General features: G+C 44.8%; 2 protein-coding genes and 1 long non-coding RNA gene across 10 annotated transcripts; 1 reads left to right on the top strand and 2 right to left on the bottom strand.

Annotated features, from left to right (window-relative positions):
- Positions 1-26,545: 26,545 nt before the first annotated feature.
- Positions 26,546-65,862, bottom strand: SLC35B1 (solute carrier family 35 member B1). Of its 2 annotated transcripts, none has more exons than XM_029573366.1 (9): positions 65,699-65,862; positions 48,067-48,170; positions 42,997-43,127; positions 42,612-42,642; positions 42,047-42,207; positions 41,593-41,719; positions 38,852-38,958; positions 27,610-27,763; positions 26,546-26,937 (listed from the first exon to the last, which is right to left on the bottom strand). In XM_029573366.1, exons 1-9 carry the CDS (start codon positions 65,752-65,754, stop codon positions 26,885-26,887), a joined length of 924 nt encoding a protein of 307 aa, XP_029429226.1. In that variant the 5' UTR covers positions 65,755-65,862; the 3' UTR covers positions 26,546-26,884. The 2 variants fall into 2 exon arrangements, with proteins under 2 accessions (XP_029429226.1, XP_029429225.1); XM_029573365.1 differs by lacking the exon at positions 65,699-65,862 and adding an exon at positions 64,891-65,684.
- Positions 65,863-83,367: 17,505 nt separating this feature from the next.
- On the bottom strand, positions 83,368-91,421 carry LOC115074548. The gene is made up of 3 exons (XR_003852268.1): positions 91,097-91,421; positions 90,173-90,361; positions 83,368-85,539 (listed from the first exon to the last, which is right to left on the bottom strand). It is a non-coding gene; the product is annotated as an uncharacterized LOC115074548 (long non-coding RNA).
- A 147-nt stretch (positions 91,422-91,568) lies between these two features.
- KAT7 (lysine acetyltransferase 7) lies at positions 91,569-238,253 on the top strand. Of its 7 annotated transcripts, none has more exons than XM_029573002.1 (16): positions 91,569-91,714; positions 123,661-123,808; positions 124,299-124,475; positions 124,652-124,891; positions 125,795-125,877; positions 126,423-126,512; positions 144,218-144,316; positions 153,797-153,907; positions 166,965-167,063; positions 167,931-168,122; positions 197,436-197,525; positions 197,811-197,951; positions 198,415-198,508; positions 198,774-198,920; positions 237,302-237,408; positions 237,591-238,253. In XM_029573002.1, the coding sequence occupies exons 1-16, from the start codon at positions 91,700-91,702 to the stop codon at positions 237,690-237,692; spliced, it is 1,935 nt and encodes a 644-aa protein (XP_029428862.1). In that variant the 5' UTR covers positions 91,569-91,699; the 3' UTR covers positions 237,693-238,253. The 7 variants fall into 7 exon arrangements, with proteins under 7 accessions (XP_029428862.1, XP_029428861.1, XP_029428865.1 ...); XM_029573001.1 differs by having other exon boundaries at positions 91,575-91,714; positions 123,646-123,808; XM_029573005.1 differs by lacking the exon at positions 124,299-124,475 and having other exon boundaries at positions 91,575-91,714; positions 123,646-123,808.
- The last annotated feature ends 50,105 nt before the right edge of the window (positions 238,254-288,358 follow it).

Below are 288,358 nucleotides of genomic sequence, written 5' to 3'. Positions count from 1 at the left end.
GGCGTTAATTTCTGAAAGTAAAATATGCGGCTTGGCTGCACATTTTACTTTCTGTATCGTGCGGGAATAACTAATAGGGCCATCAACATGCATTTGCTGTTTAAGGGGTAAAGCTAGCGCATCGAAAACGCGTGTCCAAATGCAGGCTAACAGTGCGCTCCACTGATTTAAGAAGGCAACCGTGCAACCAATTTTGAAGAATGCACATTTCCCGTTGCAGGATCCTGCCAGCTATAGACCTATCTCCAACTTTCCTTTATAAAGCAAAATTGTAGAAAAAATGGTTTCAACTCAGCTTGATGATTTAACAGAAAATAATATTCTTAACATGTATCAGTGTGGTTTTTCGTGCTACCGATATCAGTCTCTGACCTCAGTTTTCACAGGTTAGATCAGAAGCAGCCTGTTATTTTTCTGGATATTATGGCAGCCTTTGATTCAGTTTCTCATTCTTTGCTGTTACAGTAATTGAGTGAAATTGGGATAGGAGGGGGTGGTACATAATTTGTACTGATCTTTTTTAAATGGCTGTTATCAAAAGATATGTAGTGGCAGGACACATCTAGCTTGATCCTAGTTTTGTCTGGTGTTCAAGGGTCTTGCCTTTCAGCTTTTTCATGCAACATTTATACACACCCATTATGTTTTCTGTTGCAAGATGTTGGAATTGATATTAAAATGTATGCTGATGACATACAGCTTCTATTTTGAGTTGATGTATTTGAGACATTATCTCTAGAAAACCAAGTTATAGAAACTATTAACCTCAGGATGATTAAGAATGGTCTCTTATTAAATCTGGATAAGACAGAAGCTGTATTGATGATCTCTCTTGCTCTAATAGATATTCCCATGGTCCCCTTAAGTATAGATGGAACTTCCATCCCTTTCTTAAGTACAGCTCATAACCTGCAGTTTCAATTTTGATACATTTTTTAAATTCCACACACAGTTGAAGTTACTAGTGAATAAGGTATTTTTTTTAAACTGAGGCAACTGCAACACTTAAAATATATTTTAGACCATGGTGATTTTAGATCTGTGATCCAAGCCTTTGTGCTATGATTGATTATTGTAACGCCTTGCACATAAATTGATAAAGCAACAAGGAAAGCTGTCTAACCAAGCCGTGGAGGCAACAAGTTGAGAATTAGAAGCCAAAATGTCCAAATTTCAGATTCTTTATAAGTTTCTACAATAAAGAATCCGAAATTTGGACATTTTGGCTTCTAATTCTCAACTTGTTGCCTCCATGCCTTGTACATAGGTCTTCCCAAGTGCTGCCTGACAGCTTTACAACTTCTTACGAATTCAGCAGCACATTTGGTTTTCAGTTGTGCCCTACATGATCATATTAAAATCATTACACTGGCTTCCTATTGAGTATGGAATAAAAAACTTAGGATTTTGACCATAACATTTACTGTTTTATATGAAAGATTGTTTGAACTGGTACTGTCCTCAAGGGCAGTGCGATTGGAACATCTATTCTCATTGGAAAACCTTAGTACGACTGAAGGAGGCTTGTAATCGCACTTTTTCCAGAGCTGTGCCTAGCTTATGGAACAGTCTGCCCCTGGCATTACATCAGGAGACTGACTATAAAGTCTTCAGAAAACAGTTTTAAAACATATCTAGTTACAGGTGAATTTTAAAAGCCCTACACGCCCCAAAGCTGGGAGACACGCACGTGTATCGGCCCGGCAGGCGACGCTTAGATTTTAAGAGGCGCCCTTGTACGCGCGTATCTCCTGCTACTCAAGTAAAACATTTTTCCTAAAAGAGGCAGGGCGTGGGCATTCCAGGAAATATGAATGAAACCAGCACGTAAACATTTACACACAATAGTGCGCGCTAGGGGTCCCTATCCACGTAATTTTACTTCTGCTTTGGGCAGCCTGTAAGCAATGAAACAAAAAACACTAAGCTAATCAGCGGTGTTTTATGGATCGGGACTAATAGATTAAAAGAGAGGCAAGTTAGCTAGAGGGTTTAGGAAGTCCTCTCCTTTACCGGGGTGAACTGGGAACAAACTGGGGAAAAATGTAATTATGTCGGCACACATATCTACTAAAATCCCCCCCCACCTATACGATCGAAGTGGTATTTGCACACACGCATGTGTCGATGTAAAATTGTGCGTACATGTACGTGCGTATAGCCGCTTTTATACCATGCACGCATATACGCAGGTATGTTATAAAATCACGCAGGTCTTAAAATTCACTTTATAACGTAGCTCTTACCTATATGTCTTGATTTGGAACCTTTTTTCATGTTTGGTTTTCTTTTCTTGGATTACTTCAAAGCACACTGGTTATTGGAACCTGATATTTGGGGCTTTGATTTACAGCATTGTTTGTATTTTTTTTTTGTAATATTTGTTTTCTTCTGATTCCTTTATAGGCATCTCTCTGTTACATTATCTTTCAAGTTTGCTTGATATTGTATATACATTGCAAATTTATAAAAATAATAAAATGAGGAAATTAGTTAGAAAATAACTAAAATGAGCAGGAGCAAAGATTAAAGGTTTGCATAAGGTATGGACATTGTTTAAAAATAGCATTTTGAAAGCACAGATAAAATGTAATACATGCACAATGAAAAATGAAAATGCTACTTATCTAAAGGTGATTTCCAATTTATTCTAGTTTAAATTTCCAACTGGAAAGCACCTTTGAATGATATAACATTTTCATTTCTCATTTGACTTTATGTGCTCAAATTAGTAGGTGCATTCTTCTGCCACGATTCAGTAAAAGCTACATCTGATCTTTAGATTAATAACCCTTTTGTAATAGTAAAGATAAAGACCAAATGGTCCATCTAGTCTGCCCAGCAATGTCCTTAGAACTGCTGTTCCATGCAAGTAACCCCCATCTGTTCTGTTAAGAATAGTAACTGCCATTCTGTGCAGGTTACCTCCATACGTTCTCTTAAGGGTAGTAAAATATTTTTTTTCAAAGTGATTTTTTGAAGAAAATATTACTATTAAAATAGTTTAAAAATAAAGAAAAAGAAAACTGGATGGAAGAAGGTTTTCCAGACTTATGTTATTTTAACCATTTTATTGAGAGCCTAATCACTCCAGGGTGTTCTGAAATCTTTTTCTCATCTTTCACTGTTTTATATATTTTTTTTACATGTTAAGTATGTTGTAATTAAAAGACTATTGAGTGGGGTTTATTTTGATCGATTATGCTCAGAACTTATACAGTGCTGCTCCAATAGCCCTCTTGGAATCTGCCCCGTGGAAGCACACTCAGTTTGTTTCCTGATCTCCAAGTCTTGTTCTAACAAATAGTCTATTTTCGTTCTAGTTTAAATTTCCTATTCCAAAATTCCTGCAATTGTATTTGTGTTCCAGCACTCCTGCATATAAATCTTCCTGCTTCACAATTCAGTCTCCAGTGTTCTACTTGTGTCCAGCTCCAGAGTTCCTGCTCTGTCTCTCTCCTGACTCTCAGGTATGCACCTTCCCTTCATGCAGTCCTGATTGTTAAGCCCAGACACCCATGATAAAAAGCATCTGGAATGGATCTCAGCTTGCTTTGAAGAATGGATCAATATTTGTCAACCTTCCTATTGTCCTCTAATGTGAACAAGTTGATTGATGGCCATACCTGGTCAGGGACCATTCTTGGGTGTGAAAAACCCTGTTGAAGTGATCCACCAGTGTATTCGATATCCCAGGTGCTTGGAGAAAAGCTCTGTGATTGTGAGCCCACTTCCAAATTCTTAGACACTCTTGGCAGAGGGTCCAGTATCTTGTGCCTACTTGCTTGTTTACACAGAACATTGCCACTTGGTTGTGGGTTTGGATCAGAATTTTCTTTCCTTGAAGAAGATGCAAGAATACTCTCAACATGTGTCGAATAGCTCGTAGCTCCAAGAGGTTTATCTGAAACAGATGTTCCATTGCCATCCAGATCCCCCAAGATTGGAAGGACCTGTGTGTGTGCCTGATGGACGCATCCATCGCCAGTGTTACCTGAGATAGAATTCAAAGAAGTGCATCTATCTCCAGGACCTTTGGATCTAGCCAAAAGAAAGACTTCTTCATTTCCAGGTTAACTTCACAAGGTGTGACAAATGCTGAAGCAGTTGATCCTATTGGGTGCAGAGGCCCCATTAGAGAACATTCGTGTTGAGGCATATCATGGAGACCATGTGCTGGGGACTTGATCCCGCTGTAATAAGTCCTGTACCAGTGTTTGAAGACAAAATACCTGATCTGATAGGAGGAATGCTTTCTCCTCCAAAGAGTCTATCCCCACCTTGAAGGATTAATTCTCATTAGTAACAAGGTTTGGCTTGGCAAAGTTGATTATGAACCATAGTGACAAACTGGATCATTTTCTGCAGGGAGTTCAACACTCTTGCTTTGGAAGGGTCCATCACCAGTTGTCCAAGTAAGAAAAGAAACAAATCCCCTGGTGATGAAGGTATTTGAATTTGTGTTTTAAATGCTCGGCATTTTGTAAAGACCCTCAGGGCCAGCAACAGCCAAAGGGAAGAACTTTTTATTGATAGTGGGAGGAATCCACCACAAATTTGAAGTATTTCCAATGAGACTGATGGAAGAGTACATGAGCACACACATTTTTCAGATCCAGGACACACATTCAGTCTCTTATTTGGATGTAAGGCAGGATGAGGGGCAGGGAGTTAATTTTGAACTTTTCCCGTAACTGGCTCTAGTTCAGTTTTCATAAATCCAGGATGGATCCCAAATTCCCCTGACTTCTTGGGATAAGGTAATAGTGGAAGTAGAATCCCCTGCTATGGTCAGATTCTATCGCCTGCTTGCTGAGAAGACAAAATTGGGTCGAGTGAGATGGATCTGGATTAAAGGCTACATATTGTAAAGTACTGGTGTATGGGAGAAATGCAAATGCTAACCTGACTCCACAGTTTTGAAGATCTGGTGATCCTCTGCCACTCTGAGGAACAAATGAATCCTTCTTCTACTGGAGAAGTCACAGCCCAAGGATAGAATTTAATCAAAAAATGGTACCTTAGGCTTATCTCTCAAACGGATGTCCACATGCTGCCAACTATCATTGCAGTAATGCAGGTGGCATGCAATATCACTGAAATTGGCAGAAGGGGCATCTTTGGAAGGGGAGCACTTAAAAGTGAAGTAACAACATCTAGAGGAAGAAGGCTGATCAGTTTCCGCTGATGACTGAATAGCTGCATGTTGCTCCTTAATCGGGGCAACTGTTTCTCTGACTTTATCCAAGAAGACATTGTCCCCTGAACTCAAGACATCAGCCAACTTGTCATGAACATCCTTATATAGGCTGTTGACTCTCAACCAAGCCATTTGGCATACTCCAATGGCTGCCACAGATGATCTTGCTGCAGTGTCAAATTATTCATACCCTGACTGGAGAAGCTGTTTGTACTCTTCTGCACACAGAAGGCGCTGATAGCCTTCTTGCTTCCTGTTGAAATGCTTTAGCTTATCAATGCAGTCATGTAAGTATTGTACCATGTATAATTGGTGGGCTGCATTATGGGCAAAGAGATCAAGTTATGAAAGACGTTTTCCCCCGAAATTGTTTAACCAAGATAGGGCCCTTATCCAGTCGGAGGAGAGGCGGTAATGGTTACAAAAGATACTGGTGTTTTTAGTGCTGAATCCACTACCACTGACTGGTGGGGTAGTTCAACTATCCCAAAACCAAGAGCCTATTGAACTCTGTATTTAAGGTCCAGTTTCCTAGCTACTAGGGGGCAGGCAGACAGATTTTCCTATATTTTCATTTGTAAATCCTACAGGAGTGAGTGGATCAGGATCACTGCAGAATCAGAAGGTGTTTCCAGATTGGGAGTAGCCTGAAGACCTCTGTGCACCTTGCCCAGCTTGTCCAGGCATTTGGAGTCCAAGAGGTCTTCTGAAAATGAATACTCTGGCAGGTCAGATAAAGGGTCTAAGGGGATCTCTCTAGAGAGTCTAGACCTTCTCTTGGAACCAAGAAGTGGAGGAACCTGATGAAGATGGTGGTGATTGGGGTTGAGAACTCAGTCATCTCAGAGGGGAATAACCCTAAGTATGTTCCAAGTGGCAGTTTCCCCATGTTCTATCCTCACAATGCTTACGAAAACTCCTCCAGAGACAGGGAGAGCCTGCCCTGGGATTTCTGATGGGAGCTCCTGAAGCATGGAAGAAAGGACTCCCTCTTAAGACAACAAAACCTGACATCCTGAACAGGAGAGGCTGAAGGTTGCCCTGACATTAGCCACTAATGAAATAAAGAAAATCTTCATCAATTCATCACATGATGTATCGGCAGTTGTGTCCTCTGGCCCAGACTTGGAGAAAAGTCATCCTCCTCTGAAACCAGCACAGGAGCATCCTCTTGAGAAGCACACACTGGCTGTCAAGAGATTTCCTGCTGAGCCTACTGTGCTGAAGGCCACATAGAGGACCAGGGGTGCAATGAGCAGATAGGATCTGGCATCTCTAAATGCAGTTCATGAGTGTATGACAGTGAAGGCGCCTTGGAAGACCTATGATCTGGAAAATAGATGAGCTTAAAACAAGGGCATCAATACAGAGGAAGGTAACTAAGTAGTCCCCTCCAAGTCTCCCTAAATCTTGTTCCCATGCCAAGTGTGCTGAGCATGTCAACAGGCTGGAAGCTGATGCATGAATGGCATTGGGGCTCAGTGCATTGACAGTGCAGGCTTTGGCACCAACTGCTTCTATGGCATTGACTGTGCCGCCAACTCTGACAAATGGCACTTCTTCTGTGCCAACAAGACTTGCATAGAAGGGGAAGTGGTCCATGAATTCAGTGGGATGTCAAGCTCCACATCTTGCTTGACTCCTGAACTATGGTGGATCCCGAGTCTAGTGCTATAGTTGGGGGAGCCTTGCCTAAGGAGCTCCTGTTCAGCACAGATGAAACCTGATGAGGCCCCACTCTGTGAGAATGGTTCTGCTTCTTTCCCATCCTACAAAGTTCCTCCATCTTTCAAGCCCTATTCTGCTGAAATCTAAACAACATCCTAGGATTGCAATCCTAACAGCTGAGTCATGACCTTGACCCAGATTGGCCCATGGTGATGGAGTAACATCCTAGTGGTTAGAGCAGTGAACTATGAACCAGGGAAACCAAGGTTCAAATCCCATTGCCATTCTTTGTGACCTTGAGCAAGCCACATTACTCTCCTTTGCCTCGGGCACAAACTAAGGGCCCTATTTACTAAGCAATTTTTCCCTAGACATAAAATGGGAGAAAACTTTTAATAAATAACCCCTTTAGATTGTAAATCCTCTGGAAATAGAGAAGCACCTACATTAGCACTGAGAGGAGAGGATTACCTTGCTGGTGGCTGAAAGAAATCAGTACGTTTTTGCTTAGAAAATTGCCTTTTTTAAAAGTATTGGGGTGAAGTTAACTATCTGGGAATATTATTTAGTGTGTTTGTGCTTTTAATAGTCAGTAAGGCAGCAAAAAGATGGAAGTTAGACTGTTTGTATTTTTAAAGACAGTCAATAAGGCAGCTAATTGTTGCGTCCATCGGTCTCAGATGGCTTCGACCTCTGTGCCTCACCTTTCTCTCTGCTCTCCCCACTAGCCTTGGGAAGATGGCTACCGCCGCGTCTGCATGCCGCTCTCTCCGGCGTCCCTGGAACGGCAATGGCAAGGCAATCCGCCATGTTTCTCCTGAGGGCATCCTAGGGTGCGCGCGCCCCACCCACATCTTTATCCACGTCATGGTGAGAACCTCAGGGGCGTCCCCCTCGAGTGACATCACGCCAGCCGGGTATTTAGCCTGCCCTTCCTTTGCTGATAGATCGAGTTAGCAAGGAATGGATACACCTCCGGTCTGAGCTACTCTGCCGCTTCCTTGCTGCCGCTGGAAGCTCTCTCTGCTCTTTGGGGTATTTCTCTAACCTGGGTACCCGCTCCTCGGGGGCCCTGTGCTTTCTTTCAGGTGCCTATCAGGGATCAGGTACTTGCTCCTTGAGGGCCTGCTCTCCCTACCTCAGTGCCTGTTTTCAACTACTTCTGCCTGCTGGGATCTCCCATCTATACAGCTACCAACTTAGTGAGTAATCTAACATTGTCAGTCTGTCTCATCTACAGATCAGCACTGGAACCTGCATCCTGCACTCCCTATACTATCATTGCGAGTCGGGTCTCCTCTGCCAAGGGGCCCTGGACTGCTATCTCTGGATCACCTCACTACTGCCACCTCTGGTGGTAACACTCTGCTGTATAATAAAAGATAAATCTCTGTGTTTGCGTGTCTCGAGTCTAGCCTAGTACTGTGGTTCCTCACGGGGCTCCTCCCCATGGGAGTGGCCATCACAGTACCCAAAAATCCACTCCAACACCTCAAAACCATAGCACTAGTAAGCAGTATTTAGTGTGTTTATTTTTAATAGTCTGTAAGGCAAAAACTCACAGTAAAAACTTTTTAAAATATATCTGAAGCAGAAAGCCTGTGAGGGAGTCAGTTGGACCGTTAGATGATCGAGGGGTTAAAGGGGCACTTAGAGAATATAAGGCCATCGCGGAAAGATTAAATGATTTCTTTGCTTCAGTGTTTACTGAAGAGGATGTTGGGGAAATATCCATATCAGAGAAAGTCTTCATGGGTAATGATTCAGATGGACTGAACCAAATCATGGTGAACCTAGAAGATGTGGTAGGCCTGATTGACAAACTGAAGAGTAGAAAATCACCTCAACCCGATGGTATACACCCCAGGGTTCTGAAGGATCTAAAAAAATGAAATTTCAGACCTATTAGTAAAAATCTGTAACCTATCATTAAAATCATCCATTGTACCTGAAGACTGGAGGGTGACTAATGTAACCCCAAATTTAAAAAGGGCTCCAGGGCGATCTGGGAAACTACAGACCAGTTAGCTTGACTTCAGTGCCAGGAAAAATAGTGGAAAGTGTTTTAAATATCAAAATCACAGAACATATAGAAAAACATGGTTTAATGGAACAAAGTCAGCATGGCTTTACCCAAGACAAGTCTTGCCTCACAAATCTGCTTCACTTTTTTGAAGTAGTTAATAAACATGTAGATAAAGGTGAACCGGTAGATGTAGTGTATTTGGATTTTCAGAAGGTCTTTTCCAAAAGCCTCTCATGAGGAGCTTTGTCAAAGTAAAAAGTCATGGGATAGGTGGCGATGTCCTTTCGTGGATTACAAACCTGCTAAAAGACAGGAAACAGAGAGTAGGATTAAATGGACAATTTTCTCAGTGGAAAGGAGTGGGCAGTGGAGTCCCTCAGGGATCTGTATTGGGACCCTTACTTTTAAATATATTTATAAATGATCTGGAAAGAAATAAGACGAGTGAGGTAATCAAATTTGCAGATGATACAAAATTGTTCAGAGTAGTTAAATCACAAGCAGATTGTGATAAATTACAGGAAGACCTTGTGAGACTGGAAAATTGGGCATCGAAATGGCAGATGAAATTTAATGTAAATACATGCAAGGTGATGCATATAGGAAAAAATAACCTATGCTATAGTTATACAATGTTAGGTTCCATATTAGGAGCTACCACCCAAGAAAGATCTAGGTGTCATAGTGGACAACACATTGAAATCGTCGGTGCAGTGTGCTGCGGTAGTCAAAAAAGCAAACAGAATGTTGGGAATTATTAGAAAGGGAATGGAGAATAAAATGGAAAATGTCATAATGCCTCTGCATCGCTCCATGGTGAGACCGCACCTTGAATACTGTGTACAATTCTGGCCACCGCATCTCAAAACTGATATATTAAGTTGACTTCGAAAATAACCACTGCTATTTCTAGCAACGGTAACATGGAATAGACTTAGTTTTTGGGTACTTGCCAGGTTCTTGTGGCCTGGATTGGCCACTGTTGGAAACAGGAGGCTGGGCTTGATGGACCCTTGGCCTGACCCAGTATGACATGCTCTTATCTTCTTCTTACCTGAATGTAATCTGCTATGAAATGCCAAAAAACAGAATATAATTCAAATAAATAAAAAGAAAATGGACATCTTGCAGCCACAAAACTTTGCCCCTGAAGCCACTGGCAGTGACCTTTTCAGAGCCAGACATTTCTTGTATATAAATATTGTTTGGTAGCACTGAACACTGCTGTTTGAAGGGCTGCCAAGGTAGCAAGGCAACTTTGAAAAAGTTGAATTCAAGAAAAAACTGCTACAGCAATGATTTAAATAACATTGTAAGAGAGAGGGCACATATCTGTGTGGCAGCTTAGACTAAAATAGACTGAGGCACAAGCCACAAGGCAGAACATGTGCAAGCTATGATAAAACTGTTGATAGACAAAAAGTAGATAGTTCTCCTTCCCAAGCTTAAAAAAACCTCAATCTATTTTACAGAGGCAATTGATTTCTGCCCTTTTATAAGACGGGAAATGCCTGTATATGTATGTGTCTGTCTCAGACGTTACAATACAAACAACAAAAGGACTCCGTCTTAACTTTCCAAAAAGCGCACGCTAGCAAAATTAATATTGAATTTTTGAAGGGGAAACCGCATCAGCAAGCCTGGCACAAACTATGCATGTAGCAAAGTCGTTCGGTCTTTTCCTCATATGCGGCAAAGTTCACAAAGTCATCTTACGATGCTTTCCAGTTTTTTTTAATAGCTGATTAAAAATTTTTCATCTGTACCCATTGTAAATTGCAATTGTCCAAGACCCGACAGCGGCTGGTGTTTCGCAATCTGTTTGATCGCTTCTTCAGGAGTCAAATTTTTAAATTATTCTGCAAAAACAGACAAAGTACAGACTAATTTAACTTCTATTCAATATAAATTGTTACTTGTTTTTAAGTTGAAGCTGCGTCGCTGTCTTATTTCTTAAAGACACCCGGTCTTGACAAAATTGAAAAACGGGACAGAGAACGCCTTCATTCAACCGAGACCTTTAAATAACCCGCTTCGCAAACCTATGTGATGACGTCAAGACGTCAGAAGCGTCAAGTTACTATAGTTACCCTCCATAATGATGGCAGACACATTTAGAAATTATCAATACTTGGCAAAGGTAACTAGAAAAAAATGTATATAAGTCTTGTAAGATTGTTACATAGGCAAGGAGGGATCTTATGCATTCCTCCTTCCCAGACACACATACTGTGAATGGCAATTATTAATTTCCTATAATAAACATTTTACTACATTTTCTCTGAGTCTTGTGTCTGGTATATGGGAGCTAAAACCTTACAAGATGTGTCTTGGAGTATTCCTGCTGCAGAATCTGTAAGGAATAGAGAGATTGTAGATGCTTTTCAAGTGGCTCTTGAATCCTCAAGGGGAGGAGCTATACTGGACCTGGTGCTCACAAATGGAAACAGTATCTCTAATGTCTGGTGCCCATCTGAACACCAGTGATCAACAGACAATATAGTTTGATATAGCAGCTATGACAGACAGAAGTCACACGAAGATCAAAGTCATGGATTTCAAAAATATAGACTTTGAAAAAATAGGCAAGTACCTTGGAGAAGGAGCTAGAAGGCTGAGAGTAGATGGAAAAAGTGGAACAGTAGGCTAAATTAAAAGGAGCTATAATAGCAACAAATCTTAAGATCAGCATTCAAAAAGTACAAAGGAACTCAAAAAGTGGCACAAGAAAAAATATCCGGGAAAGCTGAAAGACGAGCAAATAAATCAGGATTGAAAAAGCTCAAGTGGAAAAAGAATTTCCAAACAGGTAAGTGAGGTGACAAACATTTTTCAAATATATCAGAGAAAGGAGGAAGGCCAGAGGTGGTATTGTAAGATTGAAAAGAGGCAAGGGTTATTGTGTGTAGAAATGAGGAAAAGGCAAAAATATTAAACACTTCAGGACAACGTTCACTAAGGAAGACCTTGGGAAAGGAATGTTGCTGGTTGGTAAGAGCGCGGATAGGAATGGGGTAGATGACCACTTCATTTACAGAAGAGTGTGATTGGATGGAACTAGCAAAACTGAAAATGGACAAAGCTATGAGACCAGATTAGATACATCCGAAGATACTGAAGAAGCTCAGAGACGTACTGACAGTTCTACTGAAAGATCTGTTCAATAAATCATTGGAAACAGGAGTGGTACCACAGGATTGGAGAAGGGCGATTGTGGTCCCACTTCACAAAAATGGTAGCAGGGAGGAGGCTGGAAACTAAAGGCCAGTTAGCTTTACCTCAGTGGTGAGAAACTAATGGAGACACTTCTGAAGGAAAGGATAGTGAACTATCTGCAATATAGTTAGAGATCTTCATTTTTGGTTTCTGTTTTATTTTTCCGGGGAATTTATCAAATCGGTTGAAAAAAAAAAAAAAAAAAAAGACATTTTTTCAGTTAAACATCAGTTTATTTTGGTGGGCAGAAGCAAGGACAATAAAATATGAAGCAGATTCTGCTACCCACACACCCAGCAGCATCCCCATTTCTACCCAACGCCCTGCCTAGCATGCCCCTTTCTCTCTCCCACCCTGCCGAGAATCTCCCTCCCTCCCCCCCCACAGCATTAATTTTTATCGGTGGTGGATCTAGTCTTCTCCTCCCTCCTTCATCGTGCTTACCAAGGCTCCCATACTCTGCAGGACTGCAGTTGCGCTTTTGTCTCAGTCCAGGGAGCCTGCTGCAAATTGTTTCTAGAGAACAGGGCCTGCTTCAAATGCATTCATAGCACCAGACAGCAGGTACTTTGGCTGCTTGGGGGAGGGGGGGGGGTGAGGAGGTGGGATTTGAAACACAGCATGGGCGGCACTGGAGGGTGAGCACTTTCACTGATGGGGATGGGACTTAAAACAAGTATGCACTTTGGCCCACACTGGCTGGAGGCCTTGAAACAGTCTGGAGCAGCTTTTTGATCATCCTAAAATTAGGGTGAAAATTGTTTTAAACTGATTGTCACCTTTGGAAAACTCTGGGAATTTATGGGTGCATTGCAAGATCTGAGGCAACAGTTTTACCAGAGAAAGATCATGCCTTAAAAACCTGATTGGCTTTTTCGACTGGGAGGCTAGATTATTAGATCAAGGAAGAGAACTTGATGCGATTTATTTAGATTTCAGCAAAGCAGGAGGCTCATGGACAAATTAAAAAGCCTAGGAATGGGTCCCATGGTGGTGGGATAGATCAGAATTTGGTTGACCAACAGAAGACAGTAAATAGTTGTAAATGGAACCTACTCTGAGGAGGGAAGAGTGATAAGTGTAGTGCCTCAGGGATCAGTTCTGGGACCAATTATATTCACTGTGAGTGATACTGCGGCCGGGTTAGAAGGAAAAGTTTGTTGTTTTGCAGATGATGCGAAAATCTGCGAGTGGACATGCCTTTATCTTCATTTATTTTAAATTAATTTTTTTACTATGTTTTCCACTATTATTAATTTGATACTTTTAATGATATTTTTAGTCTATTTATAATTTCATCTTTTTGTTTTATATTGTATCTATTTCTTTTTAATGTAAACCGTTGTGATAGTACATGGAACAATGGTATATAAAAGCTTTTAAATAAATAAATACATCTAAGAAAACCAAAGGAACGATTGAAGGCTTGGCAGCTGGGATTCATTAAAAATATAAGATTGCATAGTGAGTCAGACCAAAGATCCATCAAGCCAAGTATCCTGTTTCCAACAGTGGCCAATCCAGGTCACAAGTACCAGGCAGGATCCCAATGAGGAGAAATATCATGCTGCTTATCCCAGAAATAAGCAGTGAATTTCTGCAATTTTCTTCCAGGAACTTGTCCAAACTTTTTTTTAAATGCAGCTATACTAACAGCTTTTACCACATCCTCTGACAATGAATTCCAAAGCTTATGCATTGAGTAAAACTATTTTATTAGTTTTAATTGTACAAACTTGGTAACTACATTGTATTTATTTTATTTATTTGTATTTAAAAACTTTTCTATACCGTCGCTAAGTTATATACCATCGCAACGGTTTACAAATAGGCACATAGACTAAGGTAAGTAAATGTAGGATATCGTACATTCTAACAGGTGCCAATAAAGTTCGGTTACAATTTCATAAATAAAATCATTATTTGAGTAATGTTGGTCAAGTCCAGGTATATTGTTGAGTTACTATCGCTTTGAAATATTACTTCTTAAATGTAGGATTGAGTAAATTCATTCTCATCTGCATTACCCTGTACTTTCATTCTCTACCCTCCACACTCTTTAGTGAAGGCTTTTTTAAAGAGCCATGTTTTTTAATTTTTCTTAAAAGTTTTGAGATTATTCTGTAATCTGAGTTCGGGGGGCATCGTGTTCCATAGTATGGGCCCAGCCAATGATAAAGCCCTTTCTCTCACGTGGGTTAATTTTGCTGACTTTACTGAAGGGATTGTTAGTAGTGCTTTGTTTGCTGAGCGGAGGTTTCTTTGTGGAACGTGTACTCGTAAGGCTGTGTTTAGCCAGTCTGCTTCTTTATCATATATTAGTTTGTGTATGGTGCATAAGGCCTTGTATTTTATCCTGTATTCCCCTAGTCTTTATACTTTTTAAACAATTGATTCACATTTACTTTCTACTCCACTCATTTATAAACCTCTATCATGTCTCTCCTCAGCCATCTCTTCTCCAAGCTGGAGTGTCCTAATACTTTAGCCTTTTCTCATTCCATTCCCTTTATCATTTTGGTCACCCTTCTCTGTACCTTTTCTAATTCTGATATATTTTTTAGATGTAGTGACCAGAATTGCTCACAATAGTCAAGATGAGGTTGCACCATAGAGTGATATAGAGGCATTATGATATTCTGTTTTATTCTTCATTCCTTTCCTAATAGTGCCTAGTATTCTATTTGCTTTCTAGGCTGCTGCTGCACACTGAGCAGAAGATTTCAACTTGTTATTAACAATGACACAGACAATAAGGAAAAAGCACAGGACTGCTTCTATCACCAAAAGCAAAGCACATTCAAGGAACATTGTCTGAATTTTCAAGAAGGCTGCTCACCTCATAAAAATGTTGCTAGCAGAAATTTTTGTTATGGGTTTGATAGTTGTATGGTTTTGATTGTAAATATTACTACCCTTAACATAAAGCCTGGGGGTAAACCTGCATGGATCATCAGTTACTACCAAAAGAAACCTGCTGGACAGACTGGATGGACCATTTGGTCTTTTTCTGTTGTCATTCCCTGAATGGCGACACCTAATGTGGAACCTTGCATTGTGCAGCTATAATTTGGGTTACTCTTCCCCAAGTGCGGCACTTTGAATTTGTCCACATTAAATTTCATTTGCATACCAGTCTCCCAGTTTTGCAATGTCCTCTTGCAATTTTCACAATCTTCTTGTGATTTAACAACTTTGAACAAATTTGTATCATTGGCAAATTTAATCACCTTACTAGTTGTTCCCATTTCCAGGTTGTTTATGAATATATTAAAAAGCAGTGGCCCAGAAAAGATCTCTGGGGTACTCCACTATTCATCTTTCTCCATTGAGAGAATTTACCATTTAATTTTACTCTGTTTTCTATCTTTTAACCAGTTCCCAATCCACAATAGGACACTGCCCTCTATCCCATGCTTTTTATTTCCAAAGAAGTGTCTCATGAGGAACTTTGTCAAATGCTTTCTAGAAATCCAGATATATCAACTGGCTCACCTTTCTCACAAGTTTACTTACACCCTCAAACAAGTGGAGCAGATTGGTGAGGCAAGTCTTGCCTTGGCTAAATCCATTTTGACTTTTTCCCCTTAAACTATGCCTATCTATATTTTCAGTAATTTTGTTCTTTACAATATAATTTCTACTATTTTGCCTGGCATGTTCAATGGTCTGTAGTTTCCTGAGTTTCTTTTTAAAAATTGAAGTTACATTGGCGACTCTCCAGTCTTCAGATACCATAGATGATTTTAATGATAGTTTACAAATTACCAAAAGCAGTTCTGCAATTTCAGTTTTCAGCAGTCTGGCATGTATACCATCCGATCCAGCTGATTTGCTACTCTTTAGTTTATCAATTTGCCTTAGTATATCTTCCAAGTTCACTGAGATGTGTTTCAGTTCCTCTGAATAGTCACCTTTAAATATCGCTTCTAGCATGGGTATGTCTTACATCTTCCTCATGAAGACCGAAGCAAATAATTCATTGTCTCTGTTTTGGTCTTGTCATTCGTAAGTTCCCCTTTTACTCCAATTGGTCTTGCATAGTCTTTATACTTCAAATGTCCCTGAAAACGTTTTTATGAGTTTTTGCTTCCATGGCAATCTTTTTTTCAAATTCTCTCTTTACCTTAGAACATAAGAACATTGCCATGCTGGGTCAGACCAAGGGTCCATCAAGCCCAGCATCCTGTTCCCAACAAGGCCAAACCAGGCCACAAGAACCTGGCAATTACCCAAACACTAAGAAGATCCCATACTACTGACGCAATTAATAGCAGTGGCTATTCCTTAAGTAAACTTGATTAATAGCCGTTAATGGACTTCTCCTCCAAGAACTTATCCAAACCTTTTTTTGAACCCAGCTACACTAACTGCACTAACCACATCCTCTGGCAACAAATTCCAGAGCTTTATTGTGCGTTGAATGAAAAAGAATTTTCTCCGATTAGTCTTAAATGTGCTACTTGCTAACTTCATGGAATGCCCCTTAGTCCTATTATTCGAAAGAGTAAATAACAGATTCACATGTACCCGTTCTAGACCTCTCATGATTTTAAACATCTCTATCATATCCCCCCCTCAGTCGTCTCTTCTCCCAGCTGAACAGCCCTAACCTCTTCAGCCTTTCCTCATAGGGGAGCTGTTCCATCTCCTTTTCATTTTGGTTGCCCTTCTCTGTACCTTCTCCATTGCAACTATATCTTTTTTGAGATGCGGCGACCAGAATTGTACACAGTATTCAAGGTGCGGTCTCACCATGGAGCGATATAGAGGCATTATGACATTTTCCGTTCTATTAACCATTCCCTTCCTAATAATTCCTAACATTCTATTTGCTTTTTTGACTGCTGCAGCACACTGAGCCGATGATTTTAAAGTATTATCCACTATGATGTCTAGATCTTTTTCCTGGGTGGAAGCCTTCCTTAGCAATGTTTGTAACTTGGCAGTACTTATGCTGTTTTCTGGTTTTTTTTAATTTGGAAGATGTTCTTTTAGCTATTATAGCCTCTCTCACTGGAAATGCTGGTAATCATTTAGCCTTCCTTCCACCTTTTCTAATACATGGAATATATCTGGTCTGGGTTACCACAATGGTACTTTTAAACAAGGTCCATGCCTGATGTAAACTCTTAATCTTTGCAGCTGCTCCTTTCACTATTTTCCTAACCATTTTCCTCATTTTATCATAGTTACCCTTTTGAAAGACAAATATTGTTGCAATAGATTTCTTTAGTCTCCTCCCTCCAGCTATTAAGTTAAATTTGATCATGTTGTGATCACTATTGCCTTGTGACTCCAACACTTACCTCTCACACCAAATCCTGGGCTCCACTAATAACTTGTCTGTTCTTGTAGGAGCTGCTCCATGAAGCAGTCAGTTATTTCAGCTAGGAACTCTACCTCTCTAGTATGCTGCGATGTTACATTCACCCAGTCAATACTGCGGTAATTAAAATCCCCATTATTACAGTGTTGCTGATTGTTACCTTCCCTAATTTCAGTTAGCATTTCATAGTCAATGCCAATAAGTACAGAGTCATGCATTTGGGGTGCAGGATTCCACAGGAGTTGTATTTCAGAGGTGATGAAAGCCTGCTGAGCATTGAGAGAGGGCAATAGTGTCCGAAGATCAGAAGGCAGTCAAGCAATGTGACAAGGTGGCAGCTGCTGGGCGATAGAGATTATAGATATAGATATAGAGAGAGAGAGAGGCATAATCAGCAGAAAAAAAAAGTAATAATGCCCTTGTTCAGGTCATTGGTGAGGCCTCATGTGGAGTACTGTGTTGAGTTTTGGAGAGAGTTTCTAAAAAAGGTTAGAGACAAGATTGAAGTGGTCTAGAGAAAGATGACCAAAATGGTGAGGTGCCTACAGCAGAAGGGTTATGAAATTGAAAGACCTAACTATGAATTCACTGGAGGAGAGGAGAAACAGGGGGATGTGTTACAGATTTTTAAATACTTGAAAGGTATTAATGCACAAGAATCAAATCAGTTTCTTTATGGAAAGAAAACTGGTCATAATATGAAGCTCCAAGGGGGTCAAGTTAGGACCGTCAGGAAGTATTTCCTCATGGAAAGGGTGGAGGATGCATGGAATGCCCTGGCAGAAGAGGTAATGCAGACGAGGATGTTAATGGAATTCAAAAGGCCATAGGATAAGCACAGAGGATTAAATGATGGAGACGAAGAAAAGGGTACTCTGTATTGACTAGGGTAACCTGCACAGAGCAACAATTACCCTAAACATTAAAAACAAAAAACCCCACAAGGCATTCTGGGCAGACTTGAGTCTTTTTTCTATCAAGATTTACTATGTTACTATGGAATAATTAAACAGAAAAATGGCAAAAAATGCAAGCCTTATATTCTGTATATGGTCAAGAAAAAAGAATGCACCCAAATTCTATCACTCTGTGCCTGATACTGTGAGAGCAAATAAGGATATTCACGGGGGCTAATACATATAATAAATAACAGAAAACATTTCAAGTGGTCCATCCAGTCTGCCCAGTAAGCTGTTTAGATAGTAACGGTTGCTCTATGCAGGTTACCCCAGTTAATACAGGTTATCCATTTCCTTCATTTCCATTCTTTAGCCATTAGGGATCCTCTTTTTATTCCACATACTTTTGAATTCCATTACCATTCTTTCACTACTTCTTCCGAGAGGGCATTCCATGCAATCGCCATCCTTTCTGTCAAGAAATAATTCCAGATATTGTTCTAGAGTCCACCTCCTTGGCGCTTCATATGTCTCCGAGTTCTACAGCTTTCTTTCCAATGTGCATCATTAATACCTCTCACGTATTTAAAATTCTGTATCATATCTTCCCTGTCCCTCTTCTTCTCCAGGGTATATAACATTTAGGTCCTTCAGTCTCATCTCATAAATCTTTTGGTGCAGATCCCATACCATTTTGGTCACCTTTCTCTAGACCGTTTCCATCCTGTCTCCTTCCTTTTTGAGATCTGGACTCCAGAACTGAACACAGTACTCTAGGTGAGGCCTCACCAAAGATGTGTATAGAGACATCATCTCCTTTTTTCCTGCTGGTTAGGCCTCTGTAGATACAGACCCAAATACCTCTAGTCTTAGCCCAGGGCTTCCCAAACCTGTCTTGGGTACTGCAATTAGGTTTTTCAGATATGCACAATGAATATGCATGAGATAAATGTGTGTATCATGGAGACTCGGTATATGAAAATCTCATGGAAATTCATTGTGCATTTCTTGAAAACCCAACTCGCTGTGGCATCCCTAGGACATGAGAAGCCCTGCCTTAGCACATTGCTTTGCCACCTTCAGATTACCAGACCCTATCACCCAAGGCCTCTTCACCACCCAGCCCATAGAGTTCCTTTGGATTTCTATACCGCAAATGCATGACTCTGCACTTCTTGGCACTGAATCCCATCTGCCAAATCTTCAACCACTCCTCAAGCTTTCTTAGATCACTTTTCATTATTTCTATTCCTGCTGGTGTGCCCTCTGTGTTGTAGATCTTCGCGTCATCCACAAGAGACAAATAATTCCTTCCAAATCCCACTATGTTGCTCACAAAGATATTAAACAAAATCAGCCCAAAACCAATCTTTGAGGCACTCCACTTATAACTTTTCAGAGTAGATTCCATTTACAATCATTTGCTGTCATCTGTCAGACAACCAATTTTTAATGCATTCTACACCCAGGTTTTTCATAAGTTTCCTACATGGGCAGGGTCAAAAGCTTTTCTGAAATCCAGATAAATCACATTGAGTGCTTGTCCTTCATCAAATTCTCTAATTACCTAATAACCTCTTCCCCCAAAAAACACAAGATTCATTGGATATAACCTTCATCTGGTAAAACCATGTTGGCTCAGATCTTGCAACCCATTAGATTGCAGATAGTTGACCTTTCTTTCCTTCAGAAGTATCTCCATTAATTTTTCCACACCTGAGATGACTATAGCTTCTAGCCTCTTCTCTGTTTCCATTTTTGTGAAGCGGGACCACCACCGCCCTTCTCCGTGTGGCACCATGCCCATTTTTTCAGGGATTTATTGAATAAGTCTTTTGGTGGGCCTGCTAGAACCTGAGTTCCTTTAGTATCCTGGGATTTATTTATTCAGACCCCATGGCTTTGTCCACTTTCAGTTTTGCTAGTTCCACCCAAACACCTCACTCCTATCTATATTCTTGCCAACAAGCAAAAGTCCTTCCTTAGGATCTTCTGTAGTGAACACCAAACTGAAGAATTTAATATTTTTCCTTATCTTTCTCCACACCATGACCCTTGTCTCTTTTCAGTCTAACAATACAAACGCTGGCCTTCCTCTTTTTTTCAGAGATATCTGAAAAACATTTTGTCACCTCATTTTACCTTTTTGGCAATCCTGTCTTCTGCTTAAGCGTTTGTTATCCTGATTTTTTTTTCTTTCATCTACACCACATCTTCTTCCCTATGTGCCTCTTTTTGAATGCTGATCTTTTTGCCTTTATTTCTTCAGCCACCTGTTTAGAAAACCATATCAATTTCCTTTTGTTTTTATTTCCTTTTCTTACATAAAGATTTGTTGCCTAATAGCTCCTTTTAATTTGGGCCTCTATGGATCCACTTCACACAATTTTACCCAGTTTTTTGGCTGCTACCTTCCCATTTTAAATGTCTGTATTTTTGAAATCCAGGACTTTGATCTTCAAGCAACTTCTTTTTATTTTGGCTGCTATATCGAACCATACCAGCTGATGATCATTGGTGCTCAGATGGGCACAAACATAGACCTCAGAGATACAGATAGAGCAGCTTTTCAATTAGAACAAAGGGGGGAAAGCCAACAGTTGCTCAGCACTGCTTGGCTGGAAGGGAGGTTTCTTCAAAGGATACTAATGAAACAGGAGAGTTAGGATTCCCAACAGAGTTCCAATAAAAGCAAAAGTAGTACATGTGCCTATAAGTAAAAAATTTTCCTGAGCTAAAGGATTTCAAATTAAAAAAAAAAAAAAAAAAAAACCCAACTGAAAAGCAAGTTGTTAATACAAACAAAAAACACTCTTTGAAATGTCTGTATGCCAATGCCAGAAGTCTAAGAAGTAAGATGTGAGGGAGGGAGAGAGTGTATAACAGTGAACGATGAGAGACATAATTGGCATTTCAGAGACCTGGTGGAAGGAGAATAACCAGTGGGACGGTGCTATACCAGGGTACAAATTATATCCAATGATAAGGAGAATCAACTTGGAGGGTGGCGCTTTATGTCTGGGAGGATATAGAGTCCAACAGGATAAAGATCATGCAAGAGACTAAATGCACAGTAGAATCTTTATGGGTAGAAATACCATGTATTTTGGATTAAGTGTATAGTGATAGGAGTATATTATCATTCACCTGGCCAGAATGATGAGACGGACGATGAAATGCTAAGAAAAATCAGGGAAGCAAACCAATTTGGCAATGCAGTAATAATGGGACATTTCAATTACTCCAACATTGACTAAGTAAATGTAACATCAGGACATGCTAGAGAGGTAAAGTTCCTGGATGGAATAAATGACTGCTTCATGGAGCAATTGGTTCAGGAACCAACGAGAGAGGGAGCTATTTTAGATTTAATTCTTGGTGGAGTGCAGGATTTGGTGAGAGTTAAATGGGGGTAGGGGCAGTTTGCAACAGTGATCATAACGATCAAATTTGGACTAATAACTGGAAGGGGGACAATATATAATTCTACAGTTCTAATACTAAATTTTTAAAAGGGAAACTGATAAAATGAGGAAAACAGAAAAAAAACTGAAAGGTGCAGCTGCAAAGGTTAAGAGTGTTTAAAAAAAAAAAATGTCCACGCCTGTTGTACAATCTTAGAAGCGCAGTCCAGATGTATTCCATGCATTAAGAAAGGTGGAAGGAAAGCGAAGCAGTTACAGGTATGGTTAAAAAGTGGGTTAGGGTTAGGGCAGGGTTTTCCAAACTGTGGGTTGGGACCCCAAATGGGGTCACAAATGCCTCAAATGGCAACATTCTTTAGGCAGCAGTAATATTAATAATGGAAGTCAGTTTGGGGTCTGTAAGCCAGCAAGCACTCACAGGTCCTGCAGTGGGACTGTCCTTACATGAGTTTCTGTGGTAAAAGGAAGCCCTGACCAAGGAAGGATCATGCGACTTGCACTGGCTCACAGGCCCCACCCACTTTCATTACTAACGCTGCTTCTGCTGCTTGCAGATCACCATCGGAATTAGCACTAGTCATGAGGAGAGGAATGGGCTGGGTATGCATAGGTTGGAGAAGATTGCCCTGTTTCCTCTCTCCTCACCTACCACTGAGCCTACCCAAGAGAAAAACGTTGTCCCTGTCAGCAGCCTGCCCTAGTTGTCATCCACCATTGACCCTAGCCAGGTGGGTGTATAGAGAAAAGGCTGTTTGAAGGGAGAGGTCAGATGTAGGAAGAGTTTGAGAGTGGAATCAGCTGAAGGGATTGGCTGTGGAGGATGAGAGAAAGGGAATGAAAGAATTGGATGACAATGTATTAGAAGTGCTGGGTGAGTGAGATGGGGTCAGAGGGATGTAAGAGAAGGCTTACAAGGGAAGCTTGGAGGTGAGGGGATGGGATGGATAGGATGACAGGATTAGCTGGTTACAAGAAGGGCTTGGGAGTGAGAGGATCAGCTGGATGAAAAAAAGCCTGAAGGAAATAAGGGGTGGACTGGAGAGATGCTGAGGGATATCAGCTTGAGGAGCAGAGGCTGAGAGAGGGGGTACACATTGGGGGCAGTTGAGGTGGAGGTTCAGAGAAGGAAATGACTAGAGAGGTTGGAGATCGAGAAAGGGGATCAGCTGGCGGGGTGATGAGGGTGGGAATGGAGAGTTGGAGGGGAACCACACTCCTGCTAGTTTGTTTTGGTCATTCTCCAGGGTCATGTGAATTTTCAATTGCTAAAATGGGGTCATGTTGGCTAAAGGTTTGGGAAGCCCTAGGATAGGGGAAGCCTTCCCATGCTTGTGAGATCGAGAAGGATTCTTCATCAAGAATTTGACATCTCACTCCTAGATGAGGAACGACTCTGCTACCCAGCCTTGCACCAAGGCTTGGGGTTCTAAGCTGATGGCACCTTCCATCTTACAACCATGATGCTGCTGCTCTCTACGGACTATCTAACCACAGCTGTAGCAATTCGAAGTCATGATTTAGACCCAGGCAGCAATAGCATATGGCATGTGTATTCATGATGGATATTCAACACACATAGATACAAGCCTTGAAGCCACTGATCGCAGGCTTCTTGGCCTTGGACTTCGCCATACTCATATTAAAAAAATAAAATAAAATAAGGAGCTGTCAAGGCAGTGGCATAAAACCCCCCCCCAAAAACCCCAGAACCAGCAACAAAGTACAAGGTCAGTGTCTTCAATTTGAGAGACTGGGACACATTCGTGCAGTAGCCCGAACAAAGAAAGACTGGAATAGATTGAGGGGCTCATGAGACAGTATTCATGAAAACTCTTGTACATGCTTAGTAAGGTCTAAGAGCTGGGTCCTTGTTGGTGCCACTGGATGACATCACTCATTCATAATGGCTAACTCATGCCTGCTTGTCAACAGAAAACTATTTAACCTTTAACAATCTACACATTAATACTCTTGACATTACTAATCATCTCATTACTAATCATCTCATCTCCATGTCTGACTTCATATTAATGGGCCTTGACAAAGGCCAATCCTTCCTCTTAATTCTACTGGACCTATCAGCCGCCTTTGATACGGTCAATCATTCCATTCTCACTTCCATTCTGGCTTCTATAGGTATCTCAGGCACAGCTCTCTCATGGTTTAAATCTTTTCTCTCCAACAGAGGCTTCAAGGTTAAGATACAGAACAAAGAATCTTCACGAATGGACGCATCCATAGGTGTCCCCCAGGGCTCCTCACTGTCACCTACACTCTTTAACATTTATCTTTTACCTATCTGCCAACTCCTCTCCAACCTTAACCTCAAACATTTCCTCTACGCCGACGACATCCAGATCGTGATACCCATTAAAGAATCTTACACAAAAACATTGGTTCACTGGGAAAACTGTCTCTTCGAAATTAAACATCTCCTGGCTAACCTAAACCTAGTTTTAAACTCCTCTAAAACAGAACTGCTTCTCATCTCCCCAGATAATAATGCCATCTCTAATCCTCCAACTATCCCAACTACTACACAGGTGAGAGATCTAGGAGTATTAATTGATAACCGGATGAACCTTAAAGCTTACATCAACAGAACCACCAAGGACTGTTTCCACAAACTCCAAGTTCTGAAAAGAATTAGACCACTCTTCCACACTCAGGACTTCAGAACCATTCTACAAGCTATCATTTTTTCTAAGATCGATTACTGTAACTCTATCCTTCTGGGCCTACCTTCCTCCTATACTAGACCCCTCCAGATGTTACAAAACGCTGCGGCAAGATTACTGACAAACTCCAGGAGGAGGGACCATATATCTCCAATCCTAAAAGATCTCCACTGGTTGCCTGTTCACTTTAGAATCCTCTACAAATCTCTTTCCATAATATACAAAACCATCCATCAACACACCCCACTCGACTTACAAGTCCCATTCCAAATTTATAACTCCTCCAGACCAACAAGAGACACACTCAGAGGATCTCTTCAAGTGCCCCCAGCCAAAACTACCAAACACATTACCTTGAGAGATCGGGCCTTTTCAACAGCCGGCCCCCTTCTATGGAACTCCATCCCACCGGACCTTAGACAGGAGCCCAGCCTCCCAACCTTCAGGAAGAGACTTAAGACCTGGCTGTTTAAAAAAGCTTTCCCGGACACCGATTAATTCTATTCAGCCAGATTCTACCACTTCCACATGTAAAAATGTTATTACTAATGTAAATACCTATACCTAATGTTATTCTCTTTCTTTTCTTCTCTCCTCCCAGTTCTATTACCTTGTTATTTGTAACTGCTTCCTTCTACACAAATAGGTTATTGAATTGTTTACTGTACACCCCTGTTATATGTAAACCGGCATGATGTGTTTGCAACATGAATGCCGGTATATAAAAATTTTAAATAAATAAATAAATAAAATTTCTATAGTGCTTTAAGGCATATGCAGCACTGACAGAAGAAAGATGGAGATTTCATTATCTCTATGGGAATTTTTTTTTTTTTTTTTTACAACGAAAAAGCCTATCACAGTGAGGTTGTATTTGACCATTTTTCAGAGGAAACTAAATGCACTTTTAGAGAAAAACAACACTTATCAAATGCTATGATCTGCCTAGAACAGGATTAGCCATCTCTGGTCCTTGAGTGCCATAGGTCGATCAGGTTTTCAGGATATCCACAATGAATATGCAAGAGATATATCTGCATACAATGGAGGCAATACTTGCAAATGCATCTTAATTATATTCCTGATACCTGACTGGTGTGTGGCACTCGAAGACTGGAGTTGCTTACCCCTGGCCTAGAAGTTCAGGCAAATACCATTTTTTGGGATAATAAAGGCAATTCTGCTAAAAGAGAGTTGGCTGTGATTACTTCAAACTCTCTGGATCACCACTCTGATGAAAATGTGTGTATTAAAAAGTTTTGATTTTCCTTCAACTCAGTCTCCTGTAATATTGTGTTCTAAAAGTACAGTAAAAAGAAATCATGAATGTGAAATAAGGAACAGGTAAAAAAAGGAAGTAAGAGAAAAAAAATCAGCTTATGGAAGCATAGCATCCTGTCACATATTTGTAATCATGGTATGGTTTTGGCCATTGGCTATGCATAGCTATATATGAGAAATCTACCCAAAATCTGACAGACAAAGCATACATACAAAAAAGGTTTCACTTAAGTACAATGTACACCCCCTCCCCCCACTCACCTCAGAGACAGTGTAACATGAGGTTCAAAATATCAACATGCAGTCTTACTGTACACACCAACACTGTCACTGATGCTTCTCATTCATGCCCTTCCCCATACACTCACAACCCCAATGACTCCCTACCCTTCACCCCCTGCCACCTGGACACACTCACCTGTGTCTCTCCCTAAGGGACTGTGAAGGAGGAGTACTAGGGAAGTATTGTCTTCAGGATAAGATGAGATCCCAAGGCAATTGGAGGAGGGGGATGAATCAGTACTTCCTTCTGGTATGGGCTGACCCCTGGCCTAGAGGAATATCAGAGCAGTGGTGGGAAAGGGCTATAGCACTAAGAAAAGGCAGAGAAGCACAGCTGGCTAATTTTGAAACTTACAGTAGCTGCAATTCAAGCTGCTGAGCAGCATGGGAAACTAGCCAATGAACTACAGCTTCCATTCAGCTTAGTGAGGTGCACATTTTTGAGGACGTCTTGACACCAATTTGAGTCCTTTCTAGAAACCCAAGATTTAACTGGGACACACAACACAACAATGAGAAAAAAAAGAGGGGGACAGAGAAATGCATAAAAAGTCCAATTTATCTTCCACTCTGTGCCTACAGGAAAGCTCTTGATAAAGTAGGCCCACAAAGTAATCAACACAAACATATCGCATAAGAGACCTGTTTAAATTCCCAGTTCTATCTCCATGCCTCTTTAATAGATGCAAGATAACTTGTCAGGACCAGTCCACAAATCTATCACCACACCCCCTAAAACGGATCTCTCAATAACTAAGAAAATAAAAAAAAATGTTCCCATAAAATATGTAATATAAAAAAAAGTCTGGTCTTCCATGCTGAACAGCAAGATTCCAAACAATAAGTTATGAAGAGTCCATTCCAGTTTTCAGATTTATTCCTAGTGTGATGTCTTCTTTGGGGCTTTTCCAAATTTTGCATCAAGACCAAGACCTACAGAACAAAAAAAAGACAACAAACTTTAACAGTTCAGAGGAAAGCCAGCTACACAGTCTGAAAACTCCAGAAACCAATGGCACCCAAAGCAACCCAGGACTCCCATGACCTATGCTATCCAGGCAACTCTATCCCCTTCTCCCATCATGCAAGGCTCTGGAATTTGTTGCCAGAGGATGTGGTTAGTGCAGTTAGTGTAGCTGTGTTTAAAAAAGGATTGGATAAGTTCTTGGAGGAGAAGTCCATTACCTGCTATTAATTGACTTAGAAAATAGCCACTGCTATTACTAGCAACGGTAACATGGAATAGACTTAGTGTTTGGGTACTTGCCAGGTTCTTGTGGCCTGGATTGGCCACTGTTGGAAACAGGATGCTGGGCTTGATGGACCCTTGGTCTGACCCAGTATGGCAATGTTCTTATGTTCTTAAGGCCTCGGCAACATTAGAAGCTCCAACTGTCTTCAGGTTCTACAACTATAAATAGCTCTCCTCTTCCCCAAGCATGGTTGTGAGATAACCATTATATTCCGAAAAAAAGAACTTACTTTAAAAAAGGTTCCTTCTACAGCATTCCGCCTTTAGGGAACACACTCATAATATATATGCACAAATAAAAAAACACAAGTACCATGTGTATGTGGCCCATAACAGAAAGCATGGTGACTTACCTAAAAATACCAAGGTGGTCCCTGTCCACTGCAGCAGGCTAATGGGGTTTGAAAAAATAACAACAGAAGCCAAGATGGTGAAAAACTTCCTTGTGGTGGTAATAATGGAACAGGTCAGAGGTCCAAAGTATACAACGGTCATAAATATGAAAGCCTGTAACAAAGAGAGAAAGCAATGAGACTCTCCTGTAACACATCATCTTGTTCCCAAGGGAAACAGCAAGAGAAAAGCTTCTTTTGAACAGTCCCTCCCCTAAAGGAGACCACAATAACCTCCTACTGCAACATCTCCACATCTTATGTGACAGAACAAAAAAGAGGAGATGTTATAGTGCCATTTCCCTTCTCCCATGAAGTGAGTGATGAGGTCCTCCAATGACAGTTCCCATGCCACAAGGAAGACAAAAAGAGAAAAAAAAAAAAAAAGAGAAGAGAAAGCAGCAAGAGAATGCCCAGGAGAAACAGAGGGAGACAGTGTCAGGAAGGACAGCATGATGCATCATGGTGCTGACACACCTCCATATCCATTTACCCCCTCCCTTCTATCTCAGTCCTGTAGTACACCACCATTTCAACTTTAAGCAATGTACAGTAACAAAGGAAATTATAACAAAACACTGGCTCCAATTTAGTCATACAAACAATACACCAATGGACAAATGGTGTCAACAAAGCACAACAAATTAAGAACAGGGCCTACCCTATTAGAATATAAAAATAACTTCAGAAAATCATACATTTATAAGTGTTGCCCAAACAGAATAGAAAGGGATTAATACCCATATTGTCATCCTAAATGAAAATAAAAACATGCATACTTAAAACATTTACATGTTGCAGCAATCCAATGTTCTTGGCGGCTTACATAAAAACATACATATTTATATAAAACTAACATAACTTACATGATAACCAGCTGAGGAGCTGTTCTAGAAACTTCCAGAGCTGGTTGGAAAGCCTACTGAGCTCAAAAAGTCTGAGCACATCCCTAAAAAGAAAGGTTTCTGGTAGCTTTTTAAAAAAGAAAAACACTAAGAAGATCCCATGCTACTGATGCCAGTAATAGCAGAGGCCATTCTCTAAGTCAACTTGATTAATAGCAGTTAATGGACTTCTCCTCCAAGAACTTATCCAAAGCTTTTTTTTAACCCAGCTACAATAACTGCACTAACCACATTCTCTGGCAACAAATTCCAAAGCTTAATTGTGCGTTGAGTGAAAAAGAATTTTCTCCGATTAGTTTTAAATGTGCTACTTGCTAACTTTATGGAGTGCCCCCTAGTCCTTCTATTATCCGAAAGTGTAAATAACTGATTCACATCTACTCGTTCAAGACCTCTCATGATTTTAAAGACCTCTATCATATCCCCCCTCAGCCGTTTCTTCGTCAAGCTGAACAGCCTCATAGGGGAGTTGTTCCATCCCCTTTATCATTTTGGTCGCCCTTCTCTGTACCTTCTCCATCGCAACTACATCTTTTTTGAGATGCAGCGACCAGAATTGTACACAGTATTCAAGGTGCGGTCTCATCGTGGAGCGTTAGAGGCATTATGACATTTTCCATTTTGTTTACCATTCCCTTCCTAATAGTTCCTAACATTCTGTTTGCTTTTTTGACTGCTGCAGCACACTGAGCCGACGATTTCAAAGTATTATCCACTATGATGCCTAGATCTTTTTCCTGGGTAGTAGCTCCTAATATGGAACCTAACATCGTGTAACTACAGCAAGGGTTATTTTTCCCTATATGTAACACCTTGCACTTGTCCACATTAAATTTCATCTGCCATTTGGATGCCCAATCTTCCAGTCCCGCAAGGTCCTCCTGCAATGTATCACAATCTGCTTGTGATTTAACTATTTTTGAGTTTAACAATTTAAACACAAGAATACTTGTACCAGAAACGAGGAGTGATATGGAAAGCACTTTTGAGGTTGAGTGGGGAAAGAGAAGACTTTTATAAGGACTTGCAACCACATTATAAATGATAGTGGCCCCAAGATTAGGGACCACTACTGCACGTTGCCATAGCCAGGAACGCGCCAAGTTCCCAGCTGTGACAAAGTGTGTAAAATATCTTTTGAAAGTTTGCAATGGAGCTCCTGTTCATCTAAGGCAAATTTTCATGACAACAGCCTGCTGGCACATGGAAAACACTGAGTTCGTACATTGGCCCCTAAACGTGTTAATATTCATCCACCTCTGATCGTCTTTTAACACATGCTTAGCTTATCCAGACACTCTTGGTGGTAGACGCGCAGCTCACAGTAAATCTGGATGTCATTGGCATACAAGTGGCATTTAAGACCTCACCACCTAATGAGATAAAAGGGCTGAAAGTAAATAATGAATACCAGTGGTGAAAATACTGATTCTTTATGATCCCTAAATAAAAGCTCCTAGGGATCAGAAAAATCAGTTACAAAGAAACATAGTAAATGATGGCAGATAAAGACCCAAATAATCCATCCAGTCTGCCCAGGGTAATTACTTTAGGTGTAACATTTCTGCATGGGGATATCAGCATAGAGAGGCAGTTAACACAGGTTACACAGCTTCTTCGTTTCCATCTTCTAGCTACTAGGGATCCTCTGATTTATCCCATACCCTTTAACAAAAAACTATGGTAGCACTGTTCCTTCAATACTGAGGATTTTCAGTCAAGAGATCAGGATGTCATGATCTATGGTACAGAATGGAAAAATTGCTTACCTGATAATTTCGTTTTCCTTAGTGTAGACAGATGGACTCAGGACCAATAGGTTATATGCTCACCTGCTAGCAGATGGAGAGAGAGTCAGTTTTCAAAGCTGACGTCACCTTAGATATACCACTGCAGTGACCTCAGCCATTCAGTATTCTCTTCAAAAGCCATTGTGGACATACTATTGAAAAATTTGATTAAAATTTGATTAACACTTGATAAAAAACTTGAAACTTAAAATAATGGATAACCGTAACTGTACTCAACCAAACATAAGTGCTGAATCCCAGCAATATTATAGATGCCCTGATCTAGGGATGGGTGACAGAATACCTGCATCCTCTTGGAATCGAGATTCACCTCAAGGGCGATTCCTTGGTACTGATCATGGGCAGCTGTGGGCGGGATTCTGAGTCCATCTGTCTACACTACAGAAAACAAAATTATCAGGTAAGTAATTTAACCATTTCCTAGCATGTAGCCAGATGGACTCAGGACCAATGGGATATACAAAAGCTACTCCTGAACGGGAAGGGAGGCTGCCCACAGTCCGGTCAGCACTGCCCTCGCAAACGCTGCATCCTCTGGGGCTTGGACATCCAGGTGATAGAACCTGGAGAAAGTGTGCAAGGAAGACCACATCGCTTCTCGGCAGATGTCAATGGGAGACAGCAGCTTAGCTTCCGCCCAGGATACTGCCTGGGCCCTAGTGGAATGAGCTTTAACCTGAAGGGGTAAAGGCTTCCCTGCCTCTACATAAGCTCCCGTGATCACTTCCTTGATCCAGCAAGCTATGGTAGCTCATGAAGCTGCTTCACCTTGTTTCCTTCCACTGTGAAGAACCAACAAGCGGTCTGTCTTGTGCACTGGTTCCGAGATTTCCAGATACCATACCAAAAGCATACTGACGTTTAAGTGGCATAGAAGGCGGTAGTCTTCAGTGTCCTTGTGTCTATCTAGGGACGGCAAGGAAATGGACTGATTCAAGTGAAACTCCGAGACTACCTTTGGCAAGAAGGATGGAACAGTGCAAAGCTCTAACACTCCTGGAATTAACCAGAGGAATGACTCCCGACACAACACCTGGAGTTCAGAGATGAGACGAGACAAGCATATCGCCACCAAGAATACAATCTTCAGCATTAACAGGAGTAGGGACAGACTGCATAGCGGCCAAAAGGAAGTTCCTGCTAAAAAGTCCAATACTAGATTGAGATTACATAGGGGGACCAGCCACCTTAAGGGTGGTCGGATGTGTTTAACCCCTTTTAGGAAATGGGCTAAGTCCGGATGTGCCGACAGGCAGGCTCCATTCATCTCTCCTCTGAAACAGGAGAGCACCGCAACCTGGACATTCAAGGAGTTGAGGATCAACCCTTTCTTCAGACTGTCCTGTAAAAATTCCAGAACCATGGGGATTTTGGCAAGGATGTCAAGAACTTCCACGTGCAGAGCAAGGTGGCAATTACTGCCACTGAAAATCCCTGCTTCATCAGGCGAGCCCTTTTAAGGGCCAGACCATAAGACAAAACAGACTTGGGTCCTTGTGAAGGATCAAACCTTGTTGGAGCAGGTCACTGTGCGGAGGGAGGCATAGGGGGCTCTCCACCAGAAGCCTCCACATATCTGCATACCATGGGTGTCTGGGCCAATTTGGGGTCACTAAAAGGACTAATCCTCTGTCATTCGATCTTAAGGACATAAGAACATAAGAAAATGCCATACTGGGTCAGACCAAGGGTCCATAAAGCCCAGCATCCTGTTTCCAACAGTGGCCAATCGAGGGCATAAGAACCTGGCAAGTACCCAAAAACTAAAAGTCTATTCCATGTTACCATTGCTAATGGCAGTGGCTATTCGCTAAGTGAACTTAATAGCAGGTAATGGACTTCTCTCCTCCAAGAACTTATCCAATCCTTTTTTTAAACACAGCTATACTAACTGCACTAACCACATCCTCTGGCAACAAATTCCAGAGTTTAATTGTGCGTTGAGTAAAAAAGAACTTTCTCCGATTAGTTTTAAATGTGCCCCATGCTAACTTCATGGAGTGCCCCCTAGTCTTTCTACTATCTGAAAGAGTAAATAACCGATTCACATCTACCCGTTCTAGACCTCTCATGATTTTAAACACCTCTATCATATCCCCCCTCAGTCGTCTCTTCTCCAAGCTGAAAAGTCCTAACCTCTTTAGTCTTTCCTCATAGGGGAGTTGTTCCATTCCCCTTATCATTTTGGTAGCCCTTCTCTGTACCTTCTCCATCGCAATTATATCTTTTTTGAGATGCGGCGACCAGAATTGTACACAGTATTCAAGGTGCGGTCTCACCATGGAGCGATACAGAGGCATTATGACATTTTCCGTTTTATTCACCATTCCCAACATTCTGTTTGCTTTTTTGACTGCCGCAGCACACTGTACCGACGATTTCAATGTGTTATCAACTATGACACCTAGATCTCTTTCTTGGGTTGTAGCACCTAATATGGAACCCAACATTGTGTAATTATAGCATGGGTTATTTTTCCCTATATGCATCACCTTGCACTTATCCACATTAAATTTCATCTGCCATTTGGATGCCCAATTTTCCAATCTCACAAGGTCTTCCTGCAATTTATCACAATCTGCTTGTGATTTAACTACTCTGAACAATTTTGTGTCATCTGCAAATTTGATTATCTCACTCGTCATATTTCTTTCCAGATCATTTATAAATATATTGAAAAGTAAGGGTGCCAATACAGATCCCTGAGGCACTCCACTGTTCACTCCCTTCCACTGAGAAAATTGCCCATTTAATCCTACTCTCTGTTTCCTGTCTTTTAGCCAGTTTGCAATCCACGAAAGGACATCACCACCTATCCCATGACTTTTTACTTTTCCTAGAAGCCTCTCATGAGGAACTTTGTCAAACGCCTTCTGAAAATCCAAGTATACTATATCTACCGGTTCACCTTTATCCACATGTTTATTAACTCCTTCAAAAAAGAGAAGCAGATTTGTGAGGCAAGACTTGCCCTGGGTAAAGCCATGCTGACTTTGTTCCATTAAACCATGTCTTTCTCTATGTTCTGTGATTTTGATGTTTAGAACACTTTCCACTATTTTTCCTGGCACTGAAGTCAGGCTAACCGGTCTGTAGTTTCCCGGATCACCCCTGGAGCCCTTCTTAAATATTGGGGTTACATTTGCTATCCTCCAGTCTTCAGGTACAATGGATGATTTTAATGATAAGTTACAAATTTTTACTAATAGGTCTGAAATTTCATTTTTTAGTTCCTACAGAACTCTGGGGTGTATACCATCCGGTCCAGGTGATTAGGTTCACCGTGATTACGGGTACCTCCCCAACATCCTCTTCAGTAAACACCGAAGCAAAGAAATCATTTAATCTTTCCGCGATGGCTTTATCTTCTCTAAGTGCCCCTTTAACCCTTGATCATCTAACGGTCCAACTGACTCCCTCACAGGCTTTCTGCTTCGGATATATTTTAAAAAGTTTTTACTGTGAGTTTTTGCCTCTACAGCCAACTTCTTTTCAAATTCTCTCTTAGCCCGTCTTATCAATATCTTACATTTAACTTGCCAATGTTTATGCTTTATCCTATTTTCTTCTGTTGGATCCTTCTTCCAATTTTTGAATGAAGATCTTTTGGCTAAAATAGCTTCTTTCACCTCCCCTTTTAACCATGCCGGTAATCGTTTTGCCTTCTTTTCCATCTTTCTTAATGTGTGGAATACATCTGGACTGTGCTTCTAGAATGGTATTTTTTTAACAATGACCACGCCTCTTGGACATTTTTTACTTTTGTAGCTGCTCCTTTCAGTTTTTTTCTAACAATTTTTCTCATTTTATCAAAGTTTCCCTTTTGAAAGTTTAGCACGAGAGCCTTGGATTTGCACACTGTTCCTTTTCCAGTCATTAAATCAAATTTGATCATATTATGATCACTATTGCCAAGCGGCCCCACCACCGTTACCTCTCTCACCAAGTCCTGTGCTCCACTGAAAATTAGATCTAAAATTGCTCCCTCTCTCGTCGGTTCCTGAACCAATTGCTCCATAAAGCTATCATTTATTCCATCCAGGAACGTTATCTCTCTAGTGTGACCCGATACATTTACCCAGTCTATATTGGGGTAATTGAAGTCTCCCATTATTACTGCTCTACCAATTTGGTTAGCTTCCCTAATTTCTCTTAGCATTTCACTGTCCGTCTCACCATCTTGACCAGGTGGATGGTAGTATACCCCTATCACTATAGTCTTCCCCGACACACAAGGGATTTCTACCCATAAAGATTCAATTTTGTATTTAGTCTCATGCAGGATGTTTATACTGTTGGACTCTATGCCATCCCGGACATAAAGTGCCACACCTCCTCCCGAGTGCTCCTCTCTGTCATTGCGATATAATTTGTACCCCGGTATAGCACTGTCCCATTGGTTATCCTCTTTCCACCATGTCTCTGAGATGCCAATTAAGTCTATGTCATCATTTACTGCTATACATTCTAATTCTCCCATCTTACTTCTTAGACTTCTGGCATTAGCATACAAACATTTCAAAGTTTGTTTTTTGTTTGTATTTTCATTCTGCTTTTTAATTGATAGGGATAAGTTAGAATTTTTTAGTTCAGGTGAGTTTTTAGTTACAGGCACTTGGACTACTTTTCTAATTATTGGAACCTCACTGTCGGGATGCCCTAATTCTAATGCATCATTAGTATCCTTTAAAGATACCTCTCTCCGAACCATGCGCTGCTGAGCGACTGTCGGCTTTCCCCTTTGTTCTAGTTTAAAAGCTGCTCTATCTCCTTTTTAAAGGTTAGCGCCAGCAGTCTGGTTCCACCCTGGTTAAGGTGGAGCCCATCCCTTCGGAAGAGACTCCTCCTTCCCCAAAAGGTTCCCCAGTTCCTAACAAAACTGAATCCCTCTTCCTTGCACCATAGTCTCATCCACGCATTGAGACTCCGGAGCTCTGCCTGCCTCTGGTGACCTGCGCGTGGAACAGGGAGCATTTCAGAGAATGCTACCCTGGAGGTTCTGGATTTAAGCTTTCTACCTAAGAGCCTAAATTTGGCTTCCAGAACCTCCCTCCCACTTCTTAGAGTCCTTCTTGAAGGGCTGTCTAGAAGGGAAGTCAGAAGGTATCGATGAGAGCTGTTTGAGGGTCTCATGATGGTCCTTTAATTTAGCCACTATTTGCTGAATCTGTTCACCGAACAGATTATCTCCTATACAGGGCAGGTCAGAGAGCCTGTCTTGTACTTCTGGGCGAAGGTCAGAAAACTTGAGCCAGGCCCAGTGTCTTGCCGAAATGGCAGCTGCAGACACTCTAGTGGAGGTGTTGAAGATATTGTAAGCTGTTCTTATCTCATGCTTTCCTGCTTCAAACCCCTTGTGAACAAGGGTTTGAAGATGTTCTTGTAATTGGTCAGGCAGGGTTTCAGAGAAGTCCTGTATTTGCTTGAAAATGACCCTATTGTATCAGGTCATATACAGCTGGTAAGAAGCAATCCTGGAGATAAGCATGGCCCCTTGGAACACTCGACGACCAACATTGTCGAGGAACTTGTGTTCTTTGACAGGAGGGGTAGAAGAGTGTGGTTTTGTCTTTTTTGCTTTCTTTTGAGCTGATTCCACCACAACTGAGTGGTGGTCAAGCTGAGATTTTTGAAAGCCAGGGGCTGACTACCAGATAAGTAGTGTCAGCCTTTCTGTGTACAGGGGCAATGGATCCAGGATTTTCCCAGTTCTTTTTGAGGAGGTCAAGAAGAACTTGATGAATGGGAATAGAAGTGATCACCTTAGGGGCATCCAGGAATTGGAGAAGCTCCATCATCTGGTGCCTATCGTCTTGCTCCGTCTGAAGCTGGAAAGGGACCAATTCTGACATTTCCTTCACAAAATTAATGAAAGAGAGGTCCTCTGGAGGAGAATGATTTCTACTTTCAGTAGGAGAGGAAGGTGAAGGTAAGTCATTGGTGTCCGAGGAAGTGTCATCACCCCAGGTGTCATAAGGATCAGTAGGCTGACCTGTAGGATGAGAAAGGGGTTGGATACCCGAAGGCCCCGGATGAGGCTCCGAGAAAATCAAAGGAATCGCCGGGGGCACCGTGGATGGCCTGGAAGGCATCGGTGCCGGTATCAAAGGCATCGATGGCGCCGTTGTGCGTATCGCTCCTGATGAATGAATCGGTGGCAAGGGATGACATGGCATCGATGAATGAGGCAGAACTCCCAAAGGAGGGATGCGAAATGGTGTTTCTCCTCCCGATGAGGCTGTCATCGGGGAGCGCACCAGAGACATCGGAGACCCGGGAATCATCGGTGGAAGGGCAGTCATGAGCGCCTCCATCCGGGATAGCAGCGGTGCCAGCGCTGCTGGAATCTGGTCAGTGACCGGTTCCACTCTCGGTACCGATGACTGTGCCGGAGGGACCTGGAGCTGTTGCATCGCCTTGTCGATGGCCTCCTGGACCAGCTGGTCCAGTTCTTCCCGGAGACCTGGGGCAATCAGCTCCGGCTCCGTGACGGAAGAGGGAGGCTGAGGCACAGTCGGAGGGATCACCTCTACAGGCGGAATCGCGACTCCCAAACCCCGATCGGGTGAAGGTTGCCTCGATGTCCCGGTCACAGGAGCGGTCGGTGCTGTTCCTGGATGGGGCTTCTTCGATGGTGGCTCGGACGGTGGTGAGGTCGATGATTTCGCTCCCTCGACGGTCCGAGACTTACGATGCCGTTGGCGATGTTTCTCCCTTCGATCCCCTCGATCTTGAGGGGGAGAAACGGGAGTCGATGGCCTTGAAGACTTCGATGGCGAGCGGTCACCGGACGGTTGTCGATGTTGGTGAGACTTTGACGGTGCCGGTTCAGATGACGTCGATGCGATGGACGGCGTCGGGGTGTGAGCACGGAAGAGGAGACCAATCTTCTCCATTCTGGCTTTGCGACCTTTTGGTGTCATGAGGGCACATTTGGTGCAAGTCAGGACATCATGCTCACGGCCTAAGCACATTACACAGACTCTATGAGGGTCTGTGATCGACATGGTGAGAGTACAATCCGGGCACCGACGAAAACCCGACGCCATGGCGATAGAAAAAAATTGAGCTGCGGTACGGTCGATGGCCAGTAGGCCGCGAGGGCCAAACTCGACGGTAACTGACGAAAAACCTTACCGGAGTACCGCAGACAGAGAAAGTTAGAGGAGGGACCCCTGTGGGGCAAGATATTTTAAATAAGTCCGTGAGGAAAAAATTCATGTCAGGAATGTGTTCAGAGCTCTAAACCGCGAGGCTACTGCTGCGTGGAAAAAAAAAGACTGAAGGGGGACCCCTGCTGGCTGCAGGGTTAGTGCCATGCTGGGCATGCCCAGTAGGGGCCAGTCAAATGTCTGGAAACTTTGACAGAAGTTTTCCGTGATTGGGCTCCATCCTGATGATGTCACCCATATGTGAGGACTACCATCCTGCTTGTCCTGTGAGAACAGAATGATCAATTTCTTATTTGTTGGGTTCTGTTTGATAAATAAGATGAAAACCATTTCAGTGATACCAACAGATTGCAAACACGTAAGTAGAGTATTGTGATCAATGGTGTGGAAGGCAGCAGCTACTTCCCCATTAGGTCTAAGAGCACAACAGTTATTTTTGTCCAAACTTCTACGCAGGTCCCCCATTCCTGTATCATTACTCTTAATACATCCCCATATCCATTCACACCTCTCCCTATCTCAGGGTTGTAAACATAGGAGTGATATGAAAAGATACAGGGATGTATCAAAAGAATGGGGGAAAAAAAAAAAAAAAAAAAAAAAAAAAAAGCTATGAACAGAGGCAAAAGCATTTCATATAACTGAACCAGGGATAGGCCTTCCATATCAAGGCAATACAGTACACCGGAATTCCCAGTACTACTCCATATTATAGGGCTGATTACAAATTATTGCTGTAGGCAGTTAGAGGATAGTGGAATCCTATGGCTTTAAGTCCTCTGATCCTGCCCTTTTCTGGGTAATGTTGCATCCTTACTGAACAGGGATACATCAGTGCAAACATGTCGTCACTACGTCTTAGTATATAAATACGTTAGGTTAGTAGTATTTTTCGAAGTAGACATAAACAGTACCGATTCACAAAGAATTTCTTAATAGTTCTAATTTCATATGAGTGATCAAGTGACTCTCATACCATCCCGCGAGCTTTTTGGCATATCTGCTCTCAAGCCGCATTAGGGATCATCTTTAATCATTGGTCACTGCTTCACCTATATGCTTTTAATTTTTTACTTTTTGCTTGTTTTTTCTTTTAGATAAAATTTTGAGCAGAGATACTTCCCTTTCAAAAATCACTGTCCATGGAGGGTGCAACCCTTCCGAGGAATTCAAAATGCAGTTCAGAGTGCAGTTCCTGTTGTGTCATTGTGAGAAACAATGTGTATAATATTTAATAGACTCAGTCCTTATTTGTAAACCAACGAACTCAAGATGGTATATAAATACGTTAACCATACAAGCCAGCTCTGCTTACCTGGCCCAGTGCACTTGTCAGGCCAAACAGCAGGATGTGGTAGAGGATGCTGGGATAGCGTTCAGTAAAACTCAGGAATTCCCCAAGTTCCCCACTCAACACAATACCTGAAAAACAGCAACACGTAGAAAATTTAAAGGAACCCTCGAGCCTCTGTCCTGAGAATTTAGAGCTTAGTTTCCTTGATACGTAAAAGCATAAGTATCATCCTGGGTTGAGTCCAGCATATTGTCTCCAGCAGTGGCCAATTCGAGACACTTGAAAATACCAAGCAGATACTAATGGGGATAACTATTCCTTGATGCTCACTCCCAGAACAGCAAAGTACCGGCTGATCTACAGCGCTCCCAGAGAGTGAGATGAAAACAAGGTACAGATGATGCCTCACCCCGCAATGATTGTTCCAGGAGATAGCACCGTGAGTGACATACAGTGGCTTGCAAAAGGATTCGACCCCCTAAAAAAATTCAGCAGATTTGTGCGGCTTACAAATGACACTTACACAGATTGTTCCAGACAGTATATTTACTGCAAGCTGGTGTGCTCTTAAAGTAGTTTTTCAACGTCATAAATGATTATTTCCCTGCATTTTTTGTAAAAAAAAAAATTAAACTCTGAAAAATGCTTCTTGCATAAGTATTCAACTCATGTACTGTGGAAGCTCCAAGTTTACACAGATGAAAGATATTGTCTAAACAATTGGCTTACAATTAGCCTCTACCTGAGAATCCTTAAAAAAGGTCAGCTTTTCAGGATAAGAGACCCCCTAATTCCAGTATCATTGGTCAGACTGTGAATCTGAAAGCAAGCTCTAAAAATGAAGACCAACTAGCATTCTAAGGAAATTAAAGATAACATTATAGACATGTACAAGATAGGAAAAGGCTACAATATCCATGCTTAGATAAACCAGTGAGCACTGCTGCATCAATTGTGAGGAAATGGAAGCTGCATCATACTATCCAGACACTGCCTAGACAAGGCCATCCCTCAAAACTCAGCACTAGAGCAAGGCGGCGACTTGTGAGGGAAGCCACAGAGAGGGCAACAATCACTCTGAATGAGCTACAGAGTTCAGTGGTTGAGACTGGAGTGGAAGTGCACCAGTCAACCATATCAACTGGCCTGCAAAGGAAACTAATTAGAAAGAAGCCATTACTGAAGAAAAAACACACATCAAAGTACGCCTGGAATTTGCCAGAAAGCAGTGTGACCCAACTCAAATGTGGGATAAGTAGCATGGGATCTATTTAATGTTTGGGTAATTGCCAGGTACTTGTGACTTGGTTTGGCCACAGGATACTGGGCTTGATGGACCCTTGGTCTGACCCGGTATGGAAATTTCGTATGTTCTTTTAAGATTTTGTGGTTAGATGAGACAAAAAAGAAGCTCTTTGGCAAAAATTTATAATATTATGTATGCTGCAAATCCAACACTGCCCATTCCTCAGCAAACCCCATCCCAACAGTAAAGTATGGGGGTGGCAGCATCATGTTGTGGGGATGCTTTTTCTCAGCGGGGACTGGGCATCTTGTTAAAATTGATGGATGGATGGATGGTGCAGCTGCAGGGAGACCTACTTCAGTCTGCTAAAAAAATAAAAGTTGGGAGAAAGTTCACCTTTCAACAGGACAATGATCCCAAGCACAAGACCAAAGCCACAGGGGAGTGGGATGAACAAAAAAAGGTGAATGTTCTACAATGGCCAAGTCAAACTTCCAGATCTCAATCCAAACAAGAATCTGTGGCACTGTTTGAAAACTACAGTCCATAAGTGTCATCCAACCAACCTGGAGCAAATCTGTCAGGAAGAATGAGCAAAAAAACCTCCCAAACAGTGTGCAAAGCTAGTAGAAACTTACCCCAAAAGACTTAAAGCTGTTATTGTAGCAAAAGGTGGTTTACCAAATAGTAGTCTGCAGGGGATGAATACTTATGCAAGCAGCTTTTTTCAGTTTTTAATTTTATTTTACAAAAAATGCAGAGAAATAATGAATTGTAACTGAAAATGTACTTAAAGAGCATACCGGTTTGCAATAAACATGCTCTCTGGAACCATCTGTATAAGGGTCATTTGTATTCCACACAAGTCTGCTGACTTTTTAGAGAGTCAAATATTTTTGCAAGCCACCGTGTGTCTGCAGAGATGAGGTGGGTGCACCATCTGCTGGTCAATATCCAAGGGATGAGATTAAGAGCAGTGCAGAACAAGGTGGATACTGCAGACCGAAAGGAAGAGTGACCCAAGTGTCAGAGTGCAAACCCCACCACATACAGAAACCTTATGTCAGGACAACATTTTCAGGATGCATGAACATGTTTCTTCCTTTCTTCTTGGTTTCATTTGTATTCTTGTTTCTCTTCTTTCCCCTCCCTCTTTCTAGGAACTCAACCATCCATACATTGTTTCCCTCTGGGCATGCATTCCCACCACCCACCCCCTTCCCTCCCCCAGTCACTCTCCTTCTATACAACCTGATGGCAACGTCAGGTAGCATTTCTTCCTGGGCCTAACTAGTTGCAGCCTCTCACTCTGATGCCTCAGGCCTCTCCAGATTTTAGGCATCTGGAGCATCTGGTAAAGCTGAGGGGGGGAGGGCGGAGTTTTTTCAGCCTGGCCCAGGGTAAAATAGCAGAAAGTGTGTGACATGGTGCCTCCCTGGTCAAAGCTGCAGGAACAGATCCATGTGTGGGAGTACGTGATGCAGTCCCCTCTCCAGCGATTGATGCTGTCACTTACTGGCTCCTAGGAAAAGTGTGGACCAAAGGTTAATGTGTAGCATCATGTGGTTGGAGCCCGTTTGGAAGTGCGCCCTCATATGGTCCTGAGACACTCCAGTAAGGCCATCCAGTGTCAGAGAGAGCAGCTGAAAAAACAGGGACACACGAGAAGAGGCAAGGAAAGAGAAACTACAAAATGTTGAGTCCAATATTTTAAAAGGATGAAAGAAAAACCCACTGCAGTCACAGCTTGCACCACGTTCCTTGCATCTGTTCCTTTTCCTAGCAGCATGAGGAAATCATCTCACACGCATACACCCACGTGTCAATTAGCAACCCTTCCCCCATCATTCTAAAGCTTAATCCCCTAAAGACTGAGTATGGCAAGACCCAATCTGCACCAGTCTCATGAGCTATAATCACCCTGGACCCCAGTCTAAGAACGGATGTTCTATATAGAGAGAGACACATACCAGGAGGAGCTCTCCATAACCAAAGACATGCTCACTGCTGCTGGCGATCCCTTTATTGGGCCGGTACATGAAGAAAGCCACGCCGATGACTATCAACAGCACACACAAGTACTTCACCAGTGGATATCGTTTCCTCAGCACCGTCACTCCCAGCAGCATCACTGAAAGAACAACCACCTGTAAGAGCCACAAGCGTTTACATGCGGCTTCTCTGTGACCATGCAGTCTAAAAACGGGGACCTCCTGCCTTCATTCCAATCTTTCACATAAGGAAGCCTCAAGATCCCCTCCAGCAATCCTCTTCCCACAAAGGCAAGTAGAGGGTCAACCTGGCAATCCCCAACAAAGAGCCCCAGAAACCCTGATGTAATGCTTCTACCACTCAGGGGAAGAGCCAACTTCTTTCATCGATAGTCCTCAGGAGAAATCCAGCTTCTTAGCCCAAATTTCTGTTCCCTCTTAACATGCGCGCATGCCATGGCTAAGCAACAAGTTTATTTTGTGGATATTGGAGGGGGGAAGGGAAACCACAGGTCACAGAATGGGAGTCTGAACCACAGATTACCTGGAATGGGCTTACATGACTTCCCCAGTACCTGAAAAAGAAAGAAATCAACTAAGTTCTATGATTCCTGGTTGGTCGTTCAGGTTTTTAATCTTTTTAGAAGCATGCTTAAATGAAATTATATACTCTGATTTTATGACCAGTGAAGGACATTTAGGACTTATTCTTGAAGAACTGCCATTAAATTGTTGATTAATGGTTTTTACTTTTTTTATATTATGTTGTTTTATGGAGTATAATCTTGCTGACCTTAACATTTAAAACTGAAACATTTTTAATGAAAAGCGGTATATGAAAATAAATTCTCTCATTTGATCATCCCTTCACCCCACCAATCCAGCTGGTATACGGTTACCAACTCTGGCAGAAAGCAGTCTCGACTCACCTGGGTGGGGTAGTTTATGAACTGCAGTGCTGAGTTACTTGATACCATGGCCCCCAGGTAAGAGAGAGAACATGCCATGTATAGCCATCTCCGGGTGCGATCCACCTTGCCTGCATCAAAAAAACGGATCACTACAAGGAGAGAGAGAAGAAAGCGTGACTGGGGCAGAAGACTGACTGACCACATTCTCAGAGAACAGAATACAGAGAGGGGTTAGAAGGAAGCAGCATAAAGCAGTGAACGTAGGGTCCCAGCGATATAGCCTATTTCTTTCCCTGCAAGTCCACATAAGATGAAAGGAAGATGGTGCCCCCCTAGCCAGTTGAGTTTTCAGGACAGCCACAGTGAATATTCATGAGAGAGATCTGCATATCTTGCGTCCATTGTATGCAAATCTCTCTCATGTATATTCTCTGTGGTTATCCTTAAAAACCACTTAGCTAGGAGGTATTCGAGGACAGGGTTGTAAACCCCTTTTTTTAAAAAGGGCCGTACTAGTATAGAAAGTCCTGGACTAAGTGCTATAGAGAGCACCAGTGGCAAGACTTACCCAAGTCTGAGAAAAGCAGACATTGCATGACAGTGATTTCTGCAGCCCTGTATACGGTGCATCACAAGGTTATCATGCTAAAGGGAGAGACACCTTCCACGGGAAAAACACAGCAAGATGCCAAGAACCATTTAAAAGCCTTTTTTAAATAAAAGTACCCCACTCCTGGGACTGTGTCGTGTTAGGCAACATCTGCATTGGGCAATCAGTTAGAAACCTGTTCATACATCTCTTATGACAACAGACTGTAAACCAGTGGTTTTCAAACTTATTTTCAAAACCCATGGAAGAAACATTTAATTCTCATAACCCAAACAAATATCTTCTTTGGACCTGAGTTTTCATAAAGTGAAAGAAAACTAAATGCTAGTTAGAACTATTTCATAGGTAACATCAATGTCTAGACACAGAATAAAATAAATGGTAAACAAGGAGCAGGTTGTTTCTCTTAACATTTAAGTTGGGCCTGCCTGTTCCTAAGCTCCTTCCAATATGAATGGAAAGGTAACCGTGCTGACCACATATCAAATCTGTTTTTTCTGTTATTTTCTACTTCTTTCTCGTTCATATGCTCACTTTCCTTTTCCCCTTCCCCAGCCCGCTACTGCTCACAATCAGCCCCTTCCCTTCCCCCTGTGCCCCAACCAAACCTCCCAGCCTCACTGCTCACCTCTTGCCCTCTCACACCTCTCTCCTTATATCTCCTGCAGACTTCTGGCTCCACACAGCTCTGTCACTTTGAGGTTTGAGATCCTCACAGGGATTACTGCAAGACTAGTGTGGGAGCTCTGGGTACTGTATGGCTCAAATCTTCCTGACATCCACATAGAGGTGTCATTTGGCAGGAGAATGATGCAGCACAAGGTGACTTCCTTCCATCAGTACAGAACCACTGGATAGCCAGAATATGTTCAGGGACAGAAATGGGGCTGCAATCTCGTCAATGGCATGCCACGACTCAGTATCGGGTTGTAACCCTAAGTTTGAAAACCATTGCTATAAGCCAACCACTATAGTGTGCTGTGGGAAACTTTAATATATAAAACAAATGCTTTCAAAGCATTAACTGGCATCCTTTAAAGAGAAAGTGAGTTTGCTTACCATATAAACAGGGTTCTCTGTAAACAGCAAGATGGATTAGCCATGACACGTGGATGACACCATGCGACGCGCTGAAAGGACTTCTCTCTAGAGCTGTGCTTTACTGAGCATGTATGGGAGAATGAGTGCTGCCTCGTGAGCCCCTCAGTCTATTGGCACATATTAGTGGTAGCCAAGTCAATTCTCCAAGGAGGAGGGAATCTACTAACCATGGCTAATTCATACCACTGTCTACGGAGAGCCCAGTTTACGGTAAACACACTTTTCTCTATCAACAAGCTGAATTAACCATGATATGCAGAGAGTCCCAAGCGGGAGGGATTCTCAGGAGCCTATTTTGAGAACCTCTGGCCTCAACCACCACCGAAGGAATGACTTTAATCTCACCGTTACTTTGAAAGGATGCGACCAGGGCTGTCATAGCTGGTCTCACTGCAATCAAAGAGCCCACTGGAGAAATCTCATGTAAAGACAAGCAAATTGCTTCACACGAATCATAGCTGCCATGTGACTAAGGACATCTAGCCTGAATGAGCTGTGGATCAGTTCCAGTGTACTGAGTTTTCAACCAGAGTACAGAGACGGGCCGCCCTATCGGAATGCCCTTTCCAGGACAGAGCCTATCCAGGCTCCTATGAACTAGATTCTCTGAGCTGAAACCAGGTTCAACTTGCTGATGATAAAGCCAGAGACTGTAGCAGCTATTATGATGTAGCGATGCCAACAACCCCCTTCCCCTGGTCATCCAAATAGGGGAAGACCAATGTGCCTCGACAAAGATGTGCCACCAGCAGCATCTCTGCCAGGCACTCTGTAAACTCTGAGAGCTGCTAACAGGCCAAGGGGCAGGACCCTGCATTGACAGTTCTGATCGTGAATTCTGAATCTGAGGTATTGGCAGCGAGATAGATGAATGGATGTGTAGGAATAAACACCCCAAGTTTACTACTGTATATGCACAAACAAATCCGTGTCTACATGCTGAGTCCTTAAAAAAAAAAAAAAAAGAGAGACTCAGAAAAACAATACAGGCCAGGTATGTACCGTATGTGTAAAAACAGATCCAAACTTGTCAGCATGAATCAGTTCTGCTTAAAGATGGGACCCTCCAAGCACAAAGGGGCTTTTTCAGACAGGTCAGCCCAGTCACAAGACCTGGTCAGCTGTCATGCGCCTGCCTGATGGTCAAGTTGGGGAGGGGGATGTCAAGAAATCTACATGAAGAAGTATCCAATCAGAATTGGACACATGGCACTAAATTAATATGCATTAAGCCTCTGAATATGCATACATTGGCTTTTAAAATCCCTGGCAAAAAAGGGCTCAGGGCGGAAGTTCACCAGATTACACTCACCAGGGATGAGATATCTGTGATACTGCTCCCTGCTCCACCCTGCAACTATGCTGACCGACCAGATCCAGTGTCATGAAGTGCTATATGGAAGAGCTCTCCAGCCCTGCTATTGTATCCAGAGTCACACCTGCTGGGGTCTTCCCAAGAAACTAGGCAAGTCTTCTGCTCTCCTTCAGGGGCAAGACCCACAGCTGCTTTAGAGACTGAGGCCTAGTCCGGTATTGTCCCTCCCCTCACGACTCAGAGATCTTCAAAATGGTGAGAAGAGGTTAATTCCTGGCTTATTGGCTCTGGGCTAGCAAGTTAGGAGTATTTTAAAGCATAAGCAAGCTGCAGCCAAGGTGATGTGTTATATTTCTTCTTATTTAATCATATCTGTATATAAAAGTGTATTCTATGCTAAGGATTTATTATAAGTTTCTTGCCTATCGCAAGATATTATTTTGTTCTAAGAGGTAAATCTGAAATGGCTGAAAATAAAGCCGTCTAATTCTGAGACAAATAGTGTCCTTTACTGGGTCTTTCATATCGCATAAAAGAGAACATGCCATACTGGGTCAGACCAAGGGTTCATCAAGCCCAGCATCCTGTTTCCAACAGTGGCCAATCCAGGCCACAAGAACCTGGCAAGTACCCAAAAACTAAGTCTATTCCATGTTACCCTTGCTAGAAATAGCAGTGGCTATTTTCTAAGTCAACTTAATTAATAGCAGGTAATGGACTTCTCCTCCAGGAACTTATCCAATCCTTTTTTAAACACAGCTATACTAACTGCACTAACCACATCCTCTGGCAACAAATTCCAGAGTTTAATTGTGCGTTGAGTGAAAAAGAACTTTCTCTGATTAGTTTTAAATGTGCCACACGCTAACTTCATGGAGTGCCCCCTAGTCTTTCTATTATCTGAAAGAGTAAATAACCGATTCACATCTACCCGTTCTAGGTCTCTCATGATTTTAAACACCTCTATCATATCCCCCCTCAGCCATCTCTTCTCCAAGCTGAAAAGTCCTAACCTCTTTAGTCTTTCCTCATAGAGGAGCTGTTCCATTCCCCTTATTTTGGTTGCTCTTCTCTGTACCTGATATATATCTTTTTTTAGATGCGGCGACCAGAAATGTACACAGTATTCAAGGTGTAGTCTCATCATGGACTGATACAGAGGCATTATGACATTTTCCGTTTTATTCTCCATTCCTTTTCTAATAATTCCCAACATTCTGTTTGCTTTTTTGACTGCCGCAGCACACTGAACCAACGATTTCAATGTGTTATCTACTATGACACCTAGATCTCTTTCTTGGGTGGTAGCACCTAATATGGAACCTAACATTGTGTAACTACAGCAAGGGTTATTTTTCCCTATATGTATCACCTTACACTTATCCACATTAAATTTCATCTGCCATTTCGATGCCCAATTTTCCAATCTCACAAGGTCTTCCTGCAATTTATCACAATTTGCTTGTGATTTAACTACTCTGAACAATTTTGTATCATCTGCAAATGTGATTACCTCACTTGTCATATTTCTTTCCAGATCATTTATAAATATATTGAAAATTAAGGGTCCCAATACAGATCCCTGAGGCACTCCACTGTCCACTCCCTTCCACTGAGAAAATTGTCCATTTAATCCTACTCTGTTTCCTGGCTTTTAGCCAGTTTGTAATCCATGAAATTCCTTACTCTATTGTCTAGAAAGGGATCTCTGGGGGTTGCAGTACTCAGAGAAGAGTCTGGTCCTCTTCTCACTGCCTACCAAAAAGCCTTTCCCAAATTTCTCCCAGGCATTCCACTGCCCAGAAAACCTTCCTCCATCCCTAGGGACAGAACACTAAAGATGAAACCTCTTAATCAACCAAGAACTCTTAAGTTTCTAACAAGAGACCCATTTGTCCCTCAGGGATCCCATGCCCAGCAAGTAATTTCCCTCCAGAACACCAACTGAAAGAATGAACCTGGATCAATTTAGGGTTCCCTCCCAGTCTCAGGGCTCACAGTCAGTCACTGTAAACACTGGTTTCCCTGAACAAAATAAGCTTCTGAATGCCAAAATACTCACATATCCAGGCAAAAATGGAATTAGTTACACACTGAATGAAGACCAGTGACAATGCAAACCGGAACGTCTCCTGATTCTCTCCTTCACCATATTTACTTCGCGTGCTGAAAAACAAATGAAATAAAAGCAAAGTCCAACAGCAGCACGAAAGAATTGGTCAAACGCAAGACAAAGAGGCTAAGCCAGCTCAAGACCCAGCAATAAAATGGAAAAATGTACAGATCAGAAAGGCAACACTCCCCCTCCACTTGTAGGTAGTTCTGAACATTTTGTCATGTTCTTTCCAGCTGTAGTGGATGGAGACCCCCCAACCCCTGTTTTCAACTCCACAGGATGATGATCATAATGATTAAGCAGGCCAATAAAGGAGGACATCAAAACTATAGAAACATAACAGCAGAAAAAGATTGTATTGTCCCATCTTGTCTGCCCATCCGCCCAATTAATTTAGCTTTATAATTCCCAGGACTCCCTCAGAGAGCCTTTTTATTTATCCCATGCTTTCTTGAATTCAGATACTGTTTTTTTTCTCTATCACCTCCAATTGGTAGACCGTCCAATGCATTTACTACCTTCTCTCGTAAAGAAATATTTCCTAAGATTATTCCTGAGTCTATCCTCTTTCATCCTTATCCCATTACCTCCTGTTCTAAAACTTCTTTTCCGTTCCAAGAGACCTGCCTCCTGAGCAAGGAAACCTTTGAAATATTTAAAATGTTTCTACCAATTCTCCCGAACCTCACCTTTCCTCTAGTGCAAGGATGGCGAACTCCAGTCCACGAGTGCCACAAACAGGCTTGATTTTCAGGATATCCACAGTGAATATGCATGAGATACATTTGCATACAATGGAGGCAGTGCATGCAAATCTTCCTCATGCATATTCACTGTAGATATCCTGAAAACCTGGCCTGTTTGTGGCACTTGAGGACTGGAGTTCGCCATCTCTGCTCTAGTGTGCACGTTTAGATTTTTAAGTTTATCCCCATATCCTTTAGAATGAACGAAGACCACTGACTATTTTAGTAGCCACCCTCTGGACTGACCCCATCCTGTTTATATCCTTTTGAAGGTACAGTCTCCAGTATTCCAAGTGAGGTCTCACCAGGGATCTATACAGGGGCAATATCCCCTTCCCTTTTTCTGCTGACAATTTCTCTCCCTGTGCAGCCAAGTGTCTTTCTGGCATTTGCTGTCACTTTATCCATCTGTTTGGAATCGCCTCCAGATCCTGATCTTCTTTCATGCTTAGAAGAATTTCACCTCCAATACTGTACCCCTCCCTTGGGTTTTTGCAGCCTGCAATTTTTGGCTTTACAACTTAACTGCCAGATCCTAGAACATTCCTCAAGCTTCGCTCAAACCCTCCCCAATGGTTTCCACACCTTTCTGACTATCCACCCTGTTGCAGACAATCCTTCTCCTATGTTGCTCACAAAAATATTGAAAAGAACCAGTCCAAGGACCGATCCCGAGGAACACTGCTAGTAACAACCCCCCCTCCTTGGGACTTGTCCACATTAAATTTCATCTGCCATTTCGATGCCCAATTTTCCAGTCTCACAAGGTCTTCCTGCAATTTATCACAATCTGCTTGTGATTTAACTACTCTGAACAATTTTGTATCATCTGCAAATTTGATTCTCTCATTTGTCGTATTTCTTTCCAGATCATTTATAAATATATTGAAAAGTAAGGGTCCCATATGTTTGCAAAGTGGCACAAGGGGCCTCCTACAGGGAAATTTGCTGGGAGGTTGGCTGCTGCTCTCTAGAAGGGAGTCAAAAACCTGAGGCAGGACCCGTCTGCAGAGCTGGTTGGGTCTTGGGAGGTCTTTGTTGGCGAGATTGACCCTTCTGATAAGGTCTGGTTGGACGAGACCGAGGTGGGGGAGGATAATACCTACGGGTTTGTAGGTTAGCCTCCTGGGATCCCTTCTGAATGCCTTTTTGTGATGGATGAAAAGTCAGAGGGAACAGTAGAAAGTTGTCGCAAACTCTCATGATGGTCCTTGAGTTGCACAACTGTTTCTTGTATTTTCTCCCCAAATAAGTTGTCCCCTGTACAAGGGAAGTCTGACAATCTTTCTTGGACTTTTTGGCGCAAGTCAGACGCTTTTAGCCAAGCCCATCGTCTGGCACTTATGCCCGCTGCTGACACTCTTGAGGCGGTGTCAAAGATGTCGTAGGCAGCTCTCACTTTGTGTTTCCAGCGTCAAGGCCTTTCTGCAATATGGAAGTTAGACCCTCTTGAAATTCTTCTGGCAGAGTGTCTGAGAAATCTTGCACTTGCTTCCACAGGTTTCTAGTGTACTGGGTCATGTATAGCTGGTATGCTGCTATACATGCCATCAACATAGACCCTTGAAATACTTTTTGTCCAAAGGCGTCCAGGGATTTCTGCTCTTTGCCCGGCGGAGCAGAAGAATGAGGCCGGGATCTCTTTGCTTTTTTCCGAGCAGATTCTACCACTACAGAGTGGTGGGGGAAGCTGGTTTTTCTGGAAACCTGGAGTTGATTGGACTAGGTAAGTAGCATCTGTTTTTCTGTTTACCAGTGGAACTGTAGCTGGGTGTTCCCAGGTACGATGCAATAGGTCAAGGAGGACGATCTCGTGAACCAGGACTGCCATGACTTCTTTTGGTTTCTGTTTGATGTCGGCGTTTAGATGGGACAGCAGGAGCTTGTATCAGAATTTGATGTGGTAAAATACAAGAAATGGTAACGCCATTTGGGTAAAATGGTGTTTTTGAGAGCACGTTTGAGATGTGCTGAGTATTAAGAGTCGGGGGACGGATCTGTTTCTGTACGTCTATGGGTCTTATAGATGTTTACACAGGAATATTGAACCAATAAAAGATGAAAATATAAGCAGCAGGAAATTCTTTGAAAATTCTCCTGAGGAAGCCTGTGCAAGGCGAAACATGTTGAGAAGAATAAAAAAGGAAGAAGAAAATCTAGAATAAAATTTGTCATGAGAATGTATAAGATCTATAAATTTGAGTTCTCTCTGCTTGTAATTTGAATTTTGCACTGTGAAAGAAAGAAAATTTTGGGTTCTATGTACAAATTCAATTTAAAAATGAAGATGTTTTTAAAAAACATGTGGAATGTATGAGGGAGTGTAGTGAGAGTGTTATGAATGAATAAGTGGTATGTTTGGATTTGGAAGTAGATATTCCTTGTGGGGTTTTTTAAAAAAAATAAATTGATGTTTTGGAATTTCTCCATTTTTGAATATTAATAAAGTTTGGAAAAAAAATATATATATATCACTATTTGTTTGTGGATGAATATGACTTCTTTTGGGGCATCCACGATTTGGAGAACCTCCAACATCCTGTGTCTGGCATCCTCTTCAGTTTGCAGATTAAAAGGAATGGTTTCAGGCATTTCCTTTATAAAGCTTGCAAACGAAAGGTCCCGTGAAGGGGAGCACCATCTCTCCTCAGAAGGTGAAGGTTCTGATGGGATGTCCTCAGAATCCTGGGAGTCAGAAGAATTATCAGTCCAAGGATCATAAGGCTGGTCTCCTGCACCTTGCAGTTCCTCTGAGGGTGGAAGAAGTCCTAATCCCATCGGTTCCGGAGGTGGCACCGAAGGAACCGATGGAGAAGGCACCGAAGGTATTGGTGCTTTGGAAGGACGTCGGGGTGGTAGAACAATGGATGGTCCCGGTATCGGGTCCGGCATCGACAGGTTCCGGTCTTCATCCTCCGATGAGAGAGGATTTGGTGTCCATGGCGGAGGAGGAACAGGTGGTATTGAGGGAACCGTTGGTCCGGAGGGCGCAGGCACCGGTGGAAGAGTGCCGATAAGGGTATCTAAGCGTTCCAATAATGGAGCCAGCATAGTAGGCATCGGGTCGAGCCTTGGCATGGGAGTCTGTGCCAGTGGCAACTGGAATATTTTGATCGCTTGAAGAACTGCCTCTTAAACCATCTGGTTCAATTCCTCTCAGAAAGCTGGCGTAGGTAACATCGCTTCCGGGGTTGGAGGCTCCAGAGGCATCGCCGGAGGGTCCACAGTATGTGGAATCTTGGCTCCCAGCACCATTGCTGGTGGGGATCGCCTCGGTGTCCTGGGTCCAGTGGAGGATGGGTGGCTCCTCTTTCTGGGACTTCTTTGTCAGTGGTTCCATTGACGCCGATGCCTTATCAGTGCTGGCACCGGAGGAAGTATCTTTCCAATACCGATGCTTCTCTCGGTGCGGTCTTTTTATGGTGCCGAAGATGAAGAAGTCTATGCTTTTGAACGAGAGGAACTCTGTGATTGGCGGTTGACTGTGCCTCGATGGTGCTGAGAAGTGGAAGGCGACAGAGTTGAGGACATCTTCCGAGCCGGTGTACTCTTAGCTGGACGGGGCGGAAAGCTTAAATTGGAACAAGAGTTCCATTTTTTCTAAGCGGGCCCGGCGGCCCTTCGGCGTCATTTGGGTGCAACTGGTATACATCTGAACATCATGGGAAGGCCCCAAACATAAAACGCATACATCATGCAGGTCCGTAATTGACATAGCCCTCATACGGGGCACTTCCTGAAGCCGGTCGCCATTTTTGAAAAATAAACCCGGCACGTGGTCAGTGGACTTTGGGCACCGGTGAAGAGTACCATCGGATACCGACTGCAAACAAGCAGATAAAAACTTACTGATGCTAACGACTGTCTATGTTCGACGAGGGGGAACCCCTGGTAGGGTAATTTTTTAGAAAACGTTCCGTGAGGAAAATCTCACAGGGCTCCTGATAACCGCAAGGCAACTGCTGCACGGAAAAAAATAGACTGAGGGGGGACCCCTACTGGATGCAGGGTTGGTGGCATGCTGGGCATGCTAAGTGTGCCAGTCAAAGTTCTAGAAACTTTGACAAGAAGTGTTCCATGATTGGGCTCCATCCTGATGATGTCATCCATATGTGAGGACTACTATCCTGCTTGTCCTGGGAGAAAAATCAAATTGGACTCTACCGTTTTTAATTGCTTGAGTGCTTTTCAAAGTGTCAATCTGTGACCAAACTTGTAATGATGAAGTAAAAGATCTTGGTGATGGTCAAGCCTAGTAGTTGTACTCTAGACATTTGGCTGTCTAGGCTAGTAAAGCAGTGTATCAATGGCTTAGTTGTGCCACGTAGCAAGTTATTAACTCCTCTTATGTGAAGGTGTTCTAATTATCTGTCAACTATTAAAAATCCTCAGCTGGAGAAAAATCACCTTCTCATGTCATTTTTTAAGTTAATGACACAGGCTGTAGCCCATCAGTTGATTAAAATTCTTGATGAACAGAATTAGTTAGATCCAAGTCAATTTGAGTTCTGAGAATGCTATGGTACAGAAACAACTCTACTGGCCTTAATGGATGACTTGAGGAGGAGTCTAGATAAGGGTAATGATTCTTTGGTGGCTCCCTGCAACCTTTCAATACTGTGGACCATGACACCTTTATCAATTTGCTTAGGGCCCTTGGTATTGAAGGCAATACGCTGAAATGGTTCGTTTCCTTTCTTGATGGTAGAACTCAAAATATAAAGCATGTGATTCTTTGTCCTCACCTGGGTGCCAGTTTGAGTACCATAGGTGTTTGTACCAATACCATTATTTATCTTCAGACAATAGAGAAATTAAGAGATCAAGGTTAAAAATGTGAATTATACATTGAATATATTTAGGAAGGAGTCGGGCTGAAGGTGCTGAGGGGTTACACTCCTTACATGCAATCTCTAAAAAGATTGAATTGTAGTAATCTAAAAGCTTAACCCCTTAAAAACTGATTTTTATGCATTTGTAAGGCTATGTTATCTGCTCCTCTCTCTCAGGTAGACGGGACTATCCTACCTATGAAGCTAGAGGCCAAAATTGTGGACTTTATATTGGACAGTGAACTGAACATAGAAGTTCAAGATTTCAAAAGGTGGTCAGGGTATCATTTCTGCAGCTTCGGCTGATCTGTAATTTACAGCCATGTGTAGTGCACAAGGATATGGTATCCATAATCCATGCTTTGATTACCATCTGATTAGATTAATACAATTCATTGTATGCAGGGGTCCTAAATACCCAGCTAGCCAGAATGCAACTTACACAAAATACCGCTGCCCTTATTACTTGGGCTATCTAAGGATTTGTGGGCAGTTCTTGCTTCCTGCCAGAAGTGGCTCTCCAAGCCATAGAACCTAAACCTCAGGCTCTATGGCTTGGAGGTCCTGCTGGCGGCAATGTTGTTCTGATGCTGCCTTAGGTATAAAGCCAGCCTCACACCCAGTGATTGCTCCTTGCTGTTCCTAGCCTTGGTCTCATGTCTGTCTTGAGTCTTCTGCTCTCAGACTTTGAACCTCGGCCCTAAATTGTGGCTTTATCTTAGCCCCACTATCAGGTCATATATTCTTTGTCTTGTTTATCCTTAGTTTATTTCTTGCGTCTTTTGTGCCTCTCTGTTGTCCTAGTTTCGTCAACAACACGACCAAAGAATGCTTCTATAAACTTCAAATACTGAAAAAGCTCAGACCTCTCCTACACTTCTGGGACTTCCGGACTGTCCTCCAAGCCACCGTGTTCTCAAAAATTGACTATTGCAACTCCCTCCTCTGAGCTTCCCTGCAAGCACCACTAAATCCTTACAGATACTCCAGAATGCAGCCGCTAGAATCCTAACAAACTCCAAAAGAGACGACCACATCACACCCATACTTAAGAATTTACATTGGCTCCCCATAAGCTTCAGAATAATTTATAAATCCCTTACAATCATACACAAAACCATCCACAATCAACATTCACTCACGAAAAATCCCTCTACGATTCCACACTTCAAATAGACCTATAAACAAACCCTCCACAACCCCCCCCCCTTCAAATCCAACATGCACTCCCTCACTAACAAACGGGCCTTCTCCATAGCGGGACCAGCCCTCTGGAACACGTCCCCTGACCTCTGCCAGGAAAGCTGCCCACTGACCTTCAAGAAAAAAACTTAAGACCTGGCTGTTCACTCGAGCCATTCCCTAACACCACAAACATCTGTAGAGACCCAATTGTTACCCTACCATGTTATGTTATGTTACTCGGCAGACACTATATTGTATCTTGTTGATACGTTTCCATTTTCTGCTCTACTAATTCCTAGTTATAACCTCCTTCATTCTTCGTTTGTCCCCCCTTTAACTGATTGTTTGGTTAATCCATCGCTGTAATCTATCTATATCTCGTTCGATGTAAACCAATGTGATATGACTTGTGCCATGAACTTCGGTATAAAAATAGAATTTAAATAAATAAAAGAAATAGACACACAGCAGTAAACTATCTGGTTCTAATTTGGTTCTGTGTTTCCTGGTCTTGTTTTTGTTTGGCAGACACCTCCTGAATCCTGTCCCTGCAGCGGTCCAGCCCTCCCCTCCTGTGGGCGCCATCATGTTCCCTGGGTTGTGTCTCCATACATCCCTGCTGTCCAAGTCCTGCCGGCCACCAACACTTGTGGCACAACTCGAAAGGAAAATGGTGGGTACAGGCAGAAGATATCCAGTTCCTGTCTTGCTCCAGAACACGGGCAGTATGCCATCATAGGCTAAGAGCTGGGGATCATTGGTTTACAGTAGTTTTTAAGAAATCAATTCAAGACTTTTGTTTTTATTTATTAAGACAGTTATATAGAAGACCACAATATCTCAGAGACTGCTTGCAGATCTATATGCCAAGAAGAATACTTTGATCATTCTATGAGATCTTCCTTTGCTGCACCATTAAAGGCTGTTAGATTGGTGGGCAAAAAAAAAAAAAAAAGTTTGATTTGACGTGCATAGCCAGTTAGGTGAATTCTGAACATGATTTCTGGTTCAAATTATGTGAACTGGTACTGAGAATAGAAGCCGCCTGTGCTTCTATTCTCAGTGACTGAAGAAGCTAGTATTAAAATTGGAAAAGGCCAAAGGGCACAGAAATAACCAGTTTACCACACACTCTCCCAAGCAAGTCACTAATTGCAGACCTAAGCAGCCAACAAGACTGTGAGATAGGATCTGATGTGAGTTAACAGTGGTGAGGGCCACTTGGCAATAGTGATTTTACCTTAAAAAAGGGAAACTTGATAACATGAGGAAGTTAGAAAAAAAAACCCCAAAAACTAAAAAGGATCAGTTGCAAAGGTTAAAAGTTTGCAGGAGGAATGGATGCTATTTAAAAAGTAAACAAGCATAAAACATGATTGTGCAACTTTTCTACATTTCACACACACACACCATTTTTTACTTTTATTTTATTCTCATTAAACAATCCCTAAACAGGATCTTTAAAACCTTATATGAAGCCAAACATCCTAATCTTTTCTCAAGTTGTAGAAATTTCTAAAAAAAAAAAAAAAAAAAAAAAGGAGAAAAATGAGGTCAATTATAATATTGCATTTTAATATCAAAATTAGCACAAGTATCATAACTAATGGCGGAAAAAACCCTAAGACAGCACAATTAATTTCTCAGAATTACTCAGCATTAAGCTGCCATCATGGGGAAAAAAAAAATAAAAAATTGCCAAGCCACGTTTCATTGGCGTTTACTCACAGATTTTACTGTAGACAGTCAGTGGCAAAAGGTGCGTGTATGTGTGTGGTTGGGTGATCTACTTTTCAGCATCTTCATAAAATCTAGCACTTTTTATAGAACAGTAAAAAAAAATCCCTTAGTTTTGGTTTTGTCTGTTCAGATAGAAGTTTCGCAACTAGAAAATGCACACATCTATAGTGGGGACATTGCTTTGCTGCATTCACTCTATAAGGCTAAAATTCACTTATAACTAAACAGGCGGGGAAAACCATATTTATCCAAAAAGCTTATTACTATTCTAAAGACAATAAATGTCACTTATTCTGTTATAAAACAGAAAGAGAGGAAAAGGATACAAACGATAACTCTAAATACTTCTCATACAGTTGTAAGTGACTAAGATTTCAGAGCAATTTGAAATGTTTTACTTACTTTTTTTTAATCAGAACCTTTATTCTCTGAAACACCTAAATGTTTCTTCTCTTAACAACCATTTTCTGTGACACAGATTGCTATTCTACAGTAAGGAATGGAATTTCAATCTATGTAGGATAGACCACTTACCAAAGCTGAAATTCTTTCTTCTCTGAACTTGGGGGAAGATCCCAGGGTCAGATGGATTTTCAGTAGAAGTTTTTTTTAAACATTCTATGACTTATTAGCCCCACACCATCAAATTTATTTTTCTGATTTAAGGCTTTATCCTGCCTTAGATCCTCTGTTCTCAGAAGCTTGCAATGTAGTACTTACCAAAACTGAGTAAGGATACTTAACAGATTATAAAGTGTTTGCCAATTCTTTGACCATTCAAATGGAGAACATGTGTAATTCGGGTGCATCCAGACCAATTTGGATTCATTAAAGGGTGTTCTATTTCTAACAATGCACGCCTTTTTCTTCATAATGCACAAAATACTCCCACTCCCGTGATAGCTTTCTCACTAGATACCAAAGTGATATTTGCTTGTGTGGCAGGGGAGCATTTTTTTGGTGACAATTTCTTACATGGAGTCCAGTTATTTTGCCATCAAGCGAGTCGCAGCTCTTCTAGATTTATATTATTTAGAGAATGAGGCAGATATGCCCCTTGTCTCCTTTTCTTTTCAGTTTGGTGTTGGAACCTCTTTTGTTGGTCATCAGACAAAACCTTAATATATGTTAGGTATCTCAGTAGGTAATGAAGTATTTAAACTTTTAGCATATGCTGATGATGTTTTATTATACTTCAGTAACCCTGAATCCTCCCTTTTTTTCAGATTTCTCGAATGTCTCAGGGTATTGGGTGAATTGGCAAAAAAAATGAAATGATGCCTTTACGTTTTCTGGGCCATCATGCTAATCTTGACAATTACCAAATGCAACTGCAAGGTGGTCTTAAATACCCGGGTATCTATTTTTTGCTAATCTCTCCCAAACTATTAAGCATTGTGAAACTTCGCTGCTGCATATGCTTCAAGATACATTTCTTAGATGGTCCCCACCACATCTCACTTGGTGAGGGCAATTAGAGAAAATTAAAATGGTTATTGCACCGAGAATTAACTATATTTTCTCCATAGTTCCAAATCAACTTTTTTTCCTTCTTTTTTATAAACCACCATAATACATGCTCTTTGAATTTCTATGGAAACATAAATCCCCCAAAATTACACTCTAAACTTTAAACCTCTTCAGAGAAAATGGAGGTGTAAACTTTAGTGATTTTTATAGTTGCCACCAATCCTTTATTTTACAACAGGGATGCCCTTGGATGCACAATGTCTTGAACATTTCCAATAATCCCCACTGATTGACTAGAAGCTTTACCTGGTATGCAATGCCCACTTTTTAGCTGAGAATCTCTTAATTTACTCTCTTCATAGGGCTTATTCCAAATATGATCAGTTACATGTGTCATTCTCCCCTAAATGGAAATTTTCCTCTCCTTGGTACCATCCTCATGTTAAAATCACCCATAGAGGCGTGACTTGGAAAACATGGCAGCTATGTGTCATGGTTTTTGGAACAGATTTACTCCCATTTGACAATTTGGTTTATCTATATCCCATTATCATCACTGGCTACAACTTTGCAATAGTATGAAATCTAATGCTCTAACCTTGACTTCTTTACTGTTTTTCCTAAGTTAGTCTGTTTGTACCGTGATTCTGGTCCACTTGGGGACATTTGCTTCTCATTTAATTAAAGCAACAAACAGGAAATGTAATGTGTTTTATGTTGGTTTACAAAAAACCTGTCTCTCTGAGCTGGAATGTACTAATATTGATGTTGATTAGTTTTATTTATATAACTCCACTGGATGTATTTCACTCTTTTCCAGTATCACTCAAGTCTTCGTGGGTTTTTTTTTTTTTTTATCATCACGCACAAGAGCTGTTTGGACACTGGAAAGTATTCGGAGCTGGACTTTTAAATGGTTATCAGGGTTGGTCTTGTGCTACCCCGAAAGCATCGTTATCCCATATTTATTTATTTAGTGTTTTTATTATACCGGCATTCATGACAGGTATCACATCATGCCGGTTTACAATAAACAGGGTGTGAGATATGTATTTCTTTTGTCCACACTTTTTGGAAACTGATATGGAACACAATATCACATATTATATATTATATTAAAGGTAGTGGCCTTCCCATTTTATCTTTTATTGCTTAACACAAAATTACTTGGATTTCCTAATGGTGATTGCCATCAAAATGATTCTCTCCAACTGAAAGAATAGGGACGTACTCAAGGAACATTTTTGGTGGAACTCTATATATACTATAAATATGAAAACGCTTTGCTATTAAGTTTAATCAACTAGCTATGTGGTCTGTGGTGTGAAGGCCATTAGATTTATGTTTAGCGACTTCATCACTGTAACCAAACCTATTGCCAGGTTCTTGTGGCCTGGTTTTGGCCTCTGTTGGAAACAGGATGCTGGGCTTGATGGACCCTTGGTCTGACCCAGCATGGCAATTTCTTATGTTCTTATGATATTAGTCTCTAACAGTGCATGTATAATTTATTCTGCGCTATGTAATTCAGTACCTCTTGAAGTGCTGTAATAGTCATTTTTTTTATAAAGCTGATATTGAATAAAAATATTTGAACAGAAAAAAAACTGGTCCTAGGACCGATCCCTGTGGCACACCACTAGTTTCTAATATTTTCCTCTAACAGTTCGATGTAATTTTTGCCATAATATGTTCCATTTCTTGTTCGATGTAACAACTTGTTCTACTGTAAACCGGGGTGAAGGCTAACTGCTAAACCTCGGTATATACAAGCTCCGAAATAAATAAATAGTAACATCCCTTTCCTCAAAGTGAGCTCCATTTATCGTTACCCTTTGTCACCTCCCATTCAACTAGTTTCTAATCCAGTCACTTTAGGGCCCACACTCTCTCTTCTCAGCAGTCCTCGAATCATCACCCCATGGTCCAGAAAACCAAAATACTCTCACTGACACCATCTACACAGCTATTTGTTTGTCTCCAGAATGCGAGCTTCCCTGCCTAGGCAGAATGGCTTAGGCTATTCAAATCAAATGCTGGCTGAGAATTGTATGTAGGGCCAGGAGAGGAACAAGACCATCAGCATTGACTAAAGAGACAAGAGTAGAGTTGAAGAGGAAGATACAAGATGTAGGGACTGAGAGAAATGAGAACAGGAGACACTTTCTGGAGATTCTCGAACTTCTTTATTAATCTCCCTGATTATTTATTTACATGCTGCCTATTCACAGATCTAAGCAACTTACAGAGAATTCACATTGCTAAAGAAAAAACAAAAGAAAGACAGTAAACACACTACCATATACCAAACTTAAGCTCTAATGTCAGAAAAGGCTGTGCTATTCTTCTGTACACCTTTTCAGAAGGTATGCTTATAGATTAAAGACCAATCAGAACAGATGTGCCTTAAGCATCTTTTTAAAAAAGTTACAATACATTCGGTCACTCGCAGCTCCATCGGCCCAGGTCCATTACATGGGCCCGGCAACAAAAACAGTCTCTCCACTACCAACAAGTCTTACTTGCTTAAAGGAAGGTTTCTTTCTTTTTTTTTTTTTTTATAACTTTCATTAATTTTTTTTATAGTTTAATACTGATTGTTGTAATCCGCACTGAACACTATGAGTGAAGGGTGAGGAATATAAGCCTTTGTATAAATCAAATCAAATAAATAAATACATCTCAAGTAAGCCTCTCTAGAAAGAACGCAAGGCTAGTTGTGATTGATCCAAGGTAAGCAATCAATTTTTGGCATTCTGTGGATCAATAAGGCCACCTTAAATAAAATATGTACTTTAACTGGAAGCCAATAAGGATCATGGAGAACCGGAGTAATATGGGCAGTTCTTGGTAAACCAGAAAGAAGTCTTGCTTCAGAATTCTGTGGTACTCAAAGAGCCTGCAGAGCTGACTTTAAATACCCCAAGTACAGAGCATGACAGTAGTCAAAGGTAGGAAATAATACTGCTTAGACTTCTCTTATGAAATTCACTTGATTTAATGAGTGATTGAAGTTGTTTCATTAGATGTAGCTTAAAGTAACCTGCTTTTATAACTGCTTTAAGCTGCGAAAGCATGTTTAAGTTTGTATCTAACCCCAAGGCGTTTTACATATGAAGCAAACTGGATGACCTGATCTTGGAATGCAAATGAAGAGGGTACAGTTAACATCCCATTTCTTTGACATACCATAATTTCATCTTACTCAAATTCAACATTAATCTATTACAGGTCATCTATCGATTAACCTTTTAGGTACCAATGTTCCACAAGTGGAACATTTTTTCATATACTTTTAATTACTTGCAAATTTTTTATACCATATTTGGGTCTAGTTAACTAAGATATGTAAAAAGGGGCATCAGGAAATAATTCCTTCAATGAGCAAGATCTAAAAGGTTAATAGCAGGCAAACAAATAATCATCATGGCAAATGTCTCAAACCAAGTTTTGGATACTGGTATAAAAAAACCAAACAAACCTGAAAGTCGTCTGCATAAAGACAGTACCCCAAATGAAGCCCAGCTAATAGTTTACACAAGGGGGTCATCTAGATGTTAAAAAAGAGTGGCAGAAAGTGCCGAGCCCTGCGAGACACCTGTCTTTTGAGATTACCAGGAAGAATATTCATATGAAAGATGGAAGCGCTATTTTTGGATAGGATGAGAATCAGTCAAGAACCACACCGCCTATTCTATTTTCTCTTAGTCTGTTTAGCAAGATGGATTGATCAATTGTGTCGAACTTCTTGGAAACATCAAGGCTGATCAATACAAAGCTACAGCCATTATCATACCTTTGCCGAATGACATCACGGCAGGAAATTAAAAGAAATTTGGTACTTAAGGATTTCCAGAAACCAAATTGGTATTGGTCAAATATCACATACTCTTGAAGAAATTCATCTAGCTGTTTTAACATTGCTGTTTCAATGATCTTAGATACAAAAGAAGGTGATGAGATGGGTCTATAACTCATGAGATCTTTTGGGTCTAAATCAGGTCTCTTCAAAAAGGGAAAAGCTGTAGCACTTTACAAAGATAAAGGATTACAGCTTCAAGGCACAGCACATTTTAGAGGAGCCAATGAAAGCTCTGTACTGGGGGTCCCTAGGGCTGCCTCTCCTCCATCTTACACATTCAGCTTAGAAGAGAAAAAAGTGTTAATGCCATGAGGCACAGCTACAGCCACCTCAGATCATCTTCCTACAGAGGAGTTCAAAGTGTGATACAGCAAGCAAAATAGTTCAAATAATGCAACATTTCCCCAACCAGAATTGTATCACTTTTTTCCTGTCCCTAACCTACCACTTCTATAAAAAAAGAGACAAGATGAAAATGGAGAGCTGAGAGAATAGCCTTCTACAGAAAACAAGGTAGGGAGTAGGAGGGAGAAGGAGCAGCAGAGTGAAGAAAGGACAGAAAAAAAAAGAGAGAGACACTGGGCACGGGAGAGCATGAAGTAGGGTACTGAGGAAAAGATAGCTAAAAAGGAGAAAATTCACTTTGGGTTAAAGGATAGAGGTGTGAGAAATGTGAAAAGACAGTAATGAAGAATATCTGATGAAGCGAAAAGAAATCAAAAAGGCGAAAGCTCGGGTAGAAGAAAAGAAAGATTTGCAAAGAGGTGAAGCGTGGTAACAAAATATTTTTCAGATATATCAGAAAAAGGAAACCCACCACAGGCGACATTGAAAGATTGAAAGGAGACAAGAAGCAAGATGAGGAGAAAGATGAAGAAATATCAGAAATAATAAATACTTCAGTTTGGTTTTCACTAAAGAAGACAATGGAGAAGAACCATTGCTGGTTAACTGGAGTACAGATGAGAGTGGGATAGATACATCTCCATTTACAGAAGAGAGCATTTGGGTGGAACTAGAAACGGAAAGTAGACAAGGCCATCCTAGGATACGGAGGGAGCTCAGAGAAGTGCTGCAGGTCTGCTGAAGGACCTGTTCACTAGATCCTTAGACATGGGAGTGGTGCCATAGGACTGGATAAGGGTGACTGTGGTCCGGCTTCACAAACGTGGTAGCAGGGAGGAGGCTGGATACAGGCCAGTTAAACCTTACCCCATAGTAGGAAAATTATTGGAGAGACTGCTAAAGGTAAGGATAATGAACTATCTGCAATTCAATGGGCTACAGGATACAAGACAACATGGTTTTACCAGAGGAAGGTGCTGTCAAACGAAAACCAATTGATTTTTTTTCATTAGGTAACTAGAAATTGTATCAAAGAAGAGTGCTTAGTGTGATATACTTGGATTTCAGCAAGGCTTTTGATACAGTCCCACATAGGAGACATAAATAAAATAAGAAGCCTGGGAGTGGATCCCAAGGTGGTAAAATGGATTACAAATTGGCTGACAGACATCAGCGAGTAGTGGTAAATGGAAGCTATTCTGAACAGAAGAGAGATAAGAAGAGTTCCTCAGGGATTGCTTTTGGGATTGATTCTGTTCAATATCTTTATGAACGATATAGCAGAGGGATTAGAAGATATGATTTGTCTCTTTGCAGGTGACACTAAGATCTGCAACAGAGTGGACAAGCCTGAAGAAGTGGAAAGAACGAGAAGTGACCTAGAAAAACTGGAGAAGTGGATTCAATGCCAAGAAGTGCACAGCCATGCATATGGGGCACGGCAATCAGAAGAAGTTGTATGTATTGGGGGATGAAAAGCTTATGTGCATGAACTGGGAGAGATCTTGGGGCGATAGTATCTGATAATCTGAAGGTGCCAAAGCAGTGTAAGGCCAGAGGGATGCTGGGCTGCATTCAAAGAGGCTTAACCAGCAGGAAAAAGGTGGCGATAATGGCACTATACAGATTCTTGATGAGGCCTCATCTGAAATACTGTGTTTAGTTCTGGAGACCTAAGTTCAAAAAGGATAAGGACAGAATGGAAGCAGTCCAGAGAAAAGTGACAAAAATGATGTGGGGTCTGTATGTAAAGCCATAAGAGATGAGACTAGATGACCTTAATATGTGTACTCTGGAAGAGAGAAGAGACAGGGGATATATTATACAGACCTTCAAATACTTGAAAAATAAATAATGTGCAAAAATCAAATGTTTTCTGATGGAAAGGTGGCTACAAAATTAGTCACGATATGAAACTCCACGGGGGAAGACAAAGAATGTCAGAAAATATTTCTTCATGGAGAGGGTGATGAATACATGGAATGCCCTCCTGGGAGAAGTGGTGAAGAAGAGAACAATAATAGAATTCAAAGAGGCATGGGACAAACATAGAAGACTCCTGTTGGCTAGTGAATGGAAAAGACATGGGGTAACTTTACTATTACACCTAAAATTCACATTTCTGCTTGGGGATAGCCTTCACTGAGCAGCAGTTGCTACTACCCTTAAAATAATTTTTTTTAAAGATCTTGCTAGACAGATTAGATGGATCATTTTGGTCTTTATCTGCCGTCATTCACTACGTTACTATAATGTTACTAAGCGAAAAGTACAGAGATATGAGAAAAATAAGTAGTCAATGTTAAAGACAGCAAAGGATGATACAGAAAAAGACCTGGAAAAGCAGATGAGAAAATGCAGACAAAAGAACAAGAGAAGAGACCAATACCAGTACAATTAGGGAAAAAAAGATAACACCTCCCCCCAAAAAAAAACACCTTGGAGTTATTTACAGTTTAAAATTATTCGTCACACTTGTTGGACTAAGATAATGTCCCTTTCCTTCTCTTTTGTAACTTTGGGCGATACATAATATTACACGTGTTCCTACGGGCCACTTTATTACATGGGTGAACGATATTACACTCACATGTCCTCCTGCAGAATGCCGTAGTAGAAGTAGCAGATGAAGACTCCAAAGAAGCAGACAAGCAGTCGGACCCTGTCAGGGCTCAGGACACCGGCTTGGGGGCCGTCGAGAGCAGCCATGGCTTGGGGAACCGGGGACGAGGCTCGGCCTGTAACAGCTACAATCACCTCCGCCTCCGGCTCCAACTCCAGCTGTACATCCCGGACCGGCGCTGCGGGCCTCATAGAGAGCGGCTGCGACCAAGGCAAGGAAGGACCCCTGACAACTACAGGGCTGTTCGCAGTTCTGCCGGCAAACGCAGAGAATCTGCCAGGATAATTCAACGTCCCTGACTTCTGCGTCTCACTGCTGGTCCATAATTTTGTACCTATGTGGCTCTGTGTACAAGCTATGAATTTATTCCAATATAAGCGCGTCTCTGCCTTAGCAAACAAAAGCAAAATCTATTCAGGTTGTGACACTTCTTATTGGACCAAGATAATTTCCAAAGTAAAGCTGCACATTAGTTTTATAAGCTCTCCGTTCATCCGAGGTCTGGAAACCTCATGTGCAATATCATACTTCGAGTAAGTCTTAAATTTGTCCCATAAAAGACCTCAGCCCATAGAAACTCCAGGGATCACTCCGTGGGGGTGAAAGAAATACGTGACAAGCTGGGTTTCCTCCGTCTGTCTCTCTTTCCCCATCTATGGGTGCTGATTTCAGGGAGGTTTTTAATGTGCACAATAGTTAAAGCCAGCACCCTTCTTTTAGGTCTACCAGAAGACTAAACCTCATTCTGACACCAAGTACATGGGGTCTTCCTTACCGCGTCGCTGTTGGCTCTAACGTAACCGCATGTGGAGATTGCGGATTCGTCGACATTCCGACCGCGTTGATGACGTGTTTGTACACTATCGGAAGACAGGCAGCGAAGGCGAAGCAAACGCTTCTAGCCCAGGGCAAGCGTGACTTGGCTGGGATTTTAGGGCGCAGTCACAGCTCCAGCTGGGTCCTAGCACCGGCTTCAGGTTTTGCCATCTGAACTTGATAAGCTCCGGCACTCCTGTTTTGCCCAATTATATCTATGAACGTGTAGTTCTACTGAGATGAAAACTTGGACTGGGTCGACTTATTAGGGACATTATTTACGTCTCCGTATACACTGTTGTTTACACAGGTGCTGCTATTGACCTGTCTATATCAAGTTTTGCATATATCCTGGTTTTTTTTCATGATCATTATTACATGCGCGTGTAAAATGCCAATTTGATTCCTCGGTACAGATGTGGTTTAAATGCCTTTTGTTCATGTCAGTTTTCACCATCACTTAAATTATTAGCAAAATCTATCTTCCTCCTTGGGATACTGCCAGGTGCTTGTGATCTGGCTTGCCCACTGTTGAAAACCGTGACCCGGTATGGGAGGCCTTATGTCCTTACGTTATGTTATAGACTGATGCCCCGTACCTTCATCTCACCACTTATCCTAGATTTGCTTAAATTCTCATACAGAGTTTCTCTCCCTCCCCTATCTTTATATACTTGGGAGTTCTTGGTCTTAGAATTTACAAATTTTAAACTTTGCAAGTCTAGCACTAGCTTTGGAAAAACAGGAAACTTTGTTGACTATGATACCTTTTATTAGACTACTAAGAAAGATGTTGTAGTATAGGTTCCTTCTTCAGAATGTGTAGCAACCTGCAATGGTTCAAATGTATGTTTCGTATATAGTCCATTGTTTATTTTTTCCCATTATGTTCCAACCATTTTTTATTCCACTAAGTGAAGTAACTGTTTCTCCCACTGACAGCTGTATGTAGCACTTAGAGTTGGGCAACAGGAGAAATCAAATTTACTGTTATCACCAAACAACTGTCACTGTAGTTTATAGAGGAGTTCCCTAAGTTTCAATATACTTTGTTAATTAATGAAATGAAACAATATTTATGGTTTTCACTTTTGATTTTAACATTTAAATGAGTCATACACTAGACAACCAGAGCAATGCCTGTTGGTTTTCACAAATTAAGAATAAAGGCGGCTTGGGATTAGGGGATTTCTTGACCTACCAAAAAGCCATAAAACTCAAAAGCATTTTAATGTGATGGAAGGCACCACCATATGAGTATTTGGCAAATAATGAAAGAAGCTTCCTACTTATTTGCTTCAGTACAGTATTACTGGACCCATCTTCTCCCACCAGGTTCTATCTGCTGTTGTTGCTGGGGCCAACTTCTGTGGCACCTGATTCTGTAAAGGGCAATCTACCCTTTAGTCTAGAAACCAAAAACATATGCAAGTACTTTACATATACAAATCTGAGCTGGCCCCTGCCTCACCCTAGAAGAGTCCATGTGTTACTGGGGTGATCCATGGCAATTAACTGTTGCTAGAATAATCAGTAGATTCTGGTGGGTATTTTTGGAGGGGGAGGGGCAGTCTGTAGGATGTGTACATGTCTGTGTATGTATGGGGGAGGACTGTTGAGGTGTGTGGAGGAGGGAGGAGTCTGGAAGGGGTGTCTGTGGAGGGGGCAGAGGAAGATTCTGTAGGGTATGTGTTTGTCACGAATGTGAGCCCGTGAGCTGTGGCGTAATTGATGTAGCCTAATAGGCCCACGCTGACAGCTGGTGGACACGCTCTTACAAGAACTAAGACTAGGACTTCACCTATACCAGCCCTGTTCCCTGCAGGTTGAGCCCTTGGGTTCCAGGCCATTGGGGATTAGGCGAGAATCCTATAAGGAGCGGTTAGACAAAGTTGAGTAGTAAGCAGAAGTCAGGGCAGGCAGCAAGCAAGTGGGGTCGTGGTCCAGGCCAAGGTCAACGCAGGTGGAAGTCATACAGTGTCTAGGTTTAGACCAAGGCTGGGGGCCGGAGGAGATCAGGCAGTGATGAGGTCCAATCTGAGGTCAGGGCAGGCGGTAGTCCAGAAGAGTAGTCAGAGTCTGAGGCCAGGGTCAAAACCAGAAGTCAGGCAGAGATAGGCAGATGAGACAAGGACAAGGATTGGGAACAAGGCATGGCAGGAACAAACAGGGCAAGGCATGAAGAGGATAGGCAAGACGAGACATCAAGGCAAGACAGGAAACCAGCCGGCAAGGCGAGCACAGAGAGCAATAGCAATACACACTGCAAGAGTAAGAGGACCTGTTGCTGAGGCGCTGATGAATGGGATGGCTGGGTTTAAATAGCCAACCTCCCATGATGTCATCCAGTAGCACAGACTAGGGTTTCCCGGCACGGGGGCCTATAACTAAGGCGAGTGCATGTGCACTTGCACATATGGACTCACTCAGTAGCAGCAGCGTCCCTGCTGTGAAGAGAAAGGCCTGGTTTTGGGGCATGTCAGCAGTGTCTTGGGATGACTGCAGTCAGTTGCAGGCCATCCCAGCATTACAGTATGGGGGAGGAGACAAAGGAGTTTAAAGGGTGTGTGTAGGGGAAGGAGGAGAAGTCTAGGTTGTGTATGTATCTGGGGGGGGGGGGGAGGGGGGGGAGGAAGACTACTGAGGGTGTGGTTGTGAGTGGGGAAGAGTCTAGACAGGGTGTGTCAGTGTGTAGAGGGGGGAAGTGTTAGGGTTTTCTGAAAATATAGATTTAGAGCCAACAGCTGTAGAGAAAAGCTTTTTATTAAATGCTATAAAATAATATAAATATTAAATAATAAGGTACCTTATGGAGAGGCAGCGTGCCACACAAGGCACCAGCATAAATTCCCTCTCAAATTATTTTACTGATAGCAAAGCATTATATAGAATTTACAGTTGTATATTTCCAAACCCTAAACCTGGTTACATAATAATAATCTGAATGGCCATATAGTAATTTAATTCTCATTTCATATGTAAATGTTTTCTTGGAATTTTGCGACACTAGCAGCCTTGTGTCTGATCTAAGAATTTGTTTTATAACTTTAGATGGAATGGCAACTGGCCTTGTCCTAGATAAGATATGCTTCTATGACCCTGTGGTTCAGTTCTTTCTGCATTTTTATCTAGCTTATAGTGTCCGACTGTGTAGGACAGGGGTTCCCAACCTTTTTGAGAGCGTGGACCCCTTTTTAACCTCCACATGCTTCTCTTTTATTTTTACCTGACGTAATATGCCGTATATAGAAAAGTTATTAATGTAATAAAGAAATAATTATAGGCACTCCAGACTCATTCATAATACAGAACACACATTAAATAATGCTTACTGATATAAACAGAATACATACAATTGCAAAGCACAGCAGTAAATGTGCAAGAATGTACTCATATTCAACAACTTGTGGTGTAACAATTTAATTCCTCGGTACATATGTGGTTTAAATGCCTTTTGTTCATGTCATGGTGGAGGGAGAGAGAGACTGATCAAGAGACTAGTGGAGGGAGGGAGAAAGACTGGCAAGAAAGGAAATGGTGGAAATGAACTGGTGTAGGGAGAGAGAGACAGCGAGACTGGTAAAAAGGTACTGGTAGAGAGGAGAGTGAGACAAAGTGGTAGAAATGAACTGGTGGAGAGCGATTGCTGGAGATGTACTGGTGAAGGGAGATAGATTGGTGGGGAAAGAAAGGGAGACAGACTGGCAGGGAGAGATAGGAACTGGTGAGATGCACTGGTGGAAGTAGTGATGAACTTGTGGAGGGAGACAGAGGGACTGGCAGGACTGAAGTGGTAGAGTGAGAGAGGGGGGATGGAGATGTGGAGAGAGGTTTGGTGTACATATTTCCCTCCCAACCCCCTCCCCGCCCCCATAAAGAATTTTATTTTTTTTAATTATAAGTTTTTAAATCGCCTGTGACAAGGAAACCATCCTGTTAGTTTAATCTTGGCAGGGGTCCAATGGCTCTCTCCACAGCTGCCTGTTACCGAATTCCATACATGGAGAGAGAGGACACCCCCACTCCTAAAGCAGGAGGCCCTGCTACAAACATTTTGCACCATTGTTGCAAGGTGCAGGTGCATGCATGTCAGTGGCCTCTCCAGCCAGAAGAACCTTCTAAGTAACAAAAAAACAAACAAACCCTGGCCAGTTTCAGTACATCTAGTAAAACTACCACTAAAATTATTCAAGAGCAGAAATCAAAAATCATTCTAGATAGGATTGGGACAAATCCCTATATAAAAATTGCACCTCACATTCTACAATACCCTGTGTTCACAGAAACTCCCCCAATAAAGGGTGCAGAGCAGAACAAGGACATTTCCTCTTACCGCTCACCATAAAAGCAACATATTCAAACCAGCAACTGTACCTGTTCTACGCCCGGGCAGCGAGCCTTTTTATTGGCACATCTGCTCTTGTTTTGAGCAGAATTTCCCTAGAAATTCACTGTAAGAGTGTTCCTTCCACATACACACACTCTCATACAGGCTCCCTCTCTGAAACCTACACTTAAGCATCCCGCGCACTCCCCCTCTTACCAACCAAGCTGTCTCTCGCACTCCCCCACACCCCATCTCCTCTCTCACACACACATTCTCTCTCACCGGCATCCCCCTCCCCTCATATAGGCTCCCTCTCTCTGAAACCCACAGTCAAGCATCCCCCCACCCACCCTCTCTTACCGCCCATGCTCTCTCTCACACCCTCCCCACCCCCCTCTCACCAACCATGCTCTGTCACCCCCCTCTCTCACACACATTCTCTCTCTCCAGCATTTCTCCCCCCCCCCATCCCAACACACATTCTCTCTCACCGGCATGCCATGGGACCCGCGCCGTTCACGGCACATGCGGGCCTTCCATTTTCGCCTTGAGCAGCGGAGACCCCGGCGCTGGTAAACAAGAAGCCTAAGCGCCTGGAAGATGGGAAAATTCCTCCAGAACTGGTATTTGTTGCCAGAAGATGTGGTTAGTGCAGTTAGTATAGCTGTGTTTAAAAAAGGATTGGATAAGTTCTTGGAGGAGAAGCCCATTACCTGCTATTAATTAAGTTGACTTAGATAATAACCACCGCTATTACTAGCGGAAACAGGATGCTGGGCTTGATGGATCCTTGGTCTGACCCAGTATGGCATGTTCTTATGAACCGTACTGAACCATGTTGCGTTTCTTTCATAGAGATGAGTTGTCGGCTCTGATTTCCATGGTTCGGATACCATGTTGGAGCAGAGGAAGAATCTCATTTTCATTTCCTTATGTAAAGCTGCTTGTTTCTTCCCTGTGATGGATGCCATTCAGGAATTGGTCTGGAATGGGAAGCCCCAGAGGCAACTTGTAAAGGGGGTTGGACATTGGGAGGCATGTACCTCTTGGATCCAGCTGTGAGAGAGCGTTTGCGTTTTCCCAAGGTGGATGTGCTGGTATGTGCCGTCTCTAAGTGGATGACTATCCCCATGGCAGGAGGAGTGGCCTTGAAGGATGTACATGATAGACAGATTGAGGCTATTCTTAACCAGGCCTTTGAGGCAGTGGCAATGACTTTACAGATTGCTTCCTGTTATGCCCTATTAGCTCAATCTTGTCTGCTTCTCTTTCAAGAGGTTGATGAGTCTGGAGCCCACTGCCTCCTTTTTACGCAGGCTGTAATTTGGTCCATACCTCGGCCAGAGGTGTGGCTTTGGTGATAGTGGCCAGGCGTCAATTCTGGTTGTGAAATTGGTCAGTTTATGCAGCCTCCAAAACTAATCTTACTAAGATGCCCTTTAAAGGCTTACTCTTGTTTGGGAGCGAGTTGGAGAAACTGGCCAGTAAATGGGATGAATCTCCGATTCCTCGGGTGCTGGAAGATAAAAAGCAGTTTCAGAGCCCCTTTGGTATGAGTTGTTGTCTCCGGGGTTCCGATCGATTTCGTCCCTAAAGAGGGTCGACCTTTCAGTGGACTCGGCCTTTTGGTAGGTCTCAGTCCTTTCATCATAACAGCCCAGGAGAGGAGCGGGCTCGGGTAGTGGACCTTCCTGAGCTTCCTAATGAAGGTTTGCCGACCCACCTTCGGGAACAAGAAATAGGGGGACGCCTCTCTCTCTTTTATCAGAGTTGAGTCAAGATCACATCAGACCAGTGGGTCCTGGAGGTGATACAAGAAGGATATGCGCTGGAATTTCGCAGTATTCCTCGGGACGTGTTCATGTTGTCCCCTTGCCATGCCCTATAGAAGAAGCAGGCAGTGGAGTTCATGCTTCAAAGGCTCCTCAGGCTGAGGGCTCTGGTTCCGGTGCCCACATCTCAAGAAAGTAAGGGGCGATATTCCATTTATTTTGTTGTGCCCAAGAAGGAAGGCTCCTTTCAGCCCATCCTGGATCTCAAGAGGGTCAATTGTCATTTGAAGGTGACTCATTTTCGCATAGAAACTTTACGCTCTGTGATAATGGTGGTGCAGATGGGGGAATTTCTGACCTCCCTGGATCTGTCAGAGGCTTACCTTCATATTCCCATCTGATTGGAACACCAACACTTTCTACGTTTTGAGGTGTTGGGGCACCATTATTAGTTTTAGGCACTGACCTTTGGTCTAGCCACCGCTCCTAAAACATTTTCCAAGGTTGTCGTGGTCATGGCGGTGGCCTTGCAAAGAGAAGGAATCCTGGTGCACCTGTATTTGGATGACAGGCTGATTTGAGCCAAGTCTCAGGAAGAGAGCCGCCTGGTGACACACAAGATGATCTCCTTTTTGCAGGAACTTGGCTTGGTAGTGAACCTGACCAAGAGCAATCTTCAGCCACCTCAGTCGCTGGAGTATCTGGGGGCCCGGTTTGACATGGGACAGGACAAAGTTTTCCTACCAGAAGTTCTGATTCAGAAATTGATGTCTCAAGTGCGTCATTTGGTGAACACCATATGCCTAATGGTATGGTCTTATCTACAAGTGCTCGGCTTGATGGCGGCAACCCTGGAAGTGGTGCCATGAGCAGGGCGCATATGCGTCCTCCTCAATGCTCTTTACTGTCTCGTTGGAACCCGCAGTCTCAGGATTATACGGTTCGGCTCTACTTGCCAATGAAAATCTGCTCCTGCCTCCAGTGGTCGTTTCAGGAGCATCATCTGAGAAAAATGAGTCCCCTTGTCTGCTCCGACCCGGTTGGTACTAATGACAGATGCGAGTCTCCACGGTTGGGGAGCTCACTGTCTGGAGTTAATGGCCCAAGAGCATTGGAATGCTGAAGAGTCCCACTGGAACATTAATTGCCTGGAAGCCAGGACAGTATGGCTGGCATGCTTGCAGTTCAGCCACAGGGATCAAGCAATTTGTGTGATGTCGGACAACGTGTCTACAGTGGCCTACTTCAGTTGCCAGGAAGGAATCAAGAGCCAGCAAGTGTCAAAAGAAATAGACTAGCTTATGGAATGGCTGGAAGGTCATCTACAGATGATCTCAGCCTCTCGCATTGCAGGAAAAGACAATGTAAGAGCGGACTTTCTAAGCAGGGAGAGTCTAGACCCAGGAGAGTGGGTGTTGTCAGCCGAGGCATTTCAGCTGATTGTGGATAGCTGGGGCTTTCCATCCCTAGACCTGCTGGCGACTTTTTGAAATATGAAGGCTCCTTGATTCTACAGTTGCATGAGAGATCTGTGGTCCCTGGGAATAGACGCTCTCATACAGGTCTGGCTGGAGGACAGATTGCTTTATGCCTTTCCTCCGTGGCCCATGCTGGGCAAGATAATTCGCAAGATCAAAGGCCACAGGGGGCAAGTACTCCTGGTGGCTCCGGACCGGCCCAGGCATCTGTGGTATGTGGATTTGTGAAGACTCCTGGGGGAGACCCCCCCCTTCATCTTCCGCCACACATGGATCTGTTACAGCCCCTTCCGCATACCTCGCTTTCCACGCAGTCACACGAGTACTCTGTGAGACTCCACTTGCCTTTGATAATGAGTGACCAGTTGCAATGTTGGTTACAAGTGAATCGTCTCAGGAAAAGGCTTTCTTTGAAGACATGGAATGGTTAGTGCTCACGATAGATGTGAGCCTTCTGGGTTGGGGGGGGCTCACTTTCAAGAATGGGTGGGGCAAGGTTGCTAGAATGCTGAGGCACAGCAGTAGACCATCAATTGGGTAGCAGGAAGCTGAAGCAGTAAGGATAATGTCGGACAATGCCATGACTGTGGCCTACATCAAGCGTCAAGGTGGAAGAGAAGCAATTGGTGTCGGTGGAGATAGATGTGCTCATGTTGTGTGGGGGGAACAACATTTCCATGACATATGCGCCTCCCACATTGCCGGGAAGCACAATATACAGGCAGACTTCCTCACAGGCAAGACTTGGACCCTGGAGAGTGGAAATTCACAGACGAAACCTCTCAGCTCATAGTGGCCACTGGGGTCACCCGTATCTAGATTTGCTGGCGATCTCCGGCAATGCAAAAGTACCACAATTCTTCATTTGCAGAAAGGATCCAAAAGTGCTAGGTATCAATGCTCTCATTCAGGTCTGGCCACGGAGCGGTTGTTGTATACCTTCCCGCCATGACCAATGACAGACAGGGTCATTCAGAAGATTGTGAGTCAGACCACAACTGCACTTCTGGTGGCTCCAGATTGGCCCTGGAGGCTATGCTATGCCGATTTTAGAGAATACTGGTGGACAGTCCTCTCAGACTACTACTTAGGAAGGATCTATTGCATCAGGGGCCCATACTGCACGACAATCCAGGTTGAGTTTTGTCTTATGGTTTGGTTCTCGAGAGGGCTCAGTTGCTGAAGCATTGTTATTCTTCTGCAGTAATTTTCACTTTGCTCTGGGCCAGAAAATTTTCTATTTTTCTAGCTTATATCAGAGCTTGGAGAGTGTTCGAGAGCTGATGTGAGAAGCGAGGTTCTCATCCCCTCAAAGTTGAAATCCCACTAATACTGAAATTTTTTACAGGAAGGCTTGCTTAAAGGCTTGGCACTTAACTCTCTGAAGGTGCAGTAGCAACTCTCACTTGTTATAGGGGGCAAGTCAATGGTGGAACATTATCTTCTCATCTAGATGGTCCAGTTCTTTTGTTTTTGGCAGGTCCTTCTTTGTGGCTGCTCGCGATGAAAATGTTTTTTCTGCTACCAATCTGTTCAGCATATTGGATCTCTGAGCTGCAAGCTGTTCTTGCCGTGAGCTGTTTCTACGAAGGACTCCAGGGGCGGTGCAGCTTAGGACTATCCCTTCCTTTTTGCTGAAAGTGGTTTCGGAGTTTCATTTGAATCAGTCTGTTTCCCTGCCCATGCTGGACAGAGATAGGTATGAGCATGATTAAGAACATAAGAATATAAGATTATCCTCTGTTGCATGCCTTGAATGTCAAGCAGCATCTGATGCAGTACTTGAAAATTACTAAATCTTTCAGGAAGTCTGATCAACCGTGTGTGCTCCATGGTGGAGGTAAACAAGATGAACTGGTGATGCGAGCAACTATATCCCATTGGGTAAAAGAAGTAATTATGGCCGCCTATGTGAATGCCCATGTTCCACTGCCTAGACAGGTTAGGGCACATTCCACTAGGGCTCAGGTGGTATCATGGGCAGAGCTTTGGTGTTGAGATTTGCCGAGCAGTGATGTGGTCCTCACACACTTTCTCCAAGCATTACCACTTGAATGTTCAGGCTCAGAATGCGACATTTGTACGTGTGGTGTTGACGGGACCATGGGCAGCCTCCCCCCCTTTTCAGGAGTAGCTTTGGTACATCCCACTGGTGTGGATTGGCCTGCCTGAGTGCAAAGGAGAAATTTACTACTCATCTGATCATTTTCTTTCCTCTAAGGAAGGCAGGCCAATCCACAGTTCGGCCTGGGCTACCTAATTGCTTTCAGTTCTTCTTTTATATGCGGACGACGAAGTGTGTTATTTTTGTTCATTTGTTTGAAGGACTGATGACATACTGGTTTTCAAGTGACATACCAGCCCCTAAGATTAGTGCATGTTAATTCTTTTGGCTGAGTTCAGGGTTACCAATTGGTTGGAAGCATGAATGGTTGACTGTTAATAGTCATGTTCAAGTATAATCAGTTTGGCTTTTCCAGAGAATACTGGCTGGTTGATGTCAAGACAGGGCTATATGTCAGTGACATCAGCTAGCCAGCTTTACTTCTTCTCCATCTCCTGGTAGGAGTGTATACCGGTGTGTATTTGCCTGCCTTCCTTAGAGGAAAGGAAATTATCATTTAAGTAGTAATTTCTCCTTTTAACATATAGGCTATAATTCACTCTAAGCAATTTCCAATATCCATGCGCCATCTAGTGGGCAGAATAATACACTATGACTGACCAACATAAGTTATCTATTATAGATTCCTGTAAGGACTCGTAAGACTCTTGGTCTTTTACCTTTCCACACAAATTTAGAAATGGATTTGTTAAAGTCATTAGAGAAACTTATAAGCAGTCTAAGGAGCAGTGATGGAAATATATTTAGAAAATTTTGGCACCAGTCAAAAATTTTTAAGAGCCAGATGAAATTTTTTTCCTTATTTATTTATTTATACTTTTTTATACAGACCTTCATGAAAAATATCATATCAAATCGGTTTATAAGGAACAGTGTGATAAAACATTAACCTTAACATAAACAAAGTTGCAAACAGGGGTAATGGAGCTAAGGAGTAGAAGACGCTAGAAGCGGAAGGAGTAACTAACAATAACGGTGCAGTAACAGTGACTGATATGGTGCGTATTGAGTTAGGGGTCTTAATAAGAGTGACATATTGTGACATGTCTGTGACTTTCCTGAAGCTTGTCTAGTTACAGGACTTATATCTGCGACATATTCCGTGACTTAGCTGGTGCTGGTTTAGTTACGGGAAGGCTTGTAGAAACAGCCAGGTCTTAAGTTTTTTCTTAAATGTTCCTTACTTTTTTTTTATTTTTTAAATTAACAGTTTCTCTTTATTGACTGTTCAATTTAATACAAACAAAGAATACCACAATTGAAGCCAATAGGAGTTTTCTAAGCAGCAAAGACATACATCTGACATGGTTGGGTTTTATGCTACTAACATTAGGCATACATTAATTCTATTGTGAATCATACTACCCCTCTCCTAGCTTTTCCAAAATGGAGTAGAATATTCCACAGATATAACATATCTTCATTAACTCCTATAAGTTTTCCAAAAAATTCCAATATGAAGCTCCAAATTTGGTGCACTCTTTTAAATTGACTTTTGCACTTAGCTGTTAACAACTCTAACTCTATCATTTGAGTACCATGAGTGCAAGACAGGATAATATGAAATAACTAATTTCTTAGTTCTCCCTATGACTCTTCAGGTAAATATACAAAAATGAAGATTCTCGGGTTGTCCAGAAAATCCAACTCCATTGGAGAAATTACTTACCTGATAATTTCGTTTTCCTTAGTGTAGACAGATGGACTCAGGATCAATGGGTATAGTGTATTCCTGCTAGCAGTTGGAGACGGATCAGATTTCAATCTGACGTCAGCCCTAGTACATATACCCCTGCAGGAAGTGCAGCTCTTCAGTATTCTCCTCGAAAAGCATTGTGGATATATGTGTGACTGATTGATTAACTTAATAATTTGGTTAACTTGAATAACTTCATAACTTGGTTAAATGTTAACTTGATGAACTGGTTGATTGACTATAGCTGGAGACCGCCAGTGTACTCAACCGGAGAGCATTGACACCCGGCAAGGTGGATGCCCTAGGTAAATGAAAACATGGCTTACCCTTGAATCATTTGAAAGACCATGCGTGACGGCAGCCAAGGGTAGGATGCCTACCCTTGGCTGTCTACACTAAGGAAAACGAAATTATCAGATAAGTAATTTCTCCATTTCCTAGCGTGTCGCAGATGGACTCAGGACCAATGGGATGTATAAAAGCTACTTCCGAAACGGGGAGGCTGCCTGTGACCCACTTAGTATTGCCCTTGCAAATGCCGTGTCCTCCCGAGCCTGAACGTCCACACAGTAGAATCTGGAGAAGGTATGGATGGAGGACCATGTAGCTGCCCTGCAGATCTCGGCAGGTGACAGCATTCTAGTTTCTGCCCAGGATACTGCCTGGGCTCTGGTGGAATGGGCCTTGACCTGTAGAGGTAGTGGCTTGCCAGCTTCTACGTAGGCCGCCTTGATGACCTCCTTGATCCAGCGGGCGATGGTTGCCGGCGAGGCCGCTTCCCCTTGTCTCTTTCCGCTGTGAAGGACGAAAAAGGTGGTCCATTTTTCGTACGGGTTCGGATACTTCCAGGTATCTGGACAGGAGTCTGCCGATGTTGAGGTGGCGCAGACTACGGGCTTCTTCCGCATTCTTCAAGCCATCCGTCATTGGTAGCGAGATGGTCTGGCTAAGGTGGAAGTGTGAGACCACTTTGGGGAGGAAGGAGGGAATCGTGCGTAGTTGGATGGACTCCGGGGTGAGCCTGAGGAATGGCTCACGGCAGGACAGTGCATGTAGTTCCGATATGCGGCGGGCTGAACACACTGCCAGAAAAAACACAGTCTTTAAGGTTAACAGGCGGAGGGACAGGCCTCGGAGGGGTCTGAAGGCGGTTCCCGCTAGGAAGTCCAAAACGAGATTGAGATTCCACAGAGGTACCGGCTACTTTAGTGGTGGGCGAATGTGCTTGACTCCTTTCAGGAAGCGTGACACGTCCGGGTGAGAAGCTATGCTGTCGCCCTCGCTCTTGGAGCCATAGCATGACAATGCGGCCACCTGTACCTTGATGGAGTTGAGGGACAGACCCTTCTGTAGTCCGTTCTGTAAGAATTCCAGGATCACGGGAACTTTAAATGAGCGTGGCTTGATCTTGTGGTCTTCGCACCAGGCTTCAAATACTCTCCAGATCCTTATGTACTTTAGAGTTGTGGAGAACTTGCGTGCTCGGAGGAGAATGTCGATTACTGCTCCCGAATATCCGCTCTTTCTCAGGCGAGCCCTCTCAATGGCCAGACTGTAAGAGAGAATTGAGCTGGGTCCTCGTGGAGGATCGGACCTTATTTATTATTTATTCATTTTTAACTTTTATATACCGACATTCCTGTATAAAATACAAATCACACCGGTTTACAATAAAACATAACTTCGCCTGTGAGCGTTACATAGAACAATCAACAAATTATACTAAAAAGCATACATTACCTTTGTCAGAAATGTAAAACAATTATAAAGAAGAAATCAACAAGGGATAAAAGATAACAAGGGGAAATATTTAAAACTAGGGGATGCACAACACCTGTTGTAGCAGGTCCCTGTGTGGGGGCAGGGGTAGGGGGTTCCCTGCCAGCAGTCTTCTCATGTCTGTGTACCAGGGTCTTCTTGGCCAATCTGGAGCCACCAGAAGAACTAGTCCCTTGTGTAGTTGTATCTTGTGAATGATTGCGCCCAGTAGGGGCCACGGCGGGAAGGCGTATAGTAGAGTCCCCAGGGGCCAGGGCTGTACCAGGGCATCGATCCCTTGGGACTGCAGTTCCCGCCTGCAGCTGAAGTATCTGGATACTTGGGCGTTGGATCTGTTTGCCAGAAGGTCCATGTCTGGTGTCATCTTGAAGGCTGTGGACAATAGCATCCATTCTCCTGGGTCTAGACTTTCCCTGCTGAGGAAGTCTGCCGTGATGTTATCTTTCCTGGCGATGTGGATGGCGGAAATCTCCTGGAGGTTTGCTTCCGCCCACGCCATCAGGGGGTCTATTTCTAAGGACACCTGTTGGCTCCTGGTTCCCCCCTGCCGGTTGATGTAGGCCACTGTCGTAGCGTTGTCCGACATTACTCTGACCGCTTTGTTTCGAAGTCTGTGAGCAAACCTCAGGCAGGCTAGTCTGACTGCTCGTGCTTCTAGGCGTTTGATGTTCCATCCCGCCTCTTCTGCGTTCCACTGCCCTTGGGTGGTTAACTCCTCGCAGACTGGCACCTGTGGTGAGTAGGGTCCAGGTTGGGGAGGATAGTCTTGATCCCTGGCTCATGTGGCTGGCCTGCAGCCACCACCGTAGCTGGGCCCAAACTCTGCCCGGGAGTGATAGACGTACGGTGTAGTTCTGGGACCGTGGGCTCCACCGAGATAGAAGTAAGCGCTGCAGGGGCATCATGTGGGCTCTCGCCCATGGCACTACTTCCAGTGTGGATGCCATCAGCCCGAGGACTTGCAGGTAATCCCATGCTGTGGGACGAGGATCGTTCAGCAAGGTTTGCAGCCGGTTCCACAATTTTGATCTCCTTGTGGGGGTCAGGCTGACCTTGTCCTCTTTGGTATCGAATCGGACTCCTAGGTATTCCAGCGACTGTGAGGGCTGTAGGGAGCTTTTGTGTGTGTTGACCACCCATCCTAGGCTCTCCAGTAGAGTTATGACTCTGCTGGTTGCTTGGTGGCTTTCCTCCGGTGACTTTGCCCTGATCAGCCAATCGTCTTGGTAAGGGTGAACGAGGATTCCTTCCTTCCTCAGTGTTGCCACCACCACCACTATTACTTTGGTGAACGTTTGGGGTGCTGTGGCTAGTCTGAAGGGTAGTGCCCGGAACTGGTAGTGACGGTTCAGGACTTTGAAGCATAGGTAGCGCTGGTGTTCCTGATGACTTGGGATGTGCAGGTAGGCCTCTGAAAGATCCAGGGATGTGAGGAACTCTCCTGGTTGTATCGCCCTTACAACGGATCGTAAGGTTTCCATGTGAAAGCAGGGAATCCTGAGGTGGTGGTTGACCGACTTGAGGTCCAGGATGGGTCTGAATGTTCCCTCTTTCTTGGGGACGATAAAATAAATGGAAACAACATTCCCCTACGGCTTAATTTATTTTTTGATCATGATCGGTTAATGTGTCCTTATTGTAAGGAATAGTATTTTGTTCAAAGGTTACATCGTTATGGTTTTACTTTTGTTTTATTCTTTGTACATTGTTTTTGTTTTATTGTTTTATTGTATCACCCACCTGAGTTCTTTGTAAACCGGCATGATGTGCTGCACGAATGTCGGTAAATAAAAGTTAATAAATAAATAAAATAAATAAATAAATAAATAAAATAATGTCCATTATTTATTTCCTGTGGAGGCACTGGGGTTATGGCCTCAAGGGCCAGTAGTTTGGACAGTGTAGCTTCCACTGCCGCCCTCTTGAAGGGGTCGTGACAGGGGGACTCCACGAACTTGTCTGGAGGGGTTCGTAGGAAATCCAGGTAGTACCCCTCCCGAATGATGGCTAGGACCCACTTGTCCGATGTTATCTCGACCCATCTGCGGTAGAATAGGGCTAGTCTGCCCCCTATGGCTTCTTCCCTTGGATGGGTCGGCTGAATCTCATTGTGGGGTGCGGCTGGGGCCTGCACCCGAGCTGGTTCCCCTCTTGTTATGCTTGGTCCGAAAGGACTGGTTCCTGCCCGTAGGGTGGGGGGTTTGATAGTTGCTCCTGTAAGGATTGAAGCGCTATGAACCTCTGCCCCTGGAGGACCTGGGGAAGGGTCGCTGGTTTCTCTTCGTCTTATCCTCCCGGCAGGCGTGGCAATGGGGATTCGCCCCATTTGTCGGCCAGTTTCTCTAGTTTGCTGCCGAACAGGAGGGATCCTTTGAAGGGCATCCTTGTGAGGCGCGTTTTGGAAGATGCGTCGGCTGACCAGCTTCGGAGCCAGAGTTGCCTTCTGGCCGCCACCGCAGATGACACTCCTCTGGCCGCTGTGCGCACTAGGTCGGAAGCAGCGTCCGCGAGGAATGATACTGCTGGTTCCATGTATTCTCCCAGGGTGTTGTTCCTGGTTTGTGATAAACAGGCACGTGTCACCACGGTGCAGCAGGCCGCAATTTGTAGAGACATAGCGGCTACGTCAAATGACTGTTTGAGGATGGACTTCAGTTACCGGTCATGTGTATCCTTGAGCGCAGCTCCTCCCTCCACTGGGATAGTGGTGCGTTTAGAGACCGCGCAGACCATAGCATCCACTCTTGGGCATGCGAGAAGATCTTTGGTTGCCGGGTCCAAGGGGTACAGGGCTGCCAAGGCTTGTCCCCCTTTGAATGTGGACTCTGGAGCACTCCATTCCAGGTCAATCAGCTGTTGTGCTGCTTGTAACAGAGGGAAATGGCGAGAAGTCTGTTGGAGACCCTCCAGCAGGGGGTTCTGTTTAGGTTCCCCCGAAGTCCCTGGGCCCGGGATAGCGAGCTCTGTCAGGCATTGGTTGACCAGGTCCGGGAGCTCGTCCTTTGTGAAGAAGCGTCTCATGGTTTGGTGAGGCTTTGTCCCTGGGGGGAGCTCCCCCTCTTCTAGGGGTTCGGCTTCCTCCTCAGAGATGTCTGTCCCCATAGGTGGGGCTTCTGGGTAGTGGTAGCCTGTGCCTAGGTCTTGAAGGGCCTGGGGCATGAGGGTCCTCCGGTGGAGCATGTGGCTGGACAGTCAGAGGTTCAGTTTGCATTTGAACAAAGGTGTGAATCCCCTTGAAGAACTCCACCCATGAGATCGAAGCTGGGTCAAAGCTGAGGGGCGCTGGATCCTTGGGGTTCCCCTTCTATGGGGAGGTCCCCCTGGCTAGGTCCAGGGTACCCCCTGAGGAGCTAGAACTCTGCCCTGGGTGGGACTGGCCCTGAACTGGATCTCCCAGGGCCTCCTCGCACTAGGTGCACAGGGCGTCGGCCTCCTTGCTTTGTGCGGCTCTGATGTGGCATGCTGGGCAGAGGCCTTCAGCTTTTATCTCTGTTTCTGGAGGTGCCATGGCTGTCGGCACGTAAACTCTTATGCGCACCGGTGTGCTTAAGGTAAGCGTGTACTTGTGCGCGTAGCTGTGCGCCCAGATGTAGATATGAGCCCGGCTCTGCGCATGTAACTTATGCGTGCAAGACCTGATGCGCGTGTAAATCAATGCGCACACGTGCTTTGTGCGCCTAGGTTGGAGTTGTGTGCTCGGGCCTAACGGCGAACGGTGCGGCGAATAGGGCCAATATGGCGACCCCCTCGGAGAGTCTCCACATGGGTAGACCCTTGGAAATAACCAGGGCCTGGCCCTGCTAGGGCGGATCAACCCGGTGGCACCGGTCCCGGCCGGTGACCTGTGCTCCTCCTCGATCCTCAGAGACTGGATTCAAGCAGAAGATTTATACCTTACCTTGTCTTCGGCGCTTCCCGGTTGCGTCCCGGGCGGTCTCCGGCTGCGGGGGGAGAGGGCAAATACCTTCACCGCCGCGCTCGAGGATGCACCCGCTGCCTCTCAGCTGCGCCAGAGGTCGGGGGTCTAGGTCCTCGCTGCGATTCGGCCGCCGGACCGAGGCTTACCTCCGTGGGACCACAGAAATCACTTCGGGAATCTCAACTGGGAGAGGGACCCTGGGGTATCACCGCAGGTAGGTTTGTTCTTTAAAATTTGGATTTTCTTCTTTGAATTTGTTCGAACGCTGTGAGAGTGTGCAAATAGTCCCTAACTGCTATGGAGACGGAAAATACTGAAGAACTGCACTTCCTGCAGGGGTATATGTACTAGGGGCTGATGTCAGATTGAAATCTGATCCGTCTCCAACTGCTAGCAGGAGTACACTATACTCATTGGTCCTGTGTCCATCTGCTACACGCTAGGAAATGTTCTTTTAATGCATGCTTTTAAATCTATTCCAATAGCTTTGTATACCTGGACACAGGTATAAGAAAAGAGTTAAGTTCTCTCTTTGCCCATACTTTCACGAGTGGTCATCAAAGCTTATACTCCAATTCAGCTGAGACTGGGTTAAATAAGCTTCTCCAAGGACAAGTAGGATGGCAGTCTTCACAAATGGTTGACATCATCAGATGGAGCCCGGCCTGGAATTTTGATCTCAAAGATTCTAGAGCTTTCAAACATGCTCTAATGAGCATGTGAAGCTGTAGCTATCACCCTGCCCCCTAGGCAGAGTCCCTCAGTCTCTTTTTTTTTTTTTTTGGTATTCAGCTTTGCTCTCTTCTCACAATTTTTGTTGTGATGTTTTTTGGAGCTGTACCTGTTTTTCTATTTCTTTTATCTTATGTTAGCTTTCTTTTTCTCCTCCTTTCAACTCTGTGCCATCCACATGGCAAGGCTTCAGTTGCTGTGAACCTGGCAGAATCTAATTCTATTCCTTAGTAAATAAATACTGCACCTGCAGTTTAGTTTCTGTGTCCTCTCCTTGCTCTGGCTGTTTTTGTGTCTTTGGCTAGTGCTGGCAGGACTGACAGAATGCAGTCCATGTAGGCCACTGAGCCTTGGGGACTCGCCTGAGTTTTACCCGGGGAAGGAGTTCCATGTTGTTTCACTGATTGGCATTGATGGAGGCTCAGACAGTGAAGGGATCGAGGACTGCACTGTTCCTGTTGGGGAGAGAGCTCATCTTCCTCACATTCTAAGGAACTAATCTCCATGGATAGGAGCTCTAGACATGGCCTTCCCTTCTGCTTCCAGTAATGGCAGTGCAATCTCCTTGCAAGTGAGGGGGAATAGGAGTCTGGGCAGGCAGCACTGCTGATGCATCTTTAGTGCTATGCTGCCAGATATCAGTTGCCCGTGCACATCGATGTGAAGACCACGTTGGGGACCAGGATTGCATTTAGCACCATGGTCATCTTTGACATTATTCATTTAAAATCTTTTATATACCGCCTATACAATTTTAGGTAGGTCTAGGCGGTTTACATAAACATACATAATTAAAATGTGAAGAAAAACTTAGGCAGGAGCTAAATAAATAGTACAACAATCAAATCATAAAAACAATAAATAAGACAGGAAATTTAAAATACAAATCAAAAGAGAAGGGAGGAGATGCATCATACTGCTTCAAGCTTGCTAAAAGTAACGGAACATAAATATGTTTTTAACATTTTCTTAAACTCCTTTGTATTTGATAAAAGCCTGAGTGAAGCTGGAATCGAATTCCATAGGGTGGGGCCTGCTACTGAAAAGGCGCGTTTTCTTGTTAAATTGAGCCTCGCCATCTTGATTGTCGGAACTTGTAGAAAGTTTTTATTAATAGACCGTAGGTGATGTGGTGGTTGATATAGCCGCAGTGAAGAACAAAGCCATACGACTAAGGGTTTGTGAATTAGATTGTGATTAATTGTAAGAACTTTATATTGAATGCGTTGTAGTATAGGAAGCCAGTGAAGCGACTGAAGGACTGGGGTGATGTGGTCTCTGGAGTTTATATTAGCAAGGAGTCGGGCACAGGCATTTTGAACCAGTTGAAGTGGGCAAAGAGTGGTATCGGGTAGCCCCAGGTATAGTGAGTTACAATAATCCAGTCCTGTCAAAATCAGGGCTTATTTTATTTTATTTATTTAAAACATTTATAACCCGCCTTTCCTATGTTCAGGGTGGGTTAAAATATCACATTCACGGATTTCTTTTTTAAAACATGGCAACAAAGTCACATAAAATAAAAATTGCATAGCAGCGAGTAGTCAAAACAATCATACACCTGGATTTAGACATTAAAAGCGAGTTTAAATAAAAAAAAAGGTCTTTAAAACTTTCTTAAAAAACCTAGGATCTTTTAGGTTTCTCAGTTCATTTGGTAACAAATTCCAAAAGGCTGGACCTGCTATTGAAAGTGTTCTTTCCCTAGTTTCGTCCAGATGCGCAATTTTAGGGGAGGGGATATCCAGAATATTCTGATTTGCTGATCGGAGGGATCTCGCCGGGAAATGTATTTTCATGATGGCGTTTATCCATGGCGATTGAACATTATGTATGAGAAAATGTACAATTATGGCAAGTTTATCTTGAATTCTGAATGCTATTGGTAACCAGTGGAGTTGCTGTAATATTGGGTAATATGCTCACGAACTGGGGTGTCAGTCAATAAGCGAGCTGCAGAGTTTTGGATAATCTGTAATGGACAGAGAGTATATTTAGGCAAGCCAATGAATAAAGAATTGCAGTAATCTATACTAGAGAAGTGCAATGTCTGTAAAGCTGTATGGAAAACAATGGGATCCAGAAATGGCTTGAGGTGTCGTAACAGCTTCAATTTGTGATAGGACGTCCGAGTTAGACTTTTAATTTGAACATTCATGCTTAATGATGGATCAATTTGCATGCCAAGATTGCAAACAGATTTCATCATTTGAATGCTCTGACCATTAATAGTAAAGTTCAGACGGGGCACTGCATAATGGGAATCTTGTGAGGTATATTAATTCAGTTTTTTGGATGTTCAATGACAGCTTATTTTGAGATAGCCAATTTTGAATAGTAGTGAGATAATTAGAAAGAACTTGTTCAGTTTGTTACCATGTTTTAATAGCAAAGAAAAATTGTATATCATCTGCATAGAATCTATAGTGAAGGTCAAGATGTGCAAGCATTTGATACAATGGTGTCATATAGATGTTAAATAACAATCGCTGACAACGCAGAGCCTTGGGGTAATCCAATGTAACTATCTGCCAGGATGAGGTGTACGATTCAATTTTAACTTGTAAAGTGCAGTTTGACAAAAAAAAAAAAAAAAGAGTTAAACCAAGCCAATACCTTCCGTTAGTCCTAGTGCACTCAAGCGGTTTAGCAATATGCTATGGTCAATTGTGTCAAATGCTGCAGAGATGTCGAGCAGCACCATAATGAAGCTAGTACCATGTTCAAAACAATGTCTTATGATATCAAAACTAGAGAGCAATAGTAATTCAGTACTATGATGAAATTTGTGAAAACCAATTTGATACTGGTCTAGTACATTATTGGTCAGTGAAGGAGATCAACTGCTTGAGGGCTCACATTGCGAGGATCTTGGCAATGTATGACAAGGAGAATACTGGCCGGTAATTTGTCAATGCTGAGGGATCGACCGAACTATGGCTCTCTTAAGGGAGTTTGAGATATAACTTTCATTAAATGAGGCCTTGATCAATCGCATAATAAAGTTACAGGTATCAGTTTTTATTGATTTTAAGTGTTTTAGAACAGGGGTTTAAACAGCAGGATGAGGAGTTCATGTTTGAAATACATTCAATTATGTCTTCTTCTGTGACAGTCAGCCCAGTGTGGAAATCAATAGGATATATTTATTATTATTATTTTATTTATTTATTTAATTTTATATACCGGCAACCGTTTGCACATCGTGCCGGTTTACAGATAACTTAAAACAAGGATATATATAGGCAAAGCCTTTACAAGGAACATTGTGTAACCTAGAACATAGTAACAGATCAATAACTAAATAAATAGGGGAGGGGGTGGTCGAGACAAAAGGGGGGGGGCAGGGGGGTTGAAGACGGAAACGTGAGGAGAAAATATGTACAGGGAAACAATGAACAAGTGGTATGTACATAGGTTGTGTGCAATATTTGAAAATGCGCAAGGGCAACAGTGAAAGGGGTAAGAAGATATGTACGGTTCTAATAAGAGATAGATTATTGTGTGCATGATAAGTGAGGGGTTTGTGGTTGTCTTGAGGGGATGGGTGTAGGTCCTGTGGTAGGGGTGTTAGTACTAGTACTAGATGGAGGTTGGGTTAAGGTGTTTATAGGTGGTGAAGGTGATTGGGGGTATGCTTGGAGGAAGAGCCAGGTTTTGAGTTTCTTTTTAAAGGTGGGTGTGGAGGTTTCGGTGCGAAGGTCAAGTGGCATGGAGTTCCACAGGGAAGGGCCTGCGAGGGAAAGGGCCCTATTGGTGGTGGAGATGAGTCTTGTGGATTTTATAGATGGGGGGATAAGAGTTCCACGAAGGGAGGAGCGTGTAGGTCTTGTGGAGGTACGAGGGAGGAAGGGTGGGCTTAACCAGTTGTAGTGTTCATTAGTAATACTTTTGTGGATGAGGGTAAGGGTCTTGTATAGGATGCGTGAATGGATGGGCAGCCAATGGAGGTTGATGAGGGTGGGGGTAATGTGGTCTTTCTTCTTGACATTAGAGAGGATGCGTGCAGTAGCGTTTTGAAGGAGTTGGAGAGGTCTGAGGTGGGTGGCAGGGAGTCCAAGTAAGAGTGCGTTACAGTAATCGATTTTTGAAAAAATTAGTGATTGGAGTACTGTGCGGAAGTCATGGAAGTAGAGGAGGGGTTTGAGTTTTTTGAGGGTTTGGAGTTTGAAATAGCAACTGCTAACGATAGATTTGATATATGGTTTGAAGGTTAGTTGGTTGTCAAGTATAACACCCAAGTTTCTTGTGTCGGAGATAAAGTTAGGAGTCTGAAGCGTGGAGGGACAGGGTATGGGTGCATGTTTGGAGGAGATGAGGAGGAGTTCAGTTTTTTGAGGGTTGAGGGCTAAGTGCATGTCGGTGAGAAGTTGGTTAATGGAAGTGAGAATGGTGTCCCATCTATGTAGAGCAGTGAGTACATTATCTGTGAAAGGAATGAGTATTTGCACATCATCTGCATAGATGAAGTGTGTAATACCAAGGTTAGAAAGGTTAGAAAGTAAAGGTTTTAGTCTTTTTAGTTAATGAATTTTGTAGAATGAACTTTTTACCACTGAGGAAATATTGGCAGACATTGATAAGTTTGAGTCTAAAGTAACTTCTAAGTTACGTGCACAGCTTGATGCCATCGAGGTATGAGGCAGCCCTCGACAGCATAAGGGTCATGGACCATGGGCGCCACTGAGTGCTGTGCATGCTGTCGAGTTCCCTGGCTGCAGGTGAGAGCCCTTTTGTGCTGCGGGTGTTCTTGTGTGCCGTAGATGCCATTGAGCACCATGGGATCTCCATGCACCGGTGGAAGGCCATCAACCCAAGCGTCATTCAGTAGCCATGGACTGACGCATCGAAGTTAGGACCGTGTCAGGTGCTGGGACTGCCACTGAGCCATGGTCACCCTCAATTCCATCAAAGCCACCCTCAATGCCATTGAGGTGATGGCTGCCCTCTTTGCCTCGAGCACGATGGGAGTGTGCCAACAATGCCATTCATGGCCACTGTCAATAATATTGAGAACCATCACCACCGGGAGTACCAGGATTGCCATTGAGCATCCTGGTCACCCTTGAGGCTGTTTACTATCAGAATGCAGGGGTCCTGAGAGCCTCCAAGTACCTTGGAAGCCTTCGAGTCTTGGACAGCCTCAGCACCATCGACCCGAGACACCCTTGAGTGCCGATGCATCCAGAGTGCACCATGGTCCAATGCCTCAAGGATATCAAGCATTTGGGCTGTCGATGAGCCCCTTTGTGATGTCAGGACAGGGCACAGAGGGGCATCATGGTATGCCATTGACGGCATATAGACGGTGACGCTCTCAAGTGTCCTGAGCTGCCGCCCAGTGCCAAAGGCGCTGGGGTTGTAGGGCGTCGATGGACGCCACTGGGCTTCAAGCACCATTGGTGCTGATGAATGCCAGGGGTGCTGTCAAGGCTATTGTCAGCCATGGGCACTGGCAATGGACAGCACTGAGCTCACATCGATGCCCTCAGGCACATTGGTGAGCCGAGGGGAACCGAAGGCACCGGCTGTCATTGGTTCCTTTGGACACTGATGTAGCGTGTCGGTGCTGCATTGGTACCGCAGAGCCTCCATCTCTGAGCACCACAGACGTCATCGATCTGGCCGGACCATCGACATCTTCGGGCACCAGATTCTCCATCAGTGCCACCGACCCTTGAAAATATTTGGCCTTTGGTGTTGAGTCATCGCTGCTTTTGGGCCCCATAGGCACCATGGGTGCCGCTGGGCTGTTCGCAGATGCCTGGGGCGCGATCAAAGCCCTAGGTGTAGCATTGTTTGATACCATAGATTTGATCCATTGCTGATGAGCAGCAAGAGTACTATTAGCACTGCAGGTGCCAACACTACTTTGGGCACTAGTGGATGTGGCTGGATGCAACGCGACACCACCACAGAACTCCACGGGTACAGTCACTTACTGTGGGCTTCCCTGACACTATTACACAACAGAAAGGGCAGTGAGCCAGTCATGATGCCAATTCAAGGGCTGCGATCAGCTTCTTGAAGCATTATCAGGTACCTAAGAGTACCATGCGGGCAATGCCACAGAATGCAACCCACCACCATGCACCTCCATAGTCTGAGCCCCAGTGGCACTTGGAACACTGTTGTTATACTACATATGCTGACTCCATTATGAGTTAGTGCGACAGTGAGTGCATCATGTGTGGTCGGATATAACGGGGTTGTCTAATCCTCCAAGCACCTCAGGCGTTGGCAGATAGCATTCTCTCTATTGGGTGCCATGCACAGCTGTGCCAGAGATAGCAAGACCACCATCAAAGATTTCCCTATGGAAGATCTCAGTCCTTTCAGCCTAAAAAGCCTCCTAAAGTTGCAGGCTCCGGGACCAGAGAGCATCAATCTTCCCAATGAAATTGTGTGGGCTCACCTGTTGGTTCAGGAGATAGACTGGCATCTATCTTTTTTTTTTTTTTTTATCAGCGTTGGATCCAGTTTACAACGGACCAGTGGGTCTTGGACTTGGAGAAGGTTAAAATTAGAGTAGCTACATCTTCCATTTTGCTCACTCTAGTTACTCGGGCTAGCCGCCATTTTACTTGCTGCCAGTTTGTTTTTACCTTTGTGCACAGCTTTTGCTGCCATCAGTGCTGCAAACAGTCCTATGTTCTGGTTCAAAAGGCAGCTCTCCCCTCAGTAGAAAACATAATTAAGCAACTATCTGCAGGTTAAAGGTCCTATGTGATGCAAATAAGGGAGTGGTGCTCCGGATCAAAACATGTCCTCACCATGCCGCATGATGTCCACTCCTATAAGTTTAAACGGAAAAGATTTTCAAATTGGTGTAAGCCAAAAGGGGGGAATCCTTTCACATGTACAGTACACATCGTTGTCTAATATCTCTTGCACCTTTCAAACTCCGGAGTAAAGATCCATTTAAGTACAACTGAAGCATACCATCAACATTTACAAGATCAACCAATAACTCAAATGCCATTAGTAATGATAAAAAGGTTATTTCATCTAAACCCTTCTGGCTCTTCAGCAACTCACTGAACCACTGTTTAAACTGTGAAAACTGGCACAAATCAGGGCACTCCATGGAGCACTACCAGACTTTCTCAATCTATGTTTATTAGAACAATGTTTCCCAACCCTTTCCTAAAGGTACACCTAACCAATCTGGTTTTCAGGATATCTGAAATGAATATAGTGGAAATATTATCAGTTTCACTAGATGTGTTTACTGTCTAATACAGTGTTTCCCAACCCTGACCTAGAGGGACACCTAGCCAGTTGGGTTTCCATGATTGTCGTAATCAACATACAAGATATAGATTTGCATATATTAGAGACTCAGAGTATGCAAATCTATTTCATATATATTCATTATAGATAGCCTGAAAACCAGACTAAAGATAACCAATTTAGCAGTAAGATAATTTATTGAGGTAACGCTTTCAACTTCTGGAGCAATACAAATCAACCACACATTCCCACCATCTTGCAGAAGTACAGTTGGAGAAAATCTGAGATATGCTCACTCTGGAACGAAGTCATGTTCTGAAGTTTCTTCCAGAACTTTCGGAGCTAAAGAGACATCACTTTTTCTCCAATAGTATTATTGGATAACCAACGTCACGCAATAAGTAGCTGATTTGTACAGCATCCACAGAAAACTCCTGTTGTAGAAAAAGCAACCTCGCTTGATAATAGAGAAATATGCACGGAAAGATGCAAGCACAAACCGAAAATTCACCTCTACTAGGCACAGACAGACCGAAAACTAAGTTTAGATTATATAACACAAATGCACGAAAAGATATGTTCACGCGATTTGCGGCAGATCAAAAACTCATTTCTATTACGCAGGCGCAGACTGAACACTACACTTCCGTTATCTTACGCAAGTGCGTACGGAGAGATGTTTCATGCGGTTTGACGCAGATACAGACCAAAAATTCGCTTCTATTACGCATGCGCTCACTGGGTAATACACAGGCGCAGACCGAACATTCTCTTCTACTACGCATGCGCTCACACGGTAATACACAGGCGCAGACCGAAAATTTGCTTCTATAACGCATGCGCTCACGCGGCATTACGCAGGCAGAGGCTGGATTGACCGTTAACAGTCTGGATTCGTTATGCCGCGCAGGAAGGTGAGTCCCGTGGCAGTAGACTTATGTGGTGGACTAATTTATGTTGGTTCATAGTGCGCAGCTCTCGGGTGGGAGACTGCATGGTTTACTTCCCCTAGCTGCCCTCGTCCCCTTAGATACTTCCACGCCCACTATGTGTTATTCACAATATTTATCCCGCCTATGCAGAGGAAGGTGATGGCGGCGACTGATCTTTACTGCTAGCCCAAGCAGCGCTCGTGCTCCCGTGCGGGCAAAAATAATCTGCCTCATATGGACAAAAACAATGTCCAGTGCGGATGGGCCCATTCCTTATTCAGCTGATAGGTGAGTGTGAGGAAGGAGAGCTCTTGATTGGTTACTGAGCGTGAAAAGTTGACTATGATTGGGCACCAGTGGCGCGAAACAGCCGGTGATTGGACTCTGATGCAATCACGCTTCGTAAGACTGTTGGTGGCTTGTTGCGCGCGGAAAACAAATTGACGTTTTGTTTGTATTTTTGTGATAGGCTAATTAGCAACTGAACAAGCAGCTGATTGACCGCTTATAATAGAGTTCTTTTTGCGTGTTATGAGCTTGGGACAGTGAGTTACCTTGATTTGCGTGTGGCTTAAATGTAGTACTCTGTGAGACCCACATTTTCTCAATAGTGGCTGTTCCAGGGGGGCTTGCAGTAGAATGTTCTTGCGCTTTATTTATTTAAAAACCTTTTTATACTGGTATTTGGTGGGGACCGTCATATCGGTTTACAATAGTTAACACTTATTTAAATAATAAAATGCATCATATAAAAACATACAATAGACAGCACTTTCGTACTTACATTATTAAAAATAGTTACAGTTTACAATCTAATCCCTAAACGAATCATACACATAGACAATCATATCATTGACAATTGCTCCTCCGGGCGATTATGCATGCAATACAAAGGAATCGCCTGTAGCCTGTGTTTAGCTTTATTTCTGCATGTTTCTATTAATATTGTAGCCTAACTCTAAGCCATATTTGTTTTATTCAGTCCTTTTAGTTATATTTGTTAAACTAGATTTTTTAAAAAATGTATTTCTAGAACTATTTTGTCATGTCCCAACAGTGTGTTTCTTAGGTTTTATATTTGTTCATATAATAGATGTTTGCCCTCTTTCTCTCTCTCTCTCTTTCATGAAACAAGACACAAATCTCTCAGGCATTTTGTGCTGATTTCTTTTTGGATTATATGTAGTGTTATGTACTTCACACTTAAGTGGTGCCTGATATTGATCAGTACAGAAAGAACTTGATTCATAATAGTGGAAAAGGTAAATAGCAGGAACTTTTAAATACTTTAATGTTGTATTTAATCCTGGAAGAGTAAATATATGTTAATACTGGATTTAACAAAAGAAAAAAAAATCCCAGAAGAGTTGTTTAAAAAGAATGCTGATAAAATAGACCCACCAGAGATGCTTATAGAGGTTCCCTCCAAGTACCCCCCGAAAACTACCAGACATGTTACCCTAAGAGATCATGCCACCTCCACAGCTGGTCCTCCCCTATGGAACTCCATTCCTTCAGATCTCAGACAGGAGCCCTGCCTCCTAACCTTTAGGAAAAGACTTAAGACTTGGATGTTCAAGCAAGCTTTCCCGGACACAATCTAATGACTTCACTGTCTCCTTCTCAAAACAAGCAGCCCTCAGCCATGTTTTTTTTTTTTTTGGTCTTGTATATAGTATTTAATTTGTATATTGTTTAACTGTTACTAATCTATCCTCTCTTTTCCTCCTTCTCCCAGTTCTGCTACCCTTGTTAAATGTAACTACACCTTCGGTCACCACAGTTCCAGTTTGTATCTACTGCACTCCCGTTTTATGTAAACCAGCAAGATATGTTTTTCATGATTGCCGGTATATAAAAACCTTAAATAAAATAAATAAAAATAGCAACATTTGAAAGTATCTGAAAGAGGAATCATGTTATCTCAGTGTTTTGACATTTAATTGTGACTGATTATTTACCCTTTTGGCACATGGTTCTTTTTTGAGTTCACTGAAGAAAGGAATGTTGATGGGCTGCTGACTTTATGATAGTGGGGTAGCTGCTATAATATTTACTGAAGAGAAGGTTTGTGTGGAACTAGAAAAACTAGAAGTGGACAAAACCATGTAACCAGATGGGATGCATTCTTGTACAGGTTTTTGGTGAGGCCTCACCTAGAGTATTGTATTCATTTCTAGAGCCTGTGTCTCAAAATGGATACAGACGCAGTGTAGGCGGTCTAACGAATGATGACTAAAATGGTGTTGGGTCTATATTGAAAGACTTATGAGGAGAGACTGAAGGATCTTAATATGTATACCCTGGAAGAGAGGGGGATACAGGGGAGATATATACAGACCTTTAAATACCTGAAAGATTTAATGATGCACAAACTTCAAACATGTTTTTATTGGAAAAGAAACTCGAAAAGGGGTCACAAAATGAAGCTCTAAGAGGGATGACTCAAAACCAATATCAGGAAATATTTCTTCATGGAGAGGGTAGTGGAAGCCTGGAATGCTCTTCAGGAGGAGGTGGTGAGGATGAAAACAGTAAACAAATTCAAGAGGATATGGGATAATTGTGGATCCCTAGGGGTTAGAGGTTGGAAATGAAGAAAAGGGTGCATGGGGATAACCTGCATGGAGCAGTAGTTAACAACCATATTCAGAAGGCATGAGGATTACTACCATTAACCGATTAGATTAGCCTTCATGCTTTTGGTTCAACTGCAACATCACTCTCTGCTTCAGTGACAGTGGGCGAAAAGGGAATTGAATTTAGACTACAGCCAAAACTGGGCCCTGACTTTTATGGTCTGGGGTACTGATATTGCAGACACTATGGAAAAAAGCACAGGACTGCTACAGCCAAGTCCAAAAACAAAGCATGTTAAAATAAATAAAATAACTGTAAATACTACCCTTAACATAAGGCATAGGGGTAACCAGCACAGAGTGGCAGTTACTACCATACGAAACTTTATTCAACTATGTTACCAGACTTTAATGGCACTTTTATAGATAGAATTATGGGGATTGTATATATTAATACTATATGTGCATTTCTGTAAACCGTTGTGATGGTATATAACTTAACGAAGGTATAGAAAAGATTTTAAATAAATAAATACGAAACTTGCTGGGTAGACTGGATGAGCCATTTGGTGTTTTTCTGCTGTCGTTACTATGCATAATAGACATGTCTAGTTCACTAAATGACCTGTTCAGTAGATCTTTGGAGACCTGAGTTGTTCTGCACAACTTTTGAAGGGTAGATAATGATCCTCTTTATAAAAGTAGAAAGAATAAAAACATACAAGTTTTCCAGTGCTGGGTTAGATCAGGATTCATCAAGCCCAACATCCTGTTTCCAACAGTGAACAGAGTTATAAGTACTCAGCTGATCCCAAAAAATAGATCTTATTCTTTTTACTCACAGTGATATTAATGGATTTCTTTAGCCTACTTCCAGAAACTTTTCCATACCTCTTTTTTAAATCTTGCTCTGCTAGCTGTTTTGAGCACATCTAGCAACAGATTTCACGTTGAGTGAAAAAGTACTTTTTAAGATGTTTTAAATGTGCTGGTTGTTAGTTTCTTAGTGTCTTGTTTTAATATTACTTGAGGATAAATAACTGTCCTTTCCTTATCCTACCTCACCTGTCCAGACTAGTGAGTTATCTCCATCTATTAGTGGATGCAGAAAGAGTACACGTCTTTTTTCAGGGACATCATTACTGTTATATAGATTGCTGTTGTACCAGCAGTAGTCAGTATTTTTCTGTCTCCAGCAGGTGGTGACATGCTGATCTGGTGCAGTAGAATTTTGATTCCTAAGGCCCCGATTTTTGGGCCCAATCTTTGGAGCTTGCTCCCAAGGCAATAGTTGCATACTAAAATCCGTGGTGGAGCAGGTTCTTGGCTCCTAGGGTAGCAGTTTTTGTGATTGTTCTGTAGTAGAGCGGGGCCTGGATCATATCTCCCAGGGGTCTGGTCAGGTAAGACACGGATCATAACCTCCAAATTCCCTCGCAGACCTGATTGAGCAACATCAAATAAGTGACTCCCAGGTTCCCTTTTGGGTCTAGTAAAACTTCTATTAAGCGATTCCCAGGTTCACCTTTGGGCCTATTTGAATGGTCTCCAGGGTTCTCTTTGGGCCCGGTTGACCTTTGGCAGGTCTCCCTTTATCCTAGACCTGTGGGCATGGGATTCAGCCCCCCCCCCCCCCCCTTTCCTCTTTCAGTGCCTTGGCATGTGCAGTGCCATACAGAGATAAGTGGGATACGGTCCCTGCGGAGCAGTTTACTTTCTAAGCAGGACAAATAGACCAGAGAGTTTCCTCCATATCTAAGGTTCCTAAAGTTGTGTGTTTATAAGCAGTTTTGAAATAAAAATACTTAATGTTGCTGGTGCAGCACCAGTTTATATTCTAAGTGATGATGTCATTGAAAAAGGGTGTATCCTCTGTCTCCATCCACTAGCAGGTGAAGATAACCTTCTAGTCTGGACTGGTGTAGCAGAACTCAAGGAAAAGAAGTTAACAGATAAGACCAAATTTCAATGTATTCACCCATTCCATTCCTAATTTTCTAAAATTTTATCATGTCTCTTATCATCCTTCTCTTTTCCAAGCTGAAGAATCCTGTGCCTCTCTTCATAGGGGATACATCTGCATCATTTTTATTGCCCTTTTCTGTATCTTTTTTTCTAGTTCCACTTTGTCTCTTTTGAGATGGGGTGACCAGAACTGCACACAGTACCCAAGGTGCGATCACACCATGGATTGATGGAGGCAATATGTTTTCCATTTTATTCTCCATCCTTTTCATATCATTCCTATTTGCCTTTTTTGACTGCTACTGCACACTAGCCTAGTGGTTAGAGTAGTGGGCTGTGAACCAGGGCAGCCAGGGTTCAAATTGCGCTGCTGCTTCTTGTGATCTCGGGCAAGTCATTTCACCCTCGGGTACCAAAAAACCTTAGATTGTGAGCCCACTGGGGACAGGGAAATATCTCCAGTACCTGAATGTAGTCTGCTTTGAAATGCTTGAAAAAGCGGAATATAAATCGATCAATCAAATAAATGTAAAGTCCATAAAGACTCCAGGGGCCCTTTTCCTGGGTGGTGAATCCTAATAAGGAACCCAGCATTGCATGCTTGTAGTTTGGATTATTTTTTCCTATGTGCATCACTTTGTACTTGTCCATATTTTTTTTTTCTGCTATTTGATGCCCAGTCTTCGTCTTGCAAGGTCCTTCAGCAATTCCTCATAATCCACTGTTTTAACAATTTTGAATAATTTTGTGGTGTTTGAATTTGATCATGTTGCTATTGTTACCTTTTCAGGATTATTTATGAATTTATTTAAAAGGTATGGATCCCAGTACAGATCCCTTTGGCATTTGAAAAACTGATCAGTTTTTAGTCCTATCGTCCTATTTCCTGTCTTTTATCCAGTTACCAGTCCTCAGTAGGACACTGCCTCATAGCCCTAGTTTTTGAGGAGCTCTTCATAGAGGACTTTGTCAAATGCCTTCTGAAAATGTAAATATATCTAGCAGCTCGCCTCTTTTTACGTTTGTTTAAACCTTTAGCAAATTAAATTGATTAGTGAGGCAAGCCCCCCTTTGCAGAACCATGCCTCATTAAGCCAGTAATTTTGTTTTAAGAATAGCTTCTACCTTTCTTCCCGGCACACATCTATAGTTTCCTGTATCCTGGAGCCCTTTTTGAAAGTCAGTGTTATGTTGGATACCCTCCAGTCTTCTGGAACTGTGGCTGTTTGAAATGATAGGTTACAGATTACTAGTAACAGGTTTCTAGTTTCATGTTTGAGTTCTTTCAGGATCCTGGCGAGAATACTATCCTATCCTATGATTTGTTACACTTTAGATCATCAGTTTGATCTATTACATCTTGTTGCAAGGGTTTACTTTAGTTGCTCAGTCATCACCATCAGGAAATGTCTTTTGCTATAGATATATTAAAGATACGCTCTTAGTAAAGACTGAAGTAAAGAATTCATTTCTGTTTCTGCTATTTCCTGCCTGAGCATCCCTTTTACCCATTGACCATATAGTGCAGGGGTGAGCAAACATTCTGAGCTGCAGCTCCCCCCTTTCCATTCATACAATTGGTTGCCCCCTCCCGCCCCCAAGATGGGTTGAAACATCTCTCTATCTCTATATAAATAATATATACACACAAAGGGTATCACCAGGCAGCCACACTGCCAAACAGAGGATTAAAGCCTCCATTTTTTTAATTTTAAAATTGCTGAAAGTAAGCTCACACATACACAGGCACCGAGAGACAAATACCTCATACCCAGACCAAAAAAGCAAAACAGAGATCCAACAGAAACCCAACACCCAGCCAGGCACAGACACAGATGTACCACACCTACAGGTCTATCCAGTAAAGTGCGGCCGCGTTTACCCCGCTCCTAACCCGCGACCTACTCACTTTCCGGCCGCGTTAGCCCTTCTTGCGATCCACAACCCCCTTTAACCTACCCTTACCGCGTCCTAAAATCCCCGGGCAACCCCTTCCACACGCGGCATGTATCTCTGCATGCAAACGAGCGAATTAGCTATTCCCTAGCATCCAGTAACCCGCGCCCCGACTATCGCTATTTTACCCTGCCGTTTTGCCGCGCGTTTAACCTGCTAACTTACCGCCTACCCTTACCCCTGCGTTAGAGGCAGGGGTAAGGGTAGGCGGCAAGCTTTCCCCCAGCCCCCGCTCACCTGCCCTGGCCGCATCCATGGATGCTGGTCTCCGGGGCAGCCCCAGTCCTCTTCCCTCCTCCCGAAGCAAAAAAAAAGGTGAAAAAAAAAAATTGCAAGAGAGAGAGGGGAGAGGACAGGCAATCCTACGCTCGGCGACTTACTTTTGCAGCTCCCCTCCGGACATCGTGGCTTCCCCCGTGCCAGTCCCCTCTCCCCTCCTCCCGAAGCAGGGTGCGAAAAGCAGCCTTGCTCCAGTGTGAGTCGGCAAAGCGACTTACTTTTTGCAGCCCCTCCGGACATCGGACGACCTCTCCTGCCTCCAGCTGCTCGCGAAGATGGATGCCTGCACGGCCGCTGAAGACGTGACGTCACGACGTTTGGCGTCACGGCATGTGATGTCACGTCTTCAGCGGCTGTGCAGGCGTCCATCTTCGCGAGCAGCTGGAGGCAGGAGAGGTCATCAGATGTGCAAAAAGTAAGTCGCTTTGTCGCTTTACACTGCCAGTCCCTTCTTCCCTCCTCCTGGAGCAAGGCTGCTTTTCGCGCCCTGCTTCGGGAGGAGGGACGAAGGGACTGGCAGTGTAAAGTGACCTCTCCTGGCAATCCCGACTTCCTGGTATCTGTCATTTCAAATGACATTTGAAATGACAGATACCAGTGTGGCCGTGAAGCGTTAGGCCCGCGCACCCAGGATACTGTATAGGCGCTCTATCCAGTAAAATGGGTTGCGCGGGCCTAACGCTTCACGGACGCTTCTTAGACGCAGCTTGCATTTGCAAGCTATTTACATACAGGATCGAGCGGTAGGTGAGCTGCACTGTGCATGCGGCAACCGCGGGTGCGCCAGGCACTAACGCAGCTCTTCTTACCGCTCGTTACTGGATAGACCTGTAGCAGGTCTATCCAGAGATAGAGAGTAAAAATACAGATACACCACCCCCAGACATAGAGACTGTGACACAATACACCCAGATAGATAAAAGCTGGCAGATAAACCACACATAGAGAGAGACACATAGGCAGACAGACTGATTCACACACAAACTCCATACCACACCCAGTCATAGAGGCCACAAACTACAATGGTAAGGGCTGGAAATTTTAAAAACAAAAAAACTTAGGCACCAGCCTAAAGTTTATGAGCTGAGAGAAGCTCCATCTCATCCTGCCCATCTTTTATTTATTTATTTTGCTGGTTTCACAGATTTTTCCTATACTTTTTTCTCTTATTTTCTCATGTTTTGAGTTGCTTATTTAACTTTTTTCTAGTGTGTAGACAGATGGACTCAGGACCAGTGGGTTATGCACCTCTGCCAGCAGATAGAAACTGAGCAAGCTGACATCACAGTATATATCCTCCTACAGCGACATCAGCCCACCAGTATTCTCCATCTCCAGTAGATGGTGGATGTGCATCTCCCTATGGGGATTATTTCAGATTTTAGAAGAAATTAAAAAATTCATAAAAAAGCCCTGCTCTCCTGACCGGAGGAAGTGACGTCATCGTAGAGATGGCAGCTTGAAATGAGGGCTCCTCCTGATGCCGGGTGCCTTTCTTCAACCTCCGCATAATTAGCTCCCCGAATATCGAGATTTGCAGCGAAATCGATATTGGATGTGAGGCAGATGTCACTGCCCAAGAAACCCGTGGATTTTAAGCAGTTTTCCTTTCGTAAGCAGCACAAACTCCACGAGCTCGCTTCTCCCAAGATGGCGGCCGCGAGCGCAGCCACCGCTGCGGGGCTCGAATCGGAAGAGGAACGCATGCTGCTTGGACAGGAGGAGGAGGCGATTCCGACTCGAGCAGAATTTCGCTCATGGTTCTGTGATCTGCGGAGCGATATGAAAAATGATAAAAGGGACATAATGTCTGCTATACAGAATATAAAGGAAGAAATGGGGGACATAGGGAGAAGAATAGACGACGTGGAACATCAGGTAGAATCACATGAGGAGGATTTAAAATCCCTGGGCTCAGCTATGAAGGGGCTGCAACATAATTATGTTGATCTGAACCTTAAAATAGAAGACCTAGAAAATAGGTCAAGGCGAAATCATTTACGCTTCCGTGGGGTTCCAGAATCTAAGGATAAAGAGGACTGTACTGACATCATTCAACAAATATGTGCCTCACTGTTAACTGCGAATATGCCGGCTGAAACAGGGCAGGAACTGGTGAGACTCGAGCGGGCGCATAGAGCGCTGGGTCCACGCTTGCAATCTCAAGGGAGAGACATTGTCGTGTGTTTTCATAATTTCCTGGACAAAGAGAAGATTTTCAATCTGGCGCGGAAACACAAGGACCTACAATGGAATGGTGCACAAGTTAACATCTATGCTGATCTGGCTGCCAGCACGCTCCGTAAAAGACAGGAATTGCGACCTATTACTGCCCTTTTACGGCGGGACGAGATCCGATACAGATGGCTGTATCCATTTGGCCTCCAATTCACCAAGGCGGGGATTACACATCGCATTCGAAATATGGCGGAAGCGGCCAAAACCCTGGCGGATGCGGGATATCCGGATCACGATATCAAAAACTCACCAAAGCCGGAGATGCGGAAACCGGACAGGCCGCGATGGCAGCGAGTAACCCGAGGCGACCGTAGGCTTACTAGAAATTCACCGAGTCCAGTCGGGACCATGGACAATACATGACTGAGCGGCTGCATGCCTTTTGATTCTAATCCTTTTCTCTCTGACACACGGACTTGAGCTGGTGTGGTGAGAATGCTAAGTTTCACTACTGTGAGAAGTTCTCTTTGATTCGGGGTTCTGTTCTAATGTTGTTTTCTAGGTTCAGACTTCATGGGCTGTTCTGAGTATTTACATATGTTATGAGCGGGGGAGGGGGGGGTGCTTGGCATGGGACACGAGGTGCGCCCAAGTTGATTTCCTCCCATGCATAATATCCGATTACCCTACAGGGCTATCGGTCTGGAGGGGTGGGGGGTGGGTGGGGAGGGGGAAGGGACGAGAAGTGGGGAGTGGGATCTCCCAACTATGGACCTCATATTTTTGGTATATTTTTTCTTGTGGGAAAGGTACAGACTACATGTATTCTGGGGTGTATCCCAACATGGACTACGAGTACACAGGGTGGCCATTAGACGATGCCCTCTCATGTTGGGGGTTGGTGGATGTCAGCGGCTGTTGATAAGGCCTCCGGAGTTGACTGATTTATTATGGCTGATATTAAGATAGTATCCTTGAATGTCAAGGGACTAAACTCGCCTCAAAAGAGGAAAGCTTTGCTTCAGGAGCTGGATAGACAGAATGCTACTATTGCCCTCATTCAGGAATCTCATCTGAAGAGCAGCCATTTTAAATATATGAGATCTGCCCAGTACCCTATACAGTATTGGGCCGGGGTAACTAAGGACTCCAAATATGCAGGGGTAGGGATCCTGTTTCGGAGGGACTTAGTTTTTACTGAGGTTCACTGTGAGCGAGCTTCAGATGGCAGATACATTGCTGTTGTTATTGATGTGGGTGGGTATAAATATAGCGTGGCTTCCGTGTATGCCCCTAACCAAGAACAAGCCTTATTTTTTAAGGATCTTAATGCACTCTTGAAAAGCGTGGTGGTGGGACCACTCATAATGGGAGGGGATTTCAACATCACCCTTAATCCTTCGTTGGATAATTCTAAGGGAATGGCGGGGGCTTCCAAACAGGGCCGGATAGCTTTGAAACAGTTAATGGGGGATTTCAATGTAGTAGATGTATGGCGAACCAGATACCCCAAATCTAGGAATTTTAGCTGCTATTCGCGGCCCCATAACACCTATTCGCGTATTGACATGATTTTGGTGGATAAAGGAATTCTAAATAATGTTCTTACTACAGATATAGAGCCCATTACATGGTCTGATCATGGCCCCATTTGGGTTAAAATGGATCTTCAATTTTTTGACCGGGGGCAATTATACTGGAAACTTAATGACTCACTCCTTGACGACAAAGATTTTGTACAAAAACTGGAGTCCGTCATTACCAATTATTTGCTTGACAACGACATTGGGGAAACACCCCAAAGTATGGTATGGGCGGGTCTTAAGGCAGTGGTTAGAGGTCATTTGATTTCGAGAGCTGCCTTCCTTAAAAAGAGTCGCAGACGTGAGAGGGATAATGTGATGGCTCAGGTCAAAAGGGCTGAGCTGTTGCATAAGCAACATCCTATGCGGGAACACTGGAGAGCTTTGGTGGCAGGGAGGGAGAAGCTGGCTAACTTAGATGCACACACCTTAGCTTTTCAATTAGAGCTTCTCAAGCAAAAATTTTTTGAAGGAGGAGATAAGGCTGGGAAGCTTTTAGCGCAGAAGTTGAGAAAGCGTCAATCCCAAAACAATATCACTAAAATTAAGGATGCCCAAGGGAACCTTTTAACGACCAGTCAAGATATAAGACAGAGATTTATTGATTTTTATACCACATTATATAGCAGGGAAGGATCTATTGAGGATGATACTATCGATCAATTTCTTCAGAGTTTAGCTATACCTGGATTATCCACGGATAATAGTGACAATTAGGATAAGGAAATCTCTACATTTGAGGTGACGCAGGCTATCCAACAGCTGAAATTAGGGAAATCACCGGGTCTGGATGGATATACAGCCAAATTTTATAAAACCTTTCGTACTCGCTTGGTAGGCCCGCTTACTAAAATGTTTAATGCTTTGAGAAATGGAGATGTGATTCCTGCGGATACCAACACTGCGGGTATCACTATATTGGCGAAGCCGGGAAGGGATCCCTCGGTGTGCGGTTCATACCGCCCCATTTCTCTGATTAATTTAGATCTGAAACTCTTAGCAAAAATCCTAGCGGATAGATTAAAGGGGGTGGTAGGGGAGCTGGTACATCCAGATCAGTCCGGTTTTATACCGGGACGTATGGCTTCCGATAACGTCAGGAAGGCTGTGGACTTTATGTGGTGGGCTAGACGGCAGAATGTTCCAGCGCTACTGCTGACTATAGACGCGGAAAAGACGTTTGATCTAGTACATTGGTCCTATTTATTTAAAATTCTGGAACGAATGCAGGTCGGGCCACTATATCGCCAATGGATTGCGAAGCTGTACGATTCCCCTAGGGCTCGTTTAAAAGTAAATGGGGGCTATACTGATCCGTTCCCAGTACAACGGGGGACGCGTCAGGGTTGTCCGCTATCCCCCTTACTTTTTGCCTTGTTTTTAGAGCCGTTGGCTATTGCAATTAGGAATAATCCTAATATACATGGCATGCACATTGCGGGGGTTTCCTCAAAAATGGCATTGTTTGCCGATGACATTCTGTTCACTATAACTGACCCCACGACCTCGTTGCCTGAAATCACTACTGAAATATCACGATTTAGCCCAGTTTCCGGGTTCCGCATTAATTGGGATAAATCCGAGGTTCTCAATCTCACTGTACCATCTGAACAGGCCGGCCAACTACGAACAGCATATGCATTCAAATGGCCCAATAATAAGATTAAATATCTGGGAATCTATTTGGGTACATTGGAGGAGCTCTTTATTCTAAATTACACCACCCTGTTAAGTAACATTTACAAGGACATGGAAGAATGGGACAGATATCACATTTCCTGGCTAGGACGAATAGCAGTGGTGAAAATGAACGTTTTACCCCGTATATTATATCTTTTTCAAACTTTGCCACTCCTGGTTCCACAAAGGCAAATCGCAAAGTGGCAGGTCCGTTTGCAGAAATATATATGGCAGGGGCGACACCCTAGGGTATCTAGGGCCACATTGTATAGATCCAAGGGGCAGGGGGGTTTGGGGGTTCCCAATTTATCATGGTATTATGCCTCGGCTCAGCTTCGAGGTATTTTGGAATGGCATAAGACTCCTATAATTAAGACTTGGGTGAAATTGGAACAAGCAATGGTGGGGACTATGCCGTTAGCGGCCCTACCTTGGCAACCTGCTAGTACATGGCTTCCTTTCAATTTGCAATCCCTTCCTCTGCAGACCACTTTGGTTGTCTGGGATAAGTGGAGGAAGCTTCTGATAGGTGGCAAGCGCTACTCCCTATTATCGCATCTTTTTTCTAACCTTACCTTTCGACCGGGATTAGGGTCATGGGCCTTTACCCTGTGGAAAGATAGGAACATCTTAAATATCCTCCATATTTGGGGATCACAGAAGGCGTTATCTTTCCCGGACTTATGCAGTAGATATGATCTTCCCCACAGTGAATACTTCCATTACTTGCAAATTAGACATTTTTTGGCTACCTCAGAGATTCAGGTTGACCTGCGGGCTGGGTCTACCTATTTTGAGGGACTTTGTAGGGGAGCCAACAAAGTACAAAGAGCGGTCTCTAGGCTGTATGGGGTTTTCAATTCCGATATGACCCATAAACCCCATTTTGTACAATCCTGGGAAACTGATCTGGGAACGACAGGAGACTTGGATGATTGGAAAGCCATTTATTCATGCATGGGGAGAGGGTTGATAGCTTCACACTTAACGGAAAATTGTTACAAGTTGCTGTATAGGTGGCATAGAAGTCCATCACACTTGCATAAACTATATCCATCTAGGTCTGCCAATTGCTGGAAGGGATGTCAGCAGGTCGGTACCTATCTACATATGTGGTGGACCTGTCCCTTGCTCCAACATTTGTGGACAGGGGTTCAGGGCTGGATAAAGGAAATGTGCCCAGATTATCCAACTCTAACTGTTGGTCGAAGTCTCCTTTATGTTACGGATGACTTGCGACCCATCTCTCCAAGAGGTCTGGATTACTATATTCTAGTGGCAGCTAGATGTGTGGTTGCTAGATATTAGGGGACCATACAAGTTCCTGCATTAAAAGTGGTGCAGGACAAAGTTTCCATGATATACAAGCTTAGTAAAATTACTGCCTGTAAAAATAAATCCCTAATCTCCTTTCAAAAACGTTGGCAACCATATATATTGTGGCAAGATAAGACACATCCTTAAAGAACAGATGTTTGATACACAACCTTTTATATCTAGATTTGTGGTACCGTAGTCTTAAGGTCTATATTGGGAGGGGTGGGGGAGGGGGTGGAGGGGGGTTGGGGATAAGAAGAAAATGGAGGGAAAATGGAAATCAGAATATACTGTATACGTAGTGTTCACGGCCTGATATGCTTGTAACCATTATGATATCATTTGTACGATGCTACACCTTCTGTGTACAGCTGAAGCAGCTGAAAGTTGTACTGTTGTTGTTTATGCAATTCACTCCTAATAAAAATTTTTCAATATAAAAAAAAAAAAAAGCCCTGCTCTCCTGTTATGATACCAGATGGTCCATCTCCCAGATGAGAATTCCTGAGGTGATTTCCTTGGTCCCTCAGATGTGTGCCTTCGTTTGGTAGCTGGTTTTTCGCTGGCATGGACTGAGCTAATTGTACAGCTTAAAGGCAGCTAGTGCAGAAAGCTGAGCGCTGCGATGACAGATGCCCTCTCTCCCTGCAGCCGGAGACCATCTCTATACTCAGCCAGGAAGGGCTGAGCTCAGTTAAGTCTAAAAAAAATGTCATAGTATAGAGGGGTTTTGTAGGACTTCCTTTGGTCTTCGTGCTTGGAGCACCGTTTCGACATTCCCGGAGGGTTAAGGGAATTGGACAGCCTAGCAGGTTGAGCAGCCCAGGTGGGCTAGGCCCCGCTGTTAGGCTTTTTCCTGCGTGCACCGCATGGTATGCCGTGGCGGCATTGTTGCGCGTTTCTGTTCGTGTTCGACTGCCCTCTACAGGAATGTCAGTGTGTGCAGTGCGTCTGGCTCTGCATACAAATTGTGTGCTCAATTTTGGGCACACTTCTTGTGTGCACATTTTTAAGCATATCGGTTGTGCACCCAGATTTTGGTGCAGTTTGTACGTTTTGTTCTTTGTGGCACTTAATCTTGGTGTCTAATTTTTGTGCGCTTGAAATTTTTCAGCGCAAGCTGGCTGGATACATATTCTCAGTCGACTGACGAACTAATGGCGCCAGTGAACAAGAAACTGAATTGCCTGTCATATTCGGGCATCTCAGCCCCACTTACTTGTCAGTGGTGCTTAGAGGCTCAGGGAGAATTGTCTTCCTCTGATTTTGTTAAGCCTGGTTCTTTATAGCCTGATAGAAACATAGAAATGATGGCAGAAGAAGACCAAACTGTCCATCCAGTCTGCCCAGCAGGTTTTGCACTTTTTTTTTCTTTCATACTTATATCTTACTCTTGGCTCTTAGTAACCTTTCGGTTCTATTTCCCTTCCACCCCCACTATTAATGTAGAGAGCAGTGTTGGAACTGCATCTAAGTGAAATATCTATCTTAATTAGTTAAGAACATAAGAAAATGCCATACTGGGTCAGACCAAGGGTCCATCAAGCCCAGCATCCTGTTTCCAACAGTGGCCAATCCAGGCCATAAGAACCTGGCAAGTACCCAAAAACTAAGTAGTAACCGCTGCAATAAGCAAGCTACACCCATGCTTATTTGTCTACCCAGAATAAATAATTCAGTCCTTGTTGGTGGTTGTCTGTATATAGATCAACCTTTCTTCATGCCCCCTGCCGTTGAAGCAGAGAGCTATGCTGGATATGCATTGAAAGTGAAGTATCAGGCTTATTTGGTTTGGGGTAGTAGCCACCGTAACAAGCAAGCTACTTCCCGCTTTTTTGTGAATGCAAATCCTTTTTTCCACATTTCCTCTTGCCGTTGAAGCTTAGAGCAATGTTGGAGTCACATTAACCGTGTGTGTTTATTGAATAAGGGTATTATCTCCAGGTAGTAGCCGTCATTCCCGCTAGCCACCCGCTCTTCATTCACGTCCTCTAGACTTTATTGATCCACAGTGTTTATCCCATGCCCCTTTGAAGTCCTTCACAGTTCTGGTCTTCACCACTTCCTCCGGAAGGGCATTCCAGGCATCCACCACCCTCTCCGTGAAGAAATACTTCCTGACATTGGTTCTGAATCTTCCTCCCTGGAGCTTCAAATCATGACCCCTGGTTCTGCTGATTTTTTTCCGACGGAAAAGGTTTGTCATTGTCTTTGGATCATTAAAACCTTTCAAGTATCTGAAAGTCTGTATCATATTACCTCTGCGCCTCCTTTCCTCCAGTGTGTACATATTTAGATTCTTCAATCTCTCCTCATAAGTCATTCAATGAAGACCCTCCACCTTTTTGGTCGCTTTTCTCTGGACCGCCTCCATCTTGTCTCTGTCTCTTTGGAGATACGGTCTTCAGAACTGAACACAATACTCCAGGTGAGGCCTCACCAAGGACCTGTACAAGGGGATAATTACTTCCCTTTTCTTACTCTATATTCTTCTCTCTATGCAGCCCAGCATTCTTTGGCTTTAGCTATCGCCTTGTCACATTGTTTCGCTGACTTCAGATCATTAGACACTGTCACCCCAAGGTCTCTCCTGCTCCGTGCACATCAGCCCTTCACCCCCATTGAATACAGTTCTTTCAGATTTCTGCACCCCATATGCATGACTCTGCACTTCTTGGCATTGAATCTCAGCTGCCATATCTTCGACCACTCTTCCAGCTTCCTTAAATCCCGTCTCATTCTCTCCACTCCTTCTGGCGTGTCCACTCTGTTGCAGATCTTAGTGTCATCCGCAAAGAGACAAACCTGATCTTCTATCCCATCCGCAATGTCGCTATATTGAACAGGACCGGTCCCAACACCGATCCTTGCGGTACACCGCTTAAAACCGCTCTCTCTTCAGAGAGAGTTCCATTTACCATCACACATTGTCTTCTGTCCGTCAACCAGTTTGCATTCCAGGCCACCACCTCGGCACTCACTCCTAAGCTTCTCATTTTATTCACCAGTCTCCTGTGTGGGACCGTATCAAAAGCTTTGCTGAAATCCAAGTAGATGACATCGAGTGCTCTTCCTTGATCCAATTCCTTGGTTACCCAGTCAAAAAATTCTATCAGATTTGTCTGACAGGATCTTCCCCTGGTGAATCCGTGCTGCCTCTGGTCCAGCAATTCTCCCGACTGTAGATAGTTCACTATTCTCTCTTTCAACAGCGACTCCATTACTTTTCCCACCACTGAGGTGAGGTTAACTGGTCTGTAATTACCAGCCTCTTCTCTGTTTCCACTGATGATGGCCTTAGCTAAGGATTTGTCTGGAAGTATGCCGGACCTTGGAACTCCCTTGACTGATTCCTCTGCAAGAGGTGGCCCCGCTCCATACCTTCTGGTTTTGGCCTGGATCCTTCTGCCCTTTCTTGAGTATTTATGCGACCCGCCACCGCCTTTTTAGCAGATGCAGGCTGTAATTGGGTCCCTACCTTGCGGGCCGATTCAGTAAAGTCCACGGGAGAGCAGGCGAACGTCCGCTCTCCTGTGCGCGTGATTCAGTATGCTAATTAGGCCCGGCGGTAAAACCAGGTAAAAGGAGGCGCTAGGGACGCTAGCGCGTCCCTAGCGCCTCCTTTTGGACCGGAGCGGTGGCTGTCAGCGGGTCTGACAGCAGACGCTCAATTTTGCCGGCGTCCGGTTCTCGAGCCCACTGACAGCCACGGCTCGGAAACCGGACGCCGGCAAAATTGAGCGTCCGGTTTTCGACCTGACAGCCATGGCCGACTTCAAATTTTTTTTTTTTTCCTTTTGGAAAGTTTCGGGACCTTCGACTAATATCGGCTTGGCTGCACATTTTGTTTTCTGAATCGCGTGAGAATTCCTAATAGGGCCATCAACATGCATTTGCATGTTGCGGGCGCTATTAACGTGCGTCCAGTCCCCCGAACCTTTCGGCCCCTTACTGAATAAAGGGTAAGGGAAAATGCGCGTCCAATGGCGGGTTAACAGTGCGCTCTGTCGGCCTGTTGGTTAGGGGAGTGGCTTTGGTAATAGTGGCCAGATGTCAGTTATGGCTGTACGGTTGATCGGCCCACATGACTTCCAGAGCTAATCTTACGAAGCCCTTTAAAGGTTTCCTCTTGTTCGGGAGTGAGTTGGAGAAACTGGCCAGTAAGAACATAAGAAATTGCCATGCTGGGTCAGACCAAAGGTCCATCAAGCCCAGCATCCTGTTTCCAACAGAGGCCAAACCAGGCCACAAGAACCTGGCAATTACCCAAACACTAAGAAGATCCCATGCCACTGATGCAATTAATAGCAGTGGCTATTCCCTAAGTAAACTTGATTAATAGCAGTTAATGGACTTCTCCTCCAAGAACTTATCCAAACCTTTTTTGAACCCAGCTACACTAACTGCACTATCGACATCCTCTGGCAACAAATTGCAGAGCTTAATTGTGTGATGAGTGTGAGAATTTTCTCCAATTATTTTTTTATCTATTATCACTTCTTAATTGTTAACATTATTATTTATATTTCCCTGTTATTTGGATTAACCATGTTCATTGTAAGCCTCTAACTTGAAGCGATATTTACTGTTCATTGTAAACCGGGGTGATATGTATATTATACAGGAACCTCCGGTATATAAATCCGTTAAATAAATAAATAAATAAAATAAATGTGCTACTTGCTAACTTCATGGAATGTCCCCTAGACCTTCTATTATTTGAAAGTGTAAATAACCGATTCACATCTACTCGTTCAAGACCTCTCATGATCTCAAAGACCTCTATCATATCCCCCTCAGCCGTCTCTTCTCCAAGCTGAACAGCCTTAACCTCTTCAGTCTTTTCTCATAGGGGAGCTGTTCCATCCCCTTTATCATTTTGGTTGCACTTCACTGTACTTCTCCATTGCAACCATATCTTTTTTGAGATGAGGCGACCAGAACTGTACACAGTATTCAAGGTGCGGTCTCACCATGGAGCGATACAGAGGTATTATAACATTTTCCGTTTTATTAACCATTCCCTTCCTAATAATTCCTAACATTCTGTTTGCTTTTTTGACTGCTGCAGCACACTGAGCCAACAATTTTGAAGTATTATCCACTATGTTGCCTAGATCTTTTTCCTGGGTGGTAGCTCCTAATATGGAACCTAACGTCGTGTAACTACAGCAAGGATTATTTTTCCCTGTATGCAACACCTTGCATTTGTCCACATTAAATTTCATCTGCCATTTGGATGCCCAATCTTCCGGTCTTGCATAGTCCTCCTGTAATGTATCACAATCCGCTTGTGATTTAACTACTCTGAATAATTTTGTATCGTCCGCAAATTTGATAACCTCATTCGTTGTATTCCTTAGAGAGATATATATATATATATATATATATATATACACATACATATACACAGAGAGAGAGAAAAGCACCGGTCCAAGTACAGATCCCTGAGGCACTCCACTGTTTACCCTTTACCACTGAGAAAATTGACCATTTAATCCTACTCTCTGGTTCCTGTCTTTTAACCAGTTTGTAATCCACGAAAGGACATTGCCACCTATCACATGACTTTTTACTTTTCCTAGAAGCCTGTCATGAGGAACTTTGTCAAACGCCTTCTGAAAATCCAAATACACTACATCTACCGGTTCACCTTTATCCACATGTTTATTAACTCCTTCAAAAAAATGAATTAGGCAAGACTTCCCTTGGGTAAATCCATGCTGACTGTGTTCCGTTAAATCATGTCTTACTATATGCGCTACGATTTTGATCTTAGAATAGTTTCCACTATTTTTCCCGGCATTGATGTCAGGCTCACTGGTCTTTAGTTACCCAGATCACCCCTGGAGCCCTTTTTAAATATTGGGGTTACATTGGCCACCCTCCAGTCTTCAGGTACAATGGATGATTTTAATGATAGGTGTGAATTCTCTCCTGGAAGAGGGTCCGGCAGCAGCTGAATTCCTCCCAGGCTGAGGATGGCAGCTGTGGAATACTTCAGTGGCTGTTGGAATGTCCGGTTCTGCCATTGACTATGCAGCTTCCCAGCTGGGTTTGCCACAACCGAAGCAGCTCCTCTCCCTGACCCACCAAAAGAGATGCATGGCTAAGCCGCCCAACAGCTCCCTCCATCCTGAGCTTGCTTTGCTGCCAGAGCACAGCCATTTTTTTTCTTCCTGGATTGTGCAGCCAGTGTGCTCTCCTTTAGGATTGTTCAAGCCTCCCTCCCCCTCCACGTTTGCTCACCCCTGATTTGGTAGGTCCAACTGTTTTAGCTCATAGGCTTTTTGTTTTAAATGTACTTGGAAAATATTTTATTAGGTTTTTAACTGTATGGCAAGCTTCTCATACTTTCTTGGACTGTCTTACTACTTTTTAACTACCTCTTTTAATGAAATCATGATGACAGTTGTTTGGTTTTCTTTCAACAATTTTTAATGGATGACATTTTATTAGGGTTTTCAAAATTGTTTAAAAATACTATGTCCAAGCCTCATGCAAATTTTTAGCCTTGGCAACTGCTCATTTTAGGTTTTGTTTCCTAATTTTTCTCCTTTCTTAGTTTCCCTTTTTGAAGTTATTTGCTACTACAGTAGCTCTATTTTGTTCTTCCTCCAGTGATTATGTTCAATCTGATTGCAGCTGTTCCATGAAACCGTCATTTTGGCATATAGAAACTTAACCTCTCTGGCATGTCCTGATGAGAGATTGATCCAAGTGGGGGAATTAAAATCTCCAATTCTTTTTGTGTTGCTGGTTTTATTTACCGTTCTGATTTCTGCCAGCATTTTAGTCTGTTTCTTCATCTTGGCCAGATCGATAGTAGTAAATATTTTATTTAAATATTCTTTTAACACATAGAACAATATATATGGAAAACTGGCTAAAAAGGTAAATTTTTACAAGTCAGAATTCTGTGTCCCTTCATTACACTAATATTGTATGAATGTAATAAGAGCATTGGTCTTTTTTTTTTTTTTTTTTTTTTTGCTGGATCCATATTGTGGAATAGTTTGCCAGTATATTTTGGGATGAGTGAGATTTTAAATTTGGAAAGAGAGAAATCCATTTTTGCATAGATATACTGCCAGTGACTTTAATGTTTTACTGCTATTATTAGGCATGGGTAATGTTTGTTTTTTAATTTTTTTTAATGCTGTATTTTTATTATATTTTTGTTATGTACTGTTTTCTTTTATGAATGTTTTATCCGCATTGACTCATTTAAAACAAATCGAAGAGAATTCTTTTTCACTCAGCGCATAGTTTATTTATTTAAGGGTTTTTATATACCGCAGTACGTAAAGAAATACATCACCGCGGTTTACATTTAACAATAACTTAGCAACAAGCTTTACATTGACATTATTAATAGGTATTAAAATAACTTCCATATAACAGTTTTGATGGAAAACAGACTGTACAGACTGTGGACCATCCAATAATGTATAACATACAATTAAAATTGATGTAACTATTAAACCTTTACAAACCAACACAATAACTAAAAGTATCTAAAACAATACCGGTTCTGAGAGTGGGTACAATTTCTATATTGCACCGAGACATTTCTGTTATTTCAAGCTAATTAATATCATGATGGGGATGGGAGGGTGGGGATGGATGGGTGGAAGGGGATGGATGGGTGGGCAGGTAAGGAGAAGAAGGAGATTGAGGAGGGAAAGAGGGTAGGGTGGGAAACGGAGCATGGGGAGAGAGGGTATCAAATTGAATGGCATTTCAGTTAAAAGGAGATCATTGTGTGAATGCTAGTTCAAATAACCACGTTTTGAGTCCTTGTTTGAATTTCTTATGGCAGGGTTCCAGACGTAGGTCAGTGGGCATCTTGTTCCATAAGTTGCTTCCCGCAATGGAGATCGCACGGTCTCTTGTGGTCACGTGTTTGATGTTTTTTGTTGGGGGGGCTGCCAATTTGGCTTGATGGATATGTCTTATGGGTCTCTTGGAGGTATGGAACACAAACTGCTCCGAGAACCATTGCATCTCTTGGTTATAGATCGACTTATGTATGAGGGTGAGAACTTTAAAGGTAATTCTAGAAGCTACTGGGAGCCAATGCAAGAACATGAGAGCAGGTGTTATGTGATCATGGAGATGGGTATTGGTGATTAGTCGAGCTGCTGCATTCTGTAACATCTGTAAAGGTTGAATTGTTTTTAGGGAGACCTAAGAGTATTGCGTTACAGTAGTCAATTTTTGGTAGTATGGTAGCTTGCAATACCGTCCGGAAATCTTGTGGATGTAGAAGAGGTTTAATTCTTTTTAGTGTGTGAAGTTTGAAAAAACCATTTTTTATTGTAGCTGTGATGAATTTCTTTAAAGTGAAATGGTTGTCAATAATGACGCCAAGACTGCGGACTTGCTGTAGTAGGGGCAGAACTGAAGTAGAATGGTGAGATGTGTTGGAGGGGAAGTTATTGTGTGGCGTGATGATGATGAGTTCAGTTTTGGTGTTGTTTATAGCTATAGTTAAGCTCTGGAGTTCATTGCCAGAGGATGTTGTTACAGGAGTTAGTGTAACTGGGTTTAAAAAGTTTTGGATAAGTTCCTAGAGGATAAATCCATAAACTGCTGTGACGGTAATTTAATATCAATAGTAGCTTGTGATCTGTCTAATGTTTGGGTACTTGTGACTTGGATTGGCTACTGTTGGAAACAGGATACTGGGCTTTATGGACCCTTGGTCTGAACCAGTATGGCATATCTTATGTTTTTATGTTATATGACTGATGGAAATTGCAGAATACTATCAGAATTTTAAACTGTGACCTCATAAATTGGTAACCAAAGAATGATTTCATCTAGGGTGTATTATATTCATTCCATTTTAAATTAAACACTATGAACCGCTGCATGTTGGACCAATTGTAATTTTTTTCAATAAACTTAAATACAGTGAATTACAACAGTCCAATTTGCTTAGGCCTAAACACTGATAGTCCAATGATTTGGTTAACCTCTGTAATGGTCTGATCACTCTCAGCTTACAGAAGGCTACATAATTTACATGCGATCTCAAGTCTAATTTAGAATTTAACATTACACCATACTTCTTGTTTTATCTCTAGAACATTTCCAGTTGTAATGCTTGATATTTATTTCAAATTTTTATATACCGGCATTCGAGACAGCAGTCACATCATGCTGGTTCACATAAAACAGGGGTGCATAGTAAACATAACTATAACAATGGTGCTGAAAAGGCAGTTACATATAACAGGGTGATAAGAACTTGGCTGAGAAGGAAGAGAAAGGACAGGATTAATTCACACAGGTAAACGATAGAAGATATGGTTAATCAAGATATGGTTAATCAAGGTGTAGTTGGAGATTAGTTGACCATGTTGGTGTCTGGGAAAGCTTGTATGAATATCCAGGTCTTTAGTCTTTTTTTGAAGGTTGAGATGCATGGTTCTGTTCTGAGATTTGAGGGGATGGAGTTCCATAACGGTGGAATGGCTGTAGAGAAAGCCCGGTCTCTTAGTGTGCAGTGTCTGGTAGATTTGGACAGTGGTACCTGTAGCGATCCTTTGTATGCATCTCTTGTCGGTCTTGACGAATTGTGTAGTCGGAGAGGGATCTGTATGTCAATGGGAGCCAGTTGGTGGATGATTTTGTATGTGGTAAGAATGGCCTTGTAAATTATTCTAAAGTGTATATGTAGCCAATGGAGGCTCTTTAGAATGGGGGTTATGTGGTCCCTTCTCCTGGTATTTGTCAGAATTCGTGCAGCTGCATTTTGCACCATCTGAAGCGGTTTGGTGTATGAAGCGGGAAGGCCGAGTAGGATGGTGTTACAATAGTCTAATTTTGAAAAGATGATTGCTTGTAGAATAGTTCTGAAATCTTGGGCATGGAAAAGAGGTCTAATTCTTTTCAGGACTTGTAGTTGGTAGAAACAGTCTTTGGTGGTTTTGTTAATGGTGGCTTTGAAATTCAGGCGATTATCAATTAGGACTCCTAGGTCTCTCACTTGTGTGATTGTTGGCGTGGCTTGTTGTGCAGAGGTGATGGTGCTATTTTCTGAGGCGATGAGCAGGAGTTCAGTTTTGCCGGAATTTAATACCAGGTTTAGGCTGGTGAGGAGGAGTTTAATTTTTTGAAGGCATGTGTCCCAGTAAGCCAGAGTTTTAGCGACGGAATCCTTGATGGGTATCAGGACCTGTATATCGTCCGCGTAAAGGAAGTGTTTGAGGTTGAGGTCGGTGAGAAGTTGGCATAACGGTATAAGGTAAATGTTAAATAAAGTAGGAGACAGGGAGGACCCCTGTGGGACTCCTACTGACGACGGATGTTGAGAGGATTCTTTGTTCTGTATCTTGACCTTGTATCCTCTATTGCTGAGAAATGATATGAACCAAGATAGTGCTGTGCCTGAGATACCTATGGAGGCTAACTGGTTAATGAGTAAGGAATGATTGACGGTGTCAAAGGCTGAAGAAAGGTCCAGTAGGATCAGTAAGAAGGCTTGACCTTTATCGAGGCCCAGGATGAGGTGATCTGTTAAGGAAATGAGGAGGGACTCCGTGCTTAGTGTTTTGCGGAAACCGTATTGTGATGGGAATAGGAGGTTGTTTTCTTCAATGTAGTTTGAGAGTCGGGTGTTCACCAATTTCTCCATAATCTTAGCTATGAAGGGGAGGTTGGCGATTGGTCGGTAGTTGTTTGGGTCATTAGGATCTAGATTAGGTTTCTTGAGTAATGGTTTGAGAGAGGCCAATTTTAGGTCATCTGGGTAAGATCCTTGTGTTATAGAGCAATTTATGATGTCTGACAGGGATTTGGAGATGGAGTCAGGAATTGATAGAAGTAATTTCGAGGGGATGTGGTCCGAAGGGTGAGAAGATGGTTTCATTTTCCGTAGAATACCTTGGATCTCAATGGAAGAAGTGAGTTCCAGTTCTTCTAAGCGGGTATTTTTGAAGGTGGTCTGAGGAGGTGTTGAAGTAGATGCGGTGTTGGGGGGCAGCTGAGTTAGAAGTTTGCTGATTTTGTTATTGAAAAATAGCGCTAGTTCTTCCGCTTTAGATTTTGCTTGGTTGAGGGCGATTTCTGATAGGTTTATTTGAGTGAGGTTAGAGACGTAGCTAAAGAGGGCTTTAGCGTCGAAGATTAGGTGGTGGATCTTGGATGCGTAGTAGTTCCTCTTGGATCTTAATGTATTCGATTTGTATTGGAGAAGAGTCGATTTATAGGTAGATAGAGTGATGGTACATGGGTTTTTACGCCATTTAGCCTCATTTTGTCTTAGCAATAGTTTAAGCTTTCTTAGCTCTAGGGTAAACCATGGTTGTCTTTTGGACGAGTTGGGGTGAGGTTTTTTTGTAGTAAGGGGGCATAGCTTGTTGGCTATTGATTCCGTGATGTTGTTCCAAGATCGAAGCGCTGAGTTCGGATTGGTAAAGTCTACTTGGGTGAGATGTGATAATAAGTGATTGCTAAGATCTTCTGTGGTGCATGTTTTCCTGTAAGTGAAGCAATGTGAGGGTATGCGAGATGGACTGGTATCTTTTATTGAGAATGAGGAAGTTATGAGGGAGTGATCTGACCATGGTACCTTCGTGCAGGAGGGGTGCTGGACCGGTTTGATTGCTGTATTGACGAAGATAAGGTCTAACGTGTGTCCGGCTTTGTGTGTGGGTTTGTTAACTAGTTGAGTGAAACCTAAAGCGGAGTATGCTGTGAGTAAGGCTTTGCAGTTGGGTGATAATGTGGCGTTGTCGACGTGCAGGTTGAAGTCACCTAATATTATCGCTGGGGCATCTAGATTGATAAGGGAAGTAGTTAGTTCAACCAGGGGAGATGCGTCTGTTTCCAGTAAACCTGGAGGAGCGTAGAGAAGTAAAATTTGGAGTTTGTCTGACGAGAAGAAGCCAAATTCGAGTTTCGAGTCGGTATTGGAGGAGTGTTGAGTGAATCTGTGGTCCTTTTTTGTAGCTAGGAGGATTCCTCCTCCTTTTTTTTTTTCCATGACGTGGGATTGAGAAGAAGTTGTATGTCTCCGTGGGTAATTGGTTAATTATTGCAGTGTCTGAAGGTTTGAGCCATGTCTCAGTAATTGCGCATATGTCCGGTTTCACATCGATGAGATAGTCGTTTAGTATTACTGATTTCTTAGTTAGGGATTGTGCATTGAATAGTGTTAACGTAAATAGTGTGAGGCCTAGCAGTTGGGTAATGGGAGAGATCACGATTGGAGAGAGGGATTTAAGGTTATGGTAATGGGCTTGTCGAGTTGAATATCCTTTGGAAGGAGGACAGTGTGGGAGGATTGGGATTGGAAAGGATGGGGACATTCTTCTTAGTTTGCTGGAGTGGAGGCTGGAGTGGAGGCTGGAGTGGCTGGAGTGGATGCTGGATGCTGGAGATAAATTTGTCGAATCCCTTAACATATCCACATTATCGATTTGTTTTTCAGATTTAGAATCAAATTATTACTAGAAAGCAAATGGTAATTTTGCTAAAACAGCTAAAAAAAAATGCTTGTAACGGGGAGATTAAAACAGGTTAATACCTGCAAATTACAGTGCATCAAAAAATAAAAATTCAGGTGACTACAAATAAAATAAGTAATAAACAATTTAAAATTGGCTAAGCCTTCTGGTTCTGCTGGTTGTGTTTTCAGATCTTTTTTTTAAACATTTTTTCATTTTGCTGCATTCTATGGTTGTCGGGTAGCGCGTTCCATATCTTTGGTCCTGCAAGAGAGAGTGCTCTGTTTCTGACCTGCGTTAACTGTGCTGATTTTACTGAGGGAATAGATAGCGCCTTATTACTTGATCTTAGATTTCTTTGGGGGGTATTTAATCTTATAGAGCAGCGGTTCTCAACCTGTGGGTCGCGACCCCGGCGGGGGTCGAACGACCAAAACACAGGGGTCGCCTAAAGCCATCGGAAAATACATATTTCTGATGGCTTTAGCCGCTGAGAAGTCGCGCTACCGTCTGCAGCAGCGCTATTCAGCTGGAACGCACGCCGTTATGGATGCGCGTTACAAACTGAATGCCTGCGCGCATGCACAGACGTGATTGCATCATCCGTCCGGGGCCTAAGGGGCGGGGGAAGCGGGGGGAACGCTCCACAGTCCATAGCAGCGCATTACATGTGTCCGGTGCTTGCTGACATCATCAGTGGGCGGACGCAGCAAGCGCCGGAGGACAGAAGCCTAGGAGGCGGAGAGGCAAGAGGTGGAGAGCCAAGAGAGCCTGCGAGACAGCCTGCTGGTGTAAAAAAGGTTAATAATGTAAAATAGTACACACACCATACACACAATACTGTGTAAGTGTAAGGTGCTTTGTGTGTAATCATTTCTGAATTGGTAAGCAAAAAGCAACCACAACCATCTCACTGAATTTGGCAGCATACTGTTGCAAAATATTGCACTGTTGTTTACTGTTATATTACTGTTATATTTAAACCCATGCTATGCCATGGTGAAATGTTATTTATTGGAATTAGTAATAAATATTTCTCAACATATAATTAAATATTGTTTTTGTGATTAATCACTATGTTTAAATTATGTTTGATTTGTAGCAATGAGAATACATAATGCATATCAGGTATTTACATTCTGAATCATAACTGTAGCAAAATTACAGTTTTGAAGTAGCCACCAAAATTATTTTTTGGTTTGGGGTCACCGCAACATGAGGAACTGTATTGCGGGGTCACGGCATTAGAAAGGTTGAGAACCACTGTTATAGAGGCATTTAGCCATTCAGTGTCTTCACCATAGATTGTTCTATGTAGGATGCAGAGGGTTTTGTATTCTATGAGATATTGTTTCGGGAGCCAATGTAGCGAGATCACAATCGGTGTGATGTGATCATATTTTCTTGTGTTGGTTAGTATTCGTTCTGCAGTGTTTTGAAGTGCTTGTAACGGTTGAATTGTAGATTGTGGCGGTCCTAAGAATAGGGCTTTACAATAGTCTATATTTGAGAACAGTGAAACTTGAAGAACTGTTCTAAAATTATGTTTATTTAAACTGAGTTCAGAATCAATTATCACTCCTAGATTTCACGCATTACTTCTTTCAATACTCACCTTGTTATCTTCTAAGGTCAGAAATGATGGATTGATATTGCTAATTCTCCTATCTAAAAATGACTTCAGTTTTTTCAACATTTAGGCTCTTTCATATTAGTTAATAGCTGTTTAATAAATGCTAGATACATTGCTGTCAGTTTAAGTGTTTCGTCTATTGAATTCTTAATGGGAATCAGAATTTGCACATCAGCATAAACATAGTGAGTGAGATCAAGTCCACTGAGAAAATGACAGACGGGAGTCATATATACATTAGAGAGTTGCTGATAGTGAGGATACCTGTGAGACTCCCATGTCCAATTCTAATTTTTTTTTTTTTAATTGTTATTAATTTTAATCTGAGAACCGATTTGTAATGTATGATTTGAACCATTTAAATTTATTTTCTGTTATCCCGATTTCTCTAAGTCTGTTTAAAAGGATGGAATGGTTCACTGTCAAATGCTGCTGACAAATCTAGCAGAACTAACAAGTAGTTTTGTTCATTGTTGAATCCTCTTAAAATTGTGTTATTTAAGGCAAGCAAAATTGTCTCCGTATTGTAATGCTTTCTAAAGCCAAACTGCATAGGATATAAAATGTTGTCATTTTTAAGATGTTCTGAGAGTTTTTGCACTTTTTTTTTCTGTGTGTTTTGCTAAAAAAGAGAGGTTGGATATCTGTCTGTAGTTAAGTACTCGGGGATCAAGTGTTTGGTTTTTTTAGAATTGGTTTTACTATTACACTTTTTAGTACTTGAGGATAATTACCCTCCTGAAGAGATAAGTTAATTTTTGAGATAGGGGTCGAAATTACATCAACCACAGTTTTCAAAGTGGTGATGGGAATATTATCAATGGAGTGTGATGCCGGATTCATATTTATAATTAGTTCATTTCTGCTGGAGAAAGTTTCAAAATTCATCCATTTATTAGAATCCCGCGTGCTCATATTAATTGAGCAGTTACTAGAGATATCTATTCCTTTAATTTACTACCTTTTAGATTCAGGCAAAGTGCTGTTAGCGTGGTCAGGATTATTAGTAAATGTTTTTATAGTGTACTTGTGTCATGCAGGTAATTCTGTATTTTGTTGCTATAAAACTTTTTTTTTTGTATTGTTGATCAGCTTTTAATAGTAATCTAAACAGCTTCTATATACTGATAGATTAGGATTTATATTCAAAATATTTATATGGTTAAAATTGACTTTTAATTCTGTAAATCTAATTGGTTTAAAATTATCCCTTAACAAACCCCCCCCCCCTCCCCACATACACACACACACAAATCCTGCTAGCTAGCTAAATTTGTGCACAGATTTAGCCATATAAAAAGGGGCAAGGCTGGAGTATTCCTAGAATAGGATTTTTTAATTTAGCTCGTTAGTGCAGTATTCAGTGCTAACTGGAAAAATTAATCTTCCTAATTGTGTCTGTACAAATAGCTGTCCTAAATCTGTCACACAATTTAGTGAAGTCAGATATAGCTAGATACTCAGCCATATATTTTGCCAGTTGGATGTTGCTGAATATCTGGCTAAATATATCAGGCTATATTTACCCATAGAAGGATATCTTTGGCCACTCTGTGGCCGCTAAATATCAGTACTACTCCTGGGCAAATTCTGTGCAAAAGAAATTTTAAATTCTGCACACACAGATGCAAAATTCTGCATATTTTATATTGGTCAAAATAGCACAATATACATGAGTCTTTAATTTAAAATGTAATACAGAAAAAAGTTATTTCTTAAAAATGCAGAATTTTGAATATTTTGAGCAGAAATTCTCTGGAAGTTCAATGTAAGAGTGTCCCTGCCACACTCTTTCCCTACTCCCCTGATCACTTTGCCCTCTCAGGTCCTAACTCCTCCACCTGGCAGTATCTCTCCCTTCTCCCTCTAACCTTAACCCCTTCTACTCTCTCTATATATATTTTTTGTGATCTGTGGATAAGATTGCTACTTAAATTAGCAAAGATGAACCTTTTTTTTTTTTTTTGTTTTTTCATTTTGAGCAACATTTGCAAAGTTTGATGTGGGGATGTTTCCTTGAATTTTGAATCCCTTTTTAATAAATGGTCTTTGTACAATAAGCTAAATTTAGAGCAGTTTTCAACATTTTTGTAAATTAAATCCATAAAACGGGTTTTAGAATATTGCCCATCCTCCACATGTACGATTATTGTAATTTGTTTGACTGTATCAATGTACAGAAGTAGCTTTCAAGTCTTAGAGGTAATAATTATTGTCTATGAGATAATGTATTCAAATGTATGAGGGTTCAGAATCCCAGATATTGATTTTGGAGGCCTCTGTAGGTTAGAAAGCAATACGTCCATGCATGCTAGCAGGGCTGATAAAAGCAATGGCATGGGCCGCCGGATGGAGGAGCACTGGTAGTATAGGGTTAGGAGAGGTCAGGGTTGGGATGAGCAGGAGTAACTGTCAGGCTGTAGAAGAAGGGAGGTAGTGGAGGAGAGAGGCTTGAAAAATTCAATAGTTAGACCAAAAAAAAGATAAAGTAGGGCTTTGGTAGCCAGAAATTACAATGTGGCACTTTACGGCCCTGCTGAAATAGAAGCAGGCAGTGTGAGCCACTCTGACTAATGGTAGAAGGAGGTGGGCCGAAGGGAGCTATTTCTCATTGGGTCAGAAGAGGAGGAGACTTGCTGCCTGTTGGTGATGGGAAGGGGGAATGGTTGAGAGAAAGGTAGACTTCTGAGGAAGAAACGGGGAAGGTTGAATGAGATGGATAATGCTGAGGCTAAGGGGGGTATTGAGTGAGGGCGACATTTCTGGGGATGGGGGTTGAGCAAGGGGGATACTGCTGAGGCAGGGGGTAGCGTTGAGAGTGGGAGATGGAGGGTTGAGAGGGTGAGACACACGTTTGGCTCTTGATTCTCAGCTGGCTGTTAGAGCCAGAGAAAATTTGTCAAGGCCTACTATAAAGATTCTACTAGCCTCATACCCCCAGTTCTTAACAATTGGCTTGTCTGAGTATTCTTAAAAGAAGAAAAAAATCCCTCGCCTGCATACTAGTGCCTCTCTTTTTTTTTATTTTGGGGAAACTGTGTAATTACTTGTAATAATATACTGCATTTCAACCATTAAGTTTATCAGATTGGCTATGCTGCAGATTTGTTTGCTACATAGTAATATTCCAGTGTGAGGTTTTTGTTTATTTGTATTGTGGATAGGAAATGAAAAGTGTAGTATGGTGTGTTGCTGTTATAAAGCCAGATCCCTTCATTATTTGGCTACTGCAGAGAAACTTGAGTGAGTGATTATATACAGAAAGGGATTGTTGGGAGAGAAGTGCTGTGCTGACTGTGATGTGTTTTGCCCTATACTTGCGTTCACTGGCTTGAGCAGCATACTATCTGAAATGTGTAAGAGAGATTTCCTTCCACTTTCGTTATATGCTTCTGATGCAAGGTGCACAATCACCAGCATTGGAGGAGATTTCTCCATTTGCAGCAGCTCCTTAATTTGCAGTAGGTTGTTTTACTTTGAAATGTGGAAGTGGAACTGGCAAAAGTTAACATCTCTAGATAAGACAAGGGTACATGGAAAAAGTACTGGGGCCAGTTTTCAAAGGGTTTAGGTGCCTAACTTTGGGAGTTAGGTACTTAACTCGGCCACTTTTAAAACTGTTATTGTTGCATGCTTCAATCCCTAGTCTAAGTAAACTACTTTAGTGTATCTGTAATCTATCCTCTTCTTTTCTTTTGCAATAACTTTTGCTATGTTACTACAGTCCCCTCCTACATCATTGTTGCATGCTTAAATCCCTTGGCTTCCAAGATATTGCATTTTAGATTATTGTAAATTGCTTTGATTTATCTTATGAAAGGTGGTGTATTAGGATAAATAAACTATATTGACTAGGGCTGAGCATATAAATTTAGGACCCTACTTTTAATAGGCTCCGAAACTTAGTTGCCTAAAAAGTGGGAGGCAGTGGGTGTGAAGATAGGGCAGTGACAAAGACTTTGGTTCTTGACACTGATTTTTAATACTAGGCTCCTAAATCTAGGCAAATAAATTGCAATTCTAAATGTAGACAGTGTGGATTTTTTTTGACACTTGATCCCAAGGCGATTTAATTCACTTCCCTTAGTATTCAGCACATAAAATACATTTTATCACGTTGTGCCTGCAAAAGAGCTACTGTATTGTGATAGGAAGGTGACTTTTGCTCTAGAGCTTGAAAGGAGACTTTGCTGAAATGTTTTATAATTGTATTTGAATGGTTATATCTGCTTGTAAACATTTTTTTTGTTGCTTATTTCAGTAATTCTTTGTATACTAATGTTAGGATCTCCTATTCCAGAGAAATGCAGGCAGCAGTTCAGATGGAACAGAAGATTCTGATTTCTCCACAGACGTTGAACACACAGACAGCTCAGAAAGTGATGGGAATTCTCAGCGATCTGCACGGGTGACCCGCTCCTCCGCCAGGCTTAGCCAGAGCTCACAAGGTAAAGGCCACAAGAGTGACTCAGTGGACTAGGTGCTCCTTCCGCCTTCATTTTCGTTCCTGTTTCAGCACAGCATCGTGTAATTGTCTCCAAAAGGCTTTAGCTAGAAGGCAGAAATCTCTTGATCTTGTTGGGTTTCAAGAAAACTGCTTTTGTTGCAATGTCTGGAATCCATCCTTTTTCCATGTGGAGCAATTATGTTACTACTGTTGACATCCTGTCCTAGATTGGCCCTACGGTTCCCTCCTACACCATTATTGTATGCTTAAATCTCTTGGCTTCCAGGATTTCTGACTTCTAGGGATTTAAGGTGGGTTGCCAGCAGGGTCCTCCCTGGGTGATTTAGATTGCTTCAGGAGTGTTGTCACAAGGTGACGACTCTCATAGAGTGCATTCCTAAATGGTGTGTGCACATTATCCCCTACTCCTGGGGTCAGGCAAAAGTTTCTAGTAGTGGCACCAAATGAAACTGTGGTTTTTATTAAACCAGATTCCAGCCCAGTTCGCAATCTGCAATCGTTTGGTGCAGAGGAGCCTGTGTATTCTACCAGGAGGGTGACACGCAGCCAACAGCAGCCCACCCCTGTGAGTCCGAAAAAATATCCGCTCCGACAGACCCGCTCGTCCGGATCGGAAACCGAGCAAGTGGTCGACTTTTGTGCTAGAGGTACGGGGGTGAGGTGTGGCTCTGAACGCTTGCAGGTGGTACAGCTTGCCATGCAGGGGAACTGATACAGGTGCTATGTGGTTGCTGACAGCAGTTAACACAGTTTCTTTGCAGTGTTGTGTTCTGTTCTATAATCAGACCCTAGAGTGTGTGTACTTTCTCTTTTTATAATATAGATACAAAAAATGCACCTGATCATGATGAGTCTCCTCCACGGACTCCAACGGGGAATGCTCCATCCTCAGAGTCTGACATCGATATCTCTAGCCCTAACGTGTCTCATGATGAAAGCATCGCCAAGGACATGTCGCTGAAAGACTCGGGCAGTGACCTTTCTCACCGCCCCAAGCGCCGCCGCTTCCATGAAAGCTACAACTTCAACATGAAGTGTCCCACCCCAGGCTGCAACTCTCTAGGTACCTACCAGGGCACAAATTTCATAGTATTCCAATGCAAAAAAAGGAGACTAACTTTTTTTTTTTTTTTTAATTTGTTTTTGTCATACAATATTGTTTGCTTTACAACAGCTACACTTTTCCTCTAGCTCTTCACCTAAGTGCCATTCACTTATAGAAGAGAGCAATTCCCTGAAATTGGCCCATTTTATGATAGTTGCTGATTGGTGGCAGGAGAATGGCAGAGATTGTAGAATAAGTTTGGGGGAGTTCTGCCCTGCAGGAGACTGGGGAAAGCAGTGTGAACCTGGGGAGAGCTCTGGTCATAAGAGGCAGCAGTAGTAGAGGGAGAAGGAGTAAGGATTTAGCCAAAGAGTAGAAGGAAAAAAAGATGGAAAGAAAAGAGGCATATACTGGGGTTGTGGAGGGAAAGATAAATATATAGAGAGAGGTGTAGAAGATAATGGGAGAGGATATGAGAATGTTAGGGATTTGATAAAGGGAGGAGAAAAGGTGTTGCAGACAGGGATGATTGATAGAAGAGAGGGTAGCAGGTTGGTTGAGGGATGGAGCAGAAAGTGAAATGACAGTAAAGTCAAGCTATAGATAACTTTGAAGAAAAACTGCTGGAATGACAAAATATACCAAGAGGAGATGAAAAAAAGAAAAATCATCCAGCATGTTCAGGTTAGAAAACATTTTCCCTGCCTGCTACACACATTTAGTCATAAAATATCCCTTACTACCTGCAAGGGGAGAGGACCAGAGAAGGGAAAGGGCAGGAATGTAGGAGTGGGAGATAGGGTTGATGGAGAAGTGAAATAGAAGAATGCACTGAGGACTTGCCACTACTTGTGGCGGGGCAGTTTTTTATGTAAAAACTGTTTTGTACCTGGACTTGAAACTGTGCTTGTTTATTTTTAGGACATCTAACAGGAAAGCACGAGAGACATTTCTCTATCTCTGGATGTCCTCTCTATCATAACCTGTCTGCAGATGAGTGCAAGGTAACTGGCGTTTTACTCATTGGCCTTGTCAGGAAATAGTTGGACAGTACTAGAGGTAATATTACTGTGTTTAAATTCATCGTGCACTGAGGACTGCTCTGAAAAAGATGTGGAATAGATTTTTCTATCAGTGAGCAGGCTGAATTAGCCATTGTCCTTGGGTGATGTCATCCTGTGGCACTGAATGGACCTGTCTCCAAGCTAGTGTGGACCAATCGGATTCAGTGTATGTGAGATGCAATATATGATTGATTGCTTCCATATCTGCAGTAGAATTGTGGAGGAGATGCTTAAGAAATTTTAAAAATAACTTTTTGAAGTAAAATTATTTCTGTGCAGCTATTTTTTTCATAGATGCATTTTTTAAATATTTCATAATGTTCTTGTAAAACCTGATCCTCTGGAATCAGATCTTGCATTCTAGCCAAATTTCATGTCTTCCATTCTACCCTGAGTTCTCTGTCATGGGTTCAGGGGAAGAGCCTGCTTGCTTTTTTTGAGCACTTGGATTGCAGTGGGATTGATAGACTTGTGCTGCTTTCCAGGTAAGAGCACAGAGCCGCGATAAGCAGATAGAGGAGAGGATGCTGTCCCACAGACAGGATGACAATAACAGGCATGCAACCAGGCACCAGGTAGGCTTCATCACTCTGGTGTTGGTCTCTGTCTTCTGCCCAGGACCATTCATGGTTCTAGAAAACATCCAAAGTGCTTGAAGCAAGAAGCTGGGAAGCACAGTATTGTAAGGCACTGCCCTTTTACCTCATGGGTGTAAATTCTGGGTTTAATCAGAAGTAAATTATTTTGGCATTCTGTGTAGTTTTTTGCAGAAGTTACCAATCTTAAGAGTTATCAATTGGCATTAGATCAATAGTTCTAGGAGCCAAGATTGGGTACATTCGCTGAGCTGTTTGAAGTGTATGCAAAGTCAGGATTAGATTTGTTAAAGCTCTTTAGGGGTACACACAGAGGTTAGCATCAAACATGGTAGTTTAATTATTTTGGGGTATGTGGAAATCAGCATTGGATATGGTTAAGCTGTTTGGGGTGCACATGGAGGTCAGGATTGGGCATGTTGACCGAGCTATTTCAAAAGGTATGATTTACTGTGCCAGATTGACACTTGGTTGCAGTAAGTGTTCTGTAGGTGTGTTCTATTTATAAGAAAGCTGGATTGCATGTACCATGCAGTTTTTCAAAATTGCACACAGGACTAGATGTACTAATTATTTTTCTTATAGACACACAAAGAGAAACCCTTAAGAATACCTGGCCCATATTAAGTAGTAATTATTTTTGTCAATAGAAATGAAATGTACTGTTAGGTTGCTATATGAGATTCTTGAAGTTGGTTGCTTGCAGTTCCCCTGGACCCATGTATAAAATACTGGTGCCCTTTACCTCCCATGGCACTGAATCTGGTTGGCTCATTCAGTGTCTGTGATGCCATTTGTGATCTTTATTAGTATTTATTTAGATTCACCACATTTTTAACTCAATATCTTCTATTTAGCGTGAACCGGTTGGATCTAGTGAGTATTTTCTGATTTGCTGCAGAACTGTGTGGTTCCCAGTGTGCAGAGAAGTTGCAGGGGAGCTATTTAAAAAAACAAAAAAAACCCCTAACATTTTAGGAGCAGTATTTGTAATTAATACATCTAGGAAATTGCTACTTTAAGGTATGTATTATCTGAAAAGAGAAGGAAGGTACAACTTTTAAACCAGTAGGTTTCAGCCTTTGTCATTTTGAAACTCACTAGATAATTTCCCTCTGGTTATGAGCATTGCTCTTATCATTCAGTCTCCTGCTTCCCTGTAACATCCTTCTCTTTCCTGGCTTATGCCTCCTTTTACCCCATCCTCATTGGTTTCTATGTCCTCTGTTATCTCCTTATTCCCTCTTTATTTTCCTAACACTACTTGTGCACCCCCCGCCCCCATTCCTCTCCATATTGTATCTCACAGTATTGCATGAATGCAGTGGTACCCAGATTGGCATGGCTTGCTGTACCAACACAAAAGCCTTTCTCACACAATTACACAATAATACGCTTCTTCCTATCATGCTTGGGGACATTGTAAATCTCAAAATGAGTAAAAGAAACATAACTCTTCCCTGTACCATTCTTCTAGTGATTATGCTTTCCCAGTCATGCTTTCCCTGCAGTCCCCTTCCCTGTTGCTCAGTTTTTCCTTCCCTGTCACTTGAATGCTTTCCCATTATTGTATTTGTCTTAAATTTTTATGTATAATTTTATTATGTATTTGTAAATGCATTTTTGAAATATTTGTTAATCGCCTAGTGCCTCAGCTTAGGCGATTAATACATTTCTATTAAAACTAAAAAATTAAAACTATTAAAAAAAAAACAAAAAACAAACGCTTGTCTGGTTACTCCCTCTCCAAATAGTAAAAACAAAAGTTTTTTATGTTTTTTTTTTTTTTGTTTTTTTTTAAACTGAAGCTGGATGGATAAATTGCAGTCTGTGAACCTAGTGTTAAGCAGGATTACAGGTGGCAGAGGGGAACTGTTCTATTTACGCTTCCTTCTACCCTAAGCACTTGTGACAGAAGGTGTGGAACAGAACTGAAGAGCATTGTTCCTTTTGCTAATTTCTCTCTCCTTATGGTAGTGCATTGAACAACTGAGAGCAAACTTATGCTCTCACCTGCGCACTCTGCCCTTTTCCCTCTTGGCACAGTGGTGGCAGCACAATGCATACTAGAGAATTTTCTTTTTCCTAGCGTGTAGACTGATGGACTCAGGACCAGTGTGTTATGCTCCCCTACCAGCAGATGAGACAGAGCAAGCTGATGTCACAGTATATATACTCCTGCAGTGACCCCAGCCTGTCATTATTCTCTTTCTCCAGCAGATGATGGACATGCATCTCCCTATTGGGATTGCTGTGAATTTTGGAAGGAGAATTTTAAATTGAGAAATGAAAGCCCTGCTCTCCTGCGGTGATATCTAAAGGCCCCTCCCTCAGTTAAGAAATTTCTGAGGTGATTTCTGTAGTCCTTCAGAGGTGTGCCTTGGTCCGGAAGCCAGTTCCTGGCGTGACTTAGCTGCTTGTGTGCCTGAAACGCAGAGGGTGCAGGAGGCTGAGTGCAGCTGTGATGGCAATTGCCTTCTCCCCCCTGCAGTCTGAGACGGTCTCTGTACTCGGCTGGTAGTTGCTGAGTTCCTGTAAGTTTAAAAAAAACCCAAAAATAAAACAAAGTTTTACTTAGACAGTCAGGAGGTTTTAGGCCTTCCTTCAATCTCTATAGAAACATAGAAACATAGAAATGACGGCAGAAGAAGACCAAACGGCCCATCCAGTCTGCCCAGCAAGCTTCACATTTTTTTCTCATACTTATCTGTTTCTCTTAGCTCTTTGGTTCTATTTCCCTTCCACCCCCACCATTAATGTAGAGAGCAGTGATGGAGCTGCAACCAAGTGAAATATCAAGCTTGATTAGTTATGGGTAGTAGGGGAAGTAACCGCCGCAATAAGCAAGCTACACCCATGCTTATTTGTTTTACCCAGACTGTGTTGTTCAGCCCTTATTGGTTGTTTTTCTTCTCCCCTGCTGTTGAAGCAGGGAGCTATGCTGGATATGCTTGTAGTATCAGTTTTTCTTCTCCCCTGCCGTTGAAGCAGAGAGCTATGCTGGATATGCGTGAAGTATCAGTTTTTCTTCTCCCCTGCCGTTGAAGCAGGATATGCATTGAAAGTGAAGTATCAGGCTTATTTGGTTTGGGGTAGTAACCGCCGTAACAAGCCAGCTACTCCCCGCTTTGTGAGTGCGAATCCTTTTTTCTTCTCCCCTGCTGTTGAAGCAGAGAGCTATGCTGGATATGCGTGAAGTATCAGTTTTTCTTCTCCCCTGCCGTTGAAGCAGAGAGCTATGCTGGATATGCGTGAAGTATCAGTTTTTCTTCTCCCCTGCCGTTGAAGCAGAGAGCTATGCTGGATATGCGTGAAGTATCAGGTTTTCTTCTCCCCTGCCGTTGAAGCAGGGAGCTATGCTGGATATGCGTGAAGTATCAGTTTTTCTTCTCCCCTGCCGTTGAAGCAGAGAGCTATGCTGGATATGCATTGAAAGTGAAGTATCAGGCTTATTTGGTTTGGGGTAGTAACCGCCGTAACAAGCCAGCTACTCCCCACTTTGTGAGTGCAAATCCTTTTTTCCACATTTCCTCTTGCTGTTGTAGCTTAGAGCGATGTTGGAGTCACAGTAACCATGTGTATGTTTATTGAATAAGGGTATTGTCTCCAGGCAGTAGCCGTCATTCTGGCTAGCCACCCACTCTTTATTGACGGCCTCTTGATTTTATGGATCCACAGTGTTTATCCCACGCCCCTTTGAAGTCCTTCACAGTTCTGGTCTTCACCACTTCCTCCGGAAGGGCATTCCAGGCATCCACCACCCTCTCCGTGAAGAAATACTTCCTGACATTGGTTCTGAATCTTCCTCCCTGGAGCTTCAAATTGTGACCCCTGGTTCTGCTGATTTTTTTCCTATGGAAAAGGTTTGTCGTTGTCTTTGGATCATTAAAACCTTTCAAGTATCTGAAAGTCTGTATCATATCACCTCTGCTCCTCCTTTCCTCCAGGGTGTACATATTTAGATTCTTCAATCTCTCCTCATAAGTCATTTGATGAAGACCTTCCACCTTTTTGGTCACCCTTCTCTGGACCGCCTCCATCTTGTCTCTGTCTCTTCGGAGATACGGTCTCCAGAACTGAACACAATACTCCAGGTGAGGTCTCACCAAGGACCTGTACAAGTGGATAATCACTTCCCTTTTCTTACTCGATATTCCTCTCTCTATGCTTGGTGTGCCGTATTGATGTCGTTCCCGCTCCCGTTGGGGTTAAGGGACCTGGTCAGCCTCGTGGGTTGAGCAGTCCTGGTGGACTAGGCCCCGCACTCGGGCTTTTCCCTGCATACCGCGTGGTAGGCCGTAGCGGTGTTTTCGTGCACTCCTGTGCGTCTTACTGCCCTCTGTAGGACTTTGGACTTTGGTGTGTGCAGTGCATCGGCTCTGCGCACACTTTGTGCACGCCTTGTTAGGTACAACTTTTGTGCGCATAACTTTTTTGAATGTGGTAATCCACTCTAGCTAGGCACACTAATTGGCATATGCTTTGCCGTATGTACTTCAGGGGCGCCTGAAATTTGGGCACACAACTTTTCAAGTGGGGCGAATCTCCAGTTCCTTGGATACTGGAGGATAAGAAGCAATTGCAGCCCCCCTCCCCCCCCCTTTTCTGTGAGGGTTCGTCTTAGAGGCTCGAAGCGTTTCCCTCCCTACAGGAATCTGACTTTTCAGAGGACTCAGCCTTTTGGGAGTCTTTCTGGTGGCGGCCAGTCCCAAGCTTCCCATTGAAGATTTGCCGACCCACCTTTGTGAGGAGGAGATAGGGGGATGCCTATCTCTTTTACCAGAGGGTGGGTTGAGATCACATCTGTTCAATGGGTCCTGGAAGTAATATGGGAAAGTTATGTGCTGGAATTTCACAGCATTCCTCAGGACATGTACATGTTGTCTTCTTGTCGGTCCCTGCAAAAGCAGGCAGTGGAGTCTACGGTACCTGTGGCTGTGAGCTGTGGTGCCTCTGCCTCAGGAAAATACAGGCGTTATTCCATTTAATTTGTTGTGCCCAAGAAGGAAGGTTCCTTTCGTCCCATCCTGGACCTCAAGAATGTCAACCGTCAACTGCAGGTGACTTAGTTTCCATTGGAAACATTGTGCTGTGTGATAATGGCCATAAAGTCGGGAGAATTTCTGACCTCCCTGGATCTGTCTGTAAATTACCTTCATATTCCCATCCATTTGGAACACCAGCGTTTTCTGTGCTTTGCATTGCTGGGTCGCCATCATCTGTTTCGGGCAATGCCCTTTGGTCTGGCCATCACCCCAAGAACATTTTCCAAGGTCATGGTGGCCGTTGCAGCAGTGTTGAGAAGAGATGGTATCCTGGTGCATCCTGGTGACTGGCTGATTCGAGCCAAGTCTTATGGAAGAGAGCAGCCAGGTGACCAACAAGGTGTTCTCACAGGACAAGCAGGATGGTAGTCCTCACATATGGGTGCTATCACAGGATGGAGCCCAATCATGGAACACTTTTGTCAAAGTTTCCAGAACTTTGACTGGCCCCTACTGGGCTTGCCCAGCATGGCACTAACCCTGCAGCCAGCAGGGGTCCCCCTTCAGTCTTCTTTTTTCCGCGCAGCAGTAGCCACGCGGTTAAGGAGCTCTGCAGAGATTCCTGACAGGAATTTTCCTCACGGAATTACTAAAATTTAATTTACCCCACAGGGGTCCATCCTTCAACTTTTTCAAGCCGCGGTACTTCGGTAATTTTTTTTTTTTTATCCTTTTCCGTCGATTACCGTCGTGTTTGGCCCTCGAGGCCTACTGTCCATTGACCGTACCGCTGCTCAAATTTTTCATGGCCATGGCGTCGGGGTTCCGCCAGTGCCCAGATTGTAATCGCACCTTGTCTATCACAGACCCTCACAAAGTCTGTGTAATGTGTCTCGGATGTGAGCACGATGTCCTAACCTGCACCAAATGTGCCCTTATGACAAGGCTAGAATGGAGAAGATGGAACTTCTCTTCCATGCTCAAACCCCAACGCCGTCCATTGCATCGATGTCGTCAGAACCAGCACAGTCAACTTCGCGCCAGCATCGAACTCCGGCCGTTGACTGTCTGGCATCGATGACTTCTTGGCCTTTGACACCCTCTACTCCCCCTCAGGACCAAGGGGATCGTGGAGATAAACATCGCCACCGGCATTGAAAGTCTTGGAACATCGAGGGAGCGAAATCATTGACCTCGCCGCCGTCGAAGAAGCCCTGTCCAGAAAAGGCACCGACCTTTTCGGCAACTGGGTCACCGAGGCAACCCTCACCAGACAGGGTATCAGGAGCCGCGACTCCGCCTTTAACGGTGGCCCCTCTGGCTATGCCTCTGCCTCCTTCTTCTGTTCCAGACTCTAAGTCAATTTGTTGGTTGTTATTGAGAAATATTGGAGTTTGTGTAATATTCATGCTTTTCCTTTCTAAGTCTATAAATTCGGTTTTATCAATGTTGATTATTAGCTCCATTTGGTTTAGTAGTTTTATTATGTCCAGATACATCATGGCTAGGCCTATTGTTTTTTCAATAGTTTCATCAATTGGAAGGATTAACTGGATGTCGTCAGCGTAGATATAGTGTATGATTCCAAGTCCAGCAAGGAGATGGCATAGTGGCAGAAGATATATGTTAAACAGCGTGGCGGATAGTGCTGACCCTTGTGGGACTTCTGTTTTCAAGGTAATCTTGTCGGATAGCATGTTTTTAATTTGAACTTGAAAAGTTCTGTTATTTAGATATGATCTGAACCATTTGATTGTTTTGTCTTATAGGCCTATTTCTTCAAGCCTTTTGATTAGTATTATGTGATTCACATATGGTGCACATAGAAAATCTTCGGCCCATTCTCTGGTGGGCTCAAGCACTTGCTAGGGAGTTTGCTCCCTCTCGCTTACTCGTGTTTACCGCACCACCAGTGAAACTATATCTCAACATCTTAGTGACTTCCATGTTCAGGTACACATTAAATCCTTCTCTACTCATCTGATATCTGGCCTTGCGACAATCTTGTGCTGCATTAGCCCTTGGCACAACTATCTCCCCTTCTATGTGACTTGAATGTTGTCTTATTTTTTTTAAACTCATGTGGCCACTTTTCAGTTTGCTGTGTAAGAATTTTCTTCGATTTTGACTTGGGAAGTGGCAACCCTCACAGTGGAGGATCTACAAACTTTGGGTTAATGTCTGCTATATGCCATGCATATCATTTTTTTTCTGTGATCAGTTGGTCCTTCCCACTCACCCAAAATGTTCAACCTTCATGTATTGGATCCTATCATCCAATGTCTTTGTCAGGTATACAAAAAGAACTCTCTTGCATCTCCGAGCAACTTTTATGTTACATGCAACACTAACCGATTCGACATCAAAGTCCGTTGTTCATTGTCCACCAGCTTGGCAGCATGTGTTCGGCTCTGCTATGGTTTAGTAAGATTGCAGATAGAAGACTTGGTCGAAACTCATCAGTTCAGTGTTCTGCCTTCTGTGGTAGTTCATCTTGGGGTGGAACCCTTTGAGTAAGGTTACAGGACTGCACCTTGGTCAACCTCTCAAAACCTGACAGTACCTTTGGACAAGCAGTTTGTGTGACCTCTTCTTGCAGTAGTCTACTCTCCACAAAGGAGTCCTGTAACCCTCAGCTTGGGACTCCCCACAGATCATGTAATTCAGCCCTGCTTATCGACGGGAAAAAAAGCAAATTTGCTTACTGTAAATGGTGTTTTCTGTAGAGAGCAGGATGAATTAGATAGGAAATGCCCACCCACCTCCCTAAAGAGTCGACTACCTAGAGATGATTATATTTATTTCAACTTTGCTATAGACTGAGGCTCTCGAGGCAATGCCTGCACAGGAGCTCCCGCACATGCTCAGTAGAGCTCAAAGCTCTACTAGTTTGGAGAGACAAGTCTGTTTGTTGCTGCTGGATGACATCACCCCCCACGGATCATGTCTAATTCATCCTGCTATCTTCACAGTAAGAAAACTTGTTTTTCCAGTCCATGGGTAAAAAGTATCTGCAAACTTTGCAGGAATGCAGTCTGTTTTAACATTACCCCAGCTGGTTAATATTCAGTAAGCTGGTGAACAGAAAAATTCAGATAGTTACCTGAACAATTTTAGCTGAATATTCAGTGACACTTTATTTTATCCAGGCAAAAGTTCCGCTGAAGTTGGCTAAAGTTACTCGGGTAAATTAAAAGCAAGTTTGCTTACTGTAAACGGTATTTTTTTGTAGCTAGCGGGATGAATTAGCCATGCTCAGTAGGGTGATGGCATCAAGGCAGAGCTGTCTCTCTTATAGCATGTGCAGGAGTTCCCACGTGAACGTATGCTCCAAAATCTCCTGTCTTTATCAAAGCTTAGTTGACTTCGTCGAATGTGCTGACCAGGGAGGAGGGTGGGTTTCGCATGGCTAATTCATCCTATCTACAGAAAACACTGGGTATGGTAAGCAAACATGCTTTTTTTCTGTCAATAAGCTGGCTGAATTATAGCCATGCTCTGGGGAGTCCAGAGCTGAGGGTTGCAGGGTAGAAAATGCTTCCCTTTTCTCCCTTGTTTACAACCATACAGCAGATTTAAGAGGTTATGGCCTGGCTCAGTATCACTTGTCCTACTGAGCTATTTAAGGCCGCAGATTCATCGAGGCAGTAGTGGGATATGAAGGTGTGAATGGAGGACCAGGTAACAACCCTGCATATTTCTTCTGTGGCCACATTTTTCAGATGTGCTATGGAGTCAGCTGTTGCACGCACTTGATGTGCCTTTACTGGGTTTGTAAGGTGGAGCAAGTTCGTAGCATAACAGCATTGAATGCAAGAAGTAAGCTAATTGCAACCAGCTTTCCTAGTCTTTTGGGGTTGTAGGAGACGAATAGTAGTGAAGCTTTTCTATAGCTCTGAGTTTTTATAGTATGCTAATTTACAGTCCGGAATGTGTAATCATTTCTCACACTCATGTTTGTGGAGTTTTGGGGGAAAAAGGTAGGAAGGGAGATATTCTGGTTTAAGTAAAAAGCGGCCACTACCTTTGGAAAGAATTTTGGGTGTGTTCGTAGAGCTACCTTGTCATGGAAGAACTGTAGATAAAATGAAAAGTGAACCCAGGCTTACTCTTGCGGATGTAACTGCCACTAGGAAAAGCACTTTCCATGTCAGGAACTTTAGCGTGGCTGACTCAAGGGGTTCGAATGGAGGGTTCATTAAAGTAGCAAGGACATTGATGTCCCAGGGAGCTGGAGGTGTTTTCACTGGTAGGTGAAAGTTGAGATGGCCCTTCATGAATTGGTATCTGTGTATGTGGGAGATTGGAGCTTCATTCTCCTGTTTTTGGTAGGTTACTATGGTACTTAGGTGTACCTGAACTGAGGTGGTCCCTAGACCCCCTTGTGAAAGGTGATTAAGATAGGACAGTAATTGATGTGGACCGCCTGTGAACAAGTCAGTGGATTGTGCCGTGCACAATTGGGACTAGTGCTTCTATTTGAATGCCTGGTTATTCCTGGTCAGAGGTTTTCTTAGCGTGTTGCCAGATGGACACAGGACCAATGGGTTATGTTCTCTCCTGTTAGCAGATGGAGACTGTCAGGTTTCAAAGCTGATGTCACTTTAGATATACCTCTGCAGTGACTTCAGCCCTCCAGTATCTCTGTCTCCTAGCAGATGTGGATGTGCTATCCTTACAACAGCATTGGTGGTTTAGAGGGATTGAAGTAATCATTAGGAGAGGAAAATTTACCTTTAAATTGAAGATCGATTGAGCCCCACTCTCCTGCGGTGAAACACTAAGGTCCCTCCCCCAGTTGAGAATTCCTGAGGAGATTTCCGAGATTCCTCAGAGGTGTGCCTTGGTCCGGTAGCCGGCTCCTGGTGTGGACTTTGCTGCTGAAGCAGGTGAAAGGCAGCGGGTGCAGGAAGCAGAGCATGGCGGTGACGGCTAAAGCCTTTCCCCCTGCAGCTAGAGACCGTCTCTATACTCAGCTGGTAAGCACTGAGCCCAGGTAATTTAAAACGAGAAGAGGACGACTCTGATTTCAGAGAAGAGGAAAGGCTTCGGTAAGTCTTTCCTCATAGAAACATAGAAATGACGGCAGAAGAAGACCAAACGGCCCATCCAGTCTGCCCAGCAAGTTTCGCACTTTTTTTTTTCTCGTACTTATGTTACTCTTGGCTCTTAGTAACCTTTTGGTTCAATTTCCCTTCCACTCCCACCATTAATGTAGAGAGCAGTGTTGGGACTGCATCTAAGTGAAATATCTAGCTTAATTAGTTAGTGGTAGTAACCGCCGCAATAAGCAAGCTACACCCATTCCTATTTGTTTACCCAGACTATGTAATTCAGTCCTTGTTGGTGGTTGTCTGTATATAGATCCACTTTTCTTCATTCCCCCTGCCATTGAAGCAGAGAGCTATGCTGGATATGCATTGAAAGTGAAGTATCAGGCTTATTTGGTTTGGGGTAGTAACCGCCGTAACCAGCAAGCTACTCCCTGCTTTTTTGTGAATGCAAATCCTTTTTTCCACATTTCCTCTTGCCGTTGAAGCTTAGAGCAATGTTGGAGTTGCATTAACCGTGTATGTTTATTGGATAAGGGTATTATCTCCAGGTAGTAGCCATCATTCCCACGAGCCACCCACTCTTCATTCACGTCCTCTAGACTTTATGGTTCCACGGTGTTTATCCCATGCCCCTTTGAAGTCCTTCACAGTTCTGGTCTTCACCACTTCCTCCAGAAGGGCATTCCAGGCATCCACCACCCTCTCCGTGAAGAAATACTTCCTGACATTGGTTTTGAGTCTTCCTCCCTGGAGCTTCAAATCGTGACCCCTGGTTCTGTTGATTTTTTTTCCGACGGAAAAGGTTTGTCGTTGTCTTTGGATCATTAAAACCTTTCAAGTATCTGAAAGTCTGTATCATATCACCTCTGCTCCTCCTTTCCTCATAAGTCATTCGATGAAGACCCTCCACCTTTTTGGTCGCCCTTCTCTGGACCGCCTCCATCTTGTCTCTGTCTCTTTGGAGGTACGGTCTCCAGAACTGAACAGAGTACTCCAGGTGAGACCTCACCAAGGACCTGTACAAGGGGATAATCACTTCCCTTTTCTTACTCGATATTCCTCTTTCTATGCAGCCCAGCATTCTCTGGTCTTTTTGCTCAGCGTGCCGTACTGACGACATTCCCGATCCCGTCCAGGTTGAGCGGCCCCCTGATGGGCTAGGCCCCTCTTCAGCCTTGGTGAGTACTCTATGTGGCAGGCCATTTTACATTTACATTTAATTAGATTTATAAACTGCCTAACACTAATAGGCCTAGGCGGTGAACAAAATAATATGGAGCAGTGCCATTTTCCCCCATAGATGGTCAATACGCGCGGTGCAGGACGGCCTGCTGTGTGCCTAACGTGTGTGCCCCTGCGCACACAGACATTCGCAGTTAGAGGCGCTTATACTTACGCACACAGGGACTGATCTGTACGTGCTAGCAATTCAGGTGCTAGCCAGCTGAATCCAAAAGTTACCGTTAATTATGGCTCCAGCAATAAAGAAGCACAAGCAACAATCTTTGTGCTGCTTGCCATATTAGGGCTGCACAGTCTGACCTGGAGTCCTTCCTCTCAGTACTGTGAGGAAGCCCAGGGAGCATTGGACTCCCAGAACTTTTCCAAGCAGGCTCCTTCTGAAGATGGGTCAGCCACGATCTTATCTGGTAGCACTCCAGATCTGAGAAATCCCGGGACTGCATCCGCCTCGGGAGAGGCCAATTCAGTGGCACCTACCCCAGTTCTTCCTGGACTAGGTATGGACCCGGCGGCCTTTTCCTGGGTAGAATTTTTTTCAGGGCCTTAAAGCCTTCATACAGGCACAGTCTGTCCCTCCTGCCCCTGTCCGAAATGAACCCCAGCCAGGAAGGTCTCACTCTCTCAGCCCTATCAGAATGCCTCGAGACATGTCTAGTCTCACCAAGGGGATCCCTGACAGGGACCTGGACACCACAGACTATGAAGGGGATGCAGACTCATTGGAGGATGGGGAAATCCCTCCAGGCTTGGAGCCATACCAGACCATGTTACGGGTTTTCCATAGAGATGAATTGCTAGCCTTGGTTTACCAGACCCTGAAGACTGAGTTCCTGGCATGGATCCTATGATGGAACCAAAGAAGAATCCCATCCTGGTGTCTCTATGGAAAGCCTCTTGCTATTTTCCAATGCTGGAAGCCATCCAGGAGTTGATTGACCTGGAATGGGACACACCGGAAGCCAGCTTTAAAGGAGGGTTGGCAATTGGAGGCCCTGTACTCCTTGAACCTGATGGCCTGAAAACACCTGCATTTCCCCAAAGTGGATGCCCTGGTCTGCGCTGTTTCGAAGCGAGCAACTATCCCAGTGGAGGTTGGAGCGGCCTTAAAGGATGTACATGGTAGTTGATTGGAGTCCATCTTTAAGCAAGCTTTTGACGCAACAGCAATGACATTACAGATTGCTTCCTGTTGTGCCCTGGTGGCTTGCTTGTGCATGCTTCTCTCGAGAGATGCAGATAGCTTAGGGACAAATTCCAGAGAGGTGATGGAGCCCGCTGCGGCCTTTCTAATGGATGCGAGCTCAGACCTAGTTCGTACCTTGGCCAGGGGAGTGGCCTCAGTGGTAGCAGCCAGAAGGCAACTATGGTTGCAAAATTGGTCAGCAGACACAACTTCTAAAGCAAACTTCACAAAGATGCCCTTTAAGGGATCCCTCCTATTCGGAAGTGAATTGGAAAAGTTAACCAGTAAGTGGGGTGAATCTCCAGTGTTGCGGCTACTAGAAGATGAGAGAGAGGTCGCAGTGCTCCTTGCCTATGAGGGGTGGGGCCAAGGGCTCCCAGTGCTTTCCAGCCTTACAGAAACTTGTCATTCCAGAATTCTTGGTCCTTAGGAAGGTCTCAGTCCTTTTGAAGCTGACAGCCAAAAAGGACTGGTCCGGGTTCAAGTTCGGCCCAAACCTCCCAATGAAGTTTTGCAGACCCATCTACTGAGTGAGGAGACAGGGTGTCAACTATCCTTCTACCAGCAGTGGGTTGAGATCACGTCTGACAAATGGGTACTGGATATTATACGAGAAAGATATGCTCTGGAATTCCGCAGCATCCCTTGGGACATATTCATGAAGTCTCCTTGTCACTCCCAGCACAAGAAACTGGCAGTGGAATCGACCTTGATAAGGCTCTTCAATTTGTGGGCTGTAATTCCAGTTCTACACCCCAGGAAAATATTGGGTACTTTCCATCTATTTCATCTTACCCAAGAAGGAGGGTTCCTTTTGCCCCATCCTGGACCTCAAGAGCGTCAATCGGCATATGTTGGTAATTAATTTCCCCATGGAGACTCTACACTCTATCATAATGGTTAAACAACCAGGAGAATTCTTAATCTCCTCGGACCTCTCAGAGGCCTACCTTCATATTCCAATCCAAAACCACCAGCGTTTCCTACACTTTGTGGTGCTGGGCCGCTGTTATTAGTTTCGGGCATTGCCGTTTGGTCTGGCCACAGCCCCCAGAACATTTTCCAAAATTATGGTGGTCGTGACGGTGGCACTGAGGAAAGAAGGGATCCGGTGCACCCTCACTTGGATGACTGGTTGATCAGGGTGAAGTCGTTAGAATAAAGTCTCCAGGGACCAGCAGGGTGACGTCCTTGCTTCAGAAGCTTGGTTGGGTTATGAATATGGACAAAAGCAGTCTCAAGCCCTCCCAGTCCTTAGAGTATCTGGAAGTCCAGTTCGACACCAAGCAGGACAGTCTTCCACCTGTGAGGATAAGGAAGCTGATGTGCCAAGTGCGTCAGTTGACTAACACAATGCACCCCAGGGTGTGGAACTATCTTCAGGTCCTAGGTTTAATGGAGTCAACCCTGGAGGTAATACTATGGGAGAGGGCTCACCTACGTCCACTCCAACACTCCCTACTGTCACATTGGAACCCACTATTTCAAGACTACTTGATTTGCCTCCACCTACCGATTGAAGTATGTTCTCGGCTCAGTGGTGGCTACAGGAAGTTCATCTAAGCAAGGGCGTAAGCCTGTCCCCACCGAACTGGTTAGTCCTCATAACAGATGCGGGCCTCAGAGGGTGGGGAGCTCACTGTTAGGAATTGACAATCCAAGGGCACTGAACAAAGGAAGAGGCGCGCTGGAACATAAACTGCCTGGAAGCCCGAGCTGACAGATTAGTGTGTCTACAATTCAGCCACAGACTCTAGGACCAGGTGGTCCGCGTGATGTTGGACAACACAACAACAGTAGCCTATGTCAAGCGCCAGGGAGGAACCAGAAGCCAGCCAGTGTCTCTGGAAATAGATCCTCTTATTGCTTACCATAAATGGTGTTTTACATAGATAACAGGATGAATTAGCCATGCAAAACATCCCTGGACAGCACAATTGATGATGTCAACTAAGCTTTGATATAGACTGAGGAGATTCTGGAACATATGTTTGCATGGGAACTCCCATGCATGAGCAGTAAAGCCAAAAGTTTTGCCAACTTTGAGAGATAGCTGTACCATGTGCCACCTGATGACATTACCCTATTGAGCATGGCTAATTCAACCTGCTTATCGATGTAAAACACAAATGTTGGTGTTCTCATCTTAGTGAATACATTTGCAAAAAAAACCCAAAAAGCTAGCAGCTGAACAGCTGGTAATCACCCCACTCCTACCTCCAGTAGGGAGCCACCTCCATCTCCGTTCCCTCCTACCTCCCCAAATTTGTAGCCAAATTGAATCCCTCTCATACCCCCAGAATATAATTTAAAATTGTCCCATGGTGCTGATCCCCTGCCCCATCATCCCGATCCCCAAACTCCTAAAACTGTCTGGAAAGTAGAGCAGGAGAGGCTGTTACTTGCTCCCGTTCTGCTGGATACTAAGTGTTGATAGTTCTAACAGCTATTGACACGTAATATTAATTTATTCACTGCACTCAGTCTCCTCACTGACAGCTGTTCTGAATCGGGATTTGGTTCCAAATTTGCTGCATTCAGTTTTGAACAGGGGCTGGTCCTATCCCTGACAATTGTCAGTGTAGTAACCAAGCATTGCCTGAGTGCAACAAATATATTAATGCTAAAAGTGCTGAATACCAGCCACCACCTGCTCCAGTTCTGCTTTTTGGGACAGTTTTAGGGAGCTTGGTGATGAGGATTTTTGTCAAACCATTTTAAAGTTATGAGTTGGGAGGGTGGGGAAGCAGTGCCACTCAACACAGGACAATTTTAAATTATATTGGGGGAGGGGCAAGATGAGGGTCCATCTTGGCTGTACTATAAAGTTTGCATATTTAGAGGGGAGTGGGGTGTCCATTTGGCTGCACAATATTTTTGAATCATAATGGGAAGCGGACGGTGGTGGAAATTGGCCCCCAGCTCAGTCTCTAGCTTTATGGGTAGTTTATTATCCTGCTAACTTTGATAGGTTTTCCAATTAGGATAACTTTTTTTTTTTCCCCCCATAGATAAGTTGATCCATCGATCATTGTCCACTACTGTTCAGAATTCTTTGATAATTGATAATGTGGCTTTTTCTCTTGTTAATCCAATTAGGAGCTTGGGCATTTTGTTAGATTCTACGCTTTCATTTAAACCTCAAATCAGAACATTAAAACTGGTTTTTTCAAATTGCGACTATTGGTCGGTTTACGTCATTTGCTCCATGAAAAAGATTTTTTGACTGTTGTCCGAGCAATTATCTTCCCGCATATTGATTACTGCAACGGATTGTATATTGGGTTACCGAAATGCCGAATTCAGCCAATGCAGTTACTATTGAATTCTGCGGCTAGGTTGGTATCCAACCTAAAACGTCGCGATAGGATATCGCCAGTTTTATGCAAACTCAATTGGCTACCAGTTCTTGATAGGATTCGGTTTAAAATAGGGTTGACTGTTTTCAAACTTCGTATGAGTAATTCTTCTTTTTGGTTTAATGCTCTGTTAAGAATCAACAAACCAGCTAGATCTTTGAGATCATCTCAGTTGAGCTTCCTTGAAGTTCCCTCCATCCGTCATGCTCGTTTGTCTAGTACTAGAGAGACTTCCTTCTCGGTTGCAGCACCCTCACTATGGAATTTGATTCCTTTTGACTTAAGATCTGTAGATGATCTTAAGAAATTTAAAACAGATTATAAAGATTTTCTTCTTACCCGTGCTTTTGAGATCTAGCTATGAAGTGACTACCATCTAATTGATTTAGATTTTTTTCTCATCTGTATTCTTGAGACATAACTAGTGAAGTTAATAACATCTAACTGATTGAGTATTATTTACCAGATTTAAGATGTATTGTAATGAAGTATTGCCATCCTACTTCTTATACAAATTGTGACAATGTTTTATTTGATGTTAATTTAAATGTAAATTGTTTACTTTAGTCTTTGTTAAATGTTTATTGTAATTTTGTGTGTGTTATTATGTATATCGCTTAGGCCAGTTGTGTTAAGCGATTAATAAATTTTTTAAAAACAAAACAAAGAAGGATGAATTAGCCTGGGACGTCCTCCGTGCTCGCTGAATAAACTTTAGCCATGCCCCCATGCCACCTTTTTTAACGGGCTAAATTTTAACTGGGTAATAACTAACTGGCTAAAATGGGAGATGGTGTTTGTATGGATTACTTGAAAAGTAAGCTGGCAAACCCTTTCAAATATTGACTTCTAAGCATTCACTTTCCAGCTTTGTTTTACCTCAAGGGAGCTTCCAGAGGGAGACAGCTAAATAGGTTGAACATGACTAACTTCTGTTCTTCCTTAAATCTAATCCTGTGTTGCTGCAGTATCACTCTGTAGGAAAGTGCTGATTATGGACTCTCCTTTTTACCTCTGTCCTGAGGAAGAGTGCTTGCGAAGGTGATTCCTTGGGATGAATGTTAATGCTGCACCTACAGGAATATGGCTAGTGCAGAACTTTCCTTTGTATCAGTGTTAATGCTGTGTTACAAGGGTGCTGGTGCAGAGGCCTCCTTCAGTTTGTTATAGGAGCATAAGAAATTACCATACTGGGTCAGACCAAGGGTCCATCAGGCCCAGCATCCTGTTTCCAACAGAGGCCAAACCAGGCCACAAGAATCTGGCAAGTACCCAAACACCAAGAAGATCCCATGCTACTGATGCCAGTAATAGCAGAGGCCATTCCTTAAGTCAACTTTATTAATAGCAGTTAATGGACTTCTCCTCCAGGAACTTATTCAAATCTTTCTTAAACCCATGCACACTAACCGCATCCTCCAGCAGTGAATTCCAGAGCTTGATTGTGTGAGAATTTTCTCCAATTAGTCTTAAATGTACTACTTGCTAACTTCATGGAGTGCCCCCTAGTCCTTTTATCTGAAAGAGGAAATAAACGATTCGCGTTTGCTTGTAGTAGTCTTTTCATGATTTGATAGGCTTTTATCAATATCCCCTGTCAGCCGTCTCTTCTCCTAGCTGAACAACCCATATCTCTTTAGCCTTTCCTCATAGGTGAGCCTTCAATGTCCTTTATCATTTTGGTTGCTCTTCTCCATACTTTCTTCAATGCAACTATTTCTTCTTGGCTTCTTGAGACAATGAAGTTCAGCAGTGAAGGTGATGAAAGAGCTCTGCAGCATTTGCTTAATGTGTTGTTGAGTTGAAGAATCATTTGTATCCCAATGTGTTTATCATTTTTCCTTTTTATTTTTTCCTCTAGGCACCCACAGAAAGGCAGATACGCTACAAAGAGAAGGTGGCAGAGCTGCGCAAGAAAAGAAACTCTGGCCTCACCAAGGAGCAAAAGGAGAAATACATGGTATGTGAAAGATTGAGGGATGACTACTAGGCATTTGAGTAGGAAGTGGGTATTTTGGGACAGACACTGTGGCTTGGTGATAATGAAATAGTGGAGGGACAGATAGCTGTCTCTTTCTAGAGGTATGGAAGGCAGGTAACTGATGCAAACAGAAGGCCAAAAAATTTGGTGCAAGGGAACATGCTGTATTGGATACTTTCCTAGCATGTAGCCAGATGGACTCAGGACCAGTGGGTTATGTGCTCTTCTGCTAGCAGATGGGAGACGGAGTCAGATTTCAAAGCTGACGTCACTCTAGGTATACCTCTGCAGTAACCTCAGCTCTTCAGTATCTCTCTGCATCCTAGCAGATGCAGACACTATCCCACACACTAGAATAGTGTTAAGAATTACAGCAAAGAACAAAAAGAAACAAAATTTTACCTTTAAAGAAGATCGAGCCCCGCTCTCCTGCAGTGAAACCTAAGGGTCCCTCCCCCAGTTGAGAATTATTGAGGTGTTTCAGATATCCCTCAGAGGTGTGTCTTGGTCCGGTAGCCGGTTCCCAGCGTGGACTTAACCCCCAGAGTGGCTGAAAGGCAGCGGGTGCACATCCGAGCACGGCGGTGAAGGCGGAGCCCTCTCCCCCCGCAGCTGGAGACCGTCCTGGCACACGATCTGTAAGCGCCGAGACCTAAATTCAGGTCTCTACGGTCTCAGAGGCTCGGATTTCCTTACCAATTCTGTTTTTCCTTCCAGCGAGGTAGAAAGGGAGCACAGACGGGTTGATCAGCCCTGGTTGGGCTAGGCCCCGACCTGGTGCAGGGGTCCACGTGGAGACCCTCGGGGGCGCCATCTTATGCACGGGGGGCGTTGACGCCATCTTCCCTTCTCGACCGGAGGTATGCGCGGGGCAGGCCTGGCGGCCGATGAGCCTAACTTGTGCGAGTCGAATATAGACGCGCGCACAATTGAGCTCACAGCCGCATGCACAACTACACGCATAGCTGTGCTTACAACCACACGCGCGCATTGAAGCTCATTACCTGTGCGTCTAGACATAGAGGCTATGGCACCGGTGCCCCAGAAGGCACTCTCTTTGCACAGCCTGCCGCATAAGAGCCGTGCAGCCTGAACTAGAGTCCTGCTTGTGTCAGCATTGCGAGGAAGCCCAGGGGGAACCAAAACCTGGTCCCTTGTTGTCTGGGGATTGGTCCGGAATGATTACAGACGATAGCTCCCCGGATCTATGCATCTCCGAGATGGCTTCTCCACAAGAGGGCACTTCAGGGGCCCCTACTCAGACTCCCTCTGGGATTAACATGGACCCAGGGACCTTCTCCTGGTTAGAATTTTTCTAAGGGCTGCAAGCCTTCGTTCAGGCGCAATCAGCCCCGGCTGCACCCCAGGCTCAACCCCTGCCGGAAGCACAAAATCTTCCCGGCCCTGCTCGGATGCCTCACCTAACCAAGAATTTCCCTGACGGGGACCCAGACACCATGCTTTGCTTCTTCCACAAGGATGAATTACCATCCCTTGTTTCCCAGACTCTGGATATTCCAGGCACGGATCCTATGGCGGAACCAAAGACGAACCCCCATCCTGGTGTGCCTTCGTAAAGCCTCATGCTGCTTCCCAATGATGGAAGCCATCCAGGAACTGATTGATCTGGAGTGGGATGCCCTGGAGGCCAGCTTCAAAGGGGTCGGGCCTTTGAAGCCAAGGAATGCCTGCGTTTCCCGAAAGTGGATGGCATGGTCTGTGCCGTCTCAACGTGAACAACCATCCCCGTTGAGGGAGGGGCTGCATTGAAGGATACTTGGGATAGACGATTGGAATCCATTCTAAAGCAGGCCTTCGATGCAACAGCATTGACACTGCAGATTGCTTCCTGCTGTGCACTGGTGGCATGGTCCTGCTTACTCCTCTCGAGAGAGGCAAATAACTCTGGAACGTATACCGGTGAGACGATGGAACCTGCAGCAGCCTTCCTGACGGACGCATGCCTCGGTTGGGGCAGCCAGAAGACAACTATGGCTAAGGAATTGGTCTGCTGACGCGACCTCCAAAGCGAATCTCACAAGAATGCCCTTTAAAGGATCTCTCTTGTTCGGAAGCAAATTGGAGAAGTTAGCCAGCAAATGGGGTGAATCCCCAGTACCTCGGCTACCAGAAGACAGGAGTAAAAGATCTCAGTGCCCCTCCACGAGAAGAACCAAGGGCAGAGGTTCGCAATGCTTTAGACCCTACAGGAACTCGCAGTTCCAGACACCTCGTCCCTCTGAAAGGTCCCAGCCCTTTCGGAACCAACAGATCAAGGGAGGAAAAGGCCCGGGGGCAGGCTCCAGCCGGGCTCCCCAATGAGAATGGGCCGACCCATCCACAGGAAGAGGAAATAGGGGGGGGGTCGACTTGCCCTCTTCTACCAAAGATGGGTCGAGATCACGTTGGACAAATGGGTACTGAACATCATTTGAGAAAGTTACTCTCTGGAGTTCCGCAGCATCCCTCGAGACAAATTTATGATGTCACCCTGCCACTCCCACACCAAGAAACTGGCAGTGGAAGCCACTCTGACAAGACTACTCAGTCTGAAGGCAATAACTCCGGTTCCTACACCCCAACAAAATACAGGGCGCTATTCCATCTATTTTATCGTTCCCAAGAAGGAAGGATCATTCCGACCCATCTTGGATCTCAAGAACATCAACTGTCATCTGTGGATACTACCCTTCCGCATGGAGACTCTTCGCTCCATAATGGCAGTACAACCAGGAGAGTTTCTAATCTCCCTGGACCTCTCCGAAACCTACCTTCACATTCCTGTTCATCAAGATCACCAGCGTTTTCTGTGCTTTGTGATACTGGGTCATTATACTGGGCAATTATAAAAATAAATTTTTATTTTTATTTATTTCAGATTTTTATATACCGGCATTCGAGACAGCAGTCACATCATGCTGGTTCACATAAAACAGGGGTGCATAGTAAACATAAACTATAACAATGGTGCGGAAAAGGCAGTTACATATAACAGGGTGATAAGAACTTGGCGGAGAAGGAAGAGAAAGGACAGGTTATTAATAAATAAAATAAATAAATAAAATAAAGGGAGAAAAGGTGAATCGATCTCCTACAGCACAGCTCCCCATGTTTTTTTTCTAACTCTGTGTGCCGGGACAGCAGCGGAGCAGGGTTCAGTCTTCTGCTTACGCTTGTGCTTGCAGTCAGTCTAAACTCCCCGCAGGCTAGGCAACCCGCTGAACGCATGCTGCGTTCAGCGGGTTGCCTAGCCTGCGGGGAGCCTGCCTCGCGGCTCTCCCACAGTGGGCTGTGTGCTATGTTTGCCCGGAGGAGAGGGTCCCTATGCAGCGGCGGCATGGTCGGCGGTCTGGGGTGGGGCCGCCAAGCGTGTTTCTAAGCCGCTTCCCACTCAGAAAGCTGCGGGAACGGTGGCCATTTTGAGCCCTGCTCTGCCTATGGATTCGGAGCTGCAGGGGGGAGGGGAGCCCGATTTCCCCCCCCCCCCCCCCCCCCCGGAATCACCGCCGAATTTAAGCCTTGTTGATTCCCCGGACGGGGGTGCCATAGTTCCCCCTCCCACTTTACCCAGGAAGTCAAAACCTCTGTTTTCTACTGATTTTGTGCTTCTCATGCACAAGTCCTATTTAGCCAGCCTGTAGGAGGAGGATGATCCCTCCCCGGACTCTCCGCCAGCAAAACTCCCTCTGTTACCCCTTTCCCAGCCCCATAAGGTTCTAGATCCACAGGGGTCAGTTAGGGTTCGGACAATCCTGGGTGATCCAACTTCTCCTGATCCTCCCCAGCCCTCCCCTACCCCCGATCCTGATCTGGATACAGATTTACTTCTTTCCAATCCTCCCATTGAGGGGGACGACCCGCGATTGTTCTGAAGAGAGGAGCTAGATCCGTTCATCCCTTTTGTCTTAGAGGAACTGGGGATTGAGGTTCCACCTGACAAATCAGTGTCTGCCGCTGCTCCAGGAAACATAGGCCCTATCCTGGCAGGACTCCTTCACGTATGTTCCCATTCCATCCTATGCTCATGCAGCTTCTCCTCCAGGAATGGGAGTCGCCGGAGTCAGGTCTCTGGGTGGGTCGGGCAATGGAAAAACTCTATCCCCTCCCTGATCAATGTTTAGAGATGCTTAAAGTTCCCAAGGTGGATGCCTCTGTCTCCGCAGTCACCAAGCGAACCACCATTCTGCTGGTGGGGGCTACGGCATTAAAGGACACTCAGGATCGCAACCTGGAGCTGCATCTCAACTGGATTTTTGAGGTCCTGGCCTTAGGAGTTCAGGCGACAGTCTGTAGCAGTCTCATGCAGCGGGCAAGCCTCAGGTGGGTTCAACAACTACTCAGCACCCAGGACCTCCCATCTGCAGAGGTGGAACAGGCAGAGTGACTGGAAGGCACCATTGCATATGGGGCTGATGCCCTCTACAATCTCCTCCAGGTGCAGGCCAGAGCTATGATTTCAGTGGTGTCGGCCAGGAGACTTCTTTGGCTGCGAAACTGGTCGGCAGATCCTTCCTCTAAGTCGCAGTTAGGCACGCTGCCCTTCAAGGGTAAGCTGCTTTTTGGTGAGGACTTTGAACAGCTTATTAAATCTTTGGAGGACAACAAGATTCATAAGCTGCCGGAGGACCGTCCTAAACAGTCGAAGTCCTTTTTTCCCTCGCGCTCTCGTTTCAGAGGGCAACGCCGGTATAACACCAGAACGCGAGGATCTTTCCAAAGGGGCGAAAAGAGCTGTCCTTCTTGGGTACGACAAAGTAGATGGAATACTGGCCAGACCCCTGTTCCTGCAAGGGAACAGGGACTATGGCTCCGAGGTCTTGCAGGCGGCCAAGAGTGACACCTCTGGGCACTTCCGACTTCCGCAGGGAGAAACTAGATAGTGGTCTGGGATGTCTCGAGCAAACTAATGCGTAGCCGTTTTTGATCACGTTGAGGACCCACTGATCCATTGTGATTTTGGCCCATTCCTCGGCAAACAGGGACAGACGTCCACCTAAGTTAAGAACGGAGGAGTGGGCCGGCCACATTTCATTGAGAGGAGGACTTTGTGGCTGAGCCTGGCAGGTTACTATCCCGGAAGGGACATCGACCCAGACTGAAAGGTTATAAGGAGGAAGTTATATCCACTCTGTTACAGGCACGTAAGACTTCCACCTCCCTCACTTATATTCGGGTTTGGAGAGTGTGTGAGAATGTGTTCTGAGGCAGTTGTTCTGGCGTGAAAGGCTTCGATGTCTCTGGTTCTCTCTTTTCTTCAGAAGGGCCTCTCTAAAGGTTTGTCCTTCAGTTTGTTGCGGGTGCAGGTCTCTGCCCTTGGATCCCTCCTAGGGAACATCGATGGTTGCGCGGTGGCGGCCCATCCGGATATTGTTAGTTTTCTCAAGGGTGCTAAGCATTTGAACCCACCCGTTCGGGCTCCTTGTCCGTCATGGAGTCTTAATTTGGTGCTTCGTGTTCTCTGCGAGGCGCCCTTCGAACCTCTTCAGTGGACAATTATTATTATTATTTATAAGGTTTTATACACCAACATTCGTGTGGAACATCATGCTGGATTACAATTAACAAAGTTGGAGAAATTACATTGAACAGGGAGGGGAGAAGGCTAGAAGGAGAGGGAGGGAGAGTAAAGAAGGAAAAATAGCTGGCAATGGAAAATTAGAGGAACAATTATATGTTAAGAAGCCACTATAAGTGATTACACTACCAGAAATGAGTATAAGCGAACTTACAATTTATACAATCTTATAATTACAAAATAGCCATTGATACAAAATAGCCAAGGATACGTAGGAGCAATCTTATACAATGTACTACCTTATGTGGTCGCAGTCTTTGAATACTGGCGGGGAAGAAGGCAGCGGGTAGGGATAACGGGTGGGGTGGGAGGGGGGGCGGATGGCAGGCAGAGGGAGAGAAGGGGAGGTAAGGGTTAGACTAGGTTTGGTTCGAATCGGGGTAGGCCTGTTTGAACAGCCATGTTTTGATTCCTTTTTTGAAATTAAGGAGGGAAGGCTCTAGACGTAGATTAGTGGGTAGAGAGTTCCAGAGGGTAGGGCCAGCGATGGAGAATGCCCTTTGTCTTGTGAAGGTATGGTGTGCGGTTTTGAGTCTTGACAACTCTTAAGGACCTGACCTTATATATGTCTCTTGTATGCTCGGCCAGGAGAATGTCTTCGTTTTTCTGAGTCAGGAGTTTCCCTCAAAACAGTCCCATCTTTCCCACTGAAGGTAGTTTACTCCTTCCACATGAATCAGTCCGTGGAGCTTCCGACTTTCTCTTCTGAGGAGATCGCCAGCATGCCTGGTGGAGAACTCCAGAAATTGGATGTCAAGAGTTCTACTGCGATATTTGCAGGTCACAAACGAATTCCGGGTTTCTGATCATCTTTTTGTCTTGTGGAGCGGACCCAATAAGGGAAATAAGCCTTCTAAAGCTACTATTGCTAGGTGGCTAAAGGAGACAATTGCGTCAGCGTATATCTGTCTGGGCCGGCCGGTTCCAGAGGGCTTGAAGGCCCATTCGTTGCGTTCGCAAGCTACATCTTGGGCAGAGAGTCAGTTGGTCTCACTACAAGAGATATGCAAAGCGGCTACCTGGAAGTCTCTGCATACCTTTGCTCGCCATTACCGCCTCTAAATTCAGGCCAGTGTTTGGCTCCTTCGGCAGGCAAGAACTTTGAGTGGGACTATCTCGGTCCCACCCTACTTTGGGAAGCTTTGGTACATCCCACTGTCTGGACTGATCCGGGTACATACAGGGAAAGGAAAATTAGTTCTTACCTGCTAATTTTCATTCCTGTAGTATCACAGATCAGCCCAGACTCCCGCCCAGGCTACATTTTCTCTATTTCGTCTGCTCGAAGTTTTTTTCTTCCTTTACAGAATTTTGGATATAGTTGCTTCCTTTCAGAAATGTAAGGCACTGGAAGTATTTATTTGATAGATAAATGGGGAAGAGCGGGTTTTTTTTTTTTCAAGGTTTTGAATTGTTCAAAGGAATTGTTCAAATTTCTAGTTAATGTTACTTGCTTGGTCTTAATCCAGTTATCTTAATATTTCTCTGCTTTGAAAATGTTTATACTGAAGGGACGCAGTGGGGGTGGGGGGCTCTGACCTGATATAGGATACCCTTTCAGTTTTTCTCTGTCTCCATCTGCTGGACAGGAGGCTCAACCCACTGTCTGGACTGATCCATGGTACTACAGGAACGAAAATTAGGTAAGAACCAATTTTCCTATCTCGGCCTCCCACATTGCAGGAAAAGACGTCTCAGCAGACTTTCTCAGCAGAGAGAGCCTGGACCCGGGGGAATGGATGCTGTCGACCACAGCCTTCCAACTGATAGTAAATCGCTGGGGCCTCCCAGCTATGGATCTACTGGCCACCTATCTCAGTGCCTAAGTCCCCAGGTTCTTCAGCCGCAGACGAGAGCCATACTCCCAAGGGATCGACGGTCTCGTCCAGACTTGGCCACAGGAAGATTTACCTATGCCCCCCCCCCCCTCCCCCCCCATGGCCACTACTGGGCAAGGTCATCCACAAGATAGAACATCACAGGGGACTAGTTCTACTAGTGGCCCCTGATTGGCCAAGACGCTCATGGTACGCAGACATGCAAAGATTCCTTGCGGGGGGAGCCCTCTGTGCCTTCCTCCACACAGGAACCTTCTCCGGCAGGGCCCGATTCTTCACGAAGATCCATCTTGATTCTCTTACGGTCTGGCCCTTGAGAGGACTCACCTGAAAAGCGCCGTTACTCGAAGGCTGTGATTGACACCCTCTTCCGCGCGCACAAGTTTTCAACATTTGTCATACATACGGATCTGGAGAGTATTCGAAGCCTGGTGCGAGGACCGTGGGATACTCCTGCTGACGACCAAGATCCCCATAATTCTGGAGTTCCTACAAGATGGTATGAAGAAGGGGTTGTCACTCAACTCTATCAAGGTCCAAGTAGCTGCACTGCCTGCTTCAGAGCAGGTGGACGGTATCTGGCTATCAACCCATCCAGACTTGTCCTGCTTCCTGAAAGGGGTTAAACTCCGACCATTCCTAGAGTGGCCGGTGCCTCTATGGAATCTCAATCCTAGTATTAGACTTTCTAGCAGGGGCTTCCTTCAGACCATCGCGCTGTCACTACTCCTCTTAACATTGAAGACGGTATTCCTGGTGGCAATATGTTCAGCTCGTCTCATCTCCAAACTACAGGCACTATCCTGTCGGGAACCATTTCTTAGGTTCACTCCTGGAACCATACAGCTGCGCACCGTACCCTCCTTTCTACCGAAAGTGGTTTCCGAGTTTCATTTGAACCAGGCCATCTCCGGATGAATATAAGGACTCTGAAGACTCATGCCTTCTTTGCAGTCTGAATGTTGGCAAACTCCTGTTGCGATACCTGGAAAGATTGGAACTGGTGCGCAAAACAGATCGCTTGTTTGTTCACAGCGGGAAGAAGCAAAGAGAAGCGGCCTCGTGGGCGACCATAGCCGCTGGATCAATCAAGGCAACCTACATAGAGGCAGGAAAGCCCTTATGACTACAGTTTAAGGCTCATTCTACTAGGGCCCAGGCAGTTTCTTGGGCAGAAACCAAGCTGCTGTCGCCCGCCGAGATCTGTCTGGCGGCGACGTGGTACTCCCTACACACTTTCGCCAGGTTTTACCGTCTGGATGTTCAAGCCCAAGAAGACACAGCCTTCGCAAGGGCAGTACTAAGTGGGCCACGGGCAGCCTCCTCCCTGTCCAGGAGTAACTTTTGTACATCCTACTGGTCCTGAGTCCATCTGGCTACACACTAGGAAATGGAGAAATTACTTACCTGATAATTTCGTTTTCCTTAGTATAGATAGATGGACTCAGCATCCCACCCACAGCTGCCCAGAGAAGGAAGACCTCTGAAAGCAAACCTCGAGACTAAGCAAATACGGGTAAGCTGCTGCTTACCCCTAGTTCAAGACGCCCACAGTTTGTCCAGTGTCTGCGTTAATTGATTGCGTGCGCTGGCAGTCTCCAGTTTTGAAATCAATTGAACCAGTTCTATCAAGTTTTAATCAAGTTATTTAAGCAAAGATATATCCTTAGTGGCTTTTCGAAGAAAATACGGACGAGCTGAGGTTACTGCAGGGGTATATCTAGAGTGACGTTAGCTTTGAAATCTGACACCGTCTCCCATCTGCTAGCAGAAGATCAAATAACCTGCTGGTCCTGAGTCCATCTGTCTACCCTAAGGAAAATGAAATGATCAGGTAAGTAATTTCTCCATTTTTTTTGTAAGGTGTAGTTATGAAGGTGCATGGGAGATGAGCAAGTAGCTGCCATTTGTGCCCTGTGCTGCCTTTTTAATTTAGAAAGATTGATAAGATCATGTCTTGTTTATTTTCATTCTGTGCCTTGTACAGGCCAGCACTGGAGAGAACTATTGCGAGATTAATGTTCATTTTTATTCTAATTCTCTCAGGAACATCGAGAAACCTATGGAAACACTAGGGAGCCATTGCTGGAGAATCTGACCAGCGAATATGACCTTGAACTGTTTCGTCGGGCTCAAGCTCGGGCATCAGAGGACTTGGTGAGCTTTCAGGTCTTAAGAACATAAGAAATTGCCATGCTCGGTCAGACAAAGGGTCCATCAAGCCCAGCATCCTGTTTCCAACAGAGGCCAAACCAGGCCACAAGAACCTGCCAATTACCCAAACACTAAGAAGATCCCATGCTACTGATGCAATTAATAGCAGTGGCTATTCCCTAAGTAAACTTGATTAATAGCAGGTAATGGACTTCTTCTCCAAGAACTTATCCAAACCTTTTTTGAACCCAGCTACCCTAACTGCACTAACCACATCCTCTGGCAACAAATTCCAGAGCTTAATTGTGCATTGAGTGAAAGAATTTTCTCTGATTAGTCTTAAATGTGCTACTTGCTAACTTCATAGAAAGCCCCCTAGTCCTTCTATTATTCGAAAGTGTAAATAACCGATTCACATCTACTCGTTCACGACCTCTCATGATCTTAAAGACCTCTATCATATCCCCTCTCAGCTGTCTCTTCTCCAAGCTGAACAGCCCTAACCTCTTCAGCCTTTCCTCATAGGGGAGCTGTTCCATCCCCTTTACCATTTTGGTTGCCCTTCTCTGTACTTTCTCCATCGCAGCTATATCTTTTTTAAGATGCGGCGACCAGAATTGTACACATTCCCTGTAGGTACCAGGATCAGTCCAGATGGTGGGTTATGTCCCCCGTCCAGCAGATGGAGTCAGAACAAAGCTTCGGAGGGTGTTGGCACTTAAGCCAGTATACCCTCAGAGAATTCTCAGTATCTTTCTGACTCCAGCAGATAGGAGTAGGGGAGCCTGGACGCACCTTAGGATTGTATAGAGTTTTTTCTCTTGCTCTCTTTCTGTTTTGTTTTTTCTGTTGTCTCTTCTGGCATGGATCAAGTTTGTAAAAAAAAAAAAAAGGGCTTAATAGCCTTTGGACAGGCACTTCCCTCCTCCGAACTTGCAAACAGTTCTGTGGTCTGGGGCTAGCCTGTCCCTTCTCTCCTACAGCACGGGTTCTGTGGGGTAAGTTGTGTTTTGCGAATTTATTTTACAGGTTCATCTGAGCCGGCTCTCTCCGGGTGTGACTGCTGAAGGCTTCAGACCCTCCCCCCTGCCGTGTCCCGACCCGCGGCCCCGGGACGTGCATTCCTCAGGGCTGCCCGCTGCTTAGAGCACGTTTGCTTAGCAGAGTGTCGAAGTTGCAGCGGACACGTCTTTTTCCCGCTGCCGCGGCTCAGGTTTCCTCGCAGTGCCCCCCACCCCACAGCGTGGATGCCGCGATCGCATCGGTGTTCGGCATGCGGGAAGCCGGGGTCCCGGCTCTCCCGCGAGGGGGTATGCACGAGGTGCCTCCCTGGTGGTTAGGCACCTCGCAGCCGGCAGGACGGCCTCCTTCATGCGATCAAGCACGCCTGCACATTTCGGGGTCGGCCCCGCTCCTGTCTATGGCGGGAACGGTGGCCATTTTGAATTCGGAGCTAGTGCTGCCATCGCCGGGGTGGGGGAGGACTTGGATGACTATTTCCACGGCCAGCCACAGATCTTAACGCTGGTTCAACCTCTGGACCCCGGGGTTCAGCCCGGGCCTCTCCCTGCACTGCCTCCCCCGGGGCCTGCTCTCTTTACCACAGAATTCTTGATCCTGATGCACAATGTCTATATGGCACGCATGGGCTAGCTCCCAGACCCCGCGACATGACCTCCACCCGCCAAGGTCCCCAGGACGACGGATTCCCCTGGGGGCGGGCCTCCTGGGTGCAGCTTGCGCTACCCCTGGTAGAGGGTGTCTTCTCGGCTCCAGACTCTAGTCCTGTCGATCCATTGCCCGGAATGGATGACCCACTGCTCGCGGCTCAGCTGGAATGCGACGACCCTAGGGTACTCTGGATTTTCCAGCTGGAAGAGCTGGATAATACCAGGGGTAGCGCAAGCCGCACCGGGAGGCCCGCCCCCAGGGGAATCCGTCGTCCTGGGGACCTTGGCGGGTGGAGGTCATGTCGCGGGGTCTGGGAGTTAGTCCATGCGTGCCATATAGACATTGTGCATCAGGATCACGAATTCTGTGGTAAAGAGAGCAGGCCCCAGGGGAGGCAGTGCAGTCCTCACATATGGGTGACATCAGTAATGGAGCCCTATACGGAAAAACTTCTGTCAAAGTTTCTAGAAACTTTTGACTGGCACAGTGTGCCCACTGAGCATGCTCAGCATGCCATGATATTCCTGGCCACAGGGGTCTCCCTTCAGTCTTCTTTTTTCCGCGGAGCCATTAGCCTCGTGGGTATTAGGAGTCCTCTGAGGTAAAATTTACCTCATAAAAAAGTTTTTAAAAACTTTGGAAAAACATTAGAACCGCAGGGGTCTCCCGTGTTAACATCGCGGTAAGTTTTTCTATCCGTTTTTTGCCAGTTCCGTACCGTCTTTTTGGCCTTCAAGTCGTCGACGGCTGTCCGACTTAACTATGGCCTCGGGTTTCAAAAAATGTCCGATCTGCTGCCGTAATATGTCCATCACAGACCCGCACTTAGAATGTGTGTTGTGTCTTGGAGAAAAGCACGACGTGTTAGCTTGTGTAAAGTGTGCCGAAATGACGCCAAAAGGGAGAAAACTCCGGATGGAGAAAATGGAGCACTTGTTCCATTTACAATTGATGCCTTCGACGTCAACATCCACTCAATCGTGTCTGGCTGGATCGATTCGCAAGGTTGTGCTAAAAAAAAAGCGAGCACCCGATGAGGCAGGGGATAGGGCATTGCCAACCCCATCTACATCGTCATTCAGGTCGGTGTCGATCATCAAAAAGACCGCCGAAAGTAAGCAGAAGCATCAGCATCGGAGGACACACGATCCGGACATCAACCTGACAACTGGTGATCCATCGAGGGTTCCGGGATCGCAATCTAAGAAACCTCGCAGAGACGAAACATTACCGAGGCGATCCCCACAGATATCTGTGCCGGGAACCGTACTTCCTCAGGGCCCTGGGGAAGTACCGGAATCGCCCTCACTGCCTCCCCCCATAGCTGCTCTGGTCTCACCAGCTATGCGGGCGGAACTGGATGACTATATTCGCCAGGCAGTAAAGGATGCGCTCCTAGCTGCGATGCCACCTCAGCCATCGAGGCCATTGCCATCGCTGACACCACCGATGCTGTCGACTCCGGTTCCCATGAACCTGCCGATACTGTCGACATCACCGATTTCCACCGATGCCAGTGCCCATAACCTTGCCGATACCATCGATACCACTGGCGCCATCGCCCTCGATGCCGTCTGCCAATGCATGATTTGTCGGTCTTTGCACCGATTCTGGCAAAACTAGACACTATTATCGGTGCCATTCCGATAATATCTCCAGAACCAACAATACCACCACCCACTGGAGAGGATATTCCAAAGGAACTTCCACCTTCAGAACCAATCCCCGGTCCATCAGGGCTTCCACGTCCTCATCCACCAATATCACCATTGCTTCCATCTAAACTGCTGGAACGTCCAACCAGGCCAAGGGAGCATACACCTTCTACTCCACTTCATCCTCATACACCGGACACTTGGCAAGATACAGATACGGACACATCCTCAGAGGAAGTCCTCTCTGAGCCATCGCCTCCAGAAGAGAGAAGACGTTCTCCTCCGGAGGATCTCTCATTCTCCAATTTTGTCAAGGAGATGGCAGACACCATCCCTTTCCAATTACACACTGAGGATGATTCCAGACAAAAGACACTAGAAGTTCTGCAATTTGTGGACCCACCCAAGGAAGTTTTGGCAGTTCCAGTCCACGAAGTCCTGGTAGAGTTATTGCACAGGTTATGGGAACATCCCTGCTCCATACCCCCAGTCAGCAAAAGAGTGGATGCAACGTACTTAGTCCAACACATCCCGGGGTTTCAAAAGACTCAATTACCTCACCAATCAGTGATGGTTGAGTCAGCGCAGAAAAAGTCAAAAAGAGTAAAAACTCACTCTTCAACCCCACCAGGCAAAGATAACAGGTTCCTAGACAACCTTGGTAGGAAAATGTTTCAAGGTTCTATGTTGGTATCCAGGATTGCTGCCTACCAATTATATATGACTCAGTACCAGCGGAACCTATGGAAGCAGATATAGGAACTCTCTGAGGATCTCCCCCAGCAACTTCAAGAATCCTTTTCAACCAATATTTATAAAGGCCTAGAAGCAGGTAAACATGAGGTTCGTGCAGCGTACGACTCATTTGAAACTGCATCCAGGATGTCTGCCACTGGTATCAATGCTCGACGATGGGCCTGGCTTAAGGCATCTGACCTAAGGCCCGAAATACAAGACAAACTAGCAGATCTCCCTTGTGTAGGAGAGAACTTATTTGGCGATAAAGTTAAGGAAGCAGTTTCTCTGTTGAAAGAACATTCCGAAACTCTAAAACAATTGTCATCTATGCCTCAAGAGTCTCAATCATCAGAGACTTCCAAGGAAGGAGCCTAAGCGTCCTTATTACAGGCCGCGAAGATATTATCCTCCTCCTACACGTGGGCATTCATCTAGACCACCTCAACGGTCACAACCTAGGCAGTCGAGAACAACCAGACCTCAACCCCCTCCACAGACAGCATCCACGTCGGGGTTTTGAAGTGATTCCAGGGAACAGCAACCGCTCTACCAATCTGGCACCACACATACCAGTGGGTGGTCGGATCACATTCTTCCATCACAATTGGGCATTCATAACCACAGACCAGTGGGTACTTTCCATCACATCTCAGGGGTACCACTTGGATTTTCTCACTATACCAAACGACACTCCTCCCACTTCGTTTTGGACAATAAAAGACCAATCCACAATTCTACAAACAGAATTTTTTATTTATTTATTTATTTATAACTTTTATATACCGGCATTCGTAAAAAAAACATCATGTCGGTATCCACCCTTCTGAGAGCCAGGGCCGTGGAACCAGTTCCCCGACCTCAGCAGGGCAGAGGATTCTACTCCCGTTATTTCCTCATTCCAAAGAAAACCGGAGGCCTACGTCCAATCCTAGACTTCAGAAATCCCAACAAATTCCTGAGAGAAGAAAAATTCAGGATGGTTTCTCTAGGCACCATGTTACCACTACTTCAAAAGGGAGATTGGCTCTGTTCTCTGGATCTTCAAGACGCTTACGCTCACATTCCCATATTCCCCTCTCATCGCAAGTATCTACGATTCCTCGTGGGTACTCAACATTTCCAATACAGGGTACTACCCTTCGGCCTTGCCTCAGCACCTCGAGTGTTCACAAAGTGTCTCACAGGTTGCAGTTCATCGGAGCAGACTTAAACACTATAACAGCAAAAGCCTTCCTACCAAAGGACTGTGCACAGACACTAGCCTCGTTAACCGACTCTCTTCGAGCACGCACACAAATAACAGTACATCAATGTCTCACCCTCTTGGGTCACATGGCCTCCACAGTCCACGTCATTCCTATGGCCAAATTGGCTATGAGACTCACTCAATGGACGCTCAAGAGTCAGTGGATACAGGCCATTCAACTACTGTCTTCCCCTATCCGAGTAACTCACGAACTACACTCCTCGCTCCTCTGGTGCACAAACATGCACAACTTGCTCAAAGGCCTACCTTTCCAACAACCAATTGTGCAAGTAACATTGACTACAGATGCATTCACCTCAGGCTGGGGAGCACACATTGGCCATCTACAGACTCTAGGTACTTGGACGAAACTCGAAGCAACTTTTCAGATAAACTTCCTAGAGCTTCGAGCTATACGTTATGCGCTATATGCGTTCAAGGACTGCCTTTCACACAAGACTGTTCTCATACAAACAGACAACACAGTTGCCATGTGGTACATCAACAAACAGGGAGGTACGGGCTCGTATCTCCTTTGTCAAGAAGCTGCACAGATTTGGGACTGGGCCCTAACACACTCAGTTTCTCCGGGCCCCTTATCTGGCAGGCATTCAAAATGTGTATTGCTTTTCTGCCTTCAGATCACCCAAAGCTATTCTCCCAAGGTCCCTTCCCAGTCTGTGCACATTAATCTTTCATCCTCATCATATATAGCGCATTTAGATTACTGCACCCCAGATGCAGGACTCTTGCATTTCTTTTGCTTGAATCATAGCTTTGACCACTCTTAAGCTTTCTTAAATCACTTTTCATTCTCTCTAGGCATGTCTACTGTTACAGATCTTAGTATCATCCGCAAATAGAAAAGTAAAATTGTCTATCCCTTCCGCAATATCTTATAAAGCTGTTAAACAGAACTGGTCCCAAATATGATCCCTGTGGCATTCCGTTTAATGCTGTTCTCTCTTTAGAATAAAGTTCCATTTACCATTACACATTCTCTTGTCAGTCAACCAGTTTGTAATCCTCTCCATCATTTGCGCTCACTCTCAAGCTTCTCGTTTTATTCACAAACCTCCTATGCGGGACAGCATCAAAAGCTTTGCTGAAAAGCAAGTAGATCACATCGGGTGCTCTTCCTCAATCTAATTTTCTAGTCATCTAATAAAAAAAATTCAGATTTATCTGATAGGACATTCCCCTAGTGGGAATAATGCTACTTTGTGTCTAACAAGCTGCCTGATTGTAGAAAGTTTACTAACATCAGCAGTGTCTCCATTCATTTTCTCACTAGCTGTCCTGTAGTTTACAGCCTCCTCTGCTACCACCCTTGTGAAGAGGGACTACAAATGCATTTCTTCAGTCTTGTGGCACCATTCCCGTTTCCAGGGATCTATTGAATAGGTCTTTCAGTGGATCTGCCAGCACATCTCTGAGCTCCCTCAGTATCCTGGGATGTACCTCATCTGGTCCCATGGCCTTGTCCATTTTCAGTTTTCCTGGATCTTCCTTACATTCTCTTCTGTAAATAGTTTTGTCTATCCCACCACCATCTATGGTCTTGTCACCCAGCAATGGTCCTTCTGCAGGGTTTTCTTTAGTGAACACAGAACTGAAGTATTTGTTTAATATTTCCGCCATTTCTTCATCTCTGGCTATACATTGCCTCTTATCACCTTTGTTTCACTATACTACTTCAGGTCTTCCTTCTTTCCCTGATATATCTGACATATTTTGTCACCTTGCTTTACCTCTTTGGCAATCCTTTCTTCTGCTTGATTTTTTGCTTTCCTGATCTTTCTTCCTCACCCTCAGTTTCACCAGATATTCTTCCCTGTGTTCCTCTTTTTAAGATCCTTTTATACTTCTTGAATTCTGTTCTTTTTGCCTTTATTTTGTCAGCCACCTCCTTTGAGAACCAGACTGGCTCTTTTTCCTCTTAATTTAGTTTACATTTCTAACCTACAGGTTTATTGCCTTTATAATAACTCCTTTTAATTTGGCCTACCCCATTTTCTCCCAATTTTCCAGTTCTTCTGCCAGGTACATCCCCATTTTGACAAAGTCCATATTTGTGAAATTCAAAACTCGGGTCTTCGTGTGACTTCTCTGTATCTATTCGTGATATCAAACCATGCTGACTGATGATCACTGGTGTTCATGGGCACCTACCTGGACATTAGAGACATTATCCCCATTAGTGAGTACTAGGCAGACTATCACAACCTCTCACATGGGTTCCATTACTATTTGTTTGAGTAGAGCCCCTTGAAGGGCATCCACTATTTCTCTACTTCTTGGAGATTCTGCAGAAGGTATGTTCTAATCCATTTCTGGCAGGTTAAAATCTACAATGAGCAACATTTCTCCCTTCTTTCCCACCTTTTTGGATGTCTTTCATCAGATCTCTGTCTAGTTCTTCTGTTGGAGGAGGAGTAATCTTGTAAATCACACCAGGAAAAAATGGAAGCACCATCGTTTTTTTAGTACTAGGTACTGTTTTAAAGTAAACAGTGCTTCTCCTAGGACAAGCAGGATGGTAGTCCTCATGTGGGTGACCTAATTGGATGGAGCCCGGCAGCCACTGTCCATGCGGGGTTTCTTCAGTCTCCTTTTCCGTGGAGCTACCTTCTCACAGTTCTCGAGCTCGTGCTCTTTTTTGCAGGAAACCCTCCACAAAGTGTGGGGGTTTTTTTTTCCACTTTTTCTTCCTGTACTGGGTCTCTTAGGTTCCCCATCAGTTTTTTCATCAATCAATGAGGTTTTTTTTTTTTCTCTTTCCCTTTCCCTTGGTGTCTGCCGGTCTTTATGTCCTTTATGCTCGGTTCAGGTTGTCCTCAATCTATCATTAAATATTATCTGAAATACCCATCTATTCAAACAAGTGTTGTTGTCCAACTCAAACTTATTCTCAATTTATTTAGAAAAAATTTTTTTTAAGAGGAAGGATGGAAGTTTCATAAATTTTATTCGGCACGTACCCAAATGCCTTCATCGGTTTTAATCATTAACACCCACCAACCTCCATTTTTTAAGAATGCATTTTCTAATATTTTGAGTGTGACTCCAACACCCGCATATAACTCATATTTTTATTTTATTTAACTTTTTCAATTTTTATCTTTATATTTAAAAACTTATACGTGAACCATCGGTGAGCGTCGGGAGGAGGCTCTGGTTGAGCACGATAGAAGATACATATTTCAGTTGCGTGTTAGCGTTTCAAGTAAGAAAGGAAAAAAGAATAAGTTTCCTGAGGAAGGCAGTGCATGCTGAAACTTGCGCGAGTCGGAACATCGTAAGGAATATCGTAATATCGCCATACTATTCCAGCATATGGCGATTGAATATTGGTCATGTAGGAGACCTTGAAAAGCTAAGTACATTTGAAAAACCTAAAATGGTTCTTGCATTCTTCATATTGGCGAATATTGATGCAACTTTGAATTTATAAGTAACTTGTCCTTATAAAGTGTACCGGAAAAGCCGATATTGTTGCCTTTCCTACACATCCCACTTTCATGCAACTGTTAGCCAGGGAATGGGACGCGCCCGTAACATCGCTAAAATCAGCAGGGCAATGGAGAAGCTCTATTCTCTCCCCGAGGACTTCCTGGATCTTCTCAAGGTCCTGAAGGTAGACTCCGCTGTATCGGCGGTCACAAAACGTACGACTATTCCGGTCACTGGAGGAGCGGGCCTGTGGGATCTTCAGGACCGAAAGCTGGAGGTAGTATTTTTATTTATTTTTTTTATTTAAATTCTTTTCTATACTGTCAAGCTAGAAGCCGTCACAACGGTTAACAATAAGGCACTTAAAATAATGTTTAACTGTTATTTTAACATCTAGACAGGTGCCTGTAAGGTACGATACAGAGTTTCATAATAGCTATAAGGTGCTAGGTGAGGTTGTGTGTTTAGGTTTATCAGGGTGGTTCAAAATTATTAATAATTTACATGTTATCTGTTGCTGCTTAAAAGTAAAAACACTCATGAGTTGGGGTGTTGTGTCAAAGCACAAACTCATCGCTTTCTACAATTCTTTGGATTCTATTCTCCATTCTCTTTGTGGTATGCTTGTTTAAAAAACCATGTTTTTAGGCTCTTTTTGAAGTTTGTCTTTTTGCAGTCTGATTTCTGATGGCATGGTGTTCCATAATGTAGGCCCTGCTAATGATAGGGCTCTATCCCTTACTTGAGTTAGTCTTGCAGTTTTAATGGCGGGAATAGTTAGCAATGCCTTGTTTGCGGATCTCAGGTTCCTGTTGGGGACGTGTACTTTCAGTGCAGTGTTTAGCCATTCTGTTTTTTCGATATGGATTAATTTGTGTATGGTACATAGTGATTTGTATTGTATTCTCTGTTCAATGGGTAGCCAGTGTAGTTCAATTAGGGTATCAGTGATATGGTCCCTTCTACTTTTTCCAGTCAGAATTCTCGCTGCTGTGTTTTGCAGTATCTGGAGTGGTCTAATTGTTGTGTATGGTAAACCCAGGAGTAGGACATTACAATAGTCGGTGCTTGCAAAGATTAATGCTTGTAGCACCGATCGGAAGTTGTTTGTTGTTAGCATGGGTTTTAATCTCCTAAGAGTCATAAGTTTGTTGTAAGCTTCTCTTATTTTGAAAGGTATATGTTTCATATTCAGTTCAGTGTCAATTATCACTCCTAGGTTGCGTACTTTTTCAGCTAGTTCAATCTTTTGGTTGTTTTTGAGTGTTATAAGATTTTGGATGATTTCTAGAGGGTCTTTGAGCTCTCTGCCCTAGGGGTCCGAGCGACCATCTGTAGCTCCCTTGCGCAACGGGCGGGTCTCCGCTGGGTGCAACAGCTTTTGACCTCTCAGGCCTTGCCACAGGAGGAAGCCACTCAGTCTTTATGTCCTTACTGTATCTAAATGGAGATAATCGGTTCAGGTTGTCATCAATCTATCATTAAATATTACCTGAAATACCCATCTATTCAAACAAGTGTTGTCCAACTCAAACTTATTCTCAATTTATTTAGAAAAAAGTTTTTTTAGAAAAAATATTTTTAAGAGGAAGGATGGAAGTTTCATAAATTTTATTCGGCACTTACCCAAAAGCCTTCATCGGTTTTAATCATTAACACCCACCAACCTCCATTTCTTAAGAATGCATTTTCTAATATTTTGAGTGTGACTCCAACACCCGCATATAACTCATATTTTTATTTTATTTAACTTTTTCAATTTTTATCTTTATATTTAAAAACGTATACGTGAACCATCGCTGAGCGTCGGGAGGAGGCTCTGGTTGAGCACGATAGAAGATACATATTTCAGTTGCGTGTTAGCGTTTCAAGTAAGAAAGGAAAAAAGAATAAAAGTTTCCTGAGGAAGGCAGTGCATGCTGAAACTTGCACGAGTCGGAACATCGTAAGGAATATCGTAATATCGCCATACTATTCCAGCATATGGCGATTGAATATTGGTCATGTAGGAGACCTTGAAAAGCTAAGTACATTTGAAAAACCTAAAATGGTTCTTGCATTCTTCATATTGGCGAATTTCTATGAATGTTAAAAGAAAAAGACAACAATATCGGCTTTTCCGGTACACTTTATAAGGACAAGCTACTTATAAATTCAAAGTTGCATCAATATTCGCCAGAGTTTTGCAAATATTAATAGCCAGATATATAGTATATTTGTGGCTTTTTCGACAGTGATAAATTTTAGGAGGTGTGTACACACGTATAAGTTTTTAAATATAAAGATAAAAATTGTAAATTTTTAAATAATATAAATTGTTAAATAAAATAAAAATGTGTTATATGCGGGTGTTGGAGTCACACTCAAAATATTAGAAAATGCATTCTTAAGAAATGGAGGTTGGTGGGTATTAATGATTAAAACCGATGAAGGCATTTGGGTAAATTGCCGAATAAAATTTATGAAACTTCCATCCTTCTTCTTAAAAAAAACTTTTTTCTAAAAAAAATTTTTTCTAAATAAATTGAGAATAAGTTTGAGTTGGACAACAACACTTCTTTGAATAGATGGGTATTTCAGGTAATATTTAATGATAGGTCTTTATGTCCTTGCAGTATTCTGTGCACTTCAAAGTGGCCTCGGGCTTTTGTCGGTGCCCTCCAGTGCTCTTAGACTACGTCCTTAAAGCATCCACATGACGTGTGCATCCTATGCCTAGGGGCAATGCACAATGTTCGGGGCTGCGAATTGTGTGCTCAGATGACCCTAAAGGGCCACTGTGCCTGGCTGGACAAGAAAAAGGTTTTTGAATCGGGGAAGCTTGATTCTCCCACTCTGGCATCTACGCCCAAGGACTGGGGGGGAACCATTCATCCTCATTCCGGCGGTGTCTGCTCCTCCGTGGCCTTCGGGTGAGGGTGCTGGAGATTGGCCTGTGTCGGTTTCTTCTAGGTCCCAGACCTCTGGATCGTCATCCTTGTCCTCTGGGCCGAGCACCTTGGGAGATCTGAGGCACCACCATCGGTCTCCATCCTTGGCAGAGGAGGCCTCTACCCCCCTCACGACTGGTGGCCGAGGCCACTCACAACATTCCAGTGTCGGGCACAGACTCTTCTCAGCGTCCCAAGGAGAAGCTGGACTCTCCACGCTCCTTTCAGTCTGCCCTTTCATCAGAGGCTTTTGAGGCAGAGCTTGAATGTAAGGTGTGCCTGGCAATGGGACGCACTTTGTGTGACAGGGAGCTGGAGCTCCCACCACTGATGCCAGTGCCAGCACCGTTGCCAAGATCGTCACAGGTGCAGGTGGTGCCCGGGTTGAGACAATTATTGGATCAGCTCGATGCCCTCCTCAGTGTCCTCCCAACCCAGTTGTTGCTGGCGCCCCGTGATCCCTCGGTGACCCATCAGGCACCGAAGCATAGGGCATCCAAGCCAATCCCTGTCAGGGACTCCTCTGGGGACGTGGATCTATCCGTGCCTTCTGCACCATTGGGATCCTGCATGCCCCGACCCGCGGCTTTGCCCCCCCCCCCCCCATTGCCCCTTTCGACCGCTGTGCATTCTTTCCTTGTGCTTATTAATCCTTGAAACAGTGTTCCTGTTGGCAATATGCTCGGCTCATCGCATCTCTGAACTACAGGCATTATCATGTCGCACTGTTCTTCTGGATCACTCCAGGAGCGTTACAACTTCATACCGTTCCATCCTTCTTGCCCAAGGTAGTCTCTGAGTTTCATTTGCATCTGTCCATTCTGTTGCCATCCCTAGATAGGCATAAGGACATGGAAGAGTACCTCCTCCTCTGCCATTTAAACGTCAGTAGGCATTTGGTGTGGTATCTGTAAGTTTCAGAACAGATGCGCAAGACAGGACCGCTTGTTTGTTCTTCACAGTGGAAGGAGACAGGGCGAACCAGCTTTGCGGGCTGCTATAGCTCGCTGGATCAAGGTGGTGGTCACAGAAGCCTATGTAGAAGCAGAAAAGTCAGTACCCTTTTAGGTTAAAGCTTACTCCACTAGGGCTCAGGCAGTATCCTGGGCAGAAGCTAGACTGCTGTCTCCTGCCGACATCTGCCAGGCAGTGACGTGGTCCTCCTTACACACCTTCTCCAGATTCTGTGGCCTGAATGTTCAGGCCTGAGAAGACACAGCCTTTTCAAGGGTAGTGCTAACCGGACTGCGGGCAGTCTCTCACCCCGATCGGGGAGTAGCTTTTGTACATCCCATTAGTCCTGAGTCCATCTGGCTACACGCTAGGAAATGGAGAAATTACTTACCTGATATTTTCGTTTTCCTTAGTGTGGAGAGATGAACTCAGCATCCCACCCACCCACAGCTGCCGAAGAACAGTGCCAAGGAATCGTCCGTGAAATGAATATCGATTCCAAGAGGTTACGGGTAAGCAGTCGCCCAATCCACTAGATCAGGGCATCTGTAATCTTGCTGGGATTCAGCGTTTGGTCGAGTACGGTTATCTGTTTTTAATCAAGTTTTTTCAATAGTATGTCCATAGTGGCTTTTGAAGAGAATACTGAAAGGCTGAGGTCACTGCAGGGGTGTATCTAGAGCGACGTCCACTTTGAAACCTGATTCCATCTCCATCTGCTGGCAGTGGAGCATAAATCCATTGGTCCTGAATCAATCTATCTACACGAAGGGAAAAAAATTATCAGGTAAGCAATTTCTCCAATGTCCCACTCGTCGACAGAATAATAAGGAAGGAGAAATTTGATCTTACCTGAATTTCTTTTCCTTGATTATTGCCATACCAATCCAGAATCCTTCCAGGTTGGTCTAGGCTGGAGAAAATACAGAAGTTAGTGGTTTATTTGCTGGAAAAACAGAAAGGAGCAGGATGTGTTGGTCCCTTCCCTTCCCAATTTGCTGTTCTGTTAAATTGATTAGCTTTGACAAAGATACTGACAGGGATTTCTGTGGCACGGAAATTGTGGAAAGCTTGTAGTCTTCTCCGCCTGCTGGCAGGGAGGCATAACCTGTTTAAGGGAAGTAAATTATCAAGTAAGGTTACATTTCTCCTTAGTGTCTGCTGGCTTAGAGGTATGTGTCACTATCAGTGTCAGGTTTTTTTTTTAACGAGCAAATTGGTTGGAACAAAGTCCTTTTCTGCCAGCATCTGTTATATCTTTATATTTCTTTTCACAGTACATAATTAGAGCACTGGGATTTAGTATTACACTAAGATAGGAGGGATTGTGTTGCATTGAAATGACCATGGTCTATTTTATCTGTTTCTTTCATTTACAGGAGAAGTTACGACTTCAGGGGCAAATCACAGAAGGCAGTAACATGATAAAGACAATTGTATTTGGTCGCTATGAGCTGGACACTTGGTATCACTCTCCATATCCAGAAGAGTATGCTCGGTTAGGGCGTCTTTACATGTGTGAATTTTGTCTGAAGTATATGAAGAGCCAGACTATCCTGCGCAGGCACATGGTGAGTGTTGGTGGTTCATTTATTTATTTATTTTATTTATATTCCACTTTTCAGGCACCAGAGTGGATTACATTCATGTATTGTAGGTATTTCCCTGGCCCCATTGGGTTTACAATCTTAAGTTTCTTCCTTAGGCAATGGAGAGTGAAGGGACTTGCCCAAAGCCACAAGGAGTGACAGCGGGTTTTTCTGTTTTGCAGCCTACTGAGCTAACCACTAGGCTCCTCCTCCACTCCCATAGAGGTGTGGCTAGTTAGAATTAGACAGCCCTCCAGGCATGGTACAGCATCTTTTTGGGAGCATCCAACCCTCTGTTTTGATCTAGTAGTTTTCTTCTGCCTCTTTGGACTTCCAATTTAATTGGAGTTGCAGCTGGGATCCTCTCTCAACTTAGTCTAATCATCACAGCAACAGTCCTTGGCAATAATGGACTAAGTCTAGTCATTAAGGGTTACTGCTGTACAATGACTAGTCCTCCCAGAGGCTGTGAATGCAATCTTGGCAGACTTGCGGAGGAAAAGATTTGAGCTGGAAATTAAACCCAGATTCCTCTGCATGGCAGTGCACAGCCCAGGAGAATGCATGTTAAGCAGAAGGTGCTGGTGGTTTAGAGCAGCATGAAGGCATGATATAATGTCCAGCTTCTTGATACCTTGTGGGGTAGTATTAGGCACCTGTCTAACCAACATAATGTTAGAATCACACAGCTGCATTTATCCAGCAGTGTTCAAGAATCTGATCACTAATTAAAATGAAACTCATGAGGCTCCTCATAGTTTTATGGAGACTGTATTGATGAAGTGTGTGTACTAGGCTATTGTATGTGTCTCCTACTTAACCGTTGGTCTAAATCGGTTAGGATGCTGCTGTGCTGATTTTCTTCAGAAGCCTGGGTAAGGCAGTTCCATTCATATTTATTACACATACTGTAAATGTTAATTCCTTATCTTTCAGCCAGACCTGGCACATGGGTTGTGTCCACCAACCAGCAGATGGCGATAGACTCGTAGGTTTGCTGAATGTCAATCCCGTGCTTATCTGTGTGCCAGTATTCTCTCTAGCAGATGATAGAAGAGCATATACCATACTCTGTGTGAAGCCTGGTTAGGCTGGTACATAAGGAAATTCTGATCTTGGAAACTCCTGAGGTAAAAGTTCAGTACTCCCTCCCTCAGTGGAGCATTGCTAATTAGTTCACAGAGATGAGGTTTAGCCAGGAGGCAGCTTGCCTCTGTTGCTTTCCTGAGGATTGTTAAAGTAAATAAATAAGAGATTTGATGGAGAGGGCTTCAGCAGCATTCCTTATTTGGTAGAGGATTTTTGTCAGCATTGGGGTGAGTAGTGCAGGCCTTCTTGGATGGTGATGTTCCTGGGATTTTTCATGCAGGAAGAGCATGGCCCTGTTGTTGGCACGTGGAAAATGAGCTGTGTAGTGCTCGTCCTGTAGTTACGGGATGGAGTGGTACATGAAGTACAGTAAGATCACTGCCATGGCAGGAACCATAGACATTTTGGAGCAGCTTGCAAAGGAGGATAGGGGATTCTAAGACACCTCCTTTGTTCCCTGCAATCCCAGATATTGTATCAGGGACTGCTTTACTGTTGGGGGGTTAAAAGAACAGCACCTTTTAGTTCGGCTGACATGCCTTCCTCTGTGGCTGTAGGTTCTGTTGAATTTTTGCGATATTTACTCCAAGCATTTTGCTTGGAGCAGAGCTCTGCTCCTGGATCCTTTCCTTTTTCTCCTACCTCTGGGGAGGCCTCAAGGTGAAAAGTCTCAAGTGCTAGAGGACAGGATTAGGAGGAGGAGGATTCTCACTCTCCTAGGACAAGCAGGTTGGTAGCCCTCACATGGATGATGACATCAGATGGAACCCCGACACAGAAAACTTATGTCAAAGTTTCTAGAACTTTGACTTGGGACACTGAGCATGAGTATACCACATGTCCCTCTCCAGTCTTTTTCCACGGAGCTGCAGTATTGTGGTTTGTGAACTCTAATCTGGGCTTTTTTGGCCTAGTTTTGGAAAACTTTGCTTTTTTTTTTGTTTTTTTTTCCCCTCTATGTTAGATGCCAGATCCCTCTCAGTTTATCCCTGATAGCATTCCTAGTTAGGAATGCTATCTGGGGTTGCCGCTTATGCGCACAAATGACCCCGAAGGGACGTAGTCTTTGACTCGACAAAATGGAACAGCTCTCCGAGTCCAGGAAGACCGAGCCATCAATATCTGTGGTATCAGCATCAATGGACTTCGAAGCCGCACTGATGGATACCACACCTTCGACATCAGCAGGACAGTTGTTGCTGTCTACCATAGGGGCACCAGAGACTGACCACCGTTTATCTCCTCCAGGTCCAGGACATCAGGTTTCTTGTCTTTGGTCTTGGCACCGGGGAAAGACCAGGCCGAGCATCAAGAGAAGCTGAAGAAGCATCGGAACTGGTCCCTATTGATGCACGATGCCAGGCATGGGAATGCACTGGCACATGCTGTGATGCCCCAAAGTGACCTCAAGGTGAGAAGTGCCAGTCCTCCATCAGTGCCGGGGGTCTGCAACTGTCTCCTCCACTCCTAATGCCAGTCACTGATCTGCCTTGTGGGTCCAAAGAGGATCTGACCATCCCTCCTTCCTCCCAGTCGGTGTTGGCATCGGCAATGTTCAAGGAGGAGCTGGAGTGGCGAGACCAGCTGACGGTGGAACAGGCGACGCAGGGCATCGGTCTTGTAGCATCGGCACCATAGCCGGTACTGTCCGTCCTGGAACCACTGCCGGAGAAACTCAATGCGCTCATCAGTGCATTACCGATCCAGCTAACGGTGCCCATTGGGCAGCGTAGTCTCCCCTGCCAAATATGGTAGTCATTGCCGGTTCCTCGGAGGAGGAACCTCCATCCAGGCCGGCAAAGACACCAAGGCCTGTAGCCCCCTGTACAGCTTTTCCGGTGCCTGCACCTCTGGACAAAGGCAGGGTGCCTAGGGCTCTATCCCCTGTTGCTTACGGTGAGGATTAGGGTCCCTATGACCTCTGAGGGGATGACACCACTGAGTCCTCCTTCGAGAGCTCTGAGGATATCCCATCAATCCCTTCTCTTCCAGGAATTCTCCACCTGAGGACTTAACCTTCACAGGGTTTGGGAGGGTGATGACGGAAGCCATCCCATTTCAGTTACTGACAGGAGGAAGCCAGGCACAAAATGCTTGAGATCCCTCCAGTTCATGGAGCCTCTTAAGGAGATCGTGGCGGTCCTGGTACACAAGATACTGAAGGAGTTGCTGCTGAGGATATGGAACACACCCTCGTGGTGCCTCCCATTAACAAGAAGGCTGGTGGGGTCTACCTCATCCAGAGGGCTGCTGGATTTGGTAAGTGCCCCCGGGGAAGGACTACAGAGCAATGGAAGCTCTTGGGAGTAAAGTTTTTCAGAAAGCCATGCTCATTGCCTGCATCACTTCCTATCAGCTCTACATGAGCCAGTACTTAAGGGACATCTGGAAGCAGGTGCAGGAGGTAGCTGAGCATCTGCCTCAAAAACAGCAGGACACCCTCATGTCTCTGGTGCATAAGGTCCTGGAGTATGGAAAACACAAGGTCCGAGCAACCTCTGATTTCAAAACGGCATCAAGGGTCTCTGCAGCGGGAATTGCCGGACGCAGAATGTCAAGACTGCGAGCCTTGGATCTCTGACTGGAGATACAAGAACAACTCACTGATATACCGTGAACTGAAGAGAATCTCTTCGGAGATAGGTTGAGAGTCATGGTGGCCCAGCTTTGGGAACAGAATGAAACTCTCCAACAACTGTCTGCCAGCACTGAAGACCTGTCCTCATCCTCTAGGAGGTAGGAGAGATAAGGCCAGAGGAAGTACTATCCTCTGCCACTTCACTCTCATCAACAGCATCAGGGCTCTTGCGGCCATCCCAGGCAGCAGAGAGCCCCCAAGCTCCAGCCAGTGCCTCTCTCAACTCCAGGGACCGGGTTTTGACTGGGTTGCAGGGAACATAGGCCAGTCGCCTGTACCCGGATCATTGGACCCTCCAGTCAGGGGCAGGCTGAGGTTCTTCACGAACCAGTGGCCCAGTATAACCTTGGACCAGTGTTTTCTTGTCATCTGTCAAGGGTACCAATTGAATCTATTGGGTATCCTGCCAAATTACCTTCCATGCCCGTTTTGGACGCTGGTAGCTCATCAGGATGTACTGCTGACAGTGCTCTTCTCCCTCGAGCTTGTCACACCAGGGCAAAAAGGGTAGGAATTTTACTCCAGGTACTTCATGATTCCAAAGAAAACAGGCGGACTCTGTTCCATCCTAGACCTAAGGGCCTTGAACAGATTTCTCAAAAAAGAAAAGTTAAAGGTGGATCCCCCATTTTCAAAATGGGGACTGGCTATGCTCCTTCGATTTAAAGACGCGTACGCTCGCATCAAAATACTGTGACTGGGGAAAAGTATCTCTGATTTGTGGTGAGAAAACAGCACTTCCAGTACGGGGTGTTGCCATTCAGACTAGCGTCAGCCCCACAAGTCTCCAAAAAATGCCTGGCTGTGGTGGCAGTGCACCTCCCAAGGCCGGGAGTGCATGTTTTCCCTTATCTGGACGATTGGCTGGTCAAGAGCACATCTCAGGCAGGGGCAGTCAGATCCATGCACCTGACCATCCTGATGTTGGAGTCGCTAGGATTTGTCAACTACCTAAAATCCCATCTTAGCCCATCACCTCAATTGGACTTCTTAGGAGCCTTGCTAGACAAGGCTCAGGCCAAGGCTTTTTTGCCTCTTCAGAGGACCGTCACTTTGACGGCTGTCGTGGCAGAGATTCAGCAGAGCCAGTAGGTGTCAGCTTAGTACATGTTGAGGCTGTTGGGCCATATGGCCACAACCATCCATGTCACTTCCTTGGCACGATTACACATGTGCAGAGCCCAATGGACCCTGAGGTCATAGTGGCTCCAGGCCATGCAGAACCTCCAGGATTGCATCCAAGTCACCCCGACCCTTCGGAACTCCTTGTACTGGTGGTGGATACTTTCAAATCTGGAACAGGGGATCTCTTTTCAAAGTCGTCCTAACCATGGATGCATCCACCCTGGGCTGGGGAGGTAATGTAAATAGGCTCAGCACCCAGAGTCTCTGGTCTGCTCAGGAAAGATGTCAAATCAACTTCCTGGAGCCTCAGGCAATCAGTACACACTATGGGCTTTCAGAGATCAGCTGTTAAACAAAGTTGTACTGATCCAAACTAACAACCAAGTAGCAATATGGTATGTCAGCAAGCAGGGAGGTGTGGGGGTTTGTACCTCCCTGTTTCAGGAAGCAGTCCAAATCTGGTCATGGACCCTGTCCCATAGGAATTGTACTCAATGCCAAGTACCTGGCTGGGACAGAGAAAGTGGTAGCAGGCAGACAGTTGTGCCTTCAGACCCCATGAATGGTCCCTGGACCAGAGGGTGTTAAATCAGATATTTTGCCTCTGGTGAAACCCGAACATAGATCTGTTCGCATCCCCTTGCAACAGGAAGGTGCCTCTGTTCTGTTGCCTGTAAAGGTGAGACAGCAAGCCAACCTTGGACACCCTTGCCTGTCATTGGGGCAAGGGTTTTCTGTAAGCATATCCTCCGATTTCCTTAATGGCAAAGACTCTCTCTTAAAGCTTCATGAGGACAAGAAGGTGCTATGATCCTCATAGCCTCTTAATGGCCAAGACAGGTCCGGTTTTCACTATTACGGGAGTTGTTCATAGAAACATAGAAATGATGGCAGAAGAAGACCAAATGGCCCATCCAGTCTGCCCAGCAAGCCTCACTCATTTTTTCTCTCATACTTATCTGTTTCTCTTAGCTCTTGGTTCTATTTCCCTTCCACCCCCACCATCAATGCAGAGAGCGGTGATGGAGCTGCATCCAAGTGAAATATCTAGCTTGATTAGTTAGAGGTAGTAGGGGTAGTAACCGCCGCAACAAGCAAGCTACACCCGTGCTCACCTGTTTTTACCCAGATTATGTTATACAGCCCTTATTGGTTGTTTATCTTCTCCCCTGCCGTTGAAGCAGGGAGCTATGCTGGATATGCGTGAAGTATCAGTTTTTTTTCTTCTCCCCTGCCGTTGAAGCAGAGAGCTATGCTGGATATGCATCGAAAGTGAAGTATCAGGCACATTTGGTTTGGGGTAGTAACCGCCGTAACAAGCCAGCTACTCCCCGCTTTGTGAGTGTGAATCCTTTTTTCTTCTCCCCTGCCGTTGAAGTTATGCTGGATATGCGTGAAGTATCAGTTTTTCTTCTCCCCTGCCGTTGAAGCAGAGAACTATGCTGGATATGCATTGAAAGTGAAGTATAAGAATGGAGTGATCAAGCTAGTTGAAAGGCATCAGGAATAGAGGAAGGTGGAGGTAGTAATTTGGTTATTTGGTTTGGGGTAGTAACCGCCGTAACAAGCCAGCTACTCCCGTCTTTGTGAGTGCAAATCCTTTTTTCCACATTTCCTCTTGCTGTTGAAGCTTAGAGTGATGTTGGAGTCACAGTAACCATGTGTATGTTTATTGAATAAGGGTATTGTCTCCAGGCAGTAGCCATCATTCTGGCGAGTCACCTACTCTTCATTGGCGGCCTCCTGACTTTATGGATCCACAGTGTTTATCCCACGCCCCTTTGAAGTCCTTCACAGTTCTGGTCTTCACCACTTCCTCCGGAAGGGCATTCCAGGCGTCCACCACCCTCTCCGTGAAGAAATACTTCCTGACATTGGTTCTGAATCTTCCTCCCTGGAGCTTCAAATCGTGACCCCTGGTTCTACTGATTTTTTTCTTATGGTAAAGGTTTGTCGTTGCCTTTGGATCATTAAAACCTTTCAAGTATCTGAAAGTCTGTATCATATCACCTCTGCTCCTCCTTTCCTCCAGGGTGTACATATTTAGATTCTTCAATCTCTCCTCGTACGTCATCCGATGAAGATCCTCCACCTTCCTGGTCGCCCTTCTCTGTACCGCTTCCATCTTGTCTTTGTCTTTTTGTAGATACGGTCTCCAGAACTGAACACAGTACTCCAGGTGAGGCCTCACCAAGGACCTGTACAAGGGAATAATCACTTCCCTTTTCTTACTCGATATTCCTCTCTCTATGCAGCCCAGCATTCTTCTGGCTTTTGCTATCGCCTTGTCGCATTGTTTCGCAGATTTCATATCATTAGACACTATCACCCCAAGGTCCCTCTCCTGCTCCGTGCACATCAGCCTTTCCCTCCCCATCGAGTACAGTTCATTCGGATTTCCTCTCCCCATATGCATGACTTTGCACTTCTTGGCATTGAATCTCAGCTGCCATATCTTCGACCACTCTTCCAGTTTCCTTAGATCCCGTCTCATTCTCTCCACTCCTTCCGGCGTGTCCACTCTGTTGCAGATCTTCGTGTCATCCGCAAAAAGACAAACCTTACCTTGTATCCCGTCCGCAATGTCGCTCACAAAGATATTGAACAGGACCGGTCCCAACACAGATCCTTGCGGTACACCACTTAAAACCGCTCTCTCTTCAGAGAAGGTTCCATTTACCATCACACATTGTTTTCTGTCCGTCAACCAATTTGCAATCCAGGTCACCACCTCAGCACTCACTCCTAAGCTTCTCGTTTTATTCACCAGTCTCCTGTGCGGAACCGTATCAAAAGCTTTGCTGAAATCCAAGTATATGACATCGAGCGCTCTTCCTTGATCCAATTCCTTGGTTACCCAGTCAAAAAAGTCAATCAGATTTGTCTGACAGGATCTTCCCCTGGTGAATCCATGTTGCCTCTGGTCCATCAATTCTCCGGACTGTAGATAGTTCACTATTCTCTCTTTCAGCAGAGACTCCATTACTTTTCCCACCACCGAAGTGAGGCTAACCGGTCTGTAGTTGCCAGCCTCCTCCCTGTTCCCACTCTTGTGAAGCGGGACCACCACCGCTCTTCTCCAATCTCTCGGCACCACTCCAGTTTCTAGGGATCTATTGAACAGGTCACACAGCGGACCCGCCAGAACATCTCTGAGCTCCCTCAATATCCTTGGATGAATCCCATCAGGCCCCATGGCTTTGTCCACTTTCAGGTTCTTTAGCTCTTCCCACACATTTTCTACTGTAAAAGGATTTTCATCTATTCCACTTCCCTCCAGTTTCTTGTTGTGTAGAGATGGTCCTTCTCCAGGGTCTTCTTTAGTGAACACAGAGCTGAAGTATTCGTTTAATATTTCTGCCATTTCTTCGTCTGTCTCCACACATTGATCATTACCACCTTTCAATTTCACTGTACCACTTTGGACCTTTCTCTTTTCGCTGATGTATCTGAAAAATGTTTTGTCACCATTTTTTATCTCCTTGGCAATCCTCTCTTCTGCTTGATTTTTTGCCAACTTGATTGTTTTCTTCGTCTCCCTCACTTGATACAAATATTCTTCTTTGTGCTCCTCCCTTTGGGATCCTTTATATTTCTTGAAAGCTGTTCTTTTAGCTTTAATTTTGTCAGCCACCTCCTTTGAGAACCAGATAGGTTTCAATTTTCTTTTGCTTTTCTTTATGTTTCTAACATATAGAGCAGTTGCCTTGGTGATTGCTCCTTTTAGATTGGTCCACTGCTGATCCACATCTCTCTCGTTCTCCCATCCTTTAAGTTCTTCCTCCAGGTACTTTCCCATTTCCTCAAAGTCTGTGTTTTTGAACTGTAAAACTCGGGTCTTTGTGGTTCTTTTCCCTATTCTATTAGTGATATTAAACCATACCGTTTGATGATCACTGCTACTGAGGTGGGCGCCCACCTGGACATCTGAGACATTATCTGCATTAGTGAGCAATGGTTCCAACACCATTTGTTTGAACAAAGATACTTGCATGGCATCCATTATTGCTCTACTATTTTTAGTTTCTGCAGATGGGATTTTCCAGTCTACATCTGGCATATTAAAGTCACCCACGATCACCACTTCTCCCTTCCTACCTATCTTATGGATGTCTTCAATCAGATCTCTGTCCAGCTCTTCCTTTTGGTTTGGAGGCCTGTAAACCACTCCAATATAAATGGACACTCCGTTATCTTTTTTTAGGTCGACCAGAGACTGATCAGTCTGGGGACTTCCCCAGATCTCATCGTGCAAGATCGAGGCAGGTTATGACATCCTAATCTCCAGGTTCGGTTTCTCATAGCTTGAATGTTGAGAAGTTAATTCTGCAACTACTTGATCTATCAGAGGATGTGTCTCGGGTCCTATGGCTTCTAGAAAGCTTTCCACTAGAAAGTCCTATGGACTGAAGTGGAGGAAGTTTTCTGAGTGGTGTGAGAAGACCCTAGACCCGATCTCCTGCCTCATACAAAAACTGCTTGATTATTTATTTATTTATTTATTTATTTATAGTTTTTTATATACCGCCGCTCATCAAAGATATCACGTCGGTGTACAATGAACAGGAACTTACGCCGGAGCGTTATACATTTAACAGGGTTAAATAAACATTATACATATAACAAAAGTAAGAATATATATATTTGAACATAAAACAAGTAGAATCTTTTAAAACCGAACTATCATTTAGGTTTAACTGAGCTGAGTTAAACAGAACTGGAAAGTAAAGGGATATAAGGAAATTAGGTATGAGATTAGGGACAGGTTAGGAGGAGTTGGAATTATAAATTAGGGGTGATAAGAAAGGGAAGAAAGCGCTTCGGGTGCGTTTAAGAGCAAATGTATGGAATGGTATTTACAGTAAGGGCATAAAAAGGGGAAATTAGAGATAGTGTAGAGAAAGGGGGTGTTGGGTAAATAAGGCAGGGCATATAAAGGGAAGAAAGACATATATATTTCAGGTATAGGCATGTGTAAATAACCATGTCTTGAGTTTACCTTCTACATCCCTTGGAAGCTGGCTTAAAAACCAACTCAGAGTTCATCTCATTACAATTGGCACATACCACCACGGTGTAGATGGTATGCTCATCTCTGTACAGCCTCTAGTTGTACGCTTCATGCGGGGCCTACTTCAACTGAAGCCTCCCCTAAGGCCTTCCCCTTGTGTCCTGATACCTCACCATGGTGTTAGCTCAGCTGACTAAAACTCCTTTTGAGTCTCTGCATACCTGTGACCTGAAGTTCCTGACCTGGAAGGTCATTTTTGATGGCGGGCACCTCAGCACAGGGTCAGCGAGCTACAGGCCTTAATGACTTATCCATCTTACACTAACTTTTATCATGACAGGGTAGTCTTGTCTATACAACCTAAGTTCCTGCCTAAGGTTGTTAGGGACTCCCATCTTAACCAGTCTATCGTCCTGCCAATTTTCTTTCCCAGGCCCCATTCACACCAAGGCGAACGAGCACTGTAGTTTGGACTGCAAGTGAGTCTTAGCCTTTTATCTGGAGTGGACAGAAGCCCATAGACAGTCCAACCAACTTTTTATTTCTTTTTATAGAAATAGGTTGGGTGTTACTGTTGCCAAACACACTATCCATTGGCTAGCAGAATGCATCTCCTTCTGTTTTGCCTAGGGGATATTGCATCATGGGGGTCATGTGAAGGGTCCTTCTGTCAGAGCCTTAGCAGCGTCGGTGGCCCCCTTGCTAGCAGTTCCAGTGGAGGAGATCTGCAAGGCTTGACATGGAGTTCTCACCACACTTTCACATCTCACTGTTGCTTGGATAGGGATGGCTGACGCATCCGTAGGTTTGGCCAATCTGTCCTTCGAATTCTGTTTGAGGTGTAAAACCAACTCTCTCTCGCCTAGGACCCGTTGTTTGGGTTCAGGCTGTCTCCCCTTTTAGCCTTCAGCAGCACCATTGTTGTGCCCGTTGGCACCTGGTTGGGTTTCTGTTGGTCCCCTTTTATGTTGGGGAGCAGCCTGTAGTCAGGGATGTGAAGACTACCATGCTGCTTGTACTTGGAGAAAGCTGAGGTGTTTTCCTGTAACAGGTGCTCTCTGAGGACAGTAGATGTTAGTTCTCATGAAACCTGCCTGTCATCCTGTGGAGTTGGGTTTCTCCTATTTTTTCATTTGTATATAATTCTGTGATATGTGTGATTAATATCCTGCTAACCTTGGAGAAAACATGTTATAGATAAGCAACTCTGATTTCTTATCACCCAGGAGGATGGAAAACTGCCATCTGAATTTTTCACCTGTAACTCTCTCAGCATGAACTTTGAGTACACAGTAGTATCTTGTTTGTTGCTTCCCAGGGACAATGGAGTGCATTCTGATAAAGATTTCCTGCCGAAAGGATTCCTAGATTAGTTTCAAGTGGAAGAGGTTCTCTGCATAGTGAATCCAGCCATTTGGACCCCTTCATATGTCATGGTGACCTTAAGAGAGATTGGAGAAGTCTCTCCTCAGCATTTCTTCCATGCCTTTGTGGCTTATCACAAATTTGGTATGCTATAGTTCTTTCAAAATTCATGAAGGGATTGTGGGACCTTAATGTGGACGTAGCTCAACTCATGAGCCCTCCCTTCAAAATTCTCAAGTCATTGGACCTGATTTTTTTTCACCTGGAAGGTGGTGTTCCTTGTGGTTATTCCTCCTGCATGCAGAGTGAGGTAATTATAGGCACTGATCTCTTTATTCTCCATGCCTTTATTTTTTCACAACAGAATTGTTCTTCACATTCACCTTAAGTTTTTTCTGAAAGTAATTTCTGCATCCTACATCAAACAATTGTTCTGCCTACTTTGTTTACGAAACCTCATACACACAAAGGAGAAAGGGCTTTTCACTACTTGGACTGTCAGAGAGCCCTAGTGTTTGTTTATTTAGAGAGGACTCAAGCTTCTCAGAATGTTCATATCTTTTGATCCCCAACAAGCTGGGTAGGGCATTAGCCAAAAACATTGTTCTAATTGGCTAGCAGATTGTAATGTGCACTGCTACAGTCTGGCCTGATTATTGCTTATGGATTCTATCAAAGCTCATCAAGTATGAGCCATGGTGCTCTTGGTAGCCCATCTGAGAGCCACTTCCATTGAAGACATCTGCAAAGCTATTACTTGATCATTTGTTTACACTTTCCTGTCCTGAGGAGACAGTACCTCAGGATAAGTAGTTCTGTGCAGCCTAATCACCCAGTGGTCCATGCTCCACTGGGTGAGATCTGGGTTGTCTGTTAGTTGTAACTCCCCATTGGTTATGGTTGATTGCCTCCTATTTGTCAATGAAGAAAGCAAAGTTCCTTTACTGTAACAGGGGTTCTCCATAGTTTGCAGATGAATCATCTATATATGTATTGCCTGCCTGGAGAGTCAGTTACTAAATTAAGTTCTGAATGAGACTGAAGGGCTCATAAGGCAGCCTGGAAAATCCTTTGCTTGCTCAGAAAGACTTCTTAGCTCTGAGAGTTTAGATCTCTGTCAGTGCTGTTGGATGATGTAACCCATTGGTTATACAGTAGCTGATTTATGTTGCTCTCTATGGAGAACCCATATTACAGATAATCTACCTTGTATCCTACTACTATGGCAGAACTGTTCTCATGCATCTTGAATGAACAAACTTCCCTATTAGATTAATCCCCCTGTCAGGTTAACTATGAATTTTCATAAATTACAGATCAATTTTCTGAATATTGATAAAAATGGTATGAGGGATTTTCACGTAGATAAGCAGCTGAGTTAGCCATGCTGTCTGGTTACGTCTTCTGTGTCACTAGGTGGTGGAGCTCTCTAAGTCTGGTAAAGTCTTTCAGCTAGGTGCTCCCTCTTGTATCATCCCCGCTCTGCCTAAGGCTCCTCAGTCAGTTTTTTTCCGCTCAACGGTTAGCCACGCAGAGCTCTTCTCTCCAGAGAAAATAAGTTTCTGTGAGGGAAAAAAAAAAAGATTAAAATCACTAGCAGCACAACTTCCAGGGACATGCTTTGTCCGGGATTCAAATTTTGTGCCCTTGGCAAGATAATGTCGGCTACTGATGGCCACATTTCTTGCTATATATGCCTGGGTCCACTACATGGCCAGGCAAATTGTGCGGACTGTGGACGCGTGGCGCCAAAGGGCTGGCAAGCTCCAAGAATTGAAGTCCAGACCATTGGGCTCCTATGCCCCTTCAGAGACTTCCATCAGGTCCTCCCCAGGCCCAAAAAGGAGGGAAAAAAAGTCTCCTTCGTCGAGGAGGGCATCTTCTGTCGCCCCTCCCCCCCCCCTTCAGTCAGAACAGATGCCGTTGCTGGCTCGCCAAAAATCTGTGCACGGCGCGGAGGATGCGTTGGTAGCATCGCGGCCGCATGCTACACTGCAGTCGACGCACTGGCGCTGTGAGGATCAATGCGTCTGCTCCTATCCCAAGCATCGACGCACCATTGAAAAAGCGAAGCATCGATGCAAGGAGGATGGTGCGTCGATGTCACGCCAGTCCGCATCTTCGACACATCGATGCAAAGAAACCACTGCGTCTCATCCTCGTCCACCTGACGCAGTCGACGCACATCGGCACAGAAGGCTCTTTACCGACAAGTCCGATGCAAAGTCAGCCTAAGAAACATCACTCAGGTCATAAAAGACCCAGGGAGGTTTCACCTCGTCTGATTCAGGCATCTCTCCACCTCGTCCATCAGATACTGCCTCAACGTCACCTGATGCGATTTCAGCTGTTTCTCTGACTTCTATGGGCACCCTTCCCCCTGGTCATCCTCAACCTACAGAAAAGGTTCCAGGCAAGAAACATACGCAGGCTGATGTACTCCAGTCCCACTATACCACTAGTTATAGGCCTGTCGCCTACGTCATTTACAGCGCGACTAGCTAACCAGGCTATGTCTCAAATAACTAATATTTTGAGCAAATTCTAACAATCTGTGGAGCAGTCTCGTCTACCACCTCATCACTCTCCTCCTAGTTCACCAATGGTTCCAGACAACCCTGTACTACCAGGTCCAGCACCAAAAGACCTACCGACCTCACCATCTTCACCAGTTGAGGATATTCTAGACGCAATTCCTCATCTAATTCATCGGGCGATCCGGCGGAGGTTACCCCTGAACCCTCTTCACCTCCAGAGGATCTGACGTACTCTCAGTTTATAGAAAAGGTGGGTCAGATGCTTAATGTGGAGACAAGGAGAGTCCCTGATCCGCGGCAGGAGATATTAGGCATTCTCAGAGTCTTTGACACACCTAATGAACCGGTGGCACTACCACAACATTCTTTTTGACTGTGTTGATGGAGAAGTCATGGGATACCCCACTGTCCGTTCCTCCATCATCACGCAAAAGTAGATCTTAAATACTGAATGAAAGATTCTCCCTTCCATTCTACAGTCCAGCTCCCATATCAATCAATAGTGGTAGAGTCTGCAATGCAGAAGGCTCGTAAATCGAGACTTCATTCTAATACACCACCAACCAGAGACAACAAACACTGGATAACTTTGCAAAAAAGTCATTTCAATCAAGTATGCTAAATGCCCGAATACAAAACCACCAATTTTATATCGTGCAATATCTTTTTGAAAATTTGCAAGTGCTAAAGCCACATCTCCAACAGGGCTCCCAAGACTCCAGTTTGCCTCCTCAATACCACAAACTAGAAGAGGGGTTGAGACACCTGCTACAGTCTATTTATGAAGGGTTTGATGTCTCTTCCAAAACTTCGGCTAATTCTATAGCAGCCAGATGTCTAGCATGGCTCCGTTCCAGCGCAATAAGAGACGATGTCCACGATAAGTTGGCAAACCTACCTTGCCGACCAGAAAACCTATTTGGAGATAAATTCACTGACACAGTGACAAAGCTTAAGGAGCAGAAGACAGCAGTCCTCACCATCCCGTCTACATCCCGTGATCAATATCCTTCTACTCCATATAGAAGAACCACCTTTAAAACTTATAAGCCTTATCCATATTATAAGCCTCAATCTTATCAACCATCGAGGCAACAGCCTTATCAGCACCACCCAACACGCCAACGTGCTAGGGCTCCTCGTCGGCCATGTCAGCATGCTGACCCTCAGCCTGCAAAAAACCAGCCGGGTTTTTAAGAATCATGCTGCCATCATCACAGACACTTCTGGTGGGGGGTAGGTTGTCCAATTTCCTTTCAGCCTGGAACCACATCACTTCAGATCAATGGGTCCTGACAATAATAGAGCACGGTTACTCTTTCCATTTCTCATCCCTCCCAACCCTCCCGCACTTGGTTCCTCAGAAACAACTAACATCGCACCGAGGACCTATTCTACAGGAATTTACTATTCTTCTCCAGAACAAGTGCATTCAGAAATTGCCTTATCCGCAATTTCATCAAGGGTTCTACTCACAATATTTCCTAATTCCCAAGATATCAGGAGGCCTGCATCCCATCTTGGGTCTACGTTCACTCAACAAACACCTCCACAAGGAAAAGTTCAAAATGACTTCTCTCAAATCCATTCTTCCATTTCTACAACCCAGAGATTGGATGAGTTCACTGGATTTGAAGGATGCATATGCTTACATTCCAATGCACCCCAGCTCCTGGTGTTACCTCTGTTTCCAGGCGGACAACCAACACTTTCCAATACAAGGTTCTTCCATTTGGCCTTTCCTCTGCCCCCAGGGTCTTCACCAAATGTCTGGTGGCTCACCTTCGTCATCAAGGGGTGCAAATATTTTCCTATCTGGATGATTGGCTTCTAGTAGCACCAACTCAGACTCTCCTACGAGACAATTTGCTTCGAACGATTTCTTGCCTGGACAGTCTAGGTCTCCTAATCAATTACGAAAAATTGAATCTGGAACCCACTTAAACCTTACAGTTCATAGGAGCCTACATTGACACAATTCAAAACAAGGCTTTCCTACTACACCCGAGAGCATTAGCTCTCTCCACAGTATCTTCAGTTCTACTTCACAGTACAACAGTCCCGGCTCGCCAAATCCTAACTGTCTAGAACACATGGCAGCGTCCATTTATGTGGTTCCTCATACACGCCTACATATGCGTTGCCTACAGTGGGGTCTGAAGGGCCAGTGGACCCAATTTCTCCATCAGTTTTCGACTTCCATAACCTTAACCAGCAGTATGAAGAAAGACCTGCAATAGTGGCTGCTCCCATCGACGCTGCTAGCAGGCTCACCTCTACGACCCCTTCGACATCTGATGATAGAGAATAGATGCAATGAAATTGCAACATTTTTTAATGACAAAATTAAGAACCTAAAAACTAAAATCCCAAATACAACAAAACAAGAAATTAAAATGAAAAAAAGAGAAATTAAACAATGGTCAACATTCGATGAAGTATCAGAATTGGAAATCGAAGTTATGTTAAAAAAAAACTAAACCCCGTCCCACATGCCTGTGACACAATAACAACCACAGACATAAAAAAAAGTAGCCAACACTGTATCACCGACACTGGCAAAGATCATTAATCTATCCTTAGAGGAAGGATCCATGCCAGATACACTGAAAGGAGCAATCGTAAAACCTATTTTAAAGAAGAAAAACATCGACCCACTTAACCTGAGCAACTACAGACCTGTTTCAAACCTACCCTTAATTGCAAAATTAATAGAAAAAACTATACAAAAGCAACTAGCTGAACACCTACATCCTATATCCCTCACAACATGGATTTTGAAAACATTATAGCACAGAAACACTCCTACTGGCACTGACAGACAACATCATGAGGGGATTCGACAACGGTAAACATTACATTCTAGTGATGCTAGACCTCTCAGCAGCCTTTGATACTGTAAATCACAACATACTTTTAAATAGACTAGAAGAAATAGGATTAGGCAACATACCCAACGATTAGCTGGTTCAGATCATATCTAAGCAACAGATATTTTCAAGTTTAAATCAAAGATTCCATGTCAGAAAAAATAGACCTTCAAACAGGAGTACCACAGGGTTCTGCCCTGTCTGCTACACTTTTCAACATATACCTGCTGCCATTATGCCACCTGCTAGCCGGGCTGGGAATCACGCACTACATATACGCAGACGATATCCAATTCATATTACCCATTGACGATACAATTGAGAAAACACTAAACATAGCGAACATGTATCTAGACATTATCAAACAACTATTAAATCAAATGGAGCTAGTAATTAATATAGAGAAGACAGAATGCCTTCATTTAGAAAGAAAAAAAAACATGGAGATCTCACACAACCCAATCACACTCAATAACAACAATCAAATAATATTGGCAGAGAAAGTACGGAATCTAGGAGTAATAATCGACACTGAACTAAGCTTAAAACAACATATATCCATAAAAGTAAAGGAAGGATACGCCAAACTCATGGTCCTCAGAAAACTTAAACCACTTCTAACAACCGCCAACTTTCGATCAGTACTACAAGCGCTAATATTTGCAAGCATTAAATAAATAAATTTGCAAGCGTTAAATAAATAAATTATTGCAACACCCTTCTACTAGGTTTACCATACACCTCCATAAGACCACTACAAATATTGCAGAACACGGCTGCAAGAGTATTAACTGGAAAAAGGAAAAGAGACCACATTACGGAAACACTGGCCGAGTTGCACTGGCTACCCATTGAACAAAGAATACAGTACAAAACACTATGCACCATACACAAATTAATACACAACGAAAACGCAGACTGGCTTAACACAGCCCTCCGCGTACACATACCCAACAGAAATCTAAGATCAGCCAACAAAGCACTTCTAACCATTCCATCAGTCAAAACAGCAAGACTAACCCAGGTAAGAGAAAGGGCGTTATCCCTAGCAGGACCCATACTATGGAACTCCATGCCCTTGGAATTAAGACTACAAAGAGAAAACAAAACATTTAGAAAAAATCTAAAAACTTGGCTATTTAAACAAGCCTTTCAGAAAGAGAAGGGAGAATAGAATCCAGGGAAATACAAGGTTCAATTCAGGGAAGTTCAAGATACAAAACACCCACACAAACAGGAATCACTAAGGGTGTATGTTTTTAATTTAATTAATTGAATTCATCACTAAAGATAAGTTACTTTTATAGAATGAGTCCTAGACTCAAAACTGCTATAGAATCGACTGGACATGATAGTGCTCACACTCATTTAACAACTAACATTGATTAAAAACTATGTTACCGAACCTAATGGCACCTGTGTAAACTGATAGATTTTAATAGCATTACTTTTGTGCCTTACTGTAAACCGTTGTGATGGTACCCACCTTAACGACGGTATAGAAAAAGATTTAAATAAAATAAATAAATAAATGATACCACAGACGCATCCCCCAAGGGATGGGGGAGCTCACCTAGACCAGTTACAGGCACAGGATCTATGGACCACATACGAATGCACACTGCACATAAACCTTCTGGAACTCAAAGCGGTGAGAAATGCCCTTCAAGCCTTCAAAAACTCCCTACGGGTCAAAATTCATACAGACAACAAAGTTACAATGTTCTACTTAAACAAAGAAGGAGGGTCTGGTTCTTGGAATCTCTGCAAGGAAGCAGTTCAGATACTGGAGTAGGTTCACCAATGATCCATCTCTCTTCAAGCAACTTATCTGCCAGGTATCCACAATTCCAGAGCAGACAAACTCAGCAGATCAACATATTGCTCAACACATATTCTCCATTTGCGGCCTTCGTGACTGAAACCAACAGGAAACTAGAGAACTTCTGCTCGGTTTATCCGAGTCCACTCAGGCTCGCTCCGGATGCTTTTCTCATAAGTTGATCTCACAACCTACTGTATGCGTTCCCTCCAATAACACTTATCTCTCGTACAATCCAGAGATGCATCAAAGACCAAGCGGATCTTATCCTAATCATATCAGCATGGCCAAGGCAACCATGGTACAGCTATCTACTACACCTCTCAATCTGCAACCCAATTTCTCTGGGCAGCAGCCCTCAACTTCTTACCCAGGACAGCAGATCACTACTACATCCTCTTCACTCCTCTCTGCACCTCAAGGCATGGAGATTGAAAGGCTTGCGTACCAGAACTTCAATATTTTGCCTTCTCTTCAAGACATATTACTGTCCTCAAGAAAACCTTCGACAAGATTTAACTACCAAAGAAAGTGGTCACGCTACACTTCTGGTGCTTAACAGGGATGGACCCTCTAACATGTCCACCAGAGCACCTTCTCTCCTACCTCCATTTTCTCTACAGTGAAGGCCTCGCCACCTCCTCACTCCGAGTCCACTTAAGCGCTATAGCAGCTTACCACAATCCCTTAAACGGAGAATCTATTGCATGTCATTCGCTTGTGTCCAGGTTCATGAAGGGAGTGTTACGCCTATGTCCACCAATAAAGTGGACGTAGTGCCGTGGGATATTAATATAATCCTTGAACAACTTATGCTACCACCCTTTGAACCATTAGGCACTTCTCACCTTCGCTACCTCTCATGGAAAGTACTTTTCCTGACTACCTTAACATCAGCAAATCGGGTTAATGAGCTTCAAGCCTTAGTTCACTATCCTCCATATCTTCAGTTTCACCATGACAGTGACCTTTATTTATTTATTTTAGCATATTTTTATATACAGAAGTATAGTAGAGTTGCCTTCACTCCGGTTTACAGATACAACAACTTGATACATTTAAAGTAATAGCATAAATAGATAATGATATACCATGTAATAAGTAAACGAAGAAATCTGAGTTCAAATCATGTAAGGAACATCTGTTATAGAACGAAAGGGAAGGATTCTGGGAGTCAGAAAGAGTTAGTCAAAGGTGGTAGATTGTATGTCAGATGGAGGGACACACAGAGGGAGAGATCTGTAGGATTATCCTTTAGGATCTTTGAGCGTGCAGTCTGTGAGAGTTTGGCTGAGTGCCGATCCTTGTGGCACTCCTGTCTCAAGGGGGAGCGTTGGATGATTTGTTGTTGTAGGAAACTTTGAAATACCTGTTTTTAAGGAACAATGTAAACCAACTAAGAGTTTTGCCTGCAAGCCCAATGGATTCAAGGCTATAAATAAGCTTTTTGTGGTCCACTGTGTCAAAGGCTGCAGAGAGGTCCAGCAGGATCAGTAGGTACCCTTTTTTGTTGTCAAATCCTTTTAGTATAGTGGTTAGAAAGGTTGAGTAGGAGGGTTTCTGTACTGTGGTTTTTCCTGAAACTATATTGGGTGGGATAAAGTATTTTGTTGTCTTACGCACTTACCCTAAGTTTTTACCAAAGGTGTGATATCCAGTTTCCATGTTAACCAGACCATCACGGTACTCACCTTCCATCCAAAACCTCATGCAAATGACAATGAGAGAAAACTACATACATTAGACTGTAAGTGTGCGCTTGCCTACTAAAAACAGCGCACCTTTCACCCAACATGCCTTCGCAGCTATTTCTCTCATTCAACCCGAATGCACAAGGACTCCAGTGACAAAGAGAACGTTATCTAATTGGATATCCAATTGTATACAGTTTTGTTACCATAAACGATCGCAAACACTATCTACGACTCCAAAAGTGCATCAAATAAGAGCGATGGTGGCTTCAGTTGCCCACTTCCATGAAGTACTTATCGACATCTGTAAAGCGGCGACGTGGTCATTGCTACATACTTTCACATCCCACTACTGTTTAGACAAACAAGCTACAGATGATGCACTGATGGGACAGACTATCCTACAGAAGGGCACGTATTCCTCACATAAACAGCCTTCATAGGAACTGTCCGCCAATACATACCCTATTGAGCAAGAGAAACAAACAACAATCACATCATCTGCTCAATATGAGAGCTGGGGATTCCCAGACAGCATGGCTAATTCAGCTGCTTATCTACGTGAAAAGAATAAGTTTGCTTACCGTAAACGATGTTTTCCAAAGATAGCAGATGAATTAGCCATGCTGACCCGCCTGCCTCCCCGGACAGTTCTGACATGGCTTTGTACTTGCTTTGATACAGACTGAGGAGCCTCAGGCAAAGCGGGGAAGATACAAGAGGGAGCACCTAGCTGAAAGACTTTACCAGACTTAGAGAGCTCCGCCACCTAGTGACACGGAAGACGTACCCAGACAGCATGGCTAATTCATCTGCTATCTACGGAAAACACAGTTTATGGTAAGAAAACTTGCTCGTTTGGATATATCCTAACAGGACATTTTGTGGTTTCCTAGCATGTAACCAGCTAGACTCAGGACCAATTGGTTATGCTCCCCTGCCAGCAGATGGCAGGGGAGCATAGCTGATGTCACAGTACATAAAGCTCTGCAGTGACCTCAGCTCTCCAGTATTCTCCGTCTCTAGCAGATGGTGGATGTACCTCTCCCTACAGGGATTGTTGTACTTTTTGGAAGGAGAAATTCTGCTTTCTAAATTGTAGGAAAATTGAGCTCTGCTCTCCTGTGGTAATTCCTAAAGGTCCCTCCGCCAGTTGAGAATTCCTGAAGCGATTTCCAAGATCCCTCAGAGGTGTGCCTTGGTCTGGTAGCCAGTTCCTGGCATGAACTTTGCTGCTTAAGCAGCTGAAAGGCAACGAGTGCAGGAAGCTGAGCGTCATGGTGACGACCAAAGCCCGCTCCCCCTGCCGGAGACTGTATGTGTACTCAGCCGGTATGTGCTGAGCCCAGGTAAGTTTAATAAAAAAAAACAAAAAACCTCCCGATTCAGAGACGTTTGGAGGGGTTTTGGTAAGACTTCCTCTGGTCTCATTGCTCGGCGCGCCATACCAACGACATTCCCGATCCCATTGGGGTAAGGGGAAGTGGGCTTTCGAGCAGGTTGAGCAGCTCCCTGGTGGGCTAGACCCACTTTAGGCTTGGTCGGCACAGGCTGTGGCAGAGCCATCTTGTGCACATCTTTGTGTGTGCCTCCAGAACCTTCTCCAAGGTCATGGTGGTTGTGGCGGCAGCATTAAGAAAGGGATCCTGGTGCGCCCATACTTGAACAATTGGCTTATCTGGGCCACGTCTGTGGAAGAGAGCCTCCTGGTAACCAACAGGGTGATCTCTCTGTTACAGGAAATCGGCTGGGTAGTAAACCTCACCAAGAGCAGCCTCAAGCCTTCCCAGTCCTTGGAGTATCTGGGAGTCCAGTTCAACACCAGGCGAAGCAAAGTCTTTCTTCCATCCACACGGATACAGAAGCTGATGTACCAGGTGCATCACCTGGTGAACATGGTACATCCAACGGTGTGGAGATTTCTCCCAGGATAAGCAGGCTGGTAGTTCTCACATATGGGTGATGTCATCAGACTGAGCCCTGTCACGGAAAACTTCTGTCAAAGTTTCTAGAACTTTTGACTGGCACACTGAGCATGCCCAGCATGCCATAATCCCTGTGGCCACAGGGGTCTCCCTTCAGTCTCTTTTTTCTGCGCTGCAGTTTGCCTGGTGGTTAGGAGCTCTGTGAGATTTTTCTCACCACTTTTCCTCACGGAAAAACTTTATCTTCTTAAAAAGTTCCCTCATAGGGGTCTCCCATCGCGACACCTTTTCCCCTGATGCTCGGTGAGTACTTTTCCACCGTCTCCGGTCTGTTCCTGCCACCTTGTTGTCAGTTCCCGCAGGCCACCGACCGTCTCGTGGCCCTTTTTTTTTTTTTTTTAGCCATGGCTACTGCTGCAGAAAGTGTCCAGAGTGTCTGTGCACGATGTCTATCACGGACCTGCACGATGTCTGTGCTATGCCTTGGCCCATCATACGATGTACATCTGTGTCCTAGCTGCTCTCAGATGACCCCGGACGGCAAAATGGAGTCTCTTTTCAAAATAAAACTAACTCCATTGACTTCTGCCCAGTCATCACCGGCAGGAAAATCATCCATCAACAAACCTCGCTGGGAGCAGCAAGGGGACGGTGACCATCTGTCACCGATGCTATCCAGGGCATCGGTAACATCTTCCTCTGTGCTGGAGAAGGACTGGACCGAGCACTGAGGGAAGTTTAGTTACCAGCACTGATGCGATTCCACACCCAGTGCTGGCACAGACACCGCATTGGCTTCGATGGCCATTGAGCCGGCTGCGAAGAGGAGCCTCCATCCTCCTCTGCACCCGAGACCCCGAGGCATTCCCCACTTTCACCGGTGCCGGGTACTGAGTCCCCACAGATTCCTGTGGAGGTGCCAGTAATGCCTAGCCTGCCTCCCTCTGTAGCTATGCTACCTATACCAGCTTCCAGGGAGTTGCTGGACGTCCTTGTCTGCCAAGCGGTCCTTGATGCCTTCCAGAACCTGCATCTGGCACCAACACCGGAGCCATCAATGTTTGCACCGTTACTGGACTGCCTTGATACCCTCATCAGTGCCCTTCTGACCCAGCCTGTACAATCGGTACCGAGTTAACCTTCTGAACCTCCGAAGCCCCCGATACCCATTCCGGGGTTCTAGGGGGACATGGACTCTAGTCCTATTCCAGCTCTGCTTCCATCGATGCCGGAACCGGTTCCAGGTCCATTGGGGCTCTCGGGATCGAAATTCCCACGGTTCCCTTCGATGCCATCGAGGCTGTCGAAGCCTCCATCGATGCCTACACTTTCTGGAGTAACAAACATTCTCCCTCCTTTGGGATCTCAACCAGAGACCCCTTATAATCCATGGGAGGATATTGACACGGACAATTCCACATCAGAGGACCTACTCTGAGCCTTCTCCTCCAGAAGAAAGGAGACAGTCCCCTCCAGAAGACCTCTCCTTTGCTAACTTCATAAAAGAAATGTCCGAAACCATCCCCTTTGACCTGGTCACCGAAGAGGACACCAGTCACAAGACGTTAAAAGTCCTTCAATTTGTGGATGCCCCCAAGGAAATTTATGGCCATTCCAGTCCATGAAGTGCTCTTGGATCTGCAACATCGCCTATGGGAGCACCCTTGCACTGTCCCACCAGTCAACAGGAAGACAGATGCAACATATCTTGTCCAACACACTCCAAGTTTTCAGAACCCATAGCTACCTCATCAATCAGTGGTAGTGGAATCTGCGCAGAAGAAGGCCAAGAGATTGTGCCCTCATTCTTCAGCTCCCCCTGGAAAGGACTAAAGGTTTTTAGACTGTCTAGGTCGTAAAATCTTCCAAGGCTCTACGTTAGTGTCATGCATAGCTGCCTATCAGTTATATATGATACAATACCAGAGGAATCTATGGAAGCAAGGCCAAGAGATAAGACTCTCCCTTCCCCAGCAACAACAAGAGAATCTCACTGCCATTCTCCAGAAAGGCCTTGAGGCAGGGAAACATGAGGTCAGAGCTGCATATGATTCCTTTGAGACAGCTTCTCGTTTATCAGCAACAGGAATCGGTGCTCGAAGATGGACCTGGCTTAAGGCTTCTGATTTAAGACCGAAGTCCAGGATAAGCTCGCTGATCTCCCGTGCACTGGAGATAATCTCTTTGGCGACAAGATTCAGGATGCAGTGGCTCAATTGAAGAATCATCACGAGACCCTGCATCTGATTCATGTAACCGAACAGCTGCGTCTTTCACTTCTCTAGTGGACAAACAAAGCGAACTTACTGTCAGGTCTACACTTCCAGCTACCGACTCCTCAGGTGACCTTAACCACGGATGCATCCAACTTGGGTTGGGGACCTCATGTCAACAACCTTCAGACTCAAGGTACATGGACACAGCTCGAGGTGAAATTTCAGATCAACTTTCTAGAGCTTCGAGCCATACGTTATGGTCTTTATGCATTCAAGGACTGCCTTTCACACAAGTCTGTACTCATTCAAACAGACAACACAGTTGCAATGTGGTACTTTAACAAGCAAGAGGGCACAGGCTCTTATCTGCTCTGCCAAGAAACCACACAGGTTTGGAGCTGGGCCATCCAACATTCTATGCATCTTCGAGCCACTTATCTAGCAGGCGTGCAGAATGTAGTGGCAGATTGCCTCAGTTGCTGTTTCCATCCCCACAAGTGGTCTCTGGATCCTTGTGTAGCGAACAAAATCTTCCAACGCTGGGGTCACCCAGACATCGATCTCTTTGCTTCCAAACTGAATCAAAAAGTGGACAGATTCTGTTCCCTACACAGACATCAAAAAACGTTAGCCATGGACGCCTTCGCTCGCCCCTAGAACATAGGCCTTCTATATGCATATCTTCCGATATCACTGATAGCCAAAATTCTCATGAAGCTACAACAGGACAAGGGCTCTCAATGATTCTCATAGCCCCGTACTGGCCTCGACATGTATGGTTTCCCATACTTCTCAACCTCTCGATCAGAGAACCCATTCGCCTGGGCACAGTGCCCACTCTCATAACTCAGAACCAAGGCATGTTATGCCATCCGAACCTTCAGACCCTATCCCTCACAGCCTGGACGTTGAAAGCTTGATCCTCCAACCACTCAACCTTTCATCTGATATCTCTCAAGTGCTTGTAGCCTCACGAAAGCCTTCCACATGAAAATCCTATTGTTTTAAGTGGAAAAGATTCACCACATGGTGCATGCAAAAAGGTATCGACCCCTTTTCCTGCCCCACGCCATCTCTATTAGACTATCTCTGGCACCTTTCAGACTCTGGTCTCCAGACTTCCTCGGTGAGGGTACACCTGAGTGCTACCTCAGCGTACCACAAAGGAGTTGGGGGTGCCCCGGTAACAGCGCAACCCCTTGTGAGTAGATTTATGAGGGGGCCTACTACAACATGAGCCCCCTCTACGGCCATCAGTCACTAAATGGGACCTAAATGTAGTACTTACAAGGCTCATGCGATCCCCGTTTAAGCCTTTGCAGTACTGCAATGTTAAATTTCTTACATGGAAAGTTCTCTTCCTAGTAGCCATTACATCTGCTCAAAGGGTTAGTGAGTTACAAGTACTTGTTACATACTCACTTTATACCAGATTCCTACATGACCGAGTGGTCCTACGTACTCACCCCAAATTCCTTTCCAAGGTGGTTACTGTCTTCCACTTCAATCAGACTATAGTCTTGCCCACCTTTTTTCCAAGGCCTCCCTCTCACCAGGGCAAGAGCGTTTTACACACCTTGGATTGTAAACGTGCACTAGCATTTTACCTAGACCGCACTGCAGTCCATAGGAAATCCACCCAACTCTTTGTGTCTGTCGATTAAAAACAAATTGGGAGTTGCAGTGTGCAAACAAACTCTCTGCAACTGGCTAGCAGACTGTATCGAATTCTGCTATGAGAAAGCAGGCCTTCCCCTTCAGGGACTAGTGAAGGCGCACTCAGAGCCATAGCAATGTCAGTGGCACACTATCATTCAGTACCGATTGCTGACATCTGTAGAGCTGTGACCTGGAGTTCCCTCCACACATTTGCAGTACATTACTGCCTGGACAAGGAAGGGTGTCAAGACTCTGCCTTTGACCAATCCGTTTTGAAAAACTTGTTTCCAATAAAATCCTAACTCCTTCCTCATCCACCTGCTGTGACTTTCAGGCTGCCTCATTTTACCAACAGTATACCAGTTGTTGTGCCTGTTGCACAGGTTGTATGCTGTTGGTCTGCATATACTTGAATCAGCCTGTAGCTTGCTAATCACCCATATGTGAGGACTACCATCCTGCTTTCCTGTGAGAAAGCAGAGTTGCTTACCTGTAACAGGTGTTCTTCCAGGACAGCAGAATGTAGTCCTCACGAAACCGACCTGCCACCCCGCGGAGTTGGGTCTGAAACCATTTTATTATTTTTATTTTTCGCTAGCACCTTTTGCTACAAACAAGACTGAAGGGAGACCCCTGTGGCCATAGGGATTATGACATGCTGGGCATGCTCAGTGTGCCAGTCAAAAGTTCTAGAAACATTGACAGAAGTTTTCCGTGATAGGGCTCAGTCTGTTGACGTCACCCATATGTGAGATCTACATCCTGCTGTCCTGGGAGAACACCTGTTACAGGAGAGCAACTCTGCTTTCTCAGAGTTCTCGGGTTGATGGCGGCAATCCTGGAAATAGTGCCATGGGCGAGGTAATGGCTTTCCTGCCTCCACATAGGCTCCCGTGACCACCTCCTTAATCCAGTGAGCTATGGTAGCTCGCAAAGCTGGTTCACCCTGTTTCCTTCCGCCGTGAATGACAAACAGATGGTTCATCTTTCAAACTGGTTCTGACACTTCCAGATACCACACTAAAAGTCTTGACATCCACATGACGGAGGAAACTTCCACGTCGAGTTTATCTAGGCATGGCAATGACATGGACTGATTCAAATGAAACTCTGAGATTATTTTGGGCAAGAAAGATGGACAGGTACATAGCTGTAACACACCTGGAATCATCCGGAGGATTGGCTCCTTGCACAACAATGCCTGCAGTTCCGAGATGTGAGGTGCCAAGCATATAGCCACCAAGAACACAGTCTTCAGGGTCAATAAGTGCAAAGCAAGACTCCGCAGTGGCCAAAATGAAGGACCTGCCAAGATTTCCAGTACTAAATTGAGTTTCCACAAGGGAACCGGTAACCGCAAGGAAGGTCAAAGGTGCTTCAGTCCCTTCAAAAAATGGTCCATGTCAGGGTGGGCCAAAGGGGAAGCTCCATTCACCTTACTCTTGAAACGAGAGCCGCTACTTGCATCTTCAAGGAGTTATGGGCCAAACCTTTATTCAAACTGTCCTGAAAAAATTCCAGAATAAGTGGGATTTTGACCGCTTGAGGGTTGGCCCAGCGTTCTTCACACCAAGCCTCAAATACCCTCCAGACCCGTACGTATGATAGGGATGTGGAGAACTTCCGAGCGCACAGTAAGATGACAATTACTGCCGCAGAATATCCTTGCTTCATCAGGTGAGCCCTTTCAAGGGCCAAGACCATAAGACAGAATAGAGTCTGATCCTCGTGAAGGACCAGTCCCTGGTGTAACAGGTCCCTGAGCAGTGGGAGGCGCAGGGGATTCTCCACCAGGAGTCTCCGCATGTCTGCATACCACGGATGCTAGGGTCAATCCGGAGCTTCTAGTAGGATTATTCCCCTGTGGAGTTTGATTCTGCGGATGACCCTGCCCAGCAGGGACCATGGAGGAAAGGCATATAGCAACTAGTCTTCCGGCCAGAAATTCCAAGGGTCCACGGATCTCTTCTGCGACTGAAGAATCGAGGAACCTTTGCATTGGGGGATGCAGCCAGCAGGTTGACTGATGGGTGGCCCAATGATTAACTATCAGTTGAAATGCTTTGGCCGACAATCCCCACTCTCCTGGCTCCAGACACTCTCTGCTTAGAAAGTCTGTTCTGATGTTGACTTTTCCTGCGATGTGGGAGGCTGAGATCTATAGATATACTTCTACTCACTCCATCAGGAGGTCTATCTCCTGTGACACTTATTGGCTCTTGGTTCCTCCCTGGCGGTTGATGTAGGCTACCATCATCGCGTTGTCCAACATCATGCAGACTGCCTGGCCCTGTAGTCTGTGGCTGAACTGTAGACACGACAGTCTGACTGCCCGGCCTCCGAGTGATTGATGCTCCAGAGGGCCTCTTCTTCTGTAAACTGTCCCTGGGCTGTCAGCTCCTGACAGTGAGCTCCTCAGCCCTGGAGACTTGCCTCTGTTGTGAGAGAATAAGCCAGATTGGGGAGGACAGAGACACATCCTTGTTCAGATGAGCTTCTTGTAACCACCACTGGAGGTGACCAGACTCCCATCGGAGATGAACCGAATAGTCTTGCGACTGAGATGAGAGCTCATTCCACTATGGCTCAGGCAGTCTCATGGGTGGAAGTTAGACTGCTCTCTCCTGTTGATATCTGCCGAACAGCAATGTGATCCTCCTTGCACACCTTCTCCAGGCTTTATCACCTGGATGTACAGGCCCAAGAGGATGCAGCCTTTACATAGGCAGTGTTGACCAGACTGCGGGCAGCCTCCCGCCTCGATCAGGAGTAGCTTCTGTACATCCCATTGGTCCTGAGTCCATCTGGCTACATACTAGGAAATGGAGAAATTACTTACCTGATAATTTTGTTTTCCTTAGTGTAGACAGATGGATTCGGCAACCCACCCTTGGCTGCCCAAGAACTGCACCATGGGTCCTCCCATGGAATGGGCCTCAAATCCACGAGATCACGGCTAAGTGTTCATCCAGTCCCTAGATTAAGGTACCTATATTTTTACTGAGGCTGTGTTTACGGTTGGCTGAGTACAGTTACGGTTATCGTTTATCATATTTTTAATCATATCTTTAGTCAAGTCCTTTCACTAGTATGTCCACAGTGGCTTTCGAAGAGAATACTAATGAGCTGAGGTTACTGCAGGGCTATATGTACTGTGACGTCAGCTTTGCAACCTGACTCCATCTCCATTTGCTGGCAGGGGAGCATAACCCTTTGGTGCTGAGTCAATCTGTCTACACTAAGGAAAACTAAATTATGAGGTAAGTAATTTCTCCATTATATAATCTCCCATGATTCACTCTGCACTGGATATGTTTTCTTGACCTCCAGTTATTTTTCTCGTGCAGGCAAAGTGTGTCTGGAAACACCCTCCAGGAGATGAGATTTACCGCAAAAGCTCCATTTCTGTGTTTGAGGTAGATGGGAAGAAGAACAAGGTATGTAATCATGAATTAAATGCTTTCTGGTCAGGATGTGCGGAAATGGCTTAGTAATGAGGTAGGGTATGACCTGAACAGTTAGAAAATGGCTATTTCTGTTGTCTGTTTATGCAAATAGTGTAATCTACTTGATGTAGGGAATTCTGGGATGCCTGTTTCTTCTAGAAAGTACTGTATGATACAGGAAACTCTGATATATATGCCTACTACTGTCTACAATACATGGCATTTCGAGGAATGCATATCTTGCTGTGTGTAAAGTGAATGTTCTTGTCCTTGCAGATTTATTGCCAGAACCTGTGCTTGCTTGCCAAACTGTTTTTGGACCACAAGACATTGTATTATGATGTTGAACCTTTCCTCTTCTATGTCATGACAGAAGCAGATAACACTGGCTGCCATCTGATTGGCTATTTCTCTAAGGTCAGTAATCTAACCTGCCAATTAGAGGAAGAGATTGATGACATAGCCATATACTATGCTGTGTCACTCACTATAGGTAATGAAAACTTCCATTAGGGTAGCCATGTTAGTCTGTAGCAGCAAGAATGAAAACAGACCGGTGGCACTTTTTATAGGCTGATTTATTGAGGAATAAGTGTGAGGACAAGAGGCTACTTCATTGGATGGAATGTTTGACTTTGCTGCTTAATCTGGGTTGTTAGTGATTTACAGTGAGGACTCGTCACATAGCCAAATATGGCACTATCTGTATATATTGGGAACACTGTTGCTGGGTGCCATACTCTAGCTCATTTACTGTAGATAGTGAAATCTCAATACTGTCTAGGACTAGGCTCTAGTATGTTTGCTCTATTTAAATGGATCTTGCTGTATGAAATGAAATGTCAGGTTATTGAATTTTTGTCACTTTAATTATTTTCAGGAGAAGAATTCTTTTCTCAATTACAACGTGTCTTGTATCCTGACAATGCCTCAGTACATGAGGCAGGGATATGGCAAAATGCTCATTGACTTTAGTAAGTAATGTTGCTATCTGATATGGCCAGAATATAAATGAAAGTTCCTTCTGACACTATGCCAGTTGTGGGTGAAGGAGGCAGGCTCTTTGCAACCACCTTTTGCTGACAGGGAGCAAGGAGGGGAAAAAGATTCTGTCCTATTTCTGGGTCTTGCATAACTTGTTAGATGAGAATAAACAGGAAAATCCAAGAATCTAAATGCTTTTTAAGTAATTTGTAAGGCTTTAGTAAAAGTGACAATGATTTCTGTTTTCCATTGCAGGTTACTTACTTTCAAAAGTGGAAGAAAAGGTGGGGTCACCAGAACGACCACTCTCTGACTTAGGCCTCATAAGTTATCGTAGTTATTGGAAAGAAGTTCTTCTTAGATACCTGCACAATTTTCAAGGCAAAGAAATATCCATAAAAGGTGGGTTTCAAATAAGTTATATGTGAGTTCATTGAGATAAACAGGCTTGAATTAGCCATTACATGTGGGTGATGTCATCCAGCTACAGCTAATTGACTTGCCTCTCCAAGCTGTAGGTGTTGTCTTGTGAGCCTTTTCAGTCATTGTTTGTCCAAGCTGAAGCATGATTGGGTACTTCATCTCTCCTCTATTTTTCTACCTCAAACTTAATTTTTTTCTTCCAAAACCTTTTCTACCTTGCTTTAATGCTACTAAAGAAAAAAGTCAAAGCTTTCCTCTTGCAGGATGTCAGGTCACAAGAAAAAGTCAAGTGATGGTGAATGAATTCAGACTGCCCATGTGGAAATGTCATGTCTTTCACTGGTGGCCACGAGTTGTTACTGCTGTCTAAGACTTGACCATTTGTGAAATCTGTGGACGAATGTCCTCGTGCTCACAGTGCTCCAGAGCCATGCGGTGTGGAAGAACTGTGTAAATCTCTAAGGGGTGACAGTAGATCTTCCTCCCTCAGTGCAGCATTGTCTATTTCCTCAGGAAAGCATTTGAGTATGTTCCAAAAATCCTTCATCTGCAAGGTTGAGTTCAGCTGCCTGAATGTCATTGACGCGTAAGCAGTATCATTCCCCAAGGATGGTAGTCCTCACATGTGGGTTGCATCATCAGATGGAACTTAGCACAGAAAACTTCTGTCAGTTTCCAGAACTTTGACTTGGTATGCTGACCATGCCCTATACCACGCATCCATGCGGATCCCTCTTCAGTCTGTTGTTTTCTGCTGAGCTTTCACATCATGGTGTAAGTGAGCTCTTCATTTTTTTCTTTACAACTGTGAAAAATTTTTTCCCTTTTTTTTTTTCCCCCTGGGGTTTTCCTTACATTCCATTGATGTCTGGTCCCTCCTGGTCCCTTCTGTAGCCTCCTTAGGTTTCTCAGCGTTTTGGTTAAGTTTTCTTTCATTTTGACCTTCCCCTTGGTGGCAGTACCTAGGTGCTCGCCGGTCATTGTTGCTTGCCACCTTTGTCATTTTGCGCCCCTCTTTTTTAGCTTTGATTATAGCCACTTTAGGTTTTCGTTGATGCCCCGGTGCCAGAGGACCATGTCTTATCACATGATGTGTGTCCTCTGCCTGGGGAGTTCACATGACGTTCGGGGTTACATAGAAACATAGAAATGACGGCAGAAGAAGACCAAACGGCCCATCCAGTCTGCCCAGCAAGCTTCACACATTTTTTCTCTCATACTTATCTGTTTCTTTTAGCTCTTGGTTCTATTTCCCTTCCTCCAGGTGTGCCCAAATGACCCAAATGAACGTCACGCCTGACTCTGAAAGATGGTGAAACTCTTCGGCATCAGTGGCATTGACACCGATGGACCTTGGAGATGCCCCAGTGGGTAACATGCCATCAACATCGGTGGGACAGTCATTTCTGTCGAGGAATTCGGGTTTCTCATCTTTGACCTCAGCACCAGCGAAAGGCCAGTTCGCGCACCAAGGGAAGCCAAGGAAACATTGGCACTGGTCGCCTTTGCATGTGCTGGGCACAGGAATGCGCCAGCCCATGCCATGATGGCCCTGAAGCAACCCCCATGGCAAGGAGTACCCATCCTCCATCGATGCCCATGGGTCTGCGACAGTCTCCACCTGGCCTGGTGCCAGTTGCCGATCCACCTCGGGGCTCCAAGGAAGATCTGGCCATCCCTCTTTCTTCCCAGTCAGTGTTGGCTTCAGCACCTTTTGAGGAGGAGCTGGAGCGACACATCCAACTGGCAGTAGAATGGACACTGCAGGGCATTAATCCTATGACACCGACAGCACAGATGCAGCTCCTGTATGCTGCAGGAACGTCTCAATGTACTCATCAGTGTGTTACCGGCCCAGCTGACACCGGTTCCCTGGAGGCTATCAATGCCCAGCGGGGCACCGATGCTTCCCCCAACCAATGTGGTGGTCGTTCCCGGTTCCTCTGAAGAGTAAGCTCCCCCTAGGCCAGCAGAATTGTCACAGCCTGCTGCCCTCAGTCCAGTTTTGCCGGGGCCTGCACCGGGTTTGCCAGTGATTGCATCTCTAAACGAAGGCCGATAATCCAGGGTCCCATTCCCTGTCAATCACAGTGAGGATGAGGGTCCCTATGACCCCTGGGGGGATAATACTATAGAGCCCTCAGAACAGTCTCCTCCTGAAGAGCAAAGTAGGTCCTCGTCAAAGGGCTTATCCTTCCCAGGGTTTGTGCAGATAATGGTGGAAGCTATTCTGTTTCAGTTGTTGACAGAGGAAGATACGAAACACAAGATGCTGGAGATTCTCCAGTTTGTGGAGCCTCCTAAGGAAATCGTAGTCCCAGTGCACGAAATCTTTAAAGAGCTGCTATTGAGGATATGGGAACACCCCTTCACAGTGCCTTCTGTTAAAGGAAGGTGGACGGGGACTTCCTTGTCCAAAAGGCTACCAAATTTGATAAGCATCAGCTCCCTCACCAATCGGTTGTCGAATTCGCCCTCAAGAGAGCCAGGCGCTCTTGGACCCATTCCACGGTGCCCCCAGGGTAGGACCCACAGGGCGAAGTGTTCCAGATGGCCATGCTCATTGCCCACATCGCCTCCTAGCAGCTCTATGAGCCACTACTTGCAGGACATCTGGAATCAGGTGCAGGAGATAGCCAAGCAGCTGCCTCAGTGATAGTTCGACTCCCTGCAATCGCTGGTGCAGAAGGGCCTGGAGTGTGGAAAAAGTGAGGTCTGGGCTGTAGGGAGATGTCCCATGTCTTACTGAAAGCACCAAATATGAATCGTATTATCCAAAGAAGTATGCAGACAAATACTGACAGGCCAAAACACTGTCACAGTGAAAGAGACCTTGCCCAGATGAGAACTTTAAACTCAAAGATGCTATCAACATCTGCCTGTTAGTATGCTCCTGTGTAAATAAAAACAAAGGCAGAGAAACAATGCAGCAGTTAAACTCTCTTAAGCAAGAGTCATGGAACGGTGAAGGGACTCCTGAGGTCAGAAGGACCCTCACATTTGTAAGAAGTGTGTGTGTGGGGGGGCGGGGAGCAGTCTAAAATGGAGAAAAACACTGACTCTGGCATACAGCTTGGCATACAGATGTGGCAGAACTCCCCCTGAAGAAATGGGGAGGGAGAAAAGATCTCCAATGTGGCAGCCCCCCCCTGAAGAAATGAATAGAGGGAAAAGACCTGCAATGCAGCAAAGACCCTCCACTCACCATGTGATTATTCATGAGCTTAAGCATATTTATCAGCTACAAAGTATAAGGGGGGGGGGGGAGCAAATAGAAACAAGAGAGTGAAACCAGAAGAGCAAAAGGACAGCCCGAAGCAGACCAACACCCTCTGCTATCGAGGGAGGAGAAGACTAGGTGTGGCCCAGAGACTGGGGAGAGGAGAACAGAGAGGAGACGCCCTGCTCAGGTTCAGAGAGTGACAGAGTCTGAGACGGTAAGGGGTGAGAGCAAGCCCCAGACAGCCCAGCAAGTACCAGAGCCAGAAGCAAGTCTTCCCAGACCGCCTGCCAGCTCTGTCAGTACCAAACCCAGGAAACAAGCTTCCTCCCCTGCCCATATTCTCCGGTCCTCCAGCCAGTGTTTCCTTCAGAGATGAACAGAGGGATATTGCTTGGTTGGGATCAGGAGTAAATTAGCCATAAGTATTAATATATTAAGCAGGCTAAGGTTTATGACATGTACAGAACTTTCTTTAGGGTGAACTGGTGTTTAGTGGCCAGGATGATACACGAATTGTTATCTTCTAAATGCTAAGTCCTGCCAAATCTGATAAGTCTATTTCTGAGAAGAACACGTCTTTTTCCTGACTTAGGATTGTGAAGTAAGGTGGGAGGGCAACTGGAAGTGTCTGGTAGCAGGACAGGTCCCTATAACCCTAAACTTCCTTAGAAGGCAAACTACGATGTTTTTGAAACAGCAGCGAGGGCCTCTGCAGTGGGAATCACGCCCACAGAATGGCATGGCTGCGGGCCTCTGATCTCCTTCCAGAGGTTCAGGAGAACTGGGGAGAATTTTTTTGGAGATGGAGTGAGGGATGCATTGGCCCAGTTGCGGGACCACCATGAGACCCTCCAACAGCTCTCCACTGGCACTCCAGACTCGTCATCCTCATCCAGGAGGTTGGCGAGGCAGGAGCAGAGGAAGTCTTTGTTGCCAGAAGAGGTACTCTCTTCTCCTCCCGTCAGCAGCATGTGAGCTCCTGTGGCAGCCACAGGCAACAGAGAGCTCCCAAGACCCAGCTGGCACCTCAGTCAACTCTTGGGACAGGGTTGTGACTAGATTGGAGGGAACGTAAGCCAATTGCCTGTATCTGAGATGCTGGCAGGCTGCGGTTCTTCACGAACAGTATAATCTCGGAACCAGTAGGTTCTGTCCATCATCCATTAGGGGTACTAATTAAATCTACTGGGTGTTCCGCCAAATTGCCCTCCAGGCTCGTTTTGGGGGCTGGTAGCACATCAGGAAGTACTGCTTGCGGAGCTCTCCGCCCTCTTAACAGCCAGGGCGGTTGAGCTTGTTCCACCAAGGGAGGGAGGGCGGGCAGGGATTCTACTCCAGGTATTTTCTGATTCCAAAGAGAACAGGAGGACTCCGTCCCATCTTAGACCTAAAGGTCTTTCTGAAAAAAAGAAATGTTCATGATGACTTCCCTTGGCACCTTGATCTCCCCCCCTCTTCTACAAAGCAGGGATTGGCTATGTGCCCTCGATCTAAAGGATGCGTACACCCATGTCAAGATCTTCCTAGGTCACAGGAGGTATCTCCAATTCATGGTGGAGAAACAGCACTTCCAGTACAGAGTGTTGCTGTTTGGGTTAGCATCAGCCCCACGTGTCTTCACAAAATGCCTTGCCGTGGTGGCAGCGCATCTCCATGGGCCGGGAGTGTGTGTCTTCCCCTATCTGGACAATTGGCTGGTCAGGAGCACATCTCTGGCATGGGTCAATTCAGTCCATGAGCTTGACCAGCTGGGTGTTGGAGTCACTAGGGTTTGTCATCATCTACCCAAAGTCCCATCTGTCCATCACCTTAGTTGGACTTTATAGGAGCCCTGTTGGACCCATCTCAGGCAAGAGTCTTCCTGCGTCGTTCATGGGCCACCACCCTAGCATCCATTCTGGCAAAGATCCAGGGGAGCCAGCAGGTGTCTGCACGGTACATGTTGAGGTTGTTGGGCCACATGGCCTCAACCATCCATGTCACTCCCTTAGTACATTTAAACATGCACAGAGCCCAATGAACCTTGAGGTTGCAGTGGTGCCAGGCCACATAGAGCCTCCAGGCTTACATCAGTCACCCTGTCTCTGTGGGACTCTGTCCTGGTGGCGGGTATGCTCCAATATGAATTGGGGGATCACTTCTGGAGTCATTCTACACAAATTATCTTAACCACAGATGCATCTACCCTGGGCTGGGGAGCACATGTAGAGGGGCTCCGCACCCAGGGCCTCTGTTCCACTTAGGAAAGCTTTTGCCAGATCAACTTCCTGGAGCTCAGGGTGATCAGGAACTTGCTATGGGCTTTCAGAGATCAGCTGTCCAAGAAAGTTATCCTAATTCAAACTGACAATCAAATGGCGATGTGGTATGTCATCAAGCAGGGAGGTAGGGGTCATACCTCGTGTGTCAGGAAGCAGTTGAGATCTTGTCATGTGCCCTGTCCCATGGGATGGTGCTCAGGGCTATGTACCTTGCTGTAACTGAGAGTGTGTTGACAGACAGACTGAGTTGTGCCTTCAGACCCGACAAGTGGTCTCTGTACCAGGGTTTGCGAATTGGGTATTCCTCCTCTAAGGGAAGCTCAGATGTGGATCTCTTTGCATCCCCTTGCAACAGAAAGGTGCCTTGGTTCTGCTCCCTGTACAGGAAAGATGGCAAACCAGCTTCAGACGCCCTCGACAGATATTGGGGCAAAGGCTTTTCTGTATGTGTATTTTCAGATTCCCTTAGTAGTGAAGACTCTCTTGAAGCTTCGTGAGGACAAGGGGACTATGATCCTCATAGCCCCTTATTATTTATTTATTTATTATTTATTTATTTACTTATTAATTTTTATATACCGATGTTTCATGAGAACATATCACAACGATTTACAATAGTTAACAAATATTCATTTAAAAATATTTGCATTTCCAAAATTAAATGAAAAGTAAATACAAAGTTTCATAATAAACTAATAAAAACAAAATAGTAAAATCATAAAATTTAAACAGTTAAAGATGCAGAATAGTAAGAGCAGAGATAATGCAAATATCTAAATATATATATATTAAAGGGGGTATATAATCATTAGGTTAAAACTCTTGGAAAGCTTGTTTGAATAGCCATGTTTTAATACCCTTTTTAAATATTTTGATGTCTGATTCCATCCTTAATTCCTGTGGTAGAGAGTTCCACAGTTGGGGCCCGGCAATGGAAATAGCCCTTTCTCTGACATTATTTAAATGAGCAATTTTAGGAGAAAGTATGGGCAACATCCCTGTACCTGCTGATCTTGTAATTCTTGGTAGGTTAACAATTCTATCTTTTCGTTGTAGAGGGTTTTATGAATTAACAGTAGAACTTTATGCTGCACCCTGTATTTAACAGGCAACCAATGAAGGTCCTTTAATATTAGCGTAATATGATCAGATCTTCTAGTTCCTGTTAAAAGTCTAGCTGCTGAGTTCTGTAATAATTGCAATGGTCTTGTAACATTCGCTGATAGGCCCCAAAACATTGAATTACAGTAATCAAATTTTGACAAAATAAGAGCTTGTAAAACTGTTCTAAAATCTTTTGGAAATAAGAGGCTTCAATCTTTTAAGAACATTCAGTTTAAAATACCCATCATTAATGATTTTTTTAATATACGCTTTCAGTGTGAATTCAGTCTAGGAAAATCCCTAAATCTCAGACCTCCAGGGAAATGGGATAATTTTTAGCAGCTTCCTGAATTTCAAATTCCTTTGCATGGCTTAATTTAGGGCAGATATATAAAATTTCAGTCTTTTTTGCATTCAGAGAGAGGTTCATTTGGGTTAATACTTTATCAATGGCAGATTGATATATATCCCAAAGCTTAAGTGTTAGATCAGTTGATTTTTCGATCGGAATTAAAATTTGTACATCATCTGCGTATATAAAATGTGTAAGACTGAAACCAGATAAAATTCTACATAAAGGAAGCATATAAATATTAAAAAGGGTCGCAGACAGAGAAGATCCCTGGGGTACACCATGTTGAAGATCAATTGGTTGAGATTCTTTATCATGAAATTTCACTTTAAAAGATCTATTCTTTAAGTTACAGTGAAACCATTTCAGCGCAGAGTCTTTAATACCTATTTCATGTAATCTATCTAAGAGAATTTTATTAACTGTATCAAACGCTGATGATATATCTAGCATAATCAGAAAATAAGTTTGGCTGTTATCTGCTTCTTAAACGATAATTTCTTGTAAAGATACTAACAGTGTCTCAGTATTGAAATATTTTCTGAATCCATGTTGTGCAGGGAATAGGGTACTATGCATTTCAAGGTAATCTGGTAGTTGCTTGTTCCCAGTACGTACCAGGATCTGTCCAGAGTAGTGGGTTGTGTATTCCTACCAGCAGATGGAGTCAGAGAACAAAGCTTTGGGCACTGCCATATATACAAGAGTGCCACCTGCAGTCCCCCAGTATTTCTCTGACTCCAGCAGATGGCAGAGATGCACTCCTGCAGTTTTTTAATTTGAATTTTTTCAGTAGTTAGAAGTTTTTTTTCTTTTCCTTACGGTCGCTTCCTGAAGTGTTAGGCACCTTCGTGGGCCATCCCTCAGTGGAAGCCGGGCGTCGGGGAGGGGGGATTGATTATCCCTGTCAGGGTTTTTCCCGTTCCAGGTCAGTGTGTACAGGCCAGGAGCTCCTGGTTACGCGCCACTGACATTGTTGCGGCTGCTCCCTTGATCCCTGCTAGAGCATCTCCTGTTTAGTAAAGTTCAATGTAAAAAATAAATAAATAAATACTAAACAGGATGAAAGTGTTTCGTTTGGTGCTCGGGCCTGAGGCAGCGGCTCTGAGGTAACGAGTCGGTGCTATGGGATCGGGCCCTCGGAGGCTGTGTGGGGGAGGCTGTCTGCTCCTGGTCCCTTCAGCTCCAGGCTGCCGCGAAAGGGAAGGGGTGAGTTTTATTTTTAAACCTCCGGTCTTCTGTCATTTCGCCATGGCGTTTTCAAGCGGGGACCGGCTTTGTTGGCTGCAGCCCGACGGCGTGCGAGGTTTATCTATTTTTAGACTAAGTTTGATTGTCGTGATTCTGACGGATTTTTTCCCGTGTCACAGCTGCGAGCGGTGGTGCGGCAATCGCGGCCTTCTCCCCTCTTCATGCACATGGCGGCATGCTTTCGGTGATGGGGCCGCACTCCAAATCGCCGGTCTGCCGTGTGTGTGGCACACGTGGTCAGACTCTGGATGCGGCCTTTTTATGCCCCGAATGTGCTGAGGGGGCAGGAGAATTATCGGGACTGGAAGGCCCACCCCCAGGAACGTCCTGCGTTCCCCGGGCCTAGAATCACGGGAGGAGGATCCCCCCCTCCCGTTTTAGCTCTTGTAGGGGAAGATCTCACGGGAGGAGCGAGCGCTGCACCTCCAGTGATTTCCCCAGAAGGGGAGGGGGCCCTGGAGGGGTTTTCCCCAGAGTTTGTCCTTCTCATGCACGAAGCTTTCTTGGCCCGCAAATGCGCAGCAGTGAAGAGACCTGGGAGAAGGGACGATACAGATGATACAGATACCCCTCCGGCGGAGGGTGACGATCCCAGTGTGGTCCGCTTATTCAAGAGACAAACTGCGTCCCCTTATTCCTCAGGTCCTAGAGGTCCTGGGCCTTAAGGTGTCTCAGGAAGAGTCTGACAATGAAAGGGGTTAATCCCGTTCTCGACGGCATTCGGGGTCCCACTACTTCTTTTCCTTTACCGAAGAAAGTAGACAAACTAGTAACCTGGGAGTGGGAGGCTCCTGATGCCAGTCTGAAAGTGGGCAGAGCGATGGCTAAACTATATCCCCTGTCGTCGGATGTCTTAGACCTCTTGAAGATCCCTAAGGTGGATGCTGTGGTCTCGGCGGTCACTAAGAAGACCACTATCCCAGTCGCTGGGGCAGCCGCCCTTAAAGACATGCAGGACCAGAAGCTGGAGATCCAGTTGAAACGGATGTTTGAGGTTGCGGCGCTGAGTCTTCGAGCTGCAATCTGCGCCAGTCTGATGCAGAGAGCATGTCTGTGTTAGGTTCAGGAAGTGTCGGCCAGTGCCGGAACAAGCGGCGGAGGGGCGTTACAGTCTGCCCGGTTGGAGGTGGGTGTCGCCTACATGGCGGATGCCCTGAATGATCTGGTGAGGACCTCGGCGAGAGGTATGGTCACCATGGTGTCAGCGCGGCGTCTCCTCTGGCTGAGGAATTGGGTGGCGAATTTGTCCTCTAAACCCCCCAACTGTGCATCCTGCCTTTTAAGGGTAAGCTCCTGTTTGGAGAGGAACTGGATCAGTTGGTAAAATTGCTGGCGGAATCCAAGGGCACTTAGTTACCAGCAGACAGGAAATTGTCCAAAAAGGCCTCCCCCCCCCCCAGAGCTCATTTCAGGGACACCCGTTGATACAGGACTAGCAGATACACGGCACCAACCGCTTCTAAGCCAGCTAAGGGGCGCCAGCAGTCCTTTCGCGGGGGTCGCTGTCCCGGCAGGGACTCAGGACATCTGGATGTGGGAAGCACCAAAGCCTCCAAATGAAGCCACGAGCACCCATTCTGTCGTCGAAATTGTCTGAGGCAGATTATCCAACTTTTACACGGAATGGGCAAGAATTACCTCAGACTGTTGGGTATTAGAGGTCATCAGAGAGGGATATTCCTTGGAATTCTCACGGCCGGTCCGAGAGATGTTTGTGGAATCCCGAGTGGCCTTACACAGCAAACACAAGGCGGTCCGGGGGACCTTGCAATGACTTCTTGTTCTCAAGGCTATTGTCCAGGTTCCGGAGTCGCAGCAAGGACGGGGCTGTTACTCGATTAACTTTGTGGTGCCCAAACAGGAGGGCACGTTTCGTTTCATTCTCGATATGCAGAAAGACAACCGTTGTCTCCGGATTCCTCATTTTCGGATGGAAACATTGCAGACGGTGATGGCGGCGGTTCGGACAGGGGAATTTCTAGAGTCTCTGATTCTCACTGAAGCGTATCTTCATATCCCTATCAGGTCCAGTCACCAGAAGTTTCTTTTTTTTTTTTAATTTTTTTTATTTCATTTTAAATATTTGAAACAAATAGATATATCTCAATAACTTGTTTTACAATACATTACATAACATTACTATATATCTTAAGATCAGGTAATGATAGAAACAAACAAGAAATTTGAGAGCATTGGGAGTTAAGTAGATAATGAAGCAGTTATCAAAAGAAATAACATTATACCATTACATATTGTCTAACTCCTACATCAAACATTTATTTTACCCTCTCTAAGCTTCTTCTAAGAGTGTGAATCAAGATATGTACGAAGCTGGTCTGGTTGGCTAAAAACATATCTTGTATCTTGATGTTTAATAAAACACCTATAGGGATATCTTAGGAGAAATTGAGCACCTCTCTCTAACCACCTCAGTTCTCATGGCTATAAATTTCCTGCATCTGAGCTGAGTAGCCCGTACTACATCAGGAAAAATTCTTACACGATGACCGTAGAAATCCTGATTCTGGTACCTAAAGTGTAATCTGAATACAGCATGTCTTTCTAATAGTGAAGAGAATTGAACTAGTAAGGTAGCCCTTGTATCAATTTTCATCTCGTAAGATTTTTCAAGAAAATCTGTAAGATTCAAATCAGCTTTCTCTAAATTTAAATTGCCTTCTCTATTCTGTGGTTGCTGCAAATAATAAATTTTAGAGAGAATAGGAATAGATAAATCTTAATATTGTAAAATATCCTTCAGATAACTCTTAAATAGATCTATTGGAGATGCTAGCTTCCTAAATTGTTGCAGTGAGGTTATTAATAGATTTTTGCATCATTACCAACATTGATTCAAGTTCTTCAATAGAAAATTTCTTTGGTGTAATGACAGAAATGTCCTCAATATTCCCTAAACACACTTGTTCTTCCACACTTAATTGCTTTGATGTCCCTCCAAATACATTTGTAAAAGACAGATGAGTCTTTTGGTTCCCTGGGACCTTGATCGTCCATGTCCTCGGACATTTGTCGATTCCTCGACTTCTCTCTGGGATCTAAGTGAATCTTTCAAGATTGCTTTAAATTCTAAGTCCGTCTTTGCAGATGGAGGAACTGGTTTCTCTGGGGCACCAGGGGTTAAAGATGTTTCAGATGCCTGGTAGTTCGGCTCCTGCTCCTGGCCTAAACTTCCTGTGGCTCCTATCTGTGGTGATGAGGGGATTATTTATTTATTTATTTATTTAAAAACTTTTATATACCGGTATTAGTATGCATACATCATACCGGTTTACAATGTAACTTAAAAGGCAGAAATTACAATGAACAGGGAGGGCGAACAAGGAGGAGTATACAAAGAGCAGGAGGTGGAGGAATTAAAGCAATAAATAAAACTGCAACGGACTATTTACAGGAATATACAAGGCGTAGGCAAGATACTTGCGGAAGTCAGTGTACTTAATCAGGGTAGGCTTGTCGGAAGAGCCATGTTTTAAGTTTTTTTTCTGAACTTGGCGTAACATGGCTCTAGCCTGAGAGTGGTAGGGAGGGCGTTCCATTGTTTAGGGCCTGCAATGGATAGTGCACGGTCCCTAGTAGAGGAGAGGTGGGCTTTTTTCAAAGGGGGAATGGAGAGGGTGCCTTTGTTGACAGTGCGAGTGGGTCGTTCAGTGCGTATAGGACGAAAGGGTTCATCCAACCAATTGGAATTGTGCGAGTGGATGGACTTGTGCACTATGGTTAGAATTTTGAAGAGAATTCGGGATGCGATGGGGAGCCAGTGGAGTTCTTTGAGTATAGGGGTAATGTGATCAGCTTTCCTTGAGTTGGTGATGACCCTGGCGATGGCATTCTGGAGCATTTGTAAGGGCTTGGTGGTGGAGGAGGGTAGGCCGAGGAAGAGGGCATTACAGTAGTCCAGCTTTGAGGAAAGGGTGGCTTGGACGACGGTGCGGAAGTCATGATAGTGGAGGAGGGGTCTGAGTTTCTTCAGGATGTGAAGCTTGAAGAAACCTTCTTTGAGGATGGAGTTGATCTGTTTTTTGAGATTGAGTTGTTGATCTATGATAACCCCAAGGTCTCTTACTGTGGGTTGGGGTGTTATGACGTTGAAAGCTGGATCGTTGGAGATCGGTGGTTTGGGAGGGAGGTGAGGAGAGATAAGGAGCAGCTCTGTTTTGGAGGAGTTTAGAGCGAGGTGGATGTTGGTGAGGAAGTCATTTATGTTGGCAAGACATGTGTTCCAGAAGGCAAGGGCATCTGAGAGAGAGTTGTGAATGGGAATGACGATTTGAACGTCATCTGCATAGAGGTAGAATTTGAGGCCGAGGTCTGTGAGGAGCTGACATAGAGGTGTGAGATAAATGTTGAAAAGGGTGGAGGAGAGGGAGGAGCCTTGTGGGACACCCTGAGACAAGGGGTAGAGTGTGGAGTTGGCGTTTCCTATCTTGACGGAGAACTTTGTTAGATAAATAGGATTTAAACCATAGTAGGGCTAGGCCTGAGATGCCTATTTCAGATAGCCGGTTGATGAGGAGGTTGTGGTTGATGGTATCAAAGGCAGCTGAGATGTCGAGTAGGGCGAGGAGGTAACAGTTGCCTCGGTCCATGCCTATGAGTAAGTGGTCCGTGAGGGAGAGCAGGAGGGTTTCTGTATTGAGGTATTTACGGAAGCCGTATTGGGCTGGATGCAGAATGTTGTTGCTTTCTAGATATTCTGTAAGTTGGATGTTTACAATCTTTTCCATAATTTTGGATAGGAAGGGCAGGTTAGAGATAGGGCGGAAGTTAGCGGGGTCTTTAGGGTCTAGTGTTGGTTTTTTTAGGAGGGGCTTGACAATAGCTTGTTTGAGAGCATCTGGGACAGAGCCTGAAGAGAGGGAGGAGTTTATGATGTCTGCGATGGGTTTGGATATAGTATTCGGGATGGAGAGGAGGGATATTTGAAAGCAGTCCACTATTCAAGGTTGTATGGATCTCATATTAGGAGTAGAGGTAGAGGAAATCTCTCTGTTTGGCTTTCCTCTTGGTGTGAGGCATAGCCAACTGAGAGATAATACTAATACCGCTGACAGATTTCTTTTCTTAGAAATAAAGTTGCCCAAGTGAAATTACTTTCAAAAATAGACAAAAAATCATTTACTTAACTTGCCAATGATCACAAGGCCGCTGATTCATCAGGTATCCGCTCCAAACCATGCTATGCCGGGCAAAGCTGCGCCGACGGAATCGTGCCGGCGTAGGGCTGGTCTTATTGCCGACCCGGCTCCTCCCTCCAACATCACCGCAACAGAAAAAGTCCAGGAAATTTGAAAGAAATGGCAGAGCTCACCACAGGCGGGACCGCTCCACTCCAGATAGGCTCAGGTCAGCGGCCCAGTCACCAGAAGTTTCTGCTTTTCAAGGTGTTGGGACAACACTTCCAATTTCAAGCCCTTTCTTTTGGCCTCTCAACGGCTCCTCGAACGTTCACGAAAGTAATGGTAGTGGTGGCAGCATTCTTTCGCAAGGAGGGGATATTGGTCCACCCGTACCTGGACGACTGGTTGATTCGTGCCATTTCTCAGGAGGACTGTGAGAGGTCGGTGCACATGGTGATGTTCATGTTGCAGTCACTGGGCTGGGTAATCAATGTCCAGAAGAGTCACTCCGAACCCACCCAGGTTTTGAACTATCTGAGCCCGATTCGATACCATACAAAGAAAGGTGTTTCTGTCGGCAGATCGAATAACTAAGTTGCAAGACCAGATCCACTAGCTCCTTCGGAGGCGCAAACCCACAGTATGGCTGGCATCATCTTAAAGTCCTAGGCTCCATGGCCTCCACCCTGGACATGGTTCCCTGGGTGTTCGCTCACTTACATCCATTACAATGGGCACTTCTGTCTCGGTGGAGCCCGGTGTTGGAACAGTTTCAACTACCAATGCCCCTACTTCAGGAGTCCCGGATCAGTCTGTTGTAGTGGCTGTCGTGCGACAATTTAGAACGGGGGGGGGGGGGGGGTGAATTTGGGCCCTCCAAATTGGCTGATAATCTCCACCAATGCCAATCTTTCCGGTTGAGGAGCAGTCTGCGTGGAAAGGTCCGCTCAAGGTCTGTGGTCAGCGACGGAAAGATCGTGGACCATCAATCTCCTCGAGACGAGAGCGGTGCGTCTAGCCTTACAAGCCTTTCTCCCCTGGATACAGGGCAGAATGGTGCGAGTCCTCTCCGATAATGCGATGACTGGTGGCGTACATCAACCAGCAAGGCGGGACACGAAGTCCCACTGTGGCGCTAGAAGCACGACTTCTGTTCGCCGGGGCATTGCCGCCTCTCATGTCGCGGGGGTGGAGAATGTTCAAGCGGATTTTCTCAGCAGACAGCAACTCGATCCAGGAGAATGAGAACTGTCCGCCGACGCGTGGAACCGCATTTGCGCCAGGTGGGGCGTGCCTCAGTTGGACCTAATGGCAATGTGGGCGAATGCAGAGACGGAACGTTTCTTCAGTCGTCGAAAGAGCAGGGCTCGGTGGGCATCTACGCCCTCATGTGCCCCTGGCCCACGGGAATTCTCCTGTATGCCTTTCTCCCCTAGCCACTCATAGGTTGGCTTCTCCGCCGCATAGAACTTCACCCGGGCCGGGTGGTCTTAGTGGCACCGGAGTGGCCACGTCGTCCGTGGTTCGCAAATCTAGTGCGTCTAGCTCTCGAAGGCCCCTTGCAGCTGGCTCATCTACCGCGTCTGCTCCGCCAGGGGCCCATATTTTCGGATTGGGAGGATCACTTCTCTCTTGCGGCTTGGCTTTTGAGAGGCGACATTTACACTTGAAGGGTTATTCCAAGCAGGTCATTTCCACCCTTCTGCAGGCGCGACGCCCGGCCACCTCTATTGCTTATGTGCGAGTCTGGAAGCTTTTTGAGACGTGGTGTAGTCAACAGGCCTGCGACCCACTATCAGTCGAGGTTCCTCGAATTCTTGATTTTCTTCAGCAGGGGCTTCCTAAGGGACTAGCGTTCAATTCCCTTCGGGTACAGGTTGCAGCCCTGGGTGCCCTGCGGGGGACGGTTCAATGGCTTTTCCTTGGCAGCACACCCGGACATTACTCGTTTTCTTAAAGGAGTCAAACATTTGCGACCTCCCGTCCGCCCAGTATGCCCGGATTGGAGCCTGAATTTAGTTCTCTGGGTATTTTGCAGTGCCCCTTTCAACTCTCTCAGCGGATCTTCTCTGAAGGATCTGACTTTGAAGACGGTGTTTCTGGTGGCTATTTGCTCGGCTCATCGGATTTCAGAGCTATAGGTGCTGACGTGTCGGGACCCCTTTCTGCGTATCTCGGCGGATCAGGTGTCTTTGCGGACGGTCCCGTCCTTCGTCCCTAAGGTGGTTTCCTCATTTCACGTAAATCAGATGGTGGAGCTGCCTGGGTTTCCACATTGGTCTTGAGATTCTCCTCAGGACAGAGACCTTCATCTCTTGGACGTGCGCCGAGCCTTAATACGGTATCTGTAAATTACCAATGACTTCAGACGTTCTAACCACTTGTTTGTCCTTTTTGGGGGACCAAAGAAAGGAGACAAAGCGTCTAAAGTGACCCTTTCTCGGTGGATTAAAGAAGCCATTTGCTCGACATACATTGCCCGTGGACGGCAGGTTCCATTGGGTCTTAGGGCTCACTCCATAGAACCCAGGCTACTTCCTGGGCAGTGTCAGCTCTTGTCGCCTCAAGAGATATGTAGGGCGGCGGTGTGGTCTTCTATTCACACTTTCACTAAGCATTATCGATTGGACATCAAGGCGTCGGAGTCGTCCTTCAGTGAGAGTGTTCTGCGTGCGGGTCTTTCGGGGGCCCGCCCAGTGTAAGGTGGCTTGGGTACATCCCACTTCTCTGGACTGATCCTGGTACGTACTGGGAAAAGAAAATTGGTTCTTACCTGCTAATTTTCGTTCCTGTAGTACCAAGGATCAGTCCAGAGGCCCACCCCTTATTTCAGATTCTGAAAGACTGTGTTGGCTACCGTTGGCCGATAATGTGGCCTGAAGTATTTCATGAAGCTCCTTTTTGCAGAACGGATTGATGGAGCAGTTATGCATGGTTGGTTTAGTTTACTTTTTGTTTAGAGCATAGGGGTAGTCAGGGTTTTGTTGATTGCTACCCCTCGCTCTTTAGTTCTGTTGGCTTGGGTACAGGACAATACTGAGGGACTGCAGGTGGCATTCTAGTATATATGGCAGTACCCAAAGCTTTGTTCTCTTGACTCCATCTGCTGGTAGGGATACCCAACCCACTTCTCTGGATTGATCCTTGGTACTACAGGAGCGAAAATTAGCAGGTAAGAACCAATTTTCTTTTAATTAACTTTTCCAAAATCTTAGATATATAAGGTAAATTAGAAATTGGTCTTAAATTTGACAAATCATGAGAATTGGATTGTGGTTTTTTAATGATTGGTTTTACTATCGCCATTTTCAATATGTCTGGAACATTCGCTTCAGTAATAGATAAATTAATTATATCCGCAGTAGGTCTGGAAACTATATTGGTGACTGTTTTTAATAGCTTTATTGAAATATGGTCAATCGAGTGAGCAGCTGGATTCATATTTTTTTATTATCCCTTCGATTTCAACAGATGAAATTGTTTCAAAGGAAGTTATATGATCTTTAGGGTTGCTTGGTAGTGCAATTTGATTTGAATCATGTGAGGAGATGTTTTTTAGAATGTTTAAAGTCTTATCTTTGAAATATTGGGCAATTATATTACAATTAATAGACTCATCTGATGTGGGAATTTCAATGGGATTGGTCAGATCTTTTACATAGGTAAACAGAGCTCTTGGGTTATATTGAAAATTATTTTATTTATTTATTTATTTATTTTTAATTTTTATATACCGAAGTTCTTGTAGGGACTACAAATCAATCCGGTTTACATAAAACGAAGAACTGCTCAACAGAGAGCGGAGCTTTACATGGAACCGAGGAACATATGGAACAGTATAACTGATTGACAATTTAACATAGTGCTAAATAAAGTAATAATAGTTTAACTGGAAATAAATAAAGCAATATAATATTTTATAAAGACAGTTTAACTGTTTAACGTATCAATAAATATAAATATAAGCAATGCCAAATATATATATAAAATATAGTAAATTTTTGAGCTTAACGGTAATTGTCCAGTAGCAGATTCTAAAATTAGTACTTGATGCCGTGTTCATAATTAGGGTAATTAGGATACTTAGGAATTGTGAAGTCTGTTCGTCACCGTAAAATTAATCGTCTGGGAAAGCTTGTTGGAAGAGAAATGTCTTCAATCTTTTTTTGTTAGAATAAAATTCTTTCTTTGCTTTATTGGTGGATTCATTGTATTTATCTAAGATTGATCTATACAGCCCGATACTGTAAAACCACGGGAGAGCGGACGAACGCCCGCTCTCCTGGCGCACGCACCGGCCCTTTGCCGGTGCGAGCTATCCAGTATGCAAATTAGGCGACGCGGTGCAAACGAGGGAAAGGAGGCGCTAGGGACAGTAGTGCGTCCCTAGCGCCTCCTTTTGGCCTGGAGCGGCGGCTGTCAGCGGGGTTGACAGCCGACGCTCAATTTTGCCGGCGTCGGTTCTCGAGCCCGCTGACAGCCACGGGCTCGGAAACCGGACGCCGGCAAAATTGAGCGTCCGGTTTTTGGCCCGACAGCCGCAGGCCGAATTCAAATTTTTTATTTTTTTACTTTTTTTTACTTTTGCGGACCTCCGACTTAATATCGCTATGATATTAAGTCGGAGGGTGCACAGAAAAGCAGTTTTTACTGCTTTTCTGTGCACTTTCCTGGCGCCGGAAGAAATTAGCGCCGACCTTTGGGTCGGCGCTAATTTCTTAGAGTAAAATGTGCGGCTTGGCTGCACATTTTACTTACTGGATCGCACGCGCATACCTAATAGGGCCATCAACATGCATTTGCATGTTGAGGGCGCTATTAGGTGCTGCGGGTGGGCCGCGTGTTTTCCTCCCCTTACTGAATAAGGGGTAAGGGAAAACACGCGTCCAGAGCAGGCTGACAGTGCGCTCCGATGGAGCACACTTTACTGTATTGACCTGATAGTTTGTTAATGAGTCAGTAGTAGGAGATGTTCTCCATTGTCTCTCAGCCTTTCTCTGGGTTCTTTTTAGTGTTCTCAATTCAGTAGTGTACCATGGGGAATGTTGTTTTTTATAATAGAAATATCTTTTTTAGTAAGTGGACAGCAATTATCAGCTACTTTTTTTGTTAGTGAAATTCAAGAATTAATTGCATTACTATTATTTGATAAATCTAAATCCTTCAGTGCATTAGTGAGATGTTCAGTAAGGATGTCTAACTGACAGGGTTTCCTGTATTCTATTTTAGTCTTTGTATCTGGGGTTAATAGAGTTGGGTATTGGACATTAATCTCACCAGTTATTAGTTTGTGATCGGACCATGGGATCGAATTAATAGTTGGACTGAGAGGGATATATATATATATATATATATATATATATATATATATATATATATATATTTGATAAATATCAAATCTAATGTGTGCCCTGCGTTGTGAGTTACTTGATTCACTATTTGTTGAAAGCCTAATGCTGACATAGAATTTAAGAAGGCCTCACAGTTATGAGATAATGAGTCTTTATCAACGTGTAAGTTAAAGTTGCCAAAAATGATAGTTGGAGTATCCAGGTTTAGGTTACTGATAAAAAATTAAATTAAAGGTGAGACATTAAGTTCTAATAAGCTTGGAGGTGCGTAGATTAAACATATTTGCAAAAATTGAGATTTTAGAAAAGCAATTTCAAATTTGGGTGGTGAATTAATTTGTTGCATTTCAAGATGTAATTCTTTCTTTGAAGTATCATTATACCACCATCTCTTTTGTTTAGTCTAGGAATAGAGACAGTATCATATTTATTTTTTGGCAATTGATTCAATAGAACATAATCAGCTTTTTTTAAACCATGTCTCCATGATTCCACAAATATCTGGATTGCGTTCTAAAAGATGATCAGAAAGGACTGGCATTTTCTTGACTAATGATTGTGCATTATCTAAAAGTAGAGATATGAGAGAGGCCTAGTAATTTAGTCTTAGGTATTAAAGGGATTGAGATTAAATGTCTTCCAGACTTTGGATGCTTCAGTTTACATGTTGTTCGACTTTAAGAACATAAGAAAATGCCACACTGGGTCAGACCAAGGGTCCATCAAGCCCAGCATCCTGTTTCCAACAGTGGCCAATCCAGGCCATAAGAACCTGGCAAGTACCCAAAAACTAAGTCTATTCCATGTTACCATTGCTAATGGCAGTGGCTATTCTCTAAGTGAACTTAATAGCAGGTAATGGACTTCTCCAAGAACTTATCCAATCCTTTTTTAAACACATCTGTACTAACTGCACTAACCACATCCTCTGGCAACAAATTCCAGAGTTTAATTGTGTGTTGAGTAAAAAAGAACTTTCTCCGATTTAGTTTTAAATGTACCCTATGCTAACTTCATGGCGTGCCCCCTAGTCTTTCAGCTCTCCGAAAGAGTAAATAACCGATTCGCATCTACCCGTTCTAGACCTCTCATGATTTTAAACACCTCTATCATATCCCCCCTCAGTCGTCTCTTCTCCAAGCTGAAAAGTCCTAACCTCTTTAGTCTTTCCTCATAGGGGAGTTGTTCCATTCCCCTTATCATTTTGGTAGCCCTTCTCTGGTGGTTCCATTCCCCTTATCATTTTGGTAGCCCTTCTCTGGTGAGGGAGATGATAGTAGGAATGTATTTAGGTTCCATGTTAGAGATTAGTATAAATCCTTAGATATTTAAGGGGCAAAACCAAGGGGCATGCCCCCTTGGTCACGCTCTTTAGGCGTGCGATGCTGGCGCACAGCGCCTCAGGCTTTCCTAGGGTGCTTTTAAACCCTCTCGTTGGTTCGGCGAAACTCTTATGTCAGCGTCGTCGGCGAGAGGGGGGCGGAGCATCGTGGGACTGCCGGGAGCCGGGGGCCTAAGAAACAATGCAGTAAAAACAAATAGAATAAATCCAGCCTCCAGGGAGACACAGGTGAGTGTTACCAGCAGCTGCGGTCGTCTGGTGTGCGCCTCCAGCCCTCCGTGGGTGTCCATTCAGAGAGGACTTCCCCAGATCTCATCATGCCAGATCAAGGCAGGTTGAGTCATCACAACCTCTAGGTCCTGTCGCTCACATTCTGGATGTTGAGAGATTAGTTTTGCAACACTCAATCTTTCAGAGGATGTGTCTCGTGTCCTGGTAGCTTCTAGAAAGCCTTCCACTAGAAAGTCTAGAACACTCCATGAAGTTAGCAAGTAACTCATTTAAAACAAATTGGGGAAAATTCTTTTTATCCCAGGACAAGCAGGATGCTAGTCCTCACATATGGGTGATGTCACTGACGGAGCCCTAGTGCGGGAAAACTTTCTGTCAAAGTTTCTAGAAACTTTTGACTGGCTCTGTGAGGCCACTGAGCATGCCCAACATGCCATGATATTCTCTGCCACAGGGGTCTCTCTTCAGTCTTCGTTTTTCCACGCTGCTGTAGGCATCGCGGAGCAGGAACCATTGAGAGTCTCTCACAACAATTTCTGACTGAAAAGTCCCATATTTTTTACAGTATTCTCTCTCATTGGAGTCTCTCGAGGTTTTTCTACCGGCTGGTGAGTACCTCTCTCATATTTTGCTCTTTGAGTAAAATATTTTTTCTCACGAATTCCCATTCTTTCATCGACGGCTGTCGACCTAAAAATGGCTACAGGATTCAAAAAATGCCCTGTATGTAACCGGACAATGTCTGTCACCGACCCGCACCTAGAGTGTGTAATGTGTCTCTGTGAAAAACATGATGTTAACAATTGTCCAAAATGCGCGGAACTGACGGTGAAGGGAAGGAAAGCTCGTCAACAGAAAATGGAACATTTGTTCCACCTTCAACTTATTCCATCTCCCTCGACGTCATCGATGTCGTCTCCAGCCGGAGCTACTAAACGCGTTTTACTTAAAAAAAAACAAAAAAAAAACAAAACAAAACAAAAAAAAAACAACCTCGCCCAGAAGGCTTGGGAGATCATCCATCCCCCACCTTCGTCCACAGCATCGACTAAGTCCGTCGATCAACATAAAACGAAACATCGACGTCCGGAACCTCCATTCCCCAGGAAGAATCGACGGCGAAGCGGCCACGGAACCAAGAAACATTGGTTCCTTCAGCGCCTGGGCCTCTTCTACTAGAACCATCGATACCAGATCCTCCACAGGACACTGTGCAGGATCTAATACCTCAGCCTCCGCCACGGTATTACAACTGCTCTGAATCCAACAGTTGTAATGCCGGAATTGTCTGACCTCATCAGACAAGCGGTTTTACAGGCTTTAAAGGATCAACAAACAATTCCGGTGTTCCCGCCGATGCCGGTAAATTTACCGATGCCAGAGGTACCACCGATGTCGACACAGAGGACAAGCATAGAATCGATGACTGCACCGATATTCATCACGGCATCGACATTGATTTACGCACAGATACCGTCGACCTCTTCGAGGCCGATCTCGATGCCAGCACCCTTGCAGGCACTTCCAACAACACCTGCATAGATACCAGCCACTATTCCATCGATGCAACCACCATCTGAAGATCCTGAACCCCATGATCTGGCATTTTTTCAACGACTCTTAGAGATATCAGAATGTCATCGATACACTTCCACCCAAAACATTGGAGGTCACTTCTCCATTAATACCCTCTGATGATCCACAACCAGGACCCTCAGGCCTTCATCACCCACCCAGGTCTTCCCCACGATCTCCATATAGAGACTATCCAGATGACTCTTGGGATGATCAGCAGACTGACACATTTTCTGAGGACTTCATGTCTGAGCCGTCACCTCCAGACCAAAGAAAAAAGTCCCCACCAGAAGATTTGTCTTTTTCCACCTTCATACAGGACATGGCAGACACCATTCCTTTTAAGCTGACTGTAGAACAAGATACAAGGCAACAAACTTTAGAAGTCCTTCAGTTTGACCCGCCAAAACAGGTATTGGCTATTCCAATACATGAAGTGCTTTTGGATATCCAACACCGGATCTGGGAGCACCCATTTTCTGTCTCAGCAGTAAACAAACGTGTAGACACTACATATTTGGTACAGGCAGCTCCAGGATACCAAAAATCACAACTACCATATCAATCCGTGGTAGTGGAATCTGCCCAGAAAAAATCCAAACGTATTCGCCCATACTCCTCAACCTCACCGGGTAAAGATCACCGGTTTCTAGATTCCCTTGGAAGAAAGGTGTATCAAGGTGCTATCCTGAATGCCAGAATCTCTTCTTATCAACTGTATGTGTCACAGTATCAGAGAAATCTCTGGAAGCAAGTGGAAGAATTTACCACATCTTTGCCTACACAATTTCAGGAAGCAGCACAGGCCATAGTCCATAAAGGCCTAGAAGCCGGAAAACATGAAGTGAGGTCGGCCTATGACAATTTTGAGACTGCTTCCAGAACAGCAGCTGCTGGAATCACCACTCGTCGATGGGCATGGCTTAAAGCCTCGGACCTCAGGCCTGAGGTCTAGGATAATCTTGTTGACTTGCCATGTGTGGGGGATAACTTGTTGGCGAAAAGGTCCAAGAGGCCGTACAACAACTAAAGGAACATACAGAGACCTTACGTCAGTTGTCACAGGTTCCACAAGAACCCTCTGCACAGCCTCCTCGTCGACCACCTAGGAGAGAAACCAGACGCCCATACTATAGGCAAAGGCGATACTACCCCCAAGCCTCTAGAGGCAGGTCAATTAGGCCGCAACTACGTTCCCAGGCCAGACAACAGAGAGCTACTCGCCCACAACCTCCTCCACAAACAGGACCAGCTGCGGGTTTTTGAAATAAAAACCAGAGAACAAACCCATCTCCCAAATCCTCGACCATACCTACCAGTAGGAGGAAGAGTATCCTATTTTCACAAACATTGGCTAAAAATAACATCAGACCAATGGGTACTCTCCATAGTCTCTCGAGGTTACAAACTCAATTTCCTCTCAATTCCACCAGAATCTCCACAGAGTTTCTTCCCACAACATTCTCAGCTAATTCATCTACAAGCAGAATTATCCATCCTTCTGAGAGCCAGGGCTGTACAGCTAGTGCCCCGGACTCAGCAGGGCAGAGGATTCTACTCCCGTTACTTCCTCATTCCAAAGAAAACCGGAGACCTACGTCCCATCCTAGAGCTCAGAAATCTCAACAAATTTCTGAAGAAGGAAAAGTTCAGGATGGTTTCTCTAGGCACCATGCTTCCACTTCTTCAAACAGGAGATTGGCTTTGTTCTCTGGATCTTCAAGACGCTTACGCTCATATTCCAATATTCCCTCCTCATCGCAAGTACCTGTGCTTCATGGTGGGCCATCAACATTTCCAGTACAGAGTTCTGCTATTCGGCCTAGCCTCTGCCCCCAGAGTATTCACAAAATGTCTGGCAGTAATAGCAGGACACTTGCACAAACAAAGTGTCCATGTTTTTCCATATCTAGACGACTGGCTCATCAGAAGTCAATCTCAACAAGGAGCTCTCACTTCTCTCAGTCGAATGATTTCTCTACTTCACTCCATGGGTTTTCTCATCAACTATCAAAAATCCCATCTCACTCTGTCTCACCTACTTCAATTCATAGGTGCAGACTTGAACACTATCCTTTCGAGAGCCTTTCTACCCATAGATCGGGCAAAGACACTTTCACTCCTGGCAAAATCCATTTACTCACAGAAACAAGCAACAGCTCATCAGTTTCTAACCTTGCTAGGCCACATGGCCTCCACAGTTCATGTCACTCCTATGGCACGGCTTGCCATGAGGATTACCCAATGGACTCTAAGATCACAATGGATCCAAGCCATTCAACCGCTTCATTATCCAATTCAAGTGACCCACCAACTAAGATTATCTCTACTTTGGTGGGTGAACAATGGACAACTTGCGCATAGGCCTACCTTTTCAACAACCAGTCCCACAGATCACTCTAACTACAGATGCACCCACCTTGGGTTGGGGAGCTCACATAGACAATCTCCAAACCCAGGGTACTTGGATAAAGCTCGAAGCAACTTTTCAAATAAATTTCCTAGAGCTTCGAGCTATACGTTAGGCACAACATGCGTTCAAGGACTGCCTTTCACACAAGACTATTTTATCCAAACGGACAACACAGTAGCCATGTGGTACATCAACAAACAGGGAGGTACGGGCTCGTATCTCCTTTGTCAAGAAGCTGCACAGATTTGGGACTGGGCCCTAACACACTCAATGTTTCTCCAGGCCACTTATCTGGCATGCATTCAAAATGTATTAGCGGATCGACTCAGTCGTCAATTCCACCCACACGAATGGTCCCTGGATCCCTCAGTAGCGACCAGGATTTTTCAATGGTGGGGTCAACCAACAATAGACCTCTTTGCGTCACATCTGAATCACAAGTGCACAGATTCTGTTCTCTACACAAACAGAAAAACCAGCCAGCCAAGGACGCCTTTGCTCGCCCTTGAAACTCAGGCCTACTATAAGCATATCCTCCGATACCACTCATAACCAAAACTCTAGTGAAGCTACAACAGGACAAGGGGTCCATGATACTCATAGCCCCATATTGGCCTCGACAAGAATGGTTTCCCACACTTCTAGACCACTCAATCAGGGATCCCATTCGCCTGGGAGTAGCTCCCACTCTCATAACTCAGGATCAGGGTCGGTTGCGCCACCCCAACCTTCAATCCCTATCCCTGACAGCATGGATGTTGAAAGCTTGATTTTACAACCACTCAATCTTTCAACTAATGTATCTCAAGTGCTTCTAGCTTCACGTAAACCCTCAACACGTAAGAACTATTCGTCGAAGTGGAAAAGGTTTACTTTGTTGTGCAGGCAAGAGTATTGATCCTTTCTCCTGCTCCACAACTTCTCTACTAGAATACTTATACCATCTTTCGGACTCTGGTCTCCAGACTTCATCTGTAAGGGTACATTTAAGTGCAATCTCAGCTTACCATAATAAGATGGGAGATGCACCAATTTCCACGCAACCTCTCGTCACTAGATTTATGAGAGGTTTAACGCACCTAAAACCACCAATTCGGCCACCAGTCATAGAATGGGACCTGAATCTGGTTTTAACAAGGCTCATGCATTCTCCTTTTGAACCCATAGATTCCTGTGATCTTAAATTTCTCACATGGAAAACTATCTTCCTCATAGCCATTACATCGGCTAGAAGGGTTAGTGAGTTACAAGCACTTGTCATGTACTCACCCTATACAAAATTTCTACATGACAGAGTGGTTCTCCGTACACATCCAAAATTCCTTCCCAAAGTAGTTACGGAATTCCACTGAACCAATCCATAGTTTTACCTACATTCTTTCCAAGGCCTCATTCCCATCAAGGAGAAACAGCCTTACACACCTTGGACTGTAAGCATGCACTAGCATTTTACATAAACCGCACTGCAATCCACAGGAAATCTACTCAAATATTTGTTTCTTATGATCCAAACAAACCAGGTAAAGCAATGGGTAAACATACTCTATCCAACTGGTTAGCAGATTGTATACAGTTTTGCTATGAAAAAGCAGGCCTTCCTCTCCAAGAACGAGTAAAGGCACATTCAGTAAGAGCAATGTCAACCTCAGCACACTATTGTTCAGTGCCAATCCTTGACATATGGTAAAGCAGCAACATGGAGTTCTCTTCACACCTTTGCAGCTCATTACTGTTTGGACAAGCAGGGACGACAATATTCAGCCTATGGACAATCTGTCTTAAAGAACTTGTTTCCAGTTTAATCCCAACTCCTTCTATATCCAATCTGCTGTGATCTTCGACTGACTCATTTTCAACAACAATACTTCAATGTTGCCTCCTTTCAGAATGATTCAGCCTCTAGCTTGCTAATCACCCATATGTGAGGACTAGCATCCTGCTTGTCCTGGAATAAAGCAAAATTGCTTACCTTGTAGTAGGTGTTATCCCAGGACAGCAGGATGTAATCCTCACGAACCCACCCGCCACCCCCGCGGAGTTGGGTTTTATACCTTTTATTATTTTATTTTTGCTAAAGCTTATTGCTACATACGAGACTGAAGAGAGACCCCTGTGGCAGAGAATATCATGGCATGCTGGGCATGCTCAGTGGCCTCACAGGGCCAGTCAAAAGTTTCTAGAAACTTTGACAGAAAGTTTCCCCGCACTAGGGCTCCGTCAGTGACGTCACCCATATGTGAGGACTACATCCTGCTGTCCTGGGATAACACCTATTACAAGGTAAGCAATTTTGCTTTCACTCAATGCATAATTAAGCTCTGGAATTCATTGCCAAAGGATGTGGTTACAGCAGTTAGTGTATCTGGGTTTTAAAAAGTTTTGGATAAGTTCCTAGAGCAGAAGTCCATAAACTACTATTAATCAGTAAGGATTAGTAGCTTGGGATCTATTTATTTGATGTTTGGGTACTTGCCCCAAGTACTTATAACTTGGTTGGCTACTGTTGGACCAGGATACTGGGCTTGATGGACCTTTGGTCTGAGCCAGTATGGCATTTCTTATGACTGAAGTGGAGGAGGTTCTCCATGTGGTGTGAGCAGAAGGCCCTAGATCAGTTCTGCCCTATACAAAAACTGCTTGATTACCTTCTACATCTATCAGAAGCTGGCTTGAAAACCAATTCCATTAGAGTTCATCTGAGTGTAATTAGCGTATACTTCCATAGTGTAGATCAGTGGTTCCCAACCCTGTCCTGAGGACCCCCCAGCCAGTCAGGTTTTCAGGATATCCACAATGAATACACCCATGTCTGTACAGCCTATAGTTGTATGTTTCATGTGGGGCCTGTTTCATTTGAAGCATCCCCTAAGGCATCCCGCTGTGTCTTGGGACCTCAACGGGATGAAAGCTCCTGTTGAGCCACTGCGCACTGGTGAGTGACTTTTGAAGTACCTGATCTGGAAGGTCATATTCTTGGTGGCGGTCACCTCCACGCACAGGGTCAGCGAACTCCAGGCCTTAGTGACTTATAGTGCCAGGAGGCAGTGCAGATTTGGGCCTGGGCTCGCAGGGTGAGTTACAGGCCCTTGTGACCTACTCACCCTACCCAAGGTTCCTCCATGACCGGGTGGTTCTATGCAGTCACCCTAAATTCCTTCCTAACGTGTTAACTGATTTCCATTTAAATCAGTCCATAGTCTTGCCCACTTTCTTTCCAAAACCTCACGCTCACCCAGGTGAGTGAGCTCTGCATACCTTGGACTGTAAGTGTGCTCTTGCGTTTTACTTAGACCACACCTCAGCCCACAGGAAATCTAGCCAACTCTGTCTCTTTTGATAAGAACAAACTTGGGAATGCGGTGGGTAAGCAAACACTGTCAAACTGGTTGGTAGACTGCATTGCATTCTGTTACCAGCAAGCAGGCCTTCCAGTACAGGGACGAGTGAAAGAACGCTCAGTCAAAGCAATGGCAACGTCAGTAGCACACTACCGTTCAGTACCGATTGCTGACATCTGCAGGGCTGCGAAATGGTGTTCTCTCCACACCTTCGCAGCTCACTACTGCCTTGACAAGGCTGGACAACAGGATTTCGTCTTTGGCCAGTCTGTCCTAAGAAATTTGTTCCCAGTGTAGGAACCCAACTCGTTCTACCTCGACCTGCTGTGAATTTCAGGCTGCCTCATCCTTGCCAACAGCACCTCAGTTGTTGTGCCTGTTGCACATGTGTGCTACTTGGCCTCATACGTATGACTCAGCCTGTAGCTTGATATTCACCCATGTGTGAGGACTACCATCCTGCTTGTCCTGGGAGAAAGAGTTGCTTACCTGTAACAGGTGTTCTCCCAGGACAGCAGGATGTTAGTCCTCACGAAACCCGCCCGCCACCCCGCGGAGTTGGGTTCACTTATGATTTATTATTTTATTTTTCGCTTGTACTTTTGCTACAAATGAGACTGAAGGGGGACCCCTGGTGGCTGCAGGGTTAGTGGCATGCTGGGCATGCTCAGTGTGCCAGTCAAAGTTCTAGAAACTTTGACAAAAGAGTTCAGTGACAAGGTTCCATCTGATGATGTCACCCATATGTGAAGTCTAATATCCTGCTGTCCTCGGAGAACACCTGTTACGTGTAAGCAACTCTGCTTTCTCTGCAGATTCTGCAGCCTGCTCCCTCTGGGGAGGGGAGGGAGAATGTGCCTTCTTTCTCCATGGACTATCAGCTACACAAGTGGATGACGCCCTATGACAGTTCCAACTCTGTTGTATTCTCTCAAAAGCTCAGAAAAACCTAGACATCTGTACCGAGCATGCACGGTCGCCCCTGTATGAGTCGTCTCAGTTTTTTCCCTTCAACTGAAGTGAAAAGTTGTATTTCTTTCTCTTACCACACTTTTTAAAAAAATAATTTCTCTTGATTTTTCTTTATATTTTTAGTTTTCCTTCTGTTTCTTTTTCTGTCTTCTCAAAAAGAAAAAAATTACAGGTTCTTTTTCCTTTTTCTCCCTTACGCTCAAATATTATTTCTATTTCTAGATTTCATGAAAAAACTGCTCTAAACACACTTTTAAAATGGCCAGCATGGATCTTCATGATTGCTGTTTCTGTTGATTTGAGCCATTGCATGATGTGTCTAACAGCTTGGCATATGGTTGAATGTCTCCTTGGGCCCTTTCATATAGGAACAAAGTTGATGCATATTCTCAGCTTACCTTAAGAGAAGAAAAATTAAGTTTCTGAGCGACCAATATAAAAAAAAATCCAGGTCAGACGTCCCCTTGAGGATGCCATTGGGATACCCCCAAATCCCACTTGAAACAAGGGACAAAAGTTCTGCCTTTGCACAGAGTACCACAGGTGCCAAATCAAATGGTACTTGTGCTGAACCTCATTTCGCATGGAAGATATTGGCCCTGTTGACCTCTTGCACCTCTTAGCTGCCATCTAAAATTTGACTCTTTTCATCAATAATCAGCAAGGGCAGAGCGCAGGAAATTTCTTTGCTGTTCCACTTTGGTACCGAAGGCACTACAGCACTGTTTCTCAGTGCCCAGATGTTCCCCTGACATCTTTACAAATCAGGGATGTGCCACCGATTTCTGACTCTCGAATCACTCTTCATCTGTGATAGTTCCACCTCCTACTCCTGATCATTTTTTTATTCAAAAAAATGTGGATGAAATGTAATTTTAACACCATCCTTCTCCTTTCCCAATGCAAATAAATCCTATTCTGGAATCATTAGCTTAGCAGAGCAGTTAGTCTCATCATTGATTCCTCTGTTTCAAGTTAGGAACTGCCATCTGTGAAATTGCGGAGGTTAAGTTCTTTGAATAAGGAGCCAGAAGTCGCATTGTCTGATTCTCAAGAGGATTCTCTGTTTTAATGGTTCCTTCTCCTTCATCTTGGAAAATGAATCAATCAGATTACCCTCTGAATCCATCCTCTCAGCCAGCTAGAAGCACCTCTCCACCTGAGGATATGACTTATCCAGCATTCTTAGAAAGATAGCAGAGTTCATTCCCTTCACACTTGAAGATGAAGCAGAGTCTAAAGAGAGCATATTTGGTGTCCTGTTATACATTTGAGCTCTTAAACAGGGCATGGCAGTACCAGTTCAGAGTTCTGCAAGAGCTTCAAATGAGGATGTGGCAGACTCCAATAACCACATTACCTGTAGCCAGGAAATTGGACCTCAAATACAAAGCCCAGACATGTCCAGGACACCCAGTTCTGCTTCCTAATGAGTCAGATGTGTAGACTTAGCCCTGCTAAAAGATCAATAATTCATATTACACTACCAGGCAAGGATGTTAAACAACTGGACAGCAATGGTAAGAAATTATTCCAATCTGCTATGCTATCTTCAAGAATATCTACTCACCAATTTCACATGTATAGAATATCTTACAAAAATTGAGGGATCTTTCCTCCCAACTTCCCACAGACTATCTTGACTCCATACAAAAATGATGTGGAGGAATGTGTAAAACATCTGATGTATTCTTTTTACGATGTTTTCCACACTTGCAAAAAATCCAGCAATTTCAGTATGTGCTAGAAGATTAGGCTGGTTGAAGGCATTAAACCTTTTTAAAGACATCCATGAGAAATTAACTGATGCTGCCTGTATAGGAGATGATGTTTTGGGGTATAAAGTAAAGGAGGAGATGGTAGACTGATGCTCCAATCCCTACCAGCAGTCGCTATTGATAATCTCAAAGCAGAAGGTGCCAACTTCAGAAAGCAATTCTTTTATTCCCACAGGAGACGACAACCATACTCTTACCAAAAGACACATCCATGGCAGAAGGTCAAACAATGTGTAAGGGATTGGATGCAGCTAAAGAACTGTTCAGACCCCAGTACAAAAATAAGCTAATAGTTTTTGACTACCTGTCCTAATTAGTTCTTTCAATAGGGTGAAGGCTTCAGTATTTCTGTCTCCCGTGGTCCTTTATTACATCAGACAGATGGGTTCTTAAAATTATAGCAGAGGTTACTATCTGAATTTTCAATCTTGCCCTCCATACAACTTGCCAGTCTCTCATCAGGTTCCACTCAAACAGATGTCTTTGCTCAGAACAGCAAGAGTGATGCAGCCCGTTTGAAAATTGGAAAAGAACACAGGATGTTACTCAGTATTTCCTAATTCCCGAGAAGACAGGAGGTCACTGCTGTATCTTAGACCTCTTGCTAATTTTTCTAGATCTGAAGGAAGCATATGGCATGCTTCTTAGCAAAGAGTAGATCGTTTTGTCCTGCCATCTTGATATAATATATGGCTGCTTGGACCCAGCAGAGAGAGAAGATACTACTGCAACTTCAGCTAGCAAATGAGCAACATTGGTCCTTCCAGATATCAGAAGGTATAGACTAGACAAGCAGTCTGATTCTGAATCTTTTCAATTTAGGGGCCAGAACCAGTCCTTCCATAGCAAATTTCTCTCATCATTGGATCTTTCAGGTGAACATGCACATCCTGATAAGGGAGGACCATTAGAGATTTCTGGAGTTTTGTATCCTGAATCAATACTTTCAGCTCAGAGCCCCTTCCCTTTGGGATAACCACAGTTTCAAGGTAATGGTATTGGCTGCTTGTCTTGAGGAAAGAAGAGATTATGGTTCACCCTTATCTGGATGCTTGGCTCATAAGGTCCACATCTTTTCAAGAAGGTATCTGAGCTTCCGACAGAGCTGTCCAACTGTTAGAAAATTTGGGCTGGATAATCAGATTTGCAAAAAGCAGCCTTCTTCCCTCTCAATCTCTGTAATATCTGGTGAGTTTGTTAGACACAAATAAAAGTCATGCTTACGTGGCTTATGAGAGAGTTACCAAGATAGAAGAGAGAATCTCTGTGCTTGATCTATAAAGTGCTCCCACAGTTTGGGATTACCTGCAGCTGCTTGGGTCAGTGACTGCCACCTTGGATCTCGTTCCCTGAGCCAGAGTCCACATGCGTCCCTTGAAGGCTGCGCTATTCTCCTGCTGGTCACCCTAACTTCAAGATTTTAAGCACAGTCTTCTTCTCACTGCTGTGGTGAGGGACAGTTTCACTTGGTGGACAATGCCTCAGAATTTGTTAAAGGACTTGACTCTGAAACCTCTCTTCTGGTTATTTCTCATCCGAGAAGCCTATCAGGTAGCCCCTAGGACTCTGGTTTTGGAGTAAGCCTCATGGTCCATCAACAGGCTAGAAACCAAGGCGATAAGACTAGCTCTGTTGGATATTCTTCTGTTTAATTGATTTATATTCTGCTTAAAAGGAAAGGCAGTAAGAGTGCTCTCCAACAAGCTCTAGCATCCCAAGCGATGTCCCATATTTCCCTGATTCTGGCACAGTTTTTAGCTTCAATGGCTATTTAAGACCCCCCCCCCCCCCCCCCGAAGAGCTGCTGCTATCAGAGGAACCCCAGTCTCCTTCAAGGTGCTGGCAACACCAGATATTTCACCAGTAACATCCTCTCCCGGTTCTTGTACTGGATATCCTTCGGATCCTCCAGAAGACCAGCCAAAGCCGGTTTCACCTCCCGAGGACTTAACCTATTCAAAGTTCCTGGAGAAAGTTGATCAAACCCTAAATATAGAAACCAGAAAGCTGCCTGATCCTAGAGCAGACGTCCTAGGTCTACTCAAAGTCTTTGAAACACCAGCGGAACCGGTAGCATTACCTTCCCATGATGTACTTGACACCTTCATGAAGAGAGCCTGGTAAACACCCCTCACAGGACCAGCCACTTCCAGGAAATCAGAGTTAAAGTATAGGATGCGTAAATCATCCTATTATTCTCACTTACAATTGCCGCATGCATCCGTGGTAGTGGAATCTGCGATGCAAAAAGCCCGCAAATCAAGATTTCACTCAAACACGCCTCCAGGTCGAGATAAGTACATGGATGACTTTGGGAAACGGGCATATCAGTCGGGCATGCTAAATGCCAGAATACAGCAACACTAATTTGCAATAACTCAATATTTATTTGAATGTTTGCAAGCCCTAAAACCAAAGTTACAGGAGGGCTTGCCTGACCAACAACTACCGGAAGAATTCCATAATATGGAAGAAGGAATTCGACATCTCATACACGCAGTGTATGAAGGCTTCGAAACATCAGCAAAGTCTACAGCAAATGCTATTGCCACCAGAATAATAGCATGGCTTAGAGCCAGTGCTATGAGAGGATGTACAAGAAAAACTGGTAAATCTTCCATGTCTGCCAGATAACTTATTTGGAGATCACTTTAAAGATACAGTGGTTCAATTAAAAGAGCAAAAATGAGTGGTTCAGTCTCTAACCACTCCAACACCCTTCTCTTATTACAGAGGTTACTATTCAGATTACAGAAAACCACAATACCAACTCCGCCCCTTTAGGCTTACATATTATTCTACACTATGACCGCACACTTCACAAACCCAAACCTCTCGTCAATGTCGGAGGATTCCTAGGCAAACCAGGACACCTCAGGAACAGACCCAACCTAAAACATCCCAAAGTTTTTAGAGCATCTGACACCAGCGCTACCTCTCTTAGTCGATGGCAGATTAACTCAATTCTTATCTGCATGGAACAACATATCAACCGACAGCTGGGTATTAAACATTATAAAGGACGGTTACGCATTAAACTTCCAAAGCCTCCCGGTTACACCACACTTAGTATGCAAAAGAGATCAAAACATGCATTCCCAACATTTACGCCTAGAGATCATCAACCTCCTACAGCAACACTGCATCCAAGAACTACCTGCATCTCATCACCACACAGGTTTCTATTCCCCATACTTCCTCATTCCAAAGAAATCAGGAGGATTCTAACCTATCCTGGATCTCAGGACACTCAACAAACACCTAAAGACGGAAAAGTTCAAGATGACTTCTCTCAAATCTATCCTGCCCTTCATCCAACCCAAGGACTGGATGTGTTCCTTCAATCTCAAGGACGCGTATTCCCACATACCGATGCACAAGGCCTCCTGGCGGTACCTGTGCTTCACTGCAATGAATCGTCATTTCCAATACAGGGTTCTTCCATTTGGCCTCTCATCGGCTCCCAGAGTTTTTACGAAATGCCTAGCAGTAGCAGCGGCTCACCTATGTCGCCAGGGTATCCAAATATTTCCCTATCTAGGCGACTGGCTTTTAGTAGCACCCAGCCCCTCCATTCAACAGAACAATCTCCTAACAACCATCCAATGTGTGGATTCATTAGGACTACTAATCAATTATGAAACGTCAAACCTGCATCCCACACAAGTGTTGCAATTCATAGGGGCCACTATTGATACTTTAAGCGACAAAGCTTTCTTTCCCCAGCCAAGAGCAATGGCTCTGAATACTGTAGCTCAAACTCTGAGTCACTCATCCAAGACTCCAGCCCGTCAGATACTAATGGTACTCTGACATATGGCGGCAGCTATATATGTAGTTCCCCACACACGATTACACATGAGACATCTTCAGTGGGGCTTAAAGACCCACTGGAAACAATTCTCCGAGCACTTTTCAACTCCGATTTCGGTAACAAACAGAATGAAGCAGGATTTGGATTGGTGGCTACAATCAGCGGCCCTCACCATTGGAGCTCCACTACGACCCCCGGTTCATCATATCATACTCACCACAGATGCCTCAAAGAAGGGGTCCTGAGTTTGAAGGCGGGTTAGGTGAGCACCCCGCTCACCTAACCCGCCTTCAAACTCAGGACCTCTGGAATGCCTGGGAAAGGACACAACAAATAAACTTTTTAGAACTGCGAGTGATCCGAAATGTTCTTCAAGCCTTCCGACTCCAACTATAGGGAAAAATAGTAATGATCCACATGGACAGCCAAGTAGCAATGTTCTCTGTAAACAAAGAAGGAGGGTCTGGTTCCTGGACACTATGCAAGGAGGCAGTATCCATCTTGGAGTGCACGGCCAACAACTCCATTACTCTTCAGGCAACATACCTGCTGGGCATAGACAACACCAAGGAGGACAAACTAAGCAGAATCTTCCATCCCCATGAATGGGAACTTCAATAGAATGTAGTGCTACGAATCTTCCAAACCTGGGGATGGCCGCGTGTCGACCTGTTCGCTATGGAACACAATCGCAGAGTTCAAGACTTCTGCTCAATATATCCAAGCAACCAAAGACTAACCCAAGATGCGTTTCTCCTGGACTGATCACAGGACCTCCTTTACGCCTTTCCTCCAATACCACTGATTTCTCGCACAATGCAGAAATGCATCAGGCACAGGGCCAATCTTATCCTAATAGCTCCAGCATGGCCCAGACAATCATGGTACACCTACCTCATTTGTCTCAGTGGGCACTCCAATTCCACTGGGAGACAACCCTCGCCTGCTTACACAAGATGACAGAACACTTCTACATCCATGGAAATTGAAAGGCTACTATTTCGAAACCTAAACGTTTCCCCTCAATTAGAAGATATTCTGCTTTCCTCTAGAAAACCTTCAACCAGACAAAACTACAAAAGTAAATGGTTAAACTATGTCTCATGGTGCTCTGACTCTGATATAGACCCATTTACCTGCTCACTAGAGAAATTGCTATCTTATCTTCATAGACTTTACCAAAAAGGTCTGGCTACAGCTTCCCTCAGAGTCCACCTCAGTGCCATAGCAGCATTTCACTCGTTACACAATGATGTGCCAATATCTACCCATCCTCTCATCTCCAGATTCATGAAAGGGGTATTGCGGGTACACAAACCACCTGTACCATGGGACTTGAACCTTGTTCTGGAACAACTAATGCTACCTCCTTTTAAACCACTTGATACCGGTCACCCCAGATCCCTGGCATGGAAGGTACTTTTTCTGGTAGCGCTTACTTCTGCTAGACAAGACAGCGAACTTCAAGCTTTAGTTCACTACTCTCCATACCTAGTTTTCTACTCGATAAAGTGGTACTACGACCACATCCAACTTTTCTACCAAAGGTGGTCTCGACTTTCCACTTAAATCAATCCATAATTCTACCAACCTTTCATCCTCGTCCTCATACTAATGAGGCTCAACGCAGACTGCATACATTAGATTGTAAACAAGCGCTGGCATACTATAAACAACGCACGGCCTCTGCTTCCCGGCCTTCTCAACTCTTCCTCTCCTTCAATCCGAATGCACCAGGCTTACCGGTCTCAAAAAGAACTTTGTCATCCTGGATCACAAATTGCATTCAATTTTGCTACCAACGACATTCAGAACAGCTGTCATCTTCACCTAAAGCTCACCAAGTGCTGGCAGTAGCAGCCTCTATTGCCCACCTACGTGATGTACCCATATTGGACATTTGCAAAGCTGCGACTTGGTCATTACTCCATACCTTTACTACTCATTACTGTTTGGACAATCTTGCTGCAACAGATGCATCCATGGGCAAACAGATTTTAACAGCTGGGCACCTCCTAAATATTTCATTGTCAACAAGGACTGTCTGCAGTATACCGTTGCAACTTAAGCATACCAGTAAAAAAAAAAAAATAAACAATTCAGCTCAAGTTGCTAGCTGGGGACTCCCAGACAGTATGGCTAATTCATCCTGCTTATCTAAGTGAAAAGAGAAAGTTTGCTTACTGTAAACAGTGTTTTACATAGATAGCAGATGAATTAGCCATGCTGAACTTCCCACCTCCCCGGACAGTCTTGCACTATCTACTTGCTTTATCACGGACTGAGGAGACTCTGCAGAGGGGAGGGGAAGGTGCCAAGCAAGCACACACTACAGCAAGACTTAGAACCTTACTTTGAGAGCACCGCCACCTACAGGACGGGAGGATGTCCCAGACAGCATGGCTAATTTATCTGCTATCTATGGAAAACACCGTTTACGGTAAGCAAACTTGCTCCTCGGGCACTTCAGTAGTTTTCCTCAAAGATGGAGACCAAAGTGATCTTGGGGTTAAGGATTTGGAGGAGGGCGAGATCTCCATGAGGGAGGGAGAAGAATCTATGGTTATCTGCCTATTTAAGGAATAGGAGCTACTTTTAAATTTGATGCCCTGGCTCTCCTTAATCACTCTTGTTGATTTTAACCATACTTTCCATATTACATTTCCTTAGGCATCTTATTTGTCTTATCTGTGTGTCTTGACTAGAGTATTAGGTCCATGAAGCAAAGACTCTCGTATCTGTATAGTGCTGCATGTGTCTAATAGTGCTATTGAAATAAGTAATAGTAGTATCTGGATGCATTTTTTACAGACATACACTGAGTCAAATATTTAAAAATAGATAAAAGCTGGGCTCCTAAATTAGTCCTGAGTGTTTTCCGTTGAAAATGCACATAAATTTAGGGACCTAGAAGTTAGCAGATCTAAATGTAGAAACCTATTTGTGTCTATTTAGGACCCTAAATTGTGCCTAGTTCTGAAAATCAGTGCCAAAAATCCTAACATTGTTTCCCTGCTTTAACTCCACTCCCATGGTTGCCCACATTTTAGCCCTAAATTTAGGCACTCAGCTCTAGTAAATTTTCAAAAGTGCCAATTTAAGAGCCTAAACTAAGAAAATTGTCCCCACTGCTTGGTTTTTAGGCAGTTACCCAGGAATGTCATTTGGGGTCTTCAAAGGAAATGATCTACTAGACAAATGTTTCCCAACCTTTTCATGCAGAACAGGCAGTGGAGACAATGAGAGCTCATATGGTCAAAAGAAGAGCTAGGGAAGCGCAGAAATGGGAGAGATGGGTGTTGTTGCCTCACCCATCTCTTCTAAATGTTAAAACAAAGGAAGAGAGGGGCAGAGACATTAGTGCAGTTAGTGTAGCTGGGTTCAAAAAAGGTTTGGATAAGTTCTTGGAAGAGAAGTCCATTAACGGCTATTAATCAAGTTTACTTAGGGAATAGCCACTGCTATTAATTGCATCAGTAGCATGGATCTTCTTAGTGTTTGGGTAATTGCCAGGTTCTTGTGGCCTGGTTTGACCTCTGTTGGAAACAGGCTGGACTTGATGGACCCTTGGTCTGACCCAGCATGGCAATTTCTTATGTTTTTATGGACTTACCACATTGGACCTATTCTCTCTATTTACAAATGCAGTAGAAGAGAGCAGTCAATATGGTATGGGCAGCTGGCTTAGTTAGTTATCTTGGCTGCCACATGTGGCTCCAACTGCTCTATTCTCAGCATTCAGAATAGTTGCATCCAGTGCACGGTGCATGCTCTTTCCTGTTTCACTCAGCCTGGGGTTAAGATAGAGGCCAGAAAGACTCAAAAGGAGGACGCCAGGAGGGAGAAGATGAGGAGATGTGTTCACGCTGCCCATTAATTACTACACTTTAGAGCTAATGGTGTAGCTGGAAGAAGAGAGATGCATGATTACACATGATGTCAGAAAGGAGCTCCTACATGTTAAAAAGTCACCACTGCTGACTTCTTGCTGAGAGCAGAGCCCAGGTGCTGGCCTGGATCCAAATATCAAGCAGTGGTGGCATACCTCATCAAGTCTGAAGGGTCACTGGTTGGGAAAGACTGTACTAGGAGATTAAATGTTTGTCTTCTCTAGGATCAACCGAGGGGAATTGCTAGAGAGCTGAAGAAGATTGAATATGATAGGTTGAAACGAGTCAAAGCCCTAACCTATTATGTTTTATGTTTTTGTGCTGTAGAGATCAGTCAGGAGACTGCGGTGAACCCAGTTGATATTGTTAGCACATTGCAGGCACTACAGATGCTCAAATACTGGAAGGGAAAGCACCTAGTTTTAAAAAGACAGGTAAGGATTGCATAGGAAGTCTTTTCTACTGCTGGGAATGTTTTAGCAGACAAAGAGGTCATACTCAGCAGAATGTGGGGCTATACTATCATATGACTTAAACTGTATGATGACCTTGAGCTTCAGTAGCCTAAGAATTGCATAAGCTAACATGGTGTTTCCATTCTACTGTTATCCTATAGGACTTAATTGACGAGTGGGCAGCCAAAGAAGCAAAGAGATCAAACAGCAACAAGTCAATGGATCCCAGCTGCCTGAAGTGGACACCCCCCAAGGGAACTTAATCTGTTGCTCAGCAGCCAGTGCACTCCAGCAATAGGGACTCCCCTAGGGAACTGTTTGTTGTATTTCTTTAGGTTGGCTGGTTGGTACTGTACTCTCCTGGCCTGCTGTTATATCAAAGTCTCTTGGGACTGTAGCGGCTCAGCCCACAAACACTGAAAAGTTGAATGTTCCGGCCTCAATGAGGTTGCAAGAATTAAATCTGTAACTAATTCTGAAGAAGCCCCAGAAAAGGGTGGCACAAGGAGTTCTGAGCTAATAGTATATCGGGCCAGTCTCTGACTTCATCGTCATGTTCTTGCTGCAGTGAGGCTGTATTGTGTCCTTGTGCTTCCTCCTGCGAGCTCCTTGTCCTCTTATCATTGGATGGCATTTTTCTGCATGGCCAATGTTTTCAAATTTATCCCAGAGGAGAAGCAGTGGAAACCTGGATGGAAGAGAGGATTTCACAGTGCTACTTTTTAAGAAGATGTTATTATTTTAAACACAATTTGTCTTTATCCCTCTCCTGCCTTCCATCATAAATGTCTAAATTTGAAAGGTCATAAAATAATTTGATGGGATATTTTTTTTGTGCTGGATTTTTGCTTACAACTCACTGGATTTTACTTATTGTTTCTTTGTGATTTGAAAGCCAGGAAATATGTATTGTCTCTATTTTATTTCTACAGTATATAAGCAAAAGATGAAAACAAAACATGGTTGGTGTCACTGGCAAGGTGTTACCTCCTGTGTCTTCTAATTACTGTATAAAGCACAGGTTATCTGTCTTGGTGTAGATAGATTTTGGTGGATTTTTTTCACCTGGAGGGCTTGAAGGTAACATGTAAATACATGTAGTACCTCTTCCTTCTGCTCCACCAGTCCCCAACCTATGGGTTATATCCTCTCACCCAGCACACACACAAGCAGCGTTCTATTTTTTTTTTTTTTTTTTGTAATGACATCACCAGTATATCTGTCATATTTAGAACTAATTCAGTCAGTGTTCTCTGCCTCCAGCTACTGGATGGATGTCTTTTTGGGCTCAGCACGTCTTGAGCAGATATCATTTAGGATTCCCTGTACATACCCGAATCAGTCCAGACTGTGGGTTGAGCCTCTTTTCCAGCAGGTGGAGACAGACTAAAACTGAAAGGATATCCTATATGAGGACAGAGCCTATCCTGTAACCCTTCAGTATTCGTCTGTCTCCCAGCAGGTATAGCAGCTCACCCTTCGGTTCTCTGCTTTAGGCTAGTCAGCCTTTCCTTCTTCTTTTCCTTAGGCTCAAGCAAGTACTTATTTGTAGTCTTCTTTTCCTATTTAAAAAAAAAAAAGTTTTTGCTCTTAGTGACTTTTTTTCTTTCTTCTGTGAGGGAGACTGATCCGTCTCCCAGCTCTTGCCGGGCTCAGGGGGGCTTTGCCCCTTGTGCGCTGCATAGCCTGAGTCCGTATCCACTTCCAGGTGTGGGGACAGAGTCTCTCCGGGTCTCGTCTTCCCACCCCAATCTGGCTGCCGAGGGGGTTTAGAACCCGACTGCTGCGCTCAGTAAAGAATTTAAGTTACAGGTATTCCCCTACCTCTAACTTATTTGCAGCAGTAGACCAGTCTTTTTTTCTTTTCTGGTCTCAGGAGGCCTTGAACCGGCAGCCAGACAGGCAGGAGTCAGCAGGTTTCCCTCCTGCTTCACTCCGGGCCTGCAGGCTGTCAATCAAACCTTTTTTTTCTGCTTTTTTTTCTTCAAAAGCGGCTCTCCCATGCCGCAGCAGGCAGCCTGCCTCTCTTGTGGGCAGCCCTCTTCGTGATTTTCGCGACAGGGCCTCTGCTCTGCTTGCCTGCTGGGTGGGGGGAAGGTCCCTCCTTGGCAGGACAAGCAAATTTAGCCTGGGGATCGACTTCCTCCGGCATGGCCAAGGCCGTTCCTGGGTCGGCAAAGCCTGGGAATGGCGGCCATCTTGGATTTTTCAGCGGCTCCATTTTCGGAGCTGCCTGAGGCTGGGGGGCCGGATTTCTTTTTTGAAATACCCCCCGATTTGAGCCCCGCAGGTCCCCAGGAGGGGTTCCCCCCTCTGGGAAATCCAGGGTCCATTTTTCTACCGAATTCGTCCTCCTCATGCACAAATCTTATCTAGCTAGCCTGCAGGAGGACGACAAAAGCCCCCCCCCTTGCCAAAAACCTCTCGCTCCATGCCGTTGACTGCTGGCCCGGCTGCGGAGCCCCAGGGGGCAGGTTCGGGTGTCGGGGGTGCCTCCCCTTCCAGACCCCCCCCGGTGGATCCAGGGTTCCCGGACACCGCCGTTTCCCCGGATCCGGAGGATACCCCTCCTCTGGAGGGAGACGACCCCAGAGCCCTTCGCTTGTTCCGCAAGGAGGAGTTAGAGCCCCTTCGTCCTCCAGGAATTGGGTTTGGAGGGGCCCACTGTGGATAATCTGATGGAATCCTTGCCCAAAAATATGGACCCAGTCCTGGGGGGTCTCAGGGCTCCGGCTACCGCCTTTCCCTTCCACCCCATGCTTAAGCTCCTGATCCTATGGGAATGGGAGACCCCTGAGGGGGCTCTCCGGGTGGGGCGTGCCATGGACAAACTCTATCCCCTCCCGGAGGAATGTTTGGAAATGTAAAAGAATCCCTCTGTGGACACCTATGTTTCAGGGGTCACAAAGCATACCACGATCCCGGTGGAGGGATCGACGGCACTCAAGGACGGACAGGATCATAAGCTGGAAGCTCACATGAAACGCATCTTTGAAGTCTTGGCTCTAGGAGTCCGTGCGACTTGCTGCAGCAGTCTTATGCTGCGGGCAGGCCTCAGGTGGGTTCAGCAATTACTCTGCACCCAAGCCTTCCCGCTGGCAGAGGCGGAGCGTCTAGAAGCTGTAATCTAGCCGTACATTCACTTCTTGAGATAACAGCAACTCACAAAATGCTTGCTAAGCTCTACAAAATCTAAACATTTTTTATGTATCCACTGTGCTTTTCCATATAGCCAATCCATCAAATATAGAGACCTTTAAGAACCCAGAAAAAGGTATTTTTACTCAAATTCCACAAACCCATCTCATTATATTACAAAAGAAAAGAAAGGTCACACATTAGGTGAATTTATATTTGCTCTGTTTTGCAAAGAGTTTGACTTTCCTGTAAGGATCTTTTCTTTAAAAAACAAAAAAAAAAGCTATATTAAATAAGAAATAAGCATAGCTTGTTGGCTTGTGACAGTTCAAGATGACTTGCAAAAGGTTTTTTTAATTTGAAAGTTTTATTTTCCTAAGACCTTTTATGATTAATATTTATATTAGCTGTGACAGTAGTAAACTGTCTGAATTGCTTCTAAATATGACAGGTATACTGGTGATGTCATAAAAAAATAGAATAGAATTCTGCCTCCATGTGTGCTGGATGAGAGGATATATAACCCATAGGTTCTGGACTGGTATAGCAGAAATAAGAGGAAATTAACAGGTACAAAAATTTCTCCTTGTAGTTCCCAGTATTTTCACGAAAGTAATTTTCTTCCCCAAATACCATCTGCTACCTTGAACTCTTACTCTACATCTCCTTTCTGGTATCCTGAGTAAAGGTGCAGTTTTAGAAAATGAAGAGCTGGTAATTTCTCACTTACTATTGCAAATTTACCAAAGAGAGAACATTTACTAAACTTCATAATCTGTGGTTTTCATGTTTAGTATGACATCTACAAGAATGAGTAAAGTAAATACATTATATTAAAGCAGGTTTTACTGTGACTGGATCATGGTAATGACAGACACCCCCGCCCCCCCTTACTCTCAAAGAGCCATCTGCAGCCAGTTGTAAACATCCCCATGTCCCTCCCTCTACACCCTCCCCTTGCTGTAAAAAAATCGCCTCTTAAGATGTAGTTAACTTTTTGGGGTTACCATAACTCTTGTGGCATAAAGCAGTTTGCTGTCAGCCATTTTAATAATTAGCTGCTTTACATGTAGTGCACCATTTTTCTCACAGGACAAGCAGGATGATAGTACTCACATATGGGTGACATTTATTTATTTATTTTATTTTATATACCGGCAACCGTTTGCACATCGTGCCGGTTTACAGATAACTTACAAACAAGGATATATAGGCAAAGCCTTTACAAAGAACAGTTTGTAACAATAAACTCAGTAACATAGCAATAAACAAGATAAATAGGTGGGGAGGAGAGGTATATAGGTAGACAAGACAAAGGGAGAGGGAGGGGGGAGGGGGAAAAGGATACATGAGGAAAGGTATGTACAGGGGTTTGAGGAAAATGTGATAAACACATAGATTATTTACAGGCTAGTATAAGCGCAGAGGAACAATGATTGGGGGGGGAGGGGCGGGTACTAACTGAAATTTTAGGTTTGAAGTTCATTGGGGGGGGTGGGTGCAGGGAGTATGTCCTGAAGAAGGGGTGTTGGTGGGGGTAGGCGGTTGGGTGAGGATGTTTGAAAGGGATGATGAAGATTGTGATTGGGGGTATGCTTGGAGGAAGAGCCAGGTTTTGAGTTTCTTTTTGAAGGTGGGTGTGGAGGTTTCGATACGAAGGTCAAGGGGCATGGAGTTCCAGAGGGAAGGGCCTGCTAGGGAGAGGGCCCGTTTAGTGGTGGACATGAGTCTTGTGGATTTTATAGAGGGGTGAATAAGGGTTCCACGGAGCGAAGATCGGGTGGGTCTGGTAGAGGTACGTGGGAGGAAGGGGGGGTTTAGCCAGTTGTAATGTTCATTAGTAATACTTTTGTGGATGAGGGTAAGGGTCTTGTAGGTAATGCGTGAATGAATGGGTAGCCAGTGGAGATTAATGAGGGCGGGAGTAATGTGGTCTTTCTTTTTGGCATTAGTGAGGATGCGTGCAGTGGCATTTTGGAGGAGTTGGAGAGGTTTGATGTGGGAAGCAGGGAGACCAAGTAGGAATCCGTTACAGTAATCAATCTTTGAGAAAATTATAGATTGAAGTACTGTACGGAAATCAGAGAAGTAGAGGAGGGGTTTAAGTTTTTTCAGGGTTTGAAGTAGCAGCTGCTAAGAATAGGTTTGATGTATGGTTTGAAGGTAAGTTGGTTATCAATTATGACCCCCAGGTTTCTTGTGTCAGAGAGAAAGTTAGGGGGGTGGAAGGTGGAGGGGAAGGGTATGGGTATGGATGCATGTTTGGGGGAGATGAGGAGGAGTTCAGTTTTTTGTGGATTAAGGGCTAGGTGCATGTCAGATAGGAGTTGGTTTATAGAAGCGAGGATGGTGTTCCATTTTTGGATAGCAGTGAGTGCAGAATTTGTGAAAGGTATAAGGATTTGCACATCATCGGCGTAGATGAAGTGTGTGATACCAAGGTTGGAGAGGAAGTTTGTGAGGGGGATCATATAGATGTTAAATAGGGTGGAGGAGAGGGAGGAACCTTGGGGGACGCCACAATCAAGATTAACAGGAGGGGATGTAAAATTGTCAGTGAGTACTGTGTAGGTACGGTTGTGGAGGAAGGATTTAATCCAAGCCAGAGCAGTACCTGTGATTCCTATGTTGACGAGGGTGTTGATAAGGATGTTATGATTTACAGTATCAAAAGCGGCGGAGATGTCGAGCATGGCGATGAGATAGGAGTTACCCGCATCCATGCCTTTGATGATGGTGTCAGTAAGTGAGAGGAGGAGGGATTCCGTACTGAGGTGTTTTCGGAAGCCATGTTGTGTTGGTGGGAGTAAGTTGGATTGTTCTAGGTGGTCAGAGAGACGGGAGTTAACTAGTTTCTCAATAATTTTGGAGAGGAAGGGGAGATTGGAAATGGGACGGAGGTTGGATAGGTTGGAGGGATCAAGGGAAGGTTTTTTTAAGGATGGGTTTGACCACGGCTTGTTTCAGGGAGCTAGGGACCAGGCCGTGTTCTAGGGAACAGTTCACGATTTTGGAGAGTGAGGAGGCTATTGTTTTGGGAATAGCGAGAAGTAATTTGGTAGGGATTGTTTCTGAGGGGTGGGAGGAGGGTCTCATCTTTTTTAAAATGTTTTCTATTTCTAGAGTGGAGGAAGGTTCGAAGGATGAAAGAGGGGTGGGAGAGTGGGGGGTGGGAGGGTTTATGATGTTAGTAGTGGGGGAGTTTTTGGTGTTGGGGTTAAATTTGGCGGTGATGTTGGAAAATTTGTTCTTAAAGAAGAGGGCAATTTCATTACATCGTGTCTGAGAGGAGGGGACTTGGGGGGTAGACACATTGGGTTTGGTGAGATTTGAAACTAGTGTAAATAGTGCCTTTGGGTTGAATTGGAGGGGGTGAATTTTTTTTGCATAGTATTCTTTTTTGGTTGTTTGAATGGCGTTTCTGTATGCATGCATAAGTTGGTAATATTTGGTTTTTGAGGCAGGAGTGGGGTGTTTGCGCCAATGTCTTTCTGCTGCTCTGAGCTGGGTTTTTTGGGTTTTGAGTGTCTGGGTATACCAGGGTTTTTTGGATGACTTGGTTTGTGTGATAGTTTTTTGAATGACTGGGCATAATTTGTTAGCGATTTTTTGGGTAGTTTCTGTCCAGGAGGAGATAGCACTATCTGCTGTCTCGAGGACAATGTGATTAGGGATGGTGGAGCAAGCTGTGGCAAGGGTGTCTAATGGGCAGGTTTTACGAAATTGGAAGGATTTTGACTGAGAGGGAGGGGATGGAGATGGGGTTTGTAGGGAGAGGGTTGTGTTGATGATGGAGTGGTCGGACCAAGGGACAGGGAGGCATGTAGGGGTGTGTATGACTTTGATGAGAGTGTTCGTGAAGATAAGGTCAAGTGTGTGACCGGCTTTGTGGGTTGGGGAATGGATAAGCTGGGTAAGGCCCATTGCTTCTAAGGAAGAGATGACTGCTTCGCATGGTGGGGATTGTGGGATGGAGTCGACGTGGAGGTTAAAGTCGCCTAGGAGTATTGTGGGTATGTCGGGAGAGAGGGAGATGGTGAGGAATTCGATAAGGGGGGAGGGGTCTTTTTCTAGTAGACCAGGGGGGGGTATAGATAAGGCAGATTTGAAGAGATTGTGATTTGAAAAGGCCTACTTCGTATTGCTTGGGAATATTACAGGTTTGTGAGGTCAGCTTGAGTTCTTTTTTAGCTATGAGGAGAAGGCCCCCTCCTCTTTTCTTTTTACAGGGGATAGAGAAAAAGTCATAAGTTTCAGAGGGGAGTTGATTTATGAGGGGGGTGTCGCAGGGTTTGAACCAGGTTTCGGTTACTGCGAAAATTTCTGGTTTAGAGTCTGTTAGGATATCATGGAGGAGGTGTGTTTTTTGTTTTAGGGATTGGGCGTTAATGAGCAGAAGAGAGATAAGGGAGATGGTGAGGGCTTGCGAGGTGGGGGATATGGGGATTGGGATCAGACGCCTTTTTTGAGTGTTGTGGTGAGAGAAAAGGGGAGGGGATAGTTTTGAAGTGTGTCAGAGTAGATAGTTGGGGGGAGAGAGGTAGGCATGAGGGGGCATTCTTGGGTAGAGGGCTAGCCGGGGAGTATTGTGAAGAGGGGCAGATTGTGGGATGTAAGCACATTAAAGCAATTGCACAGAACAAAACGGTTGTAGCAGATTAATGCAGAAGCAGACACTGTATTGGGAATGGATAGATTAATGTAATTTAGCAGAATAATTAACTAGAGTAATGCGAGTTAAGAGGGGCACATCACAGGAATGGAGCCCAATCACGGAACACTTTTGTCAAAGTTTCTAGAACTTTGACTGGCACCTACTGGGCATGCCCAGGATGGTACTAACCCTGCAACCAGCAGGGGTCCCCCTTCAGTCTTCTTTTTTCCACGCAGCAGTAGCCACGTGGGTTAAGGAGCTCTAAAGAGATTCCTGACGGGCATTTTCCTCACGGAACTGCTTCACTATTCTATGTAAATTGATACCCCACAGGGGGTCACCCTATTGATTTTTCATGTCTGCGGTGGTACGGTAAGTTTTTTACCCGGTTCCGGTCGATTCCTGTCCAGTTCTGCCCTCGCAGCCTACTGGCCGTCGACTGCATCGCAGCTAAATTTTGAGAGGCCATGGTGTCTGGGTTCCGTCGGTGCCCCAACTGCACTCGCACAATGTCCATTTCCTAGCGTGTAGCAGATGGACTCAGGACCAATGGGTATAGTGTATTCCTGTTAGCAGTTGGAGACGGACCAGATTTCAATCTGACGTCAGTCCCTAGTACATATACCCCTGCAGGAAGTGCAGCTCTTCAGTATTTTCCATCTCCAAAGCAGTTAGGGACTATCTGCATGCTCTCAGAACGTTAGAACCAAGAATCAAGAAGAGAGCCAAATTTAAGAAGAAAAGAATTTACCTGAAGACGAGCCCCGCTCTCCTGCGGTGATACCCTCGGGTCCCTCCCCCAGTTGAGATTCCCAAGGTGATTTCCGTGGTCCCTCGGAGGTGAGAGCCTCTGTCCGGTGGCCGTTTCGCGGCAGGGACCTAGCCCCCGAATCCTCGGGCGCAGCGTAGAGGCAGCCTCGGTCCGGCGGCCGAATCGCAGCGAGGACTTAGCCCCCGATCTCGGGCGTGGCTGAGAGGCAGCGGGTGCACCCCTTGAGCGCGGCGGTGAAGGTAGTTGCCCTCTCCCCCCGCAGCCGGAGACCGCCCGGGGCGAAACCGGGAAGTGCCGAAGACAAGGTAAGGTGTAAATCTTCTACTTGAATCGGTTTCCGAGGATCGAGGAGGAGCACAGGTCGGTCGGAACCAGTGCCACCGGGTTGATCCGCCCTAGCAGGGCTAGGCCCCGGCTGTTTCCAGGGTCTGCCCACGTGGAGACCCTCCGAGGAGGTTGCCATATTGCCTGCATGCTCGCCGTCGCCATCTTGGCCCTGTTCGCCACACCGCCCACCGTCCGAGCCGAGCGCACAAATGGAGCTAAGCGCCCAAATTTACATGTGCGCAAAAGCTTAGGCGCACATAAAACCTTACACGCATAAGTCGCGCGCACAGAACAAGGCACATATCTACGGCCGGGTGCACATCTGCGCGCACATCTCTGACGCACTGGAGCGCACAAGAGCTTACGTGTCCATAGACATGGCACCTCCAGAAACAGGAATAAAAGCTCAAGGCCTCTGCCCAGCATGCCAACTCAGAGCCGCACAGAGCGAGGAAGCAGACGCCCTATGAGCACATGGTGAGGAGGCCCTGAGAGATCCAGGTCAGGGCCAGTCCCACCTGGGGCCCAGTGCTAGCTCCTCAGGGGGGCGCCCCGGACCTAGCAGGCCCCAGGGATTCTCGCCTTGGTTAAAATGCAGCCGAAACTTGGGGCGTAACAGCCACATGCAACACCGGAGGCCCCTCATGCCCCAGGACCCTTGAGGCCTAGGCACAAGTTCACACTGTCCAGAAGTCCCACCTATGGGGACACGGACCTCGCCGAAGAAGAATTCGAGCCCCTGGAAGGGGGGAATCCCCCCCGGGGACAGAGCCACCGAACCTGAGACGCTTCTTCACGAAGGATGAGCTCCCGGACCTGATATCCCGATGCCTAAAGGAGCTCGCTATCCCAGGCCAAAGCACCTCGGGGGAACCTAAAAACCCCCTTCGGGAGGGCCTTCGCCAGACGTGGCGCCACTTTCCTCTCCCATAGGCGGCGCAACAGCTAATTGTCCTAGAGGGGAATGCTCCGGAATCCTCATGCAAAGAGGGTCGATGTTGAGCCTTGCCTGCCATGTAACCCCTGGACCCAGCAACCAAGGAGCTCCTGGCGTGCCCTAGAGTGGACGCCATAGTCTGCGCGATCGCTATGCTCACTGCCATCCCAGTGGAGGGAGTAGCGGCGCTCAGGATACACATGACCGGTGCCGGGAAGTCATACTCAAGCTCTCATTCAAAGTTGCAGCTCGGTCCTACAGTTTGCGGCCTGCTGCACTGTGGTGACACGTGTCTGCTTATCACAAGCCAGGAATAACACCCCGGGAGAAGACATTGAATCAGCACTATCTTCTCTCACTGGCACGTCTTCCGATCTCCAGAGAGGAGTCTCGTCCACAGTGGCAGCCAGCAGACAGCTCTGGCTTCGAATATGAGCAGCTGACGCCTCTCCCAAAATGAGCCTCACGAGGACACCCTGCAAAGGATCCCTCCTGTTCGGCAGCGAACTAGAGAAACTGGCCAACAAATGGAGTGACTCCCCATTACTGCGCATGCCGGAAGACAAGACAAAGGGAAACCAGCGTACCTTCCCCATGTCCACCAGGGGCAGAAGTTCACAGCGCTTCAACCCACACAAGAGCAACTATCAAGCGTCCTGCCCTACGGGCAGGAACCAATCCTTCCGGAACAAGCACACCAAGAGGGGAACCAGCTCGGGTCCAGGCCCCAGCCGCACCCCACAAGGAGATTCAGCCGACCCATCCGGGGGAAGTAGCCATAGGAGGCAGATTAACCCTAGTCTACCGCAGATGGGTCGAGAGAACTTCGGACAAGTAGGTCCTAGCCATCATCCGAGAGGGGTACCACCTGGACTTCTTTCGAACCCCTCCGGACAAGTTCATGGAATCCCCCTGCCACGACCCCCGCAAGAGGGCGGCAGTGGAAGCTACACTGAACAGGCTTCTGGCCCTCGAGGCCATAACTCCGGTACCTACACGGGACAGGAGTACTGAACCTTACTCCATTTACATCATCGTACCCAGGAAAGAGGGTACATCCAGGCCCATCCTGGACCTCAAGTCGGTCAACAGCTACCTAAGGATCTCCCGCTTCCGCATGGAAACCCTACGATCCGTCATACGAGCAATACAACCAGGAGAGCTCCTCACATCCCTGGATCTGTCGGAGGCCTACTTATACATCCCAATTCATCAGGAACACCAGCGCTTCCTACGCTTCAAGGTCCTGAATCGTCACTATCAGTTCCGGGCACTACCCTTCGGGTCAGCCACTGCACCCCAGACGTTCACCAAGGTGATGATAGTGTTGACGGCAACACTCAGGAAGGAAGGAATCCTCCTTCAGCCCTACCTGGACGATTGGCTGATCAGGGCAAAGTCACCGGAGGAAAGCCATCAAGCAACCAGCAGAGTCATAACACTACTGGAAAGCCTAGGATGGGTGGTCAACACCCCTACAGCCCTCACAGTCGCTGGAATACCTAGGAGTCCGGTTCGACATCAAGGAAGACAAGGTCAGCCTGACCCCCACGAGGAGATCAAAGCTGCGGAACCGGCTTCAGACCTTACCGAGCGTCCTTCGTCCCACAGCATGGGATTACAAGGCCTCGGACTGATGGCGTCCACGCTGGAAGTGGTGCCATGGGCGCTAGCCCACATGAGGCCCCTACAACGCTCACTTCTATCGCGGCGGAGTCCACGATCCCAGAACTACACCGAACATCTACCACTTCCGGGCAGAGTCCGGACCCATCTACGGTGGTGGCTGCAGAACTGCCACATGAGCCGGGGATCAAGACTATCCTCCCCAACCTGGACCCTGCTCACCACAGATGCCAGTCCACCCGGGTGGGGAGCACACTGCAAAGAATTAACCGCCCAAGGGCAGTAGAACGCAGAAGAAGCGGGATGGAACATCAACCGCCTAGAAGTGCGGGCAGTTAGATTAGCCTGCCTGCGGTTCGCCCACACATTCCGAGACAAAAGCGGTCAGAGTGTTGTCTGGCAATGCCACGACGGTGGCCTACATCAACCAACAGGGCGGAACCAGAAACCAAACTAGAAATAGACCCTCTGATGGCGTGGGCGGAAGCAAATCTCCAGGAGATCTCCGCCGTCCACATCGCCGGGAAAGAAAACATCACGGCAGACTCCCTCAGCAGGGAAAGTCTAAACCCAGGAGAATGGAAGCTGTCATCCACAGCCTAAAAGATGATAGTGAATCGGTGGGAGTCCCCAGACATGGACCTTCTAGCAAGCAGGTCCAACGCTCAAATACCAGATACCTCAGCCGCAGGCGGGATCTGCAGTCCCAGGGGATCCAGGCCCTGGTACAGACCTGGCCACCGGGGACCCTGCTATACGCCTTCCCACCGGGGCCCTTGATGGGCGCAATCATTCACAAGATACAGCAACACAGGGGACTAGTTCTGGTGGCCCCAGATTGGCCAAGAAGACCATGGTTCACAGACATGAGAAGACTACGGGCAGGGAATTCATTACCCCTGCCCCCACACAGAGGCCTGCTCCAACAAGGCCCGATTATTCTCGAGGACCCAGCTCAATTCTCTCTTACGGCCTGACCATTGAGAGGGCCTGCCTGAGAGAGAACGGATTCTCGGGGGCAGTAATAGATACTCTCCTCCGAGCACGCAAGTTCCCCACATCCCTAAAGTACAAAAACGAGAGTTTTTGAGGCCTGGTGCGAAGACCACAACGTCAAGCCATGCCCCTCTACAGTTCCCGTGATTCCGGAATTCTTATCGAATGGACTACAGAAGGGCCTGTTCCTAAACTCCATCAAGGTACAGGTGGCAGCGTTGTCATGCTGCGGCTCCAGGAGCGAGGGCGAAAGCATAGCCTCACACCCAGATATATCGCCTGTCCTGAAAGGAGTCACCCATTCGCCCACCCTTGAAGTGGCCAGTACCTCTGTGGAACCTCAACCTTGTCTTGGAGTTCATAGTGGAACCTGCCTTCAGACCCCTCCAAGGCCTGTTCCCCCGTCTGTTAACTTAAAGACGGTGTTCTTGCTGGCCGTGGGCTCGGCCCGCCGCACCTCAGAACTACAAACTCTGCCCTGCAGTGAGCCATTCTTCAAACTCACCCCGGGGTCCATCCATCTATGCACGTCCCCCTATTTCCTTCCCAGAGTGGTCTCGCACTTCAACCTTAACCAGACCATCTCACTTCCAACGATGGACGGCTTGAAGAATTCGGAAGAAGCCCGTAGTATACGTTACCTCGCCATCGGCAGACTCCTATCCAGATACCTGGAAAGGTCGGAACCAGTACGAAAGACGGACCACCTTTTCGTCCTCCACAGCTGAAAGAGACAAGGGGAAACGTCCTCGCGGGCAACTATGGCCCGCTGGATCAAGGAAGTCATCAAGGCGCGACCTACATAGAAGCGGGAAAGCCACCACCTCTACAGGTCAAGGTCCATTCTACCAGAGCCCAGGCGGTGTCCTGGGCAGAAACTAGAATACTGTCACCTGCCGAGATCTGCAGGGCGACAACGTGGTCCTCCATCCATACCTTCTCTAGATTCTGCCGTCTGGACGTACAGACTCTGGAGGACACGACATTTGCAAGGGCAATCCTAAGTGGGCCATGGGCAGCCTCCCACCCGGTTTGGGAGTAGCTTTTATACATCCCATTGATCCTGAGTCCATCTGCTACACGCTAGGAAATGGAGAAATTACTTACCTGATAATTTTGTTTTCCTTAGTGTAGACAGATGGACTCAGCATCCCACCCTTGGCTGCCGTTATACATGGTTTCAATGAAGTATGGGTAAGCCTTCCTAATTTTAACTTACATAGAGCATCCACCCTGCCGGGTGTCGACGCTTTCCAGTTGAGTACACTGGTGGTCGCCAGCTATAGTCGATCAACCAGTTCAAGTTAATAAAGTTAATTTTTAAACATTATTAACAAGTTAATTAAGTTAACCATATGACGAAGTTAATCAATCAGTCAGTCACACATATCCACAATGCTTTTCAAGGAAGAATACTGAAGAGCTGCACTTCCTGCAGGGATATATGTACTAGGGGCTGACGTCAGATTGAAATCTGATCAGTCTCCAACTGCTAACAGGAGTACACTATACCCATTGGTCCTGAGTCCATCTGTCTACACTAAGGAAAACGAAATTATCAGGTAAGTAATTTCTCCATTACAGACCCGTGAGCATGATGTCCTTACTTGCACCAAATGTTCCCCAAGGACACCAAAAGGTCGCAAGGCTAGAATGGAGAAAATGGAACTTCTCTTTCGGTCAGAAACCCCAACTCCAGCCATAGCCTCGACATTGTCCGAGCCGATACAGTCTGTCGCGCCAGTATCATGCACGACCAGTGTCCGACCAGCATCAACGACTCCATGGCTGTCGACCCCCCCCCCCCCCCTCACCCCTCCGTTCCTCCTCAGGAAAAGGACCGACTAGATCGTCGAGGAAAACATCGACACCGCAAACCTCAGACCATCGACGCAGGCAAGCCCTAGACGTCGCCATCGTCTGACCTGCCGCCGAAGAAAGCGCGTCCAGAGAAGGCACCGTCCCTCTCTGAGTCCAGGTCACAGAGGTAACCCCCACCTGGACAGGTGCTGGGAGCTGCGATTCCACCTTCAATGGTGGTCCCTCTGGCTACGCCGCCTCCTCCGGCATCGCGGCTTCACGCTCCAGGTTTCCATGAAGAATTGGATCTCATGATTCAAGAGGTTATCAGCAGAACGATGCAAGTCTTCAAGATTCCTCCGGTGCCAATTCCTGAGCTGGCCACCGATCCAGTTCCTGTAGCGCTGGCACCACTATTAACAAGGATGGAAGTGCTGCTTGGCGCTTTTCCTCCGATGGATCCGGGGGCACTTATGGCCCCGGTGCCCTCCTCCCCAATTCCTCTCTCATCGACAGAAGAAAGAGAAACACTGTTATTCCTTCCTCCTTTGGGAGTCCTACTGATGCCTCAGCCATCGATGTCACCAATAGCATCTTTGCTGCCATCGGTGCCTTCGGTGACTCCCTCGATGCCTTTGGTGCCTAAACTAGGACCTTCACGGGTGCCTATATTCCGTCCCTCTGACGATCCTAAGGGGGGGGGGGCACCGGTGATGAACCCTATGATCCATGGACCAATGACTCGTCCCAGGATACCGATGACTTGCCATCACCACCCTCTCCTACCGAAAGCAGGAAGTGTTCTCCTCCAGAGGGCTTGTCCTTCATTAATTTTGTGAAGGAAATGTCTGAATTCGTTCCATTCCAACTTCAGACAGAACAGGATGCTAGACACCAGATGATGGAACTTCTACAATTTCTGGATGCTCCTAAAAAAATCGCATCTATCCCTATCCATGATGTCCTCTTGGATCTTCTAAAGAGGAATTGGGAGCACCCTGGTTCGGTAGCACCAGTCAATCAAAAAGCAGACACCACATACCTAGTCCAGTCAACTCCAGGTTTCCAGAAAACTCAAATGGATCACCATTCAGTGGTTGAGTCAGCCCAAAAGAAGGCCCGATGCTCCAAGCCTCATTCCTCTTTCCCTCCAGGGAAGGAGCAAAAGTTCCTGGATGCAATAGGTCAGCGTGTCTTTCACGGTTCAATGCTTATCTCCTGCATTTCCTCTTACCAACTCTATATGACCCAGTACAACAGGGTCCTCTTTAAGCAAATGCAGGACTTTGCTGAGTCTCTGCCTCAGCAGTTCCAAGAGCAATTACATGCCCTGGCTCAAAAAGGATTAGAAGCAGGCAAACATGAAATAAAATCAGCATATGACATTTTTGACACCGCTTCCAGGGTATCAGCAGCTATTTCTGCGAGGAGGTGGGCCTGGCTAAAGTCTTCGGACCTGCGACCTGAGGTCCAGGACAGACTATCCGACTTGCCTTGCATTGGTGATAATCTTTTTGGTGAACAGATACAGCAAGCAGTGGCACAGCTCAAAGATCACCATGAGACTCTTCGCCACCTCTCCTTGTTGCCTTCTGAATATCCTGTTAAGCAAACATTCAGAAAGGATTCAAAAAAGTCTATCACCAAAGGAAGTCATATCCTCCATCGTCCAAAGGTCGCTCTACCAACCCTTACCAGAAAGGCCAGTCCAGGCAACCTCGTAGGCAAAAAACACAGAAGCCCCTCAGCCAGGTCCAGCATCTGGTTTTTGACTCTTTCCTAGAGAGCAGCATTCAGCCTCCACTATTGCATGTACCAGTGGGAGGTCGATTGTGCCACTTCACCAACATCTGGCACACAATCACCTCAGACCAGTGGGTGCTTACCATAGTCACTCAAGGTTGTCATCTCAAATTTCTCTCCCTCCCGCCAGACTCCCCACCTCTGCTGACGTGGGGAACATCTGACCACTCACCACTCCTGGATCAGGAAGTCTCCCTCCTCTGATCCAGAGCAATTGAACCAGTGCCCTACTCCCAACAGGGCCTCTGATTCTATTCTCTGTACTTTCTAATCGCAAAAAAAGTTAGGTGGCGTCCACCCAATTCTAGACCTTCGTTTCTTAAACAAGTACCTACAAAGAGAAAAGTTCAAGATGGTAACCTTGGGTTCCCTCCTTCCCCTTCTGCAAAGGGCTCTGCTCTCTAGACCTCCAAGACGCTTACACACATTGCAATAACTCAATCTCATCACAAATTTCTGCGATTCCTGATAGGCCAAAGCACTATCAGTACAGAGTGCTACCATTCGGCCTGGCATCTGCACCACGAGTCTTCACCAAGTGCCTCGTAGTAGTAGCAGCAGCATTCCTCAGGACTCAAGGTGTCCACGTCTACCCCTACCTCGACGATTGGTTGATCAGGGCTCCCACCCAGCAAGCTGCTCTGACGTCCCTTTGTGTCTCACCTTGCATACCCTGATCTCCCTCGGGTTTCTCATCAATTACCCAAAGTCCAGCTTAGTCCCATCACAAACCCTCTCGTTCATAGAAGCAGACTTGAACACCTTCAAAGCAAATGCATTTCTTCCTCGAACGAGCTCTCATTCTCACTTCTCTCACCCATCAACTGCAGTCTCAACGCTCAACTGCACATCACTTCCTAATTTTGCTGGGACACATGGCTTTCTCGGTACATGTCACTCCAATGGCTCGTCTCGCCATGAGTCATGCAGTGGCCCCTAAGGTCACAGTGGATTCAATCATCTCAACCACTGTCAGCTGTTGTCCACATCACCAACCCACTTCGCCTATCTCTGGCTTGGTGGAAAAATCAGTCCAATCTTCTCCAAGGCCTTCCTTTCCAAGCTCCAGATCCTCAAATAACCCTTACAATCGATGCCTCCAACCTCGGCTGGGGAGCATATGTTGCCAATCTACAAACTCAAGGGACCTGGTCTCCAGAGGAAGCCAAACACCAAATAAATTTCCTGGAACTACGAGCAATCAGATATGCTCTCAGGGTGTTTCAGGATCGCCTTTCCAACCAGGTCATCCTGTTTCAGACAGACGACCAGGTGGCCATGTGGTACATCAACAAGCAAGGGGGAACGGGCTCCTACCTCCTGTGTCAGGAAGCTGCCACAGATATGGACGGAGGCCCTTTCCCACTCGATGTACCTCAAGGCCACCTACTTGCTGGGAGTGGACAATGTGTTGGCAGACAAGCTGAGTCGCACCTTTCAGCCACACAAGTGGTCCCTCAACCCCATAGTAGCAGACTCAATATTCCAACGTTGGGGTTACCCTCACATAGACCTCTTTGTGTCACCTCAAAACCGCAAAGTAGAGAACTTTTGCTCTCTCACTCGCAGCCAACACTCACTGCCAAGAGATGCGTTCTCCCTCTCATGGGCCACCGGTCTCCCTCCACTTCCACTTATATCAAAGACTCTCATGATGTTACATCAGGACAAGGGAAACATGGTCCTGATAGCCCCTTATTGGCCATGCCAAGTGTAGTTTCCAATTCTTCAGGATATCTCCATTCGCAGGCACATTCCCCTGGGGAAGGACCCACTTCTGATCACTCAGAACGACAGGTGCCTACGCCACCCAATCTTCAGGCCTTGTCCCTGACTTGCCTGGATGTTGAAAGGTTAATTCTTCAGCCTCTCAACCTTTTGGAGCCAGTTTCCCATGTCTTGATTGCTTCACGAAAGCCTTCCATGAGAAAATTTTATTACAAATGGAACAGGTTTAAGTTATGGTGTTCTTCCTTGTCCCTTGATCCTTTCACTAGTTCCACTATGAAATTTCTAGACTATCTCTGGCACTTGTCAGAATCAGGTCTAAAGATTTCTGCTAGCAAGGTGCATGTCAGTGCAGTAGTTGCCTTCCATAAAGGTATTGGGGATGTTCCCATTTCAGTACAACCCTTTGTAACACGTTTTCTGAAGGGCTTGTTCCACCTCAAGCCTCCACTGCACCCTCTGGCCCCCTCTTGGGACCTCAACCTGGTTTTGGGTCGGCTCATGAAACCACCATTTGAGCCTCTCCAATCCTGTGATCTTCGCTATCTCACATGGAAAGTGATTTTTCTTTTGGCAATCACATCTGCTCGCAGAGTTAGTGAGTTACAGGCCCTAGTCACCTTACACTAAACTTCTGCACGACCGGGTAGTACACTCTAAGTTTTTGCCTAAGGTAGTGTCGGAGTTTCACATTAATCAATCCATTATACTACCCACCTTCTTTCCCAGGCCCCATTCAAATCCAGGAGAACAGGCTCTGTATACCCTTGACTGTAAACGAGCTCTAGCATTCTATCTAGACCGTACAGCGACCCACATAAAATCCACTCAACTGTTTGTTTCTTTCGATTCCATTAGTTTAGGTCAACCTGTGGGTAAGCAGACTTTCTTCTCCTGGTTAGCGGACTGCATTTCCTTTTGCTATCAGCAAGCAGGCAATCCACTTCAAGACCATGTTAAAGCACACTGTTAGGGCCATGGCAACTTCAGTAGTGCACCTACGCTCTGTGCCGCTTCTTGATATTTGTAGGGTTGCTACCTGGAGTTCTCTCCATACCTTTACAGCCCATTATTGTTTAGACAAGGCTGGCAGACAAGATTCCATCTTCGGCCAATCTATCTTGCGCAACCTATTTGCAACTTGATGTACCAACACCCTTCCACCTACCTGATAGGGTTCAGGATGCCCTTTACCAAATTCCGCCCCAGTTTTTGTGCCTGTTGCACGTCTTGGGTACATTTGGTGCGTTTCTCGGACATCCTCAGCTCGGTACTCACCCATATGTGAGGACTACCATCCTGCTTGTCCTGTGAGAAAGCAAGAGTTGCTTACCTGTAACAGGTGTTCTCACAGGACAGCAGGATGTTAGTCCTCATGAAACCCACCCACCACCCCACGGTGTTGGGTTCGTTACATTTTTTTATTTCATTTTTCGCACTTTCAAGTTTACTTAAGGAATAGCCACTGCTATTAATTGCATCAGTAGCATGGGATCTTCTTAGTGTTTGGATAATTGCCAGGTTCTTGTGGCCTGGTTTGGCCTCTGTTGGAAACAGAATGCTGGGCTTGATGGACCCTTGGTCTGACCCAGCATGGCAATTTCTTATGTTCTTATGTTCTTATATAAATGATCTGGAAAGGAATACGACAAGTGAGGTTATCAAATTTGCAGATCATACAAAATTATTCAGAGTAGTTAAATCACAAGCGGATTGTGATACATTACAGGAGGACCTTGCAAGACTGGAAGGTTGGGCATCCAAATGGCAAATGAAATTTAATGTGGACACGTGCAAGGTGTTGCATATAGGGAAAAATAACCCTTGCTGTAGTTACACGATGTTAGGTTCCATATTAGGTGCTACAACCCAGGAAAAAGATCTAGGCATTTAAAATCATCGGCTCAGTGTGCTGCAGCAGTCAAAAAAGCAAACAAAGTTAGGAATTATTAGGAAGGGAATGGTTAATAAAACGGAAAATGTCTTAATGCCTCTATATCGCTCCATGGTGAGACCGCACCTTGAATACTGTGTACAATTCTGGTCGCCGCACTTCAAAAAGATATAGTTGCGATGGAGAAGGTACAGAGAAGGGCAACCGCAATGATAAAGGGGATGGAACAGCTCCCCTATGAGGGAAGGCTAAAGAGGTTAGGGATGTTCAGCTTGGAGAAGAGATGGCTGAGGGGGGATATGATAGAGGTCTTTAAGATCATGAGAGGTCTTGAATGAGTAGATGTGAATCGGTTATTTACACTTTCAAATAATAGAAGGACTAGTGGTATTCCATGAAGTTAGCAAGTAGCACATTTAAGACTAATCAGAGAAAATTATTTTTCACTCAACACACAATACAGCTCTGGAATTTGTTGCCAGAGGATGTGGTTAGTGTAGCTGGGTTCAAAAAAGGTTTGGAAAGTTCTTGGATGAGAAGTCCATTAACGGCTATTAATCAAGGTTACTTCGGGAATAGCCACTGCTATTAATTGCATCAGTAGCTTGGGATCTTCTTAGTGTTTGGGTAATTGCCAGGTTCTTGTGGCCTGGTTTGGCCTCTGTTGGAAACAGGATGCTGGGTTTGATGGACCCTTGGTCTGACCCAGCATGGCAATTTCTTATGTTCTTACTTTAGCTTTTAAACAAGACTGAAGGGGGACCCCTGCTGTTTGCAGGGTTAGTGCCATCCTGGGCATGCCCGGTAGGTGCCAGTCAAAGTTCTAGAAACTTTGGCAAAAGTGTTCCGTGATTGGGCTCCATCCTGTGGTGTCACCCATATGTGAGGACTAACATCCTGCTGTCCTGTGAGAACACCTATTACATGTCAGCAACTCTTGCTTTTTTACAGTAAGGTTTTGCATGTGTGAATAGTAATATGAAATCATGCATTACGTGTTACCATGTTAATGCATTACCTATAATTTGCTTTTGGGAACGGAACACTTCCTTTCCTTGAAGTTGTGGGTGTGTTGGTGTGAGGGAGAGGTTTTGTTATAGTTTTAATGTTTCTCTATTTCTAAGAGCATGACTAATTTTCCTCTATTTCACATGAAGATATGGGCGCTACCTCTCTATGGTGCAGATGTCAAAGTCGAAAGATTTGCAGCTAATTTACTGGGAAAGATATTTATAAATGACAAACTGGAGTCTCCTGAGCTCTGATGTAGTGGGCATATACTTGGATAAAAAGGAGCCCCTACATCAGATATCACCACTCTGTACACCTATGATGTAGTTTTGTGAATAGACTGCACTAGCTCTGCACATTGGTAGCTTTCTTTCTCTTCATTAGTTCAGTGAGAAGAAGCTGGAAAAGCCTTAACAATCTAGCTTTCTTAAGTCACCTTGTGCAACAGTGGGTACAGTATCTTCCAATAGAAAGGATGACAAGCAGAGACTGCTCCAGGAGATTACCAGCAATGATGCATTTATGCTGAGTAACACCAGTGTACCACATTATTGCATGGAGACATTTCTACCGCAGATTTTTCTTAAGTCTGTCTTGCTTTTCTCCTTCCTGTTTTTTAAACTAGGATTGTGTATATAAATAGTTCTGAGCATCCTTTGTCAGGGGTGGGCATTTTTTGTGCTGTGTTAAGTGCACTGATGACCCAAGGGTGAGGTAGGGCAGGGCATAGCAGGTCTTTGACACAGCAAACACTTGCCACAGGCATTTCAGTATCTAGCAGGCTTAAATGCCATTATTTTTAGCACCCAAGAAGCCCCTTCAATCATGGATCTCCAGCCTCTACAAAAATAAGAAAAACCTTTAACCCAACAGGTATAAGGCATTTTCGCAGCTAGCAGATTTGCCTCATTTCAATTACAAATGCAGGCCATAAAGTATAAGTATAGTAAGGTGCAGACAAAAACTGGACTGGAGACCCTAAAATCCAAACTCATATGCAGTGCAAAAATGGAAATATCACCATTCCTCATAAAACAAAGTCAAGAAATATAAATCAGTCATAACAGTGAGGAAACCATACTAATAAAAGGCATATTTCAAAACAGATGACACACAGAACACCACCTAATAAGTATAAGGATTAAAAAAAAACCCAACTTTAAACATTTCCCCAAAATCAAATATTTCAAAACAGCAAGACCTATCAAACACTCAATAATTAAAACTAATAAGGATTTTTTAAAAATCCCCCCCCCCCCCCCCCCCCCCCCCCCCCCCCCCCCCCATATCTCCATAACTGGAAGCCTTTTAGTTTCCAATCATCCTGAGATTGTAGACTTGGACTAGTAGGAGGAAAGAGGAGGCTGTACACAAACTTCCTCCTTTCTCTGTTGTGTATACACAAGTTCCTTCACACACTTGTTCACCCTTCTACGCTCTCTTCTCACTTCCCTCTTCTACTTTTTCCCTGTTCCCTTCCCTCTCACTTATGTTCAGTCATTCATCCTTCTTCCCTCTTACTCAACCCCTCACCCTCTTCCCTTCCCTCTCACTCACCTCCCTTCCTCTCATTCCCCCTTACCATCCCTTTATCACTCATCCTTTTCTCTTCATTACCCTTCCCTCTCACTCACCCTTCCACTCAATCCCCTTCTCACACTCCCATTCACCCTCTTCTGTTTCTCATTCTCACCCCTTCACACTGTCACTAGCCCCTCTCTCAACCCCACCCACCCACTCATTCCCTTCCCTGACATTCACCACTTCCCTCTCACTCATCCTCTTCTTCATGTCCCTTCCATTTCAATTACCATCCTCACCACTATTCCTTCTCTCTGTCCCTTCCCATGCTTTCCTTTCTGTCCCTTCTCTTACTCCCCTATTACTCACTACTCCTCACAGTAATGCGGGGCCTCTCCTCACTGGCGAAGGATGGGAACACCACCAGTGTGCCGACAACAGGATTTCTCCTTGCTGGTGGGAGGTGGAAACCCCATCAGTGCGGATGCACTGGGTCTTTCATCATTGGGTGTGATAACCCCAACACACTAGGTCTCCTCACTGGCAGGGTGTGGGAACCCTGCCAATGAACATGGCATCTTTGCATTAAAACTTGCCAATGTTCCTATCTCCCTGCTCAAGCATCATCAAGAGTAATAATTTGGTCTTTGATATTGAACAGGCACGTCAGAGCATCAGCGGACTCAACATAATACAGTGTGTCCAAGTGATAGGCAGGCAAGATTAAAAACTTTAAGGGCTGGATTTGGCCTATGGGCAGTAGTTTACCCACACTGTTTTATGTAGATCAAGATTTCTGGAACTACAGCAATCTTTGGCTCATGTAGTTAGTGGTATATGCAGAAATGAAAAACAATTCAAGCTTTTTGGGGGTTTTTTGGGGTTTTTTTGTTTTCAGATTGAATGGTACGGTTGCTATTTTTAAAAACAAAATTTCTTAGTGTGTAGCCAGATGGACTCAGGACCAATGGGTATTGTGCTCTTCTGCTAGCAGATGGGAGACTGAGTCAGATTTCAAAGCTGATGTCACTCTAGATATACCCCTGCAGTAACTTCAGCTCTTCAGTATCTCTCCGTCTCCTAGCAGATGCGGACACCATCCCACACACTAGAATAGTGTTAAGAATTACAGCAAAGAAAGAAAACTTACCTTAAGGAAGATCGAGCCCCGCTCTTCTGTAGTGATACCTAAGTGTCCCTCCCCCAGTCGAATTCCTGAGGTTGATCTCTGATATCCCTCAGAGGTGTGCCTTGGTCCGGTACCTGGTGTGGATTTAGCCCTCCAGTGTGGCTAAAAGGCAGCGGGTGCAGAAACGAGCGTGGCGGTGAAGGTAATTCCCTCTTCCCCCACAGCTGGAGACTGTCCAACACACTATCAGTAAGCGCCGAGACCAGGTAAGAAAAAAATCTTTAAATTCAGGTCTCTGGTCTCCAGAGCTCAGATTACCATTTCGAATCCATCTCCAGCGAGATTAGAAGGGAGCCCAATCGGGTTGAGCAGCCTTGATTTGGCTAGGTCCCGATCTGGTGCACATGTCCACACACGTGGAGACTCTCGGGGGGGGGGGGGGGGAGGGTGCCTTATGCATGGGGGGTGTCGGCGCCATCTTCCCTTCTCAACCGGTGGTACGCATGGGGCAGGCCGGACTGTTAATGCACACAACTGAGTGCACCCGGTGTGCACAACTGAGCGCATATTTACATGCACAGCCACGTTTACAACTGCATGTGTGCAGACACATAGCGACAATGGCACCAGCACCCCAGAAGGCACTCTTTGCACAGCCTGCCACATAAGAGCCGCACAGCCTGAATTGGAGTCCTGCCTGTGTCAACATTGCAAAGAAGCCCAGGGGGAACCAAAGCCTGGCCCCTTACTGGCGGGAGATGGTTCTAGAACTACTGACGATAGCTCCCTGGACCTATGCATCTCCGAGATGGCTTCCCCACAGGAGGGTACCTTGGGGGGGGCCCTATTCAGACTCCCCCTGTGGTTAAAATGGACCCAGGAACTTTCTCCTGGTTGGAAATTTTCCAAGGGCTGCAAGCCTTCGTTCAGGCGCAATCTGCCCCGGCTGCGCCCCAGGCTCAACCCCTGACGGAAGCACAAGATCCTCCCGGCCCGACTCGGATGCCTTGAGACATGCCTCACCTAACCAAGAATTTCCCTAACAGGGTCCCAGACACCTCAGATGATGAGTGACTCCCTGGAAGAAGGAGTAATCCCTCCAGGAATGGAATCATACCGAAGCATGCTTCGCTTCTTCCACAAGGACAAATTACAGCCCTTGTTTCCCAGATTCTGAAGACGCTGGGTATTGGCATGGACCCTATGGTGGAACCCCATCTTGGTGTCCCTTCGTAAGGCCTCATGCTACTTTCCAATGATGGAAGCCATCCAGGAACTGATTGACCTGGAATGGGATGCCCCAGAGGCCAGCTTCAAAGGGGGTCGGGCCTTGAAAGCCCTATACCCTCTAGGACCAGCGACCAAGGAACGCCTGCGTTTCCTAAAAGTGGATGCTATGGTCTGTGCCTTCTCAAAGCAAACAACGATTCCCGTTGAAGGAGGGGCTGCATTGAAGGACACTCAGGACAGACGATTGGAATCCATCCTTAAGCAGGCCTTCGACGCAACAGCAATGACACTGCAGATTGCTTCCTGCTGTTCACTGGTAGCACATTCCTGCTTGCTCCTCTCTCTCGAGACAAATAACTCCGGAACGTACACTGGTGAGACGATGGAACCTGCAGCAGCCTTCCTCACGGACGCAAGCTCAGACCTGGTGCTCACCTCAGCCAGGGGCGTTGCCTCGGTGGTGGCAGCCAGAAGACTACTATGGCTACGGAATTGGCCTGCAGACACGACATCTAAAGCGAATCGCACAAGAATGCATTTTAAAGGATCTCTCTTGTTCAGAAGCGAATTGGAGAAGTTAGTCAGCAAATGGGGTGAATCCCCAGTGCCTCGGCTACCGGATGAGAGGAGTAGAAGATCTCAGCGCCCCTCCCCCAGAAGAACCAAGGGCAGAGGCTCGCAGTTCAGGCACTTCGTCCCTCCGGAAGGTCCCACCCTTTCGGAACAGACAGACCAAGAGGGGAGCAGGCCCGGGGGCAGGCTCCAGCCATGCTCCACAATGAGAATGGGCTAACCCATCCACAGGAAGAGGATATAGGGGGTCGACTTGCCCTCTTCTACCAAAGATGGGTCGAGATAACATCGAACAAATGTTTAGAACCCATCTTTCAAGAAGGTTACTCTCTGGGGTTCCGCAGCAACCCTCGAGACAAATTTATGATGCCACCCTGCCACTCCCATTCCAAGAGACTGGCAGTAGAAACCACTCTAACAAGACTACTCAGTCTGAAGGCAATAACTCCGGTTCCCACGCCCCAACAAAATACGGGGTGCTTTTCCATCTATTTTATCGTTCCCAAGAAGGAAGGATCTTTCCGGCCCATCTTGGATCTCAAGAACATCAACCGTCATCTGCGGGTTCTACACTTCTACATGGAAACTCTTCACTCCGTAATAATGGCAGTACAACCGGGAGAGTTTCTAACCTCCCTGGACCTTTCTGAAGCTTACCTCCACATCCCAGTCCATCAGGATCACTTGCGTTTTGAGATACTGGGTCACCATTACCAGTTCCGAGCACTACCCTTCAGCCTAGCAACTGCCCCCAGAACCTTCGCCAAAATCATGGTGGTCATGGCGGCAACACTGAGGAAGGAAGGGATCTTGGTACACCCTTACCTGGACGATTGGCTAATCAGGGCAAAGTCTTCGGAAGAGAGCTGGCAGGTGACCAGCAGAGTCAAGAGCCTACTACAGGAACTCAGGTCGTGAACATGGGCAAGAGCAGTCTGCAGTCCTCCCAAACCCTAGAGTACCTGGGGGCCCATTTCGACACCAAACAGAACAAAGTCTTCCTCCCCTGAGGAGAAGGAAACTGATGGAACAATTACAACGATTGATGACCAATGCACACCCCAAGGTATGGGACTATCTTCAAGTCCTTGGCCACATGGCTTCAACCCTGGAAGTTGTCCATTGCGACCCCTCCAGTGCTCTTTACTGTCACACTGTTCCAGGACTACTAAATTCGCCTCCAACTACCAGCTGAGGTATGTTCTCAGCTCCAGTGGTGGCTATTGGAAGACCACCTAAGCAGAGGAGTAAGCCTATCCCCACCAAACTAGATCTTGCTCACCACGGATGCGAGGGTGGGGAGCCCACTGTCAGGAACTGACAGCTCAGGGACAATGGAACAAGGAAAAGGCGGAATGGAACATAAACCGCCTGGAAGCTCGAGCAGTCAGACTAGCATGCCTGCAATTCAGCCACAGACTCAGAGGTAAAGCAGTTCGAATAATGTCGGACAACACGACAACGGTTGCTTACATCAATCGCCAGGGAGGAACCAAGAGCCAGCAGGTGTCTCTGGAGATAGACCCTATCATGGCATGGACGGAGATAAACCTACAAGGGATCTCGGCCTCCCACATCACAGGAAAAGACAACATCTCAGCAGACTTCCTCAGCAGAGAGAGCCTGAACCCGGGGGAATGGATGCTGTCAACCACAGCTTTCCAAATGATAGTAAATCACTGGGGCCTCCCAGCCATGGACCTACTGGCCACCCGTCTCATTGCCCAAGTCCCCAGGTTCTTGAGCCACAATCCCAAGGACTCGACGCTCTCATCCAGACTTGGCCAGAGGAAGACTTAACTGTACGCCTTCCCCCCCATGGCCACTACTGGGCAGGGTCATCCGCAAGATAGAACATTACAGGAACTAGTTCTGCTATTGTCCCCGGTTTGGCCAGGACGACCATGGTATGCAGACATGCAAAGAATCCTTGCGGGGATCCCTCTGTGCCTACCTCCATACAGGGACCTTCGCCGGCAGGGCACGATTCTCCACGAAGATCCGTCTCTATTCTCTTACGGTCTGGCCCTTGAGAGGACTCGAATGAAGAAGCGTGGTTATTCAAAGTCCGTGATTGACACCCTGCTCCGAGCGGGATTCTCTCACAGACAGCCAAGATTTCCATGATTCTGGAGTTCCTACAGCACGGTATGAAGAAGGGATTGTCACTCAACTCCCTCAAGGTCCAAGTAGCTGCACTGCCTGCTTCAGAGCAGAAGTGGATGGTATCCGGCTATCAACCCATCCAGACTCATCCTGCTTCCTGAAAGGGGTTAAACAACTCCGATCACCCCTGAAATGGCTGGTGCCTCTATGGAATCTCAATCTAGTATTAGACTTCCTAGCTGGGACTTCCTTCAGACCAACACACAGTCTGTCACTACGCCTCTTAACATTGAAGATGGCATTCCTGGTGGCAATATGTTCAGCTAGTTGCATCTCTGAACTACAGGCTCTATCCTGTTGGGAACCGTTCCTTAGGTTCACACCTAGAACCATACAACTGCACACTGTTCCCTCCTTCCTTCCAAAAGTGGTTTCCGAGTTTCACTTGAACCAAACCATCTCGTTATCAGCTTCGGATGAACATAAGGACTCTGAAGACTCACGCCGCCTTCGCCACCTGAATGTCAGCAGACTCCTGGTGCGATACCTGGAAAGATCGGAACCGGTGCGCAAAACGGATCACTTGTTCGTTCTTCACAGTGGGAAGAAACAAGGAGAAATGGCCTCGCGGGCGACCATAGCCTGCTGGATAAAGAAGTAAACAAGGCAGCCTACATAGAGGCAAGAAAGCCCTTACCTCTACAGGTTAAGGCTTATTCTACGAGGGCCCAGGCAGTCTCTTGGGCAGAAGCCAAGCTGCTGTTGCCTGCAGAGATCTGTCTGGTGGCGACATGATCCTCCATACACACCTTCTCCAGGTTCTACCGCCTGGATGTTCAGGCCCGGGAAGACGTAGCCTTCGCAAGGGCAGTATTAAGTGGGCCACGGGCAGCCTCCCGCCCTGTCCTGGAGTAGCTTTTGTACATCCCATTGGTCCTTAGTCCATCTGGCTACACGCTAGGAAATGGAGAAATTACTTCCCTGATAATTTCGTTTTCCTTAGTGTAGACAGATGGACTCAGCATCCCGCCCACGGCTGCCCTAGAAGAGAAGAACCCCAGATAACAAACCTCGAGACTAAGCAAATACGGGTAAGCCACAGCCTATCCCTAGTTCGACACCCATAGTTTGTCTGGTGTCAGCGTTAATTGGTTGAGTGTACTGGCGGTCTCCAGTTTGGAAATTAGTTGAACCAGTTCAAGTTTTACTCATTTAATCAAGTTATTTAAGCAAAGATATATCCACAATGACTTTTTGAAGAGAATACTGAAGAGCTGAGGTTACTGCAAGGGTTTATCTAGAGTGACGTCGGCTTTGAAATCTGACTCAGTCTCCCATCTGCTAGCAGAAGAGCACAATACCCATTGGTCTTGAGTCCATCTGTCTACACTAAGGAAAATGAAATTATCAGGTAAGTAATTTCTCCATTGTTGACCATATAGATAGACATGGTTTACCAATTTACTAGATATTTTTTAAGGTGTATACAAACATCTAGATAAAGATGAACTGGTTGATATTGTGTATTTGAATTTTCAAAAGGCATTTGACAAACTTCTTCATGAGACTCCTTAGGAAATTGGGAGATCATGGGATTGGAGGCAGTGTCCTATTGTGGATTGGTAACTGGATAAAGGAGAGGGTAGGACTAAATGGTCAGTTTTCCAAATGGAGAAAGTTCATTAGAGGATTGCCCCAGAGGGGGTCTGTATTGGACCCTGTGGTATTTAGCATAATCATAAATGATCTGGAGAAAGTGAGGTGACCAAATTTGCAGATGACACAAAATTGTGTTTGGGTCATTAAAACAGTAGGGGAATGTGAAGAACTGCAGAAGGACCTTGTGAGACTAGGAGCCTGGACGTCTAAATGACAGATGCAATTTAATATGTTCATGTGCAAATTAACATATGTAGGTGAAAAATAATCAACTGTAGGTACACGATGCTGGTTCTGTGTTAGGAGTTAGCTACTCAGAAAAAGCACCTTGGAGACCTTGTGGATAATATCTTGAAATCTTCATCTGTGTCCAGTGGCAATATAATAATACAAATTATTTGGAAAGGAATAGAGAACAAAACTGAGAATATCATAATGCCTTTATATAGATCCATGGTGTGACTGCATCTCAAGTATTGTGTGCAGTTTTGGTCGCCGCATAGGGGACATAGAAAAGGTACAACGTAGGGTGACAAAAATTGATACTGGATGGAAAAGCTCCATTATGTTGAGAGGCTAAACATTAGAGCTCTTTAGCTTGGAAAAGAGACTGAGGAGGTGGGATATGATTGAGATTTATAAAATCATGAATGGGGTGGAACTGGTAAATATGGCATGGTTATTTACCCTTTCAAATAGGACTAGGGGACACTCCATGAAACTAGCAACCGGCAAATTTAAAACTAATTGTAGGAAGTAGTTTTTTCATGCAACACACAAGCTATGGAATCTTTTCCTAGAAGGAGTGGTCAATGTAAGTAACATAGTTGGGTTTAAAAGAGGATTGGGCAAGTTCGTGAAGGAAAAAGTCCATAAACAGTTATTAGCCAAGTATACTTGGGAAAGCCAGCATTTATTCCTGGAAGTAAGAATCAAGAAATAGATTTATTTTATTTATATATCCTTATATACCGACTTTCAAGTTCATTTCAAGGCGGTTTACAATAAAATTGAGTTGCAATAGCAAGACTCGAGTAAATACACAAACATATAACATATCCTGATGCTTCTTACATGACTATTGTATAATTGAACTAAAACATATTACAAAATTATCATAGAATCCCACCCATTCATTTATTACTAGTAGAATTACCCTACTTTCTATACATTTGACCCCCTCCTGTCTTCCCTATTACTCATAGGTTTACCCTTCCTCCCCAAACCCTTGTCCATCTAATCATCTCCCTTTTCACCCTTCTCTACCCTTGCTATAATTGCTATAAACTGCTCCATCTATAGAAATAAAATAAGATCTCGGTTAATTGGGAAAGGCCTGTTCAAATAGCCAGGTCTTTATTTGTTTCCTGAAACTGTTTATGTTCTCTTCTAACCGGATCTCAACAGGCAGGGAATTCCACATCTTTGGTCCCGCCAAAGACAAGGATCTCTCTCTCTAACTGAACTCAAATGAGCCAGTTTAGGTGATGGGATAGTCAATAGGGCCTGTCCGAGTGATCTCAAGTTTAGTATTGGAACATGAATGCGCAATGAGGCATTTAGCCATTCGGAATTCCTACCGTAGATGACTTTATGAATCAGTGTTAGGCATTTATATTGTAAGCGAAATTGAATCGGTAACCAATGCAGACCCATCAATACAGGAGAGATGTGGTCAAACTTTTTAGTATCAGTTAACAATCGCGCAGCAGAATTCTGTAAAAGTTGCAGCGGGCGAATAATTGATTGAGGCACTCCCAACCATAGAGCATTACAATAATCTAGTTTGGGTAGAATTAATGCCTGGACAACCGTTCGAAAATCATTTGGATGCAATAACGATCCAACTATATTGGTGATCTTCTGAATACATGTGTTCCAGACTGGCTATAGTATGCTGGACTTGATGGACCTTGGTCTGTTTCAGCATGGCACTTTTATGTTCTTATGTTAATGTTGCTAAATTGATTCTGTTGTAGTCACACAGCAGATATTCCATGGAGGTTTGTCAGAAATAAAATGCGTGGTACATAGAACAAAAACATTCTTGCACATCTGTTTCCTCCTGTTGGCAGATGAGAATAGAGTGTAACGATGTCATAGTATCATATGGCTGTGTCATTTTTTCAGTCATGCAGATACAACAAATGTAAGGCAGCTTTAATGGTATCTGACACCACAGTGCTGTACTGAAATTCCATGTAATAACTGCACTTAAAGAGCAAAGAGTTAAGTTTTATTTTGGAAGCAAAACATGGACCCAAACTTTAACCACAGCAGCTAAAGCTTATCTGGAAGATAAAGGCAGTTGGTTCATCACATGTAATTACCTTTTAGCACAGTCCAAAGTTCTACTCATTTGATTTTCCCTTGTTTAGGATCGTTTACAAGCCATATTTGAGGTACGGCATATAGTCTTCTGCATCTGGTCTTTTAGGAAGTATGTCTAGGTATTAGTGCTTACCAGAGCAGCTAAATTTATTAGGGTTGTGAAGGCTATTTTTCTACTGAAAGACAATTTTTTGATGAATAGTATTTTTTCAATCTGAACCAGACCTAGAGAGCTGCACTCGTGATCACATTAACCTAATCTACTTGTTATACATGTGCTGGCTGCTAAGGATTTAATCAGCAATAACATCTTTCCTGATGCATGTCTTTTATGCACACCCTATTGTAGTCATCGCAGAATGCAAGTGCTGCTGTAGTGGGTGACTGGCAGGCTATATGGGGGGGACGGGACACCTAGGAGACTATTAGTAATGGTAGCTTTTTAGATTGAATTGTGATCATGGAATCAAACTAGCAGCTGGGTCTGTCTGGCAGGGTTCCAGGTACAGAAATAACTAGAAGGCCTAGTGAAAGTGCAAGCACTTATAGTCAAATCTATTTGGTAGGCTATGCATGGTATCTACAAAGCTAAATATTACACCAGAGCTTTTCTGCTGGAGGGAACTAAATGGGAATGTTTTATGCTTATGGATCCAAATTGTGGCATATGAAGGAGAAAGACGAAAGACTATCCTGGATAAAGGAAAGAGCTTGCTTGTGCACACAGCCTGTGACTGGCAGCTGGGATGTATCCTTATTGTGGAGAGAGTAGCCGCAGACTGGATGGGCCAGATGGCCTTTTTTTCTGTTCTCATCTACTATGTTACTGCTTTTTAATCACATTTGTCTCTTCCTGACTGATGAATTTTTGAGTTGTGTGTGAAGTCTCAATGCTGTTTTGTGACATTCAGTAGAAAGCTTTAATGCTTTCTAAGTTCTTTTGGGTTTGAATTTTTTCATGTTGTTTCTTTTCTTGAGTTGTGGGTGCACCTGTGGTTCTTTTTGGCACAGACAAATTTTAATATAGATCTTTTGTTTGTCTTTTTCTTTGGTTGGGCCCTAATTTTCTCTGTCGACAGGCAGGGCTGAATTAGCCATGACACGGTGATGATATATCTAATGGTGAGAATGCACCTATCTCTCCAAGTACAGTAAAAGTATAGTGAGCTTGTGTGGTGGTTCCTGCATGTGTTCTGCCTTGTGAGCCCTTCAATCTGATTTTGTCCACGCTGAAGTGTGATTGTGAAGATCCGCTAGTACCATCAAATCCATAAACTGCTGCGCTGGGATATACTTGATCAGCAGGCTTTTCTCCTTCTTGCATCTAGTTCTGGCAAGACTTTTTAGAAAGGAAATTTAGTCCAGGATAAGGACAGTCACAAGTTTTAGCTTCTCTCCTCCCACAATGAGAGCATTATCCAAGATCCTAAGCTGCAGTTGTGCTCTTCAATGATAGTCTTGTAAATATACACACACACACAAACTCTTCAGTAGAAGGGGCCTAGTAAAATAGTACTGCTCCTCTTATCTCTTCCCCTACAGTGACAAGAGTTAACACAATTCTGCTGCAGTACTGCTTTGTGACAGTAGACTGGAGGTAGTCTCTATATCTTCATGCTCGCATCCTCTGCCTTCTCTCTGTCCATTGGTACTCGCTAGGGAACTTGGCAAATGTAGTCCAATGTGCTCCTTTCTTTATTCTATGGTATCAGCCTTACATATTCCCTATTTGGCTGTTTTGAAGGGGTGTCTGAGGCACAGTGGTTGGAACAGATTTCCCTCACCACCACAATGATCCTCATCATTTTTCTGTATTTTTCACATACCGGTAATTCTTCTGCCTCATTGCAATTTGTTTTCCACTGCCTCAACCTCTCAACAGCACTTGTAAGTGCTACCAAAAAAAAGTTTTCCAGTTGATGAGAGTTGCTCTTCCAAGATGATCAGAGAGAAGCCCAAAAAGAAGCCAGCCATCAACCCCTTCAAATCTTGTTTCTTCAAGTGCTGGAGGTCAATCACCAATGCCAGTGGGGTTTATTACAAAAATACAAAAAAAAATACAAAAAAAAAAAGCCTTTCCGATCTTAGATTAACCCATGTTAATATTATCCCTTAATTACTTTTTCAGAGTTCGCATCATCTCATAACTCCACTATAAAGTCTTAATCATCCACCACCTACTCCAGACCAGGACTGCTCTCAGTCTGGGTCTTTAAGTTACATATTTTGTAAAGATCCATTGTAAATGCATTTTTATTAATTGTTATACTCTCTTCTTCTTCTTCTTCCCACTCTCCCAGTTGTATAATTCCTTGTTCATTGTAACTGTATTTTCTGCACCAGTTAGTTGTTCCAGTTCTATGTTTTAATGCACAAACTGTTCAATGTAAACCGGTTTGATGTGACCCCTGGTCGTGAAAGCCGGTATAGAAAATAGCTAAATAAATAAATAAATAAGTGTTTGGATCTGGACCATGACATAGCAGACTGCTACAATTGTAGTAGGATGTCTCCCAGGGGTCAGCAATTGCAGGGTAGGAAAATGCAGGATCTCTGAAGGGTACTCAGCACCCATGATTCTGGCCACAGAAGCTGCTGCTCTTCTCAGAGTGGTGCATTCTTGAACTTTCACTGCACAAAGTAAAATAAAGGCTTCTCCCATTACCGCTCTGCAGTGAAGCTCTCCCTTTTTGCTGCATATGCAGACTTTTGGGTTGAGATAGATGCAGAAGTGCTTGGCACTGTAAGACACCATTATTGGTGCCTAAGCAAGGCTTGTCCCTGAAGTGGAGCTCCTCAGAGCAGAAGAGAAAGAAACAGCATGGCACTGTGACTGGGAGAGCCCCTCTGTGCTGAACCACAATTTTCTTAATCTTTCATGGTGTGAAAGGTCCCCATGTTTCTGGAATATCTTTTCTTACCGAATCCCTGAGAGACTGGAGTGCTGTTGGTAGCTTTGGCATGGTGCACACATTCCACAGTGCCATCGGTGCTGTGACTTGAACCATTGGTGCAGTTTCCGTCCATTATACTTGTATCGATGAAGACTGTATTTGTTAGGAAGTTGTGAAATATAAGCTTTTATAAATAAATAAGAAAGTGCCAGATGTTCTGCCATACAAATGCCCAAGTCTCAGCACTTCAGCTCTTCTGTGAGAAATGCAGGACAATTCTATTTGGGTCTCTTCTCCAACTTCAGCCCAGTCTGTGGACCTGATCAATGAGTTTGTGAAGAATTTATTTGCTTCCCGGGCTCCTGAAAAGAGAAGTGCTCTGGAGCCTCTCCTATCCAAAATGGATGAGGTGTTATCTCAAACAAGAGTTCCTTCCAGCTCTAGGCAAGACTTGCCGTCCCTAGAGATCAGCGCTCAACAGTCAAGCAAGCCTTTCCAGAGTTGGAGGACAATGAGGGAGATTCAGCTAGGCCTGCATCCCTCTAAGACATTTCCCCTCCAAAGCAACAGAAGTTTCCACCCTGGTCTTCCTTTTGATCATTGGGGTCTTAGATAAATGTTTCCCCTCTATCTGGATTAGAGGAAGATTCATTGGGAATTCTGTCAGATCCCTTGTTGGAACTGCCACAGCACTCCTTTCCACCTGAGGACCTCTGCTATTCCAAGTTCCAGGATAAATTGGCAAAGGTATTAAATATTAATAGAAGTGGATCAAAGAACAGAGGATTTTTGACCGCCTACAGCTCCTAGAGCCCCTGGTGGACCTAGAGAAGTCTAGATACTGGGATTGCTGCTGAGATTCTAGAGAATCTTCAGTCCAGGATGTGGCAGAATCCTACCACATGCCTGCCAATGGCTGGGAAATTGGATTCTAAAATATAGTGCGCAACTAGCCCCTAGTTTTGGCATGGTACAACTCCCACACCATTCAATAGTAGTGGAATCAGCTTTCAAGAGGGTGAGAAACTAGGGAGATTCTTATCACCCCACTAGGTAAAAGACCCCCAAAGCTACTAGATACCTTTGAGAAGGTTTAATAATGTTCCATGCTGAACTCCTATAGAGTGGCACATCAGCTGTATATGGTGCAGTACTTACAAGAATGTATCAAGATAATGAAGCCTCTTGTGGCGTCCTTAGATCCTGAGCATGCTGAAGTGCTTAAGGCACTTGAGGAATGCGAGTATATCTGGTCTGCTTAGTCTGTGAAGCTTTTAATTGTGGTGAGGACATTCACCAGTGCCACTGGACCTCATAAACTGGCTTGCTTATGTGCCAGCAGCCTGAGGGAAGGATATCCATGACTGGATTGCAAATGACCCTTATCTAGGGACAATTGGTTTGAGGATAAAATAAAGTAGACAGATATCTACCCCTGTTTCATGACTGTAAACCATTCTGATGGCGAAACCGAATGACAGTATACAAAACATGTTAAATAAATAAAAGTAGACTGGCACAGATTAAGGAACTCCAGGCTGCTATTCAGTCTCTGTCTCATTGTATGCCAATGCCAGAAGTCTAATAAGTAAGATGGGAGAGTTAGAGTGTTTAGCAGCAAATGATGAGATTGACATAATTGGCATCACAGAGACTTGGTGGAAGGAGGATAACCAATGGGACAGTGCTGTATCAGGGTACAAATTATATCGCAATGATAGGGAGGATCAACTTGGTGGGGGTGTGGCACTTTATGTCCGGGAGGGTATAGAGTCCAACAGGATAAAGATCATACAAGAGAGTAAATGCTCAGTAGAATCTATATGGGTAGAAATCCCATGTGTGTTGGGTAAGAGTATAGTGATAGGAGTATACTACCGTCCACCTGGACAAAATGGTCAGACAGATGATGAAATGCTAAGAGAAATCAGGGAAGCAAACCAATTTGGCAGTGCAATAATAATGGGAGATTTCAATTACCCCAATATTGACTGGGTAAATGTAACATCAGGACTTGCTAGAGACATAAAGTTCCTGGATGTAATAAATGAGTTTCATGGAGCAATTGGTTCAGGAACCTACAAGAGAGGGAGCTATTTTAGATTTAATTCTTAGTGGAACGCAAGATTTGGTGAAAGAAGTAACGGTGGTGGGGCCACTTGGCAACAGTGATCATAACATGATCAAATTTAAACTAATAACTGGAAGGGGGACAATAAGTAAATCTGCAGCTCTAACACTAAATTTTAAAAAGGGAAACTTTGATAAAATGAGGAAAATAGTTAGAAAAAAACTGAAAGGTGCAGCTGCAAAGGTTAAAAGTGTTCAACAGGCTTGGACATTGTTTAAAAATACAATCCTAGAGGCGCAGTCCATATGTATTCCGTGCATTAAGAAAGGTGGAAGGAAGGCAAAACGATTACCGTCATGGTTAAAAGGTGAGGTGAAAGAGGCTATTTTAGCCAAAAAAACATCCTTCAAAAATTGGAAGAAGGATCCATCTGAAGAAAATAGGATAAAACATAAGCATTGTCAAGGTAAGTGTAAAACATTGATAAGACTGGCGAAGAGAGAATTTGAAATGAAGTTGGCCATAGAGGCAAAAACTCATAATAAAAACTTTTTTAAATATATCCAAAGCAAGAAACCTGTGAGGGAGTCTGTTGGACCATTAGATGACAGAGGGGTTAAAGGGGCTCTTAGGGAAGATAAGGCCATTGCAGAAAGACTAAATGAATTCTTTGCCTCCGTGTTTACTAATGAGGATGTTGGGGAGATACCAGTTCCGGAGATGGTTTTCAGGGGTGATGACTCAGACGAACTGAACGAAATCACTGTGAACCTGGAAGATGTAGTAGGCCAGATTGACAAACTAAAGAGTAGCAAATCACCTGGACCGGATGGTATGCATCCTAGGGTTCTGAAGGAACTCAAAAATGAAATTTCTGATCTGTTAGTTAAAATTTGTAACCTATCATTAAAATCATCCATTGTACCTGAAGACTGGAGGGTGGCCAATGTAACCCCAATATTTAAAAAAGGCTCCAGGGGTGATCCGGGTAATTATAGACCAGTGAGCCTGACTTCAGTGCCGGGAAAAATAGTGGAAACTATTCTCAAGATCAAAATTGTGGAGCATATAGAAAGACATGATTTAATGGACACAGTCAACATGGATTTACCCAAGGGAAGTCTTGCCTAACAAATCTGCTTCATTTTTTTGAAGGGGTTAATAAACATGTGGATAAAGATGAACCGGTAGATGTAGTGTATTTGGATTTTCAGAAGGCGTTTGACAAAGTCTCTCATGAGAGGCTTCTACGAAAACTAAAAAGTCATGGGATAGGAGGCGATGTCCTTTCGTGGATTACAAACTGGTTAAAAGACAGGAAACAGAGAGTAGGATTAAATGGTCAATATTCTCAGTGGAAAAGGGTAAACAGTGGAGTACCTCAGGGATCTGTATTGGGACCGGTGCTTTTCAATATATATATATAAATGATCTGGAAAGGAATACGACGAGTGAGGTTATCAAATTTGCGGATGATACAAAATTATTCAGAGTAGTTAAATCACAGGCAGACTGTGATACATTACAGGAGGACCTTGCAAGACCGGAAGATTGGGCATCCAAATGGCAGATGAAATTTAATGTGGACAAGTGCAAGGTGTTGCACATAGGGAAAAATAACCCTTGCTGTAGTTACACGATGTTAGGTTCCATATTAGGAGCTACCACCCAGGAAAAAGATCTAGGCATCATAGTGGATAATAATTTAAAATCGTCGGCTCAGTGTGCTGCAGCAGTCAAAAAAGCAAATAGAATGTTAGGAATTATTAGGAAGGGAATGGTTAATAGAACGGAAAATGTTATAATGCCTCTGTATCGCTCCATGGTGAGACCGCACCTTGAATACTGTGTACAATTCTGGTCGCCGCAGAGGGGGGATATGATAGAGGTCTTTAAGATCATGAGAGGTCTTGAACGAGTAGATGTGACTCGGTTATTTACACTTTCGAATAATAGAAAGACTAGGGGGCATTCCATGAAGTTAGCAAGTAACACATTTAAGACTAATCGGAGAAAATTCTTTTTCACTCAACGCACAATAAAGCTCTGGAATTTGTTGCCAGAGAAGGTAGTTAGTGCAGTTAGTGTAGCTGGGTTCAAAAAAGGTTTGGATAAGTTCTTGGAGGAGAAGTCCATTAATGGCTATTAATCAATTATCAATTATACTTAGGGAATAGCCACTGCTATTAATTGCATCAGTAGCATGGGTTCTTCTTAGTGTTTGGGTAATTGCCAGGTACTTGTGGCCTGGTTTTTGGCCTCTGTTGGAAACAGGATGCTGGGCTTGATGGACCCTTGGTCTGTCCCAGCATGGCAATTTCTTATGTTCTTAACTTCTGCTTCCCAGATACCAATACCTCTTATAGGTATGTATTGTTTTCAGCAATGCCCCTGCTGATCCAAGAATTGATGGATCCTGAAAATTGCAGTATGTGATTACCATGTGTGCATTTCTTATCTACCCTTGACCCAGCAGTTTTCAGTCTTTAATTCTGATCCATCTGTCAGCCGGTCTTTTGTCTGGAAGTAGCAGACATCAGTAGAACAAGTTCCTCCCCAGGAACAAAGTCGGGATTTTTTACTTCCATTACATCCTCACTTCCAAGAAAACCATTTTGGACTTCTGAAGACTGAATAAATTTCTAATGTGAAAGAAGTTCAAGATGAACTCCCTTCATACAGTTTTTCCATTCATTCAACCAGGTGATTGGATGTACACCTTGGATTTCAAGGATGCCTATACTCATATCCCACTTCATCTGCACTGGAGGTACCTCAGGTTTGTAGTGGAGGGCACTCCATTACCAGCGCAAAGTCCTTCCTTTTTGGCCTTTCTGCAGGTCATTGGATGTTCATCAAATACCTGATGATGATGATAATTGCGTACCTCTGTTGGATGGGAGCCAATGTCTTCCCCTACCTGGATGATTGGTTGGTGATGGGTTCTTCCCAGTTAGGGGTTCTGGTCTCCATGAAGGAAACCACGCAACTCTTACAGTCATGTTTTCTCATCAACTTTGCCAAATCAAGCCTTACTCCTGTCCAGAAAATTAATTTCATAGTAGCATGGATCGTTCCTGAACATACCCAGATCAGTCCAGTCCAGTGGGTTATGCACTCCCACCAGCAGATGGAGGCAGAGAAAAAAAACTTCGAGGCACTGTTATATACCTATAGTGCCACCTGCAGCTCCTCAGTATTTCTCTGTCTTCAGCAGATGATGGTCGTGCATCCTGCAGCTCTGGACTGAGTTTTAGCAGGGCTTCTCATGGTGTGAGGTTCCGATCGCGGCCATCCTTTGGGTGGAGCAGGGCAAACAGGGGGTTGGATACCCCTGACTGTAGAGCGCACGGATTCCGGGGAGTTTGATAGCCAGGGGCTGGCTCCCTCGACACCCCGAAGCCCCCTTCCAGCACCTCCTAAAGGGAAGTACCCCTGTGGGGATTTTTTGTTTCTTACAGAGAAAAAAAAAAGGGATCCTTGCCTTCAGTTTTATTTTCTCTGCAGAGGCTTTTCTGAGGCTTTGCCATTTCAGGCAGTGCTCGGCTGGGGGGGGGGGGGGGGAGGAGCATCCTAGTGCCTGGAGCCTCCTTGGGTCGGGGGAGCAGCTTCTGGACATTTTTTTTCCTCAGGACAGGCAGCCAGAGGGCCTGGGCAGTTGAATCGGAGGTTTGCAGTAACTTTTAACTGCTTTCTTCCTCCTCCACGGAGCGCTGAGCCCGGGCTATTTTTGGTGCGGGTGCCATTTTGTTTTTTGCTGGACCCACGCGAGTGCTCAGCCCGGCCGATTTTTTTTTTCCTTCTGGGACTCCAGGGTTGCTGGGGGAAGGACTGCCATGCCTGAAATTGCCCTGGTGGAGGTCTGTAGGGTCTGTGGCTTGGTTTCAGAGTTGGATGCTCACTTCATGTGCTGTGGGGGGGGGGGCCATCCAGAAGCCCAGAAAGGCTAAGTGCATAGCTGGGGGAAGATCAGGCAAGAAACAAAAATCCCCGGGAAAGGAAACTTAGGAAGACCCCCCCCACACACACACACTTTCCCCGGCAGTGGAGAACTAGGCCAGGGAGACCCTAAGGATACAACTTCGGATTCTAGCAGCGATGATGTGAGTCCCGGCAGTTTTTCCCCGGAGTTCATGCTGCTAATGCATGAAGCCTTCCTGGCCAGGAAGGCTGCGAAGAGGAGAACACAGGACAGCGCTGGTGGCCCTGCCAAATGCCTGAAGACGCAGGTTCTACCTCCTCCATTCCCTCGAGCACAAGGAGGCCGTGGAGATGAGAATGTGGGGGACTCCCTGTTGTGGGATCTAGCCATGCCCCAGGGTGACACTGATCCCGATCCGGAACCAGATGCCGGTAGGGACGATCCGTTGTTGCTGGACGCCTCGGGTGGGTGATGACCCCCAGGTGGTCTGGCTGTTTAAGCAGGAGGAATTGCGTCCCCTTATTCCCCAGGTGCTGGAGGAACTGGGGCTCAAACTGTCACAGGATTCTGATAGCGAAGGGGTCAACCCAGTCCTGGACAGGCTGCGAGGACCACCCCTCGGCTTTCCCAATTCCGAAGAAGATTCAGAAGCTCATCAGCAGAGAGTGAGATGCCCCAGAGGCCAGTCTCAAGGTAGGACAGGCCATGGCCAAGCTGTATCCACTGTCGGAAGAGCATTTGGAGCCCTTACGGAACCCCCAAGGTGGCCGCTGCGGTGGCTGCCGTTACTAAGAAGGCTACCATTCCAGTGGCAGGATCGGCTGCTCTGAAGGACACTCAGGATCGCAAATTGGAGGTCCACCTGAAATGCCTTTTTGAAGTCTTGGCTTTGAGCCTCAAAGCGGCAGTCTGTGCCAATAAGATGCAGCGCGCTTGCCTGTGTTGGATTCAGCAACCACAGGACCTAGCCTCTGCGGGGATCATGTCCTAGGTGCAGGCTGCTTGCCTGGAGGCAGGGGTGGCAATCATGGCGGATGCCCTGTATGACCTGGTACGAACATTGGCGCGTTCCATGGTCTCTTCGGTGGCAGCCTGACGCTTGCTGTGGCTCCGGAATTGGTCAGCTGACTCTTCTTCCAAAGCTCGCTTGTGCAGTCTCCCCTTCAGGGGGATGCTTCTGTTTGGCGAGGACCTGGACTAGCTGGTGAAGTCGCTGGGAGAGTCCAAAGGGAATAGGCTCCCAGAAGATAGCCCTTCCGGAAGGCATTTGCCCCAAGGAACCAGATTAGAGATTCCAGAAGATTTAAGTTGGGAAGGGGTGGTTCCTCCTCTTCCTATGGATCCAGAAATACCGCGGGATGTCAGCAGTCCTTTCAGGGATCCATCCGAGCAGCGAGAGGAGGTCCGGCCAGGGCTCTGGAGCCGGAAAATCTTCCCAATGAAATCAAGAGCACCCACTCCCCGGAGGCGGCGGTAGGGAGACGGCTGTCTCAATTCTACGAGGAATGGGCAAGAATTACAACCGACCAGTGGGTACTCCAGGTGATCCGCGTCTGTTACGCCTTAGAATTTTCACACTCTCCGAGGGATGCCTTCCTGGTATTGCGCTGTTCTTCCCTAAACAAACAGTCCGCGGTGGAGGCCACGCTATGCTGTCTGATAAATCTACAGGCCATTGTTTCAGTTCCAGTGGAGGAGCAAGGAGCCAGTCAGTAATCTGTATACTTTGTGTTGCCAAAAAAAGAGGGAACCTTTCGTCCCATTCTGGACCTCCAGCAAATGAACCGGAGTCTGAAAATCCCGCGTTTCCGGATGGAAACCCTGTGCATGGTGATTGCGTTGGTTCACAAGGGGGAGTTCCTCGCCTCCTGGGTCCTCACAGAGGCCTACCTCCATATCCTGATCCAGAGCAATCAGCGGTTCCTGCGGTTCTCGATCCTGAGACAGCATTTCCAGTTTTGTGTGCTCCCCTTCGGTCTGGTGTCGGCGCCCCACACCTTCATCAAAGTTATGGTAGTCGTGGCAGCAGCCCTCCAGCGGGAAGGGATGTTGGTGCACCCGTACCTCGACGACTGGCTTCTCCGGGCAAAGTCTGAGGAAGATTGTCTGCGATCAATTCTTCATGTAACCCACATGCTGCAGTCGTTGGGGTGGGTGATCAACCTTGCAAAGAGCCACCTGATTCCCTCCCAGATTCTGGAATACCTGGGGGCTTGCTTCGACGTTCGCCTGGGCTGGGTGTTTCTGACGGAGGAGCGGATGCGCAAACTGCAATAGTAGGCGATTGGCTTGCGGAGGACACAAACTACTACGGCCTGGGACTATCTACGGGTTCTGGGATCCATGGCCTCAACGCTGGAGCTCATCCCATGGGCTTTTGCTCACTTGAGACCGTTGCAGCAAGCTCTTCTGTCCTGGTGGAGTCCAGGGTCGGAGCAGTATCAGGTGCGGTTGCCCCTGACATCGCAGGCCAGCTCCAGCCTGGAGTGGTGGCAAGTGGACTCCAATCTGCAGAGAGGAATGCCCCTCGGGAGCCAAGACTGGACAGTAGTGTCTACAGATGCCAGCCTCCGAGGCTGGGGTGCGGTGTGCCTGGGCAGAGTGGCACAAGGTGTGTGGTTGGAGTTGGAGCGCACGTGGTTCATCAACCGCCTAGAAACCAGGGCAGGGCGTTGGAAGCATTTCTGGATCTAGTGCAGGGGCAGATGGTTCGCATGTTTTCAGACAACGCCACCACGGTGGCATATCTCAACCACCAGGGAAGAACCAAGAGTCCTGCTGTAGCCCAAGAAGCTCATCTCTTCGCCTGGGCTGAACCCCATCTGGAGGGCATCGCGGTCTCACATGTGGCGGGTGTGGACAACGTCCAAGTGGACTTCCTCAGAGACAGATGGACTCAGGAGAGTGGGAGCTGTCCGGAGAGGCGTGGAACCTCATTTGTGCCAGATGGGATCTCCCAAGTTGGACCTCATGGTGACCCAATGCGAAGACGACGCATTTTTTCAGTCGCGGAAGGAGATGGGGTCGGTTGGTCTTGACGCCCTGGTGTCCAAATGACCTACAGGGATTCTATTGTAGGCTTTTCCTCCGTGCCTCTCATCGGTCAAGTCCTCAGGCGAGTGGAACAGCAGGGGTCAGGTGGTGCTGGTAGCTCCGGAGTGGCCGCGTCGCCCTTGGTTTGCGGATATGATACAGCTAGTCTCGGATGGCCCCTTACGGCTAGTGCATTTACCGGATCTGTTATGTCAGGGACCCATCTTCTTGGATTGGGAGGATCACTTCTCTCTCGCTCATTCTACGTGGGCACATGCGGCCTCTTGGGCGGAGTGTCAGCTGGTGTCACCACAAGAGATATGTAGAGCCACGGTCTGGTCCTCTCTGCATACCTTTTCCAAGCATTACTGCTTGTATGTGAAAGCGCCGGAGGATTCCAATTTCGCTGTGCGGGTCTTTCGGGATCCCTCCCAGAGTAGTGTGGCTTTGGTACATCCCACTGGTCTGGACTGATCTGGGTATATTCAGGAAAGGAAAATTGGTTCTTACCTGCTAATTTTCATTCCTGTAATTCCACAGATCAGTCCAGAGGCCCGCCCAGTCATGACTGCCGAAAGATTGTCTAACCCTAAAGTTAGCTACTGTATTGAAGAATTCTGAAGGAAGTAATCTTTATTCTCATGATATCGGAGATCCAGGTTAGGGTTTCTGGACTTAGGGGAATCCAACCCTCCTGTTTTTTGATGTTCGCCCTGTTTGGGATGGTTAATTGTTTATGGTTGGTTAAAGTTGGTTTTTTGCTTGGGGATCGACCAATACTAAGGAGCTGCAGGTGGCACTATGAGTATATACAGTAGCAGTGCCTCGAAGTTTGTTTTTTTTCTCTGCCTATATCTGCTGGTGGGAGTGCATAACCCACTGGTCTGGACTGATCTGTGGTATTACAGGAACAAAAATTAGCAGGTAAGAACCAATTTTCCTATTCCGTTTGGGACAGTGTTCCCTTCTGTATCAGGATCAAGCTCCAGCAAGATAGATTTAGTTATGCTGGGACAAATGGAAGCAGCAGTTCATCGTCCCATTCACTCAATTGCATATGAGACACAGTGGGGCCTTCGGTGTCAGCAAGACAAGTTAAGACTACCATTGGCCCACCACATCAAATTAGTGGCCAGGATGAGACAGCTTTTCAGTGGTGGTTGAAACCATTGATTCTGGATGTGGGGCTCTCCCTATCAGAGCCACTTCATTAAGTCACTCGGTCTGTGAATTCCTCCACCAGAGGGCAGGAAGCTCATACAGACACAGCTCAAACCCAGGGGACATGGGTCTTAATAGTCATCTTCAGATCAACCGCTTGGAGCTATGTTTCATCTGTTATGCACTGAAGCTTTCACCTTCCAGTGGAAAATAGAATCTTGATTCAAATATAATCAGATTGCCATGTTCTATGTGCACAAAAAAGGCAGAACAGGCTCCTTCGCCATTTCTTGAAAAAAATTCTTAAGGATCTGGATGTGGTATAGCCACAATGGAGCTCATCTGCAAGCAACATACTTTCCAGGATCCCAAAACATTCTCAATGTAGGACAGCCTCAATCAAGTCCTACTTCCTCATGAGTGGCCACTGGATCAGCAGGTGGTGGACAGTCTCTTCGACCTTTGGGATCAGCTGACAATTGACTTGTTTGCTACAGAGAGCAACGAAAAAGTTGGAAAATTTTGCTTCATACTTCTAAGTAAGCTCAGTACAACTCCTAATGCATTGCTGCTAAGCTGGGATGCTGATCTATATGCCAATTCTGTTAATTGTAAGGAAAGTCCAGAAAGTGCCTTGGGTTGGTGCAAGAACGATTCTCATTGCTCTATCATGGCCACGACAGTGTAGTTCCCATATTTGCTACAATCATCAGATCAACCTCTGATTTCACTGGACACACAGTTGTCCCTTATTATTCAGAGGACAAGTTGTCTGCCATCCAAATCTGGATTTTGAATGCATAGTGTCTTGATCTCAGCCAGGAAACCTTAATGAGGAAGGCTTTTGGTTTCAAATGGAAGAGATTTTTGGTCTGGTGTCAATCTTGTTCTCTGGAACTATTCACTTTTACCCTAAGGGATCTGCTTCATTACTTATTCTCCCTTTCTTCTTAGGGACTCAGTATGTCCTCAGAGTACAGTTTAGTGCCATTACAGCATACTGTCAACAGGTGAAAGGTGTAACCAACTTCTTTTCATCCTCTTTGTATCCAAATTTATGAAAGGATTGTGGCACTGTGGTTCCTTGGAATCTTAATGTCATTTTGAGCAACTTATGAAGCCTCCATTTAAACCTGTTGTCTGCTCCTTTAAAGTTCCTCTATTCTTCATGACTGTTAGATGAGTCAGTGAGTTAAAAGCTTTGGTACACTGCTCACCTTCTTTCCATTTCATCCACAGTAGGTGTCCTTAGCACTCATCCTAAATTCTTTCCTAAAGTTGAGTCTTGTTTTTCACGTAAACCAAATCATGTTCTTCATAAGGCCGCATGCTTATGAAGGCATGAAGGCTCTTCATATGTTGGATTGCATTTATTTATATTCTGCCTTTTCACACTTCAAAGCAGATGACATTCAGGTATTCTAGATATTTCCCTGTCCTCAGAAGGCTTACAATCTAAGCTTGTACCAGAGGCAAAGGAGGGTAAAGTGACTTGCCCAAAGTCACTAGGAGTGGCAGTGGGATTTGAACCCAGAATTCTCTGGTTCATAGCCTGCTGCTCCTCTACTGTAAGAGGCCCTGTGCCTACTATTTAAAAAGTCTCATCAAAAGGCTTTTCGATTTTTCCTTTGATCCTAATAGACTGGGAGTGGCAGTTGCCAAAAGAAGTCTGTCAAATCGGCTAGCACTCTACCATGCACTGTTTTGTGCAAGTTGGTCTACAAATCAGAGTATCAAGGATCATCAAGTGAAAGCCATGATGACTTCACTGGCACACTTAAGGGCCACCTCCATTGAAAACATCTGCAAAGTTGCTTCTCCATTGGCAAGCAGGGCTGAATTAACCATAACACATGCTGATAAGTCGACACTGAAGGGGCCTTTCTTTCCTAGCTTTTATAGAGCTTTTGCTGTACTCTGCGCGGGAGTTCCTGTATGGGCACTGTCTCGTAATCCCCTCAATCCTTCTTTTTTTTTTTTTTGTCCGAACTCCCGCACAGATTTCTATTCTCTCTCTCAGATTTTGGAACTAGAATCTTTTGATTTCCACTCGTTTCAAGATGCCTCACTGCTTTGACCAGTCCCTCAACAGTACTTTTGAGTGCTATGCACACAAAAGAAACTTCTTAAGTTGTCATGTCCACCTCTAAAAATGTTGCACCCAGCTGCGTCAAACACTTTGTAGACAAATGTCCTTGTCATGTCCATTGGTTATTTGTTACAGGTGTCTTGAGCCAGACTATGATGCAGCTAAGTGGTACTATTGTGGCCAGATGACACGAAGGTCCCAGAGGAACGGGGCCTGGAAGATAAAGGAACTTTGCAGGTCACTGGAAAGCTAGAGTAGTTACTAATCTTGGAACAGGGTCTCTTCAGGGTCCCTCTGCGCCCAATTGAACAGGAGCTCCTTGAGCAAAGCTCACCCTTCCAAGGCACCATTCCCAGATCTGCCATGTTGCTAGGGTTGAGCAAAGCATGGTGGCGCCAAGAACAAGGATCTGACTTTGTTGCATAAGAAGAGCCCATGGGGCTCATTGACATATAACAAGCAGTGCCATACGTCAGAGCCAGTGGTGCAGTCAGTTGCACCACTGGCTCCGACTTCACCACTGGCTATCTGTGCACTGAGCCCCAGTGCCATTGACACATCAGGGCCTGGCAAAGCATTTCTTGCCGCTATTGACACACCAGCCTCTGGCATGTAAATTCTTACACAGTAAGTCTCTCTTCAGCTCCATGGACACATTCTGCATTGGATCTTTCCCTTCTCTGCCCCTTGGCACGCTTAGAGCACTGGTCCCTGGTGCAGTCAATGTATGCGACATAATAGAGTTGGGAGTGTTTGACTGGAAGCCCTAAAAGGGATTCACTATACTTTAACTTCCTGTATCTCCATCTCAGTTCCTGGAACAAGGATTTAACCTGGAGACACTAAATCCAATATGCACTGTAGTAGTACCACTGGTTTCCATGTATCCACCAGTTCATTTGACCCAGGAGGTGGTCCCTCCCTGGAGTCCACTGGAAGCTTCTTGAACCTATGCTGGTCTCAGAAAAGAATATCTTTTCTCCAACTCCTGGTCAGAGGGAACAGCATCCCATTGACCAAGTAGCAGCATTGGTGGTCTTTTTTTTTCCCCCTCACTTTCAGCTGGTGACAAGGAGGGTACTCTTCAATCTGTCCTGTCCAGGATGTCAGATTTCTTCCCTTAAGAGGAGTCCCTCTTGCCTCCATGCCTTGGGAGCTGCCATCAGTAGACCCAGTGATGGAATCTAGTTCCCATCCTTCCCTCACTGTGGAGTTTAGCCATTGTGAAGAGGGAGCTTAAGATACCCCCATCTGGAGCATGCCCTAGGAATGCTCCCCTCAGACTACCAAGGACCTTGCTCCATTCGCCTCTATCATCTTTGGGGTTATGGGTTAGTGTTCTCTCAAATCTGAGGGAATGGTCTACAGGGATCCTCTCCAACCCCCTACATGATCCACCAGAGCACTCTTCGCTGCCAAAAAAACCTTGTACTCCAAATTCTTGGACAAGTTGGGCAAGGTGTTAGGAGTCAACGTCCGCAAGGACAAAGATACCTGTTGGTTTTCTTTGGATTCTGGAAACTTCAAACCTGCAGCAATCCCAGTCTACTCTATCCTATAGGATTTACAAACAAGAATGTTGGAGCATCTAGCCTCCTGCCCCTCCCCCCCAGTAGCCAGGAAACTGCATCCCAAATGAGTTCAGCAAACCCCAGGTTTTGGGATAGTCCAGCTGCCACATCAATCAGTGATAGTGGAGTCAGCGCTGAAATGAATGACGTTCAGGATTTTCTCTTAACACTCCACCAGACAAGGACCCTGTTTGTGGAGGTGGCTGCACTCATGGTGTGAGCAGGGCTACATATACAGGCCATATCTGCCTTCCACATTGTCGGGAAAGACAATGTAAGGGCCATCTTCCTCAGCAGGTGGACTTGTACCCACAAGAGGGGGGAGTTGGCAGGCAGAGCTTTTCAACTCATAGTGGTGTGCTGCGGTTGCCCATATCTGCATTTACGGGCGACTTCTGGCATTGCAGAAGTGCCACAGTTCTTCAGTCGCAGAAGAGATCAGAGATCGCTAAGTATAGATGCGCTCATCCAGGTCTGGCCACAGATCAGGATGTGTGGTATGCCTTCCCACTATTACTGTTGATAGCTTGAATCATTTTAGAAGGTTGCAGGGCAGACCGAAACTGTTCTTCTGTGGGCTTCGAATTAGTGTAGGCCATGGTATGCCATTCTTCAGAGTCTAATAATCACAATGAATTTACACTTTATTTCCTCTCAAATTAATCCTAATATACACCCACAGAGAAAATATCAATCATAAATATAGTTCATTCTCACAGGACAAGCAGGATGGTAGTCCTCACATATGAGTGACATCACAGGATGGAGCCCAATCATGGAACACTTTCTGCCAAAGTTTCCAGAACTTTGACTGGCACCTACTGGACATGCCCAGCATGGCACTAACCCTGCAGCCAGCAGGGGCTCCCCTTCAGTCTTCTTTTTTCCGTGCAGCAGTAGCCACGCGGTTAAGGAGCTCTGTAGAGATTCCTGACAGGAATTTTCCTCACGGAATTACTAAAAATTAATTTGCCCCACAGGGGTCCCTTCTTCTAATTTTAAACTCCGCGGTACTCCAGTAAGTTTTTACCCGTTTTCGGTCGATTCCCGTCGAGTTTGGCCCTCACGGCCTACTGGCCATCGACCGTACCGCGGCTAAATTTTTGCCATGGCCATGGCGTTGGGGTTCCGTCTGTGCCTGGACTGTAATCGCACCATGTCCATCACAGATCCCCATAAAGTCTGTGTAATGTGTCTTGGACGAGAGCATGATGTCTTGACCTGCACTAAATGTGCACTAATGATACCAAAAGGTTGCAAGGCCAGAATTGAGAAGATGGAACTTCTCTTCCGTGCTCAAACCCCAACTCCGTCCATTGCTTCGACGTCATCAGAGTTGACACCGTCAACTTCGCACCAGAATCGACCGGTGACCGGCATGAATGACATCTCGGCCTTCTACACCCTCTACTCCCCCCTCAGGACCGAGGGGATCATAGAGGTAAACATCGCCACAGGCATCAAAAGTCTTGGACCATCGAGGGAGCGAAATCATTGACCTTGCCATCGTCCGAGCCGCCGTCGAAGAAACCCCCCCGTCCAGAAAAGGCACCGACCTTTTCGGCAACCGGGTCACTGAGGCAACCCTCACCCGACAGGGTATCGGGAGCCACAACTCCGCCTTTAACGGTGGTCCCTCCGGCTATGCATCTGCCTCCTTCTTCTGTTCCGTAGCCAGGGCTGCTTGCTCCAGGTCTCCGAGAAGAACTGGACCGGATTTTTCAGGAGGCCATCAACAAGACGATGCAACGACTCCCGGTACCGACTGTGGAACCGACCACCAACCCGATTCCAGCAGCGTTGGCACTGCTGCTCTCCAGGATAGAAGCGCTTATTGCTGCCTTTCCATCGATGGCCCCCGGTGCCCTTCCCGCTTACTCTATCATTGGGAGGAGAAACACCATTCCGCATCCCTCCATCGGGAGTTCTGCCTCAGCCATCGATGGCGATACGGCCGTCGCCACCGATCCATCCATCGGTGCTGATACGTCCATCGGTGCCACAGAGCCATCCATCGGTGCCTCCGATGCCTTCATCGGTGCCTCCAATAATTCCTTCGATTCCTTCAGATCCTAGACCAGGACCTTCAGGTATCCTACCACCCCGTCCCCCTCTATTTCCTAGAAGGACAGGTGCTGATCCCTATGATACCTGGACTGATGATTCCTCACCAGACACCGATGATTTGTCTTCACCACCTTCACCCACTGAAAGTAGAAAGTGTTCTCTGCCAGAGGACCTTTCCTTTATAAATTTTGTGAAGGAAATGCCTGAATTGCTTCCCTTTCAATTACAGACTGAACATGATGATAGGCATCAGATGGAGTTGCTGCAATTCTTGGATGCTCCCAAGGAAATAACCTCCATCCCTATCCACCAGGTTCTTCTGGATCTCCTCAGGAAGAACTGGGAGCATCCTAGCTCCATTGCTCCAGTCCACAGAAAAGCTGACACTACCTATTTGGTGCAGTCAGCTCCGGGCTTTCAGAAACCTCAATTGGATCACCAATCTGTAGTAGTAGAATCTGCACAAAAGAGAGCAAAGAGGTCAAAGCCTCACACTTCTTTTCCCCCTGGCAAGGAACAGAAATTTCTAGATGCCATTGGTTGCCGAGTCTTCCAAGTTCAATGCTCATCTCCCGGATTGCCGCTTATCAGCTCTATATGACCCAATACAATAGGGTCATTTTTAAGCAGATACAAGACTTGTCAGACTCCCTGCCTCCACAATTTCAAGAGCAACTACAAACCCTAGTCAACAAGGGTTTTGATGCAGGCAAGCATGAGATACGATCATCCTATGTTCTCACAGGACAAGCAGGATGGTAGTCCTCACATATGGGTGACATCATCAGGATGGAGCCCAATCACGGAAAACGTCTGTCAAAGTTTCCAGAACTTTGACTGGCCCCTACTGGGCATGCCCAGCATGGCACTAACCCTGCAGCCAGTC

Source organism: Rhinatrema bivittatum, chromosome 12, assembly GCF_901001135.1.
Source record: "Rhinatrema bivittatum chromosome 12, aRhiBiv1.1, whole genome shotgun sequence".
NCBI lineage: Eukaryota > Metazoa > Chordata > Amphibia > Gymnophiona > Rhinatrematidae > Rhinatrema > Rhinatrema bivittatum.
The sequence above is the reverse complement of the archived record's forward strand: the minus strand, read 5'-3'. Positions and strand labels throughout refer to the sequence as shown.

What these genes read in the sequence shown, in the direction of transcription:
- SLC35B1 (XM_029573365.1), bottom strand. Translation starts at nt 65,114, where the DNA reads ATGAGGCCCGCAGCGCCGGTCCGGGATGTACAGCTGGAGTTGGAGCCG. An exon ending in TTCCATTTTTGCCTGGATAT is followed by an intron (nt 43,128 to 48,066) that starts GTGAGTATTTTG and finishes CTCTCCTTGTAG; the next exon opens with TGATCCGTTTTTTTGATGCA. An exon ending in GACCACCTTGGTATTTTTAG is followed by an intron (nt 26,938 to 27,609) that starts GTAAGTCACCAT and finishes TTTGTTCTGTAG; the next exon opens with GTCTTGGTCTTGATGCAAAA.
- KAT7 (XM_029573001.1), top strand. An exon ending in TGATTGGCTATTTCTCTAAG is followed by an intron (nt 197,952 to 198,414) that starts GTCAGTAATCTA and finishes AATTATTTTCAG; the next exon opens with GAGAAGAATTCTTTTCTCAA. An exon ending in CAAAGAAATATCCATAAAAG is followed by an intron (nt 198,921 to 237,301) that starts GTGGGTTTCAAA and finishes TTTGTGCTGTAG; the next exon opens with AGATCAGTCAGGAGACTGCG.